This window comes from Pogona vitticeps, chromosome 3 (assembly GCF_051106095.1).
Source record: "Pogona vitticeps strain Pit_001003342236 chromosome 3, PviZW2.1, whole genome shotgun sequence".
Lineage (NCBI taxonomy): Eukaryota > Metazoa > Chordata > Lepidosauria > Squamata > Agamidae > Pogona > Pogona vitticeps.
The window spans coordinates 54,773,345-54,978,163 of record NC_135785.1 but is presented as its reverse complement, the minus strand read 5'-3'; the positions used below and the strand labels follow the sequence as shown (position 1 = coordinate 54,978,163).

Below are 204,819 nucleotides of genomic sequence, written 5' to 3'. Positions count from 1 at the left end.
GTAATTGGGTCCTTAATGTATAGAGAATTTATACATTTTGCTCGTGCTGGAAATAAAATGCTGAGCTAGATTAAGACTTACCACCCTGAATTTACTGTTCTTGATTTTGAGGACAAAGTACACATTATGAAATACTGTGTAACTTACTCCTTCTTAAAATTAAATCAGACACTGGAGGCTGTAGTCTGGAACAGAGGAAGGGCTGCTGGGGACAGAAGAGATAGTTAACCCTGTCTTCTCCAGCCTTATTTTCCACTGTTCTCCACTCTCAGTTCCTTTTTCCTAAGAGTGGAGAACAGAGAAATATGAGTTGCTGCATCTTTTTCTTCAAACTGCTTTTCTCTCTATGATAGAGTAATGGGAGGGGGGGATCCATTGGGAGAAAGCTAAGTACATCCTTCCTCTTCTGCACATGGCACCCTCCAGCAGCTGCTTTTCATTATCAAAATGTCAAGGGAAACCTATAAAGAATTCCACGCAATATGTAGTTGGATTCCAAGACCAAGGTTCCTGACTCCTAACATAGCAGACGCCAATCATGTACCACCTCCTTTAGAAACCACACACTGGTAATTCTTGAACTGATCATGCTGAATTGTATGAAATCCAGTATAGTTGAGAGGAAACCACAAGGCTGAATAACACATTCCAAGTAATTGTTCTCCATTGTATTACAGACAATCCCATCTTCAAGACATAATTTTATGTGGAGAAGGATAAAAACAAGGAGTCAGTCCAAAAGTCTCAGCTAGTGTGTGGCACTCTTTGCTTGTCTCTCCACCCCAGCCAATTATGTTATTGGCGATTCATTGGTCAATGGACAGGCAGCAATGGACAGGCACCTTCTTTCTCCAGTGCTGTGCACCCTTTAAAGCAGAACTGAAAACGAGATGAGTGCAACATGAAAGAGCCTTTACAGCACAGGAAGAGGTCAGTGACTGAACCCATTTACTCAGAATAGCATTATGGAGCTGAAATCCCTACAAGCAGTGACAAAATGCAATAGAAGAGCTGGCATGATAGCACTTCTTTGAAACAATCCTGTATTTGCCCCTGAGACCCAGTGTGGTACGGGGATGATATAGACTGGGCTCAAGTTTATGCTTGGTCATGGAAATTCAAGGGGTGGGGTGGCATTGGTAAAATTATTCCATATATGTCTCACACACTTGAAAACTTTATTAGAGTTGCCGTAAGCTGGAATCAACTCGATGGCACAAAACATTATTTGGTCATTGTGTGTGTAGTTTATGTTGATTTGGTTAGCAGGGATGGCCTTTTAAAAATACTTCCCAAGATTGGATGTCCACCTCGACTCCTTAACATCATCAGGTCCTTTCATGAGGAAATTAAGAACACTGTAGTTTTTGATGGCTCAACATCAGACCCCTTTGACATCTGAAGTGGAGTGAAACACAGCTGTGTCCTCACGCTGACCCTGTTTGGGAGCTTTTTTGCTGTCATGCTGAAGCATGCCTTTGGAACTTCAACAGAAGGTGTCTCCAGGCCAGATCAGATGGAAAGCTCTTTAATCTCTCCAGATTGAGAGCGAAGACCAAAGTCCAGCTGAAATGCATGCAGGGCTTCCTCTTCGCCGATGATGCAGCTGTTGTTGCCCACTCTGCTGAAGACCTTCAACAACTCATGAATCGCTTTAAGCAAGACCTGCCAAAACTTTGGATTAACAATCAGCCTGAAGAAAACACAAGTCGTGGGGCAAGACGTAGACTCACCTCCTTTTATTACCATTTCCACACAAGAATTGGAGGTTGTTCATGACTTTGTGTACCTTGGCTCAACGATCTCTGACACACTCTCTCTAGATGTCGAGCTGGATAAACGCATTGGCAAAGCAGCTACCATGTTCTCTAGACTCACAAACAGAATATGGCTTAATAAGAAGCTGACGGCGTATACCAAGATCCAGGTCTATAGAGCCTGTGTCCTGAGCACACTCCTGTACTGCAGTGAGTCCTGGACCCTTTGTGCATGGCAGGAGAGGAAACTGAACATGTTCCATATGCGTAGTCTCCTACGCATTTTTGGTATCACCTGGCAGGACAAAGTTCCCAATAGAGTAGTCCTAGAATGAGCTGGAATTTTTAGCATGTATTCCTTACTGAAACAGTGACATCTACGTTGGCTCAGGCATTTCATGAGAATGGCTGATGGTCAGATTCCGAAAGATCTCCTGTATGAAGAATTAGTGCAGGAAAATCGCTCCAGACAGAAGACCAAAACTGCGCTACAAGGATATCTGCAAGCGGGATCTCAAGGCCTTAGGAATGGACCTCAACAGATGGGAAACCTTGACATCTGAGCGTTCAGCCTGGAGGCAGGTGGTGCATCATGGCCACTCCCATTTTGAAGAGACCCTTGTCCAGCAGACCGAGGCAAAGAGGCAGTTCCGAAACCAGCAAAATCAGGGAGCTGGACATGGGACAGATTGTGTTTGTCTTCAGTGTGGAAGGGATTGTCACTCTCGAATTGGCCTTCTCAGCCATACTAGACGCTGTTCCAAGTCCTCCATACAGAGCACCTTACCATAGTCTCTTGAGACTGAAGGATGCCTAATGAATTATTATTATTAATTATTGTTGTTGTTGTTGTTGTTGTTGTTGTTGTTGTTGCCGTTGTGTTGCTGTTGTTTGTTTAAAATATTTTTAATCTGACTTTCTCCTGTAAAGGATCTAAGATGGCTTACAGTATTAAAAATGAACAGTAACTTATGTACCTTTTGTTAAAAACATTTGCTTCTGTTGTATTCGCAAAGGCTTTCACGGCCGGAATCTAATGGTTGTTGTGGGTTTTTTGGGCTCTTTGGCCGCGATCAGAACACGGCCAAAGAGCCCAAAAACCCCACAACAACCATTTGCTTCTGTTGTTTTCTGAAAAGCACTTCCTTCTCTGTATGGCAAAATTGTCAAAAACTGACATTTGTAATATCTGCCATATTTGTTTTTCATAACAAACAAAGCCTTTATACCATCTGTAATGCTACACAGTGGGGAGAAATAAATGTCTGCTCTTAGTCACACATCAGGGGCATTTCCTCAACTTTGCGATTAATAAGGTAATAAGCAGTAGCTTTCTGAAACGGTAACATTGATTCTAAAACAGCGGGAAAGGATATTCTGCCACCTGAAGATGAGAGACATCAGCCAAAAACAAAACAAAAATAAAAACATAAAGAAGAGAAAAACTGCTATATCTGAAGAAGTGGACTTGTCCACAAAAGCTCACATTAAAATATAGCAGTTAGTCTTTAAGGTACTGCAACATTCTTTATTTTTTAATTTTTGTTTTGTTATTGCACTAGCACAGAGGAACAAGGCTACCTCTTTTAAAGCTACAACTGAAGATGAGACTTTACTCTTTAAGTGTGCAGTTCTTTCAGTTACTGTATTACGTAATGTAATCCACTATGGTTTCTATTGACTTTTAAATCTGCAAATGTAACTTAATGCCTTATTGATGGAGATACTGAAGGGGTCCAGTTAAGGAAGGGGTCTCGACTTACAAACAGTTCTACATATGAACTTTTCGACTTATGAACCCGCCCGACATACGAACTTCCCTCGAGTTACAAACAGGAAAAAAGTGCCCCCTCTCTCCCCTTAGAGGCTTCTGGAGGGGGAAAAGGGTCAGAAACTTAAAAATAAATAAAGGAAAGTCACTTACCAGGCCTTGGTAGCTCCCGAACTGCAGGAAAAAGAGCAGGAAACAGGTAAAAGCCGGCACCCAGCAGGGAGCCTGGCAGCCATTTTGTGCTTTTCTCTGCTCCTGCCCCCTCCTCTCCCCGCCTAACAGCTGATCGGCTGGCTCTGAAAGGCTTGGGGAGCCCTGCTCAACACCTAAAAAGCCTGCCTGTGTGTCTTTGTGCTGAAAAAATCAGCACAACGTGCTTTAAAACATGCTTTAAAATTGGCTTCGTTGAAAAAAAAAAAGATTTCAGAAGTGCTTTTAAAACTGTTCCCTGCCTCCCCCCTCCTTTCCTGAACTTTTCTTGACCTAAGGAAAAAAAAAAATCCCCCTCTAGTGGCAGAAGGCGGAATCGCAGCTTCCCATTAGTTTCCCATTAGTTTCTATGGACGAAAAAGAGCAGATACGGATTAAATGGTTTTCAATGCATTCCTATGGGAAATGCAGATTTGACCTACGAACTTTTCGACCTACGAACTGCCTTCCAATATGGATTACGTTTGTAAGTCAAGAAACCCACTATATCTTAGCCTAACTGTAGCCATCTTGCTTTCTGTAACTTGCCTTGCAGCATGAAGATTAGGTTTCTGCTTAGTAGGCAAGAATAGACAAAGGAAGGAGGCTGCCTGCATTCCGTTCCTTGCAAGTAACTGTAGTCAAATTCGGAATTTGTCTTTGGTTACTGATAAGAGACCTGGGTGCCTAACATTTGCCTAGGAACCTGCAGGCCCTCCTTTTCTCCCTCCCTCTCCACAACCCTTTGCCTCCCTCTCTTCAGGTTGAACTCTGTAATAAGCGGGGGAGGGGCTTCTTCTCTGCATGTTTTCTGTTTTTGAAGTTTGCACCTATTTGCTTGCTTTCGGCTGAAAATAAATAACTATTGGATCTCTCTGACTCTGGCTAATTGATTAATGCATTAGAGACAAGAAAAAACAGGAAAAAGTCCCGGTATCCTTCAATATGCATAAACATATGTTTTATTTTTCAGGAGATATACACATACATACAAAAGTTTTCTAAAAGGTTTTTTTAACATGTTCTTTGTTAAAAAAACACATAAGCAAACCTAAATACACTGCCTGCTACTATATCTGATTGCTGTGGAGGAGAGACGTTATCTTCCTTGATCCTTATAAATGGAATTGTTGCACGTTGTTATTTTTTTAAAGGGAGTGTCTTACTTTAAGAAAGAGCTCTTGTTTTACCTTGCTGTGGGTTCCTAAGAAACTCCTCCACTTAATCACTTCCTCATAAGACTTATTGGTCTTGAAAGGAGGAGATAATTTCCTGCCTTCCCACCCCTATGGTAACAATGGATACACATCAACAATGCTGGGTGTTTAATTATAGAACAAAATTACTTGGAGGGTGGTGCAAGTAATAGAGGGAAGATATGAAAGAGATTAGTCACGTTACAAACCATACTATCACACCTGATTAGGTCACACAACCTTGATCACTCTTTACCTGAAAGGAGTACACTATTAGCTATTCTGGAAGTACTCCAAGTTTCTGAAAACTGGCTAATTAACAGACATTAACTCGCAGTTACACAAGAACTGAACGCAACAACTGAAGAGAAATTTAACTTGGATTTAGGGAAATAAATAAATGCGAGTGATGTGGACTGAAAAAAGACTGGCGTATGAGCACTGATAGACAGCAATGCAGGCTCCTCATCCCACACCAACATTCCTTCTATCTGGCTTTCTCTTACATCTACCTTGTCTCCCAGAACTGCCATTCTAGAGTTGATCTCAGCTGGCTATGCTGACAATTTTGTTTTGGCCCTTATAGCACTTTTTGAGAAGTTTCCCTTGCTTCAGAACCCTGTCCTGCCACAACCCAAGCCATTTTCTCCAACTCCAGAAATTACAGCACAGCAGGAGGATATAAAAATCCTTCCAATGAGGGCTGGTCATAGAGTTTCTTCCCTTGACAGGATAAATTCACATTTGCTTAGGGAATAAGTGTGTGTGTGTGTGTGTGTGTGTGTGTGTGTGTGTGTGTGAGTGTGTGTGTGTGTGAGAGAGAGAGAGTGCATTTTCCACACAGATCATTTTCTACAGCACTCCCACAGCTGATCAGATTGAAAGCATTTAGAAAGGCTATGAAGTTCATCTTGTGCCAGACAAAAAGATGATTGAAACAAGAGTCAGCTGTCAGAAGCAGGGGAGCCAGAATGTGGTCATCCCAACCCATTTAACCAAAAATAGTCTCTAGTGTCACTGAAGGGAAGGATTTTCTTAGTCATCTCACAAGTTAGAACACATTAAAAGAAAGATGACACTATGAAGATTTTGTCTCTATGCAAACTAGGAGCTTAAGTCTGTCATTGTAATCCTCTGTTCATTCACGTTGCAGCGAATCCAAATGATAAATCAGTGCATTCCAGGATTATCTTTGTCCTTCTATCATTATTTTAAAAACCAATTTGTAGCAATTTCTGATGTCACACACACACAGTTGTCATGCCAGACTGACAAGCATGGGCAAGCAACATGCTAGGAGGCTTCTATTAGAAGCTAGTAGTGCTCTGTGTGGTGGTTCTGCTTAGTAATTGTTTTCTACTAAGTGCAACACCAGCATTACTCACAAACAGCTCATCAAGTTACAGAATATTGTCTGCTCCTTGGAGGAATGGAGTAGTAGCTTGAAAGGAAGCACAGCTGGCTTGCAGACTCTCCCAGAAAGGAACATGACACACTGTAGGATTCAGTTGCAGATCCCACCTTTATAACATGAGAATCATATTTTGCTACATATTTTTCTTTTACATAAGAATGTAAGAAGAGCCCTGCTGGATCAGGCCAAGGGCCCATCTAGTCCAGCTTCCTGTATCTCACAGTGACCCCACTAGATGGCTCTGGGAGCACATGAGACAACTAGATGCCTGTCTTCTGATCCCCTCCCCTGCATCTGGTATTTGGAGGTGCCTTCCTTTTAAGCCTGAAGATTATACGTACATCCCCATCATAGCTTGTAACCTGTAATTGACTTTTCCTCCAGAAATCTGTCCAATCCCCTTTTCAAGGCATCTAGACCAGATGCCATCACCACATCCTGTGGCAAGGAGTTCCACAGACTAACAACACACTGGTTAAAGGAATGTTTTATTTTGACCTGTTCTCAGTCTCCCAACACTCAATTGGACTGGATGTCCCCTGGTTCTAGTATTGTGTGGAAGGAAAAGATCTTCATTCTATCCACTTTATCAATCCTTTGCATAGTTTTATATGTCTCAATCATGTCCCCCTCAGGTGCCTTTTCTCTAGACTAAAGAGTGCCAAACGCTGTAGCTTTTCCTCATAAGGGAGGTGCCCCAGCCCAGTAATCGTTTCAGTTGCTCTCTTATGCACCTTTTCCAGTTCCATTATGTCTTTTTTAAGGTGCGGCGACCAGAACTATATGCAATATTCCAGGTGCGGCCTTACCAGTGTTTTGTACAATGGCATTATAATGTTGGCTGTTTTATTTCCAATCCTCTTTTGAATGATACCTAGCATGGAATTGGCCGCCTTCACTGCTGCTGCACACTGGGTTGGCACTTCCATCGAACTGTCCACCAGCACACCAAAATCTCTCTCCTTATCTGTCACGAACAGCGCAGAACCCATCCGCTGATAAAGTTTTGATTTATTTTTTTTGCCCAAATGTGCATTACTTTACATTTTCTTATATTGAAACACATTTGCCATTTTCTCGCCCATTCTCCCAGTTTGGAGAGATCCTTCTGGAGCTCTTCACAATCCCTTCTGGTCTTCACCATCCGGAAAAGTTTTGTGTCATCTGCGAACTTGGCTACCTCATTGCTTATCCCTGTCCCCAGGTTATTTATGAACAGGTTGAAAAACTAGTCCTAGGGCAGATCCCTGGGGCACACTGCTTTTCACCTCTCTCCATTGTGAAAATTACCCATTGACACCTACTCTGTTTCTTGGTTCTCAACCAATTCTCAATCCATAAGAAGATCTGCCCTCTTATCCCCTGGCTGTGGAGTTTTCTCAGCAACCTTTGGTGAGGGACTGTGTCAAACGCCTCCTGAAAATCCAGATAGACAATATCCACTGGTTTGCCCACATCCACATTCCTGTTGACCTTTTCAAATAATTCTAAAAGTTTGTGATGTAAGACTTACCCTTACAGAAGCTATGCTGATTTTCCTTCAGCAAGGCTTGTTTTAAAATTTTATCTTGGATTAGGCTTTCCACCATCTTCCTTGGAGCAGATGTTAGGCTAATTGACCTGCAGTTTCCCAGGTCCCCCCTCCTTCCCTTTTTAAAGATTGGCGTGACATGTGCTATCCCTCCAGTCGTCTGGCACTGTGGCTGTTTTAAGGGACAAATTGTATATTTTAGTTAAGAGATCAAAAACTTCATTTCTCATTCCTTAATAACCCTTGGGTGGATGCCATCTGGGACCAGGGACTTAATGATCTTCAATTTATTGATGAGGTCTAAAACATCCCACCTTTTAATCTGTATCTGATTTAATTCATTAGTCAGGAGGAACTGTTCAGGCAGCGGAATCTGCCCAAGGTCTTATATCATGAAGACAGATGCAAATAATTCATTCAATTTCTCTATAATCTACAAGTCCCCCTTTACCTCCCTTACCATCCAGAGGGCCAGCTGCTTCTCTGGCAGGTTTCCTGCTTCTCACATATTTAAAGAAGCTTTTATTATTCCCCTTTATATTGCTGGCCATACGTTCCTTTGAGTCTTTCTTTGCCTTTTGTATCATCTTCTTACATACAGTATATCACAGAAGTGAGTATACTGCCTCACATTTCATAAATATTTTAGTATATCTTTTCATGTGACAACACTGAAGAAATGACACTCGGCTACTATGTAAAGCACTGAGTATACAGCTTGTATGATAGTGTAAATGTGCTGTCCCCTCAAAATAACGCAACACACAGCCATTAATGTCTAAACCGCTGGCAACAAAAGTGATTACACCCCTAAATGACAATGTCCAAACTGGGCCCAAGTAGCCGTTTCCCCTCCCTGATGTCATGAGACCCGTTAGTGTCACAAGTCTCAGCTGTGAAGGGGGAGCAGGTGTTACCACTCTCTCTCTCTTTCTCTCTGACTGGTCACTGGAAGTTCCACATGGCACCTCATAGCAATGAACTATCTGAGGATCTGAAAAAATGAATTGTTGCTCTACGGAAAGATGGCTTAGGCTATAAGAAGATAGCCAAAACCCTGAGGCTGAGTTGCAGCATGGTGGCCAAGACCATACAGTGGTTTAACAGGACAGGTTCCACTCAGAACAGGCCTCGCCATGGTCGACCAAAGAAGTTGAGTGCCCGTGCGCAGCTTCATATCCAGAGGTTAGCTTTGGGAAATAGACGTATGAGTGCTGCCACCATTGCTGCAGAGGTTGAAGGGGTGGGGGTCAACCTGTCAATGCTCAGACCATACACCGCACACTGCATCAAATTGGTCTCCAGGGCTGTCGTCCCAGAAGGAAGCCTCTTCTAAAGATGATGCACAAGAAAGCCCCCATACAGTTTGCTCCAGACAAGCAGACTATGGACATGGATTTCTGGAACCATGTCCTGTGGTCCAATGAGACCAAGATAAACTTATTTGGTTCAGATGGTGTCAAGCGTGTGTGGTGGCAAACAGGTGAGGAGTACAAAGACAAGTGTGTCATGCCTATGGTCAAGCATGGTGGTGGTAGTGTTATGTTCTGGGGCTACATGAGTGCTGCTGGCACTGGAGAGCTACAGTTCATTGAGGGAACCATGAATGCCAACATGTACTCTTGACATACTGAAGCAGAGCATGCTGCCTTCCCTTTGGAAACTGGGCTGCAGGGCAGTATTCCAACACGATAATGACCCTAAACACACCTCCAAAACGACCGCTGCCTTGCTAAAGAAGCTGAGGGTAAAGGTGATGGACTGGGCAAGCATGTCTCCAGACCTAAACCCTATTGAGCATCTGTGGGGCATCCTGAAACAGAAGGTGGAGGTGTGCAAGGTTTCTAACATCCACCAACTCTGTGATGGAAGAGTGGAAGAGGAAGAGTGGAAGAGGAAGAGTGGAAGAGGACTCCAGTGGCAACCTGTGAAGCTCTGGTGAACTCTCTGCCCAAGAAAGTTAAGGCAGTGCTGGAAAATAATGGTAGCCACACAAAATATTGACACTTTGTGCCCAATTTGGACATTGTCACTTAGAGGTGTACTCACTTTTGTTGCCAGCAGTTTAGACATTAATGGCTGTGTGTTGCGTTGTTTTGAGTGGACAGCATATTTATAGTGGTGCCTCAACTTACAAACTTAATTCGTTCTGGAATTCGGGTCGTAACTTGAAATGGTCGTAAGTAGAAGCACCATTTCCCATTGAAATGTATTGAAATGCAATTAATCCGTTCTGACCGAATTTTTAAAAATCACTGCAAGACCCATCGGAAATGCAATTAATCCCTTCCGGCTGAAGGGCGGGGGGAAGAAAAGCAATCAAGCATGCAAGACCCATTGGAAATGCAAAGAAAGCAAAGGAAAAAGCAAACAGAGCACATCAAAAATGCAAAGTAAGCAAACGGAGCAAATCGGAAATGCAAAGAAAAAAACGGAGCACATTATCAATGCAAAGAAAACAAAGGAAAAAGCAAACAGAGTACATTGGAAATGCAAAGAAAACAAAGGAATAAGCAAACAGAGCACATTGGAAATGCAAATAAAGCAAACGGAGCACGTCGGAAAAGCAAAGAAAGTAAATGGAGCACATTGGAAATGCAAAGAAAACAACGCAAAAAGCAACCAAACCGCCCAAGACCCATCGGGAATGGGGGGATCAAAAACAAACAAACCCTCCAAGACCCATCGGAAATGGGGAAAAACTCCAAAAAGCAACCAAAACTCCCAAGACCCATCGGAAATGGGGGGGGGAACCAAAAAACAAACAAACCCCACAAGACCCAGCACAGCACAGAAACATAACCCCCCCAGCCCAAAACCACACTGCAAAAACACCCAGAACAGTTTTTAAAATGCAGAAAGTAGCACCGTACCTTACCAGGCAGTCTGAAGCCTCCTCTGATCGCACATACAGTGGTGCCTCGCATAGCGATTGCTCCGTATAGTGATGAAATCGCTTTGCGATGGACTTTTTGCCATCGCAACAATGATCGCTTTGCAATGGTCCCTATGGGGAAATTTCACTTTGCGATGATCACAGGGAAGTGATCATCGCTAAGCCCCCATTTTCGGCCAGCTGATCAGCGGTTTCAAAATGGCCACCGGGTAAACAAAATGGCCGCCCACTGTTTTGCCTCGCTTTAGAGGCACCGAAAATGGCCGCCCCATGGAGGATCTTCGCTTTAAGGTTCGTTTTTAGCCCACAGGAATGCATTAATCAGGTTGAATGTGTTTCTATGGGCTTTTTAATATCGCTTAGCGATGAAATTGCTTAGCAGCGATTTTTGCTGCACGGATTAACATTGGTAAGCGAGGCACCACTGTACTCTAATTGCTGGAGTGAAAGAGCTACAAAGAAGCAGCCTCTTTGCCACCAACAGTTAGCAATTTTAATTTCCCACCTTTTCTCCCTGCCTTTTTGTGTTCATAACTGGAAGCGCCAGCCGCCAGTCGAAGCAAAATTTTGCAGCTGAAGCTGGTCATAACTCAAAATGGTCATATGTCAAGACATTCATAAGTCAAGGCACCACTGTACATTGTTATACAAGATGTATACTCACTGCTTTACATTGTAGCCAAGTGTCATTTCTTCAGTGTTGTTACATGAAATTATATACTAAAATATTTATGAAATATGAGGGGGTATGCTCACTTCTGTGATATACTGTATCTTTTGCCAGTGAGAATGTATGGTGTTATAGTGAGAATAAATTAATTCCCATACCAACAAGAACCAGCCTCACAGGGCAAATAAGCTTTGAATCTGTAATTTTGCTGCAGAACCCGAACAGTTAAACCCCCTTCAACAGCTACAGTATGTAACCACCAAAGGCCTATTTAAATTATCATATACTGTACTCATAGTCCATCATAGTCCTGTTTCCTTCTCTTCAAATATTGATATTGCCTTCTTGTGAGTCATGACACTGAATGATCTTGAATGCTGTATGAGGGCTCCTGCATACACTGTCATTTTAAACGGCACAATACAAATTCCTCTTTGTCTGCTGCTAAATCCACAATAGCTGAAATGCAACCACACAATCTGCAACCACATGTACTGTACATCATGGAAACATGTTGCAGAGAAGCCACAGGTCATTATGCACACATAAGCCAAAAGCCTGTTGCTTGGTGCAGTAAATTGCACTAGAATAGACCCATTGGGTCAATGAGGATTAGGTAAACCAAATCTGCTGTAAATTATGTTGATTCAAATGGGCCTACAGTATAGTACATCACAATTAGAGTAAACCCATTTGAATCAATTGAACCTATAGAAGAATTGGCTCACCTAATCCCCATTGATTCAATGGGCCTACTCTACGTAGTATGATTTACTATGTTAAGCAACTGAATTTTGACCATAATTAGCAGGCATTAAAAGATGTCTGTGCTTTTTAGATGTATAAAGTTTGAAGTGCCTTTTGGGTAGGATTCTGATTGACAAAGACGGATCAAAGTATATCCTTATGATATACTGCACCTTCTATTTTACCTGGAAATTGGATAATCACAAACATAAATCTTTTAAATCTTTTTTAAAAATACATTATTAGCTAATTGCATATGCCTACACATGGCTACAATATCAGAATTAAAAGATTATCACTTACTCATTGACTTCTCATTCTTGGTCTTTGTTACAGAATTTAGTAAAGTCATATCGAAAGTGTTCTTGTTTAAGGGCTGTTCCATTTGGAACATTTGTACTGCCTTGCTAAGCCTCCTTTCTGTTGCTTTGTGCCATTTCAACACAGGATTTACCTGGACTCCCTCCCCAGTTGTCCATATGGTTCAGTGCAACTGTCCCTCCCATGCTTTCCTTCTGAAGGGACTTGGCTGGCTGCCATGCTTTGCATCAAGAAGATCCTAAACAAGGCCCCATCCTCCCAAGCAGAATAAATTACTTCTCTCAGTCCATGCCCTGCACATAGGGAGATGGCTTGCAATCACTCTGGCTCTGACATGGCTGCTTCAGGTTTCCCTCCCACGTTTACCTGTCTTTAGGTCCTGCCTGCCTGTTAGTTAATCTCTTCTTAAAATCAACCAGAAAGTGTGAAGGAAGGAACTGTGAGGTGGGATGTGCTTTTCTGTACTGTATTAGTATTGATGTTAGGAAGTGCATAGGTCTAAACCGTACTGTCTCCAGTATAAAGCACTAATAAAAATAAACCAAGGATGTTGGAAGAGGCCAAAGGATACAAAAACTACTGGAGTGGTGGTAGAGGGAAAGTGGCACAAAGAGAAGAGAAATATTTTCTGGATGTCAGGGGAATTTCCATTAAGATCAGTGCAAAATCCAGTACAGATTCTCCACTTTGGGATTGCTGGTGAAGAAGACCACTGGGTTTGAAGAAATAAATTCAAAAAGGGAGATGCAGGCTCATTACACTTAGTTGGAAGAGGATAATTTTTTTTCTTCCACTTATTTGGAAGACAGGGCAGCTGGTCTTTCTAAATAAGTCAAAGGTATAGCGGAGGATGTTGTCCTTTCGGAAAAGTTAGGTTTTGGTGGCCAGTCGAGAGTGGTAGAATATACCAGATGGGCGGGATATAAATCGAACAAATAAATAAATAAATAAAAATAAATATGCATGGGTAGGAGGCTGTCTTGTAGCAGAATATCTTAAGTTACTCCTTTGTTTATTTTACTGGTTTGAAGTGGTTTATTCGCACAAACACTATGTATTGTATTTCTTTTGGCATTTTTGTTATGTGCGGTATTCTTTTATTCACACACACACCGAAGACTTACAGCAAGCGAGTTTTATTTCATGTCTGCAGGCATGGAGAGAATACACCTGGGGTGTGTGGTCTCTGCTATTCAGTCAACAATACATTTTATACCCCAGGCAACGCTACCCCTCTGTCCCTCTGGCCAATCCTGACCAATGCAGAAAGCTCACATTCTACCTATCATGCGACGCAAAGTGCACCTATGCCCATATATGTATCTCCCCTTGCTGGACTAACTCTACACTGACTCATGTTTCTTAACTTTCACTTTCGTTTCTAAATTCTCTGTGAACTTAGAACTATTGCTTCACCTATCCATATCATTTTGGAGAAAAGCTACTGGCATGGTTCATAAATAGGATTAATAATGCTTGCATAGTTACCAAAATACCCATCAGTTAGGGGTTCTACTATTGCTAAAAGCAGGAAGTGTAATTGCTGTACTCCACATAATTTTTATGCAACTTTATACCACTCCCTAGTGGTGAAAGGAGACGTCTACCCATTTTGATGTGAATACAGAACAAGAAGTTAACAGGGGAGCAGGATGGTGCAGGTTAAATAATAAGTAGGGTTGCCTGGGGTGAGGTAGAGGTCCGGCATAATATAGTATAGCAATAATTTTATTCAAATGACATGCACACCTCAAACAACACAAAAAAACACCTCTATCTTTGTCCCCTTCTGTTCCCTCCTACCTCCGGGAGAAAGTTTTGAAATGTTCTTTCATTTTTTTCAAAGTGATGCAATTAATCAAGACCCTAGTACTGTAATTTTTTAAAAAATGTTTACTTTTGCTCCTCCACAACACAGAGGAAGTGTTTAATTTCCAAATATAATGAAATGGCTAAGCTATCTTCTTAAGCCTCTTTATATTGGCAAATTGACAACCGCAGGCTCATCTCTAATGACTACACATGCTGGAAATTACCAGACTAAAGGAATACAACCTGCACACACAAAAACCCTCACAAAAACAAACAAAAATAGTAGCCCCTGACAGGGACCCAGAAAAGTGGCAATAGGAACACTCTGGGGACAGGCTGGTTTGCTCCAACAATTACATCTTGTATTTGCCACAAAAAGGAGCAAACCAACCCATCTCTACAACAGAACAGCTTGCCGGACTGCAACTTAACTTTTGGTTAAAAGGATCTATTCTAGCAAAGTAAATTAGGTAAAGGTTCCCCTTGACAAATTCTCCAGTCGTGTCCGACTCTAGGTGGCGGTGCTCATCCCCGTTTCAAAGCCGTACAGCCAGCGTTTGTCCGTAGACAGTTTCCGTGGTCACGTGGCTAGTGTGACGTAGACACAGAAGGCTGTTACCTTCCCACCGAGGTGGTACCTATTTATGTATCTACTTGCATTTTTACATGCTTTTGAACTGGTAGGTTGGCAGGAGCTGGGATAAGCGACAGGAGCTCAATCCATCATGTGGATTCGAACTGCTGGTCTTTCAACCTTGCACAGGAATACAGCAAGGAAACACATTCAAAACATAGCAGCAACTACAGTGGGGTCTCGACTTAAGAACTTAATCCGTATTGGAAGGTGGTTCTCAAGTCGAAAAGTTCTTAAGTCGAATCTTCATTTCCCATAGGAATGCATTGAAAACCATTTAATCCGTATCTGCTCTTTTCTGTCCATAGAAACTAATGGGAAGCTGCTATTCTGCCTTCTGCCACTTAGAGGGGGATATTTTCTTTCTTTTCCCCCCTTAGGTTCAGGGAAGGCAGGGAACACTAAAGGCAGCACTTTAGAACTCTTTTTTTTTTTAAACGAAGGCAATTTTAAATAATGTTTTAAAGCATGTTGTGCTGATTTTTTCAGCACAAAGGCACTCAGGCAGGCTTTTTAGGTGCTGAGCAAGCCTCCGGAAGCCTGCTCAGAGCCAGCCGATCAGCTGTTAGGCAGGGAGAGGAGCGGGGAAAACCACAAAATGGCTGCCAGGCTCTTTCTGGGTGTCGGCTTTTAGCTCTTTCCTGCTCTTTTTCCTGTGGTTTGGGGGCTACCAAGGCCTGGTAAGTGACTTTATTTAACAGTACAGTATTTATTTTTAAGTTTCTGACCCTTTTCCCCCCTCCAGAAGCCTCTAAGGGGAGGGAGGGGGCGCTTTTTCCCCTGTTCGTAACTCGAGGGAAGTTTGCATGTAGAGTCCTTACTTTCCCTATAGGGCAGGTTCGTAACTTGAATTGTTCGCAAGTCGGGTCGTTCGTAAGTCGAGACCCCACTGTACTGCTTTCAATGAAGCCAGAGATACATTCAGTTTGGTGCAAAATGGGCAATACCTTTACTGAATTACTAAAATAATTAAAAACAGGCAATCTTTTGAGAATACACAAGTGATTAGCAACTCTTTGCACAGTACATTGTTGTTGTTCTTTAGTTGTTTAGTCGTGTCCGACTCTTCGTGACCCCATGGACCAGAGCATGCTAGGCCCTCCTGTCTTCCACTGCCTCCTGGAGTTGGGTCAAATTCATGTTGGTTGCTTCAATGACACTCTCTAACCATCTCATCCTGTCGTCCCCTTCTCCTCTTGCATTCATACTTTCCCAATATCAGGGTATTTTCCAGGGAGTCCTCTCTTCTCATGAGATGGCCAAAGTATTGGAGTCTCAGCTTCAGGATCTGTCCTTCCAGTGAGCACTCAGGGTTAATTTCCTTCAGAATGGATAGGTTTTTCTCCTTGCAGTCCAGGGAACTCTCAAAAGTCTCCTCCAGCACCACAATTCAAAAGCATCAATACTTTGGTGGTCAGCTTTCTTTATGGTCCAACTATCACTTCCATACATCACTACAGGAAAAACCATAGCTTTGACTATTTGGACTTTTGTCGGCAAGGTGATGTCTCTGCTTTTTAAGATGCTGTCTAGGTTTGTCATCACTTTCCTCCCAAGAAGCAGGTGTCTTTTAATTTCATGGCTACTGTCACTATCTGCAGTGATCATGGAGCCCAAGAAAGTAAAATCTGTCACTGCCTCCATATCTTCCCCTTCTATTTGCCAGGAGGTGATGGGACTAGTGGCCATGATCTTAACTTTTTTTTATGTTGAGCTTCAGACTGGTTTTTGCATTCCCCTCTTTCACCCTCATTAAGACTTTCTTTTGTTCCTCCTCATTTTCTGCCATCAGAGTGGTATCATCTGCATATCTGAGGTTGCTGATATTTCTTCCGGCAATCTTAATTCCAGTTTGGGATTCCTCCAGTCCAGCCTTTCGCATGATGTATTCTGCATATAAATTAAATAAGCTGGGGGACAATATACAGCCTTGTCGTACTCCTTTCCCAATTTTGAACCAGTCAGTTGTTCCATATCCAGTTCTAACTGTTGCTTCCTGTGCCAGGAAATAGATAAGGTGGTGAGGCACTCCCATTTCTTTAAGGACTTGCCATAGTTTGCTGTGGTCCACACAATCAAAGGCTTTTGCAGTCAATGAAGGAGAAGCAGATGTTTTTCTGGAATTCTCTGGCTTTCTCCATAATCTAGCGCATGTTAGCAATTTGGTCTCTAGTTCCTCTGCCCCTTCAAAATCCAGCTTGTACTTCTTGGAATTCTCGGTCTACATACTGCTGAAGCCTACCTTGTAGGATTTTGAGCATAACCCTGCTAATGTGTGAAATGACTGCAATTGTACGGTAGTTGGAGCATTCTTTGGCACTGCCCTTCTTTGGGATTGGGATGTAGACTGATCTTTTCCAGTCCTCTGGCCACTGTTGTTTTCCAAACTTGCTAGCATATTGGGTGTAGCACCTTAACAGTACATACAGATGTGGAAAAACAATTCATTCCACATTGCCTGAGTTGAAACTTGTGGTATCTATCTTGGCATGTTATTTTTGGGATATATTGCACACTGCTACATTAGATCTGGACAATTTTTAGATCTTTCTCTTTCTCCCTTCTGCAATGGCCAGGCTGAAGAAAGGTGTTGTTGATTTTGAAAAATTGCCTGATAGAACTGTTTTTAACAGTCTGATTTGGATTTTTAAAAAAGGATCACGAAGCTGCTTTTGTTGTTGCATTCAAGTAGTAGTAGAATATTCTTTGCATTAGCTATATGCCATCTCAGGTAGTACATAAAATGCTACTGATATAAAACCAACATATTAAAATCAAGAAGATAAACTCATAATCATCAAACATACATATATAAATTATAATGTATTATTATAATTATAATATATTATTATACTTATATTATATTATAATGTATTATTATGTGTATAATTATAAATTATACATATATAAATTATATATAACATACATACATAAATTCCTAAAAATTAAACAGGCAACTCTGCAAAGAATTAGTTTAGAAACCATATTTAATCTTATTTTAATTGTTACTGCCAAACATTTTGCAGACTGTTCCATCATCTGTGTGTGTGAGAGAGATAGAGTGAGAGTGAATTACTGTACCCGCTTGGCAACTAGACATCCATGCAGTGTTTCTGATTTCGGGGGGAAAAAATCTCCCATTACATCTGATCTATCAAGGAAAGTTGCTCCTCGTAATTCTGTAAACTGAGGGAACGCGGTGATTAGAAGTACAGTATCAGGCGGTTCCACTGGCACCAACTTACACTCGCTTTTCAAATACTGTAAGGTTGGGAAGGCTCTCTTCCGCGGGCAGATCCGCAGCAGCAGCAGCAGCAGCGCGCGCGCGACCTGATAGCCTATCAGGCGCGAGACAAGCAGAAGGCGCCAAAGATCCCATATGAAAGTTTTCCTCCCTTTCTCCAGTTTCTAGGCTCAGCCCAGGCGGGGAGCTGAAGGCCGGTTAGGTAACGAGAGGAGGGGGAAGCTAAGTGCGTGCTTGGAGGGTTTCCTGCCCAACGATCAATCAGCAAGAGCGCTTCGGTTTCCTTTCCCGCCCGTATTAGTCACATCAGCCTATTACCAAGAGCGCCCTCTTCTCCCCTCAACCAATGGAAAGCCTCTTAATAATTCGTCCGCCCCCCCCCCGTGACCGGTAGTGTAGCCTTGCTGCGGAGGAGTGAAGGGAAGGGTGGGGGTTTGGGGTTATGTTTGCATCGGTTTGAACCCCGAAGTAAAGACGGGGGGGGGAGGTGCAATATCAAGAGACATGACCCAGTATCTCGGTAGTAGTAATGGCGGCGGCGGTGGAGGAGGAGGAGCGGGAGACGGCAGTCAGCCCTTCAGTCCCTCCGCAGGCACTCCCTCGCGCCAGCGCCAGTCGGTGCCCCGGGGAGACCGCGGCAGGGATGGCAGGTAACAGGAGAGCGACGATTCGCGCGGTAGATGACTTTTCATGGGCAGAGTGCCGGAGTGGGGGGAGACCCCGAAAAGTTAATGTGTTGGTAGTGCCGTGCCAAACTGAGGAGGACGGGGGTTGAATGCATGGGCGTTCTTATGCTGTCCAACGGGAGTGAGGTAGAAGGGTATGGTTGTACTGTATTAGGATATGCTATCAAATTATTTCACAGTTATTGCAAGGCACATGGGATCTTGAAAGAGTGGTTTACCATTGCCCCCTTCTTCGTTCGTTTCTGTGGCCATGTGTTGTTGTTTTTTGGATCCAGGACATATTCTGGCACCGTCCACTGTACCACACTGGTTGCCAGGTAAAAATAGTATGGTGGAATGAAATAAAAATATAGTTGGAGGAACACCCTAATGGATTTTTCCCTTTGCAAAGATAATTCTATGCAAGTTAAAAATCTCACGAAAGTTCTTGTTAGACCACAATCTTAATGTATTGTGTGTGAATTTTATTTTTCAACTTGCAAGGAATTCTCAGCATTGGGACAGTACAGCAGGATGGTTGTAGTGGTCCTTTCGGGCAGAGGAGGCTTTACATGCTTTACCTGCTAATTCCCTTCAATTTCCACATCCTTATTTTCTCCTGCTCCCAGAAAGGTAGCTGCAGTGATGAGAGAGGGGAATGGCATGAAACACCTTTAAGACCGACAGATTTTGCTCTTAGCCTTTATGGATTATACTGTAATCTGTTTTTTTCAGATATACACTAGGCATGTTATATGGGACAAGGCTGACTAACATGTTTGCTTCTTTGGAATTGCGGAATATAAGTGAAAACCTAAATTAAAAATTTAAAATGGTATAGTTCCTCTATCTCGGGATCCTACTGTCTTATTAGGGATAGATATGTTAGGTAAGGTTTCGGTTCCGGCTGTAGGGTGGAGCAGCATTTGTGCCTCTCTGGTCTCTGTTTTAATTAGTTTTAATCAGTTTTAAATAGTTTAAACAGTTTAAGTTTTTTAGATCTTAGGGAGTTGACCTCCCAAACTGGCCGAAGGAGAAGGATGCAGGGATTAGCTTCAGCCTTATCTCACTCTCAAACAACAATAACAGTTGCATTCAGCCATAGCATAGAGCGGGAAGATTTTTAAAAGCAGAAAAAAAAATCTTCAACAAGGAAGGAGACTAAAAAGACAAGAAAGATCTCCTGGCTCTGCTTGGTGAATGAACCACTATTAAAGAGACAGCTGAATAAAGTGCTGAGCAAAGAAATCTATAGAGGACCTATTGGGAATATCAGAATACCAAGAATACTATCAACTCAGATGGGGCAGAAAAGAACGTTCCCTTTCCGGAGTGAAAAAACACACCAACCGGTAAGCAACCCAGACTGGAGGATTTTTACACTCCAGTAGAGCTACATAACAGATATGAATGTCTGGAGGTGAATGATGTGGATGGGGATTGCTCTACGAGACAGCTCCCTGATCAGGACATTTTAACTACAGACTCCTATATGTAGACCAAGATAATAAAAGCAGGGGCCCAGAAGGGCTAGAACTGCTGACAGACTAATCTGGTGGCAAAAACATTCCAAAAGATCTTCTGCAAACTCGAGATGATCATAGATATTCTGCAGGAAAAGAAAAATGGCAAGAACCAATGACTAAATGAGCAGTTCCATTCTCCAAAGCTCCCTAAAGGGAACGAACAGATCAATGAGAAGAACTCTGCTCTAAAAACTAAGGAGATCCAGAATGCCCAGCCAGATGTTAAAATATGCCCAAACTTACAAACCCTTAATCCAATAAGTATTGTTCTGTGTGTTTTTCCCTACCAAGGCAACTATATTGATTGGTCCTCAGAGTGGAAGGCAAAGAGACATCTGGCTTTTCTTTCTAATTTAATGCCAGAGATGATTGCCCTTTCAAAGCTCAAGAGACTATCCAGCCCAATTCACTACAAGCGGTTCCTATTACAATTCCGGACAAACAGAATTCCATCATTTATGTTTGAAAATGCCTTTAAACATTACTCCTTAGGATTTAGGTCACAAAGATATTTCATAAATACCACGATCCAGAGAATGGTGCCATTACCCAAGGGAAAAAACCCAACTGAAAAAGAGCACATCAAGAGACATATGAGGCATCTAAAATAGACAAAAGCAGCCTTCAAAACCATCCCAAATCTACTGGACCAATCCACTCCAACCAACCTGCCTGCACTTCTAGAAGTAGTCAATACAAAGGCCCCTGTTGTTTTGGCCCCCATAAGACAAATACTTTATCTCATATAGATACTGATCAGTCAATTAACAGAGACTCCATAGGAAACAAAGGGCCGGAAGAGGAGACAGAAATCAAATTGCTATCCTCCTTTCGCAGGATGGACATGCTGTAACTCTTAAAACTTTGCTATACTCCTTCTCCACCATAAATAAATAAATAAAATAAAATAAAATAAATAAAATAAATAAAATAAAATAAATATGATATTATTCTTTTGCAAGAAACATGGACTGATGCAGATCTGGTGCTAGATGGTTTTAATTCTTTTAAGGTAAATGCAATGGCTGGACAGGGACCGGGGAAACTTAAGGGGTGGGTGGGTATTCTTATATTAACTGCTTTGAAGCTGAAATCTGTTATGAAACCCTCTTTGAGACATTTAGCAATGGCAGTAGTTCTAACAGGTGGCAAGAGGGATTTATTGATCATAAATGTGTGTCTGCCCTGTATGTGTAGAAAAGCAGAAATTGAGGAAAACTTGCTGTTACTAGAAAATTATGTGAGGACACTTATCTTAGAATACCCTGATGCTCTGACATTCGTGGGAGGTGATCTAAATGCCCAGATGGGCCCAAATGATGACTTTATATCTTCCAAATATAATCTACACTAGATTTTGTCGGTCTGAGGAATGAACGTGAGATTTTGAAGCTTGTTGAAAATTCTAGATATACTTACTGTACTTGATTGGTCTATCTACATATTTTGTTTGACACTCTGAGTGCTCAGGCTGATGGGTGTTCACTGACTTCATAGGGAGATGGGGACTCTCTAATTTATCAATTTGAGAAACTGAGGTATGGACAGATGACAAAGATTCTCAATTAAGCATTTCTGTAAATGGCTGTATGATGACTGACACTTCTCAGAGTGTAACAGAAATGTAACTTATATATGAACTACACCTTTGGTCCACAAGCAGAATTGTTGTTTTTGCTTTAGTAGCTAACATTATCCTCTGGAAGACAAAATCTTTAGTGCTAGCTTGTAGGGAAACAATAGAAAGTGCAAACCTGCGTTGAATGTCTTGAAAAAAGACATGTCAGAGAAATCTGATCAGGTGATAAAGCTAAAAACCACTCTCTGCTCAAATATGAAAATACAGTAACTCCAGCCTCGGGCATATAATTGTTTTGTTTTTACAATTCCCTTTTTTTACAATTATCTTTGAAGAGGAAAACAGTTTATGCAGTAATATTTCCTAGTGGCAAATGCTTCTGTCAAAGGTATGCAAATTGTGGCTTTCCCAGAGATCACTGATTGGCTGCATTTTTGAACATCCTATTGAGATTAGATATGTGTATAATTGAGAGTGATCTTGTCTTTGCATTCACACCACTTCCTTTGCTGGAAAGTGAAACTGATCTTGCATATAGCGAGCAACAAAGTGTTCTGGAGAGTTATTATAAAACCATTAACCCTGAAACGTAAGTGTATCAAAGCCTGGTGAATTCCACGTGTTATTTGTCTTAGTGAAAATCATTGTAGATTTGGAAGAGGGTATAAGCATGCTATCATTGTTAATGTCTACTTTAAAAAAATTTTTAGAAGTATAACAGTACATCCCATTTTCTAGCTATTTAGGAGCTATAACATTAGGTTGCGGTTCTTTTCAAAGATAGACAACATCCTTGCTCTGTATCTCCCACATTATTTTTACCACTATTTCCTGCTAGCTTCAAAACAGTTTCTGTATACAGTCCCTTGTCCCATTTGATTGCAATGCTTGTTTGGCTGTGGAGGCTAACTGTTCCATGGAGTGCTTTGAAATGTTTACTGCTTTTGTGCAAAAATGATATGTGATCTGGAGACAGGATTGTGCGGGCTAGGAGTAGATGAACAAATCAAAATTTTACACAGAGTTTTAGGATAGGAAGATCGAAGATGGAGAGTAGCTTAATGGGATTTATCAACCATTTAATTTTAAGGGACTGTTTGAGTGGAATCAGGAAACAACAGTGGTGCACGTTTGATGTTAAAACAGCCTTGTACATACCAATATGATGTTGCCTTACAAAAATATGTTGGTTTGTGCCTCAGAATGTGGATTTAAGCCCCTTCTTAAGCATTTTTGGTTTTAAGAATTTCCCTAAAGCATAAAAGCAGCACAGCCATGCAACTTATATACAAAATTCCAAATCACAGTTGGTAATATCTCAGATCACTGAAATACTATAAACTAATGTACAGTAGCCAGCTTTCAATGTTGAAAGTATGCAAGAAAGTGGACCAGACTCTGAAAACAGTGTACAGTAGTAGCCCCTTGGGATGTGAATAGAGATCATGGCATATGCAGATCAGTATCTTATTGTAAGAACTGAAGGCAGGATGTGGTGAATGTTTTTTATATCCAATTTCAAAGCATGTGGCCCATTCTGGCAGGAATCTGGTTCATATGAAATGACCCAATAGTGTCTCTGGTATTTGTAGTATAGAGTTTTAATATTTGCATGTCTCCATAGAACTCAGTGGAAAGAGAAAGAAAATCAGGGAATGATGACTTTAGTGTACATGGAAAGGTAGCCCTATTTTATATCTTTGATCTGATCAGGCATAGCTTGCCAAATAATCTGGCCACACATAAAGCACCATGTTATTGATACAAAAGATCGTCTGACAAAGTTTCATATTTAGATACTTGCAGTTGTTCAGGGCATTGCTTTTTTTCCTCTTGCAGAAACCATTGTATTACTGACTTTTTCAAACCAGCTATAAACCCAGGTAAGCATACCTTCATTTTTCTAAAACGTTATAAAGTTCTGTTTAACACATTAAGACTTCATCGCACACATGACTTTACTATCATAGTGTACATCCATGTGAAAGTTACAGTGTTTTGAACACTGTATGTAGCAGATTTGGAATCAGCTACTTCTGCTTATTGTGAAAACTCACCTTTTTCAAAGACATCTGGAGACTTCATATTGTGTTAAAGTGTAATGAGGAATGAAAATACACAGCATTGTGAATCATGCTTATCAGTCAGCTTGTCAGCTGGAGACAACACTTTGAACATTGGGAATGAGATCTTGTCATGTTTTTCTTGAGTACATGGGGATCCTGAGTGATTCCCAAATATATTTGGTAGTCTTGTGTGTGGTAGCCAACTAATTTGGCAGCTTCTGTTGGAAGTATCAGGAAGAAACCACCTCAAACCTAAGAAGTACATGACTGAACTCCATAAGTTGGGTCCAGGCTTTGTCAGAGTAGACATGCTAGCCTGGATTCTGTTGGACTCTAGTGCAGTATAACACTTTGTTGGCACAGCAACCTGCTGTCTTAGCGAATTGCAGAATATGTGGTTCTTTGTAATTGCTTGAGCATGTGATGCAACTACAGAAGTAGAAATCCATGCTATGAAAATGCAGCTTATGCACGTGGAAAATGTACTAGATATCTCCTTGTGCAAGGGCTTTAAAAGCTGAGATACGCCATTGCATAAATGATTTGCTTCAACAGGATCCTGCCCACTGAACATTTGTGAGACTTAAATTAATTGTGACTTGGTCATCACATTGATTTCAATGGGTTTACCTTCAGCATCACTAAGTCTGGATCTAATCCCTGAAATTTATATCACATTCAAAAGCTGAATTCCATAATTTTCTAGCTGCCTAGAGTGGTCTATCGACTAGATAGGCGGGATATAAATAAAATAAATAAATAAATAATAAATAAATAAATTTGTTTTTAGAGGTTGATTAAATGTGCCCCTAAAATGCAGCAGCATTTTGAGAATGTTGTTGCCCAGATCAAGAGAAGGTTTAAAGTATTAAGTAGTAAATCAAAGACTAGAAAACTTATTTGTACTAGCTGTGGTCTGTTAAGCTCAGTACTGCCTACACTGAAAGACAGCAGCTGTCTAGTATTTCACATGGGTCTTTTCTAGCCACACCGACAGTTCCAGGGATCTCTTGCATGCAAAGCATGTGCACTGCTACAAAGCCATGATTATTCTCCATATTAATGTATAGAGATCTAGATTGTGCACTGTTTTAAACATAAAATGTGAATGATTTAAATGTAATGATTTAAACGGTACAATTTAAATGGTCAGTTCCACTGCAGGAGTTGCAAACCATGCGATGAAAACTAAAATGAGACATATTTTGAAACAAACATCTCAGTAACAACACCAATGTCTGGTAATGTTGATTCCTACTTATGGCATCATTCCTAGGATTTCCAAGATACAAAGTACTCAGAAGTAGTTTGCCAGTCATGTTGCCATTCTGGCATCATGCGACTTCCTCCAGACCAGTGGTTCTTAACCTTTTTGAAAGAAACGCCCCCTTGAGCCATTGAGGAAGTTATCATCGCCCCCCTCCCCACGGTGATGATCTCTTATTTATTTATTTATTTATTTATTTATTTATTTATTTATTTATTTATTTATTTATTTATTTATTTATTTATTTATTTATTTAAGACACTTAAATCCAATGACCCCTGAAAACAAAATTAAATTCCAAGAAAATGAAATGCCCCCCAAAAAGTAACATTTAATGATTTAGTTGCAAGTGAATTTTAAGACGCAAAAAGAAATATAAAAAGGGCATAAAAACAAATGCAGGAACTAAAAATTTCAAGACAAAAAGTCTGAAACTAAATTAAAATTGGAAGAAAATATATATTCATGTACACTGTAAAAAGGCTGCAGCCATCTTCACAGGTTTGGCTTGCTCCAGCGCCCCCCTACCACCCCCTTTTGCTCCAGCGCCCCCATGCCGCCCCTTTTCTTTTTACCGCCCCCCTGAAAAATGAAATTGCCCCCTGGGGGGCATTATCGCCCACATTAAGAACCACTGCTCCAGACCATGCAGGCAATATAGCACATACTTCTGCTAGCCCCATGTACCTGGGTAGTCTTGGCTGGGAGACACAGTGAAGATTCAAATTCCCAGCCTCTAGTTCTGCAGTCAGATAATCTCTCACACTGACTGTACCAGCTCTATAATGTCTCCATATCTGGTTGCAGTTCAGAGCGCAAGACTATCTATTGGTCATGTTTGACCAATAGATTATGGTAGTTGTATATGTTTAATGGTTCTTTGGTTTTGTTTTTATATTTGTTGATGAAGACAGAACTGTGTTGCGTTCACCAGAAAAAGGAAATGGGAAAACTGGGCCTCCAGTCTCAAGTACAGAGCATTTTGGGAAAAACGTATCTTCTCCAAAGCGAAGTAGAAGAAAGAAGTTACCACTCCCACCATCAGACAGGAGCCCTATAATCGATGCATTTTTCAAAAGTGCTAAATCAGAGAAAAAGGATAGTCCAGATAATGGTGTTCATATTTCAGTGAAATCTGCGTATCCAAAAATTGTGGTTCGGAAACTTTTCATCCCTGCTAGTTCATCTGACTGTTCTTTAATATTAAAAGATAGTGCTTGCACAAAAACCCTTGAAAGGAATGAAAAACATCCTGTTCAGACAAGAACACCATTAGTTGATATTAGTAGAGAATGTAAAATGGATCTTGTGGATTCAGACTCAGCTGGTTCAGGCTTGAGTAAATGGACCTCTGTATCAGAAAATGACAGCTTGGAAAAGGAGAGCCTTACAACTTGGTGCCAAAAAACAGCATGTTCCAAGACATTACAGTATGGTTTGGTTAGTTCTTCATCTCAGAGATCATTAGAAACTGTTTATGGAGAGATACAAGTCAAGAAGAAAAAGATGCAATCTCAGCAGCAGTCTTCTGGTTTGCTAAAGAAGTCCTTGCAAACTATTCTTCCTACCCAGGTATGTTAAAGATGTCGTAAGTATCAGATCTATGAAGCTCCTTAATCATATGACATTCCTAACCTTTCCTGACATAAGTGTAATTTCTTGTTTTAGTCAATCCATAATACTGTAATTCAATATAAACTGCAATATGTGCGTGGTTTTTAGTATTCTGAACTCTGGGGCACCTTTACTTAATCTCAGTCTTGAAATCTGAAAAAAAACAGGTCTGCATCAACTGTATTTTAACCAGCATTGCTGGTTTCTTTCCAGTCCAAGAGTAATCAGCCTTAGTTCTCTCAAGATTGCTGTGCTCTCTAAGACAGGGGTCCCCATCCCCCGGTCTGTGGCCTGGTGCCAGTCCACGGGCTTCCTTGAACTGGGCCACGGACACAGATCTCTGCCCCCCCACATGCACAGTGGGCATGCCACACTTGTGAGGTGGGCATGTCGCACTTGCAGGTGGGTGTGTCGTAACAGTGATTCTGTCTCCATGGCAACTAGCTAAACAGAAAATTCTGATCTCCCGCTATCCAGAGTCATTCAGCGCTTCCTTATAAAGGCAGATAATATTTTACTACAGAACTCTGGTGAGAAAATTCTTATTAATGAGAAGTCTTATGTGGAGGTTGTTGATACCACATCCTGGTTCCTAAAGAGCAAATACTTCTAGATCAAACTGTTACTGATAGATAGGGGGTTCTGATATAACATATACGAAGTACAGTGGTGCCTCGCAGAACGAGCGCCCCATAGAGCAATGAATTCGCTCTACGGTGACGCTTTTGCGATCGCTAATGCGATCGCAGAGCGATGCCCCCAATGGGCGAAAATCGCAGAGCGAAGGTCGGTAAGCGGTTCGCTTACCAACCTTCGCTTTGCGACCCGCCAATCAGCTGTTCCGCGGCTTCAAAATGGCCGCCGGAACAGCCGAAAGGGCCGGGCGCAACGTTTTTGCGCCCTTGGTAAGCAAGGGGAGGGCGCGAAAACGCTGCTGGAACAGCCGAAATGGCTGCGCGCAGCGTTTTCGCGCCCTCCCCTCGCTTACCAAGGGCGCGAAAATGCTGCGGCCGGCCATTTCGGCTGTTCCAGCGGCCATTTTGAAGCCGCGGAACAGCTGATCGCAGCCATTTTCGCGCCCTCGTTCAGCGAGGGGAGGGCGCGAAAATGGCTGCCGGCTATAGGGGGACACCGCTGTACGGTGAGTAAATCAGACGAATGGAACACATTAAAGTTTAATGCATTCCAATGGCTTTTTTCTTTCCGTACAGCGATGTTTCACACAGCGAGGGTTAATCTGGAACGGATTAACCTCGCTGTGCGAGGCACCACTGTACTGGCTTTACAATTTAAGACAACACATGCTATTTGATTCACATGTACTTAGCATTCATAATCAGCATTTTACACAAGTAATCATGCCTTATTCTATATGCATTTTTGTATATGTATTTATATGTATTTTCTATAGCCAATGTATTTCGTATCCTCATTTCTCTCTTGGTGCTCCTGACCCATCCCGCTTGGCACATTCCTACATTATCACACAGATAACATTCACAGCGCTTCAGGCAAAAGACTGTAACATCTTTCTAAATACACAATGGTTCACACATTCACAATTTGATATTTTTTTCTCACATCTACCACGGCCAATAGGAATTACCCAACAGGCACACATAGGGTTCAGAAGACCAATAAGGGGATGCTGTGCTGTATTGTCCTTTGCATAAAATGCTTTACCAATGTATGATGAGGACCCCCGATCTGCCTTTAAGACGGGAGTCCAGCTATATGTTTAATAAAAACAACAATTGACTCTCATATAGTCTGATTGATGCACTATTTTATCTGTTTTTCCTGCCGGAGAATTGAAACCTAAAATTGGGTGGCAACATTACAATCGCTTACCGATCTTCGCATTGCGATGTCGGGGGAACAGCTGATCGGCGGTTCCAAAACGGCCGCCGGAACATCCAAAATGGCCGCGCGCAGCGTTTTCGCACCCTGCCCTCGCTTACCAAGGGCGCGAAAATGGTGGCCAGATGGGGAAACTTCACTCAACAGTGAGTTTGGGCCCCATTAAACAACGTTTAATGCGTTCAATGGGCTTTTCCGTTCCGTTTAGTGATGTTTCCCTATAGCGAAGGTTAATCCGGAACAGATTAACCTTGCTATGTGGGGCACCACTGTACTGTATTCAGTGTATTCGCAAAGGCTTTCACAGTTGGGATCTAATGGTTGTGGGTTTTTCTGGGTCTTTGGCCATATTCTGAAGGTTGCTCTTCCTAACGTTTCGCCAGTCTCTGTGGCCGGCATCTTCAGAGGACAGCACTCTGTGCTCTGGTGTAGTTTGCTTGGGAGTTGAGTATTTATGGCTGTGAGGTAGGCTTTTGTCCTTTTCAGGAGATGGGTGATTAGTGTGTCTTGTGGTTATATTGTTGTGATAAGGAGGAGAGATTATCTGTCACTGTGATTGATGGGTGTCATTAGCTGGTCTTTTGTGTGTAGTGATCCCCAGTCCTTGTGGCTGGGTAGAGTTCGTTGACCTTTTGCATGCTGTATTTTTCAGAGCTAGGAGCCAAGTTTTGTTGAGTTTCAAACTTTCCTCTTTTTTGTTGAAGTTCTGCTGGTGCTTGTGGATTTCAATGGCTTCCCTGTGCAGTCTGATGTAATGATTGCTGGTGTTGTCCAGTATCACAGTATTTTGAAATAGAATTTCATGTCCAGCTTGTTTTAGGGCATGTCCAGCTATTGCAGATTTTTCTGGGTTTTTTTGTCTGCAGTGTCTCTCATGTTATTTGATTCTGGTTTGTTTCCAATATATACCTGGCCACAACTGCAAGGTATCCGGTAGACTCCTGCAGTGGCGAGGGGGTCCTTTCTGTCCTTTGGTGACCATAACATTTGTTGCATTTTTGTGGTGGGCTTGAATACTGTTTGTAGGTTGTGTTTTTTCAAAAGTTTCCCCATGCAGTCCGTGACCCCTTTGATGTATGGCAGAAATACTTTATTTGTGGGTGGCTGTTTTTCTTCTTCAGTTTGGTGGTGTTTTCTTGGTTTGATGGCTCTTGTGATTTCATTTTTGGAGTAGCCATTTGCCAGTAGGGCCCTACCTAGAGGGTGATGGACGCATGGGCATCTGCTCTGTTTTTAGACAACCTATATGAGCTGAATAGTTCAGTGATTTAGGTACCTGGGAATTCAATTCCCCGTGGTGCCTCCTGCAAATAGAGCCAAACTGTGTGGCCTTGGGCAAGCTGCACAGTCCCAGGGTGTCCCCAGAAGAAGGGAATGGTGAACCACTTCTGAGCACTCACTGTGGCATTCGCCCTTGTGGCCCCTGCTTGTCTTTCCCTCACAAAGGCTCACATCACGTTTTCTTCTCACTGCTACCACTGGATTACCTCAATCTATAGTATAAATAACGTTTGTCAGAACACTTTTCTTGTGAACAGAAACGAGACTTATTTATTGAAGTGAAGCAGATTGAATAATAACAGAAGTTTCTGAGATACACATTATACATAAGCAAATCATAAACAATTCTTTCAGTATATAATTATTTTCTCTTGCCATATCTATCACCTTCTCTACCTATTTTCCTAACCAGCTCTATCTCTCTCAGTACCTGTTCCCTCTCTCTCTGACTAACCAGCCCTATCTGACTCCTCCTTCTCCCGCCAAGCCTCATGTAGCTGCTGACTCCGCCTCTCTAGTCCTCTCACAGGTTCATGCAAATCAGCTCATGAATATGAATGGCATGCGTAATGGCAATCGTCACTCACTACCTAGAAACCTCTGAAAAGGGTCTCCATGAGTCAAAATTTACTCAACAGCATATTTTTTTATTTCATCATAACAGTTTTGGTAAGCTTTGGTAATGGCTCCTAATGGGAAAATATGTGAAATTTGCTTTAAGGTAGTGTGACTATGCATGGGAGTTTTTGAATCCAGGAAGAAAATGGCTGCAAGGGTCTGAATTCATTGGGAAACATCTGTCAGGACTTTGAGTTCTAGATTAAATCCCACAAATGTCTGTCTAAAGGATTTTCTGCAGACATTTGGAGGATCTAGTTCACAAATTCTGAAAATCCCATGCCTGACTGACTCCAAGATGACATTTTTCATTGTTCCAGATAAACAATAGTGCTGTTTTTGTTTACAAAACCTGCTCAGGCACTAGTATTCTGTAAAGATTTGTTAAATCTTTTCTGCCTATCTTACTTATAGGAAACTAGAAATCTTTTAATGAAAAGGTCGCACTTGACTTCATCGGACTGTTCCTCAGGTAGGTGTTATGTGGCAAGGGGCTAAATCAAAACAGCAATGATGCTGAACAGATTGTAATAAACAGCTTACTTAATTTTAATGCTGGTGCTACTTATGACTCCAATTATAGTAAATAATGTGGGACTCTACATGTAAAAACAGCTTTAGTCAGGGTTGTTTGTGTGAACCATTCAAAGCCAAAATCCACTGATGGGCATATCTTTATATTAGAACTAACTAAAATTCCACAGAACAACGCAGGCTTCTGAGTTTTCCAGAACTCCTCATCAGGCTAGGTGGTACTGGAGAACACAGAGACATGTACACATTTGGGAAATTTTAATTTGTCCTACAAAATCTATGGTAATAATTGCATTAATCTAATGAAAATAATGCCTCCAGGTTGACACAAAATAGATGGTCCTCCTGTTGCTAGCTGTATGTCAATCTAAATAGAAAACTACATTAAATGTGTTATGTGGCAATGAGAAGAGTTTCCTGTAGAGAGTTTCAAAGCAGATAGCCACTATAATCTTAGACTCTCATAACGGTAGAGCTGGAAGGGACCCTATGCAGAAGACTCTCTTTAGGGTCCTCCTTAAAATCACCTGCCACAGATGGAGTCTACAAGAGTAATATTTTGTAGCATTTTGTTTCAGTGATGGCCTTATTAGTAGCATTGCAAATGTGTACAGAAATGGAAGCATTCATTAGTAATAATAAAACTTTTTCAAGGAAGACAGGTTACTTCATAGGTCTTGCACTGTTTACAAATCTTAGCTTGTTTTCATTTCACAGATGAGTCCTCTGCAGATCAATCTTCAGAACCTGCCTTATCATCAGGATGGACCTCAGATAAAATAATTACCAAGAAAAAAGGTTGCTCCTGTCCATCATTTCATCCAGATTCCACAACTCCATTAGTAATATCCAAACATAAAGAGTGTGCTGGAAAAAGGAAGAGGAACGTTTTGGAATCAAGTATGAAAAGTTCACAAAAGCACAATGTACAAAGGTTGGATAAATACAATTTTAGTAATTCACTGGAAAAGCATGATTCTGATTATTCAAAAGACAGAGTGTCTCCTGATGGCCAGCTGGAGAGTATGGCCCTATCTGACAGTGATTCACTTGTTTCATTAGAATGTCTTACTGCTGAAGAAAATGGAAAAAACTATAACTGCACTGTGAATAAAAATGACCAAATCCAAACTGAAAATATCAAAGGAAGTCAGTTACAGACATTTCGTCCTCATTTTAATTTGGAAAAGTTGGCTAGTTTGTCTCAAGAAGTAGGTGCTAAAGCTTTTTGCAAAGAATTTGCTACACCTCAAAGTAGTTCTTTGTTTTCTAAACATTCAAAAGACATAGTTTCACATACTCAGAGTAATAATTTATTTGAAGCATTGCAAATGAAGGGTCATAACAGAAGCCCCCATTTTTGTATGTCCGGTAAATTTACTCTCTCAGCATCAGAAGGCAGTTTGTTAAAGGGTGAACCAGAACAGATTTGGAAGAATGCTTCTACCTTCCTTTCTAAAAATAATATTGAGCAATTTATATCACCACTGACAGACAGTGACAATGTTCTCTTGTCAGAACACAACGATCATGTCACCATCCCTAGCTCTTCCCGTGACCTGAACAAGGTGCATAATGAAGATTCCAACCCAAATGTTTGTATACTGAATAAAGTAAAAAGCCTTTCTTTTGTTGAAGATAAGACCTCTAGTGACAGTCTGGACAGCAGTGATGAAGAAGAACTCTTGCCATTGGAGAAAATATTGGCCCAGAGTTGCAAGCCATCTCCAAAAAGTCCAGAACAAATGAATTGTGAGGATGATACAACAGACTCACATAATGTTCCTGTAAGTGACTAAAAGATCTTAGCTTAGAAGTGTATTAAGATGATTCAGATAGCTATTAAGCCAAGACTTATCAACGTGAAATAGAGCCTTGTGCACTCAAGTCTATAACCTTGCTTCTCTCTTCCCTTTGTGCGTATGGATCCAGGTTTTCCTGTTGTTTTTTTTAATTGCAGTGTTTTTGGCATGGACACTATTGGGAAACTTGTTATAATCTCTGTTTACAGATGAACCATCTGAGAGCTGGAGAGGCAAGGAGTGAGCCTTCAGATACAAGGCTTGTTCTCAGTATGATAAACTGAAGTTTATCTGCCTGATAGAGGCTCGCTGAGTTAGATGCATCTGTGTCAGGTGTAGATGACTCATGAACTGCTGTATAGAAGGGCTGGAAAAAAATAGTGGCTAGATTTCCACAGTTACTGTCAAGGTTGGCATAAATTGCCTTTTAGCAAGGAGCAATTGGCTGGCTAGGGATGTGGTGGCACTGCGGGTTAAACCACAGAAGCCTCTGCTGCAAGGTTGGAAGACCAGCAGTCGTAAGATTGAATCCACGTGACGGAGTGAGCTCCCGTTGCTTGTCCCTGCCAACCTAGCAGTTCAAAAGCATGTAAAAATGTGAGTAGATAAATAGGTGCCACTATGGTGGGAATGTAACAGCGTTCCGTGTTTAGTCGTGCTGGCCATGTGACCACGGAATCTGTCTAAGGAGAAACGCAAGCTCTATGGTTTGGAAATGGGAATGAGCACCACTCCGTAAGGTCGGACACGACTGGACTAAATGTCAAGGGGAACCTTTACCTTTACCTAATTGTCTGGCTGTCTCCCAGATCTACTCTTGTTTGGTAGCATGTGTAGAGACCATAATTTCATGCTAGTTCAATTGCAGCTGTTGAGCCAGAATATGTTCCTATGGAGTGAGTTGGATTTTAAAGCCATGTCACTTTTGGTGCAGATAGTCGAGACAGATCCTGTTAGTAACAGAGTACTGATGCAAAAATTTGGCAGTCCCTTGCAGCATTAATATTATGGTGTGGCATGCTTGTGAAGTCACTGCTATCATGTCACCATGCTAATCCATAGAAGAGCCAGTAATACAGTGGTGCCTCGCTTGACGATGTTAATTCATTCCAGCGAAATTGCTGTAGAGCGAAAACATTGTCAAACAAAATAAAACCCATTGAAACGCATTAAAACCCGGTTAATGCGTTCCAATGGGCTAAATACCTGCTCGTCCAGCGAACATCATACGGTGGCCATTTTCGGTGCCTGTATAGCGAGGAATCCGTCCTAGAAAACAGTGGGGGGGGCATTTTGAAAGCCGGCGGCCATTTTGAAACCCAACAATCGTCGTAAAGCAAAAAATCGGTTCCCGAAACAGGGAACCGATCAACGTGAAGCGAAATTCCCCCATTTAAAACATTGTTTTGCGATCGCAAAAATTATCGCAAAAACGTTTACGTAATGCGGATTCGTCGTAGAGTGGGTAATCGTCCAGCAGGGCACGACTGTATACTCTTGATTGCTAGCAGCAGAAATGTGATGCTATAATTGTCCAGTCTTCTTTTGTGTACAATTTTTTCTGCATGTATCTTGTTATCTTTTGCTATTGTCTAGAAGTTGTTTGTATGCATGTTCATGTACATTTTCATAGGATTTCAGTGTAACATTTCACAAGTTTGTTTTGACAATTACTCAGCTGCCTCTATTTGTTCTACTTTTTAATTTGCTGGGGTATTATTGGTTCAAATCATGTTGCATAGTTATACTGATAGAAGTGGTGTGCTAACTGCAGCTAATTAACACCTTCCTGCTTAGATCCCTCATTGCCCAGTAGTCAGGTGGCTTGCCATATTACTAGCAGTCCAAGTGAAGACCTGTTAATTAGCAGCAATTTGCCGTTACAAGTAAATGCTATTGCCTTTCTGCCACCATAACTGCAACAGGATTTTGGTCATTATGTCTAACAAAATAGATTCAATAGGATTTAAATGAACTGTCAAAGTTATTCTCATTTTCTGGTTTCTGCCAAGTAGATTTCTTTGAGTCAGGATGTATGAAGCAAATTATATATAATACAGTGGTGCCTCGCTTAACGATTTTAATTGGTTCAAAAAAAATCGCTATGGGAAAACATCGTTAAGCGAAACACCATTTCCCATAGAGATGCATTGAAAACCGGATAATCCGTTCCAATTGGAATGGATTACCGTCCTTAAGCGAAAGTCTCCATAGGAAAAACGTTAAGCGAAACGCAGTTCCTCCATTGAAATGCATTGAAGCCTATTTCAATGGGGGGGAAATTCACAAAAAATTCAAAAAGACTCAGAACAAAGCCAAATTAAGTTAACGAAGGTTTTATTAGGTGCACTAAGGATTCCAAGCATTTTAAACATTTTTTAAACATTTTAGAATATTTTAAAAATAGCAAAAACAGGGCTGTCAAAAAAAAACGTTAAGCAAAAAAAGGGGACCGAAAACCAAAAACGTTAAGCGAAGCATGGTCCCAAAATCGTTAAGCGAAAATCGCCCATAGGGGAAATCGTTAAACGAAGCGCAAGATCACTCCGAAAAAATCGTTAAGCGAATTTTTCGTTATACGAAGCAATCGTTAAGCGAGGCACTACTGTATATGTAAAAGGTAATTGAACTAGTATTCTGTCAGTTATTATTTTTGTGATTGTGTTACAGATTTCTCAGAAGAGTAGTGCTGGTGCAAATGTTCTTATATTTTTTCCTCTATATTTTTCTTGAAGCTTTTACATATAAGTGATGGACACATTACACTTGGTGGAATGTTTGCATATAAAAACTGGGCTGAGAAGAAGACACCAGAACTTAGTGAAAATAAACTATTTTTTCCAGCTAGTATCATTACTAGAGGAAGATGTACTTGTTGGAGCCATGTTCCTTTCAAAAGTTGTACACTCAAGTACACTCACTTAATAAGCAGTAAGCCCGGATAAGCTGTAGCGGTGTGGATAAACATGCTTTGAAATTGTACTGCAGTTTTCACGATCTGTTTAACAATCAGATGCGAGCCAAACATTTTTTTTCTTACTCAGTGTTGACTTTAAATGGGTGTAGGAAGAGATGTGATATGTGGTGGAAAGCTTTCTGGAAATGTTTTCAGCACTCCATTTTGTTTTGTATGTTTGAGAAATGTGTTAGGAGACAGTGACTGAAATCCTGTTGTGCAGTTTCATAAACAATGTAACTTTTGGAAGCAAAGTACTGTAACTCTGTAAGCTAAGAAATCCCTGCAGACATTTGTTGCATTCAACACGTAATGCCTATGGAGATTTCTGAGCTTATGGCAATTCGTGTCTAGCAGCTACAATGGCTTGTCACTGCACAACTGGATTTCAGCCTTACATTAATTTTTGGATATTTTATGTTTTATTTTTCCTAATCAATTATTTCTGTTTAAATGATTTTGGTTGTTGAAAAATCATGCTAATATGTACACAGAATGCAAATTTAACATGACCTACCTTTTTGTTATAGCAACCACGTATGTTAAATCAAGACTCATCCATTTAGCATGGAATACATTGGAAAGCACATACAAAATGTGTGCAGTGTCCTTATGAAAACAGTACCCAGTTGTGTGTTACTGCAGTTGTACTTGAGCACCTGCTGTCTAAATGAGAAAGAGAAAGGATTTGTACAAATAAGCATGGATACTTTCACTTTTAAAATCCACGAAGCAAGACTGATGTGTTGTGCCTTGTATTTCTTGATTAATCCTGTGGACAGGGGAAAATCTTAATGTTTCATATTGGCAAGCATGATATTTTACAGTAGAAAAAGGCCACAATGGGTCATTTCTGTACTAGCTCTCCTGTAGCTTTCATTGCCGAAAATCCTGTTACTAACTTATGCTGCGCAGGACTGATGATGTCACCAACAATGGCTGAAGGGTTTCTTGTCCCCCCCCCCCCCGCCCCCAGATTCCAAGGTTCCCTTAGAATCCTTTTTGTCCTGGATAAATCATTGAGGGCTGCATGAGGAAATCTTTAATGTTCAGAAATTGCAGCTACCAGGACTGCTGACATGAAAGACTCCTTGCATGTTCCCCAGGACTAAAAGGATCTTGGGCAAGCCTTGGAACTGGGGGGGGGGGGGGGGCTGGAATGGAAACTTTTAATCCCTCCCCCTTTAAAAAAAAGCTATGACTGTGTCATCAGCTTTATGTGGCATAACATAACAGGATGCTCCTTGGTTCAATTATTCTGTTAGAGAAGCTGGTAAACACAAGTGGGAGGTCTTTGTAATAGATTCATGATTATCTGCAGACTTTCCCATTTGCTGCACTGGAGAGTGAGCGAGCACTTTGGACAGTCTTTCATTTACCGTTTATTAACTAGTTTCAAATGTTTTCTTGAACAGATAGCTATATAATGGTCTAGTTATAGAAAATAGAATGAAAATGTTCATGTTTCTAACAACACCTCTTTTCTTAAGCTTTCTAAACCTTTTGAGACTCAATTCTCCTACATGAATCATCTGGAACATCTCCTGAAGGAGAAAGAGGAATTCAAAAGGTATGCATTACTTTGTCTGTTAATGCAATTGAGGATCACCCTCCTTAAATCTAATAAAGAGTGATAGACTAACTGTCCTTTGGCATTTGGACTGTTCCTTTTTGTTCCCAAACATGCTATGACAAAGCCATTGATTGGATAAGGTAACACTCCATAACATGCCCCCCAGCAGATTACCACCAAGGGAAGGCAATGTTTGACAAAAGAGAAATCTCACCACCAACTTTCAATGTTCTTCAAGAATTGGTTTGTATGTTATGTGCTCTCAATTCAGTTCAGTCTTTTGGCAACTTTAGTAGGGTTTCCAGGATATGGGGAATATTTAAGGCATTTTTTTTACTGAAGTCATCCACCAGTATGAGATTTGCACCCAGGTCTCCTGAAATTTAATCCAGCACTCTGTCTTTATAGTGTATCAAATGAAGACCTTCCTCGTCAAACAAGCTTTCCCTCAATAACCATCTACCTGTGTGTGATTTTTAGATAGATAGTTATGCATTACTGCTTTGTGTTTTCCTCTCAGAGTGATATGTTTTAGATTTTTGTATGCTTATTGATCTTTGCCTCAATATTGGCAGTTAATTGATCTAAGATGGCTCCTTATTCATTGTTCATAATTTTAAATATCATTTTTTTAATAATAACCACTATTATATCCTCATTGTTTTCAACTTCAAATATTGTCTTTCATTGTAGTAAGCTGCCTTGGGTCCTTTTCAAGGAGAGAGGCAGGGTAAAAATATTTTAAATAAATAAATATAAAATAAATAAATATACTGTGAGTTCCCAATAAACATCCTATTGTTTGCAGAGGTCTCAGTCTGTCACTTGGATACAGTGAGAGGGGATGAGTTAGCAGTAGTTTCATAAGATTTAAAGTACATAATTGTACATGACATTGTTCCACAAGTTTGGTTAACATAAGGATGGCAAGACGCAGATAATAAATATTAGCTTTTGATATGGAGCTATTTGATGGTTTGTCTTGCACAGTTCACGTATTGTTGCTGTAGCTGAGCTATCTCACACAATTATTTTTTTTAAAACAAGGACATCCTTAGTTTGCTATTTATTTCTAGTAGATGAAGTCCACACTGAAATGCCTTTCTTCCATTTTCAAAGAGCTACCTATTTAAGCCAAGGAGAGAACTGCCTTCAGGTGCTGTAGTCCTCTGATACTTTTTGTGGTTGTACTGAGCAGTTCCACTGCTGCTCAGTACAACCACTACTTTAAAACAACAACCATGCAAAGTGTCTATAACAGATGCTGGATTAGTTGATTGTGACAAGAGGATTCTGGATAGTTGGTAGGTTGCGTAGGTGAAACATCTAGATATTCTTTCTGTCATGAAGAATTTATTGCGGAACTTTTACATAGAATGCACATATTGTTGATTCTTTTTGAAATAACTTCGTGAAAGAGAAGCACTTAGTAATAAAATCTAGTGATCTGTTCTTGCCTTTTTGTATTTTGCTGACAGCCAGAAATATCAGACTTACCTGTTCTCAGAGAGGAAATGTAGAAATGTTTAAAGGTGCTATAAAGTATGTTGCCATAACCAGAGGCCAAGGTTCTTTTTAAATACTCTTATCTCAACTGCAGGGTAGATGAACTAGAGCAACAGCTGCTGCAAATCAAACAGGCAATTGAAATAAATTCTGTACCTGAAGAAGAAGACTCTTATGATGGTGAACTGTCTGCTGAACACAGGTCTCCTCATTTTAATAATTTATTTGTTTTCTCACATGGGTACACTTGGTGAATTGCATTTTGCAACACTGATCAAAGTAATCCTCCTCTTTTGCCAGATTTCTAACTATTGCCTTCCCTAATATTTGCTTGGGGGACAGTCCCATTCATTATGCCCTATATACCTTAATGGCAGTCATAGTATCACCTCCATTAGCCTGATCAGTGGGGTGATTCAGAACATTGAAACCATGACTTGGGACCTTAAAGTCCCATTTTATTCCTTCGTTTTTTTTCCTCTTTGTGCATGAGATGTAGAATGAAAACTTCTCCTTGTACCTCTAGCCACACTCTAAAAAAGAAATCAGGTTCAACCCATTGCGTTTATAGGAAATACAGAACTGTAGTTTTAAAATAAAAGCAAAAACTTTTCTCTGAGGAAAAATTATTACATTTTGAAGCTTATTAGATTTTTCTTAAGACAACAAAAGTGAGTGAGGAGACAAGATCAACTAGTAGTGTCAGCTGCAGGTTGGGACAGGATGCATACATTGAGCCCCCCTTTCTGGATTCTTGAAGATTCCCTTGAAGAGTGATTGATCAGGCCTCCCTTACATAAGAAGAGATCCAGTTCCCTGGATCTCACAGTGGCCCCACTAGATGCTTCTGGGAGCACATGAGACAACTAGGTGCCTGTCTCCTGATCCCCCTCCCCTGCATCTGGCATTTTGAGGTACCTTCCTTTTACGCCTGGAGATTATACATCCCCATCATGGCTTGTAACCTGCGATAGACTTTTCCTCCAGGAATCTGTCCAATCGCCCTTTAAAGGCATCTAGGCCAGAGGCCATCACCTCATGCTGTGGCAAGGAATTCCACAGACTAACAACACACTGGGTAAAGAAATGTCTTTTGTCTGTTCTCACTCTCCCAATACTCGATTTGGGTGGATATCCCCTGGTTTTAGCATGTGAGAGGGAAAAGAGCTTCCCCCTATCTACTTTATCCATCCCCTGTATAATTTTTATACATCTCAATCATGTCCCTTCTCATGTGTCTTTTCTCTAGACTAAAGCCACAAATGCTGTAGCCTTTCCTCATAAGGGAGGTGCCCTAGCTCATTCATCATTTTTGTCACTCTCTTCTGCACTTTTCCTTACTACACTTCTCCAACACTATTGCTGTAGCCATTGCTCTTTTCACTCCAAGCATCTGCGCTGGGTTACTTTCCCCAAACTATTAACAGGGAGAGGGGGGAAAGGAAGACAAGCAATGGGTGGCAGTCAACAATAGGAAGCCCTCTGTCCACACATTGCTCTGCCTCTCATGATAGCACCCTTGGCACTAGCAAAGGCTGTATCTCAACAGAAGAAACTTGAGGGTTTCTCAGAATCCCATCTGGTAACAGTGGTAGGAAGTTAGTGTCTACATACATGTGCAAACAGCATATGGCTATCACCTTTTCTTCCATTTCCATGCTCTCCCTTTGGAATTTCTTAGCAGTCTCCAGTTTGGAAAACAGCTGGTCTGGGAAGACCTGTTCCAACCTAATATCCTCCAGATAGCCTGGACCACAGCTCCCATCATGCCCAGTTAGCAGGCATGGTAACTGGAGATGATAGAAGTTGTTGTGCTGTAAATCGAGAGGGTAGCTATTTAACAAATGTTGGCTTAAGATAAATGTTCCTTAAACAGTACTGAAGATTAAATATTTATTAATGGAATTTTATATTACAGAGCATTTATAGAGAAATTTTCAGTAATTGGTGATGCTATTCCTGACCAGCACCCAGGAGAAAATATATTTCAGATACCACATGCTGGGAAAATTTTCAGTCAACATAACCTTGATTTGAGGAATTCTGTATTTCAACCCCAGAATCCTATTGAAAAATATCTGTTGGGGTAAGGATGGATTTGTAAAACTATCATAGCATTTTTTTATGCCCACGTACATTACTTTTGCAAACGGTAGGGAGGCAATTTTTTTCTATGTGTCAGAGTTTCTGATTAGTCAAATTTGGAGATAGGTGTCCGAGTGCACCCAAATGTATCTTTGTATTAGCTGTTAAGTGATTACTTCACTGGTCAACCTTCAATGAGTATTCATGGAACACCTTCCTGCCATCTTAATTACTATTACATTGAATTGTTTTAGCCAGTGCCCTCTGTTTTTAAGTATTCCAGAAGATAACCAGTTATTGATACAGTATTTTTTTGTTGTTTTTTTTACTGTAGACATTCCCTACTTGAAGAAGTGTTTTTCACATGAGGGGCTAGTATAACGTAGTTACATTTGAAAGCTTTGTTTTTCATCTGAATAGATGTTTGTTGTTCTAGTCTGGGCTCTTTGAATTTCTGGATTTGTTTTTATTAAAATGTTAAAATTTAGTGGACAGGCTAATGTTGAAAGTGCCAAAGTAATTGATTCTTGATGTTTCTTTTTTCAGATGTGGAATAACACAACAGCTTTTTGTAATCAGTGAAGGCTTACTTATGTCTGCTTACCATAATTTCCCTTGTCCTGTCCCCATTCTAAAGTGGATGTTTCAGGTGAGATGGTTCTTATTAAATGTTGTATTGAACTGATAGCACTTTTAAGGAAAGCCATATGGAATGTGAGTTTTAATTTGTTAACTTAATTTTCTAGACTGCCTGTCTCCTCTACCCCCAGTCTCATTGCCCATTCCCCAGCTCCTGGAGTTTGCTCTTGCTATATTCTTCAAATGTCTGCACTGTCTCCATTTTTAGCATTACTGCATGGTGACACTATGTGTCCAGAAAGACTGAGCCAGTACATAGAATGGGTCTTCGATTACACTTTGTCATGCAGTGAAATCTGTCAAGTTTGGCCAAATGTTATACAATATGTTCAGTGTCCTGCAATCTTTCTTCTCTCCACTCACGGAGCAGGCCATTTATTTTTTTACCTGTTGGCTGAAATCCTGTTGCACAGTTACACAAAAGACGTAATGTCTAGAGGCAGATTGCTGCAAGTTAGGAGATCTCTGTTGGCATTATCTGTTGCACACCAAGTCACACAACTCAGCGTGCAACACCTGTGAACAGCTGGATATCTATCTTAGTGATTGTGGACTGCTGGATAGCTCCGTGATTTAAGTATCTGGCAGTGGAGCCAGAGTCTGGGAGTTAGATTCCCCACGTGGCCTTCCTGACAGTGGCTGGATGTGATGATCCATAGGCTCCTTTCCAGCTTGCAGTTCTAAGATTATATATTATATAAATAACTTGCAGCAATTTGCCTCTAAAAGTTATTTGCATAACTGCAACTGGATTTCAGTTATAATATAATTACATAAGTAGCAGTAACGGGCCAATAATGTGTCAAAAGTTTATCCCTTTACTGATTTGGTACTGTCACATGAACATGGCTTTCATAAGGGCAGAAATTGATGAAATAAGCATGGATATAGTTGACTTGCATGTACAGTGGTGCCTCGCTTAGCGATTGCTCTGTTTAGCGATGAAATCGCTTTGCGATGAACTTTTTGCGATCGCTTTGCGATGTTCCCTATGGGGTATTTTCGCTTTGCGATGACTGAGCATCGCAAAGCGACTATTTTCGCACAGCTGATTGGTGGTTTCAAAATGGCCGTCAGGGAAAAAACATGGCCGCCCGCTGTTTTCTGGGATGGATTCCTCGCTTAAGAGGCACCAGAAATGGCCGCGCTATGGAGGATCTTCGCTGAACTCTGAGTTTTAAGCCAATAGGAATGCATTAATCGCGTTTTAATGCATTTCTATGGGTTTTTTTATTTCACATTGCAACGTTTTCGTGCAACAGCAATTTTTGTGGAACGAATTAACGTCGCAATGCGAGGCACCACTGTATTGGCAGAGAAAAACATGGTGAATCTCTTTGCAAAGGAATGTTTTCTGATTCATCATTCCTGGGCCTTCACAATATATAGGTTGGAAATCTTTATGCTGGAGCGGAATATGATGGAGACTATTCTCTCAGGCTACCTTCAGTTCAGGAAACTTTGTGACATTTACAAAACTACTTAAGCACAGTTTTCTATTAAAGAGTTCTGTACCAAACGTCACAAAATAATCTGCAAAGTGATTTATAACATAGCAACAAATAATCAGTACTGCCAGCAGCAACCACAGTATTCTTTCTTCTGTAATCACAGAACAACTAGTGCTGAGAATTGAGTTGTTTCTGGCAAGGAACAGGCATATCAACTGTGTATTATCTTCCTCAGATGGTAATTTAGAAGAATGTGAAATCACTATTATTTGCATATTGATTTCAGTCAAGGCTATATTTATCATTAGCTTAATAGGACTGCTTCAGATCTACAATGCATCAAGTGACATTTGTGCTTTATTTCTATACAGTGGTGCCTCGCACAATGAGCGCCCCGTAGAGCGATGAATTCGCTCTACGGGGACGTTTTTTCGATCGCTACTGCGATCACAGAGCGACGGCCCCAATGGGTGAAAATCACAGAGCGAAGGTCGGTAAGCGGTTCGCTTACCGACCTTCACTTTGCAACCCGCCGATCAGCTGTTCCGCGGCTACAAAATGGCCACCGGAAGCCCCAAAATGGCTGCGCGCAGCGTTTTCGCGCCCTCGTTAAGCAAGGGGAGGGCGCGAAAATGGCTGCCGGCCATAGGGAAGCATCGCTGAACGGTGAGTATTTGGCCCAATTGGAATGCATTAAACCATGTTTAATGTGTTCCAATGGCTTTTCCTGCCCCGTTCAACGATGCTTTCACACAGCGAGGGTTAATCCGGAACGGATTAACCTTGCTGTGCGAGGCACCACTGTATTTCCATATCACAGGAAGAGAAGATGGGGGGAGGTTTAACTAGATATTCAATAAGTGTCCTTCAGTTTTCTCATTTTTGTTTCCTTTAAATAGATGATGACAATTCATCCAGACAGCTCAGTTTCAAGAAAGATTTTGAATATGTTGATGACACTAACAATTAAAACTGGTAAGTATCCTAAGATGAAACTTGTGAGATGATTAAGTGAAAAATTGAAAACTTTTAATTTATTATATTAATTGGTAGAAATTGTGTTGCTTCGCATAACAAAAGGCGTAACATTCACTCGCTTCCAGCCAGCAATTAAAGAGTCCTAGCTGGGATTCTAATTTCAGCGACCCAATTTGTTACACAAAGTAACAGGATTTCAGCTATTCAAAACTAAAGTGATTGCATTTTTTAAAATCCATGCAAATTAAGTTAAAACAATGTGACTGACAAGGTTGCTAATCCATTATCTGCTAAAATACAGTGGTGCCTCGCTTAGCGATGTTAATTGGTTCCCAAAAAAACATCGCTATGGGAAAACATCGCTAAGCGAAACACCATTTCCCATAGGAATGCATTGAAAACCGGATAATCCGTTCCAATGGGAATGGATTACCGTCTTTAAGCGAAAATCACCATAGGAAACATTGCTAAGCGAAAAGCGGTTCCCCCATTGGAATGCATTGAATAGGTTTCAGTGCATTTCAGTGCTTTTGACAGGTCCGTTTTCGCTATTTTAAGTGTGTCTTAAAATGTTCAAAAACTGTTTAAAATGCTTGGAATCGTTAGTGCACCTTGTAAAACCTTTGCAAATTTAATTTGGCTTTGTTCTGAGTCTTCCTTAATTTTTGGTAAATTTTCCCCCCCATTGGAATGCATTGAACTGTAGGTTTTCCAAGGAGCACTAACGATTCCAAGCATTTTAAACAGTTTTTGAACATTTTAAGACACACTTAAAATAGCGAAAGCGCACATCGCTAAGCGAAACGGGGACCTAAACTGTCATCGCTAAGCAAAGCAAGGTCCCGAACATCGCTGTGCGAAATTTCCTCATTGGAAACATCGCTAAATGGAGCGCAAGATCGCTCCAGAAACCATAGGGAACATCGCAATGCGATCACAAAAGCGATCGCAAAATCTTCATCGCTATGTGGATTCGTCGTTAAACGGGGTGCCTGTTAAGCGAGGCACCACTGTACTGCAAAGAAAATAGTAGCATAGCAGATGTGATAAGTTGATATCAAGTATCACTGCAGAAATGTTACTAATCTATTTTCCCTTAGAAAATACTATTGCAGTGCCCTGAAGTACATGCCATACTTGTTTCATAACCAACTGTTCTCTAATTCTTTTCACTTCTCCTCTCCTATATATTGAAATTACTTCAAAGCAAAACTCTTATCTACATTGAGTGAACTTATGTTCACACTCTCCCCGTTCTTATGATTTGTCAAATGCTTTCTATCTGCAGCTTCAGCGGCTGATGGTGAACCAAAGCCATGGATTCCATCGTTGTTTGATTTGGCAACTGTGCTAATCAATATGGGTGTTCCCTTCAGTGCACTATTTCCTCTGCGGCATTTCCAGCCTGCTTTTACTGAAAATGATATTATGTAAGTGCTTATTATAATAACTTTTTTGGCATGCTCTTCCTAGGATTATTATGCAGAACTGTTAAAGTCTTTGGTTTTGTTACTTACATGGTATGCAGTTACGTGTACATTTGAGGTTTTCTATCTCTTACCTCAGCACAGTGTATGCAGAAGAGTTCAGGAGCATGGCTGGTAGTTTATTTCTTGTCTCTAAATGTATTTTAAAAGAGGCATCTATCTGTTTCCCAAGAAGATAAGTTTACTTACTTCAGTTTCTTAAAATCATCACTTGAGTGACAGTTCAATTGAAGTACATATTGGCTTTCAGTGATGATCCCTTTCCCTTTATACATTTGTGTTGCTGTTTCTGTGGCCAGAATAGCACTGAACTCTCACTTAAAACTGGCATAAATTTTGTTGGTCTGAAACTTCTCATATTTATGGAGATATTTTAATTGTATTGTACAACCCTAACATTCACACATCACTCAACCCATATATGCATGCCTGTACTAAGTATACATCTCCTTTTCATGAGGCCTCAAGGTGTAGAACATTATGTCTTAAATTTATATTTCACAGGACTTAATCCAGTGTTAGTTGCAGCTAGAAGTAAGCCCATCTGAATTAAAATAATTTGTGTAATTATCACTCATTTTCATGGATCTTCCACAATTGGATCTAATTGTGAATTTTTCCCACTCTGTCCTCTGAATGTAATCTAGATGGAGCTATCTTGAATAATATTGGTTTTGTTGTAATGTGGCAAAATTCATAGAAAACAATCCCTTTTTAAATAGGTGTGAAGTGCGTGTGAAGCAGCAATCAAGTGGAAACATCACTGGAAGCTCCGTTCCTTTCTTTCTTCTAATAAACACCAGCCTTTGCAATATGGCTAAGGTAAGAATGCCTGCGCTCTCCTTTTTGAATGTCCTTTTTGTTATGCTTAAGAATACTTTGATAATCTGTGCTAGTAGCTTATGGTGCACAGCAAAGTCCTTGTATACTAAAGTATATAATATGGAATTGTCAACACAATATACCATATTTTTCGCTCCATAAGACGCACCTTTCCACAAGACGCACCAAATTTTTAGGAGAAGAAAACAGGAAAAAAATAATTTGTTTTCTTCTCCTAAAAATTGGTGAGCCTTATGGAGAGGTCCATCTTATGTAACACACCCTAGGACCCTTTGGAGGCTCACCCTGCCCCCCGGGGGTCAGAGGGGGCGACATCGCCAGTTTCTGGGACTCTGCTGAAGCTTCCCAAGCCTCAAAAGAGTCTGAGAAGCTGGTGATACCCCCCCCTCTGGCCCAACGGGGGGGGCAGGGTGAGTCTCTAAAGGGTCCTAGGGTGTGTTCCAGGACCCTTTAGAGACTCACTCTGCCCCCCTGAGGGGTCAGAGGGGGCAAAATCACCACCTTCTGGGACTCTTCAGAGGCTTCCCAAGCCTCAAGACTCCCCAAAACTGGCGATTTTGCCAGTGCTGGCCCCATGCAGGGGTGGGAGGAGCGTGCCAAGGATCCTGGGAGGCTCCCTCGGACCCTTGCCACGCTCCCTCCCACCCCACACGGGGCCAGGGGGGGTAAAATCGCCAGCTTCTGGGAGTGTTTGGAGGCTCCCCAAGCTTCCAAACACTCCCAGAACCTGGCGATTTCGCCAGGGCTGGCCCCGTGGGGGGGGGCCTGGCAAGGGTCCTGGGAGGCTCCCTTGGACCCTTGCCACGCTCCCTCCCACCACCACCCCGGGGCCAGGGGGGGTAAAATCGCCAGCTTCTGGGAGTGTTTGGAGGCTCCCCAAGCTTCCAAACGCTCCCAGAACCTGGCGATTTCGCCAGGGCTGGCCCCGTGGGGGTGGGGTGGGGGGAGCCTGGCAAGGGTCCTGGGAGGCTCCTTTGGACCCTTGCCACGCTCCCTCCCACCCCCCCACGGGGCCAGGGGGGGTAAAATCGCCAGGTTCTGAGAGTGTTGGGAGGCTTATCAAGCTTCCAAACACTCCCAGAACCTGGCGATTTCGCCAGCGCTGGCCCCATGGGGGGGTGGGAGGAGCGTCGCAAGGGTCTGAGTGAGCTTTCAAGGACCCTTGCGATGCTCCCCCCACCTGGAAGCTGGCGATTTTGCCGGCGCTGGTCCCGTGGGGGGTGGGGGAGCCTTGCAAGGGTCCTGGAAGGCTCACCCGGACCCTTGCAACGCTCCCCCCCATGGGGCAAGCAGCGACAAAATTGTGCTTTGTTCCATTAGACGCACGGACTTCCTGCCCCACATTTTGGGAGGGAAAAAGTGCGTCTTATGGAGCAAAAAATACTGTACTTTTGCAGTGCTTTAGAAATCAGAAACACAATGTGGTCAAAATTAATCAGGTTTACATCCCACTACTTTCACTGTGAAAACTTAGCCTTGTGCTTAATTTTGCTGTTGAAATAAATGATGCCTAACACTGGTTAACTTTAGCTATACATTAGGACCCCATATCCGTGGACTCAGTACCTGCAGTTTCACTTCTCTGTGGGTACCGTCCTGTATACAGCACTTTATGTTGTATATAGGGTTCCCTTGTATTTGTGGTTTCAGACATCCATGGTAGATTGTGGAACTAATCCTCCATAGATATGGGGGTCCTACTGTATCAGGCAAAAGATGTGTATTGCCTTGCAATATAGTGTTAAAGTTACATTTTACCTGTATGTGTATATGTATGAATATGAGTATTTGGGAATTAGAGGCGACAATAATTCTTACAGGTATTCACTGCCAGTTCATCTATAAACAAAATAACAGTTGTCTTTTGACAGCTAATGCTTTAAAAAAATCACTATGCCTTAATAATTAGTAGAAGTTGACTAGGTACTCTTCTTTGACTAAGAAATGAAAAAGTACAGATTCAGAGTGAAAGAAAAACACTGTCTACACTTATATCTGAGATCAGAATAAATATTGCTAAAATCTTTGCAAATCATTATCTATCCTTTTCTTGTGCCCATAGTTTCTACGATTATGTATAAGCATAAACCCAGAAGGTTACACAGAAAAAGAAATATTGTTGTTGCTGTTGCTGTTGTTTAAACTGAGTTTGGAAACTCAGCTGAAGCAGTTTCCACTAGTGGATTTGCAATGCCTCATTATAAAACTGCTGGAAATTATCAGAGAGTGGGATGCAAAGGTAATGTAATTTTTTTCAGTTATTTAGACATAACTGTGTAAATCGGACCTTAATTTTATAAGGTTCTCGATAATCAGTTAAAATATGAACTTTTTAAGAGAAAATATTTGGCTGTGTTTTGTAGGATGTATGTTTTACCAAAACCTCTGAAGAAATTCAAACTATTTAATGCTGAATGCTGTGTGTATTAGTGCTCTGATTAGCTTTTGGCTGATGAGGTGTACACTTTGAGCAATAAATGTAGTGGCAGCTCTTCTAAATGTTAGCCAATTTTATTTCCATATTAGACATATATGTGATAAAAGTACAAAACTCTGTTTTGTAATGTTAAGAAATGTTAATGAGTTAGAATACCCTCTTTAAAGATAAAAAAGTGACTCTTTTATGTTTTGTATTTTTCTTATGCCTAGTATTTAATATTTTCAAAGACAATGAAACTGGTTTTAGCAGCTACCCTCATATTCTATTAACAATTTTTATTTATTTATTTTTAAGATGTCAGAGTTATGTCTTTCTATAAGTTGCCTGTCCAGCCACCATCATGATCTCCTGTGGCTGGTTCAGTTTGTCCCCAACTGGATAGCACGTGGAAAGTAAGTTTACATTTATTGTAGTATGGTTCAGTATGAATGTCAGTTCAGAGTATGTGCAAAAATATAAAGTCGAAACATATTTTCTTCACTTGAGCTTCACTTTTCCAGGCAATTAAGAAAACATCTTAGCTTGGTGATAATCTCAAAGCTTCTAAAAAATGATGTCAACATACCCAGCAAACATGATGAGCAGGTGAAGTATAAACCTTTTATTAAACTATTTGTTTCCTTCAGTTAACACTGTTGTTGGGGTTTTTTTTTGTTCACTGATGGTTATTAGATTAGCTGTGATTTGCACAGCTCTCCCAAAGAGGACACAAAATCCCACAAATACACTGTTCAGTCTTTTTAACCATTTATCCTCTCATTTGTTTTTTCCTCTTCTTCCTCTTGTTCTTATGTGCCATCAATTCCCCTCTGACTTACAGCAACTCAGTGAATGAGGGATTTTCAAAATGTCCTGTCTGTAACAACTCTGCTCAGCTCTTCTTGCAAACTCAAGTCTGTAGCTTCCTTTAGTGACTCAATCATCTTGTATTTGGTCTTCTGCTAACCTTTCCTAGTATTCAACATTTTTGTCTCCAGAGACAGTTCAGGCTTGATTTGTTCTAGGCAGGACTCACTTGTTTATCTTTCTGGCAGTCCAGGATATCCACAAAGTTCTTATCCAGCACCACATTTCAGAAAATATTTTTTTCCTGCCAGCTTTCTTAACTGTCCAGCTTCCACACCCATACACAGTAATCAGGAATACAAGAATATGGAAAAATTTTGTCATTTTCTTGACATCATGGGAAATGGTTGAGGTGCCAGATGATTGGAGAAGGGCTAATGATTTCCCTATCTTCAGAAAGGACAAAAAGGAGGAACCTGGGAACTACAGACCAGTCAACCTGATATCAATCCTAGGGAAAATTTTGGCATAGAGTATAAAGTGGTCACTATGCAAGCACCTTGAAAACAATGCAGTAATAACTAGAAGCCAACATGGATTTATCAAAAACAAATCCTGCCAGACTAATCTGATCCCATTTTTTGATCAGGTAACCTCCCTGATAAACAAAGGGAATGTTGTAGACATATCTTGACTTCAGCAAAGCTTTTGACAAAGTGCCCCATGATATCCTGATTCACAAGTTAACTAGATGTGGTCTAGATATAACAACTTTCAGGTGATATATAGTTGGCTACCGAATCTTATTCAGAAAGTGATGATTAATGGCTCCTCCTCCAACTGGGAGGAGGTAACAAGTGGGGGTACCCCAAGGCTCAGTCCTGGGCCCAGTGCTTTTCAGTAGTTTTATTAATAACCTGCTTCAGGGGATGCTAATCAAATATGCAGATGACACAAAATTGGGTGGAATAGCTAATACCCTGGAATATAGAAACAAAATTCAAAATGATCTAGATAAGCTTGAACACCAGGCTGAAAACAACAGAATGAAATTCAACAGGGAGAAATGTGAAGTACTCTACCTAGGAAAAAGAAGCCTAGGTTACAAGATGGGGAATATTTGGCTCAGCAATACTACAAGTGAGAAGGATCTTGGAATTGTTGTAGATCACAGGCTGAATATGAACCAACTTGTCACGGGGCTACAAAAAAGGCAAATGTTATTTTAGTCTGCATTAACAGAAGTATAGTCTTCAAATCCCGCAAGGTACTAGTTCCCCTCTTTCTGGCACTGGTTAGGCCTCACCTAGAGTACTGTGTCCAGTTCTGAACAGTTGGAGCAAGTTCAGAGGAGAGCAACAAGGATGATTGGGGGGCTGGAAACCAAGCCCTATGAGGAAAGCATGAAAGAACTGGACATGTTTAGTTTTGAGAAAAGAAGACTGAGGGGAGACATAAGAGCACTTTTCAAATACATAAAAGGCTGTCATACGGAGGAGGGGCAAGATCTGTTCTCGATTATCCCTCAGTACAGGACATGCAGCAATGGGCTCAAATTACAGAAAGTCAGATTTTGGTTAAATATCAAGAAAAACGTCCTAACTGTTAGAGCAGTACAGCAGTGGAACCAATTACCTCGAGAGGTGTTGAGTGCTCCAACACTGGAGGTATTCAAGAGAAATTTAGACAACCACCTGGCACATATCCTTTGGTTTGTATTCCTGCATTGAGCAGAGGGTTGGACTCAATGACTTTATAGGTCACTTCCAACTTTATTATTCTGTGAATAAATGCACTCTTGTCTGACACTTTTGCCTATAGGAAACCATTTTATCTCTCGAAATTCTATCCTAATGGCAGTTTCTTATGCACAGTAAACATTATACATTAGGAACTCATGATCTAAAAATGGTCAAAATATCAACAACCTCCGATATGCAGGTGATACCAACCTGATGGCAGAAAGTGAGGAGGAATTAAAGAACCTTGTAAGGAGGGTGAAAGAGGAGAGTGCAAAAAATGGCTTGAAACTCAACATCAAAAAAACTAAGATCATGGCCACTGGTCCCATCACCTCCTGTGATATTGAAGGGGAAGATATGGAGGCAGTGACAGACTTTACTTTCTTGGGTTCCATGATCACTGCAGATGGAGACAGCAGCCCCGAAATTAAAAGACGCCTGCCTCTTGGGAGGAAAGTGATGACAAACTTTGACAGCATCTTAAAAAGCAGAGACATCACCTTGCCAACAAAAGTCCGAATAGTCAAAGCTATGGTTTTTCCTGTCGTGATGTATGGAAGTGAGAGCTGGACCATAAAGAAAGCAGACCACCGAAGAATTGATGCCTTTGAACTGTGGTGCTGGAGGAGGCTCTTGAGAGTCCCCTGGACTTCAAGGAGAACAAACCTATCAATTCTAAAGGAAATCAACCCTGAGTGCTCACTGGAAGGACAGATCCTGAAGCTGAGGCTCCAGTACTTTGGCCATCTCATGAGAAGAGAAGACTCCTTGGAAAAGACCTTGATGCTAGGAAAGTGTGACGGCAAGAGGAGAAGGGGACGAAAGAGGATGAGATGGCTGGACAGTGTCTGCGAAGCAACCAACATGAAATTGACACAACTCTGGGAGGCAGTGGAAGATAGGAGGGCCTGGCATGCTCTGGTCCATGGGGTCACGAAGAATCGGACACGACTAGACGACGACATGGTCAAAACCTTTGCTGTAGTCTATAAAACACTGATCATCTTCTGAAATTCTTTGGTGCACTTCAGTAGCCACTGATATTTACATTGTGATCTTGAGTGCCTCTTCCTTTTTGGAATTCAGCTTGAACATCAGATTTTTTCACTCCATATAAAGTAAAAGACTTTGTTGTATCACCTTGAGCTTTCTCTACTGCAGAGTCTACAGTTTTTAAAATAATTTTTTGGGGGGCAGAGTAAGTTTTACAAATCTGTGCAACATTTTGGAAGATGAAGACAAAAGACAGATGGTAGCAACATTATTTCTGCAAAACAATTGGGCCGTTTCTAAGGCCAATTGAGAGTTTGGGGAGGACGGGCCTTCTCTTGGTTATTTGCAAAAGACATGCTTATATGCTAAAAGTTCTCACCCTCAAAGGTCCACTTTGGAACCCATGAGTTCTGTTCTGAGCAAGTCTTCATGGATCTTGACCATTTTTGCTCTCACTGTTGCTGCACTAATTTGCCATCACTGCCCTTCTGTCTACCCCTCAATGTCCAGATCTCTAAGTTATTGCAGTGTTGTCTGTATTTGTCTGCTTAACAACAGATTCCTTCTTTTAGAAAAGAAATTAGTATCCTCCTTTTTTGAATTCCCATTTATTCGTCCAGTTTGATTCTGCTTGCTTCTATTCTCTGGCTAGTACTTTATGACAAGCAGTAAGTGCTTTCCTATGGTTCGTCGCACATTTATCCACAGTGAAATTGAGCTAATCTGAGATTTCTTAAATATCTAATGGAAGTTCATTAACAGAATAGATATTGCAGAGGCTATATGATCAAACATTTTAGAAAATTGTTGAGTTGTATGAGATCATCTTCCAGATTTTCAGATTTTTAGCTCTTTTTCATGCTACCAAAAACAAGTAAGCAAGTTATGCTCCTCTTATATATCTTTCCTTGGTTTGGATTTAAATAGATGTCACTTCTCTGCGAAGATCTAGTCAAGATGAAACCATCAAGTCTGTTGAAGAGCCTTTCAGAAACACGGGAACAGAATGATGGTCATAGTAAAGAGCCTTCACTTTCTGAACTTGAACCCCAGGTAATGTTCAGATGCCATTTCTGCAAAACAGTTGGGCAAAGTCTCAGACCACTTGAGAGTTCTGGGTGTGTGGGGCTTCTGTCTTGTTTACTTGCAAATCACATCCTTATACGTTAGAAGGATCTGCAGTTATGTAACATTGAATGCCAGACTAGGTGGGTAGACTAGGTGGGTAGAAGCAACATGAGCAAGCAAGGAAAAAGTGAAATAAAATGAGTGGATCAGAAAGAGTAGGAGTGACGTTTTTGGAGGTTGTTCACTGTTTTTTTCTGATGAATTTCCTTCTACATTTTTGTTACATTTTACACCACTTGAATCCCTTTGTAGGTGGAAAAAAACCTTGTATATTTTAGTGAAATTGTGTTGGAGGTTTTTCAAGTGCTCTAACTATGGCCAGTCAATAAAACTCTTACAGGGATTAATAGAGATCATCTACTTTATCTTAACTAAACACAGGTTTGGAATTATTAAGGAGGATATGATCTCAAGGAAGATCTCTTCCTCCTTGTATTAGAATCTGCCTGAAAACATGTCACTGCTTTCAAGATTAGGGAATCTAGGTCCCAACTGATGCATATTTAGAGCCAGAAGTGCAATTCATGTAATTCACAGAAGTGCTCCAATCACCCCTTTTTTCCTTTGGCAGTGTTTTCACCTGCTGAAAAGATTGCTTAGTTGAGCACTGTCTTTGACCACACAACTGTATATAGATCTCTGGCGAGTACAATTGCTGATGTTTCTGATACCTGTTGAAGAGTGCAGGGGTGGAGTCCTCTCTTATCCCACTGTGTAATAGCATTTTGTCAATTTGCTCCTGACCACAATCATTTAGGCTCACATCTTCTAGTGACCGAAAGGAACAAGGGTCTAATTCCCTTTGGATTCAGTGGAGCAGATTGCTTTGGAAGGTTGTTTTAAGCTTTGTTTGTTTAGCCTTTTAAAGAAAAGATGTACAGGTCCCGATTTTTTTCCCTCCCTTCACCAAATCATGTCAAACACTAAAGTGTTGTTGGCAGATTGTTTTTCAAACTAGAAAGAGTTGGTTCATATATCATGTAAGCATGGCAGCAAATGGGAGTGGATGGTAGGGAGTTGTCAGTACACATGGCTGTCTTGTTATGACAAAGTCAATGGTCTTGTTGAGACCCGTGTCTCACTGTGGAATGGAGAGATGCAGAGGGCTGTAGACACAGTTTCATCCCGGTGTCTTCTGCAGCATGGCTGAGCCCTCTCTTCTCTGTTGTATTATCTCATGACTTGGAAGCAGGCTGGAAAGTGACCAAAGCACTTCTCTGTCTTCTGGATATGAACCAGTCCCTAATGTATCTAGACTTGTAAGTGGTTTAAAGAAGAAAACAGATGTTGGACTATGTTGTGATATCCTTGATGGGGCTCTGAGCCTTACTTTCTGTGAGGGATGAGACAATCCCTGGCAGGCTGTTTTCTTTCCCAATGCAAATATTCCCTTTTTTTCTTCTCATTTTTGCTGCCACCAGTCTCCTCATTATATGATTTTATTTGATTAATCACAGATTAATTTTCCGGGTGTAAAACCCAGGACTTTGCACATGCTCAAAGAAACCAATTTGCACAGGCAATATGAAATGAGAGACTTGGCTCACTGGACTAGTTTAACCAAGTGTATCTCTGTTTAGATCTTCCACAGCAGAAGTCCATCCTAAAATAATAACTTTATTGAAAAGGTAAAAATACTGACAAAAAGTTAAAAAGCATTAAAGTGCCAAAGAGTACATTTCAGGGTTTCTAACCAAGGCAGTAAAATCAAGCTACAGGTAGTTCAGGACTATTGGTGCTATTTCCCTAACTAAAAGTTAATTCCTTGAACTGCAACTGGCAAATCCCCCTACAAGTTTCCAGCTGTACAAAAAAGTTTTTTTTAAGTTTTAACCCAATATCAATAGCTTACTTGGATAAATAGGCTGAGATAGTTCAGGATTGTTCATCTTTCATGGCAAGCTTGCAATATAAGGTTCTTCCCATCATAGACATTAGTGGCAGCCAAATTATCAATATGTTTATTAAATATTTCCCATTCACTTTCCAGGCATATTATCTGACCTATGTTCTTCTTCACTTGGTCAGGGAAGCTAGCAATTCTGACATTTCAAATCCCAGTCAAAAAGTAAGTAATAGTCTTACGTTACTTGACAACATATACATTGCTTTCTGTGTGTTATCAAGTGTGCTTCAGCACCATGGAAGTAATCTAATTTTTATCGGGATTGCATTCATACTTTAAATCACTGGTTCTTAACCTTGGGTTACTCAGGAGTTTTGGACTGCAACCCCCAGAAGCCTTCACCACCAACTGTGCTGGCTGGGGTTTCTGGGAGTTGCAGTTCAAAAACATCCGAGTAACAAAGGTTAAGAACCACTGCTTTAAATCAGTGATTCTTAACCTTTGTTACTCGGATGTTTTTGAACTGCAACTCCCAGAAACCCCAGCCAGCACAGTTGGTGGTGAAGGCTTCTGGGAGTTGCAGTCCAAAACTCCTGAGTAACCCAAGGTTAAGAAGTAAAGGTAAAGGTTCCCCTTGACAATTTTTGTCCAGTCGTGTTCGACTCTAGGGGGCAGTGCTCATCCCCGTTTCCAAGCCATAGAGCCAGCGTTTGTCCGAAGACAATCTTCCGTGGTCACATGGCCAGTGCGACTTAGACACTTAATGCTGTTACCTTCCCACCAAGGTGGTCCCTATTTATCTACTTGCATCTGCATGCTTTCGAACCACTAGGTTGGCGGGAGCTGGGACAAGCAACGGGCGCTCATTCCGTTGCGTGGATTCGATCTTACGACTGCTTGGTCTTCTGACCCTGCAGCACAGGCTTCTGCGGTTTAGCCCGCAGCGCCACCACGTCCCTTTCAAGGTTAAGAACCAGTGCTTTAAATAACAGGTTTGCAGTTTTTTAGTGCTTTTAGGTTCAGGCAAAAACAAAAGAAAAATAAAAAGACAAAATGTTGTGTACCTTAAATACTAACTTTCAGATTCAGCTTTGTGTATCTTTTATACTGTAAAGTGCATTCTAAGAAGTTTGGTTGGTGTGCCTGTTGTGATTCTTTTTGGAAATAGATTATCTACTTGGCAATTAAAAGACCAACTTCTGTGTTTCTCAATCACTCATCTAGCCAGCATAGACATGAACACTCCTAAGAATCAGATTGGTGACTTTTAATTGCCATCTAGAAAGAGACTGAAGATAATGCCTTTTGTAATGCTAATCAACAGGATTTCAGCCCATACGTGTGCCATGATAGTATTAGAGTGTGCTTAATAAATCATAGGTAAAGTACATGAAAATATCTAGCAAAAAATAAGGGAATATGGTAGAACTTTAGGAGCTAAGCCTATTATTCAGTTGCACACTGAGCAAAAAATAGATTGGAAGTACTGTAATGGATTAAACATTTATTTTTCTCTAGAAATGGCTATTGAAACTCTGCAGTACCTTGGAAAAACATGTGAAATGTGATATTAGAGAAGATCCCAGGTTGTTCTATAGAACCAAGGTGAGTTGTCTCATGCTTTTGCTTTTCATTCGCAGGAGATGTGAGACATCTGTCCACACTGAAATTTGGGGTGATCATAACCGTGCTTAAAAGGTCCTTGCCTTCACTTCAGTGGTCCACTGGAGCCTTTAAGCTTGCAGGAATTTTGTGTCAGAGAGGCTCGTTCCCTCTCTTCTGCTCCTCTCCACTTCCAAGTCAATCAAAAAGGCTGGGAATCCGGCCTCTCATTCAGTTGCTTGCTGCCTCTCATTTGGTTCTTATGCTGGACAGCTGATAACCAGAGGCAGAAAACTGGTTGCGGTGCCAGGGTCAGAGGGACTTGAAGCCTTACAGCAGCCTGTCAGCTGTGAATGTCAGCTCCCCAGCCGATTGCTGATTGTTGCCACTAAGGTGATCTCTGGCACTGTGGCAGCAGAGGCAACTCCAGTCTTCAGAGCGTTGTGCAGCCTCCATGCTGTGGCAGGCCTCCTTGGCTGCTCTGAGCCTTCTGGGCTCTGAATTATGCCAAAAAGAATGCATGCCCTAGGCCAGAATCAGAAAGGTGTGGGACAACTCTTAAAGGGGAAGGATGACTTGTTCTAAGTACAAACACAAGCAGACATAGCCTTTTTTTTCTAGTTCAAATCGTGCTATCAGCAAACCATATACCATATCTATATGTCAGGATGGACAGGCCCTTAGTTCCATAAGGAATGAAATGGTTCTGATTTGCATATTGTTGGGTCCTTTTTAGGGAGAAAGGCTGAGTAAAAATATATTGAATAAATAAATAAAATAAATATTTTTCTAGCTTTACAAATGGGACCTTTCCTGAAGCCGAGTACCAGCTCACTTGAGCTCTAACAATTTACCCCAGATCATACCTATGTTGAATCAGGCAAATTTAATAAATTCAGTACAATCCATTGTACTCCTCCTTTTCCTCAACAGGTCCAAAACAGTTTATGTTTTTCTCTATATAGGTAAAAGACTTAGTTGCTAGAACATACAGTAAATGGCAGCAGATGATACACAGTTCTCAGCTCACTCAGGTACTGTGCCATTAAATTATTTTTATGCTGTAGTATGCACATACAGAAATAATAAAAATCTTCAGTTGATGGTAATGATCCACATTTATGGAAGGGTGTATTTATGCATGATATAAATAAGTGAGACACTGTTTTGTTTTAAGACAGATTTTTAATTAGTCAGTACAAATCAACGGGTTGGGGATGGTGGTAAAGGGATATATATTTCTCTGTCTTGAAGGGTTATATGCTTACATTATATATGAAGAGTAAAACTATCACAGAATTGAAAACTCAGAGAATGAAAGATAAACTAGGTAATGAAAACAATACTGTGTAAGTATGCCTTGCCTGATCAAGTATGCCTTGCACACATGCAGCTGGAAAGATTCTTTTCCTGTGTGATTTAAAGCACCTGACTAGCTGAAGAATAGAAAGTAATATGCACAATGAAAATTAAAATGTCTTGTGTCAAGATTAATACAAAAGGGGAGAGATTTGCTTTTCTGAAAAGGAATCTTTGTAGCTCAGTGAGAAATCCCTTTAGAGATAAACACTAAAATAAAATGTAAAAATACTTGCATAGTAACTTCTTTTTTAATCACCAATTGCATTTCTATACATTTCTACTCTTTCCTCTCTGTCTCAATAATCTTTTTGTTTTAGGGGAAAATTCATGAGTTTTGGGACCCAGATTGTTAAAATGGATGGATCGCAATGTCAAAACAGATGGCCGAGAAGACAAGAGGCCAAAGATTATGTATCGTTTGAAGAAGAAGCACTTTATCCAGTTATAATGGATCGATACAATTTTCTGAAACCCCTCCCCACCTACTTAACTAAGCAACTTGATAATGAAAATCTCCCTTTCAAAAATATGTATTTGATGTTGGGTAGGTAGTTGCTTTTTACTTACAAGAGGAGTTTGTGATTGTTAATTTATTTTGGATATAAAAAGAATACCTCTCTGATGACTGTAATAATGCAATTCATACATATAGATTTGGCTCTCAAATTATTCATATGCTAGTGTGTTTTCTTATGGCTCCTGACATGAATAGAGACTGTGAAAGTGATCTATAATCAGAAAGAGGTTGATAGAACTCACCAACGTTTTGGAAGAAAGCCTTATTGATTCCATGGGGACATCCTTCCAAATAAGTTTGGTGAGCATTGCAGCCTGACCTACATAAAGTTTTCAAGGAAGTTTATCAGGTTGATGATGATTCACACTTAAAGTTCAGTGAGCCATAAACATCACAAGAAGTCACTGGTAGGCAGTATTCTAGAGAGATGTTCATATGAAAATGTATACAAATTTCAATTAAGATGTGAGTTTATTCTCCTGTGCCACTATGGACTGTACATATTGTAAATTGATTTGTCTATTTCATAGGCAGTCTTTGTGTTAATCCTGACTAATATAATATCCAAGTAACTTAGATGCATATTCACTAATTTAAATAGTATCTTTTATTTTTGTGCAATTTTATATTCTGAGCATTTGCACTGCCGTAACCTGTGAATAAACTGAAATTTTTAGAAGCCATAACAGAAGTTAAATATAATAATGTAAAAATAATATATGTCTGTAATATCTGTTTTTATGTTAAAATAGTTTTAACAATCATTTAAAATCAAATTGTTACTCATTTTGAGCATAACTACACAAAACAGATTGGTTAAACCTTTCATGGCTTTCAGCACTACTGAAACTGGGTGGGTTTTTTTTGTTGTTGAATTCATTGGGATGTGTTTGTGGCCCTTGAATACAAAAACATTTATGTTCTATTCAAAATATATCTTCAGATCGTCATACTATAGGATAGGTGGAAAATGCTACCTCAAAGGGAAGAGCAGTCCCTCTCTCTCTTTCCCCCTCTTTTGTGGAATACTAGAACAGACATGGACTAGATGATCTTACAGATGCTGCATTCCATGGCTAGCATCCAAAGACTCCTGGAGTGCACGTGAAAAGCACTTCTGCTCTGATGAGACAGAAGTGCTTGGGGTTTTTCCCCCCTGCACCAGCTGTAACACTTGGCCCTACATGAAAAGTCAGTCCGGAGGGTATGCTGATCTCAAGGCCTAGCTTTTTCGGCAAAGAGTTGCAGTGAAAATGCAGTGTAGAAAAACCCTAATAAGACAGTGCATTGTGAACAGTTCTTTGGATCCTGGCTTGTATTTAGAAGGTTACTTCCAGAATAATATTGTAACTGTTGTTGTTTTTTTTTTAAAAAAACAAAATCTTGTTTACTTGCATAAACAATGTGGAATATGCCAACTCTAGTGTTATGTTACTGTATTTTATATTGTGTGAAGAGATACTATTTGTACTGCTTTTCAAGTGTACCTGAAATTATGCAGGTCTGTTTAATCACTTTTTAAATGTAATGAAACTTAAATTCAAGAATAAAATATAAAACAATATTATTTGTGTCTCAGTGTACATATATATTGAATCTACAAGATTCTATCATCCAGCAGCATAGTTATAACACAATAAGACATGACACTTTCTGTACTTCAAACATAGGGGCATCTGATGAATGCTGTCTGCTAATCATTACTAGGTTCAGTTTATTCTAGTTTTCTGCAGAGAAGGTAAAAACTACTATTGTTGGACTACAGTTTTCAGAATGCCACTGCCAGCATCAGCACTGTCAATTCCAGATGTAAGAGCCTGGAGATGTAATTCAAAAAATAACTTTCCCTTTTCTGGCCTTGACTATTTGTATTTTCACAATATGCAGACAAACCTGGCATGGTACTATGACTGAATTTGTCATAAGCAGTGGAGTAGAATCCTACAAAAATTGATTGCAATGACTTGAATGTTTAATTGTTTAATTTCTTAGATATTCATTCTTTGGAAAGATTTCTCAAGTCTGTGGTTTCCTTCTAAGTAATGTATCCCATTTCTCTGAGAACATTATGCGTATATTAAATAATCCATGATAAGAGATCTATATATAGTTTTCAAATATAGGTCAGCTTTCTAGTACAGCTACTTCACTAAGTACTATAAATTCATATTTGTTTCTCTTTTGATCACTATCAATACTAATTATGAAAACATTGAAGTAGTATTGGTTTCAGATTATAGTAGTTGTGCTGTAGATTCTGATACAAAGGTAAGGTTATAATGTCATGCAGTGTTTATGACCCCTATTTTGTGCCTTTGCCAGGATCTGTTTCATTCCCCTACTTAGACGTATTGTTGATAAGTGTTGCTAGCATTAAGCATTACATCTGGAGAACAGAAATGTAGTCCATTAGAAATCATGGTGAAAATTACTCCAGGTTTTCTTTGTCTGCAGCTTTGTTCCATATCAAATCTATTTTGTTTCTAGTTTCCTGGTATGCAGCCATCTCTGCTTATTTCTGGTTTTTGTTCAGTTATCAAGTCTGTAAGTACACGGCCAGGTCTTTTTTCAATTGAGTGCTTGTAGTTACTTGGTTTCTTTTGTTCTTGTTTGTGTTTATGCTTGCACGGGCTAGTTAAAATTTTCTTTTAAAAACAAATGCAGTACAAAATCTGACAATTTCATTATGCTGACAATGGCAGCATAATTAAATCAAGAGCCAAGGGGGTATTCTGGACAATTATACAATAGCATAGAGTAAGGGCCTTTCTAATTTAACACTAAACAATCAATCTTTATTTTATGGTGACAGACTTGACAAATGTAACACAAATAATGTTGCACCATCCCCATGAAAGTAGAGGAGAGTGTAGCTCTTCTTGCTGATGGATATGTCTGCACACAGTGGAACCATGAAGGCTGGACTTGGGAGCAGAATTTGAGAACCTCACTAAGAAGAAAAGAGTCCAAACATATACCGGTCTACAGTTTGAAGTGTTTATAGTGCATTTTGCTTACATAAAAACAGAGGTTGATTGACCTTGTTAGTGCTTTAAAATCTACCAGAGCCAAATACAAAGGAATGGCTGAGGAACAGGCAGATTGACACTTAGAATTAAGGAACATGGTATATCTTAAGTGCACATCAGTCTAGGGCAGGGGTCTCAAACATGTGGCCCGGGGGCCATTTGAGGCCCACCGGATGATCGTTTGTGGCCCCCGCCTTGCCTGCTCCCCCCAAAGCGCCCACACGTCCTCTGCTGTCAAGAGTCAAAAAAAGCCTCGCCTCGCTTGCTGGCTCTCTCCCAAGACAGCACCACTTGCACCCTCCATCCGGAACTGCAGCCTGCCAGCCAGCTTGCCTCTCTGCCGGCTGGAAGGCTGCAGTTCTGGATGGAGGATGCAAGAGGCGCTGTCTTGAGTGAGAGCTGGTGAGCGAGGCGTGCTGCTGGCCCCTTTCCCTGAGCCACCACCGAGCGATACCTGAGAGCGGAACTCACTCCCGGCCAGTCCTCGAAGAGCGCCTCCAAGCTGCCAACAGCAGCTGCCACCGTCTCTTCCAGGGAAGCGGCTTTCTGTCTCTCTCTCGGCAACCCCAGCATCAGCCCGGCCAGCGGCCGCCTCAGCAGCCAGCAGTGCTTCCTCCTCCTCCTCCTCTTCTTCCTGCTTCAGCCACCTCGGCTCTGGAGGTTGCCTGGGGTTGCCTCGCAAAGTTTGCTCCCCTGTCTGGGGGGGGGGTAGCTGCTGCTGCTGAGTGCACCTTTCTTTGAGGGGAGTGCTCAGAGGAAGGTTGTGGAGGCGTGTGTGTGTGGGGGTGTGCGTATGTGCATGCACATGTGCGCACCTGTGGGGAGCCCACCCTGTTCTGTTTAATTTCATGGGTACCGATGGGGGCTTTTCTCCTTTGGCAAGGCGATTCTATGAAGGTTTTTTTTAAAAGTTATGTCATGCCCTCCCCCACCCACTAGGCGGTCACCAGAGCTCCCTCCCTTCTCCGCTTCTTCATCCTGGTGGTGGTGGTAGTGAAGAAAGAGCCAGAGGGGGTCGTGGCCAGTGACGAAGGCTTGTGGGCCCCTCCTCCTCCTCCTCAGAGCCCCAGCCAGGCTAAGGAAACTCCTGGGTGGCTTCCTCGGGCTCTTGCTCCACTTGGTGGAAAATCTGATGCGGCCCATCCTCACCCAGACTCTGCCTCCAGTGGCCCCCAAGTAACTTGAGTTTGAGATCCCTGGTCTAGGGACTTTTCATTCCTCAAATTGAGCTCAGATTTGTTTTTAATACAGATTTGTCCCTGACTTCCTCTGAGCTTGTTTGGCTATGTAGTTGTGGGAGGGGAGAAAATAATAATTGCAAAACTTTGGTGATCGATACTGCAAATCTGTGTGTGTGTGTGTGTATGTGTGTATGAGAGAAAGAGAATTAGTAGAAAGAAGGAAAGAAGCTGGTAGAGGGGGTGGAAGGACATGGGATAATCTAGTTTGCTTCACTTAAGAAATTGGCTTTGCGAAAGAAGTGAAGAAATGGTTGTACTATTTTGTTTGATTTGCCTCTTTAAAGAATAACCGAAAATAAAGGTTAATAGGTGGAATTGTGTGAAAGGTTCAGGGGACTTTGAGTAGACAAGAGTAGGAGAGTGGACTTTGTACTAGAATAGGGGAATGCCCCGTTTTTGTAGTGCTTCAGGACAATGTTAGCACGCATTCCATGACAGCCATGAGGTATTGCTACTGTGGATGATCTTGCTGCTTTCTGTGGGGTTGAGTATGTCCTGTTATAAAATTAAGAGCCAGACTATTCATGTTTTAAAAAATAGCCTGGAAATGTCAGTAATTTAGATTTTAATTCCTCTCCCCCCCCCCAAAAAATGTCAAGTACCAAATATCAGAATTCTAATAAAAGGTATTACATAAAACAGTGTCAAATATTGTCAGATCACAACCAATGTGTAATATCCACATTATAGGATGCTCAATAATGAAAACTAATTTAATACAGAATATACACTAATCAAATCAGGGACGTGGTGGCGCTGTGGGCTAAGCTGCAGAAGCCTGTGCTGCAGGGTCAGAAGACCAAGCAGTCGTAAGATCGAATCCACGCGACGGAGTAAGCTCCCGTCGCTTGTCCCAGCTCCCGCCAACCTAGCGGTTCGAAAGCATGCAAATGCGAGTAGATTAATAGGGACCACCTCGGTGGGAAGGTAACAGTGTTCCGTGTCTAAGTCGCACTGGCCATGTGACCACGGAAGATTGTCTTCGGACAAAACGCTGGCTCTATGGCTTGGAAACGGGGATGAGCACCGCCCCTAGAGTCGAACACAACTGGACAACAATTGTCAAGGGGAACCTTTACCTTTTTATAATCAAATCAAAACAATATCCATGTATTTTACAATTTTTTTACAGCAGAATAGCGAGAAGGATTTGTGGGGAGCAAATTTGTTTTAGGCTCCTGTTTTCATGATTCTTCGATATCTTTAGCTGTGGCCTCTTGCACAGAGGAACTGCAGTCTTAGTGAAACGAGATGTGTGCACAGAAAAAGGTTCAATGAAATGGTTTAAAAAAGGATGTGTCACATTGGTTGTGTCTTATGGTGAGTTGCAGACACAAAGATTTCTCGGTATAAGGTACTCCGAGGTTGTTTAGTGTCCCCTTCTGTTGGTGCCCTGGGGACTACATGGCTACATGGTGATCTTGACCGAAGCCTCTCTCAGGAGGCACAGTTGGGATTGGCACTTCCAGTCCCCAGATGCTTGAATCCACTTGATCTGTACCAGCTCTAGTTTTAGGTACTAGATTCTGTTAGTTCCATACAAATTTGCTTTCAGGCCACTTGGAATTTTTGCAGACTCAGTCTCTGCTTAGAAGACCATTGTGACCCACACACTCACCCCCCACCCCCCGCTGGAGTTGAAGTGTGTAATTATTAGTGCTTCAACAGCTCAGCAGACTGCAGCTATTCAAAATTGCAGAAGCAGCTAACTCCATCAAGGCAATTAGCAATGTTGGATGGAGAAGGATTAATGGGATTAAAAGAAGTATCAAATGTTCTATAAATAACTCTGCCTTCTATTACCTTGTATGCTGATGAGTGCCTCTATTGTTTAAAACTTCATGGCAAGGCTCCCTTTAATTAGAAAAGATTGCTGCTGCTGCTGCAGTGAAATGGTGCCGAGAGAAAGGACATGCTTGTTAAAGCTAAACGTCAGTAAGCAGGTCTGTTTTTGCCTCTTGGCAGTCCTTGGAAAGGAATATAGGATGGCAAAAGGTTTGCTCATTCAGCTTGGCACAGCCCCTTTTGGGGGCAAATGGAAGCCAGAGACGAAATGTCAGCTTCCAGGTGTCCATGCAGTGCTGGAGGCAATTTGAGGATTAGATACCTGAGTGAGGTGCAGCTCAGCTTTGGAGTAGCCATGCTGATTGGTGCTGTCCCTATCCAGTTTTAGGGTTGCTGCTCATCCAGCAGGCCAGAGACTCTTTATCTAGAAGTGTCATAACTCTTCAGAAAGAAGAGAAAGCAACCTTTTAATGTCTCAGCATAATGAGTCCAGGCCCAGCTAACCTGACACATTATTTTCTGGGTTTGTATTAGGCTAGCTAGTTAGTCACCCATGTGACCATTGGCACGCTACTCCTCTTCCTTAACCATTCACCTCTTTTTTCCTAAATAATAAATCTGATGGAAATAGTCTTTGCGAACGAATAAGTACCTGTAATATCTGTAGTACGTACTGTACTGTATTCTGGATTAGGCACCACCAGGTGGTGCTGTTGCTTACAGTCTCTCCGCTTGATGTGCCGAGGAACTGGGGCAGGGGGGAACGACACTAATATTTCTTACTCTGTCAAAGAGAGGCCACTTAATGGAATAATCTTTCTTGTGGCTTTGTCCCAATTGATCAATACTGAATAGTAAATTCTATTTCTAGAAACTATACAATTATGATTTGGCTTTTTAAAGGTCATAATTAACGGGATGTATGACAGGATTTATCCTTGTTTGTAATACAGTGCTATGCAGATCCTGCAGATCACATGGTGTGGAAAGACTGAAGGCGGAGGAAAGAAAGCAACCTCTAAGACATTCACGGAACAAAAAGACAGTTTCATTGATCGAGTGGCCCATTGCAAAACAACCGTAATTCTGTAACAAATCATATATTTTTCATGTAGAGAGACTGGGATTCAATTGCTGGTACCTCCAATTAACAAAATACCAAAGCCTACTTGCAACGCTAAAATTGCTTCCTGCCTGTCAGTTCTAGATAATATGTATTGTTGCGAGAGCACATTTCAGCAGCACACAGGAAAACCTGCACCTGCTAACGTTACCTTTTCTACCTAGATTTTAAGACATAAAGCACAATTTCTCTTTAGCGAGTGGTCACGTGATATTGATGGTAAAAGAAAAAGCTACTACCAGACTTCTACCACCAACCAGATTTGCACATGATTTCAGTTTCTTCTGTTGCTTATAATGTCTGTGAGGTATATGTATGTATATATACCTGTACATACAGCAGATGAAGTACCTTGATGCAAAGCATGTTGTTTAGAAATTCTAACGTGTACTGTTAACACAATGTGGTCATATTTGCAATATGCAAACTCTTTGAGGACCAGCCATCATTACCAGAGTGAGCACAGATGGCTATAATATGACTGTCGCCTGATATTACTTTTACATCAGTGGTTCCTAACCTTGGGTAACTGCAACTCCCAGAAACCCCAACTAGCACAGCTAAAGTTAAAGCATCTGGGAGTTGCAATCCAAGAACACCTAGATTTTTCAAGGTTGGGAACTACTTTTCTAAAGCATTGGAAACATTGTGTTGTGCACTCTCAAACTCATGCTGCCAATTTTTTTACTGAAGATTTGTGAAGCATGCTCAGGGTTTACATCTCGACTCTATAAATCTGGTTTATATTAATATATGGCTGGATGAATTTTAAAAAACTTGTTATGGTACTTCATGGAACATCATCATATATATGCATAAAGCTGCCTCCACGAAGAAAGGAACTAATCTAAAGGACAGCCAGCTAAATCACTGACATCCTTGCATGTGAATATGAAGCACCCAGTAGCTGTGTAAGGTTGTGACTCTACACTGTACAGCTGCTAATTATTTCATTAGAAGGTGAGGAGATAATGCAGCTGAAGCCATTAAGTGCTTAGCTTCCAAAGCATCTCCTCTGAATGTGCACTGTCGCTTATCTGGAAAAAATCAGCATTTTTGGGTGGAGCTGAGAGAACTCAGAACTCGGCCGCCCAGAGTAGTCGATTGACTAGATGGGCGAAGTATAAATGCAATAAATAAATAATAAATAAATAAACTCTCCTGGAGGAGCAACAGAGCAGGCATACTGAGATGGAGAAAGAGGAAGAAGAATGCCGAGTGCAGGAGGGAAGAACATGGAGAAATGTGATACAGAGAAGCAAGAATCTTGTTTCTGAAACATCAGAATGGCTATCAAGCCCTCTCCGTGAATGGCCCTTTCTAAGCGGCTGGAAGAGGGGCATGAGTCCCAGGTGTTCTCCGCAGATAATGATTTGGAGCCAGGACAACCATCCCAGACCCTCTCTGTGGATGGCCTTTCCAAGCTTCTGGAACCAGGGCAGCAGAGATCATAGAAGGAGCCCCAGAGGATGCTGTGAACTGAAGAATTCCGGCTACATGCCAGGGGAGACAGACATCTGTGGTGGTCATAAGAGATCCACATGGACTTTCCTGCATTTTTGTGCACTCTTCTTGAGGAACATAGTGCGAAGGACCTTATGGATTGTAACAATAAGTCATAACCATCGTTACATGCCACCAGTTCCAACTCGCACAGACACTTGCAAAGATTTCCTAGGCATAAAGTATTCAGAAGTGCTTTCCCAGGTCTCTCTTCTGGCGGTGCTCTGAAACAGTGCAGCTTGCTACCCAATCTGGCTCTTCTTTCAGGAAGCACAATGGGAAATTGAACTAATCCCTACCTCTGCAGCCGAGTACTTCAATTCACTGAGCTACCCGTACAGCTTACATGAGTTGTAGGATTCTTTAAAGAAAAAGGAAAAAAAATGCTTGCCTCTGGTATCTCGTTCCTCCTGTTCTTGTAGTTCACAGTCTTGGGATTTGCTTTCTAGGGCAAGCTTGCTTGTAAAGATTAGTGAGCTCAGGATGTAAAATCTCACAGGATGCTCACCTTGGCTTCTTTCCCTCCAACTCCATCGGAGGGATGGCAACCCAAGTGGCTGCACGGTGATACTTCTGGTATGCAGTAAGCTGATTTCCTTGATATTACTTTATTTTAAAAAGGGAAGGAAGTTAATGGAAGGCCGATTGTTCAGAGAGCTAATTTGTTCCATTTCTGTTTTCTGACCTAGCCAAAACAAAAACAAAACACACAAACAGCCCTACGACCACCATCCCCTGGTCTCTGGACATGGTGCATCACCCAAAAACCTGCCACCCTTTGCTTCTAGGTGCCTCTAATGTATTTTTAATTTAGGACTAAATTAAACAGGATGGGGAAGCTATACGTATTCATTCCTATGTTTATAGTCCTGTTGAATTCACATAGAAACCACGGGTGGGAAGAAACAGAGACACCTGAAGATTTGGATTTATTTAGTACTATTTTTAATTAATTATTTAAACTTTACATTTCCTCCAGTCATCTCAAGGCAGTCTACATGACAGCCCTGTGAAGGACGTGAGGCTGAAAGAGAATATTTTATTTTTTATTTTTTATATATATATTTATAGATAAAGATTTATAGAATAGATTTCATGATCTGAGTTGGGAACTTGAAGCATCATCACCCAAGTCTCAGACTAGTGCCCTTAGTCGGTGCACGCACACACACCCATTTCCATTCTACTTTTAATTTGAACTGATCCTGATAGGCGCCTCACGGGCCAATGTGCAGATTGACACTGCATTGTCCTTTTCTGTTTTCACTTCTCTAACTTTTGCAAGAGAGTCCTCTGCTCAAAGAGCTTACCAAGCAGAGGTGTAACGAGGGCAGGGCAACTGGGTTCCAGTGCCATTGCAACAAAGTTTAAGGGGTGCTGAAATCTAGAGGTGAATGGACTGATCAGTGGTACCAAAATCAGTGACAGCGGCTCCCAGTACTATTCACTTTCTCTTTTCCACAAACATAAATGTTCCCTTTTTAATTTTTAATTAATTAATTAATTTGGCAGAAGATGCCTGTGCCCCAGGTTGGAGTGAATGGGGGCCACTTGCCCCACTTTTGGGTACCAAAAGTGCTGCTAGTTACTGCTCTGATACCAAGAAGCATCTAATAATAAGTTTGTCATGAGAAAATAATTTAAAATGCATATTTTGGGAGAAAATACCTATTTCAATGTCCCAATTTTTCTCATTTAAAAGAAAAATAACAGATTAATGCAGAAAGAGGATAAGGTAAAGTTTCCCCTTGACATTTAGTCCAGTCATGTCCGACTCTAGGGGGCGATGCTCATCCCCATTTCCAGGCCACAGAGCCAGCGTTTGTCCAAAGACAGTTTCCGTGGTCACGTGGCCAGCACAACTACACACGGAATGCTGTTACCTTCCCTACTCACATTTACATGGTTTCAAACTACTAGGTTGACAGGATACCATGGCCTAATTAATTAGCTTGTTCAAATTTGTCAGAGTAAAATCAGGCTGATTTGTCCATTTCTAATGGGATGTCTATATGGAACTGAATTGCAAAGGACATAGTTTGAATATGGGGTTATGGAAGCTGTGGCAGAGGTTTTCATTCCTGGTCTGAGTGAGAATAGGCATAGTCATGATTTATTCACAGAGCTGTTGTATGGCATTCCAAAGTTTAAACAAGTGATAAGTTGCCATACCTATGTTAATAAGCCTTCCAACATCTTTCCTACCACCGAAGTGATATAATTCTATAGGTGATTGTAACAGTTTTTTAACCAAGCTTTTTCACCCACTATTTTAACAATCTCTGTCTCAACAGGGTAGACTCTGGAGATACCTCTAAAAATAATTTGTCCTCAGCCAAATGTTAAATATCAGACCCAGACAGGCAAATCTTAACAAAGGCTAGGGAGAAAACAAATAAGACGCAAACTTGCAAAGGAGAAGACATGTTTAGTAGCAATGTGGTTTAATGGAAGCTGCCTGCCTTCTTTTTCAGCCTGAAACACTAGAAGCTAAATTCTATTCTTTTCCAGGTTTATTTCTTGGTATATTAGAGAAATTGAACTTTAAGTGGCAGAATCAGGCCAAGACAATTTGTTTGCTGGTAGCAAAAAACATGGTGATGTGCTCTACAATTGACATTTGGAACATTTTTCAACAAGTAAGAGGAAAGTATCTACCACTACATCCGAAACCAAAAGCTTGCTTTGGTGGGCCTAGAACCGGTTATGTGACACAAAAGGTTTGTGCTGTAACAGAGAACAGCTAGAGAGTTTATTGTGACAGGAGGGAGGCTGTCCCACCAGCAACTGCTGCCTGTGTCATTTACCCCACTATGCCTAATGGTAGGGCCAGCCCTGCTTAGTACAGCTACATAAATTATTTGCTTTGCTTTAGACTTACTTACCAAACATGTGAGAAATCCTTACTATTATATCCTGTCCAAAACATTTTGGGATCAAAATTAGTGCTGCTTCCTGAACAAGTCTGATCTCTTTCACATCCTGCAGAGGCCCTTCATTTCCATGTATTGAAAGGTTTACATATTTGTATCACTTTGGGGTAGAGACCATCATGTCTGCCCACAGAGGGCTATGCTGAGAAAACCATCCCAATTGTCTGTTTAGGAGCTAGGAAACATTTGGGCCCTTTTAGTACCCAATTGGGATAAAGTCTAGAGTCAGGTCTCCATGGTATCTGTCTCAAGTGCTTTAGAAAACCTTAATTTGATCTCATTAATGGCAGAGCTTGGATGATTACTGTTTTGGATTGCAACTCCCAGAATTCCACAGGAAGTCCAAACAAGTTATTTTTCTAGGTTCTCAAACTTGTGGATTTGGCTCCTTTAGGCAACTTGTGATGGGTAAATAAGGTTTGGTTTCAGTTTTGATTAAGATTACAGCTCGTCTCTCTGTCTCTATCTGTCATCACATGTTCCTAATGTTTCTCTCTCGCTTTCTCCCTTTAAAACCTCTCCCACATGTCCTTTATGAGTCCTCGTTATTATTCTGTCAAATCATTTATAGTGCTCTTATTGGGAGATTTTGATATATGGCTGGAAAGACTTCAGAACAACCCTCTACCAAAGTGATGGTTTGCAGTGACTCTTGAGGATGGGAAGCCAGTTTGGCTTCAGATGTTGCACAAGGTCGGCAACTCTCATTGCACAGAAAGCAAGCAGGAAGGTCTTATCTAACACATACAAGTTGCTTTGGAGATTTTGATTAGAGATGGGGGTATTTGTATATGAATATAAATATCCCTGTGCAGCTGGAGTTAACGAGGGTCCAGCTCCTGAGACTGGACCATCCACTCACACGTCTGCTGCCCCTGTTGCCACCCCCACTCATCCTTCCAATCACTCCTGAGCGCCATTCTCTTCCCGGTTGTCCAGCCACTCCTGGCAGACGGAGGGAGGACGAGTCTCCCTGTGAGGCCGCTGAGTGGCTAGCCGAGTGGTGCTCTGGAGCGACTGGAAGGAAGACAGGGGCCACTGCCACTGCTGGATGTGTGAGTGGACAGTCCGGCCCCAGGGGCCCGACTCTCGTTAACTCCAGCTACGTGGGGATATTTGTATTCATATACGAATATGAGTACCCCCATCTCTAATTTTGATCATTAATTGAGGGTGGCATGTCAAGATAATGAAATTTTATATGTATAGGGTATCAAAATAATTAACAAGAGTGTAAAAAAAAAAAGCAGCCCTGAAAATGTACATTGTATTTTTAAAAATGAGGTGAGAACAGTTTTCTAGAAGTCACTGCAAAACAATGAGCTGGCTCCAGCCAGGCCTGGGAGCCATCTCACTGTAAAATAACACTGCAAAGAAATATTTTTCATGGCTGAAAGTCAAGCTATGGGAGAGAATTAAAAGTGTATTGAAATATGTGGCAAATGTTGCAATGTATTAACGTGACTGGCGATGGTATTTACAAGTCCTATAACTTGTATTCTCTAGCTACTATACTTTGGTTTTACAGTACCTTGGTATACTAGATCTTTTATTTTTTGTTCCTTTATTCCTCCAGAATTTGCAAATTTCAGTCAAAATAAAAAGGTTTATCATCACGGCAGCCTGCCAGATTCTGAGTTATAAGCTTAGAACTAAACTTTACAGGAGGTGCAAGAACAACAGAAATTCCCATTATAAACATTTCCATGGTACATCACACCTCTATAATTTGCAGGCCTTGAGAAATAGAATGTTTACAGTTTAAAAGGAAATTGTGAACATCTGAGCGAAATATTGATATAGGGAGATAGTAGACACACACGTGAACACAAGACAGCAATGCAACACAATGCTACATCACACACACCAGATAACAACAACCTTGATACTGGGCAACAGACATCAAAGAGCAGTAGTCATATGGCAGCAGAGCAGCAGGCTTCATTTTAGGAAGCTGGCAACATAATCATGGATCTCCTCCATAAATTCAGCTGACTTAGTTGAATGAGCACTTAGAGTAATTTTGTATCTATAGTATAATATGCTTAAAAGCTAAAGATTCCTGAAAGCTATAATGCTTTTTACCTTATAATGATGTGTTTTAGACATGTGGTTTTTGCATTCCCAGTGTGCCTTTTCAGGCTATAAGTTTCTGCATTTTAGAATTTAAGCTACTGCAATTTTGTAACATGATTATAACATATACCAGATTCTGCCTACGACTGAAGTTTTGTTTTTGAATATATTTTTGTTTTCAACTTCTCATAATTGTAAGAATTTTGGATGGCAGTCACACCTGCAGCTTTTCACAAGTTGCAAGGATGGATTTCTGTTTAAGTATTTGTGCCTGCAGGTGTTTTCCCCCCCCCATAACCTATGTTTTCAATACATTTTGATTCCTTAGTGTTTGACGTATTTTTGTGCTTATAGAAAATAGAAGCAATGTAGAAATAAAGCTTTTATTTATTTATTTATTTATTTATTTATATGTGTGTGTGTGTGTGTGTGTGTGTGTGTTTGTTTATTTGTTTCTCCTGGTAAGGGGACCGAAGGCAGTTCATAATATTAAAAGAATACAATTAAAAACATACCACATTTTTCCATGTATAAAATGAAACTTTTTTCCTAAAATCATTAGAGAAAAAATTGAAGGTCGTCTTATACACAGAAGGAGGCAGAGGCGAAGGAGCAACCATGTTCGGCCATCTCTTGCAGCTGCCCATTGACTATTGCCGCCTCCTCCAGTGACAATTGTGGGCTCCCTTCGGGCAGGGGACAAGGCAATGACATGAACTGGAGGTGAGCACTGGCAGTGGCGCTGATAGAGGCGATTGGGTGGCAGTGGCAACAGCAGGAGGCGGAGGCGAAGAAGCAACCACGCTCGGCCACCTCTCGTGGCTCCCCATTGACTGCTGCTGCCACCTGACTGCCTCCTCCAGGGCTCACCTCCAGCTCACGTTGCCACCTTGTCCCCTGTCCGAAGGGAGCCTGTGAGGGGCGCTGGAGGAGGTGATTGTGTGGCGGCAGCAGCAGCAGTCAATGGACAGCCGGGAGGGGCAGTCAAGCACGGCTGCTCCTTCGCCTCCGCCTCAGGTCAAAATTGGGGGTCATCTTATACACTGGAAAATATGGTAATAAGTTTAAAAAATTTAACTGTGCTAATTAAAATACCATTGAATAATTAAAAGCAAGTGAACATGAAAAACTATCTTAACTTTAAAAAGGCATCCAGGGATTCAATTATGATTGTTAAAATGATTGTTAAAAGCCTGAAAAGATGGGTCTTCATCTGTCTGTGAAAGGATAAAAGGGAGGCAATGTTAAAGATCCTCACAGAAGAGTGCAGTGCTAGGATCCACACAAACAGATTCTGCAGAGAAGTAAAGTAGAAGAAAAAATACAGGACCTCTCAGTAGTTGTGTGAATAAACCTGCAAAGGTTTCATTTTTGTCCTCCTTTGATTCAGTTGTTTCTAGTTTCAGCCTTATATTGTGTGGACAACAGGCACTGGTGCTATGGATGCAAGGAATATTGCATACATGCTCAGTGTGGTTGGTACAGCTGCAATAATGGACAAAAAAGGAAGTCATGGCCCTGAGTTTGCAAGAGCTGAGCAGGGCTATTAAAGGATATACTTTTTGAAGGTCATTTCTATTCAGCCAGTTGCTGTGTTAGAAGTAACTGGATTGCACATAAAAATAACAGCAACAAAATGGACCATAGGAAGTTTGAAAATATTGAAGCAGACACTGTCAGGAAATGTGATGCAGGCCAGGATCAGTGGTTGTTGCTTGTATATATACCTGTAGATAACATATACAGTCAAAGACAACCCAAATATAACTATTACTTACTGTCATCCAAAAGAATTTAGAAGCACAATCCTTTGCAAGTCTGTTTGTAGCAGACTATGGCCCAAATCTTGCAGCTCTTTCCCTGGACCTCTTATTGCCTGGGGAAGTGGGAGGTGCTTAATGATGCACTTGAAAATGAGAAAAAGCAAGGTGAGCAGTGTGATATAAATAAAGTCTATTTCTATACCTAACGTGACTCAATCTACTCCATATTCAAGATGGTCTGCCTGTGGTGTTTTGGTCTGAAACCAAATAAATAGTTCAGTCTCAGACTTCTTGGAAACAGGCAAGAATTTTTGTATGAGTTCAATACTGTGAAGTCAAAAGCCATTATAAATTAAGTAAAATTAAAGTCTGCCCATGCTTATGTCTTCTGCCCACCACATCTGTCATCAAAATGCCATCTCTTTTTATTGAAGGGAAAAGAAGAGTTGGGTATTGTCCGCTTTCTGTATCTCTGGGGAGAAAACAGATGTAGGTGGTTGTCAACTAGGACAGTCAGAGGAAGAACACAATATATGCTTTGGATGTCTCCTCCTTTGCGCTAAAACAAATTACTCCAATATTTTTCCTCTCCCTTTCCCTCCCACTCTCATTCTCTATTTTCAAATGCAGAAAGCAGTCCCTCTGCAACCTATAGCAAGAATGGTGGCCTTGCAGGTGTTGCCAGCCTACATACCCGCCATCATCCTTCATTGTGCTTCATGGGGCTGGAGCTGAAGCCACATAAGATCTGCTGGGACACATGTTCCCCCACTCCTTCTTATACAGTTACATGAATTTCACTTTCAGAAAGTTAAATGAATCATACTTTCAGAAAGCTTAGCTTTATATTATAAGTTCACGTGCATGCTACTTTTATCTTGGTAAAGCCACTAGGAGTGGCTGCCTACTTCAAGGCTTTAACGATTAAAATGTCGGTGGGTTGAGACAAAATCCCCTTAGTGATTAGCACAGTTGAAAGATGATGTTTCTTCGCATTTTGCAGAACCAATGGACAAAAACATTGCCGATGGGCAGCAAAACAAGTTGAAACTCAGACCTACCATAGAGAAGATTCTACATGTGGATTAAATGGACTTAAGTAAACTACTGGTGAACTAATATATTGTTTAAAAAGACATTTAAAAACAGTAGTGTTTTCTTTTGTTTTTTAAATACATGAGGATGCATGTCTCATCAGATCAATGAAATGAAGAAGATTATATACAGTATAGCTAAAAGTGGTCTACCTAAGTGTGACTGCTGCTTCTAAGGCAGAGGACTGGGTGCAAATATGCTACTGCCCTCTGCTGGCTGCGTTTGGAATTGATTACTTGTGTGTGTGTGTGTGTGTGTGTGTGTGTGTGTGTGTGTGTGTGTGTGTGTGTGTGTGTGTGTGTGTGTGTGTGTGACAACACTTACAGGCAGCATTAAATTTATTTTTACTTATGAACATGTTATTTGAGTGGCACAGGCCTGCTATAGCTTATTTGGATAGGATCGAACTCAGAGAAATCGTGACTAATCAGCCTATGAAATCCAACCCCCAGTACACCATAAGCACAGGCAGAAAGATGCTGACAGTGCAAGCTGTTTGTGATGACTCATGCTGTGAAGTAAGCTGCACACTGTCTCTATATGGGAAGGATGTATTTCACAGCCAAGATCACTGCCCATCTGATCTTATCACATTCATGTAAATCCTGATCCCAAAGATTAAAATTAGTAAAACTCAGGAAAGAAGCCAAAAGGCATCAAGTGAAAATGAAATAAGTTGGGTATATGTCTAACACAGATGCCCTGAAAGAAACTCCACGGGATAATGTGATGTATGTAAGGTTCTTACAGTGCCTCAGATATATCTCATATGTTCTTTAAAATCCTGTATCATGTCACCAAATGTGATGCCTGATGTGTGAGTTGTGATCACTGGAGGGTCTTAGCAAGTCAATTTTGTGAAGCCTTTCCACAACTCTATGATGCCACCACAATTGAAATACTGTATAAATTTCTGTATGCGATATTATCATCATCTAGCAACATGAGTATCAAAGTATGATGTTGCTGCTGTATACTGCCAAGTTGGAACTGACTTCCTGTGGCCCTAATAGGGTTTTCAAGGTGGACAAGACATTTAAGGAGTGTTTTACCAGTGCTACCCACCCAACATATGAGTTTCCATGGTCTAACAGGGATTTGAACCCAGTTTCCTGCATCGTACTCTGCCACTCCATCCGCCACACTGCACAGGGTATTATATACTCCTTTATACACCTGGAACTGTGAAATTGGTTACCCCAAGGGGTAACGATGGCCAGATATCTATATGGCTTTTTAAAAGGAGCAAACAACTCCATGGAAAGCAAGAGGATCAGTAGCGAACAGCGTCAGAAACAGCATGACTGTAAAGCAAGAATAGTGAGATTTGTAATCCCTCATCATCTCCCCCCCCCCCGCTGCACACATTTGCCCTTCCTTATTTTAGGAGGTAGAGGGTGATGCTGACTTGTTTCTACCGATCTTGTTGCCTCCTCGGTTACACTTGGGTTACTGTGTGCTTCCTCCTTAGAAATGGAACCGGAATGGCCTCGCCATCCCAAAGCAGGGAAGGAAGTCTTCCCTACAAAGAATAATGCTTCTGTTTTGACAGCAGCATTAATTCTTTGAACTGTTGTTTTTCCAGTGGAGTGCCCTTTTGTTTTTGTTTTCTCTTTAAAGGCACTGCCGGCTTGGCCGAAAGAAGCTGACATTTCAAATGTGTTTTCTTTTGCCTCCAGCACGTCACGGAGCCAGCCACCGGGTCACCCGACTGTCTAAGTTCAGGCCGGGGAGGGGAGAGTTCACAGATGTGATAATTGCTGTGAGGAAGGCTCCTCCTCATGAAACGAACAAGCTCAGCTGAGAAATGCAAGACAGCAGCTCCCCCATCATCAGCCTGGTGGGATGCGCCTCAGTTGGTGTCATCAGCAGGGCACAATGTGCCTGTTTGTGGAGAAATTACAGGGTGGAGTTTAGAGATGTGCAGATCTGTTTTGTTTTTTTTTTTAACAGCAGCTGCCTAAATCCCTCAGGTAGCAAGGTTATCATTCTGGAAGTTGTAGTCCAAAAGGACAAACATGCACACCTCTGACAGTGGAGGTGGAGGATGCACTAGAAGTGAACACATTCTCCACTTTCAGAGGCTTGGGAAAGCAGAGTTTGAGACAGACATAGGATTGGTTGGGGAATCCTGGGTGTTGCAGTTTTTAAAAAAGAACTTAAAGAGACACCTTTCCCAGGCTCTGCTTTGCAGCGTTGGAGAAGGAGCTGAACTCACCAACAAACTTCCCAATGAGACTGTCCAGAAGCTCTAATGAGGCCAAGCACACCAGAGCCAAGCGCAGGCCTGCTGCAGTGCGACGGGGCTGGGGAGGGAGTTGACAAGGAAGACACACAGGGGCTGGCAGGAGCAAAGCGGTGTCAGGCTGCCTTGCACAGTTGGAGTTTGACCTGAAGCCTGAGCCAAAATGCTATAATCCCAAGGCAACAGGAAGAGACTGCTTCTGAGGCAATTCATCTAGAGCTCCTATTGACCAAAGCAGGGTAGTCCATTCAACAGTCCCCCCCCCCCCCGGCCGCCCCTCAATTCAAGACTCTCTTTGGCTGTTTTTCTTTGTGATTTATAAGCTCACGTCTAAGATGCAGCCACCTCTGGGATGCCGAAATAAAGGGTTGCTTTTGCTTTGAGCAACTTACTGAACTAACATTAGCACTGCTTTCCCATTGTTTCCTGATTGAGAACAATCTCCTTTTGTTTAATGCGCAAAGCACATCTCATGAATAAGCAAGCCTCAGAGAGAAAGAGAGATGAAAATGAATATCAAATGTTAGGAATGTCAGCCCAGCAAGTCAAGGATGATGGTTAAGCTGGTTTCCCTGCTTGAGACCATTAATATTTATTGCATTTACATTACAACCATGTGCCAAACTACCTGCAATGTTGTTAGGGTGGCTAGTTATAAATCTGTTTTTAAAAGGGACACATGTCACCTAAAGAAAGTTTTAAATTATATTCAGAATCAGAAAGGATTGGTATAATTTAATCGGAATTACATCTCACCATAGTGGGAAAACTGGTGACCAGATTACCTGTACATCTGTGCAGTGTGCTGTCCAGATGTTACCTGTGAAAGGGCAATGTTGAAGTCACTGATCTGTTCCCATTTTGCTTCTGTATCTTTAAATCAGACTGGACAGCCTTTCAACTAGAAATCCTCTGCAAGCCCTTCAGAGAGAGCATTGTCCTGTGTGTAAAGGGATATCTCCCACTACATGATTTAATACAGCCAGGGTTCACAAGGTAATGGGGCTTTTGGACTGGCAGAGTCTATGGTGTCAAAAGCCACCCCCATTCTCTCAGGCTTCCTTCTGAGCCTACTTACTATCCTCAATAGTTGAAGGGAAATGTTTTTTCTCAGGAACAATCATAGAATCCTAAAGTTGGAAGGAGCCTATAAAGCCGTCGAATCCAACTCCCTGCTCAGTGCTTGAATACAAATCAAAGGATATCTGCCAGGTAGTTGTTCTCTTGAATGCCTGCAGTGTTGGAGCACTCACCGCCTCTCCAGGTAATTGGTTCCACTGCTGTACTGCTCTAACAGTCAGGAAGTTTTTCCTGATATTCAACCAAAATCTAGCTTGCTGTAAGCTTCCTTGAGCCCATTGTTGCGTGTCCTGCATTATGTAGATCTTAGGGCTTGCATCTGTTCCATGGATAGCACTAATCAACAAAACAATGGACACTTTAAGTTTAAAAAAAAAATTTGATTTCAGACATAAAAGAGGCAGGGGAGCCAGGCCCAACTAATTCTGGTTTTGTCCTTATCATCTTATCTAATTACAATACTTAGTCACTGCAATACATCTTCTAAACATATAACTGAACTTAAGCTAGTGTTACCTTCAGTTAACAGGTTAGTACCTGTGGTACTTTCCTTCCTCCCTATTCTGTTACCACTTTGAAAATGCTGAAACTGTCATCTCTGCTGTTGCACATGAGCGGGTGGTAACCCACAGGCACGGACCCATGCACCAGGGGCCCTTTCCATTGAGTCGTGATATCAGCCAGCCCAGTATGAAGCTTGTTCCTGCACACATCCAGCCAATCAGAATGAAGAGGATAGAGTATGATGACAGTGGGGTGGGAGAAAAGGATGAAATACTAGTATTGGAGGCACTGGACATTATGGTCATAGCAAATGAGTGGGTGGACAACTTACTTATCTCTGATTCATAGGGGGAAATGACATAGCCCTTTAGCTTAGCAAAGGGTTGTAGACTAGAAAAATGAGCCTATAGTTGTAATCAGGAGTAATTCCTCTGGATTCCCAGTCTAAGATTTAAAGAAAAAGCAACTTTTATTGCTGTGGTAAAACCATTCAGGATAAACAGGAATTTTTTAAAAATGTGAGTTGAGATGTCCATAGAAATGACCTCAATGGGTGAAAATACACTGTAGTGATCATGGAGCCCCCCTCGTGTTCCTCCATTACTGGAGAAGAAAAGGGAAGAGGAGAGTGGGGGAAAAACCACTCTCACACACAAGCTCTTCTAAATGCTGCAGCAAGACTTAACCTCAGGAAGCGCTCAGTAACTAAAGATCAAGATTCCCAAGCTCATTTCTCTCTGTGTGTCAATCCATCCTTCAACCAGTGGATACAAACATCCCTGGACTTAATTTTTCCATCATGATTAGTTCTAATATGTGCAGTGTTTCCACATCAGAGCTCTTTATTACTACTGCTCCATTGGAATTAATATGCCTAATGTAGCTAATGTTTGGAGGTAAGGCGGTTTTTCAATATTGTACCTTGGAGGGCTCAACAAAATTACTTTTATGGAGTAAACTGTCATCACTAATGGTTTCTAGGAGTTGTAGTTCAAAAATGTAACTTCTCTAAACTCTGCCAGTCACTTGGAGTACTGTTGGGGTGGGGAAACATTCCAGGGCAGCATGAAGAGGGTGTTTGAATTACCCTCTGGTTACCCGGATTTGCTTACTAGGAGGAGGTCTTCTTGAGTTGGCACTCCCTGTACAGGGCACAGTGTCCCAAAACTGCAAAGTTTTCTTTGTGAAACATGAAAATCCATTGCTCTGCAGCACCCAAAGGAATGTGTAAATTAATAGACCCTGCACTCTACCAGACTTGGAGCTGTTCCAAAACAAAATTTTCTGGTTGTTTTACACACGTTTTTTTTAAAGGGAGGTGTTGGTTCCCTCCTTAAATTGTTGAAGGCTGGAAGTTAAACAAAACAGCAATGAGTGGGACCAGTGAAGTGGTTTCTCAAAGCTTGCTGATTTTAATTGCTTACAGGCAGACAGGTTGGAGAGGGAGAGTTCCTCCTCCCCCATAGATACTGACATGTGGTCAGCTTGATATTGCAGGGCAAACATGGGTCAACCACAGAAAGTTGACAGGCAAGAGTATCTGGAACAATCTTTGATTGTTTTAAGCTCTGGAGAAACAGCAAAAGATGAAAGATTTTGGGTATTCTGTCCAAACACCATGGCTGTTCGGAGTAACTGAAGTACTGTACCTTTCTTGTATATATCTACTTTTGAACAGCACTGGAGGAACAACAGCTTAACAGTGGAAGCTAAGAAAGACAGAAAAGGGGCGTGTGAGTTTTAAAGGTTTTTAAAGAAACAGTTTGGGCAGGATCCAACCTTCCTGGTAACAGAGTTCGGGAAAGTTACTTTTTGGCATGACAACTCCTGGAATCGCCAATCAGCATGATCAGAGAAGGATTTAGAGGCTAAAGCTGGAGGATTCTAAGATATGTAACTTCCCAAAGTAACTTTTCCAGGCACTGCCTGATGGAATCTGTGGGACAATTAGGTGCTTTGTAGTTGAGCCTGTATTAAGGTTCCTAGCTGGTTTGATATACCGTAATTGTATGTCCCACTACTGTGCAAGTAGACCCCTCAGTATAGGAAGAGAGAAAAAATCCAGCCCATTCAAAGATTTTCTTGTGTGTGTAGGAAGCATTCAAGCATTTAGGCTGGACCAGGTGTCTTAATGGTCTAGTGTGGAAGGGAAGGAAACACATCAACAACATGAGATGCTAAATTGAGAGGACTTGCACATCTCACAAAAAGATAAACAAAACGTAGCCTAGAATATCTTAGGAACAGTATAAATGTGATATTTAATAATGGTGGGGGAAATGCAAACATGTAAAAGTATGGCATATGTGATTATTAAAAACACCCTCTGAATCCAAATAGTGTGTTCCCTGCCCTTTCCTTGCACTTCTTGAAAATTCTGCCATGTATTATTTTAAAGAAAACTGTGAAAACTGTTAGCAAATTGTTCATTAAGTTTAACATTCTGCAGTCACTACAAACTTTTCCTTTTGGAGACAACAGAGTAAAGTCAGTCACAGCCAAATTCTTGTCTGTGGGTTTGACTGAAAATGAAACACATACGTTTTCATCTTATATTAACTTCCATATTTCTGTGAAGCTTTATTTGAGTCTAGGAACTCTGCAGTTTCTTTGTTAGCTGTACTGCATCGCCGATGTCCATCCTTGACTAGAGCGGCTGGTGGATCCTTGGAAGAAGCAGAGCAAAATACCAAGATGCTGATGGGCAAATGATGGAAGACCACAAACAAGGGGCTGACTGTACAGTGTATCTAATTTGACAAGTTCATAGGATTTGATTTTGTTTCTGGTGGTTGGGAGGTTGAAAGGAATGAGTGGTGCATCTTGCTTTGACAGTCATAATAGCCGTTCCCACAGCTATAAATACTATCCAACAAACACCAACAGAGCATGGACAGAGTTCCTACTCCAGTCTTGTCTTACATGTGTTGCGTAAGTGGAAGTTGCTGCTTTAAAACAACAAGGGTGGACTACCTATTTTCTGTCAGGGGGGCTCATTCCCTTTCAGATAATCTGTCACCCCAATCTCCTTTTATCTCTCCAGAAGGTCTTTCCAGTATCCCCATATTGTATATATCTCCTCACTTGGGATATATATCTTCCAAATTCTGAATAACACTTCATGCATCTGAAGAATGATTTGTCCCTTGGTTGAGTATAAACAAATCTGAGGTTGAAGTGGATCTAGCGTTGCTTAGATGAATTATGGCATAAAGCAGTTTTTTGCTAAATTGTCCTCAGTGTGTAAAATCATTTTATATCTTGAATGTTAACAACAACAACAAAAGTGAGAGAATGGCTGGATAGCTCAGTGGTTTAGGTATCTGTCTGTGGAGCCAGAAGTTGGATGTTTGTTTCCCCACTGTACCTTCTTGACAGGGGCTGAACCCTATGATCCCTTCTAGCTCTGTAGTTGTAAAAGGAAGCTGAGAGGCGTAATCCTGCCTCTGAATTATGCCAGCTGAGCAGAGTAGGATCACTTTCAAATTCCTTTGTACATGCAGAGTAACTCTTCATCAGTGTGTGTAGTAGTGATGCTGCTCTGGTGAAAGACCGCAATTGGCCAAAACAATGAACACAAAGGGCAACAAGCATAGAGAGTACTGAGGAAGAAGTGGCACTTAGGTGGAATTCTGTGTTCACTCCTGTCTCTGGCAGTCGCATACCATTCTGCTTGCAAAAGACATGAAGTTAACAAATTCCTGTCAAAGTCAATGGATAGCCAACCCTTAATGAATGCTCTCTCTCTTTCTCTTTTTCAGTCCACCAGCTGTAATGGAAAACAGGATTTAGACTAACCCTGCTACTAATCCAAGCATGCCACTAGGAGTGTGTTAGATCTTGCTCATTAGGAAGGAGATCAAAAACAACACTGACAATATCATAATATCTTTATGCAAATCTGTTGTATGACCACGCAGTGCTACTTTCAAACTGTATGGCCAGCATGCAGAAAAAAGTCAACCCAAATGATTGGTAGATTGTAGCAACTGCGCTATGGGAGTCGTTTAGTTTAAGGGGAAGATAATTACAAAAGTATATAATATACAGAAAATCTTGGATGGTATGGAAAAAATGGACAGATAAGTTTTTGTTGTTGTTTCATTGTAGTTTTCTACTTAAGTGCTGCCTCAAAATACAAGAGTACTCTCTGGGTAGTTTACAACATAATTAGGCAAAAAAAAAACTTGTCTCAAGTGAGCTTGTTATTCACTTTACTGACCTCAGAAGGATGAAAGGCTGAGTCAACCTTGAGCCACCTACCTGAACCTGTCGGGATCGAACTCAGGTCATGAGCAGAGATTTGACTGCAGTACTGCTGTTTAACGATTGCACCATGGGGCTCAAGTTTTTCACTTGCTTTCAGAATAACAGAACCTGGAATGTCTCAGTGAAACTGAGTGGTATGAGATTCAGAACAGAGGGAAAGACTTGCTCGCTTGGTTAGTACATTGTTAAATGATGGGATTTGCTACCACAAGATACAGTGATGCCCTTTCATTGGGGTAGTTTTGGAAGGCTAGGAAACAAATTCATAGAGGTTCCATCTCTTGGCAGCCTGAGAATCATGGCTATGTATTTTCTCCAGGAGTGGAGGCAATGTGCTTCTGACTACCAGTTGCTGAAGAACATAATTACTGTAGGTGGGTGTAGTTGCATGCACATCCTGCTGGTTGGCTTACCAGAAGCAACTAGTTGGCTACTGCATGAACAGAAAACTGGGCTAGATAGGACTTTGATCTCATCTAGCACAGCTCTTTCTATGTCATTATGTTTACTGGTGCAGTGCCACTAAGGCAGGCAATGGAAAATCCAAGTCTGTCTAAAATACATCCTGTGCTCCAAAATAATTCATCTGTGAATCTTTCGTAAGCTGCTCCTAGAGGAATGGTTAGGCAATCTTCTGTTTTTCATTTACTGAATTCTGAGCAAATCATTAACAAAATTCATGAATATACTTCCAGCTCAATAGGTAGCATGCCAGATTCTCTTCCTAAAGAACAAAACAGGTGCTCTGGGGCAGTCCCATTCTGTTCTGACCTGAGCAGCAGCACCACCCATTCAGCAGTCTGGACTCTCACTTCAGGCAAAGGTTTCAGAAGGGCAACAGATTGCACCTGCTCTACTGCCCACAGGGCTGCCCACCACTGCCAGCTAGACTCAGTTCCTCACTCTGAGGTCTTATCAGGGAGGGGGAGATAAGCAGATGGGCCAGCCCTGGAAAGCTGGGCTGGTTGTTCTTCTGCCATGCAATGCTGCATGTGGGAAAGCAGCCATCCTGACTCTCCGAAGTGAAGAGTTTGATACCTCACTCTGAGGACATTGGTGCACTAAGCTGTGGAGCATGACTTCTCGGGCAACAAAATTATCCAGTATGAGCCAACAATCAGTCGTCTAGGAGTGATTCTTTCATCTACAGAGATATCAACCTGATTCTAATATACCCTGTTTCCCTGAAAATAAGACCTAGTATGATTTTTCAGGATGCTGCTGGTAATATAAGACCTACCCCAAGAATAAGCCCCAGTTAAGTGAAACCCTGCCCTCCACCATTGTACAGCAACCAGAAGATGACATGAGTGTATTTGAATAAATGTAGATTGTTGTCCATGAAAAAAAAATAAAACATCCCCTGAAAATAAGCCCTGCTGCATTTTTTGGAGCAAAAAATAATATAAGACCCTGTCTTCTTTTCAGGGAAACACGGTAGATATAAGTGATCCTTCCTGGAATCATTTCCTAAAGCTGTCAAAGAATATCTCATCAAATCTTGGCAGTGCAAATGGAAGCCGAATTCATGTCATCCCTAAGGAATATATTTTGCAAGGTTTATAGAAGCAAACTGTTTTATAATCAGTGCTAAGTTTGTAGTGCTAAAATTATTGTAAAAAGAAATCTGTGGAAATGCTATTTTCTCCAGATGCTCCCCACTTTTATAAACAATTATGTGCCATCAATTTGATTCTGACTTACAGCAACTATTTGGGGTTTTTTTCTAGGTATATAGTACATTACTCAGAAGTAGTCCACCAGTTCCTTCTTCTGGAGGTGCTCAGGGATTGTGTGGCTTGTCTAAGACCACACAAGCTGCTCTTCTAGAAAGTGAAGTGTGGCACTGAATTCCTATCTTTCGTCTCACTGAGCTACCCAGCCATCCCACCACTGCCATCTTTTATGTCAATGAAATCAAGACCTTACAGCAGAATTCTATGCATATCTCCTTGAGAAAGAAATATCAATGAGTTCAATGGCACTTATATCCAGAAAAAATGTATATACAGTACGTTTACAGCCGAAATGTCTCTTTTTCCAATGGCAACTTGTGAAAAATGTAAGGAAAGACTGAAAAACATGTGGCCATCTATTCCTCCTTGACATGGCCCTGTTGGCTGGGGTTGATGGGAGCTGGAATTCAATATCTGGGAGTCCAGAGGCTACCCATCTCTGCTCTCTCTGACAGGTCCTATAACATGTTGACTCGGACATAAGCCCAGTAAATACAATGGGACTTACTCCTGAGTAGCTTTGTACAGGATTTCACGGCAAGTACAGTAATTTTAAACACCATGATTATCAATTGCTGGATTGTGACAAACTAAATCAAAACTATTTTCCTGTGTTGAATTAAAAGTATTTGCCACTGATGAAGGCTTGTCTTGTAATAATCACCAGTTGTGATTAACTAATTTCCAATATGCCTAAGTGTCATTGGATTTAGCTAGTGCACAACTGCATCCCAATTATGTTTCTGACAGTAACATCTCTTAATCTTCACTAACCTCTTACATGCTGTCATCCCAGATATCAAGCTGTTTGAAGTGAAATCTCTAAAGCTTCTTGGCTGCCTGTTCCATGGGCTTTTTGGAGTTGTTGCACTTGTCATCAGTACACCCCATCTGAGACTTAAGACTGGTGGATTTTAGTAGTCTATGCAGGGCTTTGCCTGCCTGAGTAGCTGCTGAAAGGTTTCAGACATAGCGATGTAAGACTTTTTCAGCACCACCAAAGACCTAAGTGCCTGAAGAAGTGGATTGTAATCCATACACACTCACACGGAAATAAAATGTTTAGTTTTTCAAATTCCACAATTCTTCTGTTCTTGAAACAAAAACTGCTAAAATTAATAATAGGAGCCCTGTGACACAGTGGTTAAAATTGTAGTACTGCAGTCAAAACTCTCAACCTGAGTTCGATCCCTAGAGGCTCAAGTTTTTGACTCGTCCTCCTATCCTTCCAAGGTCAGTAACATGGATACCTAGCTTGTTGGGGGGGACAAAGTATTCCTTGCATAATTACGTTGTAAACTAACTGCCCAGGGAGTGCTTTAAGTACTATGGAGTTGTATACAAGCAGCACAAATTAAATATTCTCTGCTATGACTGCAGAAAATGTATCCACTTGTAAGGGGCAATCTGCTGAATGTAATTTAATTGTACTATCTAGATATTATGTAATTCTACTTAAGATAGCTTAGTCTCTGTTGCAAAAAGGAGGTTTAGAACATATTCTGTCTTTTGAAACTGGGACAACCGGATCAGCTTCAGCAGATTTGTGACCCCTGCTACCAAATGCTAATAGTTCAAAGCCTTTAAAACAACAGATTGATTGAACAACATTGTAAAAAATTGAAAATGTTTTTAATTACTAGGTAAAGTTGCTTATCTAAATGTTCCCTCTTTTAAAAAAATATTACACTTCATTAAAATGTATGCATTATTCATTTAATTAATATCTATATTATTAAAGAAAGATACCACAACAAATCCATCTAGTTCCAGCCCAGATAACAGATCTTACTAATAAACTCTTAAGTGGAACACAGCCTGGCTGAGGCAGTGAATGAATTTCCCTTGTTTCTCTTCCCTTGTCTTGTTTATCTGAATCCTTCCTTACACACTTCAGTTACTGACAGTTGGGCTGGATTCAGGAGGGGCCTTTTTGCACTGTAACACTCAAGCAGTGCTATGTTTCTTCCTTCGAAGGCCTAAATGGTTTCATCTCCCATTTTTTGTTTTTGTTTTTTGAGACTATATCACTAAGCTTGTTGTTTAATATATTTTTTCTGCCATTTTTTCTAATTGGTGCTGCTGTTAATATACATAATCCAGTGTTTTGATTACTTACTTGCTTACTTAAAAAAAATTAACCCACATTTCTCTTCAGAAAGGGGACGTGGTGGCGCGGAGGGGACGTGGTGGCGCTGCGGGCTAAACCGCAGAAGCCTGTGCTGCAGGGTCAGAAGACCAGCAGTCGTAAGATCGAATCCACGTGAGGGAGTGAGTGCCCGTAGCTTGTCCCAGCTCCCGCCAACCTATTGGTTCGAAAGCATGCACATGCAAGTAGATCAATAGGGACCACCTCAATGGGAAGGTAACAACGTTCTGTGTCTAAGTCGCACTGGCCATGTGACCACGGAAGATTGTTTGCGGACAAACGCTGGCTCTATGGCTTGGAAACGGGAATGAGCACCGCCCCCTAGAGTCAAACACGACTGGACAAAAATTGTCAAGGGGAACCTTTACCTTTACCTTTACTCTCTTCAGAAAGGACTCAGGTGGCTTACAACAGTTAAAAGACAATATTTAAGTTAGTAACAATGAGTATATGGTACTAAAAGGATCCATGAATACAATACCAAAAAACATAAGCAACACCAAAATGCATTCAATATATTAAGGTACAACAATCCATGTTAAAAACTTCACTTGGCAGGCATTCATTCAAGGAGAGCTTGCCCAAGAGAAAGATCTGGCCTGCTTGCAGAAGGACTGTAAAGCTGGAACCAGCCTAATCTCCTGTGGGAAGGAGTTCCACTGGGAGCAGCAGTGGAGAAGGTCTTCTCCCTTGTCCCCACCAAACACATGTGAAGGTGACAGGACCAAGAAGAAGGCCTCTGCTGATAATCTTAATACTCGAGCAGGCTCATCAACAGAGATCCGGTTCTTGAGATAGCTTGGGCCCAAGACATTTAGGGCTTAATAGGTTAAAACCATAACTTTAAATTCTGTCCAGGAATAGCTCAGCAGCCAGTGGAGCTGCTGTAAAAAGGGAGTTGTGTGATCCCTATGTCCAGCCTCCAGTTAAGAATCTGGCTACTGTGTTTTGGACCTGCTGAACTTTTCTGACACTTTCCATAGGCAGCCCCATGTAGAGTGTCGTCTAGTCTAGTCTAGTCTAGTCTAGTCTAGTCTAGTCTAGTCTAGTCTAGTCTAGTCTAGTCTAGTATAGCATAGCATATGCTTATTTGATTAGTCATTTCGACGGTATCAAAAAGCAGACAAATCACACAGATCCAAAGTAAACAGCTAAAAAGAGATAAAATACATTTCAATAGTAAAATAGAAAAGAACACGTACATATTTTAATTGAGTGAGTCACCCCTTCAGGGAACCCCTATTTGATCAATGTACTGTAGTGAGATCTTATGGCCATTGCCTTAAATATGAATTTTGCTATATCGCGGATAATCGCATTTGCGCTCTGAAGAAAATACAAAAGTCTAAAGTCACAAACACTCTTTTCCAACAACGCAAGAGGCGACTCTACATATGGACATCACCAGATGGGCAATACCAAAATCAGATTGATTATATTCTCTGCAGCCAAAGATGGGGAAGCTCTATACAGTCAACAAAAACAAGACCTAGAGCTGATTGTGGCTCTGATCATAAGCTTCTTATAGCAAAACTCAGGCCTAAACTGAAGAAAATAGGAAAAACCACTGGGCCAGTCAGGTATAATCTAAACCAAATCCCTTAAGAATACACAGTGGAAGTGAAGAACAGATTGAAGGAACTAGATTTGATTGACAGAGTGCCGGAAGTACTATGGATGGAGGTTCGAAACATTATACAAGAGGCAGCAAGAAAAACCATCCCAAAGAAAAGGAAATGCAAGAAAGCAAAGTGCCTGTCCAACGAGGCCTTGCAAATAGCAGAAAAAAGAAGGGAAACAAAATGCAAGGGAGATAGGGGAAGTTACAGAAAACTGAATGCTGACTTCCAAAGAATAGCAAGGAGAGACAAGAGGGCCTTCTTAAATGAACAGTGCAAAGATATAGAGGAAAATAATAGAAAGGAAAAAACCATAGATCTGTTCAAGAAAATTTGAGATATTAAAGGAACATTTTGTGAAAAAATGGACATGATAAAGGACAAAAATGGTAGAGACCTTAAAGAAGCAGAAGACATCAAGAACAGGTGGCAAGAATACCCAGAGGAATTATACCAGGAAGATCTGGATGTCCGGGACAACCCAGATAGTGTGGTTGCTGACCTTGAGCCAGACATCCTGGAGAGTGAAGTCAAGTGGGCCTTAGAAAGCATGGCTAACAACAAGGCCAGTGGAGGTGATGACATTCCAGTTGAACTATTTAAAATCTTAAAAAAGATGACGCTGTTAAGGTGCTACACTCAATATCCCAGCAAGTTTGGAAAACTCAGCAGTGGCCAGAGGGTTGGAAAAGATCAGTATACATTCCAATCCCAAAAAAGGGCAGTGCCAAAGAATGCTCCAACTACTGTACAGTTGCACTCATTTCACACGCTAGCAAGGTTATGCTCAAAATCCTAAAAGGTAGGCTTCAGCAGTATATGCACCGAGAACTCCCAGAAGTACAAGCTGGATTCTGAAGGGGCAGAGGAACTAGAGACCAAATTGCCAACATGCGCTGGATTATGACAGAGGATGAGATGGTTGGACAGTATCATCGAAGCAACCAACATGAATTTGACCGAACTCCAGGAGGCAGTGGAAGACAGGAGGGCCTGGCGTGCTCTGGTCCATGGGGTCACAAAGAGTTGGATACGCCTTAACGACGATGATATATGTATTTCCGGTCCTCAGGAGGTTCAGATTCTTCTGAGATCTCAACATGTAGCATGTAGCATTCCATCTTGGGATCTTCTACCAAATCATCCCAGGCATCTTCCTCTCCTCCCAAGTTGCCAGTCTGAATGGACCAGTTCATCTTGTCTTCTTCTTCATTTCCCTCCCCCTCTGCTGCCTCTAAGCCTTCTTTCATAGTCCCCAGATCACATGGCGCTTCTCCTCCAGCTAATGGTTGATCTCTCATTCTTGGGCTTTTTCCAGTTCCTGGGCTTTATTGATTGATTGATTGATTGATTGATTGATTGATTGATTGATTGATTGATTGATTGATTGATTGATTTGATTTGATTTGATTTGTATCCCGCCCATCTGGTCTAGTTGACCACTCTGGGCGGCTTCCAATAAATATTTAAAATTGAACATAAAAATTACAGACAATCAGAACACATCCAATCATAAGCAAATAAGGAAAGGAAAGGACAAAAAAAAGTTAAGTATTGACTGGAGGGAAGGCCTGAACATATAACCATGTTTTTAATTGACTCTTGAAAGTGCCCAGCATAGGGGCCGCATGAATCGCCAGAGGAAGGTTATTCCAGAGGCGAGGAGCCACCGCTGAGAAGGCCCGGTTTTGTGTCCTCAGCCTCACCTCCTGGCTCGTGCGGGTGATCCGGGTAGATTTAGGTGGGAGCAGGCGTTCCGCCAAGTATCGAGGTCCTAAACCGTTTAGGGCCTTGTATGTAAGCATTAACACTTTGAAGTCAGCGCGGAAATGGATGGGCAGCCAGTGCAGCCTGGCCAGAGTAGGAGAGATATGTTGGTATTTCCTCACTCCAGTAAGGAGTCAGGCCGCTGCGTTCTGCACCACGTCAAGTTTCTGCATCAGCTTCAAAGGCAGCCCCACATAGAGCGTGTTGCAGTGGTCTAATCTAGAGATTACGAGCGCATGTACTAAAGTAGTGAGCACCCCCGTGTCAAGGTAAGGTCGCAGCTGGGCAATCCGCCAAAGATGGAAAAAGGCGGTACGGACTACCGACGCCACCTGTGTTTCCATGGTGAGCGACGGGTCCAGGTGTACCCCCAGGCTGCAGACCCTACTCTTCGCGGCCAGGGTCACCCCCCCAAATGAGAGAGAGTCACCCAAGCCACGAGCCACAGGTCCACCCACCCTCAGAACTTCCGTCTTGTCACCTTTGTTCACCTTGACCTGCCTTTTCTGGTATTCCAGGGGATATTCCTGCCTTCTGTTCTTCGGTATGTTCCTGGGCTTCTGTATTGTATTATCAGATGAGCAAGATTTGGGGCTGTTCTGAAACAAAAAAAAAGACAAAACACATTTGATTCATTTTACTTAAACAAAGTAAAAAAGCAGTCACGCCAGTGGTGGGCGTGAGAGTTTATGGGTGGGTGTGAGTGGATCTTGGTTGGCCCCTCCCCTATAGCAACAAAAAGCTCTTCAGGTCCTGAGAATTAGTCAGAAAATGTGAAGCACCTGCTCCCACCGTGGGGGTGGGGAGGGGAATTGTAAAAAATCAAAATTGAGTGTAGCAGTTGCCCCTCTTCCTGCCACAGCCATGAATAAGATTGCCACCAAAAATAAGGAGGTGGAATGCTGCCTCCAGTTTGCAAACCTTAAAAAAAGCTATTTGTTTATACATTTTATAGAGAACAGCAGAAGGAACAGTCATATTGCTCTTCAGGGAAAAATGCAAGTGTAGAAATACGGGCAAAAAGATGCCATTTCATAGTCATCAAAGTAAGTGTTAGTCAGCTACTTCATTCTTGGTGAGGGGGTGGGGGATGTGATGCTGCAATTGATTTATCGGGTTTCAGTGACCTTGTAGTGTTCTCAATCCTGTTGCTCCAGGTGAGTAGGGGATGGACTACAATTGCCATCATCCCCAGCCAGCCTGGTTATCTGAGCGGAAATGTAATGCAGTATGGTAGGCTTCTGATTTTGTAATGCAGTATGGTAGGCTTCTGATTTTGAGGTGGAGATCTGCTGTAAAGATTAATCCAGAGGTGTAAATCCAGCGTTCGACATACAGTATGTGCCCCTCCAGGGCTGTTTTCTTCTTCCTAACAGCTTGCTTTACTGTCCAGCGTTCACACCCTTACATAGTGACCGGGAATAGCATACTGTATTGTGGACGATCTTGGGTGATCACTAAGTCCGTAAGGTCTATGGATATATACCAGTGTTTTTCTGGTGATCTCCTCATAAATTATAGCCCCCTTCCACATAAAGAAGTGCTGCAAAGCAGTGGGTGGAGGCAAATTCCCCTTGCTTCATTTGAATATTACATACGTTAAAATATGCTAAGTGGGGGGGAACTAATCTGTTTTAAGTTATCTTAAATCACCACCACTGAATCACTGGTTGGATTAGATAACCGACTAGGATAATTGTTCAGCAGACGCTGCATTTTCAGGAGCCCCTCCTAATTTCTGCCCTATCTTCTGCAGAGTCGCGCAAACCACTTTCCCCTGCGATCCCTGGTGCTTCAAGACACGGAGTCCCAGTCTGTAACTTTCGGTCTTCAAAAGCAGATTTGCCCTTTAGACCAGTGGTTCTTAACGTGGGCGATAATGCCCCCCAGGGGGCGATTTCATTTTTCAGTGGAGTGGTAGAACGAAAAGGGGTGGCGTGGGGGCGCTGGAGCAAAAGGGGGCGGTAGGGGGGCGCTGGAGCAAGCCAAACCTGTGAAGATGGCTGCAGCCTTTTTACAGTGTGAATGAATATATATTTTCCTCCAATTTTAATTTAGTTTCAGACTTTTTGTCTTGAAATTTTTAGTTCCTGCATTTGTTTTTATGCCCTTTTTATATTTCTTTTTGCATCTTAAAATTCACTTGCAACTAAATCATTAAATGTTACTTTTTGGGGGGGCATTTCATTTTCTTGGAATTTAATTTTGTTTTCAGGGGTCATTGGATTTAAGTGTCTTAAATAAATAAATAAATAAATAAATAAATAAATAAATAAATAAAAGATATCACTGCGGGGAGGGGGGCGATGATAACTTCCTCAATGGCTCAAGGGGGCGTTTCTTTCAAAAAGGTTAAGAACCACTGCTTTAGACGGTTGCTCAGTTAATTTACACGTCTTGAGGTCTGGAGGTATTTTGGAGACGTGCCGAAGACAAAGCTTCCACACTCTGCACGTGTTCAGAGGGCTGCTGGTTGTTATCTAAGATTGTTTGACCTCTCTCCGGTCGGAATCGTGGCCCGCAAAGAGATTCCGAGGCTAATCTTTAATTCGAAGCATTCCACTGCTCCCTTACCCGCGCATCGTCCCCCCCCCCCGACCAAACCTAAGAACCTTTTTTTTTTTGCTTCTGGACTCCGCTTTCCGAGAACGCTTTCGCTCAACTTCGCTGCTCGAGCTGCCCTTGCCGCGCTCGGTCGCTAGATGGCGCCCCGGAGTTCTGTGCGCGCGTTGCCCAGCCGCGGCTTCGCCTTTGGTGGCGGCGGCCGCTCGCTCCGCACCGGCTCGAACCGTGAGTGGCAGAAGGGGAATCGGAGCCGCGGGAGGACGGGCGGGCGGAAAAACCGACACGGGGCGCCGTAGGAGCGGAGGCTGCGGCCGGGCTACAGGTGACAGAGCCCGGGCTGGTTCCTTGGTCGGAGCAGGGAGAGACGAGGCGGGTGTGTATGTGTATGTATGTGTGTGTCGGTGGGCGGGCCTATAATGGGGGGGGGCATTCAGGTGTGGGGTGCGGTGGTGGACGCTGAGGACCCCCCCTCAAAATAATACATGGCTATGCAATGAGGGGTGCTGGAGGGTCTGCTGTGAAAGCAGGGGGTGGGCGGGTTTACACCTGCATAGGCGAAAGGAGCGGCGGCCGTGCTGCGGGGCGGGGGGGGGGACGTGGGCGCGCGTCGGGTATGCTGTGAAGATGTGACTATGGGGGTCCGCACTAGTCACGTGTAGGCTTGGGTGACGACGGCGGGGGCACCTCGGAGACGGGCTGGCAAGCGCACAGCAGGCGGTCGTGGCATTTTTTTAAAAAACTGAAATGTCTTTGGGGGGGGGGGTCGGCGCCATTCCGTAGTGTGAACGCAGGAGTATGAACGTGAAAGGAAACGGGGGAAAGTCTGGGCGGCTTTAGGATCCGGGCTGTGGGACGTGGTGCCGCAGATGAAGCGCCGCGCGCGTGGGGGGATGTGTGTGTATGTATGTGTGTGTGTGTGTGTCTTGTGTGTGTGTGAGTTGGAAGGTGCCGAGGGCAAACAACGGGGTGCTAAGGGGTCACCATCCTATGTGGGATCTCAAGATGTGCGGTGGCTTGGGGGCTATCCGGTAAGGAAATCTGGGCAATTTTTTTTTGGGGGGGGGCTTAGAAGGCAAAACTGGAAGGGCAAGGTCAGAGGGGTAAGGGAGAGAAAAAAATCTCTCCCGGGCGAGGTGTGGGACAGCCCTTGGCGAATTGACAACAGGGAGGCACTTAGCTGGTCTGAGGCAGGAAGTCCTGGAGAAGTCTAGGGACCAGAGTAATATAGGGCAACCTCTGGGAAATGGCTTTTGCGGGTCAGATTTAAGGGACAACTGGAAGAAGGGCTAATGGGAGCACCACACAGGGAGGGCTACAAGGGCAGGAGGAACTGGGACCCTGGAATAGAGTGGTAAGTATGCTGTGCGGCAGGATATATGGAAGGAGTCGGCTGCATTTGCTGGGGAGGGCACAAATTCACCCTTGATTCCAGTATCAGAGGACCTGTGCTTGGAAACTTCATTTGGTAACATGGCTAGTAATAGTCACAGGATAAGGTGACCTAATGATCCAAATGTCAAAAGGGGGGGGGGGCTGGAATGTCTTGGTTTTGAAATGGCATTGTGAAACCAAGGACACCCCCTCATGTGTACTGTGTCGCTTTGGGATAAGTTGTAATCTTTTAAAAGTAGCCATGTCAAATTGAAAGGAGAGACTTCTGGCAGCCAAGTCTTCTTGATTAGAATATGGAAACAATTGTGAGCTGGTATCCTTGAAGAAATTGGCTGAGGTACATGGAGGTGGCTATATGGGCTACCCAGTGGATGGTGTTTTCCTTACACAGGTGTATATATGTAAGAACCATGCTAGAGCCCGTTTTACAGAGTATACTCTATCAACTACAGTGGGGTTCTGTTGAGCGTTCACCCAACAAAATAAACATGTGTGTATTTGTCACATATGACACTGCACATGATTCATTTAAACCAGCAGCAAATAACTTCATAAGAAAATGCTGTGTGTGAATGTTCCTTCTAATACTTCAAGAGTGGGAACTGCTGTTGTGTGTACCTAATGTGCTATGAAAATGGATAATGAACCCACCTAGAGTAGTGTGTGCATTAATGGGGCGATATATAAATAAAATAAATAAACAACTGACTTTCTAATTTTTTGTCAGACCCAAAGTGATTTTCAGTGAAGACAAGAGAAATGAATTTCCTATAGCACAATCCAATGGAAGTGTAATTAAACTCTCATTGAATTCAGTGGGATTTATTATCTAAAGCCCATTGCTTTTTTTCTCTGTACCCCATCCTAAAATCTAAGGTCTGGAGATAAATATTCTATCAGTAATAAATCAGGCATTATACTGTAGCTAGCCTTGGGCCAACATTTAGTCCCAGGGGAAGTGTGTATGGGACTGCAGCCCTCATAGGTTTATATCCATTGTGTTGTCTTTGCCCAAGGACTTTGGAGGTTTTGTTCAAATGATCTGTGGTTCAGTGCTTGGCAGAACATTGTTCCTATCACTTAGCTGTTAATCTTAACCCAGGTGCTCTTCTGAACTGGGGATGCTCAATGGACCAGAATTTCAGATAATGGCAAATCCTTTCCCCAACATCACTTAAAACATGTAAGGCAAAAAAGTGGTCAGAGATGAATGAATAGTGTGTAGATTTCTTTGGGATGATGAGGAAGAAATAGGAGTAGAATATACTGATTAATCTACTATATTATGCTCAACTGGGTAAGCAGCTGTTTTAACTACATACAGTATATGCTAATCCCTTCTCCTCTCCACATTCTTTATTTCTTTGTTAATAACACTGTTTAGAACTGATGCGTTAAATTGGGAATTAAACTTTATGCTAAATTTTTGCCATGGCATTGCAACATAAATCCCAAATTTTGCCAGGCTTGCTGCAGGTTCTTTTCCTTTCTGTGGCTCTTAGTATGTTTTTTCTGATGCAGTAGATTTTTTTTGTCATCTCCTCCTCCTTCTCTCTCTGTTTTATTTCATTAATCTGTGGAAAGGCTGAACCACCTTATTGTGGTAGCATCTTTTTCTCTAGCAATTTGTGAGATGCACAGTGGGAGTCTTGTGCTGCATTATCTTTTTCTCCCCTCTTCAAATCCATCTGAACCTTCCCTTTTGGAAATGCAATGGGTGTCACAGTGGTGTGATTTACTTAGTGACTTTTGGCAGGCAAACTGTAGTAAGGAGAAGCCACCAGAAGCACTCAAAATAATTGATGCCCACCTACTTCAGGCTGTGGAAGGAATAGCTGCATAGGTCACAGTGCCTTATTTTGGAGCAATGCGTTGGGAGCCTATCACAGCAACTTGGCAAGTCTGCAGCTGGCATTAATGGAGCCTTTTAAATTTTCTATATGTGGTATCTACCAGGAAATTGATCATTATGCACCTTGTCTGGTGAATGTACTGTAGCACTCAATAGCAAGGTATGGCTGGTCAGTGGTCTGTTTGATTAATATCTACCCAAATCAGTCTTCGCCTCATTTTGGAGAGGTAATGGATTGTTGAGAGATAATTGGAAAGAATGAGATGTTGACGTTGCAATACTTGCTTTTGAATGTGGAGCCATGCCATGTAGATACAACAGACTCTGTAACGTTTATCTTGATAGTTCCTATGATGACTCTGTGAAGTAGTCTGCTGTTACCCCTTCCCCATGACACAGAAGTGGGGAGGCTGGAGCTTTGGGAGAATTGGATTGGTAGCTGCTCAGCTGGCAGCTCATGGAATAAATACAGTGGTGCCTCGCTAGACGATGATAATCTATTCCACTGAAATCGCTGTTTAGCGAAATCATTGTCCAGCGAAAAGCATTTCCCCATTGGAATGCATTGAAACCTGTTTAATGTGTTCCAATGGGGAAGAATCGTTGTTGTCTAGCGAAGATCGGCCATAGGAAAGCCGCTTTGCGAACCGCCAATCAGCTGTTTAAATCACTGTCTTGCGAAGCTTAGGTCCCAAAAACACCTGTTTGCGAAAGCAGAGGGAGCTGTCAGAATCGTCGTCTAGCAAAAATCAGTTTGCGAAGCAGGGACCAAACATTGTCCAGCGAAATTCCCCCATAGCAATCACTGTTTTGCGAATCGCTATAGCGATCGCAAAAAGCCTATGTCTAGCGAAAAAACTGTCATGCGAGGTAACTATCTAGCGAGGCACCACTGTACTTGAATGAACAAATTCTGCTATGCCCCAAGAGCTGCAACACAACAGTACACTCTCTTTCATAATGCAGACATGGATGGCCTAGCAGAGCTATCTCATCCATTTTAGGAAATACTGGTCTTAATTTACCATATTAACTTCATGGAATATTCTTCGGAGCAGCATGATCATCACAAGTAAAATGTATAATGGCAGAGTTATGAGTCTCTGCCCTAGTTTGTCCCCCAGGGTCTAATGTCTTAATCCTTCTTTGAAGCGCTGTCAGGTTGAAAGGTATCTTAGGAAAAAAAATTATTGGTGTGTCTCCTGGCTTTTGGGAAAAAAACAACCTAATAACACTTAAATAGTTCTGACACATAGCAGAGGTTTACCTAACGTGTGTTTAGAAACCTCTAATGAATGGATAAAACAACTTCTGTGGTAGGCTTGTTTCACTGCCCGCCAATTAATTTTCTTTCTTTCTTTCAGTCTTTCTAACTATAAGTTAATCAGAATCCATCTTCCTGTAATTTAAGTGCATTACCTGTTCTTCTCCTTCTCCTTGTTTCTTTCTTACTGGAGGCTGAACAGCATCATGACTGCTGTGATTTTGGATATGGCAGCTCTAAAGAGGGATGTTGTAGTGTAGTCAGCTTCTTAATGCAAATGCTATGGAGACCAACTGGTTTGCAGAAAGCTTAAAGCATCTATTAGCCTACTGAAGGCCGCTACTATTTTGCACTGGGCTTCTTCACACCTCCCTTCTTTCATCTTCTTCCTCTCCTACCCCCTTCTCCTCCCCCCCCCCAGGCAACCATTGAAGAGTGTTTGGAAATTGCAGCTGATGCAATATGCTTTATTCAAATTGCTTTCTGGTGTGAGTTTTATGGACCACCTTACGCAGGTCATATTCTTAATTGCATTGGCTTCCACTTTGTTTCCAGTTCTTGTTCAAGGGCTGATGGTAGTTAATAAGGCCCTGAACAGCTTCAAGATTGGATAACCCTAAAACTACCGCTGCCTGTATAAACTTTGGTGTACATTAAATTTTTATTCTAAGTTTCTGCTTTATGTCCCATCACAAAATAAGTTAGGTTATTGGGCGTGTGGGATTCCCTCCCAGAAGATAAATAATTGGTTCCATTTCTGATCAGATAGACAGTAGAAATTTTATTTTTCTTCAAGGATTTTTATTGGAACTAGTGAGAGTGGATTATTCTATTTTGGATATGATAACATTGCTGCTTTTATTTTGGTTTATCATTTATCTTTGGTATCCTGTTTAACCTAAGGAGAATTCATAGGGTTTCCAATAAATAGAAAAACATTTCTGATTTCCCCCTTTATTGGGCTTGCTTTCAATCTCCACTGTCATACGTTCTACAAATATTGGCATGTTCGTTTAGAAAATTGGGCAAAGCATAATTTGCTTTAAGTGTTTTCAGGGAGACAGCTGTGTTAGTCTGTTTGCAGCAAAACCTGGGGCACCTTACAGTCATGTTATGTGTCATAAGCTTTTGAGTGCTCCATCCCATTTCTTCTGTATTTGAAAAAGTGGGCTGGCACTCACAAATGCTTTGTGTTTAACCACTGGTTGTTTGTCATGCTGGATCCAGCTATTGATTGGCAAGGTTGTACTTCTGATGTAGATTGATTGAGAACTAGGAAAAATGCAAAAGCTGTTATTTTATCTTTGGAAGAATGCAGTCCATCCCTTGCTAATCTCTTGAGTGGTATGGGAGCTGAGAATGTGTGAAGTTTTCAAGACTGCAGATGTTACCAACAGTAAGAAATAAAGTTTGTTCTATTTTTTCTTTTAAAAAAAGCTGTGAAATACCAAATGTGATCATGATCCTTCCCCAAAGTGCCACAAGAGTTCTAGAGTGCTCAGCATTTTGTTTGTTTTGATGTAAACACTAATCTCCTCACAATCCCTAAACATCAATGCTTTTATTTCAGGAAGTTTTTCTTGAAATTCCAATTATCTTTCTGTTATGACTTTAGTGGATTGTATTAGGGAGGCCATTAGGAAAGTCCATTCTCTGCCTCAAGGGTGTAATACCGACTAAAAATCTGCAAGGTGGTCCTGTATAAAACAAGAGAACATGTACACAGAACTTTAATGCTTTAAAACACTGCTCCATTTTTTGTTGACCTAATAATAATACTGTAATAATATTGCATCACTGTAGGTTCTGGAATACAAGTGCTTGTTGTTGTTGATGATATTTTATTCAGTTCTCCGAGCTGATTAGTCAGCCTAAGGAACCCTGAAAAATGTTCCTCAATGCCCAGGTATCAGAGGTGGATGGATATGTGTGTGCATGGCAAGGCCTGTGTGAGTACCTGAGTGAAAGTCTGTGTGTCTGAGAGTGAGGAGATGGCCAGTTGTCCCCACACCCTATGCTGGCATGCAGATTCCAACTCATCACCCAGTCCAGCCCTTAGGGCTAAATGGTTGCACACCCTGGCTTTAGGCTATGCAAACATCTGGGATGCATTTAAATGGAATGAGAGGTAGCGGAGAAGAAATATTCAAGATTAACTTGGGGGAAAGTAATGCATTTTGAGAGCAATGATGACAGCTAGCTCCATAATAATGAAATGTATGTGAACCCGCATGAGTAGTATGTGAGATGCCCTCCTAAGTGGTGCCAGGGGTGAAAGTATCATAGGATACATTTGAAAGCAAGTACAGCTGCAAAACTGAATACACAACTGTGGTATTGGCCTGATGGGATTAGTGGAGTTGGGAGGCAAATGAAGCACAATTGGATTTCTAAGGGTAGAGTTTTTTTTTTATGAATGTGAGAAACTTGGTCAAGGAAAGGAAGGTGTTCTCTTGAATTTTTAAAATATTTCATGCTATAGAAATAGACAGATTGACGCAGAAATTCCTGCTTTTTCAGTGGCTGCACAGCACTCTGCAGCTCCCAACAACTTAAAGCTCCACTAGAGTATAAAATTGCATCTTCAGTAAAAATACACAGAGCCCATTTGCAAAATAACCTTTAAAAAAGAAAAGAAATCAGACATTTAGCAGGCAAAAGCTTGCCAGAAATTTCTTCACCAACCAGAAAAAGGTATCTAGAGAAAGGGCTGCTCACACTTCATCAGGCAAGCTCTTCTCCAGCTTTCACGCCTATTAGGAAGGCCCTATCTTTTTTTATCAACTGTGTCTCAGCCCTAGGAGAAACATAAGGGTAGCTCAGTTGTAAGGGTTACTGATCAAGAAGGGTAGTGTCCCCCCTCCACATACTTCTCACTCCCAGTTTCATGGGCACAGAGGACTGAATCCAGTTGTTAGTCGCAACTAGAGTAAACCCATTGAATCAATGGAATGTTTGCATAAGTGTTGTTAAAAATACTTGTGTATATATCCAATAGGTCTCCTGTAAGTGGAGAATAACAATTGGATTTAATGTGCTCTGGGATCAGGTTCAGATGCTTCACACAATCCTCCTTCTCTACATGGAGGAACTGTACATGTTTTGCATTTGCTCTTAACTGTATGCCTGTTGGAATGTAGCTTTAACCAGATGTGGATGTGAAACTAGCTTTGACAGAATAAAGCTAGCTTTCAAGCTTTATGCCCTGCTCTAGTGAAGGGGAGGAAAGAAGATAATAGAAGCAAGCAAAGTACATCTAACAGAGGCCATGACTATTCAGACCTACGGTACTGCCAGCTATTATAGTCGAGTTAGAACTTGCTTGTTGTAAGAGAATCGGCAAGCCTGCTGCTTCTTCTGAAATGTCACTGTGAACTTCAAAGTAATGTTGCCGCTTTGATAATTTGTGTGAAGTTAGAGAGAGAGCTTTAGATATGTGGCAGATTTGGGAAGGCAAAGGTAGACAGGTGCTGCTATGGAGAGAGTTTGCCTTTATGCCGCAAGTCACTTGCCCACCTTCCACACAGAGGGATTTCATGTGGTCCTGCCACAAGGTGATTGCTGCTTTCAAATTAATCTTTCAAAGAGTAATGCCTCTTGTTTGTCTGAGGTGGGTTAGCTGCATGGAAGATGGCGCTCCTAGCAGGAAGGGCCGAGCACTGATTACCTTAGAATCAAGGTTATTGGCTGATTTTTGTAGGCTAATAATCTACCTCTTATGGTTAATTTGTTAACTGAATTAACACCTTAATGAAACAGTTTTTAAAATGAGAATGTCAGAACGTACATGGTTACAAACAAAGCTGCTTCTTGGGGTTAAAGGGAATGGTGGTGTCTAGTATTATACACATTGGCAACTGTTAGCATAATCCAATCAAACAACTGTAACTCCATAATACAGTAAGTGAAAGTCTGACTGTGCAGTGTGCTTTCTTTCCACACTGCCTATGCAGAGTCTTTATTGGCGTATCTTCCAAAATGCTGTTGACTACGTAGTCGTACGTTCAACTCATTATTTGTACAGAGGTGCTTCTCTGTTCATATGGTTTGTTCACCTAAATATTATTCTTGATGATTACTTTTCCCCTATAGCAAAAAGAATGTTAAAAGTAAAAAGTATGTTGGGTGGAGGCTGTTTGTCTAGCTGACTAGCTACACTGGCTGGGGATAATAGGAGCATTTCTAGAGAGTCCCAGGTTGGATAATTCTGTTTTAGCTGCATGGCATTGCTCAGATCTACCATTTAGCAGGTGCCAGTGACCATTGCATCTTTTGCAAAGACTCTTATCGGAAAGATACATAGAGAAACCCAGCCCAAAAGATTTGATTGTATTCTTTATTGACTCAGTTGTGTCTAGGTATGGAGAAGGCAGGAACTCAAGTTAGTCAACTCAAGTTGTACGGTGTCATTTTTTCCAAAGAAAGGTCTTCTGTGTCATAAAACACAAATGTCAACCTTTGTGTCCTGGAATTGCAAATACCTAGTAGTGAAAACTGAATATTGATTGGGAATGATTCTTCTGAAGTCAGACTTAAATGAGATTCTCATCAGACTGTTGCACAAATAGCTTGAAAAACTTAGTTCTTGGTACAATTCCAGAATCCATCACTAAGCATGGCGATGCTCGTGGGAGGATTGTTGGAGATGTAGGACAGTGGTTCCCAACCTTGGATGACCCAGGTGTTCTTGTACTGCAATTCCTAGAAGCCTTCACCACCAGCTGTGCTGGCTTGAGATTCTGAGAACTGCAGTCCAAGAACGCCTGGGTTGCCCAAGGTTGGGAACCACTGGTGCTAGAAAAAACCCTCATTTTCTTTCATGTTGTGACTTGCGCACTATGTTTTATTCATTTGAAGGGTTTAGTACTTTAGGCCATCTGTGTCAGTCTTGCTTCAAACCCCTTGCTAATACAGAAGCCTTTATGTGTTAGTCTGCATCTGTCTTCTCAATTCCTCTCAATGTTGGGTTTTTTTAGGCTCATGTGTAAGCAGCACTTATCTAGTGGCACAAATTGGTGGTGGTTCTTTGAACCACTCTGTTTTCTTCTCTGGGTTTCTAGTGGCAAAAGGGTGGCATTCTGATAAACAGAAAGGAAATATGCATGCATCTTTCTGTTTTGAATTTCCCTAAAAATTAATAGTGCTTAACATTGTAAATTTTTGATTCAAATGATGTCCAATGTCCATTTAAAAATATCACGTTTGTTTTCTTAAACTCTTTACTTTTTATCTTCCTGAATTAAAATAAAATATTCTTTTACTTCTTAAAATTATAGCTCTTCATACATACATTAATGTGCTTTGTTTCTTAGTAGTCCTGCATGTTCATGTCCATGTGCTTCTTAGTTCTTGAACATTTCAAAGCTGTGGACATTAATCTGAGAGCAGGTAGATCTTCACAAAGGTCAGTCTCAGTTTGTAATGTCTTTTCTACTTTCCTTCAAAGTTTACAGCTGGACTTGGAAAAATTACTTTTGGGGATTATAATCCCCATATTTCTACTGTAAAAGTAATTTTTCTAAGACCTGATTTATAGAGTGGTCCAAAATAGACTAGAAAGATAAGTAGGAGTAATCTGTAGGCTAGGTTATAGATCCACTGAATCTCCAGAATTTGAATTATAAACAAAGTATAGGAGATTGTGCATAATCTGAGTATTCTGCTGGCCCGAATCCATAGTCTCTCCAGATGTTGCTTGAGAAATGGAGACATAATGGGAAAATGCTTAGGTTATGTTATGTGGCCTTTTTCTTAGCCCAGGAATAACCTTAGAGGATGTTCCTTATTGCTTGACAGGCAGAGCTCAGCATCAAAATATTATGCTGCCATTCAAATAAGAAAAGAACTAGTATTTTGAGACATGTAGCGCTTAAGAGGAACATGAAGGGTCTACTTAGTACTGTGTGATAATTGGGTACTGAGGAACCAGTCCCAGTTCAATGTTGCGTTGGATGTCCATCTATATGTCCAGCTCCATGAAAGTATTTTTCTGTCACAGTAACATATTGAAGAAGGATGGATTTTTATTTGAGTATGGGAGATGCAGAAGAAGGGATCTGTGCAGACTGACAAGGTGGTCTTTCAGAGCATCTATAGCCAGACAGTACCCTAGGCATTGGATAAAGTTTCTTGACTATCTTTATTAAACAGTGACTCACTGAAAAATGCATTGGATATAGACTGTTCCCCCGAAAATAAGACCTAACCTGAAAATAAGCCCTAGTATGATTTTTCAGGATGCAATATAAGCCCTACCCCCCCAAAATAAGCCCCAGTTAAGTTAAACCCCGCTCTCCACCATTGTGCAGCAACCAGAAAAAGATGACATGACTGTAAAATAAAGCATTCCCTGAAAATAAGCCCTAATGTGTTTTTTTGGAGCAAAAATTAATATAAGACCCTGTCTTACTTTCGGGAAAACACGGTATGTACCTTTTACTCCTTCTCCAGGTCAGGCTCAGGTTTGTATTCTTTTCCTTGCTGCTTTCTAGATTTGCAGTGTAGATGTCAATTTTTGTTTCAAATTGATATATGCTACCTATAAAAAGAAAGGTGTATTTGAGTCACTGCAAGACAGTAAAGTTACTGTACATTCATGCATACTTTAGATGGCAACATGATTCTGTGCTATAAGTAAACAATTTAATTAAAACAAACAAAAACAAAAAGCCCCCCTATTCACTAACAAAGAGAAACTCCAGCTTGAAAAGATGGCTTTGAATTTTTTAACTCAAGTTAAAACCTGACAATAGGAAATGTTGAGGGCACTTTGTAACACAGTTCCAGTAAGAAGAAGCTCTCACTTCCTGCAATGAGAAAAGCTCCTTCACACTCTCATTGATCACTGCTTGCTGTCAAGTTGATTTAGACCTACAACGATTCTTCTCAGGGTCTTCTAGTGCAAAGTAATTCCCTTCTTTTGGGGATATTCTGGGACTACATAACTTGCTCAAGGCTATACAGGGATCTCCCGGGAGCATAGTGGGGAATCAAACTCACAACCTATGGCTACACTCTAGCAGAACTCTTTTCGTAGAAAAGCTGCACAGAAAGCAAAACAAATTTGGAAGCTTCAAACAGCACCAGATTTCTTCAGATACATTGAGGTCAAGCCGTCTAGGGTTCAATTACAACAGTCATCAAACGTTGTGAGGTGAACATTTTGCATTCTCAAACCCAATATTCCAAATGCAAATTCTAAAAACAGGAGGTAAAGATGTTTTACCTAAGCAATTGACAGACCACAAGAAAGCAACACTTTGAAAATGCAGAGCAGAAAAACATAACAAAAAGTCATACCAGCTAGAACTCTGTACAGTCCAGCATTGTGGTACAGCAACTTGTGAGGGAAACTCACAACCAAAGAATGAATGCAAGAACACTGCTCCTTCTCATGTTTCCCAGAAGCGAGAACAGAAAGTCACTGGAGGTAACATATAGTGATAATGACTCACACCCATACATTTATCTAAACTCATCTGAAAGCAACCTTAATGGCCATTACTCCATCTTGTGGCAGCAAATTCTAACTAGCTTCAATCCCCCAAGACGATACACACAAAATAAAATGCAACTGTTAAAAAAGGTTTACATCTTGCAACGATGGGTTGTATCTATCCCTAAGGATCTGAAAACAGCAGACTGGTTTCCCAGATCTATTGGGTGAACAAGAGAGCTGTCCTTAGCTCCCTTTCATCACATTTGTTCTGGACCAAGAAGCGTAACACTGACCTTACACTCAGAATTGCACAGCCATGCAAGCAGTCTTAAGTCATGAGACCCACTCTGCCACTATCAGCTAAATTATATGGGAACAAACACATACAGTACTGTATATATTTACATCCTCCTGAGCAGACCCACAATTGCTGTCATTGTGGTTGTTGTCATTCCCTTGTGCCACTTTCCTGCCAGGCTACTCTAAATATATTCTCATGCAAACCAAGCAGCCCTTTGAATATACTGTCAAAACAATTACTGGTAGATACAGCTAAAACCAGAAACAGCATTGTAGGAAGAGTCATGCTTAAAAAAGATAAACTCAACACTGATATAATAATCCTTTTAAGAGGAGGACCCATGGAAGTTGCTGTTTCTTCCATCCAACCCACAATGTCAAGGCTGCTTTCTGGAATATGAAGCAACTTGGCTCCTCTGCCTTCTGTTATTGCTCCAGCTTGAAAAAAATTGACTTTTGTGGTTTGTTGCTTTTGCAATATATTACTGGTTACCTTTGGTGCATTGGCAACTTTCTGCTTCCCCCTGTAGATCTGGCTGGCAACAATGTGGATCGCCAGCCTAAACACAGATATGCAAGAAGACTTCCACACCCCATATTGGGGAGCACAATCTGTGGCCTTCTGATGTTTTGGGTTTCTTGCCACCAAACATCACTCACCGCTTGCCAGCTCCAGCTGCACTGCTGCTGTACAAACAAATCCTGTATCAGGATGATTGGCAGCGGAGATGGAGAGAGAATCTCAGCAAAGAAACTTACACTGTGTGCGTGAAACATCGGCCTTTCAGCAATCATCAAATGCAACCCTCAGAACTGAAAAATCTCTGCGCTCCTGCCTACATATCATTTAAAAAATTTCATTCTCAAATTACCAATGACACTCAAAGCACCTTTTTACTTACATCAGCTGCATAGTTGTTGAATACGGATGATACAAGAATGCGTTTGTGGCACTCTGGGATTGTTCTTTCTTTAGCAGGGTGAGAATACCCTTCAGCACCCCAATTTGTCAAGTCAAATGGATGTTTGTAGGCCAGAAAGTATGTTGTTGAACTATTATAAGATATAAAATCACGTGTTGCCAGTTTAATTCTTTTTGGTGAATTCTCTGTGTGAGACGTCTATGAAAACCATATTTCTAGTACTGTTTTTGAAAAGTCTCTCATCTAAGATATGAACAATGTCACAGCTTTTTGTTTGGTATGGTGTTGGTTTTAGTTGTGGGGATTCCCTCTTTTCAGTGGGTGGTTATGATCACTTTGCAGCAGTTCGTTCATTCATTCGTTCATTCGTTCATTCGTTCATTCGTTCATTCATTCATTTATATTTATTTATTTAACTTATATGCCGTCCACTCTACCCAAAGGTCTCCGGATGGCTTACAATAATTAAAATACAATAAAAATACAATAAAAAGATAAAACAATTAAAATATAATTAAAATAGATACTCTAAAATTGCCATCAGGACTCACAGTTGATATTATTTCAGTTAAAAGCCTTCTGGAACAGGAAGGTTTAGTTAATACAATTACTGTAGTTAATACAACAGGAAGGTTCCGTTAATACAATTATTTGCTGCTTATGGTGAGTTTCCCTATTGTCCATAATTTTCATAGAACCATTTGTGAATATATTCCAGATGACATAATTGAACTTCATGTATTTCTTCCAGATCATCCTGTTGTCTGGTGGTACCTAAAGCAAAGTATGGATGGCATTAGTGCTACGTTCTTTGTGTCAACATCGTAATAGATTTTTGCAGAACCTCTCATTGGTAGTTGCAGCTTTTACTGATTACCTGTTTGTTTGATTTTTTTATAATATAAGATGTTGTGAATTTGGAAGCATTCTTTATTTATTTGATTCATACCCCGCCTTTTCCCCAATTTTGGGACCAAGCTCTGAATCTATTGCGGACTCTGCCCTGATTCTGTATATTTTAATCATATCTCTAAAATGTTTAATATTGGTTTTTAGGAAGTGCCTGTTGCAGAAAAGGCTATTGGCCTAGAAATTCACCATTCTGTATACTGAAATAAATTATTTAAAGGTATTTGGCAGCATAAAACATGTGTTTTAAGTTCACTATAGAATATATTAAGTTCAATATGAAAAAAGTATCTTAAATAGGGAAAGATGGTCGTTTGTTGTTCTCTGAGTGACTCCTGGTAACTGCTTATATCGAAATTAATTGTGAAATGAAGTTCATTTCACAAAAAATATTTATTTGGCTATTTGTCTTTGATGTCTGATGTACTAATAGCTAGGTTATTGTAGCTCATACTTAGATAGGAAGCTTTTTTAGATTCATCTCAGTAGCACACTGAAAGCATCTGATATGACCTACTTTCTGGTGACTGTGTCACTGCACCTGTGCAGGTTCTGGTTCCTGAGTTTCAGTAATGTGTGTTGTTATAATTGCCCTTTGCCTTGAAATGCTGCTTTTATCTCCCATACTTTGTTGTTATGTACTAGACTGGGATATGCTCTTCAGATATACCCCTTGCTTTCTGGATGTTGTGTGTAAAATCTGTCACAAAGCTTGATCACATTAGGATACTGATATTTCCTAATTTTAAGTAAAAGTGAGTTTCTAGTCCTCATGGTTTGAAAACAGAAATGTGCAGATGATGCCACATCAAGCAGAGGGTCCAATGTTTCCAGGCTTATGCTACCTCCTTCTACTATAGATCCTAGTTCTTACATTCCATCCCTCACACTTCTCTGCTGTCTCATGCCTCCCTGTGTCATCATTACCTCTCTTCCCTCAATTCACAAGATTGTTCGGACTATAGATAGAATGATTCCATGTCTGGTATCTTTAACTCCTAATAAGAAGAGAGGGATGTGATGATAAAATAGATGATGCCCTCGTGGCTCAATCTGTAATAAATGCCTGAATAATAATGTAGTTCTGAATTGCTGCTTGTTGTTTAGTCATTAAGTTGTGTGGGACTCTTCATGACCCCATGGACCAGAGCACACCAGGCCCTCCTGTCTTCCACTGCCTCCCGAGTTTGGTCAAAAAATTGCTGCTACTTAGATGTAAATTCCGTCAAAACAATGGGGCCCTGCTTAAGAGTAAAATGGGACTTTGGGTTTAGAATGTTAGCAATAATGCAGCCATCAGGGCTCTAATGCCAGCTTTTCTGCTGGCAGATGAAAACCGTTCAAATGTATCAGATTTGAGTTCTCAGGAAAGGCTGCCTGTGGCTGAGAGCAGAAATTGCTATGGTGCAATCTCAGAGACTATAATTGCATACTGTATTTTGGATGCATAGAAGTCTGCCCAGTGGAACCTTTTGACACTTCCTGCTTTTGCTTCCACTCCAACGCGATCACTGATATGTGCAGAAGTCAGCTATCAGACTCTGATGCTTCATTCAGGTACAGAAGGCAGTGCTAATGGCTTGAGATGCTACCATGTTGGTTCTTGTCAAGCAGAGAGCAAACGGGGTAGCCTTATGTAAGACTTTTGGGGAGAAGATAAAATGCATAGAAATGCAGAATTATTAGATTGTTAGTCATACCAGTTCCTTCAAGCTGTGATTTGGCAAGTAAAGGACAACATTTTCATAGCTTTCAAGAAAGACAGCTGCTGCAATGTATTCTCTGAGTGGAAGTGAGGGAGATCACTTCAAACCGATAGATCCTTCCTAGTTCCTTAGACAGTTGGAGATTTTCATTGAAATCATGGTGTGGGGAGGTTTTTTGTCCACTCAGATACCTGATGACTATACTGTTCTTTCTTTTATATTCTGGTGTGTGCATGCGTGCGTGCGTATGTTTTGTTTTGTTTTTTGAAGCATTTCCTGATAGCAAAGATTGGAAAAGTCTTTCAACAAGAGAGAAGACTAAAACAGGAATAAATCCTGACTAGATAGGCGGGATATAAATCAAATAAATAAATAAATAAATAAATAAATAAATAAATAAATAAATAAATAAATAAATAAATAAATAAATAAACAATGGAATAAAAACACAAAGACAATAATTGATGAATAATCTCTTCCATTTTGGCTTCCAGTTCGAGTTGGGATGTCAGTGAAGGCATTATAAAATTAAAGCACCAAAACTCTGTTTTGAGTCTTGGCTAATACAGGATAAGTGTTGAATTGCAAAAATCAGAAAGGTGGTTTCATTCGGATTAGAGTGGCTGGTGACTGCTTTTGGGAACTAATATGCTACTTAGGTAAATGGTATCCATGCAGTTTCTTTCAAGTTCATATAATAAATACATCCATCAGTGCCTGTCTTATGACTTTGTTTTCTGTTTTGCCCCCTTAAAAGAGGCTCTATATACACATTTCAGAGAGGTAGCTTTTAAAGTCTGATTCAGCATATACTGTATGACAAAAACTTTTACTTTCTAGACAGCAGCCACGAAATTAAAAGACGCCTGCTTCTTGGGAGGAAAGCGATGACAAACCTTGACAGCATCTTAAAAAGCAGAGATATCACCTTGCCAACAAAAGTCCGAATAGTCAAAGCTATGGTTTTTCCTGTAGTGATGTATGGAAGTGAGAGCTGGACCATAAAGAAAGCTGACCGCCGAAGAATTGATGCCTTTGAATTGTGGTGCTGGAGGAAGCTCTTGAGAGTCCCCTGGACTGCAAGGAGAACAAACCTATCCATTCTAAAGGAAATCAACCCTGAGTGCTCACTGGAAGGACAGATCCTGAAGCTGAGGCTCCAATACTTTGGCCATCTCATGAGAAGAGAGGACTCCCTGGAAAAGACCTTAATGTTGGGAAAGTGTGAAGGCAAGAGGAGAAGGGGACGACAGAGGATGAGATGGTTGGACAGTGTCACCGAAGCAACCAACATGAATCTGACCCAACTCCGGGAGGCAGTGGAAGATAGGAGGGCCTGGCGTGCTCTGGTCCATGAGGTCACGAAGAGTCGGACATGACTAAACGAACGAACGTATGACAAAAACAGTACTGTGGCTTAACTTTTAAGGATATCAGATTTATTTCAATGTGAGTTTTTGTGGATTACAGGACACTTCATGTACAATATCTAGGCCCCAGAATTTTACAAAAATGTCAATTGTAGTGCGGTCCAAGTAAGATGGAATATACAAGATGACTTTCACAGTAACAGTGGTGGTATTAACGCAGCTAATGAACATGAAATGAACTATGGAGAGAACCAGCTTATTAATGTAGATAGTGTGCAGGTATCCTCCCCAGTAAACTGATTTTCTCCCCAGCCTTGTGTTGTTGTTTTGACTTATATACTGCTGTATAGTACTAGATCACCCTCTGTGTAGTTTACAACATAATTATGCAAGGAATTCTTCAAGCAATGTGTGTAATCATTGTACTAACCCTGGAAGGATGGAAGGCTGAGTCAGCCTTGAGCCGGCTACCTGAATTTGTTAGAGATGAATTCCGTTGTGAGCAGAGGCTTGACTGCAGTACTGCAGTTTAAACACTGCACCATGGGGCAATTATTTTGTTGGTGGTTTAATAATAACAATAACAATAACAATAACAACAATAACAACAATAACAACAACAACAACAACAACAACAACAACAACAACAACAACAACACCAACAGCACCAACAGCACCAACAGCACCAACAGCACCAACAGCACCAACAACAACATTAAATGGGGGAGATTCAATCAAAGCCATACACATGGGCTGTCCCAGAAATTAGATACCCAGATGGAATAATAGATTGGACTCAAAACGAATTAGAAGAATTGGACTGAAAAACACGAAAACTAATGAACATGCATCATGCACTACATCCAAAAAAATGATGTGGACAGATTATATTTACCATGAAAAATCAGAGGCCATGGATTACTATAAATAGAGCAGGTAATAGAGGAAGAAAAAAGTCTAAATGATAATATCAGTACAAGCAGAGAAAAATTACTGAAAGCAGTGAAAATGGAAAATATTTGAAAATAAACAGGTGGAAAAATAAGCCACTACATGGACAACATCTGCAAAATATTAATGGAAAGCATGATCATAATTCAACATGGGCATGGCTAAAACTGGGAATCCTTAAGAAAGAAATCGAAGGCTTGATTTTTTGCTGCACAAGAACAAGCACTCCAAACCAACCTGATGATAGCTAAGATCCAAGGAATTAGTGTTAACAGCAAATGTTGATTCCGGCGTGAAAAAGATGATACTGTGTCACACCTCATCTGTGAATGTCCAAAGATTGCATGAACAGATTACAAAGTTAGACATGATCGAGTGGCAAAGTTAGTGCACCAGTCATTATGCAAAAAAATATAACTTGCCGGCCTCAAAAAAACCCATGGAAACATCAGAAGGTGTCAGAAAATGAGGAAGTCAAGATCTTGTGGGATTTCTGGATCCAAACAGACACCTGGAACAAAACACACCAGACATAGTATTAATAGAATGAAGAAATGTCTGGGTCCTTGACACTGCAATTTCAGGGGATGATAGAGGTGAAAAGAAAGAAATAGAAAAACTAACAAAATACAGAGATCTGGCAAAGCATCTTGCTTGCGGATGAAAAATACTTCAGCGTTCCTCATAGTCATTGGGTTTTTGGAGACAATATAAAGAAATTTCACATATTATTATAAAGCAGTTGCAGATTTCAGAAATAACACTATCAGAGCTACAAACCCCGGCAATATAAGGAACAGCATACATACATAGTGTGCCGATATTTAACAGATACTTTGGTTTTTGGTTAAAACTTGTATCTGTTATATAATACCAGTCAATGTTTTTATAATTTTGACTGTGCCTCAAGTTTTTTTAATAATAACAATAATAACAATAATAACAACAACAACAACAACAACAACAACAACAACAACAACAACAACAACAACAACAACAACAACAACAACAACAACAACAACAACAACAATAATAATAATAATAATAATAATAATAATAATAATAATAATAATAATAATAATAATAATAATAATAATAATAATAGTTTTCTTGGCAACAGTAGCATTATCAAAAGTTGAACGAACATTATTTGTAATTACTTCAAAGGCAACATCCTAACCACTGACTGTACTCTAGCAGAAAAAAAAATTACTTTACGTGATGCCAATATATTTATCTGGGAAACCTTGACATCTGAGCGTTCAGTCTGGAGGCAGGCGGTGCATCACAGCCTCTCCCAATCTGATGAGACACTTGTTCAGCAGGCCGAGGCAAAGAGGCAGTCCAGAAACCCACAAAATTAGGGAGCTGGACAGGGAACTGACTGCATTTGTCTTCAGTATGGAAGGGATTGTCACTCTCAGATTGGCTTTCTTAGCCACACTAGACACTGTTCCAAGACCTCTATTCAGAGCACTTTACCATAGTCTCTCAAGACTGAAGGATGCTTACAGAAATATATTTATGTACTCAATGACTGAGTGCTGATTACCTGTGTTAACAATGCCAATGTCACTGTGAGAGTTCATTACTGGTGTCATCTTCCATTTACCATTTCACTTGATCTCCATTCCCACTGCCCCATACACCACGTATATAAACCTCGGGCTTAAATGCTGTACTCTGTGTGTCTGATAAAGAGGAATATAAAACACAAAAGCTTTTGAAAGTGCCACAATATTTCTGTTTTGATTTTGTTTCGGTTTGTGAAAGACAGATTAAGAGAAAAAAATTTGAATCAATTGTAGAAGAATTCAGAGCTTTCATTTTGTGGCTAGGCTTGTCTGTGTATAAATTAAAACTAGATCAGGGCATAGAAACCAATTTGCTGGTGTGATTTCACAAGTATGAAAAGAGCATGAAGCTAGGCTAAATTGGTTCAAAAACTTTATCCTATTTCCTCCCCTTCACTCTTTCCAGGAAGTTGGCTCATAAGTAACCTACAGAGAAAATCCAATTTCCTTTGACTTTGACCCTGGTGGGGTGGAGCTGGTGGGCAGTGGCTGTAAGCAGCACTGAACTGGATAAGATATTATAACCAGAACCCTCAGAGAACCTTTTCCTTTGACTGAACTCTGATGGATGACTAATTTACTCCTTTGCCTAGTAAGAAAATGTATTCTCTATTTCCCTTCACTGCCCTGAAAGGAAAGGTTTTGAAGGGGTAGGCTTGTCATTCTAATAAGCCAAGGATGAATGATCTTCCTCAGATTGCAACAGCTCTCTGTGTCCACAGTGGTAAAAAATTAATCAGCTTTTTATAGCCAATTGCGTGATCTGAAAAATAAAAATAAAGGAAAGCTACACCCTGATTCCGAGTTAATTAGAAAGTGGTATAATTACAGGTTGACAATACAGTGATTCCATTGCTTTCCTCCTAAGCCCTGGCTTGGGAGGGATAAGCACCATGACTGCCTTTTTGTCCCTTGTGGGGGGGTCTTGCTTTTCTTTCTCTCAGATACCCTCACAGGAAAGGAGCTTGCTCTGACTCTGCTCTGCTTCTTGGTTAAACTTTAGACAGTGTTTGTTTTGCGATAAGGGAGGGCCTTGGCTGTGGCTTTTTCTCTTCAGGCCAGAACTGGCAGGGAGTTCTCTTCTACAGCCAATCACTTTCTAAACCAGGAAGCAGGTAAAGGAACAAAGGTCCTAGCTTGTTTGCTTTTTAGAAACTCGACAAATTGGTATGATGGTGATTTTTTTTTAATTAGAAGGTGTGTGTTTGCACACACCCATGTCTGGGTTGAAGTGCATCTTTTAGCAACCTGAGTTATATGGCCAGCACAATGACAACGTTCATTTCTTGCATCCTTCTAGTTTCTCTTTTTTAGAAGGCTGCTTTGAAATAATCCCTGTTGGACTAGACTAGATCATTTTCGGCTTCCTCCCAGATGGATATTTCTGTGATTCTCCTCTAAGCCAGGGAAGGGAGGTGTAGGTTTTCAGATATTGCTATACTTTGCTCTCTTCACGCTTCATCATTGCCTGCACTACCTGTGGCTGATGGGATTTGCAGTTCAATAATGTCTTGGAGGGCCCCCCATTCCCCACTTTTGCTCTGAGCTTTGGCAGGGCTCTTTAACATGAGTGTTAGAAACCACTTTTTCAAATCTTAATGTTGAGTCATCATCATAATTTGGGTACATTTGTTGTCCAGTGAATGTTTACTAATGAATCATGTAACAAAAAAGCATCAAAATAATTCTTACTGTGTCAAATTACACTTATAGTTTGAAGTATAAATGGAGTGATGAACAGGGTGGATTTGATTTAAATCAAAGTCATTTAAGTCAATTTGATTTTTAAAAAAAATCATTGATTTTTACTCACCCTGTTTGCATTACATTTGATTAGCAGAGAAAGTTATAGTCCTTAATAGGGAAGACAAAAGGCTTAGGTTAAATTTTGAGAAAAACAAGTAAAGGCATCCTTAAGCAGGAATGACAGACATGATATTTGCTGAATTTATTTTGGTTTTACTAGAATTGAGGGATGTTGGTAAGTCTTCGGGTTTGAGTCCCAAGTCTGAGTCTGAGTCTTTATCCTGGAGGAACAGGACTTTTGGTACCATGTCCCAAGTACCAACCCTCAAGTCCAAGTCCCTACTAAAAACAAGCTTTTACCCCCAGAAAAAGGGAGGTGGTAGGTGGTTCCGGGTTGTGAGGAGTCTGAGAAATTGGGGGGGGGGGACACAAAGTGAAGTTTGAGTCCACTTAATTCTGACTTGACAGCCAGTCCCGCAGCTTGAGTCCCTATCCCTGCTAGAATCTGAAGAATCACAAAACAGAGCCTGGGATGCAAAAGATATACACTTAGTATTGGGGATCAGGATGCTGCTAAATAAATTCTCAGACTAGGAATGAACTAGATTTTCAATATGAGAAAAAAATCCAACTCACTGTTCTTCCACATTCTTGATTCCTCCAAGCTTTCCTCATTCCAGCAATCCCAGTTTATGTGGGAAGAAGTACCGTATTTTTCGCTCCATAAGACGCACCTTTCCATAAGACGCACCAATTTTTTAGGAGAAGAAAACAGGAAAATATAATCTGTTTTCTTCCCTCCATAAGACGCGCAGACTTTCCACCCCCCTGTTTTGTGGGGAAAAAGTGTGTCTTATGGTGCGAAAAATACGGTAGTTTTTTTTACTGTTATTAAGCAGTTTTCAATCTGCTGCAGGTCACCCAGTGACCTTCTGGTAGAACCAAATTTTCCTTCTGCTTATCCTTATCCTGGAGGACCAGTCAGTTGCAAACTTGTGCTAATTAAAAACCAACTAAATGAATGCCAGTTTGCCTAAGCATTGCCATATTTTAAACAAGGTTTTTGGTTAGCTGATTTTGCTGCTTGAAAGTCTTGGCTAATGCTATTCATCACACGTTATCATGCTACCGTAACACCATTGGCTCTCTGTGCATTTTCAAAAGCCTCCTGGTAGTTATGGTTGAGTAGTGGCAAGGCTATGAGATTTAGGTAACCAGCGATTTCTCTGAATATGTCAACTAAACAAAGAGTCTATCTAAAAATTTTATTAACAGAAAGTAAAAGGCAACAGGACAAAATGGAAAAAGGGTGTCTCAAGTGGAGCCAGAGACACATTAGGTTGCAAACACAATGCGAAGCTACAAAGCAAGGTAATAGGCAGTGTACAGGCAAAAAACCTGGGCACATAGAACATAATATCCTAACTGCCATACCATCCATAGAATGGATAGAACCTATCCATTCTAAAGGAAATAAACCCTGAGTGCTCACTGGAAGGACAGATCCGGAAGCTGAGGCACCAGTACTTTGGCCATCTCATGAGAAGAGAAGACTCCTTGGAAAAGACCCTGATGTTGGGAAAGTGTGAAGGGAAGAGGAGAAGGGGATGACAGAGGATGAGATGGTTGGACAGTGTCATCGAAGTGACCAACATGAATTTGACCAAATTCTGGGAGGCAGTGGAAGAGAGGAGGGCCCGACGTGCTCTGGTCCATGGAGTCATGAAGAGTCAGACATGACTTAATGACTAAACAACAACAAAAATTGCCATAGAACAAGTGGATTTGTGGGCAAAAATCTTACAGTTTCCTTAAAGCTAATGTTTCTTTTACATGTATTCGCTTGCTTGCTTTCATGCCATTTTTAATCTCTCTCAGTTTTGTTTCTCCTCGTGCACTAGCTTGCTCCATTTCCTGTCACATTCTCCTAACTCTCAACTAACTGTCCATCTGTTCATTCACATTGCCCTGGTTTAGCCCACTTCTCTTAAGTCATCCTCCCTCCTCTGTTCTGAGGACCAAAGAGCCTCAGGTGTGAAAAGGGAGATGTGCATTTGGCCAGAGAAAGTCCTTCCTTATAACTACCTTTAATTCCTCCCTCCTTCTTTTCCCCATCTCTCTCTCTCTCCTTGTTTGTGTAAAGTACAATATCTATATTGTAAACATTAGGAGTGCAGTCCCATGAATCCCCCTGCCTAATTTGGCATGTGGATGAATTCTGGTATCCTTATGTATTGAACCTGGGGCAGGCAACACTGGAGTATGTTTTAGTGCTACTTTTCCTTGCTCATGTTTTTCTTGGGAATAAAATAAATACAATCATATTTTTTGAGATGTAGCATGTTTGCTATGATTTATGTACTGTTTTCCTGTATTGCATAGCAAACTTAGTAGCAAGTTTTGCTCTAGCATTGAAGGTAACTGCTTTGGCATATTAGGATTTTCAATTGAGATTTGCTCTGCTTGTAAAACAGGCACCCTTACTATAAGCTGAACTATATATCCTTCGTATCCTTTCCAGGCAGTTGTAAAACCAGTCTTCCACACCTCTAAGCTCTGAAGTACAGTACATGACAACCCCATGGAAGGCATTGTCCTCTCTTTCTCTACTGTGGGTTGGAGAAGTGTGTTACATCTGCAGCAGAGAGCCATGTACCATAATCATATGCAAAAAGCGGCAAATATATGTGCGCATTGGGATCTTTGAATTATTGAGTATATTCAGAGAATCAGGGGAGACCAGTGCCCTAACATCCCAAGTTAAAATTGGCAGCATACTTCACTTGTATATGCAGTAGTAGAACTTAGCTTACCCTGATCTTTCTGTTGCATGTCCTCCAAATGAAATGTAAGCTACTGGTAGTTCTTTGCCTCCTCCTTCTTGAAGACTTATTTTTATGGTTTAATATTTGTCCTCATCAGAAAAATCTCTCTCATTATTTGTTGGTGCTGGTACCACAATTCATTTTGCACTCCTTTCCAGATTAAATCCATATGCCTTTATCAAAATCCACCTTCCCATCCGCTCCCCCATGTGTGTGTGCGCACATACACATGGAGCCATTTTGAATGTCCAGAAATGCAGAATAGAATGCTTACTGTGCGTCTTATTTCGATGCTCTGTAAAGCTGCTCTTTGCTAAATCTGATCTAGTTGGGTAGTCTTATGGAACAAGCTGCCTTGACTCCTCACTATTGCCAGAAAATGTCATCTCCGTTTCTCCTTGCTTTTTTGTGAGCGGCACCATCTACAAATAGGAGAGGTAAGGAAATGCTCACATCCCATAGCTTATTCTTTAGATCTTGGTGATAGCACTACACTACACTAGCATTAATCACTGCAGTGCTGTAGGTTTAAAAGAACAGCCCAAACCAACAGTCTTCAGTAGCAAAAATGCTTCTTGCAAATATCGTTATTTCTACTGGGAGACAGTTTTATTTTCAGTTCCCTTTCCTAATTTCATCAAGATATTGATTTCCTGAAAGAAGTCTACTTTTCTTTAATAGCTGTTTGGCATTATTCATTAACCAAATCTGTCACCACTTAGGGCTTTGTGGTACCCTTCCTGGTCTGCGGTTTACATTCATGCCAAGCTTCATTTATTGTGGTTTCTAGTAGGAACGAAACCTTTTGGGGAGATTTAACTCTTTGAGCCCTCATTTTTAGTAGTCTCCTAATTCTTTCGATTATTTTGGCAATTTCCCACTTGCACAGAAATTAAGACTTGGTAGCACTGTGGACACCATTCAGTTTAGTTAGGGTACAGTCAGACAAGCATTTAGCCCACTGTTTGGTCTGCTGCAGGAATGGGTTGGTTCATTCCTTTTTCTGGCAATCGCATTAAATAATTGCTAAAGCAAACCAAAAGGGACGTAGTGGCGCTGCAGGCTAAACCGCAGAAGCCTTTGTGTGCTGCAGGGTCAGAAGACCAGCAGTCGTAAGATTGAATCCACCCGACGGAGTGAGCTCCCGTCGCTTTGTCCCAGCTGCTCGCCAACCTAGCAGTTCGAAAGCATGCAAATGCGAGTAGATAAATAGGTACCACCTTGGTGGGAAGGTAAAACGGTGTTCCCTAGTTACGCTGGCCACGTGGCAATGGAAACTATCTTCGGACAAGCGCTGGCTCTACTATGGCTTGAAAATGGGATGAGCACCACCCCCTAGAGTCGGACATGACTGGACTAAAAATGTCAAAGGGAACTTTTACCTTTACTAAAGCAAACCAAATTGTCCCCAAAGCATTCCTACCTGCTCCTTTCTGAGCCCCTGTCAGGGGCTTCTTGCTTTTTTGGTGTGAATAGGATTGTTCTGGCTTGATCCATTTCCAGCATGTGTGATGGCTGAGGATGAACCAAAAGTGAGCCTTCTGCTGTCAAGGTTCCATCCAGTCTGAATTTCTGATATCGTCAAGTGGCTTCATAGACGAACATTTCCTCTGCTCCTCAGTGGAGAGGCAGGGGAAGTGATTAAAAAAAAAAACAGACTGTAAGAAGAATTCACTGGCGCATTGCATCATTTGTAAAGGGGAAAAATTATTTGCCTCATTTTAAAGGGCTGATAGAGAAACTGCCAGTAGCCAAATCTGCCACCCTGGAAAAATCTTGAATAAAGAAGGTAGTGATCAAAGACAACTTGGGCAAACTTGTTTTGACAATAGTGAACAATAAGCAGCTACCACAACTCAATAATCCCTTTCTTTAAATGTCCTTGCATTATCTGGATAAAATGATTGAACTAACTAGTCTCTCCCTACTCCCCCCAGTACTACTACTTCTATAGCTTATTTTCCATCACCTTGGCAAAGAGATGTGATTTGTGATTGGAAAGAAGCAGGTTTATGCACCTAGAAATATTCTTTTCCCCAAGAAAAGTGATCGCAAAAACCTCATCGTAATGTGGATTCATCTCCCTCAGAGTGTAACACTGCACTTACGTCCCTGAAAGCTGATGTACACCTATTTTCCTGCTTCTCTGAGTCAGTTACCATAGTGTCAGCAGGAAAAACCCTGTTCACTGTGAGCAAGGAACTGGTTGCACTGAGCTTGTGCCCACGGTATCTGTCTGGCAAGGCTGATAGTTGTATATCTGGCACTCAGTAGGTAACTCCACATAACCCCCATAGGCCCTCCCAGCCTCCAAATTGCATAGCTTTTCTTCTTTAATGACTTTGTTTATTATGAGAAGTAGTGTTATTTAACGTCAAATGAGGGCAGGCCTGCTTATTTTGTTGTGAAACTTTCTACTGTTCTTCGTGGACTAATTTATTCTAGTGGAACTGGCCTTCCTCACAAGCCTCCCCTGCCTACTGGACTCCTCAAATTCTCCCTACGCCCCACTCCGGTCTTCTAAACTTAAATTTAAAACTTTCTGCTTGCTGCACCTACTCACTTTTTCTGGATTGCAAGCCCTTTGAATATCAGAATAATTATCAGAGCTCATTTATCTCTTGAAAGAAGTCACATCCAGACTAGCAGCTTTCTTATAGCTGGTTGCCACAGTGTCAGAAGAAAGATAAATTAAATCTTTTTAAGCACATAAAAGAACCAATTGTCTCAAACGTTAAATATATGCTGGGGAGTTTTATTTCTGCATAGTTGCAAATGGGTCAAACTTTGCACTAAAAAACAGTGTCCCAGAAAGGGCAAAAAAATAGACCTGTCAAGCAGAGTTTCACTATCTCAGAAAATGGAGTTGATGCATTTTTAAATGGACGTGTCATGGTACACAAATTTTATGAATCTTGGTAGTGAAGACAGGCTATATTCCTCGCGTGTGTGTCCAGAGTTTGGAATGCTACGTTTAAAAAGTTACTTTTTCCTTTCTTTAAAAAGTGTTTTATATTATAGTACCTTAAGGATTAACAGATTTATTTAACTGTGAACTTTTGTAGCTAACAATATACATCCTCAAACACATGCTCAAATTTGGACATTTCCAGCTTTAGTTTTGGGAGTGAGACTTGGGTGGCTCTGTATCCCCTCCCATGCAAAAACTGCTACTCTTTGAGGCAGGGCTTTAGGAGTAGAAACACCTGGTTTGCTTTTAGGAAATTTAGTGGGGTATGTGCTCCTGGTCGCCTAAAGATGTACAATACTTGGACCTGCATGTAGCTTGTGGGCTGCATTTTGTCCACCCCAGCCTTACATTAACAGATAGGGATAACTTCAGCCTAAGAAAATATTTGGCTGAGAGGACTTTCATTCTGCAATCCTAGACACTGAAGTAGTGGATCAGAGCTCCACTGCCAAACTGTTCCTGGGCTGCTACACAGCTACTGCTTTCCTCTCTGATTCCAAAGGAGAACTCTGGGGTAACCTTAAATAATCATCTACTGTACATAGATGGATGTGAACGCTGGACAGTATAGAAAGCTGATAGCGAAAACTGATTCAGGCTGCGACTACGTTGAACAAAAAATACAGGGAAAGCTACAGGATTCATGTTTGTTGTTGATCACATGAAGTGTAAGAAAATGCAAATCCACCCAGAATCATTCTCTCTCTCTCCCTCCCCCCTCCCCATTATTTCTGCCATTGAGGCCTTTACTTTTTTCTGCAGTGCATCCATTGACATCAATTCTGGTGGTGTGCACTGAGCTGATGCAGAAAAGTGTGCACTGTGGTTGGTATGATGGTGTGGCAGCTGTGGGGGGGGGGCAAAGAACCAGCTTTACAGGGCTAGATTTTTGCAAATACTGTAATGCCATTTCCTCCTCCAATTTCTTTTTCTTGTTTTCTGTTTTTTAAAAAGATCTTAGTGCTGTTGCTGTTGTGCTCCAGCATCTAGACAACGAAAGGGAAGGAAGGAAGGAAATCAGAGAAGGAAATTGACTAAACAGCTTTGTCTACAGCTTATTGGCTTTTCTGTAGTGCTGCAGGAGCTGCAGTTACAAGAGAAATACTTTTAACAAGGCTGTTTAACCAGTGGCCAGTAACATGAACAGAACTGGTGAAGCCCACGTTCCTCAGTGTAACTTCACAGCAAGTGAATTTCCATTTCTGTTGCTGTGTATTCACACCCTTATTTGAGGTGTTGGAGGAAGCTTTGTAGATACTGTGGACGAGCAAAAAGTCATATAATATCATCAGAGGAGGCCCTCCTCTCAGTCCCCATTGCCAGCACAGGCAGGACTGATGGGGACATAAGAGAGGAGGATCTTTTCTGTGGGAGCTTCCAGACTATAGAATGCTCTCTTTGGGGAAATCAAGCTGGCCCCCTCCTTTTTCTCTTTCCAGCAAGAGTTGAAGACCTGTCTTTTCAGGAAGGCTTTTAGCAATCATGATTGAGTCCCTGAATGCCCTTTTAAAGTTAAAATAGCTTTTAATTTTTACTTGCTTTTAACTATTCCATTGTATTTTAATTAGTGTCTAGATTAATTGTTTGTAATGTCTAACTTATTATGGTTTTGATTTAATTTTTTTTAAATATTGTGAATTGGATCCCCTTAACAGGAGAAAGGCAGCCTATAAAACAAACAAAACATAAGTGCATTGTAGAGCAAATCCAACTTGAATTCTCTCTGGAAATAAAAAATATCTGAACCATCATACTTGGTCACATCATGAGAAGGCAAAACTAATGGAAAAAGATAATAATACTGGGAAAAGTTGAAGGGAGCAGGAGAAGAGGAAGACCAAAAAAGAGATGGATTGACTCACTCAATAATGGAAACCCTGACCTTGCAAGACCTTAGCAGGGCTGCTACTGATAGAACTTTCTAAAAAAAATCATAGGATCACCAACAGTTTAAAGCATGGGTGTCCAAACTTTCACCTTCTCTGGGGCACATTAGAAGATGAAAATTTGGTTTGGGCCGCATATACATTTGGTTTGGGCCGCATGGGGGGGCAGCCCTAGCTGTCCTCCGCAGCCTCGCTCCAAGCGCGCTTACCGGCAGCTGCGATCTCAGACAGCAGAGGCTGCCAGCTTCGACTCCGGTGGCTTTATGGGGCCAGGAGGGGGTCCACTTATTTATTTATTTATTTATTTATTTATTTATTCAATTTATATGCCGCCCACACTACCTAGAGGGTAAATACAGGGACGGTGCAACGCAGTCACGCAGCCCCCCGTCCCCTCCCCTCCCGCTCCTTCCTTCCTTCCTTCCTTCCCTCTCTCCCCCTCTACTGTTGTGACATGCCCCGGCCACATTCCGCCCGCAAGCGCGGGCAGTGTAACTTGAAACGTTTGAATTTCTTTACAAATTGCACTGGGCCGCATTACGAGCTGACCTGGGCCGCATGCGGCCCTTGGGCCGCAGGTTGGACAAGCCTGGTTTAAAGTGACTTGACTGCACATAACAGTGACAATGATGTGTATTTTGCTAACTGTAATCTATCCTTGGAGAGAGTGTACTGTGCCCATAGAATGAGTGAACAGCAGAGAACTAAGATAGTAACCAAATCTGGAAGTTGAGTCATGGCAACTGGACTTCTTTCTTATTAGGCTGAAACGTTTCACAACTCATCCAGGCAGCCTCTTCAGTCCCTGATATATCTTCCACTTTGGTTTAACTTCCCCCTGGTCTGAATAGGCTCCTTAGATGGACAAAGGGCTGAGGGTGAGTGAAAATCCTGTTTCTGCAGTCCTTCCCCACCCATTGTCATGGTTCATTAACAGTGGACTTTCTGGTGAGTGTAGTCCTGATATTTCTGCAGATGGATGAAAGGGCAGCATGATAAATAGGAGACACCCCTGTTGAGTGTGGGATTTTCTATATGTACATGTACGGCCTCTCTGACCTCTCTCTCCAACCATCTATCTTCTCAGTCCAAAATGAGTACATCTTGGTCATCAGCTTAGTGTCCTTTGTCCTTCAAATGAGGGAACACTGCTTACATGTATGAATGAGAATCTTTACAGATATATAGTAAGCAAACTTACCTAACCATTGTGAAAGCTCCTTAGCCATAGAGAAGTTTCACAGAGAAGTGGGGAAAAACTCACAGTGGCTGTAACTGAAGTAAATTTATTGTGCCCAGCATTGTTTCAGAGCTCCCATCCCTGACTTGGATTACTTCTAATACCTTTATTTTCTGAATCTTCTAAATTTCTCTTAATTAGTAAGCACATGTTATTTATAGGTAAATTATCTGGAGCCAGCATGTCTGAATGTTTTTGGTTTGTTTGTTTTTGTTTTATATGTATTTGTTGGTTATGGTTTTTAAAAGTTATTTGAAATAGCTATAGGCATCTGGCAGATTCACTGTTGTTCTTTAACTCTCCTGAACACCCATTGCAGGGCCTTCTGCCCACTATTGTCAGCTAGCTAGAAAACACTGGTGGCAGCTTTCCATCAAGATGGAATAAGTTTATGACAAATGGGGGCCTGTATCATAGCAGGAACACCCCATTCCTACACAGTCACTAGTGGAAGGGCCACTAAACTATTACAGTCATCAACACTGTGATATGGGGGAGAACTGTGATCTTAGTTTCCTATACAGTATTGTAGTCTCTTACACAGAATTTCTGTGTCACTTCTCTTTTTGCTAGTTAGCCAGCAGTTTCTTAGTTAGCATATCAAATTAAACACATTGTAAGAGAGAATATATTTTGGGATAAGTCGAAATCAACCATATGGAAACCTGACATCAGCCCTGTATTCCAGCTAAAAGTGTTTAGCTGCTCTGGAGTGTTTAAGCTAATTTGAGTTAACCATTCAAGCCATGAGAAGCACTGTAATCTTGGATGATGGCCAAGGAATAAAGCAACCCAAACTTTGGTCCAAGGAGTTTCTTATTTATTTGTATCAGAGCATTACACAAGTCAAAATTATGGATGTACTGTATGTGAAATAAAGGTAAAAACTAAAAACAAATGAAAATGATAGAAATTAATGTCATCTGTGGTCATAAAAGGATTGGTTGGCTGTATGCCAGTGATGAGGGGACCTCCAAGTGTACTCACTATGCTTTCCACTTTTCAAGGAGGCGCCTTCTATGAGCTGGGTCTATATAGAGAATATCACACAAATTACTGAATATATTGGTGCTGAATATATTGATTTTTAGCACCAATATATTAAGTGAGCTGGCAGTTTGTGTGATCTTCTGAATAGATCCCATGTGACTTTCTACCTTTATACTCCAGTCTCCTTTACATGAATTTTATTTATTTTTCTGAGTAATTTATATGCCACCCACACTACCCAAAGATTGGATATTGCACCTCTTCCTTACAAGCTGAACATCAAGTCATCCTTTTCTAGCTTGTGCAGTATCTTGCCTGAAGAAGAGGTCTGAGGATCTTGAAAGCTTGTGGACATTTCTGTGCCCTTTCACCAGCCTAATACAAGTAGTTGCCTAATTATGGATTTTGAGATTTTTCTTGTGGTTAACTTTGCTCTTCTACTTTTATTATTTCAGCTCTTTATGTAACACCAAGATTTGCTCCATGGTTTTACTTTGCTTTCTGTCACCAGATCATATGATCCATATGCACATTGTTTGACATGCTGAGCCATTAACCTGATGATAGTGTTTTGATGGGTGTATGATCTGCTTAGATATGGTACTTTTCTTATGCAAAAATAAGACCTTACCTGGATATATACAGATATAATTTCCATTAGTAATGATATGGGGGATGAGGCAGAATATGAACTCAAGACAACAGATTATATATAGTTTTAAATGTTTGTTTGATATTCAAGTGGACACCCAAAAACCTGTTTTTTTTTTTTTTAAAGGAACAGTAATGCACCAAATTGCATATGCAATTGAGTTTAGCTGCGGTTAAAAGATGCTTGGCTTTAGTTTCCTGAAACATTGTTAATCAGAAATCGCCATTTGAAGCCACTTCCTTGTCTGTGGCTTTTACAGATGTCACACTATACTTATAAGGAAGTACATTTCCCCCCTCATTATAGGGGTTTTCCTGCTGTAACTGACAAGATTAATGACTTAAATTTAATTATTAATCTAACTAGAGTAGAGTCTGAATCAATGGCAACTTGTTAAGTCCATAGTTGTGTATATTTTTTGTTAGTGGAACCACAGCTGTATTTAGGCCAATATTTGTGGATATGTTTAACATGTGTTGCAGCAGTCATTTTGTATAAGGGAGCATTATAAAATTTTCTGATAAGTGCTTGTGGTGCATTAAGGGTTCTGTTTTTGCTTTTAGAGATTTTTAGTGAATGCCTCTAAAAATGGTTAATGTTAATTGATTATCAGATCCATTCCTGGTCATCCTATTAATTAATAGCAGAGATTCCTGTTTTTTAAATCTTTTACATTGATCATCAGCTGTAAAGGGACTTAGTGTTGCCTCTACAGATTCTAAAAGAGAGGGCTTGTGCTCATTTTGGAGTGAGAAAGATAAGAAATGGAATGTAGCATGAGACCAATTATGCAATGTTAGGGGTTTGGCATATCAAATATTCTTCTAAAGGAGACACAGAAGGCATTCTCCTTTCTGTGGTCTTTATGGGTATACTTTTGTACCTACAGACCAAAGTTAACAACACCCCCTTTAATTTTTTACATAATTAAGATAATCTTACATGCTGTACTTTCTTAAATGGAAGCTTTGTGTTCTAGATCATTCAGCGACCCACAGTAAGAATATGCTATTTTGGGGTTGAAATCATCCTCTCTTTTGTCCCACAGGGAATGAGGAGGAAAGCGAGTTATTAAGTAAAGCCCGAACACTTGTGAATGGGACACTGGTATGTTGATGTTACAGTACATGAAGTCTAAGGTTGCAATTGTGCTCCATAATGGGACTTCCTTCAGAGAATATAGACATGTACAGGACTGTCTTGTAAGGTACTCTATACTAGTCTGCCTACCATTTCACATGGTTGCAGCTATTAAGACCTGAACTTGTTCTTTTAGACTATTTATGTTTTAAGTGCAGGACATGTTATTGCAGATTTGAAGCAGAGAGAGAGAAAATTATTTTATAACATACAGTGAAGTGGAATTTAGGATCTGGCTAGGCTGTGCTATTAAATGTGCTGTGTATTCTTGGAAGTCTTCTGTCCATCTGTGAAATTGAAGGCATTGATTTCATGTGATGGAAGCTAGGAAGCTGATCCAATTTATATTGGTATAGCTTATAGCTCTTCTAGGTTGTTGTTGAAGTTTCTTGTTTTGAAGAACAGAGTACCGATACATGAATAGTTCCAACTGTATAGTTATGTATTGGAAGGAGGAGAGTAGTGAAAGAGGAAGGTGGTGGCATTTGCCTGAGGATACCTGGGGTGTTCACAGGTACTGTAACCTGTTTCCCCTCCCCCCCCCCACTGCTGCCTTGCTTTCACAGTTGTTTACTCAAATTCAGTCACAAGCAGCAATGTGATATTTTAGCAAACAAGACAAAATGAACTTTGGTACTGCATTGTGTAGGAGGGGTGTGCATCTGCGGGTTAAAGTTACATCCAGACTGGCAGTTTTTCATGCAGTCTATGTACAGGTTTTCTGAGATGATTCAGGCCACATCATATCTTAAGCTCTGTCACTCTTCAGGACTCTTCTTCATTAACCTTTGTTCCTATTTCTGTTAAGGAGGTTTGGATAATTAGCCTAAACAAAAATCTCTTTTTTTGCTTCTTCCAGATGGGCCAGTTTGTACCACCTGTTGTCTTTTTTCTTTTATTTCTCCAAGGATCTGCTTGCCCTCTAAATGTGCAATTTATTACTATCCTCTCCCATAAGAGAGTCGAAAAACAGTGAGGAAGCAAAAGTGAGAAAGAATTTCTGATTTCACTCTAGAACTTCCCCAGCTTTTAGAGTCAGGCAGGAAGAGAGGAAGGGTGCCTACACATAAACACACATCCTTCCTGGGCTGGATCTACACCTTTGCAATACACTGAATAAAGTGTATTTGTGGCTGGGTAGCTGCAAACAGACGGAGCCTTGCTTGTAACACACACCCAAGTTGCAGTGTTTTTCTTCTTTGTTATAATTCAGTGGGGGGGGGTATGCACATTGTCACTGTGGCTGTCTTGCGGGATGGGTGTGACATAGTATGATGGGAAACATCATGCCCTCACCCACCTCTTTTGATTTTTTAAAAAATATGTTTATATGCATCTTTGGATGTGTGGTATTCATTACAAGTTTTTTAAAAAAGGAACCACACATCCACACGTGGGAACGGAGGTGCAAAGGAGAGAAAAAAAATTAAAGACACAACGGCTAGGATGTAGGGCAGTCGTGGGAGGAATAAGGGAATGGTGAATGGGGGTACTGGGGAAAAGGTGGGCAAACAACTGGCAGGGAAAAAAAGAGTGATCCTGCACTGCCTGAAATTGCAGCATGAGTAAATAAACCAGACCAGAAAAGAATGGATTGCATGCCAATTTGAACTTCATTACAGCTTGGCATTGTGTGCATTCAATCTGCTTTTTCCAGGGAATAGAGTTTCAGCCCTGGAGTTGATGAGGAGAGAGGGGGACTTCTCCCTGGACATTATTAGTTAATTTAATTTAATTTAATTTGTATACCACCCCATTAGTGCAGAAGCACTATTCTGTCACTTGTCTCTTTCAGCTCACTTTGCCAGGCCAAGCTTTGCCTATGGACAGAAAAAAAAAAAAAACAAAGCAAGCAAATAAGCAAAAGAACACAGGAACAAACAAACAAACAAAATCAAAAGCTTTGTCCTTGAAAAGTGCCATAGCACTAAACTTTGTCTCTGGCTGATCCAGGAAAAAAAGCTTTTTGCCATGGTTCTTGTCACTAGTTATCACTGGGTACAGTATATTAGTTGTCTGCGTAGTTAGCAAACCCCCAGAAAATTGAGGACAAATTAGGTACATGTCCTGCAAATCTCCCATCTCGAAGAGTCCATCTTTGTCATTAATGTGCTGGAATGCTTACATTTCTTCATATTTCAATGTGCTATTGTGACACTATTAATTTCTATGGAGCCATTTGTTTACTTAGATTTCTATTGATGAACCTTGCAAACACAATTTCACAAACTGACTCTCTTTTTATTCACATATAACAGACAACATGAACAATTATAACAACAAAATGCTGCAATGTTGTGCACTAGGGCCTCGGCAACAGCACAAATACAGTAGTTTGCTTGTAGAAATTGCAAAGTTGGGGTGTCCTTTTGAGTTCAAATTCAGACAAAAATCCAAGATATCTTCCTCAGCTAGGCAGGGTATCTGTAATATAGAAGCTCCATAATGCAGAGTCTTCAAAACTTTAGAAGAAAATATCAGTTCAATTGCATATGCATGAATTAACAAATTTGTGGATTCACCCCTCCAACACTAGACCAAGTTGGCAAGGGCCTTAGCAGTCTAAGTGCCACCAGCAGCTCTGGCCTCTCCAGCTCTTCCGCTCTTTCTGATTCAGATCTCTTACTCACAGCCCCACCTTTGGGCTGAATCAGTACTTCAAAAGGTTACACTATCACTGCTCCACAAAAAACCCTCTGCCATGTGTAGTGGAACTTTCTTCTATTCATTCCTTTAGCTTTCAAATGAAAGCTAAAAGCTGGGCTAACTAAATGCCGATTAGCTTGTTACTTGGTGTATTCAAAGAAGATGGTGGGAAGAATCTGTTTCCTCCTGTTAATATTCTTGTATCCCTAAAATTTTGCTAAAGGATTATAACTCTCTTCTTCATCATCTCTGTTCCTCAGTTGTTGACAAAGCCTTATTCTGACAATGGATTAGATTCCCTTTGGAGTTGCTCAGCATTTTCACTATGGTCCGCAACAATTCTGAAGAGATAGTCCTTCCTTCCTACTTAGGGTTGCCAGATACATGGGTACCAAAAGGAGGACATAGAAAGACCAAAAAGAGGACAGAGGAGGATGTATTGAATGTTTTATTTGAATCGTTCCGGATTAAACCCATAATCAATACAATTTTATTACAATAGCTGCCAATAAATGTCTCTTAATGAACCAACCAAGAAACAGCCATGTTAAAAAATAAAAAAAATTCAATGGAGGCTTTTTTCCAAAACACCAAAAAATATATATAGTTAAACAGCCAATTGTACCCGAACCCACCCCGGCCCGGCTGCAGGATCCCCCAGCTGCTCGCACTCTGCACAGGCTCAGAAGCAACCTTGCTAATCTGGAAGCCCAAACAAGGCTCCAGTGCAGGCAGGGGTAAAGCAGCCTCTCCTCCCCCGAGGGTCCTTGGGGGAGGGGAGGCTCCCTCAAGGTTCAAGGCTGGGAAGTGTGGGAGTTGGAGTCCCCGAAAGGGACTTTGAACACACATGGTCCGGGCGTTCGCCTTCCCATCGATGTGCTCGAGTGCTGCTTGCTCATGCCTGGCTCGGTGGGTGGTGCTCCGCTTGTGCTGCCTTTCTGGGCTCCACATGGGATGGGTGGCCAAGGGAGGGGGCGAGGGCTGCACTCCGGCACTAGTGGCAGGTAACGGGGGCGGGGAAGACGGGGGGGGTGTCCTTCCACCTCTCCCCCTCCCATCCAAAATTATAACATAAAATATACAAAAGCCTGACATGTTGAAGGTTTTTATCTTTGCCTGCTGGACGGAGGACATTAGACTAAAAAGGAGGCCATGCCCTCCTTTTGCCTGACGTCTGGCAACCCTATTCCTACTCAGCATTTGAGGGATGTGCATTCTCTTTTTCTCTCTAGCAGTGAGATGTCTCCAGCCTGCCTTTCTTGTCTTTAGAGGTTTGCTAGTGTGATGTTGGTGTGTTGTTGACAGACATGTAGCTTCCTTTGCTGCCATGTGATAAGCTAAGATGAGCCAGGGAGCTGATAAATAGAACCAGCTTACATTTGTGATGTGAACAACATCCCCAAACGTTTGCTTCATTAAGTACTTGCTGGTGGAATAAACCTCTTGGGTATCTTTGTTCCTTAAATTAGCAAGCTCAAGCTACTGGAACTCATGTGAAAGTATTCCCTCTAGTATAGCCTGAACACAGTTCAAAAAACCTCTGTTTATATTTGATAGTATTTTTCCTTTCCCTACACATCACATGGACATACCTCTATTTCTGGGTAAAGACATGGATTCACTTTCACGCTTCACATTTTAGAAAACGATTGGCTGGTTGCCCTCTTTTTGAGACCTTGGGAACTGCTTTGACCTGCTTTCTGAAAGTTTGGTCTTTTGTATCCCCTCCTCCATCTCTGAACTGCAGAGAACTGCTTGCAAAATAAGCCATCCCCAAGAGATGAGCTTCATGGCATCAGCACACTGGAGCTGAGCAGGGCTGTCTGTTGAAAAATCCTCCAGTTTATTTTGATTCACCTCCACATTCTCTAGCCAAAGTGTGAATCATAAGGTATGGACAAAATAATTGCAGGGGGAATTAAAATAACTATGTAGGTGATTTAGGAGTAAAAACAATATCAGTTATGCAATACCATGATTGACCACAGCATGTCACAAATATGGTGAGCTTTAAAGTTTTCAGGGACTAGAATTCATCACCAAACAAGTTGATACAAAAATATTAGAAAGTTATATCATAGAAAAACATGAATTTAAAACAAAGAATTCTGGGAATGATTAATTTTGTGGGTGACTATTTTCTTAGTAAAGCAAGGAAATATTGAGGCTAAGTATGGAATGAGCCACTGGGTGTAAAGATAGACTGAGATAATGTAAAGAAATATTATGCCTTGTTTCTAATAGCAGCGCATAACTAGCTTTTCCCCAATTTCTGACTCAGCATTTTGGACCTTGAAGGAGCCCCCCCCCCTACATTTGCACTAAGAGAGAAGAAATGTGTTTCTATTGAATATGGTAAAGTTGCTTTGAAACTGTATTTGCTGCTCTAAAACATTATATAGCCATAGGCATGGGCCCAGGATATCAAAAGGATACCTATTTGCAGTGACAGCCCCCAGGTTCTGGTAGGCTTTTGGGAAAGTTGCTTTTATATGACCCCTCTCTTCCTCTCTAGATTCACCCTCTTGATCTCTCTCTGTATCTGGCCCAATCCCCATGGCTGCTCAGAAGGACACTGGAAGAATGGGAAGACAATGCAGTGGCTATTTATTTTGTTCTTGCATCTGTACTCCCCCTCTGAGTCACATAGAGGGCGAAAGTGGTGAAAGGAGTAACGGTGTGATTTAGGAGGGCTAGTAATCAGCAGTAGGCCCCTTTTGGGGGATTGGCCATTAGATAGTGCCCAGTGATACCAGCCCTTGACACCATCCTCCTTAATATTTTGTGTAATTTGGGTAGCAAAATACCATAGAAATATTGACCTATATGGAACAGATGTTAATTATTTTTCAGTACTATGAGGGAGAAAACAAATAAGCTTGGCAAAGGGAAAGCCCTAGAATTGATTTAAATAGGGAGACATTTTGCACAGCTCCTTGTACACTGAGCAGCACTAGAAATAAATAGAGTATGACTGACTCTCTCTCTCTCTCTCTCTCTCTCTCTCTCTCTCTCTCTCTCTCTCTCTCTCTCTCTCTCTGGGCAGCTACAAAAATAGATACAAGTGAATAAAAACACAATTTGAACATTTAACATAAAGAAAATAAACTAAAATAAAGGCACCATTTAGTGCTTTAAAAGTTAATGCTAGCACCTTGAATTTGTCCCAGAAACATACCAGTAGCCAGTGCAAATAGGCCAGCACAGGTGAGATATGGTCAAATGTTGATGTGCCTGTGACCAAGCTGGCCACAGCGTTTAGCACTTGCTGGAGCTTCCAAATCACCTTCAAGGGCATCCATCCCCACATAGAGATCATTGCAATAGTCAATCATTCAGATTACCAACATGTCATGTAATGTGCCAGTGTTATTAGAGAGCTGTCAAGAAAGTGGTGAAGGTGTACCATCTGTCAATCTGTCTAAGGTGGAAAAAAGGCAGATCTGGCCATGGCCAAGATGTGGTTCTCCATTGAGAAGGTCAGGGCCAGAAGCACACCCAGATTACAAACGTGATCCTTCAGGAGAAATGTGACTCCATCGAGAGCAGGTAACAACCCCCCTAACCAGTCAGGATGCCCTCCTAAAAACAAGATCTTTGTCTTGTCTGGATTCAGCTTCAGCCTCTTAGATCTCATCTAGTCGATAACTGTAGCCAGGCAGTGCACCGGGGTCTCAGTGGGGTCTCTACTTAAGAACGTCCCTACTTAACAACAATCCAACTTAAGAACAGCTCCATTTGCTAAATTTTGCTTCTACTTGAGAACAGAAATCCAAGATAAGAACAGAAAAAAAAACTTTCCTGCTCTTTTTTGAACCTTAGGTCATCTTAGGTTAAAAAAAAATTCTCCCCCTAGTGGTAGAGTACGTATTAACCAGCTTTGCATTAGTTCCTATGGGAACTAATGCTTCAATGTACGAACGCACCTCTACATAACAAAAAAACAGCCAGAACGGATTAATTGGTTTTCAGTCCATTCCTATGGGAAATTTTGCTTCAACTTAAGAACGTTTCAACTTAAGAACACCATTCCAAAACGGATTAAGTTCTTAAGTAGAGGTTCCACTGTAGTTTCTATGGACGGAAAAGAGCAGATACGGATTAAATGGTTTTCAATGCATTCCTATGGGAAATGAAGATTCAACATAAGAACTTTTCAACTTGAGAACCACCTTCCAATACGGATTAAGTTCTTAAGTAGAGACCCCACTGTACAGCTTCCCCTGCCAAAGAGGAAAATAAGAGATAGATTTGCATTCTAGTGCTGCTCAGAATTTCCAGATTACTTTCCCCAGCATATTCAACACCTGCATGAGAACACTATTGCGCTTATCTCATAGATGTTGAATAGCAGTGGGGAGATGATCGACCCCAATGTGTGATCGATCACATTGTAATACCCACAGGGATGAAACAACGTACCCAAGCTGAACTATCTGGTACTGGTTGTCAAAAAAAGAACAAAGCCAGTGCAATGCTATACCTTCGATCCCCAGCCCTGACAACCAGTCCAGAAGGATATGGTGGTTGAGGTATCAAAGGCCACTGGGAGATCTGAGAGTACTAACAGGGTCACATTTCCCCAGTTAGCCTCCCATAACAGGTAATATTCTAGCACACTGTCCACATTGTGTCCACAAACAGTCTTGTGGAGTGATCATGGCTTAGTTAATATGTGTGCAGGAGGACCCAGATTCAATTCCTGACCTTGCCAGTTACAGAGGTCAAGTAGCAGGTCCTGGGGAAAACCTCTCCTGAAACTATGGGGAACCGCTGCTGGCCAAAGCAGAGATGGTGAATTAATCCAACCTGCTGTAATGCAGCTGCCACTGGAGACTGGTCTGTTAGGAGTGGAGCACTGCTCTCCAACCTGGTGACTGAAAATGGCAGGAGGGACCCTGTCTAGCCCTATTTTCCGGCTGAGGACCAAGGTGCAGTCGTGTGGAAGCCTTCTGAACCAACATATTATTTAATTACAAGTGGAGTTATGCTGCGATGGCATTGCAAGGAGGATGAGGGGAACAATACCACAATTAGATAGATCTGTTGTTGACATTGACTTCCCTTCTGTTAGCCACCCTGTGTTACCAGCCCCAGTGGGTTCCATCAATCACTCTGTTAGCTTGCTATGTTTCCTGATGCAGGGGTGTGAGCACTCTGTAGGGCATACTCTGATTTTTACCAGAATCCTGCTGATACCAGCCTAGAAATACATTTAGATGTACATTGCCTCAGACAGCAGGGTTCAGGGGGTAGCCAGTTTCACCTCTTCCTGTCCCCTTACCATGTGCTACTGCTGACAAGTCTGGATTGTTTTGGGAAGCTGTTTCTTTCCTGGAAGGGACATTTTGGAGCTGCTGAAGAGCACACATGCAGCAGCTGGAGGAACATTTAACTTGTGGATTTCAACCCTTTGAGATTCAGAATTATCACTTGAGCCCACTACTCCATTTGTAAAGGAATCATGGCTGCACTTCTTCCTAAGAAAATAAGAAAGCTTGTGTTTATTAGAGAAGTACACTATCAGAGAAAAAGGAAAGGTGGTAGAAGTCCTAGTTCCAGTTAACTAAGTTGGAGACGTGAGGAGCCATGACTTGCCCTTTCATCTCTAGAGAACAAAAGCAAGATGCCTCCTTGAGAGGAAGGCTGCAAGAAGGCAGGAAATGACATCAGCTCTTCTAAGAATAGCAATCTAAGGTTGAAAGGAAGGCCAGCTTAGGTCAGAGCAGGCAAAGGACACTCTAGGAAACCTCAGGAGGTCCTCTTCCCCATCCAAGGACATCTTGTCAAGTAAATTGAGTTTCATGCAGTAACTTCCAACAGGAGCAAAGTTTTCCAAAGATAGACAGCTCTGGAAGCTAATGTTTAGTTGCAGTCTCCTCTCCTTGATCTTTTCTGCTAGCCAGTGGGCTGCTGCTGCCATTTTCTGTTCCTCCTCCTGCTCCTCCTCCTCCCCTCCCACCCAGTGGTGGTATGAGGAAGCAAAGTTTCCTCCAGTGCCAATACTTTCTCCTCTGCTGCTGCCCTTGCAATGTAATGGTTTAATGCTTGGATTCCTGCCTCAACTAATGGGAGCTGTGTCTAGTGATGAGGAGGATGTTGGAGTTTTTGCAGCCTCGCATGCTGCCTCCAGTGGGTTTGGCTGGGAGGGACCTTTCTGGACTGGGATGACTGTCAGTCTATCCAGCACTGACCAATCATTCTTTCTCCATCTCTGAATTCAAAGAAAGCCCCATCTCTATGCTCTGTGTCCTCCCACCCCCCCGTTGGCTCTTGGAGTCAGAGTCTGTTGAGGCTTGTTGCTTGAAGTAGTCATGCCTGTTTGCTGATTGATCTGTTCAATTGTAAGTAATGAAACTTTTTATTATTTTTCTTACTAATGTTGCAGAGTGAGTTGAGACTGCAGTGGTGCCTCGACTTACGAACTTAATTGGTTCCGGAACTCCGGTCGTAACTTGAAGTGGTCGTAAGTCGAAGCACCATTTCCCATAGGAATGCATTGAAACGCAAATTAATCTGTTCGGGCCGAAGAAAAAAATCACCAAAAAAACACACCCCACCAACCCACAAAACACTGCAAGGCCCATTGGAAATGCGCTTAACCAGTTCCGGGCTGAAGGGGAAAAAAAGAAAGAAAAGCAAGCAAACCGTCCAAGACCCATTGGAAATGCAAAAAAGCAAAGCAGAAAGCAAACAAACCCCACAGGACCCATTGGAAATGGGGGAAAACCCCAAAAAGCAAATAAACCATGCAAGACCCTTTGGAAATGGGGGGGGGGGGGGAAACAACAAAAAACTAAGAAACCCTTCAAGACCCATCACAGCATAGAAACAAAACCACACTGTAAAACCCACCCAGAACAGTTTTTAAAAAGCAGAAAGCAGCACCTTACCTTACCAGGCGGTCAGAAGCCTCCTCCGATCGCACTCACTCTAACTGTTGGGGCGAAAGAGCTACAAAGAAGCAGCCTCTTCGCCTACCAACAGTTAGCAATTTGAATTCCCCGCCTTTCCCCCCTGCCTTTTTCTGGAAGTTCTGGCTGCAAGTCAGAGCAAAATTTTGTGGCCGAAGCTGGTCGTAACTTGAAATGGTCATATGTCAGGACATTCGTAAGTCAAGGCACCACTGTATAAGTGCCTGTTGATGAGAAAAGGGGTGGACTAGTTCCAGGAACTTTAAGCTATTCTGTGAGTCCCTGCACTTCTGCTGCACCACTAGAGGAATTTAACCAAAAATTCAAAACTCTGAAACAAAGGATGGTTCCTTTCTTTTTGTTGTTAAATGGCCAAGAGTCAAAACTTTTGGTCAACTGCAAATCATCTAAACATTTACTACTAAAGCCATTTCTCCCTACCTCAACCCTAATTATGAATGTGACCTCACTGCAGAGGGGATAACTGAGATTTAGGTGGAGCAACAGTGTCATTTTGTGCTCCTGTAGCCTTGTCTTTTTAAAAAATAGAACTCTAGTTTGTGCATGTTCCACTCTGTTAGAAGGAAGACTTGCCTGGGAGCTGAAAACTGCCCACCTCAAGGCCAAGTGTAGCAAATCTTGGCATCCGGTAGAGCTGTGGTGTCAAGGCAACCTCTTAAGGCACAAGGTGTAAACGACAGCGCTTCTCCACTATTTAGTGTGAGACACTCAGCCTTGGCTTCTCTGCAGGTGCTTCGATTTCAAAGTGAATGCTGCTGTTAAGGTCACTATGCAGCCTGCTCGGGTAGAGCGCAGGAAGAATTGTGTCGTTTATCAGTGCCACAGACATTCTCCAGTGACGTCCATTATCCTTGTGCTGCCTCGTTTCCAGTGGATGGTTGGAAATTTATAGTGCTAACTAGCTGGAGAAAGAACATGCTTTCTTAATAATAACATATTATGGGCTGAATGAAGGGAAAAGGTGACATTAAAATGGAAGTGTTTTCCTTAAGGGAAGATATCTGGATACGTGTGATGCATGAGCAACAGCTGCTCATTCATTGTGGGAGAAACCAATCACCAGGATAAATTCGTCTTGAACTGAATCATTATTCAGTGTCATTTACAGTCCTCAGTTGAAAATAACTCCTTTGGAAATAGCTGGAGTTGGATGAGTTGCAGGTAGAGGAACTCTACAGGAAATTTTCTGGAGCTACTTTTTGGAGACTTGAATTTTAACCAGTAGTTGATTTGTTTGAAATGGGTGTCTTGTAATGGAAACAGAAGCTTGGGACAGAAGTTTGAGAAGAAAGCAAAAAGAATAATAGGCAATCCGCCCATGCTCATGTGCATATTCTACTCTTAAGAGTGCTTTGAAATTATGCTTTCATTATGCAAAAGCCCTGCCTCATTCATTAAACTTCACAGGGATCAAATTGATGTGGTTCTTCATTTTTCACACTTCTGTGCTTTCCTACTGTTTTCCCCATCTTTTCTTCACAAAAAAGCCATGAGGATGTTCTGCTGCAGAATTTGACTGGTAACACTAGGAACCGTCTGTCTCCAAGCTTTTTGCATCTAGACAAGAGGTTACTACTTTGCAGAATTCACATGGATTAAAGGAAAGAATGATCTGTGAAGACAGATCTCTTAAGCAGCATCCTTCTGCTTTCCTATGGACACTGAGAACTGTTGAAGTCCTCCTTTTGAGGCTGTGAATACGGGTTGGTTCTGCCAGGGGCGGTTCCGTTGACAGCGCGGGAAAAAGGACAGGAGGCTGCTCTTCCTTTCTAACAGAATCATTTTTATTTGTGAACAAACTCAATTTGGCTGGCTCGAATGGGTCCATTAAACTCAGCTCTGGCAACAACTTATAACTGCGAATTCGTGTGGTTATTTCTTTATCCTTTCTTCTTACAGGGGAGCTGGCCCAAATCGCTCCCGGTCGGTCATAGGGCGGATCGGGGTGGTCTGTACCGCGCAAACCGTCCCACAACATGGGTGTCTCGCCCAGTCTCCCTCCCGTTGACTCCGGAGTAAAAAGGGACTGGGACGGATCACCCGCCTCCCCCCACGCTGATTGCGTGGGTAAACCACCACAGTCCATTCTAGGGGATCTACCTCTTGACCATGCACGACAAACTCAGGAGGTCCTGGCAGTAATCCTCCATCAACTTGTAGATTCGGGAATTCTTTTAGTAACTTCAGGAAACTCTCATGGCCCATGTTCCATTCTGTCTGGACAGACCTATCCTTCTTGTCTGCTGGTTCACTCTTTACCACTTTGATACTTCCCGCCTTTTCGCCCTCATTTATATCCTCCCATACAATCAGATCAAGTTCCTCCCCTCTCTCATCAGCCAGACACACTTCCCGATGTTGCTGCACCTCCCTATCATCTTGTTCTACCTCTACTAGTATCCCTTCCACACATTCTGTGCCTCCTTCAGCTCCTTTGATAGAGGAGGACGACTCACTCCCTTTCTCTCCTTCACAGAGGCTTACAGAAAACATGTCCTGTCTGCTTATTCAGACATTACACATGACTTGAAAGTCACAGTTCGTATCTACATTTTTTAATTTTTTATTCAGAAGTAACCATGGAAGCAGAAACTATATTCCAGTTCCCATGGAGCTGTCAGGGGGTACTTAATTTTTGCCTCCTCCGTCATGTAGTGCTGCTGAACCAGTCCATATCTATATTGGCCAAAAATGATCCATTTGTTTTGGAATTATATATGGCAGACACTATCCAAACTAGATTGAGACTGCAGAAGAAAGGAAATAATAAAAAAGTGTATTGTCTGGTCATGCCAGAGTTTTCTAGGCATGCAGTTATCAGAAGTGATTTACTATTCCCTTCTTCTTGGGTTACTCTGGGACCATGTACAGTACTTGCTCTTCTCCCAGGAGACACTGTGATTTTGCAGCTATGGAGATTGGGGAGGCAGGAATCAGTGGGAGGGGAGGGAGAAGTTGCCGTCCAGACACCAGCTCACCTTCTTGCAAGGCTTGTGAAATGGTTACCACCACCACCACCACTTCTACCCTGCTTTCTCCTCCTCTTCTGGGCTCAGCAGTAGGACACTGCATGAGTCAGGGAGAAAGAGGGAGGTAAAGTTTTCCAAGCAGATGAGGGTTCTACAGGATGGCTCCTGTTCTGGGTTTTCGTTGGTGCCTTGCATACATGCAGAGACAAAGGCTGGGGCACAGGAAGCCAAGCATCACTGAAGCCACCCTAAGCAAGCAAGCAAGCAGTGAAGCTGCTAGGCAAGAAGGGGATGAGACAGCTTCTTCTGCCTTGGAAAGAGCAATGAGGTGAGACAAAATTCCTCCCCGCATCCAACCAGGAAAACAATCTGCAGCAAGGGGGAAAATATGTACCCTATGAGAAGCAAATGTAGACTGGTTCTGAAGGAGAGGCCAGTCTGAGGACAAATGAGCTGACAGACACCTGAGAGGAGGGGATGGAGGGAATGATCTGACAAATCCAATAGGATTTGGGCCCTAGCGGTAGAAGAAGTGCCAGCATGGGATGGGATGGCTGTACCGCTGTTGTTATCCTGTACTTCCACTAAAAAATAGTTTCCAGAATCCTATTGGTGCTGACATAAGGCTTGCATAACTTGCTGGCTAATGGCAGGTAACTGGTGAAGTGCCAAGACACATTTCAGTTGCATGCCCAGTTGTGCAGCTGAGGTGCGCCTTGTTGATTAACCATGGCAATTTACACCAACCTTACACAAACACCAATAGAATTCCAGCCAGTGTTCAGAGCAGCTGATGAATACTGTATTACTAAAAAGCAAAGCAAAATAATATAGCCATTAAATGATCAAAACAGTTTAAAAGCCTAGATTGAATAAATGTATGGTGTATTTAAGATAAAATCTTATATTTTAATACGAGATAAAAATATGCTTTTCATATCCAGATCTCCAATCTTGCAGTTAACCTTGCCTGCTGTTAATGAAAGACAATAGAGAAGTAGTAACTCTGCTTTTCTGTGGTTTAATGATATCCCACTGTTGTTCACTGGTAGGCAATTCCTAGCTTAATGAAAACTGGTGGGATGATTAGAGCTTTTTTAGCTAATTGGTATGTGGGAGAACGTTTCAAAGCTGGCAAAAAAGAGTCAGAAAAACATGGTTTTTATCTGATTTGAAAAATACTCTCTGTTGTCAAATAGAGACATCTGTTCTTTCTTTGCGTGGGTCTTTACCAGCATCTGTTGAACTCAGCATAACTCATGGCTGAATATGTGCAGACGACAAAAACTCATGGGTAGATTACTCCCCTCCCGTCCTCAGCTTTCTAAAAGGAGTGGCAAAACCTAATAAATTGTTTTGTCTGAAAGCAGTCACCTGCACATTTCCTTCTTTCCCAGAATCAAATTTGATGTCAGGTGATTTATACTAATTGGCACGGGTGTGGTAGAATATACGGCCACATGGAGTGATTTACCCTCACCCTCACCTTCCATAGGTTTCTTTTACACAGTTCTTTTTGAGGCATTTGGGAGTTCTTCCTTGCAAGACAAGAACCAAAATACCTGTGTTCCATGAGAACACAAGAGAACTGCTGGAAGCAAGGCTGAGCCTATATAGTTCAGCAACTTTTATTTTCTATAGCAGCTAACCAGGTGCCTGTAAGAAACCCTCAAAGAGGGCATCTCCACAATAGTACCCTGGGTGACAGCTAGTATTGCAAGGAATACTTCCTCTGGTACTGGGGATGTCACCATCTCAGTCATGAATAGTAGTAATTGAGGGCCTTGGCCTCTAAGTGGTCATATACTCTTTTAAGACTGTTGGTTGGTGGATACTACTACATCTTTTGATAGCAAATTCCACATTTAAACTATATACTTTGTGAAGATGCATTTCCTTTTGTCTTGATTCTCCTATTATTATTATTATTATTATTGGTGCACAAGAGTACAGTAATAGATAATGTGCAGCACAGCAAATCAGCATTCTATAAGGGATTTCAAAAAAAGGGGGCAAACCAAACAAAAATAACTTTGAAACTGGACCTCAGATCAGCATCAACTTTGGTACAGATGTAGCTGACCCTATTGTGCTCACTACCATCCATATTTTGCTATGTAAAGCTTGGCTTTTTTGATTTTTAAAATCTCAGTATATGTTTAATAACTTTTTAAATGTGATACAGTATCTCTTGTGAACTGCCTTGGGTCCCCCATGGGTAGAAAGGAGGCATATAAATAATTAAAATAAATAAAAATAAAATCCTTTTTCCTGTTGGCATGTGTGGACATGATCTTGTGTAGCAATATCAATACATTTCCTGGCTTTTTGAATTGTGAGCACAGAAAACAATATCCCACATTTATAAACTGGAGGATTTTTCTTTATATACTGGAGGAATTTTCTTTTGATATATATCAAAAGAAAAATCCTACACAATATCATGTCCACATCGCCAACAGGAAAAAGGATTTTATTTTTATTTATTTTAATTATATATTTTTAATTATATATATATTTTAGGAACTGAGTTTAGATTTATTGGATGAACCCGAATTCTAACTTCATGAAACGGGGAAAATATCTTCCAGTCCACTACCTCTGCACCATACATGCTCCTGTAGCTTACCTTTCCCTCCAGGTTAAAAAGTTTCAACTATTGTAACTTTTTCTCATAGGAGGATTGCTCCAGTGCAACAAATCTTTTTGGTTGCCCTTTTCAGTACTTTCTCCAACCCAATAATATACCTGTTTTCAAGTGTGGTGACCAGAGGAACTTCCCAGTATCGTCACACTATGGACTTGAACAAAGGCATTACAATTGCCACCATGCCTCAGTAATGTAGGGAGTATTGTAGGGAGCATCCTTCCAGAGATACACATTCTGCATGATAGCAGAGGTTGTCACCCTGAATAGGAGCCTGGAACACATCCTGAAAGACCCCAACCTCTCCGTCTCTGTCAGGTCATCTCAGTGAGCACTTTTGGCCTCAAGAGAATGGACTGATTCCTTGAGAACTAAGAGTTAACTTCACCAAGTGTACCCAATCCACAACTTGTCAATCAGTGATAGTGTGTAAGATATGTAGTTGATCCTTACAGCTTTTTAAAAAGTTTTTTTCTTTCATAGCTATTTTTCCTTCCTTTCTTAAATATTTTATAATGTTTATTAAAAATAAATATTTAAAAATCTAAGAATATATAAAATATGCAACCTATTAACATCTTTAATATAAAGATGTTAATAGGTTGCATATTTTATATATTCTTAGATTTTTAAATATTTATTTTTAATTTAAGTATTTAAATTTTAAAGCTGTTTTGCTTAATTGGGTTTCTTATGTTCCGTCAAGTGCAGTAAAGGGTAGATTGCCTAGGCGGCCTTGTTCTGTAGCTGAGCTGACGCAGATGCTTAGCTTGCTTGGCTGCTTCACTCCATTGCGTTTGTCACTAAGGCCAGACTCCTCCACAGCTGTGTACGTGGCAAGCTGCTGGCCTGCAACAAATTCCACTGAGTGGATGTCTCTGCCAGTTGGGCCCTCAGGGGACCATGGGATATGGCCAGTGGTTGGGGATTAAGGAGAGGGTGTGGCTGGGGCTGATTTGAGAATCTTTGACTTGCCATAAGTCTGATTCAGTGTATACATCTCTAGACTTACACACTTAGTTGAAAAACTGAACTAAAAACTGAATTGTTTAATTTTAACTGAGATTTGTGACTAAATTTTAGTGTGAGAGCTATGCTTATAGACGAAGTTGCTAGGTCAGCAACATCCCATAGCCCCTTGATTTCAAGATAGAAGTACAATATGAAAACTAGAAATAGACCCTTGTGATATCACAAAGGGACTCGGACAGGCCTCCCCCCCCAAAAAAAAAATCCTGCAAAATGGCTTGTTCAATACAGTATAAAGAAACCATGTGGAGGCTTGAAAATGAAGACCAGTGTGCTAATTTTGGTTGCAGCAATAGCTTGATCATTCTATTATAGTGAAAAAGGCAGGGGTACTTCGGACCATCTAAAAGCTATATAGCATCTTCTGACACCATGTGAATGAACTTCAAAATTTAGGGTTGCCAGTTTGGCATCATCACATTCCATTTCTGTTCCATTATATGGAATGTGATGGTGCCAAACTGGAAACCCTACCAATTTTTATGTAACAAAAATATTCCCTCCCAAAATGGCGGCATGATGATCTTCTGAAATGAGATGTCCCCCATATTTTTCAAAACATAAACCTTCTGCTATTTAACTCCCTTTGTTGTTTCCTTCTTTCTGTTTCACCAGATCATTAATAAACAGTTACCGGTAGTTAAATAGGCACCATATCCTTCTCCTTGTAAGGATACTTAAGTTTCCTACATGCTTAACTTTGTAGTACTTTTGTATATGTGTTATGGTACCATGAAGTCACAGCTGGCTTACAATTTTCACAGAATTAATGAATTCAGCAATGTGATTTGTATGCTGCAAAGCCTTGCCATTTGCTCTATCATGTCCAGACTTGTGACCATTCTGCAAAGTGAAACAGGGAAGAGCCTATGAAAAGCCAGCCATTATTTAAGGAGGTACTGATAACATTGTGTCTTGAGCTAGGGAAACTTTTGCTTATGAAAGTACAGTACAAATTAATAACTGAAAGAAGGGGTTGCAGGAAATGGCATAGTCGTTACTTGATAGCTTATGGCGGTTAATCAGACAAGTCTTTAGAACAGGGATTTCAAATACTGTAGTGGATTATATGTTTCATGATGAGTTGCATGAGGGATTTTTTAAAAATCCCTTCCCTTTCTGAGTGCCCCTATCGCTTCGTAAGCAGCATTGTGTTCACTTCTTTAACACTTGACTTTTCATACTTTGGATCACAGATTACCTAGTTTACAACAGCAAGTACATAACATGATTAGAATAACAGTGACCTTGTACTCCTTCCTTTATGCTACTCTAGGCTTTCCCTAGAAATACCCAGAGATCAAGGTGGAAAGCTCCAAGTGAGCACTTTACCTTTCTAAAGGCTGAAGATGAACTGAGAACTTGCACATTATTGCACATGTGAATTGCAACCATATATCACTGTATCTTAAAGCTGGGCATAAATATTTGACTGAGTGAACTCTGTATTTTACCTCATACATCTGAAGAAGTGAACTTGCTCACAAAAGCTCATATTAAAATATAACAGTCTTTAAGGTGCCACAAAATGTTTGTCTTCTTAATTTTTCCCCCTTTAGGTTTTGCCTGATACGCTTGCACAGAATAACATGCTACGTTTTCAGAAACGGAGAACTTGTGAACTCCTTTAAGATTACACCTTCCAAGATTCACTGCCCCTTGTCAGAAGAGTTCCTTCTTATGTGAAGTCCCTTGGTCTGCAGGTAAATGCTTCTCTTCCTTTCTGTGATTTCAGTCCTCAGGTACTGAGGAGGTAGGGTGAAAGAGGAGATGCTTAAATGAAAAAGAGGGTGTAAGCTCAGGTTCTGCAAGCTAATGGACACTAGCCTTTGTTCAGGATCAGAAATCTAGCCCAGTTCCTTCAGCTGGGCTCTTGGATTTAACTGGCTCCTCTATCAGTGACTACTAAATTTCAGGCCACAATGATTTATTTTGCTGTTTACATTCATATGTGATGTAAGCTACTGATTGCAATTTATTTCACATTTAGAATTTAGAATTCACATTTGCTGGGGCCAGACCTGTCCTGTTTATGGATGTCTGCAAAATGTAGAAAGCCAGCCCAGTTTTCAAAAAACAAGTATGAGAAAAATTAATAAGGGCATAGTGAAACCAACAGAGAGCATTAAGTTTTATGTTTTCTGCATAAATAGAAAGGTCCAAAAGTTCACAGTGACATCTGTCTTCAGCCAATCCCAGAATGAACTCAGCCAGATGGTGCATTTATACTGGCTGGTGCCACCTAGTGCCACTCTAATAACTCTTGTTACCAAGTAGTCTATCTATACTGTACTACCACACTATGGAGAAAACAGAATCTTTGGGTAGCCCAATTTTCATACAATCAACTGTTTCCCTTAAATTCTGTGTCCATATGTGTATAAGATTCTTTACCTTTTGCGTAACTACAGTGTCACAGAACTGCTACATTATTGTAGGATCTGGCATATTCATCTGGCTTTTGCACTGTGAATAACTTCTCAGCTTTCAGCTTCTTAATTATAAATTCTTCCCTGTTAAAGAAAACTTCACTCTGTTCCATTTATGATTTAACAAAATCAGATGTAGACTGTATGGAAGTTATCTTTCCCTGGCACTACCTCTCTCTTGGTGTAGACACTTTGTGCGTTTTTATGTGTCAGAATCTTTCGGCTCCTGTCCCTGTTGTCTTCCATCAAAATTCACCTGCATGCACATGGAGTTTTCCAAAGCTCTATATTTATGTTATGTTTATTCTTGGATGACAAGTATGCCCTTCCTTCCATGGGAGGTCCATTTTCTTTGTAAGTATGATATAGCTTTTTAGATGGGACAAGGATGCGAAACTACTTGTCTTCCAGTTTTGCTTGGTGTGCTTCTACTCAGATTTTTTCCTATGGTGGAGATTTTCCACATCATGGCTTTAGCCTTTCTTTTGTGGAAATACTGATGAAGAAACTATTTTTAGAATAATTTGAATTTGCCAGACCTTGCAAAACGTAGGGATTATTTTCATTAAACCAATTGGTTTATTTCATATCTACTCTCCTTCAGTAATGCATGTTGGAGGTCTCTTCTCCCCATGGAATTCTGTTGGAAGAAAGTCAGGCCTAGAAAGTGTTAGAAAACTTCAGGTAGAATAGCAGACTGCTCCAATAAAGACTGAAAGAGTGACATGGGAACAGAGGATAATATTGTGCAATATTTTCTGGAAAAAGCAAATAAGCAAAGTTTTGCTATAAATAAAAAGAAAACAAAACCAACTGTCTCCCTTCTTTTATTGGCACGGAAAGCTTGTTGTCACTCTCTCTTTCTGTAGGGAAGCATTCAAAATTATGTTATTCTTACCAGAATCATGTTGGGTTTATTCATTTTAAACCCCAAATTGTATAACTGGTTTGTTCCATTATTCTGACTGCCTGCCATGTGCTTGGACATACTGTACAGTACTCAGATCAGACAGTAGGTTGTGTGTCTGGGCATGCAAGAGGTAGTCAGAAAATTGAGACTCCTTGCACAATTTCCATTAAACATGGTATTTCACAGAAGGATTCTGAACTGTGTTTCCAGTGATGTCTTCAGTACTATCACCTTTATTTTACAGCATATTTAAGCCAATCCACCTACTCTTACCTATAACAATCTACATTACTGATATATATATTTTTTCTTATGAAAAACTTTTCAGTTGTACTTTTCTTTTTGGCTTCTTCTATGGCCTCAGCCTCCCCCCCCCTCAATTTTTTTATAGCCATGTTTGCTTCTTTCATTCAATCCTTTATTTTTCTGGATTAAAACTGGATGTACTAACCTTGCAGCTATTTGTACAAGGGTGTAGATGAGAACTTTAGTATTTTCCTGTTTGAAAAGAGAACTACACTGTTAGAAGGGGCATAAAAATACATATAACATAATTCCTGTTTCAAGGCAGAACATCCAAATAATACATTTCAATTTGCATCATCATCATCATCATCAGTTCCTCAAGAAAAAAATGGAAAAATGAAAACTATCTTAATGGCCTATAGTGAATAAATTGGGGAAGTTCGCATCAAAAGAGGAATATTTAAAGTGGATTATTTGTTACCAATATTGTTTAATGTCTCACTAATGCCCATGTCAATAATTTTAAATAAAACTGGATTGGGCTGCTATATTTCAGAATAAGCAGGAAAAATCAATCATCTGTTCTACATGGATGATCTAAAACTACATGCAGAATATTACACTGAGATAGAATCACTGGTAAACACAGTGTGAACATTTAGTGAAGTTATTCAAATTACATTTAGAGTTGACAAATATGCAACTCTGTCTATACAATGTGGCAAGACAAAAACACTAAATAGAATACAGTGGTGCCTCATATAATGAGTGCCCCGTTTAATGACGAATTCGCATAGCGATGGCATACCAATGTTGCCTATGGGGAAAAATTGCTTTGCGATGTTTTTTCCATAGGCACCATTTTCCCCCAGCTGAGCGGTGGGAGCCTCCGAAGGAGTGCTCCCGCAGCTCAGCTGGGGGAAAATGCCTGCGGTGGCCATGCCTCCCCCCCCGCGGCTTGGATCCGAGCCATGGGGGGAGGGTGGTGGGATCCGGATGCCTTTCAGGCATCCTGGGCTTGGATCCCACCTGCCGCTGGTTACCCAAGCCATGGGTAACCGGCGGCGGGTGGGATCCAAGCCTGGGATGCCTGAAAGGCATCCGGATCACCCCACCCTCCCACCCTCCCCTCGCGGCTTGGATCAGAGCCACGGCGGCTACCCCAGCCATGGCCGGACTTTCCCCCAGCTCCTGCCCTCTCCTCCACCGGGCACCTCCTCCACTGGTGCAAGCACAGTCGGGGGAGGCCTTTGGGAGCAGCCGGGCTGCTCCGAAGAAAGGCAGAAGCTGATCCGATCTCCCCCCCACCATCGGGAGCAGCGGGAGAAGCCACCCAGTGGGGGGGGAGATCGGATCGGCTTCTGCCTTTCTTCGGAGCAGCCCGGCTGCTCCCAAAGGGCTGCCCTGACTGTGCTTGCACCAGCGGAGGAGGTGCCCGGTGGAGGAGAAAGGCCAGATCGGCTCCTGCCTTCTCCTCCACCAGGCACCTTCTCCTCCACTAGGCACCTTCTCCGCTGCTGCAAGCACCATCGGGACAGCCCTTTGGGAGAAGCCGGGTGGTGGGGGATCAGGCAGGAGCCATTGCCGTCTTCCCCCACTCCCCCGAGGCTTCTCCCAAAGGGCTGCGCCCGATTGTGGGGGAGAAAACCGGATAATCCGTTCCTATTGGAACGGATTATCCGGTTTTCAATGCATCTCTATGGGAAAACGTGTTTCACTTAACGATGTTTTCCCATCGCGATGGTTTTTTTGGAACCAATTAACCTCGCTATGCGAGGCACCACTGTACTTTAAAAATTGTGATATTATAAAATCACTATCAAGTGATGAAAATTACAGATACCTTGGCATACTAGAGTCAGATAACATCCTGCACACAAAAGGTAAAGAACTGACAGAAAAGGAATACAACGAAAGACTGTGGAAAATCTTAAAATCATAATTAAATGGTGGAAATACAATCAAAGCCATAAAAACACGGGCAGTTCCATTAATTAGATACCCAGCTGGAATTATTGATTAGACCCAAAATGAATTAGAAGAATTTGATTGAAAAACATGGAAACTAATGAACATGCAGAATTTGCTACAGCCCCAAAGTGATGGAGACGGATTATATTTACCACAAAAATTGGAGGCTGTAGATTACTGCAAATACTGTACAGCAAGTAGTAGATGAAGAAGAAAAAAAATCCTAAATTATTGTATCAGTACAAGTAGAGAAAATTACTTAAGGCAGTGAAAATGGAGAATATTTTGAAAACAACAGAAACAATGACTCAATAAAAGAAACAACAATTTGAAAAGAAATTAAATAATTGGAACAATAAACCACTACATGAACAGCACCTGAGAAATATTAATGGAAAGCATGGTAATAATTCAACATGGGCATGGCTAAAACTAGGGACCTTTAAGAAATAAATCAAAGGCTTGATTTTTTGCTGCACAAGAACAAGCACTCCAAACCAAGGAGATGAAAGCTGAGATCCAGGGAATTAGTGCTAACAGCAAATATCAACTCTGCCAAGAAAAAGATGAAACTGTGTCACACCTCATCTGTGAATGTCCAAAGATTGCACAAACAGATTTCAAAATTAGACATGATTGAGTGGCAAAATTAGTGCACTGTTTATTATGTAAAAAACATAAATTGCGGGCTTCTAAAACTCCATTGGAACATCAGGTAGAGAAGGTATCAGAAAATGACAAAGTTAAGATCTTGTGGGATTTCCAGATCTAAACTGATAGACGCCTTGAACATAAGACACCAGACATAGTAGTAACAGAGTGAAGAAATATCTGGATTGTTGACATTGCAATTCCATGGGATGACAGAGTTGAAAAGAAAGAATTGGAAAAACTAACAAAATATAGAGATCTGGCAAAGCATCTTGCTTGTGGATGCAAAATACTTCAGTGTTCCCCATAGTCTTTGGATTTTTGGAGACGATATCAAGAAATTTCACACATTATTATAAAGCAATTGCAGATTTCGAAAATAACACCATCAGAGCTCCAAACCCCGGCAATATTAGGAACAGCATACATACACAGTGTGCCGATATTTAACAGATACTTTGGTTTTTGGTTAAAACTTGTATCTGTTATATAACATCAGACAATGCTTTAATAATTTTGATTGTTCCTGGTATTTATAACAACAACAACAATCATCATCATCATCATCATCATCTGATTTGCTTGGCTTGATGTCTTTTTAACCAAGGAGATGCAATAGGAAGCAGGGTTATTTTATTAGTTTGACGAGAGCCTATCTCCATCAGGCTCCTCCCTCAACTCTTATCAGTCACCATTAGCCTGGTCCATTCCAGGAGGTTGTCACAGGGAGAGGTGAAATGGGAAGTTGAACAGTTGCACCAGCTCTACTGAAGAACCAGCCTGAAAGCTACCCCCTCAACTGTCACTGCCATAAACCATTCCTGCTTGATGTAACAGTCTCCTTACTGTCCCACCCCTTTCCTCTGTAGCCCTCTTTCCTTTTGAGGCTTGTTGTTTTAAACTGTAAGCTGTTGTTGGGGGGGATTGTATTTTTTCGTTTTAAAAATAGATTGCAAACTGTTTTAAAACCCTTTTTGGCATTAAAATGGGACAAAAATGTGGTCAGTAATAATAAATGAAAAAGACAGAAGGAGTAAACAAAATCAGCAACCTATCCTTTGAGGTGAAAATTTTCCCTGACCCCCATATCACCCAAGCTATAAATACTGTATTCCAGGTATCTGTATATGATCAGCAGAGTGCTAAACCTGAATCCAGAGACCATTAAACAGAAGGCAGTTTTTTTTTTCTGTTCTTCCTCTCTGGGCTTTTTATTCCTCTGCTGCTCCTCCATGTTTTCATATTCCAGAATTTCTTGTTTCAGATTTGGCACTAATATTCTTAACTATAGCAATCAGCATAATTATGCAAAGAGCATTTACAGAATCTTCATATTTCTTCATGTAGAACTTTAATTACTTTTGCAGAGAGCTCTGGGTGTGGGCTGAGAGTACTAAATAGCAAAAATCCAGCCAAATAAGATACACAGACCATGTATTGTGCTCACATCCTGTATTTTAGATAGAGTATTTACATACTAAACTCGCAATTTCTTTCCTAATTGTTACAAGGAATTCATTGACTTTCCTCTACATCTTGTTTATTCTTCAACATACTGTATTAACAAATTCTAATTGATATGGCATATGAATGACTGCTGTCAAGAAACAGTTGTACATTATTAATTCCAGTGATTGCATGTCTGGGTTGATGTGCTTGCTTGCCTTTGTGTTGACTGTGTTAAGTGACGTGATAATGTTGACCTTCAAGGTATTGGCAACCTCTACAAAAACAGCATTATGTTTGCCCTGGATTACTGCCACTTCTCTTAAGGAGAACTTCTTTTTCTTACACAAAATCAACATTTGGCCTTGGATTTGTAAAATAATAGATTTGGTTTATGAATGACGCAGGTATTGGGGTTTGACCTGTTGTCTTGTTATTTATTTATTTATTAGCTATATTTATATCCTGCTCTCCTTCACCCCACAAGTTTGGAATGGTTTATGGCTCTGCTTCTCTCCACTTTGTTTTCACAACAACTCTGAGTAGATAAGGCTGAGAGAAGTAGCTGGTCTAAAGTCATCCACTGAATTTCATGGTGAAGTATGGGCTTAAACCCAGATACTGTACAGTATGTCAAATCCTAGTCTATCACTTTAATTACTACACCACATTGCTTCTTTTTCTCCTGCTGGATAGCTGTACTTTTAATTATTATTATGGTTTAATTCCTTTTTATTAATGTGTAATTTATTCTGTTTTTAATTCTACATGTTTTAACATTGTGAGACACCTTGAGACCCCTCATTGGAAGAAAGGAGGCCTATAAAATATATTAACTAACTAGCTAGTGTATCCACAGAATAATGATAATGATAATGATGCCTGGTGGAGTACTGAGAGTAGAAGGGATGAAAGAGGGTTAGAGCAGTGGTCCCCAACCTTTTTTCAACCATGGACCAGTTGGGGTTGTGTGCGTCATGCTTGCAGGGGGGTGTCATGCTTGCACGTATGCACAGGGCGCGATCGCGGGAAGGGGGTTAGGAGATCTGTGTCTGTGGCCCGGTCCTGCCTAGGCTGTGGACTGCTGCCAGGTCACAGACTGGGGGTTGGGGACCCCTGGGTTAGAGGGAAAATAGATGCAATTGTATTCAGTGGGGCTGGAGTGGGGGAGAGGAGAGGAGAGGGGGGTGGAGACTGGGGTGTGAAGGTAGTGAGATGAAGCTTACAGTGCAAATGAAGGTGCAGTAATGTTGGGCAGCAGAAACGGAGGCTAAGCCATTCGTGGAAAAGTCTGTAAGGGAAAGTCAATCAAACTAAGCTGAGATGGTTAGCAGTACACTGATTCATATTCTTATGAATCATGCATACCCTGTTTTCCCAAACAAAAGACCTAACCTGAAAATAAGCCCTAGTATGATTTTTCAGAATGCTCGTAATATAAGCCCTACCCCAAAAATAAGCCCCAGTTAAGTTAAACCTCACCCTCCACCATTGTGCAGCACAGTACTGTACAGTATTTGAATAAATGTAGATGGTTGTACATGAAAAAAATAAAACATCCCCTGAAAATAAGGGGTTAAACTCTAATGCGTTTTTGGAGCAAAAATTAATATAAGAACCGGTCTTATTTTTTGTGGAAACACGGTACGGTAGTTTTTCTTTGCCATTTTGAGATATTTCATCTTAGTTTTATATTATCATGTTTTACAATGCATAGGTTAGAACGATGTGTACTGAAATGTGTGAGTTCAGTTATGCTGCAAATTCTTAAGATCAGATTAATGATGTTAAATAATCATTTATTGTTTTTCTGAAAAAAAAAATTATTTGTGTTTCAGGAGTTTCTCTGTGGCCTGTGGTACCGTGTAGAGAAATCAGTGGAAAAACCTTCCAACAATTTAGAATTTTGTTGTTGAAGAGGGCTGTGTTGCCCAGTGGGCAGCAGCCTTGGTTGACCAAGAAGAATGAAAAGGAATGTACCCTTGTATTTTATGGCTCTGTTAGCAGTTGCAGTAATGGGATACTCTTCCAGACGCTCAGCTATGGATTTGGATGCGACTCCCAGAATAACAGTCACTTATAATGGTAAGGCAACACTCTTTAAGTTTCCCTGAACTAAAATTAACGAGACATATCTGCAATGTATCTAAAGAAAAGCTATCTCTTTATCCTATGTATTGTAAGAACATATATGCATCTATGGAAATCCCACACACACTCTCTTTATTATCTCTGTGGATTTTGTAGGCCTGTTTGAGTGTTTGCAACCCTATTTTTAAAACACCCAGTGGCACCACTACGGAGTGAAACCTTTGTTGACTGCAGGAAAACTGTGTATTGTCAATGTTTTCCTTAAGTAAGGGAACTGCTGTCCATTGTTTTACTCAATTTTGTCTGCTAGGAATTGGAAAGCTGACATAACTCTTCCTATCCAAAGTCTTGTCTTTGATATTATTTTCATGTCTCACTATACTGGAGTGGCTAGGGCAGTGGCAGCGAACTCTTTTGATCCCGAGTGCCCAAACTGGGGGGGGGGGGGGGCGGGGAACGGTGACTGGTGGTGGAAATGGAAGGGGGAATCCTGGGCATGGAGGTGCCTCCAGACCCCACTCCGGATTTGCCTCTGTTTCTACCCAGCTGCTCTGGAACCTGGCCTGCCGCCTGTCGGGGCGCTAGGACTGCTGCTGCAGCTGCCTCTTCAGGTTTGGCTGCTGGGGGTAGCAATCTGGAGACTTATGGCTCGTGTGCCCGCAGAGAGGGCTCTGCTTGCCTGCTATGGCACGCGTGCCATAGGTTCACCATCTCTGGGCTAGGGGGAGAGCCCTGGAAAATCCAGGGACTCTTTAGCATTGCTTAAAATTACTTTAGCCTCAGATTAACCTCTTGATCCAGTAAGCAAATCCTTGTGTGATGCAAGTTAGAGGACAAACTCTGTAAGCCACCCATAAACGCTGCTCTGACTTGAGTGGTATAACTAGTAATGTGCAGGAAAGCTGCTTTTGTGAAACCTACATACTCATTAAGAGCAGCCGCTGTTAATGAACTCAAAGGAATATATGGCAAAGCAATTGCCGTCTGTTCTCTAATAATAACCTTATTTTATTGTGCTCTGAAACAGCAGTGGCATGTAGGACAGCCAGGGTACACAAGCAGTTTTTAATTCTTTGATTGCTTTTTGAATAATGCAGACTTGGAAGAGCTGCAAGTGTTACTTGAAGACCTTTTCTGCATTTATGATTTAATGCTAGAGTGACAATGATTTTGTAGTTTTGTGCCTGTTCTGTCAGTTTGCACTGTGACAAAATGATGACAGCAACAAGCTGAGCTATTGGTTTTAAAGATTTATGGGGAGTGATGTAATCCTGAATAGGAGTAATTGAGTGGAGGAAATGCTTGGTTATGTAAGATCCTTTCAATTCTACTTTTTAGGTTGTGGCCGTGAATCAAGGCATTAACTCTTTCTTGACTTCCACTTTAAACACTTGTTTAACTTCCTCCAAATGTGATATGGGCAACATGGCAACACAATTTCTATTAATTTCTGATGTCTAACCAGTAGTCTTTCAACTGATATTCTAATGGTAAAATGCTGACTTTCTCCTGTCTCCTCACCTCTGTGATATTTGCAAAGGATGGTCCTCCTAAACGACAGACAGGAGACTGGAAAATGCTTTGCATTCACCCATCCATCTCCTTTTCCATGAAGAAGAGAATGCTGGAAAGGAAAAGGGAAAAGCACAATGAAGAGATATGTGTATATGCTACTTGGTGGGTGGCGTGAGATAGAATAAAACCTGGAGGGGGGGGAATCACTGCTATGTTATTGGATGGAAGTGATGGCAGTGGTGTGCTCACGGTTTTATCATATGGTATGCTTATGACAACAAAGGGCATAGCATTCTTGAAAGTCTTAAGTCAGGCCCCGGTCCTCAGGTTCCACTCATCTTTCCTTGTCTGTTTAATATAGAAGAGGGATACAGGGAAAACTTGCTTTGAGAGCCGTGTGAGAGCTGCCACTGATTATTATATGCCAGATTGGAGCTGTCAGTACTGCCGTCCTTTGCCTCAACATGCATGTCTGATTACATCAGCTTCTTGGAGAAATCTCTCGTGTTCCAGTTTCTCTAGGAACCCCAAGGCGTTTTGAACACATGATCACAAGTTTATTCAGGAGGGCAAGAGAAAGTGGGGGAGGAGTTGAAGAATTTCCTTCTCTTTGCCTCTGTGATCTTGTACGCAGAGCAATTGTCTTGGCTGACTGTGTGCAGCTTCTGGATTCTTAAGATGTATTAGCCAGTCCCACCACCCAGGTTGCTTAGTAATGCTTAGGCTTTGAATCACGCTCCTTCTTCAGTGGAGCAGGAGAGAGAGAGAACATGAGAACAAAACGTCTCTATAATTTATCCTAATTGCAAGATCAGCATTCTGAGATGCTGTTTCAGGAAGCAGGCTGGTGGTCCTGCCAAAAGTACTGAATTAGGGACATGTTTTATGCACAGCATATTTTGGACAGTTTTTGTGCCATTGCCAGAGTTGGAACTTTGGGCAAGTTCTGGGATAATGGAGGTGACTATGAGAGTGGAGGAATTGGTATTAACAACAACAGTTCACAGAGAAGGAGAAAGAAGTGTGTAAGCCACATACTTATACCTCTTTCCTAGCTACTACTGTTTTTGCCTTCTTACTGAGCAGACCATTTCCAGCATACTTTTATGCCTTCATGTGCTTCCATTTTGGCTAGATGATTGTTTGGAAACAATACGTTAAAAGAAAAACCCTTGTTCATAAGATTTCAAATTCTGAATAAAAATTGTTCCTGTCTATTTGAGGAGAACAAACACAATTTAATAGTTGAGCTTTTAATAGGATTGCAAATTTAGCTGTTTTTCAGTTGTTTTTGAGGACTGTGATACATTTTATAAATGTTTTAACACCGGATTTCATGGGTGAAGGACAACAACGTAATCTGGAGCGACAAATAGATGAATGTAGACAAGGACTAAACGGCCCGAAATTAAAAGTAGAATAAATATGGAGATTAACAATAAATGAACTTAAGGCAATGAACCATCAAATTCTCCTATTTTTTCCCAGTGACTTTTAGTATCCCACTAAGGAGGGGCACCCTTTCTGAAAACAACCTCTCATTAATATGTGATTGCTTTACTGAAGATTTAAGAAGTTTGTTCTGTATCCTTCCTCTGAGTTGTTCAGATTCTTTTGACTTTTCTTAGAGGATTGTGGCACTTAAGGAAACAGTCAGGTTTAGAAGGTTTCTGAGATTTTTGTTCAAGGGAATTCTGTTAGTGCCAAAAGCCATTGAAAATAATTCAGAGAATTTAGCTTCTCACTGGAGTACCATGGTGTCCATGTAGTGTGGTCAATCTTTTGCTCCAATTAAGGCTCTGTATTTGTTGTCAGAATCTAGACTCTGCATTTCTTGTCAGACTGTCTGGTTTCCGGGTTGCTCCAATAATTTATTTAAAGGGCAACTGTTTGTTTCAGGCAACAGAAAATCCAGCCATGCAGAGTTAGTAGTCACACAATTCAGATAACACATGAATTAACCCTTCAACTAATTGTGTTCCTGGCAGTTACCCATTTTCTATCCTTCCCTCTGTTAACTACCCAGAACAATGCAAGCAGGGCTGTAGGCTGTCTTTTAGGTGGCTGCTTATTATTAAACATACGGAAGCAGGAAGCCTTGTTGATGAACTACAAATCATATAGAAAACTACCAGGAGAGCCCAGCCTGCCTCCAAATTCATCATGACCACTTTTCTGTCTCAGACTTCCTATCAGGGTCTGATGCTTGCCAGATTCCAGGTATGTATGTTAAAATGTGTATATTTGGAAACTTGCATCTCAGTGGAAAATGGATGGGGAAACAGCTTGAGAAATGTAGTGCAATGAAGTCCTGTCTAAACAGTGGTCTGAAGTAATGGTAAGATCTAAGGAAATAAAGAGCTCTGAACATGAAATAATAAGTGAGGATACACCATGGGGTGGGGAGTGGTGGATATGTGCATGCTTAGAATGTACCCTCCTATGAACAGAAAAGTGTATAGGTTCATGTAGTTTGTACAGCCACCCTGGAATCTCCGTGGGCTTGATTAATAGAATAGGAGAGACTTTGTGTGAAACTGCATAGACTCCAGAGGCACGTTGTTGGGCTTGAGTCCCAGATAGATCAGGGAGTTGGCCATCTTTTCCTCTTAGCCTAAGACCAGTGCTTGGAAATGATGCTTTTTGGGGTTACATTTTCCAGAATTTCCTGATCACAAGACCTATCATTCATGCTGGCTGTGGAATTCTGACGGAATCTTAAAAAGTAGATTTCCAAGGTCTGCCTAAGATACGTGAGAGAAATGCTAGTTAGAGGCAATATATGCTGAGTGCTAATGTTCTGTTTCAGGAATTTGATGGTGATGGTCACTCATTCTGTCAGCTTGCTATAAATGGATGCTTTCCTTCTGCAGCAAGTGCATGCATGTTACCTATGACTGCTTGACAGTTGTAGCATTCTTAAGCTAGTGCATACAAGCAAAGAACAGAGCAGAATTTGGAGGAGGTAGTGAATGACCTGTGCCCCTTTGTTCGGAGAACTGAAATTCAAACCACAACTGCCTCAGTGGTAACTTTAAAACAGCTTTCTGACTCATTTAAGACAGAGAGGTCCCTGGCAAAATTGATCTGGCCAACAACTTTACATCTAAGACTAACCTCCTGGCTAACCCCATCTTGCCACAAATGTTTGGACTTTTGGTAATTGCTTTGAAGAAATCTTGCATAGCGAGTGATTTGTTATTTTTTTTCTTAGTGAAGAAAAAGGTATCACTTATTCTTGCATTGCTGAACAAAGAAGAATCCCTCCAAAACACCACCACAAGCACTGGTATAGCTGGGGTTAAACTGGTTGAGAAGCTCCACATTTTCCATGCTCTCTTCCCCATTTCTAGCTTCTTGTTGTTGTTGTTGTTGTTGTTGTTGTTGTTGTTGTTGTTGTTGTTGTTGTTGTTGTTGTTGTTGTTGTTGTTGTTGTTGTTGTTGTTGTTCTTGTTGTTTTAATTGGAGTTCTTTAGCTTCCCCTTGGTTTGCCTTGTGCAACAAGTGAATGTGGGGGGTCTGACAGATGGTACAAGATCAGTGTACAGTATAGGATTTGGAAGGCAGCCTCAAGGCTTTTCTCAGTGATGTTTCCCACAAAGCATCCCTAAATGCATTATGGTGGTTTGGCAGTCTGGCTGAGAAGACCACAATCTTGCCTTTTACAGGTGACATAAGGATTAGTGAGTTTTAACATTTTTCAAATGTTATCTAAATACCAAGTGGTACAGAACAAAGTTGTTGGTTTATGGGGGGAAATTCCCTTTAGAAAGCAAGTCATACCCTTGCCTAATCCTAGCATTATTTTCTGGGTGCAATTTTAGTTTTTGTTGAGAACAGAATGTTGATTTCGATCAATCCCGTGCATATGGTCATTAGACTGTGGTGCTATTGTTCAGAATTCTACAAGTTGTTAGTTTAGACATCTAGATTGCTGGGATTGTACAGCTGATGGAGTTCATCAGTCAGGGCAGGCAAATATGTTTTTCTGTTTGGGCAAAGGACAGAATGCCACCTCAGAGCCTTCTGAATCTTCAGACTTTTGAATCTTCAAATTTCTGAATCTTCAAACTTTTCAGAGTATTTTCAATAGTTAGTAATATCTTTATCCTGTGTTTCCTCCAGCTTTTGAGACTGTGTATGTACATGGTTCTTTAATTCCCCCAGCATCTTTTAAAAAATGCGAGGTTTGGTTGGTAGTTTCAGAGGCAAGCTTACCTTTGTTTCTAGGCTTTTGTCTGTTGTGTTTTTGTTCCTTTTTTTCCCCAGTGTTAGCCTGCCTAGAGGAGCCCTCTCCCCCTCCTTTGAATTGTGGGAAGGACTACAGGATGGGGACTGTTTCTTTCCTGTTTGATGCAGTGTTGACAACTCTGTTGTGGTTCTTTGCCTGGCAGATTGCATAGAAAGAAGATAAATGACTGGCTGGTTGCTGAATGATGAATTTCAGTAGCTGGAACTGCATCCCTTCCTGAACTGGATTTGATGCAGGGTTTCCCCGAAAGCTAAATGAGTGATTGAAAATTAATACACTTTGAATTGAACACTTCAGGCCTTTTGGTTAAACCCTTAATGGGAGCAGGAATTACAATGGGTTCTACAACAGCATGTCAGCCCAGCACAAAGCCTCTATTAATTGTGTTCCTTGTTTCACAATGGTTGTGACAGGTTTGTGTTGTGTAAAGTAACATTTTTGAGTAATGCATTTCTGCTGGAGTTTGAAGTCATTGGAACTAAAATCTTGGAACTATAATTTGGAAGGATGCAATACTTTATTTCATTGCCTTTCCCTGTCAATACTGTCCTAAATGCCATTTTCCTGTCAATACTGTCCTAAATGTGTGATTTCTAAGTGTAGTGTTAATTACACCCTGAAGAGCATTTGCACATTAACTGTATTTCTAAATGATCCTTATTGAACCGAAGTAATATAGTGTGTGACTGCAGTAATAAATCACCTACATGTCAAAAATTCATATGATTAATTCACATAATACCATACGCTCTGGTTATTTCTGTACTGGCACAGTGCGGTTTTCCATAATATAAGGCAAGCTAGGTGTTTAGGGGAGGAAGAGAAAATATTTTGACCATATATCCCTAAGGGAACTGTGGCATTCCATTGAAACTGATACTCAGACAAATGACACTCTGTCTTGTCCTTTCCTTTTTCTGACCACTTGTTAAAAGATAAAGTAGTGTTTTTTTTCTTAAACATTTACTTCACTTTTTAAAAGACTCCATAATTACTGCTAAAAAGTAGGAACTTTACTCCAGGAAAAAGACAGAACTGGCCATGTGATATATAAGGGGGCAGTTGCTCAGCATTCTTCATGGCAGGAGTCCTTGTTGCAAATAAGAAGATCCAGTTTCATTTGAGGCTGGTTCTACCCAAAGGCTGCAAACATGTACAAAATTGATGAAATAGGCTTCACCAGCAGATATACCTATTCACTTACACGTGGCCTAAATATATGTTTTCACATAGACATTTACTGAAGGCCTAATCTATTTTGAACAACTCATCTCAATGTCTTCTGTAAGAAGAGGGAGAATTGCAAATTTAATACTGTATATCTTTGGATGATTCATATAGCCATTGCGTAGGAAAAGTATGATATTGTATCTGTAAAAAAAAGTGTCAGCATGTTTATAGTTGTTGTGGTGCAGACTCCAGACAGCTGCCATGAAATGTTTTCTTGCAAGAAGCTCTTTCCCTCCACCCTTTTCTTCCTGATGGAGTTTTAAAGGCCATGAACACCTTAAGAAAACCTGTTCTGTGTTTTCAAAACCGGTTTCTTGCCTGAAGAGTTTTTACCCTTTTTTCACTTTGCAAATCCCAGGTTCTTTTAAAAGGTGCAAGCATGTATCAGAGAGTCTCTGTATGTTTGTGTTTTTGTGTGTCGGGGGTAAGCCTATTGTACATACATTATATCAGTGGTCCCCAACATTTTTGGCACTACGGACTGGTTTAGTGTGCGGTGGGGCATGGGGCATATATGTTTGTGTGTGTGTGTGGGCATCTGTGTGTTCATGTGGAGGGGTGTGCATGCATCCATGAGTGCGTGGGGGTTATGAATGCATCCATGTGTGCATGGGGGATGTGAATGTATCCATTTGGGGGCATGTGGGGGGGCAGGAGATCTGTCTCTGTGGCCTGGTCCTGCAAGGCATGAACCGGGGGTTGGGGGACTCCTGCATTATAGATAGAACGGGCTATCTTTTCTTTGTGTGCTTGTGTTTAGCCCTCATCAAGGCAGTCAGGACATTTTAGCATTGCTGAATTCACACAGAACTGAACCTACAAGACAAATATTTGAAGCAATGTTGGGGATAGTTGTAAACACTGTTCCTGATTTTCATCTACTTGTCAGTTGTGCAGTTTATTTCTGTAGGGGAAAAATAGCTGAAACACATATTGTTGCAACAAATCTGTTGCATTTTTGAGCTGGGTACTTTTTTGTGCCAACTGATTTATTGGGACAAAAAATGCTATGAGTTTTTTTTTTTTCAGTGAGCTGTGATGCTGAGAAGTGGAAGTCATTGACCCTTGTTGTTAGTAGGTTGGCCTTGTTAAGATGAGGATGGGGGACATTGATATTTTCAGTGGGTTCAGAAAATACAGAAACTGGTAACCCCAATCCCATCCTTAACCCCAACCTTTCTACTAGATATATTGAAATCTCCTTGTGGTTGGAAAAAAAATGCCAGAAGCCATTTAGTACTAGTTCTAAAAATCTGCCTAGATCAAATCTAATAAAATCTGTTTAGATCATTCTAATAGACCACAAATACAGAAGAGAATCTAGAAGTTTGTATTGAAAAAACAGCTTTTATAACTTAACATAAAAATAAAAATGAACAGTGATATACAGTACATTTACTGAGTAATTTGTAAGGAAAGTCTTAGAATAGTTACAAGTATCAGACCTGTCTTATAAATCAGCACAGTCTAGAGCAGCAATGGCAAACCTATGTGTCACAGCTGACATGCGGAGCCCTCTGTGTGGGCACACGAGCCATTAGTCTAGAGATAGCAGTAGAATTTTTCTTGCGTGTTCCATTTTGGCTGTTGTTGGTTGTTAGCCATGCAGGGAGATAAGCTAAGAGTCATAACCCATCATAACTAAGTAACAATTCAATGGTCTAAGTCAGTGGTTCTTAACCTTGGGTAACCCAGGTGTTCTTGGACTGCAGTTCCCAGAAGCCTTCACCACCAGCTATGCTGGTTGGGGCTTCTGGGATTTGCAGTCCAAGAACACCTGGGTTACCCAAGGTTAAGAACCACTGGTCTAAGTCACTGCATTGTGTTGACTCAATTTGTCTTGACATGTCTCTTCGGAATGGCTCTGACTGATGGGCTGTATCATGATCTGACCAAGATTTAGAGATGGGGGTATTCGTATACGAATACCAATATCCTTGCACAGGTGTCGTTAACGAGGGTACAGTCCCATGGAGCTGGACAGTCCACTTACTGATCTGATGCGGACAGCGCGACTCTACGAATGGCTCCGCAGTGTGCGATCCGCTCGCCACTTCTGGCAGGAGACGGGAGGATAAGCCTCGCTGCAAGGTCGAAGAGTGGTGAGCAGATCGCGCGCTGCGGAGCCATTCATAGAATTGTGTCGTCCGTGTTAGATTGGTGAGTGGACCGTCTGGCCCCATGGGGCTGGACCCTCATTAACGCAACCTGTGCGGGGATATTCGTATATAAATATGAATACCCCCATCTCTAAAGGATATACATTTCAAAACATGTAGATAGGAGAGCTGAGGTCATTTTGTTCTCATTTTACTAGAATGCTGCATGTTTAACTAACTGGGGAAAGAGAGTCATAGATCCAGTGCATCTCACAAGGGGCTGTTTTTCAGTATAAAATTTGGGGAAACAGTTCATGTCATTATCTCAAAGGAGTTTGAGGAGGAATTTGTGCCCAGAAGGAATAACAAACCTCATATGAATCTGAAGGAGCTGTAAGAGTGCATGTCTCTGAAAGACTAAGTCAGTGGTGCTACTGAGTGGTTTGGAAAGGAGAGGCAGCTGTTTGCAATAACATTCTCTGACTCAGCGGCTTGACTTGTAGTTCTTGAATTATGTTTCCCTGCAAGCTCATCTTGTGAGGTACTGAGAGGTTTTAAATCTCTCCAGTGTGAGATTGCTAGACAATAGCTCTGGAGTGAGGATATCTACACAAATCCAGTAAATAAGAAAACATTTCACAATAGAGGGTGACGGATGAGAGGCTAAACTGATAAACATCTGTTATATGGAGCATTTGGCTATTATGTATCATTACTGATTCTTCTTTGTTTTTTAAGGCTTCTTATTTTAAGGTACAGATGGGACACCTCAACCTTGTAACAGATTAGGTCCATTGAATCAGTGGGAATTTGGTGAATCAAGTCCTCCATAATTTTTATTGATTTGAATCTGCCTACTCTGCCATTTACTATAAGCCACAACTAGAGTAAGCCCATTTGAATCAATGGAATTTATAGAGTTGACTCACCAAATTCCTACTGAGCCTACTCTACCATGATAAGCAACAGGATTTTAGCCTGTGAGTAGGAAGGGAAGAGATGGGATGGAAGCAGTGAGAAATCTATATGAAAAAGGTAAGATGAAAGCATCAATTTCTTTTTTCTCTGATCCTTAAGCTCTAACAGAGACTCTTGAAAAAGGGGACAGTTAACTTGACTCGGCAAAAGCTGTTTTTAAAAATCTGCACTTTTATTTCACAGACTTTTGAAGGAGTTTTATCCCATTTTGATACACCTAGTACTATAAATACATTATATGTCTTCTCTATCTAGCTATTTTTTAAGAAGGTAATCAAAGATACACTTCATCATTCCTATCTTGCCAAATTATGTCTTTGTTAGAATAAAAGTTATAGGCAAAGTCTGAATAAGTTTCTGACTCTTGACTATGTTTTTAAAAGAATATACTATTGCTGCTCAGCTAAGCAGCAAATTGTCGTCTTTGCTCCCCTTCCTTTGGGTGCATATAAATATAAAGTCTATCTGTTCACCATAGAGATGGTATGCTGTGTTATGCATAAGATTATTGTGGGGAGAAGGCATGCTGTTTCAAACAAGCAGTTGAAAATGAATTTGGGTCAGTGTGTACTTTAAAAGTATATGAGGCATTCAGATTTATTCTCTGATGTGGAATATTATGTTATCTGCCTTGGTGGTATTCTGGATTATTGGATGTTCTCGTACAACTTTGTACTTGGTGTTGCGTATTTCTCATTATCTGACCAGTTGTGCTGGCATTAAGCTCAATCACACTATCACTACGGTAGTAGTTGTTGGTGCCATCAGTATATTCCTCTGTGATATGGGTTGTACGCATCAAGAGATGCTCCTGTATGTATCAACAGTGAATGGAAGTCATGAAGCAAGTGGATGGCTCTAAAACATGAAGGGTGGTTTATGCCACTGTTATTTGAGCATTCATGTATCCAAATCTTTATCTTGGCAAGAAGAACTGATATTGTTCACAGCATGTAAGAACCAAACTGGCCTTCATGTTGGATTATCTTTAAATTCCAGTTATTTTCCTAGCCAACATGTAAAATTACTTGCTTGGAATTGCTATTTGGCTGTAATGTGATCTTTAGCTTTGGCCTGGCCAGTGCTTTTGAAATGCAGCAAATTAGATTTGTTCTTTCCCCAAGGATTTGGGACTAAAAAATTTTCTACACAAATTAGATTTTTGTTAAAATAATGTATTTTTAAAGTTATTGGTAAATGTAGCTTTTTTGCAAGCAAGTTGTATTGGAAGTACTGAAAAAATATTATCAACAGGGCTAGAACATGGCTTTCAATATTCCTCAGTTACTGTACTATTGAAACTAAGATGAATAATCTCTTTGTGTATTTCCAGATCATGCAAAAGTAATCCCAACTTGAACCCATAATACAGTAGTTTTCTTTCCAGAGCAATGAACTGAGCTAACCTGATTTCAAATTACTCAATTTTTAAAATTTAAATCATGATTAAAATCAAATCCATCTTGACTGGAGGTCATTAATTCATTGTTGTTGTTTAGTCCTTAAGTCGTGTCAGAGTCTTCGTGACCCCATGGACCAGAGCACACCAGGCCCTTCTGTCTTCCACTGCCTCTCAGAGTTTGGTCAAAAATTCATTAGGCTGCCATAAATTGGAAACTACTTGATGCAACATAACGACAGATTGTTTAAATATTATTTAAAGAAAAAATTGATTGTTTTTATTTAAATTATGATGTAAATCAATTTGATTTTTAAAAAATCATTGTTTTTTTATCTGTCTTGCCTTATGTTGTTTAGATGTTTGAATTTCTTGATAAGTATGCAACAGGCAGGGTTTTTAAAAAAGCAGTAGAAGTACAGAAATCAATTTAACATCATAAATGTACAGTAATGTTGTTGTCGGTAAACTTAGATTTGTAAAGTTGTCTGTCTGAATATCCAGAGTTGTTTCTATTGTAGTTAATCTCATTACTGGAAAAACATTACCTCAGTGTGGTTGTCATACTACCTCTATGCCAAACTATGATTCTAAAACTGGGTCTGTAAATTTGCATGCATTTTCTTGTGTTGACCTTGTGGATGTGTTTCCTCCACCTTTTCCTGGTTTGCTTTAACCATAGTTGGGTGTTATGTCTAATCAAGTACAGTACAGTATATTATGGGGCAATCTATAAGAGATACAGAAGAAAGCTTGATTTTGCCTCAAGAGCCTAGTATGGAGATTTGTGTGTGTGTAATCCATCCCAGACCAGTAAAATTTCCCTATGCAAATTAGCTCCTCCCTTTGAAGGTGTTATTAGCAACAGAAGGGGGCTATAGAACCATTATCTCCCTATTAAAGGTACTTAGAAATGTATGTAAAACCAGCAGCTTCACCCAGGATTCAAAAGTGGATGCTTCAGGCTTTTCCCAGTGCACATCTCCCCCTTGCCGTCTATGAAATCAATCCTTCAAAAATGCAGAATTGTTTTACAGAAAATTGTGCTTTTAAAGTCCAAATTCTTCTGAGTCAGATACTGAAAACACCAAGAAACTAGAAGTTCTATTTGCTGTACATTTGCAATGCCTATCTGTGCTATATGTATAGCATATAGAACTTCTTTTAGTTTCTTGGTGTTTTCAGTACAGTGGGGTCTCGACTTACGAACGGCTCGACATACGAACGTTTCGACTTACGAACCGCTCTCATAGGAATATATGGACTCGACTTACGAACTTAGATTCGAGTTACGAACTCTTTTTTTCCTTTTTTTAAAAGCTAAGTCATCTTAGGTTAAAAGGAAAAAAGAAAAAAAATATCCCCCTCTAGTGGCAGAAGGCGGAATAGCAGCTTCCCATTAGTTTCTATGGACGAAAAGAGCAGATACGGATTAAATGGTTTTCAATGCATTCCTATGGGAAATGCAGATTCGACTTAAGAACTTTTCGACCTGAGAACTGCCTTCCAATACGGATTAAGTTCGTAAGTTGAGACCCCACTGTATCTGACCCAGAAGAATTTGGACTTTAGCCCATCATGCTTTGCCATCCAAAGTTGTTATCTGATTCTGCCCAACAGTTGGATCCATTCTGTTAGAAGAGACTCCTCCTAGTTAAAAGAGCAGGTCCAGACCTGCCATAAACTACAGTGACACAGTTACCTCAGGCAACATGAAGCACTGGCAGCTGGAGCCATGAGCCACCACCTGCAATGGTGGTGAGTGATAACAATGGTGGTGGCAGTGGTACATTTGCCTTTGGAGCATAGCTGCTATATGTCTGGGTCTTTCAGGCCAAAGAATTGTGGGAGGGCTAGCCTAGCCCCCCAGGATGCCTTGGCCTGTGCTTGCACTCCAGAGGCAACCAGGCATTCGGTGACAAATCAGAACAGCCAATCACCATGGTGGCATCTATCACTCCTTCTTTCTCCTCCTCCTTCCACTTGTAAGTGATCCCATGCAATGTTGGTGGAGGGTATGGGCCGCTGGGGTTGGGAAGCAGGTGAGGGGTGGCAGTAGTTGTGGTGTTTCTCTCACTTCAGATGTCAGGGGAGCTTGTGCCAGCAGTGGAGATGACATTCAAGCATCATATTCTCTTCTTCTGTGTAGAATTTTTTTTAGCACAGTAAAATTGATGTTGGTCTTCTGTAATTCTCTGTCTGCTTGGACACAAGGCTGATCAGATCTCAGGATGAGAATGGGAAAGGCAGAGACTGGTGGAAACAGATTAAAAAAACTGGTTTGTGATGCACTCCAAGGACTTGAGAATATAGTACTGCTGTCTTTCCAAAATATTTCATCATAGATGTAAGCAGCGCAAAAGCACTGTTAGAGCCTCATCTAGTACAAGGTTGGTGCTCACAAGCTGAAAGTTGTTGCTGGAGAGAAAGCTACTGGCAGAGAAAACAAGTTTTGCTTTCCATACCTGATGCTGTAATCAGAGTGTCTGAGAGGCCATGAAACCAGTTTGACAGGAGACTGCAGTAGTGAAATTACTCCTACCTCTGTACAAATATGAGGAAGTGCTAACAAATTTTTAACTTAAAATTTGTGATTATGAGCATGTATCGTCAGCCACAATCATTGAGTGGAAAATACGCCTAACGTGAGAAGGAAGAGAGAGACAGAGGGAGATTGATTTTGCATAGAAACCATGCAGTAAGGTTGGAATTGAACAGTGATAGAATTCTGCCCCAGGTGGGTCTTACAAAAATCATATTTGCAGATTAAGCAATGTGCCTTAATCATTGGTTCCTGTACAGAGATCTGGGAGCCATAAGCAGATGCCAGAGATTTAGTGGGGTGTGAAACAACCAATTGTGAGGAAGAGTACACATCACAATTCAGGAGATATTCACGAGTTGGGGTCAAAAAATGGAATGGACAAGTAGATCACTTAAACCAACTAAACAAATGTAATAGGTAGCCTATAGCAAATATTTGTAATGCTGAGTTTTGCTACAAGCTGTCAAAAATGTTGGGCTAGATACAGATGAAGGGTCAAACTAGACATGTTGCTCAAAATTTTGGCACCAGTTGTGGTCCCTCTTTTTTCTTCCTGTCTCCTTGGAGGTTGCTGAGCAGTGCCAGGAGTTAGCGGTGGTCCTTAGACTGACAATCTAAGCTGGAAGGAACGGTGGACCGTACTCTTGCTGAAGGATAGACTTAAGCTGGGCTAGGCTCTTAGTGGTCTGAGGGGGTGGGGTTTAGCTTGAAATGAGTGCAAGCAGTAGCTCTAAGCCCTTTTCCTGATGAGGAAGTTGAGGCAGGAGGTGAGCTGTGCTTGGGAGGATATTTCATTTGGTGAGGCTTTTTTTTTTAGGCTGACCTTTGCTCTCCCTGACTGCATGGTCTGAGGAGATGGGGGTTTACCTTGAAATGAGCTCAAGCAGAAGCACTCGCCTAATGGCGTGCAAAAATTTTCAATTCTATTTTTGACTCTAATTTGGTAAATAGGAAGGCCAAATAGCATTGCATACACCTGGGAGGCAGGAAGGTTTTAGGATTCTGCACTATTAGGGAGCAGGCCGGGTAGGTGGGGCTCGTCAGCCTTGGAAGGCAGCCCATCTAGGAGAAGGAAAACTCCGATTTGAAACCTCCCCTGCCTTGTGACTATATCCACTGATGGAAAAGGCTTCAGGAGTTAACCTCAAGGCAAAATCTGGAACCGGAGTCCCGGGGGCAGTTCTTGCCATTCTGGCAACTCCTGCGACATCACTGGAACCAGTTGTATTGGCTCTTGCCTTTCCATTGGACTATTTCAGCGACGTGGAGAGGGGGGATTTGCTGCTTGGGTAACAGCCTATCCTCCATATTATTTTACCCAGGCTTCATGCTCTGGAGAGGACACTCCAGCTTCGCATACAGCATCGAAGTCCTCCATACAGAGCACGTTACCATAATCTCTCAAGACTGAAGGATGCCTAACACAGTTGTGGGAGATTTCAGCTTTCATCTGGACCGTGGTATGTGTGGAAGTGTAGTTTAATCCTGTCTGTTCTGGCTGATGTTTCAGTGAAGATCATCCCTGACTGTGGCCAGCAGGGAGAAAATGCTTGCTGTGGCACCAGTCAAAGCTTCTTTTACTAGTTGTGGGACAAGAGGGAGATAGAATTTATAAATAGCTGTAGGGCACCGAAATAGTCTCTTCACAAGTTTTGTACATGCTCCATTCTGACAGAAAGAGTTTACACACAAACATATCTACAGCATTCATTGCTGTAGCTGTTATATGGGTGAAGAATACTACATCAATACTGGATTTAGCTGTAGAACTCATTGTCATAACTGAGATGCATTGTTCAAGCAGTTAAACCAAGGGTCTCTTCTCTATTTTACTGAAGAAAGCAAACTGTTTAACCTCCTTTCATGACTGGTGATTGTTCTCTGAAAAACTGCCTTTACGAACCACACTACACAGCCCCAGGTAATCTCTGAATTGCTTTGTTCTGTCCTTCCTGCTATTCCAGGAGCTTTTAACTTGCCTGCAGCCATGTTCCTCCTTTGCTGCAGGTAGAGGGCAGAGCTTTACTCTTTCAACACAAGGTGTGTCATTTCGTAAACCCTGGAGACTGATGTTCAGAGAGGGCATGTGCATATAGCTTTGTATTTCAGAAGCATATTGGGCAGGTGGAAATCTCACTGCAAGAGCGTGTGTGGCAAGGCAGCCTTTTTTATCCATGTGTAAATAAAAATAAGAACACTCTGTGAGGGTTCGTGTTTCACATACCCAGTGTCCAACTGAGACTCTGGAGACATGTCTGCTGTAAAATCATAACCAGTCTTTATTGGAACATTTAAATCTTGTTGTATAACCTTAGCCTCAGTCTTCTCTCTCGTCGCCAGTGGGTCCGGCGAGAGCATCCACACATCTTTAGAAAGGGGCTATTAACCAACTTGTCCGAAGGTCCCCTCAAAATCGGGTTACTGTCCTCAAAATCATGAGTCTCTACCTCTGGGTTTAAAAGCAGGGTGGTCTCATCATCTTGTACCTCCATCTTGTTAGACATTCGCCTCTCCTCGTAGAGGGGTCCAGGGCCCGTTAAGTAGCCACTCTTCCGGACTTCCTCTAAACGCCATGCCCGGCGTTCTTTCTCTTCTCTGGACACCACTTCTTTCTCCTCCCTGAGACGTCTGTGCCACTATCGGGCCTCAGACTCTCCCCAACAGGAAGTATGTTGAGGCAGACCCCTTCTTCTCCGGTAGTCGGCCTCCTCCTGAGGAACCCGCACCATTTCCCATTTACCAGTCCATGGGACCTCTACCCATATCATCTCCCAACCCCCCGATATCGAGTCAACATGCCCTTTTATATCTCCCATTCCCGCCTCTATGGCGGGCCTCCCCCTTTTCTCTCTTTTTGCCAATTTACTACCCGTTTGAGTGGCCACTGACATTTTCAAAAGTTCCCGCTCCAACTCCCGGGTGTCAACTCCCCGCTGTTTAGTCTCAATGGGCGGTGTAGGCGGGTTTGTCTGTGCCTCCTGCTCTCTTTTGAGGGGGGACGACGCTCCGGCGAGAGCCTTTACACCCTCTCCTTGAGTCTCACACACTCCTTCTTCTGCTACGGAGCCTTAGCATCTTTTTAGCATGGCTATCTTTTCCAGGTGAGGCATGACAGTGACCCATCTCATGTATTTAACTGATGGAACCCTGTCTTCTATGTGGCGTTGGCCAAGCTGCATGGTCATAGAATGCCATCAGAAGGAGGGACTGGAAAATTACTTCTGAGTAAAGTGGTGCCCCGCTAGACGCTTACCCCGCATGACGTCAAAATCACTTAACAATGACTTTTTTGCGATTGCTATTGCGTTCGCAAAATGATGGTTCCAATGGGGGGAATCTGCATTACGTTGATTAGGAGCCTGCTTCGTGAACCATTTGTTCACTATACGATGATTTTTCCGGTTCCGCAAAATGGCTTCCCTCCCTTCGCAAAATGGCTGTTTTCTGGACCCCTGCTTCAGAAGACAGCGATTTTTAACAGCTGATCGGCGGTTCTCTATGGGCAATCTTCGCTGGACGATGAGGTATTTCCCCATTGGAACACATTGACCAGTTTTCAATGCATTCCAATGGTTTTTTTTTTTTTTTTTTTTGCTTGACGATGATTTCGCTTAACAGCGATTTTCCTGGAATGGATTATCATCAGCGGGGCACCACTGTACATTATATCTAGAGCAGTGGTCCCCAACCTTTTCTAAACCGTGGGCCAGTTGGGGTGGGCGGGGTCCATGCATGGAGATTGGGGCACCCCCTGCATGGTTGGGTGGGGCATGCTCCTGAGTGGGCGGGGCAAACTCGCACACATGCGTGGATGGGCAGGGCATCTGTGCATGCAGGTAGGCAGGCTGTGCATGCAGGTGGGTGTGCGTGGGGGGCGTGCATGTGGGGTGGGTGGGAGATGTGCCTCCGAAGCCCGGTACAGGGCCATGGACCGGGGGTTGGGGACCGCTGATCTCAAGAACCCTGGTAGTATCACTGTAAGTCAGAATCAGCTTGACAGTGCATCATTAATTTTAATGCCAATGGTGCTAATGTATATCAACCTTTCAGACAGTTCGACCAACAGTTGGAATCCTTAAATATTTTCTAATTTGCAGAAGTACTCACTGGTCCATGCTGGATATGAATTTATTTATTGCAGTTTTATGGTGCCTTGAGTCCCACTGCTGCAAGAAAGACAGTACAAAAGTGTGATAAATAACTAAAGAAGGAAGGAATTCCAGGATGGTGATATATTTGAAGATGTACTGGGTGCTGTTTCCTAGAGGTCTGTGCAGTTGCAATGTTTTCCTTTTAATCTTGCTGCAAAGAAAAATTCATTTCTTATGTGTTGTTAGAATGTGAAAATTGGATAGGAATGCAGTCAATATTTGAGTGCAAATATACGTGATAAGCTTTTATTAATCAGACAATGCAGTCAGTTTTCATTTTCATCCTGAGTATTTTATCAGGCAGTTAGTTCGTTTTAAATTAGTGAATCATATTCCATATCGAGATTATGTGTTCACAGTGTTAGTGAGAGTGAGAACACAAACAACCGATCGTGTTTATCTGACACATCTGCTAAACTACTTTATGAGACTTTAGATTCTTGTCATTTTCAGATGGGAACACGAGGCTTGTGAATGTTCAAGGTCACTTGTTAGTCTGTGGCTAAACTTGGAATTGGATTTCACCTCAGCTTCTGGATGAATGTTGTTGTCCCATCAACTGACATGTGAGCTAATTTCAGTGTTCTGTATCCTGCTGCTGATAGAATAGAATAGGTGTGCAGTTTGGAATGGTGAGGCCTAGTCAAGCACTGATTAGGATAAATGGACCAGTTTATCTGAATTAAGGATTCAGTAATTCTGTAAAACTACATTTGCCACTTCTCCATTAGTCCCTTGCTGCTGCTCTATGTCGTCCGCCCATCAGTAGTTCTTCTGGCTATACAGTGAATTTTATCTCTTCCCCATCACTCCCAACACAGAATGAGACCTGACTCGTGAATCTTTGGTACTGGTGAAGTAGCAATCTGAGTGGGAAAGCATGATAGCCACAGCTACCATGATGTTCTCAGGATAGGGGCTGCAAGCAGAATATCATGCTTTTTTCACCCCGGCACAGTTTAGGGTCAATTTATCCAATCAGCTGTATAAAATGATAAGGCTTTTCTCAAATGGAACCATTTTGTACAAGGGGAGAGGCTTGGGTGCTTTCCAAGGAAACTTTTTTTTAATTTTCAGGGGAATTTTTGAGGCGTGGGAACATTGAAGCATGAAGCCTCCCACTTGTAACCCCAAATAGTGCTGAGAAGTATTGCTGGATTTGTCTATGTAACCGGGACTTTTGAATATGCTAATGTGCTTCAAGGCATCTGTACTGATGTTCTGATGTCAACACAGATGGTGTAAATCACATGTCTCTTGGTGCAGATCCTGGCATTCCGTCGAGAACTGTAACGGGCACTGTTCCCATAGTCGATCTTCATTACAGGCCTTGAAGTCTGAGTCCTCTTTCTAGAAGTGGGAGATGGAGACTGTTCTCACTATGGAGTTTGACTCTTGCGGCCAAGAGCATGGTTTGCATGCAGATGCAAAGTCTTTCTTGTCCAACCCAAGTCGTTTGGAAAGATCTTGGTGGAACTGATTATCCTAAAGCATGGATTTGATAAGTTCAGGCAACTTTAAAGAGGATGAATGTATGAAACAATTGAGAAACTGTCAGGAAAGGGTATTCAGCAGAACAGCTCCCAGTTAAAGAAAGGTTTGAGTGTCACCTTTCCTCATGGCAGCACAGGTGGCCATTGGGGTTAATTGCTAGCCGTATATTGTTTTGTGCATCACAGCTGGAGATAGCATTATCTGGAGGGTAGGATGGCTAGTGTTGTGCTCTCCCCTCATCCTTACCCTGCAGTTCTGCATTGTTGAACAGCAATGACAGCTCAAAGGCAGGCACCTGCCATCTATCACTGAGTCAAGCCCTCTCAGGTAACTCTGCAGCATCAGGAAGGTGAATACTTAATTTTTGTTCCGGGAATTTATTTGTTCCGCATAGGCAGGTTTAGTCATTAAGGGTTATAACTGCACAAACACCTTCCGTATAACAATTTGGTGTAATTGGACTGCTTTTCCTATCTGTGCCTCATTGATGTACTTTCATCATTGCCATTGTACATGCAAATAAGCAGGGCTGATGTCCTCATACAGTATATGCTATTCAGCTAAAACAATTGTTGGTATAAAGCTCCAGGATGAGCTACATTGTACAGATTGTTGAATTTACAGATGGCTAATCCAAATCTGATTTATTTGTTTTTGTTTGTCACAGTGAGGGAGAAACAAAGCACTGTTTCTTGTCCTTGGTATTTCTTTCTCTAAAAGGGAACCATTTCTGTTTTCCAGGTCATTTGGCATTTCACCCAATTTTGTGTTATGTACAAATTTAATAAGCATTCCCTGATCCAAGCCATTAGTAAAAGTATTGCGCATCGGGGCCAGGATTGAGACTTGGAGTATCCAAGGCTCCTAGTTTGATAAGCACTGCATCCTTCTCAACCTGGGAGGAAGCAACAAGTTTGGGTATGAGCAAAATTGAGTAGAATAGCTATTGCCCTGGAAAAGAGAAGCAGAAATCACAAAGATCTTGATAGGCTCAAGCACTGGGCTGAAAACAACATAATAAAATTTCATAGGGATATGTACAAAGTTCTACACCAAAGAAAAATAAACCAAATGCACAATTACAAGATGGGGAATACTAGGTTCAGCAATACTGTACGCAAGAAGGATCTTGGAACTGTAGACTACAGTTGAATATGAGGCAACAGTGTGACATGCCTGCAAAAAACAAGTTCCACATGTAAGGGGAAGATTATTGTTGATGTAAGTACTGTAGGACACAAGTGATGTTGCACTAAGGCCATGCCTGGCCTTCCCCAAATTGCTCTCAGCATAAATAGAACATAGTGTTGTTGCACTAAGGGTTCACCGTCTCCAACCTAGTACCTCCCAAATATTTTGGGCTGCAGTTCTTGTCAGATATGGCTGACATAGCCAATAAGGAAGGATAACTGGAACTCCAAAACATGTGAAAAAATGAAGGGGGGAGGCTGATATAGAGTGTTCTGTTTTTATAAATCAGTTACACCAATTCTGAGTGATTCTAGCCCCCCATAGTTCACAATTGGGGAGGGGACTTCCATCCATGTGTTGTCGACATAGTGGCATGTTGGCTGGGCATGATGAGAAATGTGGCCCAGCATATCTGAAGAGCATGAGGATGGGGAAGGCCAGACTGGAATATAATCAATTCTTACTTAAATTTCAAAGACTGCATTGGTTCTGTCCCGGTTCACTAGCTTTTGCTCACAGGAAATCCTTGTTGCTTTTATTTTGAATATAAGATGTAGGAATTCTCATGCAGTGCTGAACGCATTCCTCCAAAGGAATGGGATTGTATATTTGCATTTGTTACTCAGTTGACAAACAGAATAATTTTGCCAAGAAGCAGAGCTGAAAAGCCCATGTTTTGCATCAGACTTTCAACTTGGTGGATATCAGGGTGTTATAGAAATTAATAAAACAGGCTTGTTTCCATTGTATTCTTCTGAAGTGCTGGAGGATTGAGTGGAGTAATGACCATAGAACTGTATATGAATAGTTTAAAAGTGATGGTGATAGTCATTTTGAGATATCTCAAGAGATGTAGGATTCCTTAAAATGTGTTTGATTCCTTTCTATCCTACCTTGCACAGGTGAATTCTAGCATTTTAAGAGAGTCTAAGCTCCTCTCTTTCACTCATCCTCCCTGTTAGGGATCAGATCAAATTAGCTATTGCCAGTTAAAGTTTGTGTGGTGAGCCAGTTTACTTGGGTGGTCCTGTCACTTGATAGATCCTGCAACTTGCATGTGTGAATGCACTATCACAGATTTAAAAACATCAGAAATTGCTTAAGCATTAGACATGAAACAGATCAGTAGAATTGCTTGACCTGCAAATTATCAAATGATGAAAAATAATTGTATAGCACATATTAATGTGTGAACCTTTTTTATTAGCTTCTGGCAGCCTCATAATAATATAGCTATTGTCTGGATTTCATCTCTTCAGTTTTTCAGTTCTCCAAACAAGATTGGGATGCTGTCATTGACACCTTCTCTTGATCTCTCTTGTATCTGTACACATTCTTCATGAACAACATAAATTCAACAGCACTCCATTTTCAGCTGCACTCTGTCAAATGGGTTAACTTGAGTGGTGTTCTTATTCGTTAGGGTCTCTTTTGACCCCAGATGACAGTAGCTCCGTTTTTACAACTTCTTTTTAGAACAGACTGTAGTTCAGTGTTTAGTAACCAGGGAGTAAGCAAACTATTGTCATGCAGGAGAGAGGGAATACTAAGAAATTGGCAAAGGCCCTAAGGAAAGACCTTTTACCTTCTTCTTCTGCCATAGTCATTCAGTGATGAACAGGAGAGAAGAGGAAGGGAAAGCCTGAGGGCTTTGAACTAGTCACTGCCAGACCTCAAGTTGTCTCCCATCCTTCCAACCATGGACCTTGTGGTGACTCAGCCTGCATAGTAATAGGTGGAAGATATAAATAGCGCTTGCTATCAGGACAGTTGTCTGCTTGAGGCGTTTGTGTCCTAGTCAAGCTGATTATTTTTCCCTTTCTGTAAGGACCAAGGATTTTGGAAATCAGGTCTTTCGTCTCTGAGAGGAACCAGCTAAGATAGATGGTGAGGAGAAGATGTGACAACAAATCTCTCTCTCTCTCATTTTTTTATGTGCTTAAAGGGCAAAATGTATAATGTACCATTTGCTGTGCTAATACTGTAATTTTCTCTATTCTTCACTCACAGTTTAGAATAAAAGCATAGGGAACTGTCCAAGCAGAAGATTCTGTTTAAAATGTGGTCATGTCATTCTAATTGGAGGAAATGCAGTTGGTTTTAATCTGCAAGATAGACTAGGTCAGGGTTAGGTTCCTTTGATCATATTAGTTTTGCCTTAATATATTTATATACAGTCACCTTTTTTAAACTTCTTCCAGTGCTCTCAGAGGGAATGAAGATTCAGGTTATTAAGTGGAAACTAATTCTGTTTATCCACTTTTCATTCACCTATCTAGTCTGTGTTGTCACTTGCCTAGAGGAATTTTTTTTCTCCTTTAGGATGCCCTACCTTTTAGAAATAATGCATGCTGAAGAGGAAAAGACTGCTTATTCAAATGTGAGCATTGCCTCAATCCACATTTGTCAAATTAACTTGTTCTTGTTTTGCAGTTCATCAATTGGGAGATAGCAGGAATTGGTTTGCATGTTTTATGTCTCAGATTTGCGAGTCTAGAGGGATTGCTTCCTAGGATATGGACAAGAACTATTCCTTTCTAAGCCAGTGCAGAAGGCTGTCATTCCGCAGAAATTCATGTTAAACTGAAACATATGGATTGATCACTCTTTGAATTCTTGAAGTGAGACTAAGGTTACAGTCCCACACATACTGACTAGAGTAAACCCCATTGGAGTATGAGATTTATGTTCAAGTAAACATAGGATCTGTTCCATTGTTTTGGTCTTACAAGCCATTTTGAACATAAATGGACAGAAAAATAAATGAAAAATAGTACAGTACCCTGTTTTCCTGAAAATAAGACCTAACCTGAAAATAAGCCCTAGTATGATTTTTCAGGATGCTTGTAATATAAGCCCTACCCCCCCCCAAAAAAATAAGCCCTAGTTGAGTGAAACCCCACCCTCCACCATTGTGCAGCAACCAGAAGAAGATGACATGACTGCATTTGAATAAATGTAGATTATTGCACATGAAAAAAAAAACATCTGAAAATAAGCCCTACTGCGGGTTTTTTGGAGCAAAAATTAATATAAGACCCTGTCTTATTTTCAGGGAAACACAGTAATTCAGATTACATGGTTGATAATATTCTTATTTAATTGTTTGAGAACCCAGCTTTGTGTTGCTTAAAATTCTAAACTAAATGATGATTTGTGGAAACTATTACAAAATTATTGACATTTACGATATATTTGGCATGATACTTGAAACATGCTTAGAGAGCAGGCTTAAACCAAACTGGCATGTTCATTTTTTCCTGAATGCTATCTTGGTTTGTATAGTAGGACCCTGTATCTGTAGGGGATTGGTTCCACAATCTGTAGTGGATACCTGAAACCACAGATATATGAACTCTGTCTCTATTACATTAGCTGGGTGGATAGTGCAGTAATTTTCTGAATCTGACTTTAGAGCCAGAGATTGGGAGTTTGAGTTAATCTGTGTGGCCTTGAACAAGCTGGGCAGTCCCAGGGCGCCCCCAGAAGAAAGGAATGGTAAACCACATCTGAATATTCTCTATCTAGGAAGCCCTGAAGAGGGTCACCATAAATCAAAATTGACTTGATGGAACATAATTATTATATGTGTAACATAAAAGGTGGTGGGACAAAGGTCACAAGGGGGCCCTATTGTATGTTGTATATAGGACTTTGGTAAACCGGAGATACAGGGGTTCTACTGCATTTCACAGTTCCCATTCTTCAGATGTGGAAGGACAGAAGGTACTGCTGATGCACCAAGAAGGTCTGGCCTCAAATTTCACTGTGCTTTTGATTTTTAAATGCCTGTGTTTCTTTCTCCAGATTTGATATCTGCAAGACGATTCAACAGTCATGCCCAGAACTACACCACCCTACTGCTAGAAGATGAGAAAGGAATTCTTTATGTAGGAGCCAGGGGGGCTATATTCTCCTTAAATTCCAGCAATATTGCTGATAGCTCCCATCGAACCGTAAGTGCAACTTTCTCTAACCAGCATTCCCACAGACCCCGTTCTCTTTATAAATTGGGTTTCCAGATATAGCTAGAGTTTACCTTCAATGAAGAGAAACTTACCAGTTGTAGTGCATTCCACTCTTCAAATAGCGCAGTACAACCTCTATATCAAATGCAAGTGGAGGGAGAGAGAGAAAGAGAGACAGATGGATAGAGCTACAAACACACACACTCAGTAGGCTGTCTGCTTCATTGTGTTTTCAAGAGCCCAACTCATTTGTCTGCTCTAATATTGGTTCAGAACTTTATATTTTAAATTCCCTTTTTAAGGGTTGGTTAATCCTGCTCTGATAGGCAAGTGGTCAAGGTTTCACAGTTTACAAGGACTGGCCAGTCAGGTGCTGTGCAGATCCACCTTCTGCTTTGAACTAGGAGAACACTCTCGCCACCTGACACTTTGAATAAAATTGTACATGGGTAAAAATATACACTGATTATAATTTCACAGTGAATTCATAACTGTTGGATTAGGCCAATTTTTTAATATTGCTTTTATGAAGTTGTTAAGTTGATATGATGATGATGTCTTGCTATTATTAGTAGTAGTTGGTTTTATTACAGTTTTTTAAAATTGTATTTGTTGCTTTTCATTTGATATTCTTTGATCCACTTTGGTTGCCTTGTGGAAAGGTGGCTTATTAATGCTATTTGCAGTTGCTGTTGAAGTGACGTACGTACTTCTTTGCATTGCCTTGGTAAAAGCAGAGCAGGCTTCCCCAGCTCAGCCACCCTCCAGACGTGTCAGAATACAACTGCCACCATGACCCAGTATCATGAGGGACTTGTGGGACTTGTACACCAGCATATCTGGAGACCGCTGGTCTGAAAAAGGTTGCATTAAAGGATAGAGTTTACAACAGGAACAGTTCTAAGAGTGTTCACTTTGGGAAAAAATGGATCTGTGCGTGAAACTGTCACTAAATCTCATTTTGAGTGTAGGACCCATCTTGATTTCTCTACACTTGATGTTGAGGGGAGAGACCAACCCCATTCTACAGAAAGTTACTTGGAAATGCCAGGATGTCTATAGTGCTCCCAATACAGATACTCCACCTGTTTATTCCCATTTAGTGTCCTTAGGCCCAGTTATGATACCTTTCCTATGGTCTGTTCTCATGCAAAATTAAAGAAGGAGCTCTTGAGCTGGCAAGAAAAACAAAAACAAAACATCCCTCTTCTTCACTCTGTTGACTCTTATAAGGTTCTTATAATAGTCAAGGGCTTTTAAGAATTACTCGGTTACAAAACTGTTCAGTCTTCCTATCCTGCTTTGCCCTTCAGTAAACCCATTTAGTCTGAAGAAAAGCAAAACATGAATTTTGAAGAGCTCCCGTGAGCTTCATGAGGTTTGCTCGTTTATGTTATGCTCAGCCACAGCTCCTAGTGTTTGGGTGCCCCATGGAATATTGATCTTCTCTTTGGTCTTGTTTTCTTTCTACAGGTGGAGTGGGAGGTCTCCCCAGAGATGCAGGCAATGTGCCTGAAAAAGGGCAAAAACAACAAGGTATGGGTGCATTTTGTACTGCTGACCTATTTGTGCTTGTTCAGCATTGTTAGGATGCTTGTGGAAACCACATTCTCCTTTCCTTTTTGCAGACAGAATGTTATAACCATGTCAAGCTTTTGCAGCGGCTAAACGCAACGCACCTGTATGCCTGTGGCACATATGCTTTCCATCCACTCTGCACATATATTGTGAGTAAAAAGCGTAGGGATTTTTACCATTACTTTGGGCAGTGGGGTGGGGGGTTCACACTGATCTTGAGAGAAGGTATTGTGGCAATCAGTCTCAGGCATGCCTTTCATTTTCAGAAACTCCTGCTTGATCATATTAATTAACCTGTCTCTGATTCCCACTAATTATTACATTCTGCATCTGAAATTGGTACTAGATACAGTGGTGCCTCGCTTAACGAGCGCACCGTATAACGATGAAATCGCATAGCGATCCGTTTTTTCTGATCGCTAATGCGATCGCTCAACGTTTTTTTAATGGGGCAAAATTCGCTTTGCGAAGACCGGTAAGCGTTTTGCTTACCGATCTTCGCAAAACGAACCCCGACGATCACCTGTTCGGCGGCCAAAATGGCCGCCGGAAGCCTGGAAATGGCCCAAAATGGCCGCGCGCAGCATTTTCGCGCCCTCGTTAAGCGAGGCGAGGGCGCGAAAATGGCTGCCGGCCATCCTGAAGCATCGCTGAACGGTGAGTATTTGGCCCATTTGGAACGCATTAAACGATGTTTAATGCGTTCCAATGGAAATCCCTGCCCCGTTCAGCAATGCTTCAGCATAGCGAAGGTTAATCCGGAACGGATTAACCTCGCTATGCGAGGCACCACTGTACTGTTTTTCCATAGGCTGGTATCTAGGGGAATAAACAAATTCCTAGTCCTGGTTCTTTTACTGGTAGTTTCTGCCAAGGAGTGGAAAGGTCATGAAGATGTTAACTCATTTATTCTGCCTGCCAGGAGGAAGGAAGATTTCCAGGGAATCTCTCACAATGTCCAATGTTTTACTCTCCAAGGCTGGTTTTAGAATTTCAGGAAGCAAGACAGCTTGGACCAGTGCCTTAAAGAGCTTCTCTTTTGGCTTTACTAACTTTCCCCCCTAGAGAACTAACAGAGATCTAAAACATGAGCATAACCCTTTAGATTCATATTTAGTCTGCTAATTTTCACAGACATTTCTGTTGCACAGTTGTGTAGATAAAGTTTTAGGTTCAGAAACATAATTGTTCTTGAAAATTACTAGATGACCTTGAGCCAGTCACCATGTCTCAGCCTATTCGACCCCTCAAGATTGTGCCTGGGAAAAGTGGATTAAATCTACCACATACCACTCAGGGGCCACTGTGGGAAGGACAGGGAATCATTTAGCATATTAGTGGAAATATAATAATGTAGCTAAATATTATGTCAATACAAGGAACTTTATTGATAAAATTATTTAAGAACTTGTCCAAGCAATGTGAGGTGCATATGTGCAACAGCTTCTCAGTTGTATGGGAGCTATTTTTCCTCATGATAGTCTTGTAGAGGAAAGTGATATTTTCTCTACATTCAAACAGCAATAATTGTCGCTGAGAACAATCCAGCCCATCCCACCCCACTGCATCAGTATAGTTGTCAGCATTGTGTGATGCCATTTTAAATATGTATATACTGTACAGTATATATACACATATATTTGGAAAGATGACCTGGGAAGTTTAATTTACGATTAGGTGACTGGGAAAAAGAAGTCAAAGTGAAAGTAAAGTACTATGCATATTAACTCGGCTTGTAAGGACAAAGTTACATTTAAAAAAATACAGATTTCCTCCTGACCTGTTTTGGAAATATGTGATTGATAGCTCCCCACAACTTTTCTTTCTTCCTTTCATTTTTTGAAGCTTGGAGTGGGATGGGAACTTGGCAAGGAATGCCTGTGGTGGGTTAATTTGTACACAAATCTTTACTTCTCCTTTTATTGTTAGAAGAAATTGTCACTAATAAAATATAAACAGTAAAAAACAAAAGAGCCAGGAAGAAGCAATACTCTTTCATTGACTGTGACTTCTCCTGACTAAAACATGTCATTCTGTGGGCTTAATGTGTGTGGGGAGCTTTGTCCATGTAGGCAAAAAGGAAATGCCTGATTCTGATGACAGGGGACTTTGAATTTATAACTCCTCTGTTGTGTGAGTACTGCAAGTGACTTATTTGAACTTTCCCATTCCAACCAGTTTTCTTCCCTGCATCGTTCTCAGAGTAGCAGAATAACAAATCCAGTATTGGCCATTCTCAGTGAGGCTATATGTCCTGGCGGGGGGGGGGGGAGACACATTTGAAGGTGGCCACAGACTGGAAACAATGCCTCACACACCATCTTATAAGGTTTGTTATGTAACTTTGGCCTATATTTCCTTCATAGTGTGTTTATGGCTGTGGTTAAAAAAAAAGGTTGAGAATGACTGGGTTATAGTATTCTGAAGGTTGGAGAACCTTTAGTATCAATTTGACCAGAGCTCAAACACTATCAGAAGGAAGAAGACATCCAACTTTGGCTTCACCAAAGAGTATTAGAATTTAACTCAGAATTTAATTTTCAGTCACTTACAGGTTTCCATCCCGTGTTAATGTACAATTATATACAATATTGGCTCAGAAGTAAGCCTCACTGAGCTCAATGCAGCTTGCTCCCAAGGAAGCATTGATATGTAGGATTACCACTTTAGAATTCAGTTATCTCTTTGACCAACAAGTGATGTTTTAGAGGGTGATCCTACAAATGTGGAGGGATGAAGTCTTTGTAAAGCTTCCTCTCTTTGTGTTTGAAATGATAATATGTCTTCAAGGGAAATACACCAGAAACATAGAGCTTGATTCCAAGCATTTGCCACAGAAGTTCTCCAGATTGGCTGATGGAGGTGACTGGTACAGGGAATGATTGAAACGGTTGCCAAATATTGATCAGACATTTGTTAGCAAAGTAAGAGTTCCTCTGAGGCTACAGTGAACCTATTTTAAGAAATATGATGACTCCAGGATCAGAGTCATCATATTTAAGATCAAAGCTTGCTTCAATCTTGCATTTGACATTGCAGCCTAAGCTATTGGTTGTGTTGTATACAAAATATTGAGGTAATAGATGATCTTATTTAGTAGTAGGTACAGAAAATATTCGGTTGCCAGGTGAATCTCATTGGCTGGAAAATTGTTTGTTTGTTTGTTTGTTTGTTTGTTTGTTTATATTCCGCCCATCTAGACCAAATGTCTACTCTTTGTAGATTACCAGTTTGGGAGCTTATTTGTGAAGACCAAAACCTGGTAATTTCAGTTGTCAGAGATTCACTGGCCCTTTGATATGTTGCTGCAATGCATTGTATACATATTGCTTCCAGGATGATGGGGAAAGGGATTAAGATGCATGCATGAGACATAAACAAGATAGACTTTGTAATATCTTTTGTTGGACTAAAATTCTGCACTTGGATTGCAGCAGTGCTCTGAACTACTGCTGATGTTTCTTTGTGTATAGTCTCAGATGCTGACATCCTGTTTAAACTAGCAGTAATTTAGATGGGCTGTCTTCCATTTTAAACATTTTTCTTCAATCCGGGGCTTACCTCTGGCAGTCTTCTATGTTCTTCTATCTTTCCATATTTCTCCACTTTTTAAGCTTCTCTTCAGCTTCACTCAAACTTCTCGTATTCTTTTGGAAAGTACTACACATCTGTGTGAGAACCAATGGAGCTGAATTGTCACAGCATCGCCGCAATATGAAATGTACATTATCTGGCATAGGTGACTTTTGAGTAGCTCTTTCAAAGCTATTGGATGTTTTGAAATTTGCTCCAGAGTTTGCTCTCCCTCTGTATAAGCTCCCCGTCTTTCTGAGGGAGCTATATAGCAAAGAGCTTTTGAATAGGAACCAAGTTACTGCACTAGCCACTACTCCAACTGAAATCCATCAGCAAGGATTAACTTCTTACATAAATTTCCTCTTTTTTTATCTGCTATGATGCCTTCTAACCACATTCAAAGCCTACTTGTGTTATTTTAGAAAAATAAAATAATGCATGCTTCTCCTTAACACTGGAGGTCTGTGGGGAATATGCTAAACTTAGAGGGCTTTTTCCCTCCATGCCTCATAGTCTTTGAACTTTCCTGCTGCTTTGTTAGCCACCTTTCTTCTCCTTTTTCCTGCCCTTGGAAGATAGGTGTGAGAAGATATATCTCCACATTATGCATATGAAAGAACAAAGCCATGAACAGTAAATAAAAATATGTTGTTTGTTTTAGCTCAGAAGCATCCAGACCGATTATTTTTTCCTTTGCCAGGGAGAGAGGTGAGACAGGATCGCCCTCTCTATGCTTTTCTCTGCACTAGAAAGAAAATAACCAAATTTCAAGTTTCCCCCTCCTCAACATAATATACTTCTGGAAGGTAACTTTTGGGTCACACATCATTCCTGTAGGAAAGATACCAGAGCAGAGGTTTCTTAGACTTTGGATCAACCGTCACTAACTTTCCAAACATTTAGTTTTGTTAAAACTGTGGTAGCAAAAACAGTGACATGTATGCCATAACAGGAACTTTTTGGGACTGTAGCCCACTCAGTAGGAAGATGAATTATGATCCAGAATTCACTTGTCTTCGTCTTTGCCATCAGAGTAGTTCCATTATTGTTTTCTTTCATTCCCTGTATCATTGTTGGTTGCATAAATTTGTCTCTTAAGCTGGAGAGTTGTCTTTACAGTGCCTCTTATTTCTCCTCTTTTACAAAGTTCTCTACAGTCTGTTCATGTATTTATATCAGACATATCCTTCATGGGTGTCTGGTTTTCTCTTTTAAGCATCCTCCATTCCACTATGTCTCCTAGTGGAAATAAGTTTAACGGAACAGAGCCCAGTGTTTCACTGATCTATGGATCAGAGGTCTCATTTGTTATCCAGCAGGAGGTTATACTACTGTCTGCGGCTGAGGACCTTCACTACATTCTTGGTTGCTTATTTTGAAACACAGCTGTCTTATTTTTATGCTTTTCAGATATATGCATGGTGACGAACAAAAAGGCAAAAATATCATGCAGATTAAATTATAAAATCGATAACTGATAACATAAAAAGCTAAACAGCAGCAACACATCAAATTTAAAACCCAGTGGGAATAGCAAGAAGACAAAGAAGAATCGAAAATCAATATCACAAATAGAAAATCAATATCATAAATAGATTTGGTCTGTTTAAACATGAAGCGAGGATAGCTCTTTTAGTTTATAGCAGTGAAAACAGCAAAGACACTTTGCAGACTTTAAAGATTATCATAAGCTTTCATGGAATGAAGTCCACATCACAGGCATAAAGTGTCACTTTAGATGACATATATCTCCAGGCACAGACACAGAAATATGAATAGCCCACACTACACCGGTATCATTATGGCTGACTTTTTCCATTTTTTTTCTCTCCAAAATACCTTTTTAGCTTCCATCTCTGTATGAGCTTTATTGATGACACTCTCAGCAGTTTAATAATTTCTACCCGTCTTCAACTCAAGTACTGTAAATAAGTAGAAGTTTGGAGGGTTGGAGATGGTGCAGTTAATGAAAGTGTGATCTGGACAGATGATGGGTGAGTGAAACAAGGTGAGAATGAATTAGGCAGAGTTAGTATGGGGATGACAGGCAAAAAGAGAATGCAGTACAGGCCAGAAAATAAATGTTAGGAAACATTTCAAGTTGGGCTCAGGATGTTTTGGTATATACCAATGAAACCAGCAACAAATGCCCTCATATACCTTGATGCACACTGGGATGATCAAAACAGTTCAGTCAACAACGTATGTTCCAGAACAGCACCTTTGTGTGGACAAACTCTACACTGGGAACAGATGGGCAGTTGGTCAGGGCTCAGTATCCAGTTGGTACCTTTGGTGTTAGGAGGCAGTGGGCAGGGTGGGTTATATCGTCCTCATAATCTTCTTTCCTGAGGGTGATCTGTCTCTTCTGCTCATATTCTGCAGGATACCAACAATTTCACGCTGCCCTCTCACTTTGAGGAAGGAAAGGAAAAATGCCCGTATGACCCTGCTCATGGCTACACGGGGCTTATTGTGGGTATGTGCTTGTCTTTTCTCCTGGGGTTTTCCATGCTGCAATTCTGTTTGGATTACAATAGACTAAATTGAGCAGGAAATGACTTTCTGGAGTGTGTGGGTGCAGATGTTTCAGGTGTCCATTGTCTCAGAGCCCAATGCATTACTGCCCTTTTTATCCAGCACTTAGCTTTCCTTGTTTGAATGCGAGAACTGCTGCTGTCTCTCTCGCTGAACAGCTCCAGGCCTCACCAGCCATACAACCCAACTGGTTCCTTTCCAGGTGTGGCCATTTGGTGAAAGGACAGAGAAATTATGAGCTCATAATGCTCTAGTTCTTCCACCAACCCTCCCTCTGTGCCTGGTTGTATAGGCAAGCAGTCACGGAGTGGCACACGTAATTGTCAATAAATTCCCAGGAGAATGTCTGTGACTGTTAGAACGGTGTGTTGCCTTTCTTCACGATAGGTATTGAAAGGTCATTTTAACAAGGAAAGGGGCCTTTCAGCTCCGATGTATCTATTGATCATTCAGTGAGCTAAGCCATTGAGGGGAAAAATGCCTGCTTTTCTTTATTTCTCTTTTACTGTGTTTATCTCTCCCAGATGGTAGTTTATATACAGCAACACGCTATGAATTCCGCAGCTTGCCAGACATCAGGCGCAACCGGTACCAGCGGATTCTAAAGACTGAAGAGTCTCCTCTGCACTGGCTAAATGGTAGGGTCTGCAAACCCCAGAACAGCATCTCATTGTCTCTCCTGCCTTTTCCTTCAAAAGAGATGAAGGAAACCTTTTTTAAAAAAAAAGATCTGCAGTACTCCTGCTTCCAGACTCTCACCATTGCTCTAATTTGCTCAGAATTAAATAAACTGCAGCAAGTAACTTATGGATCAAACCGTACATTCGAGATAAAAGATAACCAGGAGCTGGATGTACAGAAGTGTTTTGGAGAAGTTGTTCTGGGAGACCTTTCTAGACTTGCTCTTACCTCCCAGCAACCCATTAAAAAAAAGGAAGCTAATTTGCAAACTGTGGAGGACACGACAAACTCCTACTATGACAACTAGATTTTCCTATATTATCTGTAATGTGTAATTTGGCCTGCCTGTCTGGCTCCAGGAAAGATGCAGATCCGGTTTCAGTATGTGTTGCTCCCTTTTATAAGCAGCATGCTTTTCTTTTTCTTTCTTTTCTTTTTTTGGTTGGTGGCATGCTTCCCTCCCTCCCCCATCCAGGATAGACACAAAGTCTTGCAGTGCTAGTGTTGCCGTGGTGGTGCACTGTCTAGCTTTGCAACTGCCTGTTCTTTTTCCAGTTGCCGACACAGCAGCCCTAATTGTTTCCCTCCCCTTGGTTTGAGCAGATGCTGATTTTGTGGCCTCCGTGCTAGTCCGAGAGAGTGTGAGGAGCCCTGTGGGAGATGATGACAAGATCTACTACTTCTTCACAGAGCGAGCTGGAGAGGAGACCACCTCAATATTTGACAAGGCACAAGCGCCCCGGGTAGCCAGGGTGGCTCGAGTGTGTAAGGTAAAGAGACGAGTGTGACGTAAAGGCCTGAGTCTGCTGCAGGGCATTGGAAGGATTTTTTTAGCCTGCTACGCAAGTGCATAATACTGACAAGGGAGGAAGAAGGGAGGGCAGGCAGGGTGCCTCTTCCCTGGGCGTTTTTCACACTCTGTGGTCAGAAAGTCATTTGTCTAAAAGGGAACAAAAGAAAAAGTGAGATGTAGCATGGGAAATTGGTGATTGGGTCACCTGGGTGACCTTTTGCCCTTTGATTCAGAGCAGCCGCCGTAGTTGGGGGAGGACCGTCTAGTGGGATTGTAGTGCAAGAGGAGCCACTTCTAGTGCTCATCCTGATCTGCTTTTAGCTGCTAAGGCAGGATGGAGGTAGATGAAGAGAGGGACCCATTACAGGTTACGTTGTACCCACCTCCCCACCCCCAGCATAAATAAACAGTTGAAGGGAAGAGGACTTTTAGTCAGGGAAAGGGTGTAAGGGAAAGTGAATTAAAATAGATTTTAGCAAACCAGGGTTCTTGAAATGGCAAACATAGCTGTGGAGGAGCAGGTAGCCTTCCATTTAACACCTCATCTTCAAAAAGACTGCATGACTGGGACTTTAAGAACAATTCAGTCTTCTACATGCTGGAAATCCCTGTAAGAGCCATCTCAAAAGGGGCAGAAGCGCTTTCCGGAGGTGCCCAGAGTTGTGTTACCAAAAGTTGAATTTCTTTTTTGAAGGGGAAAAAAAAAGATTACCAGCCTGTTTTCTCTTTTTTATTGGCAGAAAAGTTAAATAAAATCTTCACTCTTGGGAGAGTGGCATTGATGCTTTGAAACAGAATTGTAGGTTGGCAGTATGGTACTCTTGAATGGACTCCTAGACCTGGATACCCAGATTGGAGCAGGGGTTGGAACATTTGTGCTTAGCTGTGACTGTTGCACCTACTGTGCCCATGCCTTGAATGTAACTGATCCATCAGAGGTGACACATGGCCTTATATATAATTTTTTTTCTGGATCACTGCAGATTTACTGTACAGTGGTGTCTCGCTTAACAACGATAATCCGTTCCAGGAAAATTGCTGTTAAGCGAAAACATCATAAAGAGAAATTAAAAAGCACATTGAAAGACATTGAAAACCCCTCAATGCGTTCCAATGGGCTAAAAACTCACTGTTTAGCGAAGATCCTCCATACGGCGGCCATTTTCGGTGCCTGTATAGCGAGGAATAAGCACAGCGGGGAACCATTTTAAGCACCCAGCGGCCATTTTGAAAATCCGACGATCAGCTGTTTTTGATTGTCGTAAAGCGAAAATCGGTTCCTGAAGCAGGGAACCGATCATCGCTAAGCGAAATTCCCCCATTTAGACCATCGCTTTGCGATCGCAATTGTGACTGCAAAAACATTGTTGTAAAGCGGATTCGTCGTAATGCGGGGCAATCGTTAAGCGGGGCACAACTGTATATGGGCCTGACTCTGAAAGCAGGATGAAACGTAGACTGGTTCAAAATGCCACAGATGGATTATTGACTGACTCTGGTATGGGGGGGATTATGGGCCTTTTAGGGAGGCTGCTAGGAAGGTACAGTGTAATGCTGCTGGGGAACAAGATTCCTGGTGCCAGTGCAGCATGTTTACCCAAGAGAATGGTGCAGTAGTGGGATCACCGCTGGCAATAGCATTCCCTGGGGAACAGGTAAAATAGACAAGCTGAGTGTTGCCATTCCATGTAATAAATAAGGTGGCAAATGCACCCCAGTGTCTTGACAATCTTACATTCTAGGGATGGGAGCAACCTGCCTTTGACTCCTTTGAAATGAGAGCTCATTCTTCGACTGAAAGGGGTAAGGCCATTTCTCAAAAAGGATTCTGCTTAATCCATAGATTCTGTGTGGAAATTGGTATGATTCAGGACTCAGAATAGCCTGAGAGCAGGGCAAGTGCCATTTATAGAAGTAGGAATGCCAAGAGGAGGATACTGAACCCCAGACTCTCTGCTTAGCAGTGCCTGTTTTCCTTTCACATGCTCCCAGGCCCTTTGTTCCTTTTCTGCTGAATTGTGAAAGCTTGTTCAAAAGTTAATTACTTTTATGAAATTATCATCATAATGATCTCTTTTCAAAGAGGCAGCCAGCCACCTTAGTCTGTTTCAGCAAACAGGAAAAACAAAACAGAAATGAAGCAGCATTGTGATACCTTTAAGGCTAACAGATTTGTTTCAACATGAGCTGCCCTGGGTACAGTCCTCTTCTTCAAACCCCGTGGAGCACTATAGGTGGGCCACAAGTTTATAATACAGTGGACGTAGTGTGAGGATGGGATTGGGACCAAGAATGAGAATACAGTGGTGCCTCGCTTAGCGAGTGCTTCGCTATGCGATGAATTCGCATAGCGAGGGGGTCCGGGCCATCGCTGGAGCGTTCGCTCAGCGATGGCCCCTATGGCGATTTTTCGCTTTGCGATGATCGCTAAGCGATTCGCTTAGCGATCTTCGCAAAACGAAGCGGGGGAGAACAGCTGATTGGCGGTTCCAAAATGGCCGCCGGAAGGTCCGCGCCGCATTTTCGCGCTCTGCCCTCGGTTACCGAGGGTGCGAAAATGGCGGCGCTATGGAAGAAACATCACTTAACGGTGAGTTTTCAAGCCATAGGAACGCATTGAACGAAGTTCAATGCGTTTCTATGGCTTTTTTAGTCCCGTTTAGCGATGTTTTCGCATAGCGAAGGTTAATCCGGAACGGATTAACCTCGCTATGCGAGGCACCACTGTAGGCCCAGGTGGAATGAAAATTGCATGTAAAAGCCTAATACAGTAACAAGCTTCCAGGTGACAATGCTATTGTTATCATATTAGAAAATATCTCTTTTAGCATATTACTGTATTCTTTTGTACTCTTGAATTTTTTTTAATTCTGGGGACATATCTGATGTACTTTTGATATAATTCATGCTGAGATCCCTTTATAATGCCATGACTTTGTTTACTGATACTCATTTGGCAAAACTGGCTATCCTGAACACAGGTGGAATAGTACTTTGAGGCCATGCAATATTGGTAAAGTACCAGCAAGAGACCATGCGGTCTCTTGAAATGGGACAGACAGTGTGTGGTGGGTTTCTGACAGAGGTCCTTGCAGTGTGATCCTAGTTACATTCACTCAAAAGTAGACCCCATTGAGTTAAGTAAGTCTTATAACTGAGTGTGGTTAGGGTTGCAGTCTTTGGTTTAAATTCCTGCTCAGTCTGGAACTTTGTAGATCACTTCACCGCTATCTCTTCCCGCTGCTTACACCTCAAGACTGCTGTGGGGATGATGTCATATTAGAGCTTGGAAAGTTTCTTTTAAGAAGTAATTTGTTCCTGTTACTTGTTAGCTTCAATATTTGTTGCATGGCTTAGAAGGCAACTTGTTATCTCACTTGTTATTTTCTTTTACTGGACGGGAGGAGATCACCATAAGATTATTAAGATAAAAGCACACAACTTGATAATTTACTGGCTAAAATACTTAAAGATGCACTTAAAGAGTTATTGAAAAAAATTATTCATGATGGCAGGGAAGTGACAATTTTCATCACTTCTGAGAGAAAAATGAACTTGCTACAACTGGTGGCATATTTATGTAAAATACTTGTGTAACTTACTCCTTTCAAGTTTGGGGTCAGGCAGCCCTCAAAGTTCCCTGTGAACAAATGCAAATGGGGTAAATGCATAAGAAAGAACCACAGTAACTGCAGTGTCTGCTGCAAGGACAAACACCAAGTCATTTCGGCCTGTGATGCCAGATCAGATGGGGACGATACAAGCTTCTGGCCGTGTTAGTAGCAAGGTGCCCTTGGCTCTTGAATTAGCCATATCGCTCCAGCAACTGCAGCAGTCAGCACTGCCAATGCTGCTCGCAAGGTCTCCAAGAGGGAGGATTGTCAGAGCGCACATCTTTGCACTGAGCCTCCACCAGGTGGGTCCGGCTCTGTTCAGGGTTCGGGAGTTTTAAGTCCATCTTTCCAGACAGGTTGTAAACGACAGGTCTCTGTGGCTTGAGACGTGCAAGTGCAGCTGAGCAAGAGCTGATCAGAGCCAACAAGACTGCATGGGATTCATCTTTCGGCTGATTGAACAGATGGTTCTGGGTCTGTGAGCATCAGGGATGCTGCTTGTGGCTCTGAATTTATGCTTTAGTCCTCACAGGCAGGGCAGCAGTGATAGAAAATTGGAGCAGCCTGGGAAAGGAACCTGGGCGTGAGTGTGGCCACAAGAGATTTAAGGAGCTTGCGCTGTATGCCTGATCACAAGGTTAAGAGGCGATTTGATTACTGCATATAAGTATGTTCCCAGGGAGAAGGCTCCAGGAGGGGGTTGGAGCCGAGGGGCGGGAGGATGTGAAAGCTACAGAGGAGAGATTAGGACTTGGCTCTTTGTGAAGGGAATGTGCACCACTGCACTCAGATTGCTTGTCTTTGGCACTAGGCTTTGTTTGCTTTCTCTAGGGCCTGAGGGCTTGATTGCATCTTGGCTTGTGGAGCTGTCAGGGAGACAGAAACTCCTCCATGATGTTGTCCTCTGCTTCACTCGCTTTTGTTGCTAAAGGAGAGCCGTCAGGCCCCTCTCAGTCCTTGCAGTCCTTCCATCACATGACCAGGCAAAGGCATCTTTCCTCCCCTTCCAACATTATCCTTCTAGGGTCACAAATCCCTCAGAGCAACGTGCCTGAGAAATCAGACATTGTACCTAAGGATACAATGAAAGTAGGTTAATTGGCCAGTACAGACTGAGGCAAAGGCCTGTTAGAATAAATAGACTTTTCCTCTTAAGGGACCTCTGTTTCTAATGGCATGTTAACTGTGTTGCCTCATTCAGACTCACAGGTGGACATAAAAGCTTCTCAGAAAGTGCAAGATTAGCAAGGATAATTCAGGAGGCTTCTTTCAATGTTAGTCAGCACTTTGAGTAGATGCTCCATGTCTATCATGGAACAATCAACCCTTGGGTATTTTTTTTAAGGAAAATAGGGAGGCTTCTCTAGAGCCATTCCTGGTTTGCAAATAAGCTGATGATGATTTCAGACATAGTAAACTGACCTGGCCCCTGTTTGACCACATGTGAATGTTGATAGGAGTGCCACTGCAAAAGTATAGAAACTGCTGATCTGCATAGTTATGTTTCAGCTGCATATAAATAGAAGCTGTCCTGTAGGAATTCTGTAACCAGAGTTACATTTCCTTGAACATTTCCATTTATATATTCTATGGGTGAAAAACCTTTGGCCATCCATATATTTTTACCTTCATCTCCCCTTAGCCCAGAGACAGACTGGCCCTGCTGCCAGAGGTGATTTTGGGAGCTGTAGTCTAAAAAGAGTGACTTTCCCAAGCTCTGCTTCACTTGCATCTGCATTGCTAAGGATATTTTAGAAGTGATGCTTTAAACCTTCTGGAGGGCAAAAGATTTTCTGACTCAAAATATGCTATTTTTTCATCTTAATTCTTTTTGTGGATAGTGAGGCTATGCAGATGTCTGAATTGGCCTTGCCATTAATTGTTCCCCACCCATATAAGCTGAACAGGGTCTTTTTATAGCCTTTCTTTCTTTTTTATGCCAGAATGATGTTGGTGGTAAGAAGATCCTCCAGAGGAAATGGACATCCTTCACGAAAGCAAGGCTGGCCTGTTACATTCCCTACTATGAGGTCCTCAAGGATGTTTACAGTCTGGACAGTGGTGACTGGCGGAGCACAGTCTTCTATGCAATATTCACCTTATCAGCACAATGGTGAGCCAAGCATACTTACACTGTAGCTGTTCAGGAAAGATGCCATGGAATCTGTTAAAAATAACCAAAGCTTGGGGAAAAGAGGTCTGTTGGCTTGGTTTTTGGATTATAACTTCTAGAGTTTCCCAGCTAGCATAGTTCGTGACTGTGCTGTTCCTTTGGGAGCTGTCATCCAAAGTAATGTTTTGAAGCTCTCTGAATAATGTGACTGAGTAACATTGCTGTCAGCGTGTTGACACACACACAGACACACACAAAGCCAATCAAATGCTAGGGATTTTTAGGGAGCAAGACAGAAACAGTGCAAGAGGCACTGTGACCCTTCTTTGTGTACTGAGTGTGTTTGTAACTCTGCTTGATGGACTGCAGAATTGCACCATACTGCTAGCTGAGCAGTAGAGCGATAAAGCAAATGAAACCAACTTTGGTATTTCGAGGGAGTGTGTGCATGGTGCAGTCTCTGCCCAGAGTCACAATGGTGGGTGTGGATCTAATCCACCTTGGAATGGTTTTGATTTGATTTGTATGTTATTGTTCTTTCCAAAGTGGGATTAAAAGCATCTCACAGCAAGAGCTACAAACAGATACAAATATTGCTTGTAATAGTTAAACATAATTGAATTGAAAGCTATTGAATGCCAGTTTAAAAGCACAGCATCTACCAGCAAAAAACACACACCCTTCTTCAGCACCCAGTCAGCTGCCAAAAGCTCTCCTGGTAGAAAGGCATTTCTCTGCCAGTAGCAGGTGGCAAGGAGGGAAGACAGCACCGTCTCCTTTAGAAGGCGGCGCCACAGCCTGGAAGCTGCTACCGAGATAATATCTAGCCTTCCTAGAGATTTCTTCTGCTCCGCTTCAAGGAAGGACTGGAAGGTTGCTCATCTCTTTCCAAAGCTGGGCAGCCTGCATTTTCTACTGCAGTGGGAGTCCGGAGATTCTTTCACTCCCTTGACCCACAGCCAACAGTGTATGTCAGTGGGTGAGCGGATGGAGCACAAGAGAGACTTGGGTTTGGTTGCTAATAAATCCTCCTTGTCTTGAAAATTTTTTGGCACCTGAAATGGATTCATTGTGCTAAGAGCAAGAAATAGATGGGACACTTTATTTAGGACTTTATGAGGGGAAGTCCTTTGGGGGAACATTTGTGAAATAATTTAATAATATCTGTTAAAGTAGGAGATAGTTGGTGACTGCAAAGGATGGGGAGAGAATTAATCCATTATTCTGGATTTGCCCTCCCGGGGGGTGGGAGTCGATACTATTCACTGTATGGGTTGCAACAACAATCACAGTTGTTGTGCTTTTTCTTTCAGCATTGTTGGGCTGAGTCCAGGCAGAAGTCTTAGCCAGCCCTTTGGAATTTTCTATTAGTGATTAGCCTCCGTGTGAGTTTAATAATGTAGAGTTGCATTGGTTAGCAACTTTGGTGCTTTTGTAACGTTTGCCAGCGTAGAAGATCTGCAGTTAAAGCAAAACAACAACCAGAAAGCTATTGTCCAAATAGTATTGGAATTGTACATAAAATATATTTCTTAATTAGCACTAGCCATGGAACCCCAAAAGGCTGTTTTTGAACTCATGAGGTATCTTCGTGATCATAGTCTTGCCAAATTCATCCAGAAAATGGTTATGTCAAGGCTAGGAAAGTGTTTTTGCCTGGGCTGTGCATTTTCTTATGGGAAAGCTCTTGACGGAGTGAGGGCTATATTCTTATATTGCTTCTGTAAGTTTAAATGATGGGATTTTAACTTGATTCCTCTCCCCAAAAAAGAAGGGGGAAAAAAGAAAGAAAGAAAGAAAGAAAAAGAATGTATTTGGCACAACTACAAATTTATTTTTATACTGAAGCAGACTGAAGTAACTACTGCCTTGAAAATTGTGTTTCAGGTCAAACATACACCTAGGCATTGCATTACTCTAAGCTGCTCCAAAGGGCAGCTTGCAGAGCTGCAACCAGCACTGAGCCAGCATCTTATCCATGAGGCTGGATCACACTAGACCAGCCGTCACCAGACTTTTCAGCCTTCCACCCACACTTTGATTTCTGAGAATGCCTCTCCTCTCCTTTACTACCATCAAACCCCTCTTTTAATACAATATTCAAGCTGTAATTAAAAATTAAAAATTAATGCAAAACTTGATAGTACATTGTTTAAAATAAAATATCACCGTTAGTCATTTCTCTTGTCACAAAAAAATTAATAAAAATTGTAATTTACTTTAAGAAATAGCAGAAACAATGCAGATTTAATAAGTAGAGTGACCACAGTCCCACAGCTTTCTTTAGAATTTCTTCATGCCTTCCTAAGATGACAGGGACACCCCTTCTGTTTGGGAACCAGTGGACTAGACAATTCACTTAGCATATTGTTAGAAACAGAGCTTCCTTTAGGTGCTAAAAAGACATCTGTTTCTCACCATATATGCTTTCACATACTGTAGCTCCATATCTTGCCCTTCGTTACGCTGGAAAATAAACACCAGTTTTGTTTGTAAGCCTGATTGCCTATATTTGTATTGCTAAGAAAATCATGGTGTGGGACACTAAAACAGGCTACTGGCAGGTAATATGATTTTCCTGACTGCCTTGACTCCCCATTGTTTTAATGTCAGCAGCACTGTAGGAAATTAGCATGCTGGAAAATGTGCTTCGTTGGACATAGACACTCAGCAACAAGTCCCAGGAAAACATAAGTGCACCCTGGTTTCTGCTTGGGTTCTGGTGGCTCTTGAGAGCTTGGCAGCTGCTGGAGGGTTCTGTGTGCTAATGCTGAGCTTGGAAGTCCACAGACAGCATATTGCAAACAAGAATCCTCACATCTTTCTGCTGGTTCTGACGACTGTTCCAAGCCCCATCCTTTGGTGGAGAGTGAAAGGGCTTAAAGTGCATATGGGCAGCCTGCAGCTGTGGGTAGGATGTGGCTGTCGGCAGGAGCTCAAAACTCTCCTAAAAAAAGCAAAACTCTCCTAGCCGTGGGTGGTGAGGGGAGAAAAAGAAAGGGAAAGGGAGAGAGAGAGAGAGAGAGAGAGAGAGAGAGAGAGAACAGGAAGGAGGTGGCAAAGAGTAAGAAATCAGGAATGACCCTGCCCTCTTTTGGATTTGCTGCTGTCTGCCAACAGTACATGAAAGGGCATCCAGGGGATTCTGGAAGAAGTAGAAGGCCTTGCCCCAGTTTCATGATCGTGTCCATCTGTCTTCCAGGAGGAGCATGGAGGTGTCTGCCGTCTGCCGATACAACATATCCGAGGTGCGGGCAGCTTTCTTAGGGCCTTATATGGAATACCAGGACTCCTCCCGCAAATGGTCCCAGTATACTGGGGATGTCCCAGTGCCTCGGCCAGGATCAGTAAGTTATTTTCTTTTGTCTTCCATTCCATACTAATGAGGCAGAAGTCACACACAAGACTTCCTTCCTCCAAGAAGCAGAATGGCTCAAACAAATGAAAACCAAGATGCAGATTGTCTGATTGGTTGGTTGGTTGGTTGACTTGATACATAGCCCTTGTCTTTGTTCAAAATTGGATTCTAGGGTGCATGTGAAAGTTAGATAATACCTGCAGTAATCTTACAGTTGTGCTCAAATGTTCCTCTGCATGGGAGGGGGCACATGGCCCTCCAGATGTTGCTGGGCCGTGAATGCTATCAGTCCTAGCAAGCATCATCAGTGGTCAGCAGAGATGGGTACTGAAAGCCAGAAACATTTTGGAGGACTGCACTTTGCCTGCCCCTAACATAAAATAATTTTCTTTGGACTACAAGATTCCACATTTGAACATGATTTTCTACATACAGAAATATTCTTTATGTAGGAGAATATTCAGTCTTCTGCCTTCAGTATGAAGGTAGTATGATCCCATCACAGGGCCTTTGTGGGTTTTAGCTCTTAGAACAGTGCTGACCAACACGCAAGTCTTCCCCACAGGCCTCAGTGCCCTCATGTCTGTTTTCTGCTAGTGATTAAACTTAAGGTTGAAAATTGATGTTGCCACTGCTACAGGGGAGCAAAGGGAAGAAGATGCTCTGCTGTGCAGACTGACAGAGCTGTTTGAGGCAGGGAAGGCCCTCTGGCACCTTCATGCACCTTAAGAAACCACTCTAGTTCCTACTGCATTTTGTGGGTAGTAATGAGATTCTGGAGGAGCCAACATGGCCCCCAACTCATGGAAGCTCTTAAGCTTTATGCCTCTCCTATAACCTTGCAGCGGGTGGTGTCAATAATAATCCATCTCTCCTCTGCAGTGCATCACTAATCGTGCTCGCAAAAGTGGCTACAACTCCTCTCAAGACCTGCCCAACAACGTGCTGGATTTTATCAAGCTCCATCCACTGATGTATGAAGAGGTGAAGCCTGTGGACGGAGCCCCCTTATTAGTGAAGAAAAATGCAATTTATACCCAAGTAGCAGTAGACAGAGTCCGGGGCCTGGATGGGCAGGTGTACAACGTGCTTTTCTTGGGAACAGGTAGGGTGTCTGTATATATCATGCCTTACTGAGCCTCGTGGCACAGTGGTTAAATCGCTGTACTGCAGCTAAAACTGTGCTTACGACCTGGGGTTCAAATCCCAGGTAGCCGGCTCAAGGTTGACTCAGCCTTCTATCCTTCCGAGGTCGGTAAAATGAGTACCCAGCTTGCTGGGGGGGCAATGTGTAGCCTGCATAATTAAATTGTAAACCGCCCAGAGAGTGCTTGAAGCGCTATGGGGCGGTATATAAGCAGCACGCTTTGCTTTTTTTGCTTTTATGCATGCTGGCCTTCAGTGACTGTGCTGTCCTCTATGAGGCCTTAGGCAAACATAGGGTGCAGCGGTGTGCACCCTCCAAACATATACCAGTGAATCTCAGGATTTGTTTGTAGGAGAAAATACTAGGGCTTGGCCATCTAGTGAAAATCTCCCTTGGCTGAAAGGCAGCTGTGACAGATAGCTGCTATCCTAATCACTGTTGGTCAGCAAACAAATCACCTGTAAATAGGTGAGGGTGCTGCTTTTTCTGCTACACGGTGTGACTGTGCCCAGCAAACTCCAAATCAGTGGGTGACCTTATCTTCTTGCTGTGCTTCCACGCTTCGCTTAGCTGTTGACTTGGTGAAGGTGGGGTTTCCCTTTCTTAAAAACAAAAACAGTTCACAACAGAGAGATCAAAATTCAACTGGGTTTGGGGGAGAAAAATCATTAGGAAAGTGCTCTAAGGGGAATTCAGCATCATGACTGAACCCTTTTATAACAAAATTCCACTGCAGACTTGGGAATCACAACTATGGGGCAGTATTTAGGATGCTGTTAATTCTTCTCAGAAGTACAGTTCTAATTATTCAGTCTATGCTATTTTGGTACCCTTCTGCTCCTTCTAAAAATCAAATAGCATGGACCCTCTCCTTTACCAAGACATTTGACTTCTGCCAGCCAGCTAGATCTCAGCTGCATACAGGCTCTTCATAGGCTTAGCACACTGAATGCTGCCTGTATGACTGTAGTCTAACATGAGACCATATGGATAACGTTCCTTGCTATTCTTTTTAATTTAATTTCCATCAGGTAATGGCTGGATACACAAGGCAGTCGTCATCAGGTCCATGGTCCACATTATAGAAGAGATCCAGGCCTTCAAAAATCTCCAGCCTGTGGAGAACCTCGTCATTTCTAAACAGCAGGTATAGCTATAACGGTATTAACATCCTCCCCCTATGCCTTTAAATGCCTTTCCTCATGTGCTGCCCTCTGAGCAAGGCAATTATCTCATGCTAGCTGGATGTTTCTGGAGGTGATGACAATACATTTTAGAGGGCACCAGGTGGGGGAAGACAGCCTTAAGATCCCCTTAAAAAGCAGTGCATGGAAAAGACTGGAGGAATCACATCGTGTCTTTTGTCCCATTACCAGTTTGGGAATCAAGGCAGAGAGGCCTCAATTTTGTCCTTAACTCTCACCCAGATCTCTACCACAATCTAGCCCAAAACATCCAGATAAGATTGTAAGATCTGAATGTTCACTTTTTCTACCCTCCACAAAACTGCCCACATTAGCAAACTGTGAAATGTACCATCTGTCAAGGTATGGTTCTCTTCTGAACTATCCTTTTTGGAGGGGGGAAAAATGGAATGCAAGACGTGAGTGTGATTTTCTTTTTCTACCTTGTGTGATCCAATTCCTGTCATCTCTGCCAATAAAGTGAGGTGAGATAAAGCAGGGCCTTGAGGGTATTTATTTGGCCTTGCCCTTAGCTAAGTGGCTGCCATCCAGTGTGTTAACTCCCACCTGTCCGTGGGCAGGCCATATACACTACATTTCTGGACTAACTGGTTGGAGCCCTTTGCTCTCTTTAGGCGCTGGCTATTGCAGTTCTTTGCCTACTGTAAGGCCATTCACTTCACATGTGTAGATACATGATAAAAACAAAGCATGAAAGCATAAAAACAAAGTTTAACAGATTTATTTTCATGTGAACTGTGGGTTGCAAGCTGCTTCTTCCGACACATCCAGTGGATTATTTTGCCACAGATTTATATAAAAATATACATTGTGGGGTTGTGGACTCAGCAAAGATGGATACCGGGGGTGGTGGTAGTAGTATTTTAAGGTAGCAGTAGCTTATTTTGGTTCCAGAGGTTCTCCTCCTTCCACTTAGGGCTACCACTTTTTGTTTCTATTTTCCTAACAGATCCTTTGTGCCTTTAATGATTTCCCAACAGGCAGAAAACTAATAGGCAGAAAATGGTAGTCACAGAAAACACTGAATTTCTCTATTCTCACCAGGCAAAAAATGCCAAAGCTTATTGTCAGCTGTGTCCCCAGATGGTGGTTAAAGCTTCAGCTGTATGGGATTTGTGCCAGGGCTGCAGAATGAGATGTTGTTTAATCTCTAAAATGGTCTTCTCCAACCTGCATCCCTCCAAATATGTTGGACAACAACTCCCATTAACTCCATGCTCCCAGAAAGGTGATGGAAATTGAGTACTGTACAACACATCTGTGGGGGAGGTGCAAGGTTAACAAAGGTTGCTACAAGATATTGGTATAAAGTATTGTGCTGTATAGTTCTTGTATAGGTAGGTCCTCAGCTGCAGATAGAGTGACAGACAAGGGCACAGGAGAACTGGCTTCAAATCCCTGATCAACCCTGGAAATTCACTGGTGAGGGGGGCGTGTTACTGTTGAAGCTACTCCTTAAATATTTCACTTACCTTGAAAGTGCTGTTAAGATTGCTGTAAATCGGCTGTGAATTGATGGTGGCAGATAAGTTTTTTTTCTTTTCTGGAGCTGGCACCCTTTTTTCCTGCCTGGCCAAGGTTTAACTGGCAATCTGAGACTCAGATATTCCATGGGTGATGCTTCTCCTGACTTAACAGAAGGGGAAAGAAATGCATTCCCTGATAAATTCCTGCACATCTGGCTGCTTGTTAAAAGAAAGAATGTAAGTAGGATGCAGGGAGGGCCTGTTGCTCTTTTCTTGGCTTTCTACCTCCTCTTTCATTTCAGTAAACCCTCACATGGAGACATGAGCCTGGGTCCCAGGCATTTGGGAATTTTGGAGAGCCATCTCTGTACACCAGGAGGTGGGATATAGAAAAGGAATATGAAGGGCATATGTGTTGCAAGAGAAATCTGTCCGGGGACAAGTGGCTGCATGAGTAATGCCCACCTCCTGCTGTGTTCTACTGCTTCCCTCTGCTGGACAAACTGGGGTCATGCAACTCTGATCGCCAACAACAGCAATTAAGTTGCAGGGTCCAGGTGAGCCCCACTTCTCCAAGAATCTTGGCTCCATCCTGACCCTGGACATTTTTCTTTTAGAGAATACAACTTGTAAAATCTGCCCTTTTCTTGCTGGGAGATTCTAAAAGTTTGTAATCCATAAAATTAACTTTCCCAAGCTTAAAAAAGAAAAGAGGAAGCTGTGTATTATTACATAATACAACTGTAGAAAAACGGGGCACCTTCATTAGACCACACAAAAAATTCCAACCATTCATGCAAGCTTTTGTAAATTAAAAATCCCTTCTTCAGGCATGCACCAGTAATTTGTGGCCAGTGCAGAAAAATAATAAATGAATGTCCCAAACATTCATGGTAAAACTTTACCAGGCATCCTCTTAAGATGAGTTTGAAGCTGGTTACAGGTAGGATGTAGGGGTTTGGTTTAATGTTTCACCCCTGGTACCATGTGGTTGGAAAATTCCACTCTGTATTTAGACAGAGGCAGCTCATCACTCTGCATAAGGCTCACTCTCTCCCCCCCCCAATCACTTGTTTTTGGACCACATGGTTCCCTTTTGGCTTGGGGTGGGGGAAAGATCACATATGGGACATAACAGTCTTCATCAGATTGCTGAAGCCCCCATCCTGGTAACTCCTTGAATGAGGACCGGAAGTGAAAAGATCTGTAAGGTTTTAGTGGTGGTCAATTATGCTGGGGTTATAAGCATCTGTCCAGGTGCTGTTCTTTTGGGTATTCTGTCTCTTGATATGAGACTCAGTCTAGTGTCTGTTGCAATGCCTCTCCAATTAAACACTTCAAAATTTCCCTGCCATGCAGCTGAGCAAGGTAGGATTGTTTAGCTCTGTGGGAGGATCAGGGAACATGTGACGTTTTTGATGTTGTTGGATCATAGCTCCCTTTGTCCCCCACCACTAGCTTTGCTAGCTAAGGATGGGAACTGTAGTCCAGCACCTCTGCTCTGCTCTGCACAAATGGTGTGTAGTGTCTGTGCTAAGGATATGTTACTTCCTTTGCAGAGGAGTCTATACGTGGGGGCCCAGAGTGGAGTCTTGCAGTTGCCACTGTCCACCTGCAAGCGATACCTCTCCTGCTTCGATTGTATCCTGGCCCGGGATCCGTACTGTGGTTGGGATGGCGAGAGCTGTCGAGAACTAACTGAGATGCTGGACAGGTAGGGTATTACAGATGTCTGTGGTGTGTGCAGTGGAGAAAAATGCAGCTATGCATGTTGTTGCACTTAGGATAGGGAAACCTCTGGTCTCCCAGATCTTGCTGGACTCAAGTTACTCTTCTGTGTCTGTCAGCGTGACTAAGGGTAAGGGATAACAGGAGAATGAGTTCATCAGCATCTGGAAGGTTGGAGCTTCACCTACCTCTGGTGCAGGAAATGAGCATTTTTGTGTGTAGAGCCCCTGTATCAGCATCTGCAGTTTCACTTAATCCACAGTCTGAAATTAAAGGAAAAATCCAGTACTGTAATTTGTATTTTCACTGTGTATTTACCAGAACTAGCCAGTAGACAGAGCCCAAGACCGTACTATGTATTCTTATTGATGAAGAATACGTGGCATGGTCTCTGTAGCCAGTTCTGGTAATACATCATGAAAATCCTTTTTTCTGAAGGTTTTTCTTCTACCATGCTATGCATAGCATTCGCTATTCTGTAGATTTCAGCATTCATGGGGGGCTTAGAACCAATCCCCGTGGATATGGGGGCCCTGCTGTATACAAGTGTCTACTCATCTGCACCTTCATGCTTGTAGACTTCTTCTGGGGTGCACTGCATGCTGATGGTCTTTAGTCTTTTGCACCTTCTCAACTGATCAAGGTCCTGCTTTCTTGCCCAGGTCTCTACTGATCCAGGACATGCTGCATGGCAGTGTAGGCTGTGGGAATGACTCCGCCCAGGGTAAGTCTCTGGTTTGGTCTCTTCCTTCTACTTTTGTTGGGGGTGGGGATAGAGAAGTCTTGGTTCTGCTATCAGCAACTGGTGGCTTGGCCTGAAAGAAGGAACAGTGGCCAGAGAGAGGAATAATCCAAACGTGAACAGCTCACCTCTTTCCAGCCACTTCTAGGAACATGAACAAGCAATATGTTTCTCTTCTCATTCCTGACCAGATTCAAAATTTGCTTTCTTTATATCACCAAATACCTCCACTTTATTTCCAATACAATAAGGCTATGTGAGGAAAAAGAGAAAGAAAAACAAAAAGTCTTCACAAGATTATGTACAAGCTAAATTATTTCTATTAATAAATTTGTATATATTTCTATGTACAGCGGTGCCCCGCTTGACAAGGATAATTCGTTCCGTTCAAATCGCTGTTAAGTGAAATCCTCGTCAAGCGAAATGAAAAAGCTCATAGAAATGCATTGAAAACCGGTTCAATGTGTTCCAATGAGCGAAATACCTCAGCGTCCAGCGAAGATCCTCCATAGGGCGGCCATTTTCCGGTGCCTGTAATGTGAGGAATTCGTCGTAAAGCACAGCGGGGAGCCATTTTGCACAGCAGGTGGCCATTTTGAAACCCGACAATCAGCTGTTTTTGATCGTCGTTAAGCGAAAAATTGGGTCCCGAAGCAGGGAACCGATCAACATTAAGCGAAAAAAGCCCATTCAGTCATCATTTAGCAATTGCAATAGCGATCGCAAAAAACTAATCGTCAAGCAATTTCTTCGTCTAACGAGGTAATCGTCAAGCGAGGCACCACTGTACTGTCAATGTCCTCTTCTTTCAAAGTTACCTTTTCCTGCATCATTTTTGAAAAAAAATATTATAAAGAGTGTGGCATAAAAGATAGATCTATGTACATAAGAAGCAGTAGCTATGGAAGGAGGATGTCACAGGTAGCAGTTTTTGATGCTATTTTCCATCCAAATTGTGAGAAAATATGCCCATCCCAGCACTGCTAAATTTCTCTAGATTCTCAGAAGTCCAAAAAAGGAGGGAGGGAGGCTAGGCACTTCTTTTTTTAAAAAAAGAAAGAAAGAAAAATGAAGATTGATGAACTGATGTTCTCAGAAAGCAAACTTTTAAATTCCTCCCCAAACTCTTTGGGAGTTTCACAGTGGAAACAGAGGCTATGGATAATCCATCATTATGAGAGGAAAATTCTTGAAGGCCCATTGTTAAATGTCACTCCAGCAGCCTCTTCCACTCCCTGGAAAATTAGCTTGCCTTGTTTTGTGATTGGTCCTCAGGACCTGAGCATGGAGTTTTTTTGAAAGATTTCTCAGCCACAAATACTGGCATGAATCAGATCCCTCTGATTCTAAAGTGTTATCAGGTCTCAGGTCTTCCATTTGGGGAGTTCTACGTGCCTTTTCCTTAAATGATGCTCCTGTCCCTCATTTGCCACTTACTTCATTGCGACCCCTTACCAGTTTGTGCATTTCCTCCTGCAGCCCTGGCCGCACAGAAGAACCGCACAGTGTTGCGTGGTGATGACGTGCTTTTGCCCTGTGAGCAGGCCTCCAACCTAGCACGAGCGACTTGGCTGGTGAACGGGACCCAAGTGCTGGCTGAGGACAGGGAAGGCCACTTCCGCTTGGGGGTAGATGGACTGCTGGTGACAGACACACAGATGGAGTACAGTGGGGAGTACCGGTGCTATGCGGAAGAGAATGGCCTCCGAACCCTGGTGGCTGCTTATACCCTCAGCGTGCTGCGAGAGCAACTGGTGCCCCAGCCACTCCCAACATTATCATACCCATCTGGGCATGCACCCAGCCATGCTTATGAGGACATGAGATTTATTTACATCGCTGTCATCACCATGTTGGGGGGCTTGTGCCTGGTGCTCACTGTGGTCCTCCTCTACGTCTCCTGCCTGCAGAAGCGCAAGGGCAAATACAGTCTCGGGGTCCCCAAGGCATCCAGCGTGGAGTTGCAGACAGTCTCCTCTAATTGCATGGGTAAAGGAAGTCAGGAAGAGGAGGAAGGAGAAGACCTGGGCCTCTTTCCTGATGGCTGCCTGCAGATTATCCCTGGGGAAGCCACCACCCTGGCCTCTCCATCCAAGGAGGCCCCTCCAGCTCCTCCCCCACCCCCTCCTCCTCTCCCTATGGAGTTCACCAATGGCATCCCTACCTTGCCCAACATGTTGCGCAAGATGAATGGCAATAGCTACATGCTGCTGCGGCAGAACGAGGAGCCATGCACCTCGCCACTCTACAACTCCTTCACCGAGGAGCTGAGCAAGATCCTAGAGAAGCGGAAACACACGCAGCTGGTCGAAAAGCTGGACGAGAGCTCTGTGTAGGGATGGGGAAACAGGGAGCCCCACTTGATGGAACTAAAAATCCCCCTGACCCTTCCTTCTGTGATTCCTTCTTCCTGATCCGACAGAACCAGTGTTACAATTCAGCAACTACCTCCGGAGCGGCCCTCCGGAGCCGCTAGAGACTCCGTGCTCATTTCCTTTGGGGGGTGGGGTTGTTGGGTTTTTTGTTGTTGTTGATTGTTTTGTTTTCCAATTGTTGTAAAAATGAGAAAGAAATTTATTTAAATGGGAATTATATTTATATATAAAAGGATGATTGATAAACAGGATCCGCAGAGATCTGTTGGATTTGTCTGAATGACCTCCACCCGGTGGAGCACGTCTGAATGTACTGTTGGCTTGGGCTGGCGAACATACTGTTAAGTTGGCCACTTGGGCTAGGCTTCCATCTCTAGGCCCAGCAGCTTTCTGAAACTGAGGGATGAGATGCCTAGCTATGATTTCAAGAGGTAGGTAACCATTTTATTTTCCTGCTAAAATCCAAATTACCTGAAAATTCAGTTCTTAGAATCAGACTACATTTCAAATGAATTTATAACTGGGATGGGCAATGTATCCCCCTGAACCATGCTACTACCCTGAACACACTTGA

The 204,819-nt window shown here is 41.5% G+C and overlaps 2 protein-coding genes and 1 long non-coding RNA gene across 11 annotated transcripts; 2 read left to right on the top strand and 1 right to left on the bottom strand.

Annotated features, from left to right (window-relative positions):
* The first annotated feature begins 18,571 nt into the window (after positions 1–18,571).
* SLF2 (SMC5/6 complex localization factor 2) lies at positions 18,572–60,291 on the top strand. Of its 2 annotated transcripts, none has more exons than XM_020790814.3 (20): positions 18,572–18,832; positions 23,792–23,835; positions 26,196–26,857; positions 31,073–31,130; positions 31,910–32,979; positions 37,441–37,520; positions 39,124–39,231; positions 40,948–41,115; positions 41,661–41,763; positions 44,104–44,179; positions 45,471–45,612; positions 46,392–46,491; positions 48,575–48,751; positions 49,247–49,344; positions 49,453–49,537; positions 53,401–53,526; positions 55,592–55,669; positions 56,966–57,052; positions 58,015–58,083; positions 58,729–60,291. In XM_020790814.3, exons 1-20 carry the CDS (start codon positions 18,687–18,689, stop codon positions 58,762–58,764), a joined length of 3,513 nt encoding a protein of 1,170 aa, XP_020646473.3. In that variant the 5' UTR covers positions 18,572–18,686; the 3' UTR covers positions 58,765–60,291. The 2 variants fall into 2 exon arrangements, with proteins under 2 accessions (XP_020646473.3, XP_078245577.1); XM_078389451.1 differs by having other exon boundaries at positions 18,741–18,832; positions 26,200–26,857.
* Positions 60,292–93,541: 33,250 nt separating this feature from the next.
* On the top strand, positions 93,542–204,496 carry SEMA4G (semaphorin 4G). Of its 7 annotated transcripts, none has more exons than XM_072995632.2 (16): positions 93,542–93,635; positions 144,325–144,468; positions 152,257–152,503; positions 177,171–177,319; positions 178,805–178,867; positions 178,960–179,058; positions 184,871–184,964; positions 185,548–185,661; positions 186,308–186,474; positions 192,055–192,224; positions 195,427–195,571; positions 196,465–196,687; positions 197,761–197,876; positions 200,960–201,114; positions 201,791–201,852; positions 203,350–204,496. In XM_072995632.2, the coding sequence occupies exons 3-16, from the start codon at positions 152,383–152,385 to the stop codon at positions 204,204–204,206; spliced, it is 2,535 nt and encodes an 844-aa protein (XP_072851733.2). In that variant the 5' UTR covers positions 93,542–93,635; positions 144,325–144,468; positions 152,257–152,382; the 3' UTR covers positions 204,207–204,496. The 7 variants fall into 7 exon arrangements, with proteins under 7 accessions (XP_072851733.2, XP_072851734.2, XP_072851732.2 ...); XM_072995631.2 differs by having other exon boundaries at positions 93,613–93,732; XM_072995630.2 differs by lacking the exon at positions 93,542–93,635 and adding an exon at positions 93,646–93,783.
* On the bottom strand, positions 101,943–112,579 carry LOC144587893 (uncharacterized). Of its 2 annotated transcripts, none has more exons than XR_013543125.1 (2): positions 105,218–112,579; positions 101,943–104,456 (listed from the first exon to the last, which is right to left on the bottom strand). It is a non-coding gene; the product is annotated as an uncharacterized LOC144587893 (long non-coding RNA). The 2 variants fall into 2 exon arrangements; XR_013543126.1 differs by having other exon boundaries at positions 105,650–112,579.
* Positions 204,497–204,819: the final 323 nt, after the last annotated feature.

What these genes read in the sequence shown, in the direction of transcription:
- SLF2 (XM_020790814.3), top strand. Translation starts at nt 18,687, where the DNA reads ATGACCCAGTATCTCGGTAGTAGTAATGGCGGCGGCGGTGGAGGAGGA. An exon ending in GACCGCGGCAGGGATGGCAG is followed by an intron (nt 18,833 to 23,791) that starts GTAACAGGAGAG and finishes TTCCTCTTGCAG; the next exon opens with AAACCATTGTATTACTGACT. An exon ending in TCAGAGAGTGGGATGCAAAG is followed by an intron (nt 48,752 to 49,246) that starts GTAATGTAATTT and finishes TTTATTTTTAAG; the next exon opens with ATGTCAGAGTTATGTCTTTC.
- SEMA4G (XM_072995632.2), top strand. Translation starts at nt 152,383, where the DNA reads ATGAAAAGGAATGTACCCTTGTATTTTATGGCTCTGTTAGCAGTTGCA. An exon ending in TCCTCTGCACTGGCTAAATG is followed by an intron (nt 185,662 to 186,307) that starts GTAGGGTCTGCA and finishes TGGTTTGAGCAG; the next exon opens with ATGCTGATTTTGTGGCCTCC. An exon ending in CTAACTGAGATGCTGGACAG is followed by an intron (nt 201,115 to 201,790) that starts GTAGGGTATTAC and finishes TTTCTTGCCCAG; the next exon opens with GTCTCTACTGATCCAGGACA.